Here is a 247,851-nt window from a genome sequence, read left to right on the forward strand (position 1 = left end):
CATGGGCCTAGCAGAGCACATGTTTGACCACCGCTCCATATATCGGTCTTACAGAGAGAGGAATTCTGTATTCTCCAGGAGCCCTATAAGGAATGACTGAAGCAGCGGTCAAATATTGTGCAAAGCCGCTCCACAGTGTCAGGGATTAGAGCTTCCCCTTTCTGGTAACCCCAACATTTGGGTCTGTGTACAGGTGATATCTTCTTCCAACCAGAGTACCCCTAAGGAGATGACCTTGTAATCCGTATCGATCATCCAAAGACAAGACATCTTGGGCAAAGCAGGACGACTTTATTCAGAAGCCACCATATATCCATCTGATGCGCTGCAGTACCATTCAGGGCCTTTAAAATCGAGTGGCGCTGTTTCGGGAAGATGGCAGTCGTGTTTTTCTAACATCTTAAATCATTGCTCGTACACCGGCTCTACGCTGGTGACATCTGTTTTATAGGTTCCTCAGAATAACGCTCCCTTCAGTAGATGAAGACCCCGGACCTTGCTTCCTCCACTGGATGGACCTTGTTTAGGAATTTATTTGCTGCAGGCAAAAAATCACAGTATTTATTCCAAGACTCCTGTTATAAAGTAATGATTAGCGTTATTACCATGACCCGAGGGTTCCTCCCCTTCCAAAAGATTAATAAAAACTATGATTCTGTGCTTCCGTCGGCTGTAGAGTTCCCCACCCATCGCTCTGCTCCGGAGATTCTCTCCATTCAAGTACCTATTAGTAGAGAAATTCTGCCTGGAGAGTTTCCTTCTCGATAGTCCTCCATGGAGCTGTAGTCCGGCACTAAAAACCTGGTGGACGCCTCGTTCTGGAGTGATGGTTTCCCCCACATTGTCCTCACGCCACTAATCCTAGTCTTGTGATCTTGGCAGAGAGGAAGGAATGAATGATGAAGACGATGGGCTTTGGACAACACTGAAGATCCAACTGCTGTGGAGAGAAGAGAAATACCGTAAGAATGAGAAGTAGGCAGGAACGCCAGCTGCCCACGCCTCCCCTGCCTTAGGAAGCACAGTGGATCTCCTCCACCGCTCCACCATGACAGAAGCAGCTGTCAGATGACCGCTCGCTCGTGGATTGAGGCTCTACAAAAAGAATTCGGTTTCCACCGGATTTGCAATGACATTTGACGACTTTAACTCCTTGGTGACATCCGTCGTAGATGTGCACTCTGCAAGTAAGGAGCAGATTCGGAGGCTCATAGTGTGGAGCTGGCTGTGCTGTACATCCGGCACCCGAGAGTAACTCAAGACGTCAGAGCCAGATCTGATGGTAACCGTTAAAACTCTTGTGTGGTGCTGACAATTGTGACACTTAGGCGGGAAAAATTGGGTATTTTTTAGTTGTCTTCTCCCAAGAAAAAAACATATATACACAGTCATGGTCAAAAGTGTTGGCACCCTTGATATTGGTCCAGAAAATTATTGAAATTACACTTGTTTTGTTATAAACCTATATTTCCTTGAATTGGAACAACATAAAATAAAAAAAAGCATAAAGACGCAAAGTGGACATAATTTCAGACAAAACCAAAATGGGGCGGACAAACAATGGTACCGAGCATGTGCAACCATTCATATGGGAGCAGTGGTCGCACATGCTCAGTGTAACTTAGATCATACATTTATCCTCTATTCTGTGGATCGGTTAGAAATGTTAAATGAGATTTTCCAGTTCTACGCTCAGACCCGAGAGCGCTACAAATTTCCTTGCCGTCTCCGTTTGCTGTCAATGGATGAAAACTTTTTATTTTTTTGTTTTAAATTTCCTTTTTCTCCTTGGGAGACACAGACCGTGGGTGTATGCTGCTGCCAATAGGAGGCTGACACTAAGTGATACAAAAAAAATTAGCTCCTCCCCTGCAGTGTACACCCTCCTGCTGGCTCTCGGCTCCTCCCCTGCAGTACACACCCTCCTGCTGGCTCTCGGCTCCTCCCCTGCAGTACACACCCTCCTGCTGGCTCTCGGCTCCTCCCCTGCAGTATACACCCTCCTGCTGGCTCTCGGCTCCTCCCCTGCAGTATACACCCTCCTGCCGGCTCTCGGCTCCTCCCCTGCAGTATACACCCTCCTGCCGGCTCTCGGCTCCTCCCCTGCAGTATACACCCTCCTGCCGGCTCTCGGCTCCTCCCCTGCAGTATACACCCTCCTGCCGGCTCTCGGCTCCTCCCCTGCAGTATACACCCTCCTGCCGGCTCTCGGCTCCTCCCCTGCAGTATACACCCTCCTGCCGGCTCTCGGCTCCTCCCCTGCAGTATACACCCTCCTGCTGGCTCTCGGCTCCTCCCCTGCAGTATACACCCTCCTGCTGGCTCTCGGCTCCTCCCCTGCAGTATACACCCTCCTGCTGGCTCTCGGCTCCTCCCCTGCAGTATACACCCTCCTGCTGGCTCTCGGCTCCTCCCCTGCAGTATACACCCTCCTGCTGGCTCTCGGCTCCTCCCTGCAGTATACACCCTCCTGCTGGCTCTCGGCTCCTCCCCTGCAGTATACACCCTCCTGCCGGCTCTCGGCTCCTCCCCTGCAGTATACACCCTCCTGCTGGCTCTCAGCTCCTCCCCTGCAGTATACACCCTCCTGCTGGCTCTCGGCTCCTCCCCTGCAGTATACACCTCCTGCTGGCTCTCAGCTAACCAGTTCTTGCTTAGTGTCTGTAGGAGGCACATGGGTCTGTTTCAGACCCCAACGTTTTTATTTTATTGTTTACTTTTCTGTAAATTTTTATTTTTTAATTAACGGAGTGAAGGGGGCGACGGTTCCTTTCAAGGTTCCGATCTCCCCCGAACTATCAACAGGCGAGCACGGCGAGTATACCTCCCCGTATCCTCTCCTGCGACGTGGGAAGCCATGCCTGAGCTCACTTCAGGGGCGACGGTTCCTTCATGGTCCCGATCTCCCCACACCAGCAGCAGGCGACCACATGGAGTGTCGCCTCCATGTATCCTCTCCTGGAGTGTCGCCTCCATGTATCCTCTCCTGGAGTGTCGCCTCCATGTATCCTCTCCTGGAGCCAGGCCTAATGCCGGACAACTGGCCCTGTCCACCCGGACTGAGCTCCGTGGCTGTACAGAGGCCCCTCTCTATGGCGTCCGAGCAGCCCCCACTGTCCCACCACTGTGAAAGCGGATGGCACAAGGAGGCGGACGGGTCCTCTCCACCTCCCTAACAAACGGATGATGGATTGAGGCTTATCCCTGCACCGTCCACGCTGCACAGAACAGCGCTGAAACCCACATCCGCGGCGGCTCCATGCCGGGACGCGCATCAATGGTGAGTGGATCCATCTTCAGTGGGATATTCTCATGCTGACAGGCAGCCTCAGCCACTTCCCTGTGGCCCACCTCTCTGAGGTAACGCTCTGGATGGCTGCAAAAATTTAGTCCCCGGCTTCGGCCGATTTGTAGGCCGCATCCTGGAAGTCTTGCCTGGAACGACCCACTGGTGACGTCCACCGGCTACAGAAATTTAGGCCCCGGCTTGGGCCTATTCAACATCGTGTCTGTGGCTCCGCCCCCCAAATTGGCGCTTCTCGCTCTCTGCGAGATTTTATCAACTCTGCAGCTCCCGGTGGCCATCTTGGTTCACCCGGCCAGCTCACACTGGGGTGACAGTATTTATTTATTTATTTATTTTTTTAATTTTTTTTTTCTGGTCTTAAAGGTGCATGACCAGTATTCTCTGGTCTTAAAGGTGCACGACCAGTATTCTCTGGTCTTAAAGGTGCACGACCAGTATTCTCTGGTCTTAAAGGTGCACGACCAGTATTCTCTGGTCTTAAAGGGACACTGTCACCTGGATTTGGAGGGAACAATCTTCAGCCATGGAGGCGGGGTTTCTGGGTTTTTGATTCACCCTTTCCTTACCCGCTGGCTGCATGCTGGCTGCAATATTGGATTGAAGTTCATTCTCTGTCCTCCGTAGTACATGCCTGCACAAGGCAATCTTGCCTTGCGCAGTCGTGTACTATGGAGGACAGAGAATGAACTTCAATCCAATATTGCAGCCAGCATGCAGCCAGCGGGTAAGGAAAGGGTGAATCAAAAACCCGAAAACCCCGCCTCCATGGCTGAAGATTGTTCCCTCCAAATCCAGGTGACAGTGTCCCTTTAAAGGTGCATGACCAGTATTCTCTGGTCTTAAAGGTGCATGACCAGTATTCTCTGGTCTTAAAGGTGCATGACCAGTATTCTCTGATCTTAAAGGTGCATGACCAGTATTCCCCGATCTTAAAGGCGCATGGCCAGTATTCCCCGATCTTAAAGGCGCATGACCAGTATTCCCTGGTCTTAAAGGCGCATGACCAATATTCTCTGTATTTAAAGGCGCATGACCAGTATTCCCTGGTCTTAAAGGCGTATGAGCAGTATTTCCTGGTCTTAAAGGCGCTTGATCAGTCCGAGGAGCCCTCCGCTGCCGACCCCAGCTTTATCCTCTAGTTCCCCTCAGTGGAATTCTTCCCTGACCAATCCATGGTTCTCTGACCAAGAGATTGAATCCCTCTGTGTACCCTCTGTGTTTGGAGTGCTCGCAGGACCAATATACAGGGTCCCTATCCTACATGGGAGCCGTCGGCTAGCAGGGGCCGCAAGTATTCTAGAAACGTGCAGGCATCTATAAACATACAGGTATCTAGAAACATACAGGTATCTAGAAAACGGAAGTTTTTCGTTTCCTGCTCCCTCACCAATGATTTGATGACAACAAGGCTCTGAATATGGATTGGATATTGCCTGAGCTTGCCAGAGCTTCAGAGACTAAACTCCCTCGAGAGCATTTGCCATTCAATTCGGATAAGCGATTCACTGGACAGAAGCCTCTACGTGGGATGCCATGCCTGGCCTGTTTTTTAAGGGCGACGGGTCCTTGGGCACCGATCTCCCCACACCATCAACAGACGAGCACACGGAGTGTCGTCTCCATGTTTCCTCTTCTGCATCCAGGCCTAACGCCAGACAACCTGTCCTGTCCACCTGGAGACCTGAACCCTGTGGACATATAGAGGCACCCTTTTTGGCGTACGAGCTCCCCCCTCTGCATCACCACTATTTAGTGGATGATGCAAGAAGGCGGACAATTCCTCTCCACTTCCCTGTTAAGAGGTTGATGGATCGAGGGTTCCTAATTTTTATCTCTGCACCGTGAAAAGAGGAGATGGCAAGAGACTATGACCTGCTAGATGCAGCCGCACATTCTGCCATGGGGCAGATTAACCGGGTAGAATCTCCTGTGGTATACCTACCAGTATCCCTACCTGATGGGTCATCAATTAAAAACACCACGGACTGTCAGATAGCAAATCTGGTTCGTTCCGTCTTGCGGCTTCGGGTCCAGCGCTCTATCCTCCCTAGCGGCCGCATGGATTGTTAGAGCAATGGTCTCCTGGCTGGAGACCTTAACTACCCTGATTCACACCAGCAACAACTGGCCAATCAAATCCTTTGAGCGGGAGACTGACAAAGGATTGTATAAGGATTGTCCAGCACAGTCTAGATCTAAGGGATCTTGGTTCCAAACAGGGGAACGAAAAGTAAGATCGACCCTGGACCTCAAACTTCTAACAACCTTTGACATGGTCCTCCTTCTTTGGATGGAGTTCCTCCGCTCAGCCAGTACTTCAACAGAAAAAGGTGCAGTTTCCGGCATCCATCGACATTCGGGTTGTTTGCCCTCTGCATAAATTCCTTCGCCTTTCCATTCGTCAGCAGCATTTTCAAGTCACAACCTTGTCCTTCGGCCTTGCTTCCGCACCCAGAGTGTTTGCACAGGTCATGGTAGATGTCATGTTTCTCTTGCACTCTAGAGGCGTGCTCGTCCTGCCCTGTTTGGTCTGTCTAGCCGCCCTTCCAGGACTACGCTGAGTCGTCTATATCTCTTGCGATACCTTCTCTCCTGGGCTGGCAGCTACACTTAGGGTACCGTCACACAGTGGCATTTTGATCGCTACGACGGCACGATTTGTGACGTTCCAGCGATATATCCGTGACGTTCCAGCGATCTCGCTGTGTCTGACACGCTCCTGCGATCAGGGACCCCGCTGAGAATCGTACGTCGTAGCAGATCGTTTGAAACTTTCTTTCGTCGTCTAGTGTCCCGCTGTGGCGGCATGATCACATGGTGTAACAAAGGTGTGCACGATATTGTATACGATGTGCGCATAGTAACCAACGGCTTCTACATCGCACATACGTCATGAAATTATCGCTCCAGCGTCGTACATTGCAAAGTGTGACAGCAGTCTACGACGCTGGAGCGATATTGTTACGATGCTGGAGCGTCACGGATCGTGCCGTCGTAGCGATCAAAATGCCACTGTGTGACGGTACCCTTAGACAAGTTCTCCTCATTTCCAGCCCAGCAGATATCCTTTTTGAGGATGATCCTGCACACTTCTAGAAGGATGGTAATTCTTCCTCGAGACAAGGTCATGGCCCTTCAACAGGGAGCTCGCGCAAGGAGAGTTCTGAGGACTTGATTACTCACCCCCTCATTTCATTCAATTTGCTAAGAGAGTTCTGAGGAAGAATGGTGACGACAATGGAAGCGGTTTCCTTCGCTCCGCTCGTTTTCAGCAAGTCAAACAGACTTTCAGACAATAGTCTCTGAGTTCCTTCTTCATCCAGGGCCTTTCTCCCGGTTCAATGGTTATTAGTAACTACCAATGCCAGTCTTCTTCTCCCCATCATTGTTCTGGAGATCCGAACGGTAGTTTTACAGCAGGTCCACTGCCTTCTGGCGGGTCTCCCTATCCGAATTCAATTGGATAATGCCACGGCGGTGCCTTACGTCAGTCATCTAGCAGGTACCCACGGTCAGGCGCCATAACCGAGGTACCTCACTTTCTCTGATGGGCCGAAGTCTATTATTCAGTGATCTCGGCAGTATATATCCCAGAAGTAGAACTCTGAACGGCAAACAAATTCAGCCGTCAGGGTTCCGCCTCAAGTCAGTGGGAACTCCACCCCGAAGTCTTCCATCAGATCTGTCCTTACTGGAGCTCTCCAGTTGTAGGTGGGATGACATCCAGACTGAAGGCCAATGTACTCAAGTTCGTGGTTCGGCCTCGAGATCCAAGAGCCATCGCTCTCCATGCTCTGGTTCTGCCGTGGTACCAGTTTCCATAACTCCCCTTCCACTGCTTCCGAAAGCCTTTCGGAAGCAGAAAGGGGCCCCAGTGATCCTCAGAGATCCGCACTGACCACGTCCGTTTTTTGTTTGCGGAGCTAGTATCTTCTCGCCTTATCGCAGCACAACTGCAAGTAGGGACTTTCTCACAGGGAGTTTTCACACGTAGTTCTTCCCTATCGCATACCGTTAGATCATTGGGACCTTATTATTCCTAGGAGCCTTACAGTAGGCTCCTTTTTCATCCAGGCAGACTTTACTATCAGGGAAAGTCGTCCCGTTCTCCTCTGCGATATTCTCACTCTGACGAGTCTTCGGAGCTAGCTTCTCTGCTCTTTCAGACTTTTTTCCCTTATTACCTTCGAGGCAAGGTTGTCCTCAGGCCAACTCCATCCCTTGTTACCAAGGTGGTACTGTATTACCACTGTTATGAGGGCTTAGTTCTTCCCTCATCTCTTTTGGCTCCAGTCCACAAAATGGAATAAGATCCCCCATATTCTGGACGAAGTGAGTGCTCTGAGTAGGTACGTCTTGACAACGGCATCCTTCTGAAGGTTGGACATTTTATTTGGGCTTTCTGACGGTAGAGGAAGGCTTCCTGACATTTTCAGGAAGGGTTTAGCCATTTCATCGACCACGATAAAATGGTGAATTCTTTTCACCATCCAGGAGTCCTTCCGTGCTAGATGTCAGCGTATCTCCCTGTCTATCAAGTGTCCTAGGCACCAGGCGTCTGCAAGGCACGCCTGCAAGCTTGCGGATTCGTCCAGTCCGCATGCATTCTTGAAGCACTATAAAACGCGGCAAAAACATGCAAAAAAACGCATGCCGATTTCTTGCAGAAAATTTCAGGTTTTTCTCAGGAATTTTCTGCAAGAAATCCTGAACGTGTGCACATAGCCTAAAAGTTTCACTTCACTGACAGCGAGAAGAGATTTTGGGAACATTGAGAAACTGAAATGCAAAACTTGGATGCCGGCATCTTTTATGATGACAGTCAGAACCAGTATTATGTTTTTTTGTTTTTTTTTCCATATTGCGGTGATCCTCATACTTACTACGTTTCCATCTTTAGCTTCGAATTCTAAAAACAGCATTTTAACTCCGTCATCCGAGGACATTTTCAGTTTGTCGTAAGGAAATTGTGCTAACAGCTTCGTAAAAGTACCGTCCGGCGCCTGAGCGGCAATCGAGAATCCGTGCTCGTAGTTTATCACCAGACGACATTCATGGTTTCTGTAAGAACAAGCTGAGAACAGAGAAAAAGCCGTCAGTACGTGTAACGCTGCGTATAAAGCACAACTTACTGATCCCACAGCGACGGCCGTCCTAGCCATTATCCACATGACCGCTGCAGCCAATCACCAGCATCACGTGAACAACAGAGCGACATTGCTAGTGGCGGCGCTGGATTTAAGAACTAATACTGTTTATTCCCTTTTTATATTATTATTTCTTTTACATGAAATGCATCGACAGAAAAACGGCAATTTTATTGTCTTGTTTTTAATACTTTTTTCACACCATTTACCATATAGATTAATTTTAGGTTTTTTATTTAAATTGGGCTTTTCCGGGCGCGGAAATACCAAATATTCATGGTTTTTATTTTCAGATTGGGGGAAAAAGAGGGGCGATTCCAATATTTTATGTATTTTTTTTCTCCTTTTTATGCATTTTAGATATTTATTATTTTTCAGATATATATTTTTTTAGTTTTCCAAGAGAGTTGAATTTGCTATCGTTTGACAACGGCATTTAAGTGGTTATACCAGGGCTGTGCAGTCAGAGCCCATTTTGGTGGAGTCAGAGGCGGTGTGATGGAAATTGAGGAGTCGGAGTTTTGGGTTACCGACTCTACAGCCTTGGGTTATACAGAAGCTGCAGTTGCCGGCTGTACGTCACAGCTGACACTTGTATTGCATGGCAGCATTTAAAGGGAACCTGTCACCTGAATTTGGCGGGCTCTGTTAGCGGTCCGATTTGCGGTGTTTTCTGTTCTTTCATGCACCCCTTCCTTTCCCGCTGGCCGCAATATTGTCTTGAATGTGATTCGGTTTCCTCCGTAGTACACGCGTGCGCAATGCAATCTTGCCTTGCGCACACGCAGTATGCTTTGCCCAACTGCGGGCAAAGCCGAAAAGCATTAGCTATGTCCCGGAAGTATTTCGCTGTGTTCCGGGACATAGTGCGCCGGCGCATGCGCACTAATGCTTTTCGGCTTTGAAAACACCGCCCATCGGACCGTTAACAGAGAAATTTTGTGAATCCTTCAGAATTTTACTAAATTCTGCATAAATTTGACAATATGACTTAAACAATTTTCTTTTTGGTGATTCTTATTGCAATCCAATGTTGTTCAATGTCCTCCTGATGGTGGAACTCAAGAACATTAACATTAGAGAGAGGCCTTTAGTGACTTAGTGGCTACTCTTGGGTTTCTTTATGACCTCTCAGACCATTATTTGCCTTGCTCTTGGAGTGATTTTAGACAGTCCGCCACTCCTGGGGAGGGTAATAATGATCTTTTTAAAGGGACTCTGTCACCTGAATTTGGCGGGACTGGTTTTGGGTCATATGGGCAGAGTTTTCGGGTGTTTGATTCACCCTTTCCTTACCCGCTGGCTGCATGCTGGCTGCAATATTGGATTGAAGTTCATTCTCTGTCCTCCATAGTACACGCCTGCGCAAAGCAATCTTGCCTTACACAGGCGTGTACTATGGAGGACAGAGAATGAACTTCAACCCAATATTGCAGCCAGCATGCAGCCAGCGGGTAAGGAAAGGGTGAATCAAACACCCGAAAACTCCGCCCATATGACCCAAAACCAGTCCCGCCAAATTTAGGTGACAGGTTCCCTTTAAGTTTCCACCATTTATACACAATCTGACTGATTATGGATTGGTGGAGTCCAAACCTTTTAGAGATGGTTTTGTAACATTATCTAGCCTGATGAGCACAAACAATTCTAATTCTGGGGTTCTCAGAAATCTCCTTTGGCCATGCCACAATGCGCGTCCACAAACATGTTCTTTAAATAAAACGGGTCGCCCACTCACACGTGATTGTCATCCCATTGATTGACAACACCCGATACTAATGTCAACTTCAAATTATCTGCGAATCCTAAGGTTACGTTCCCACAATGAGTTTTCTGGTCAGTTTTTTTCGCTGCGTATTTTCTAAAAAAAATGCAAGTAACCTATTTTACTTAATGGGTGCAGAAAATCTGCAACATCAAAAACTCCCCAAAACCTCATTGTGAGAACGTAGCCTGACAGTTCACATACTTTTGCCAGTCACAGACATGTGATATTGGATCTTTATTTTTTCATTGAAAAATGGGAACGTCTAAGGAAATGTTCACATGCTGCATTTTTTCTGCAGTAAAAACACTGTTCAAAATGCCCGTTTTCCTGTGTAGCTGTTGCAGCTTTTTTTGTATTTGCATTTTTTTGGGTGTGGATTACAACTGTGCTTTGTACATGTTTAATAAAGTTCATTTTATTCAACAAATGCTACAAAAACATTTTGTTTAGTTTTTTTTTGCAGCATTTTTCACTTTCTCATCGCGTTCTACGCATGAGAAAAAAACGCTGAAAGAATCAACATGCTGCAGATTTCAAAACACTGCAGGTCTCGGGGATAAAAAAAAAAAACAAGCGTGGGCAAGAGATTTCGGAAATCTCATCGCTGCTTCTGTAAAAAGCAGATTTTAAATTTGCATAAAATGCAGCATGTGAACATAGCCGAATATTTTTGATTAGCGTGATTTGATCCTCTTTATCTGCTTTTAGCACTTCTATGATTTTCTCATGTAGTTTTGGATCCAGGAAGAAATGTGGAAAATTCTGAATCGTTCACAAACTTTCAAGTACTGGAATACGGGATATTGCAGTTCAGCTCCACTGACGAGAATGGGACTTAGCTGCACTACCACACCCAACCTGTAGAAGGCGTGGCGCTGTTTTGTGTAAACCTACAGCCATTTGTTACTCCCCAGACCTATGGATGGATCTGGTGCTTACGGGTGGTGATCTCCTTGATGAGCTCCGCTGCGTTGTGACATCCCTGCACGATATGTCTGGTCCACAGTGAGAGGTCTCTACTGGTTTCCACTCTGAACAGATGGGTCTCTATCCCTTGTCGGGAACCAGTTCTTGTGGCAAAAGAAAATTCTGTTCCCAGTAGTGTAGAGCTTTTTCCTGGTCCAGAATGCACCAGCCTGTGGGAAAATGGAGGAAAACCATAACAGTTTACTGTGGTTGTCGGACTGAGGTCGTGTCGGACTGTGGTCGTGTCGGACTGAGGTCGTGTCGGACTGAGGTCGTGTCGGACTGAGGTCGTGTCGGACTGAGGTCGTGTCGGACTGAGGTCGTGTCGGACTGTGGTCGTGTCGGACTGTGGTCGTGTCGGACTGTGGTCGTGTCGGACTGTGGTCGTGTCGGACTGTGGTCGTGTCGGACTGAGGTAGTGTCGGGATGAGATCGTGTCGAACTGTGGTCGTGTCGGACTGTGGTCGTGTCGGAATGAGGTCGTGTCGGACTGTGGTCGTGTCAGACTGTGGTCGTGTCGGACTGTGGTCGTGTCGGACTGTGGTCGTGTCGGACTGTGGTCTTGTCGGACTGTGGTCGTGTCGGACTGTGGTCGTGTCAGACTGTGGTCGTGTCGGACTGTGGTCGTGTCGGACTGAGGTAGTGTCGGACTGAGGTCGTGTCGGAATGAGGTCGTGTCGGACTGTGGTCGTGTCGGACTGTGGTCGTGTCGGACTGAGGTCGTGTCGGACTGAGGTCGTGTCGGACTGAGGTCGTGTCGGAGTGAGGTCGTGTCGAACTGTGGTCGTGTCGGACTGTGGTCGTGTCGGACTGTGGTCGCGTCGGACTGAGGTCGTGTCGGACTGCTCGCGTCGGACTGTGGTCGTGTCGGACTGTGCTCGCGTCTGACTGTGCTCGGCTTCTCTCTCTGTGATGGGCTGACGTGAGCTGATACTTAGATGGGTAGTAGACGGCAACAGACATCCATCGTCCATTTTCCACTTTTAGAAAACATTCCGATCCTAATACCAAAAAAACACACATGCTACTTACCCTCCCTGGGTCCAGCGTTTGTGATTGGCTGCAGCGGTGATGTCAGGGCTGGACCTGATGAAGGCGAGTATTATCGCCATTTGTTTTGTTTTTTTTCTATTTTTCTCTACTATCCAACTTTTTGTAAAATTGGAAAAACCCTTTTAAGGGATTTGTACACTTTTTTTTGCAAATAATTTTAGAATACAACAAAATTTCTAATGGTTTTGATTAAAAAATAAAATAAAATCTGTATTGTGCACACAGCAGAGCTATGTCTCACCACCGTTCCAGACTACAAATAAATCCTGAGATCTCGTCATAGACAACCCATTTTGTATCGAAGCTGGTGTCGAAGAGGATTTGGTTCCCAACCCCCATCCTTCCCAAACAAACGCCGCAGTACCCCTCCAGAGGATAAGTCTGTACCCCTTTAAAAAGCTGTTAGGCGCTGGTTATTTCTTACCCCTACATATGGACGCTCAGCTGTACAGTCATGTGATCAAAGGGAAGACAGGAGAAAGCCGCTGCCGGACATCTCTGCCGGTGGCTTATTCTTCCTGGAGAACAATTAAACCGTCGGATCCTTATTTCCCCTGACATAATCTGTTGGGGGGAGAGTTGGGAGACCCCCATACACATTAGATGGTTGATATTGGCAGGATTGGCCAACTTTAATCTAAAGTTAGGACCCCCGTCCATGACCTCTTATGAGGTCATGATGGGACAATCACTGTATAGTTACATTTTTGGTGATTTATCCGCTGATTATTAGATCCATGATTGCATTTCACGACTCGGACCCCCAACAGAATATTATAATTAGGCAGCTCGTATCCACTGTTCTTAATCTAATATTGTGTGCTATGTATGACTCCCACCCCTTAAAAAAAAAAAATAAAGACCTTCCCAACCCACAAACGACACGCTTTTTCTTCTTCAAAAGACATTATCGCGGTAATAGATCACCTTCCCCTGGAGTGTGACACTAAACACACCCTGTACGGACACAACCTGCAATTATTAATTTGCGCTTGTGATGCCGGATGTTCTTGATGATGATCAGGCCGAGTCGTGACCGTTTACGCACCACAGACAGAAAGGGTTAATCCCCATCACGCCTTCTTCCAGACACTACGGTAATTCCCTCTCGTTTTGTACCGACGATCAGAAAGTGTTCTCCGGTGACAGCAAAAAAAATTAAAAAAATAATATCTACCTGAAAGGGCACGGCTACAGAAAACTTCACAGTTCACTTTAGGTTATTGGATATTTTTTTTTATTTTTCTTTCCATTTTTACTAAATTTTTCAGCTAAGTTAAGAAGCAAAAGAGAATTTCAGGTCAAATCCTTCAATGACCAGATGAGATTAATCCTAAAGGATTTTATGGGTTTTTTCCCTTCATTTTTATTTTTTTAAAGTACCAAAATTGGTACCCAACCCAAACTCAACAGCCTCATAGGCACACAGTCCTAGCCGAAAGTGTTAGCACCCTTGAAATTGTTCCAGAAAATGATTTCAATTATGTTTTGTTATACACATGTTTATTTCCTCTGTGTGTATTGGAACAACACAAAAAAAACAGAGAAAAATAGGAAAATTGGATATAATTTCACCTAAAAACCCAAATATGGGCCGCACAAAAGTGTTGGCACCTTCCCAAGATTGTGGGTAAACAACTTTGTTTCAAGCATGTGATGCTCGTTTAAACTCACCTGTGGCAAGTAACAGGAGTGGGCAATATGAAAACAACACCTGAGGCCAGGTAAAAAGAGATTCAATCTTTGCATTTTGTCTGTGTGTGCCACACTAAGCATGGAGAACAGAAAGAGTAGAAGAGAACTCTCTAAGGACTTGAGAACCAAATTGTTGAAATACACAGGAAAATAAGTATTTGATACACTGCAGATTTTGCAAGTTCTGCCACTTACAAAGAATGGAGAGGTCGGAAATTGTTATCGTAGGTACACTTCAACTGTGAGAGACAGAATCTAAAAATAAAACTCAGAAAATCACATTGTATGATTTTTAAATAATTAAATTGCATTTTATTGCATGAAATAAGTATTTAATCACCGACCAACCAGCAAGAATTCTGGCTCTCACAGACCTATTAATTTTCCTCTAAGAAATCTCCTACTCTGCACTTATTACATGTATTAATTGCACCTATTTGAACTCGTTACCTGTATGTGTGGACAGGTGTCTTTTAATCAATCAATTGCACTCCAACCTCTCCACCGTGGCCAAAACCAAAGAGCTGTCTAATGACAAAAGGGACAAAATTGTAGACCTGCACAGGGTTAGGATGGGATACAGGACAATAGGCAGCAGCTTGGTGAGAAAGCAACAACTGTTAGCACAATTATTAAAAAATGGAAGAAACACAAGATGACTGTCAATCTTCCTCGGTCTGAGGCTCCATGCATGACCTCACCTCCTGGGGTAAGGATGATACTGAGAGAGATCAGGAATCAGCCCAGGAGTACATGGGATGACTTGGTCAATGACCTGAAGAGAGCTGGGACCACAGTCTCAAAGATTATCATTAGTCATACACTACGCGGTCATGGATTAAAATCCTTCAGGACTGGCAAGGTCCCCCTGCTGACGCCAGCACATGTCCAGGTCCATTTGAAGTTTGCCAATCACCATTTGAATGATCCAGAGGAGGCATGGGAGAATGTTGTGAATTCTGTGGCCAAGCTCCCTCCTGTGGTCGTGAGTGGTACTGCGGCTGGTTCTGTCTATAAGCTTCCTTTGGTGGATGAGAGTGGTACTGCGGCTTCTGAGTTTCCTTCCTCAGGTGATGAGGTTAAGTCGTTAGGTGCTGCTCTATTTAACTCCACCTGGTGCTTTGATACTGGCCTTCAGTCAATGTTCTAGTGTTGGTCTTGTTTCCTCCTGGATCGTTCCTGTGGCCTGTTATCCTGCATAAGCTAAGTTTTGCTATTTTTTCTGTCCAGCTTGCTATTTTGGTTTTTCTTGCCTGCTGGAAGCTCTGAGACGCAGAGGGAGCACCTCCGTACCGTTAGTCGGTGCGGAGGGTCTTTTTGCCCCTCTGCATGGTTGTTTTGTAGGTTTTTGTGTTGACCGCATAGCTCTCTTTCCTATCCTCGGTCTATTCAGTAAGTCGGGCCTCACTTTGCTAAATCTATTTCATCTCTGTGTTTGTATTTTCATCTTACTCACAGTCATTATATGTGGGGGGCTGCCTTTTCCTTTGGGGAATTTCTCTGAGGCAAGGTAGGCTTATTTTTCTGTCTTCAGGGCTAGTTAGTTTCTCAGGCTGTGCCGAGTTGCATAGGGAGCGTTAGGCGCAATCCACGGCTACCTCTAGTGTGGTGTGTTAGGATTAGGGATTGCGGTCAGCAGAGTTTCCACGTCTCAGAGCTCGTCCTTAATTTTTGGTCATTGTCAGGTCACTTGTGTGCTCTGTACTTCTATGTCCATTGTGGTTCTGAATTACCTGTTCATAACAGGAGAAGATATGATCAGAGGAGAACCAAAGTAAAACGTTTTGGTATCAACTCCACTCACCATGTTTGGAGGAAGAAGAAGGATGAGCACAACCCCAAGAACACCGCCCCAACCGTGAAGCATGGTGGGGAAACATCATACATGCTTTTCTACAAAGTGGACAGGAAGACTGCTCCATATTGATGGAAGGATGGATGGGGTCAGGTATCGCAAAATTTTGGCCAACAACCTCCTTCCCTCAGTAAGGCTAGGGTCACATTGCGTTAGTGCAACCCGTTTAGCGCTAGCGGGTTGCGCTAACGCAATGTTTTTAATGTGGCCTCGTCCCGGGGTCGCGGTAACGTCCCCGCTCTCGCAGATCCCCGATCTGTGAGAGCGGGGAACGGACCGCGGGCGCGCCAGGAAACACCGGCGCGTCGCTAGCGCGTGCCGAACATGGCACGCGCTAGTGCTGCGCGTTCCCATTGCCGTGAATGGGCGCGCTAACGGACGCGTTGCATGGCGTTAATTTCGCCGTGCAACGCTGTCCGTTAAGCGCGTTCCCATAACGCAATGGGAACCCAGCCTTATTAAGAGCATTGAAGATGGGTCATGGCTGGATCTTCCAGCATGAAAATTACCAGAAACACACAGCCAGGGCAACTAAGGAGTGGCTCCGTAAGAAAGCATTTCAAGATCCTGGAGTGGCCTAGCCAGTCTCCAGACCTAAACCCAATAGAAAATCTTTGGAGGGAGCTGAAACTCAATGTTGCCCAGCGACAGCCTGAAGCCTGAGAGATCTGGAGAAGATCTGTATAGAGGAGTTGGTCAAAATCCCTGCTGCAGTTTGTGCAAACTTGGTCAAGAAGGGTGCAAGTCCATCTCGAGAGACCTTTATGTTCCTTTGCTCATGACGCGCAACATAATTAAGAAGTTTACATGGCACTGTAGCTAATGTCACTGGACATGGGTAGCAGAGAAAAACTGATGAAAGGATGCAATGCAGGATGGTGGATAAGCAGCCCCAAACAAGTTCTAAAGAAATTCAAGCTGTCAGGCAGGCTCAGGGTGCATCAGTGTCGGTGTGAAATATCCGTTGACATTTGAATGAAATGACACACTATGGTAGGAAACTCAGGAGGACCCACTAGTGACATAAAAGGCTAGAATAAAGTGTGCCCAAATGTACACGAGTAGGACAAAATCCTTCTGGGAAAGCGTCTTGTGGACAGATGAGACCAAGAGAGAGCTTTTTGGTAAAGCACATCATTCTACTGTTTACCAAAACGTAATGAGGTCTACAAAGAAAAGAATGCCATACTTACAGTCAAATATGGTGGAGGTTCAAAGCTATTTTGAGGCTGTCTTGGTGCCTCTGGCACTGGGTGCCTTGAGTGTGCAAGGCATCATGAAATCTGAAGATTACCAAAAGATTTTGGGTTTCAATGTAGTGCCCATTGTCAGAAAGCTTGGTTTGTGTCCTAGGTCATGGGTAACGACTTCAAACATATTTCAAGACGCACCTAGAAATGGATGGAAACAACGCTGGAGAGTTCTGAAGTGGCAGTAATGAGTCCAGGTCTAAAACCAATTGAACACCTGTGGAGAGATCTTAAAATTGCTGTTGGGAGAAGGCGCCTTCACATATGAGGGACCTGGAGCAGTTTACAAAAGTAGAGTGATCAACAATTCCAGTTGTGAGGTGTAAGAAGCTTGTCGATGGTTATAGGAAGTGACTGATTGCAATTATTTATTCGAAAGGCTGTGCAACCAAATATTAAGTTGAGGGTGCCAACAATTTTGTCCGGCCCATTTTTGTCCGTTTGTGTGAAATTCTGTCCAATTTGCCTTTTTTCTCTGTTTTTTTGTGTTGTTCTGATATACATAAAGGAAATAAACATGCGTACAACAAAACATGTGCAATTGCAAACATTTTCTGGGCGATAAACAATTCATTTTCTGGAACAATTTTTAAGGGTACCAATATTTTCGGCTAAGACTCTTTATAACGCTGCAGCCAAGTTTGGGACAGGAAACTCCCGGTCGGTCTGTGCATCATGGTTCACACTCATTCTACCCGTAGCCTGAAAGGGAGTCTATCAGCAGAAAATGACGGTGCAAACCAAGCACAGATGCACGGTGCACCATTGACATGGCCGAGAAGTTCAGCACACCTTCCCAACTACTTCTTTTCCTCTCTATCTCAGCTCTTCTTTTCCCTGATTGACTGGGAGCTATAGAGCCATGGCAAACATGCAGGGGGGAAGGTGCACTGAACTGTTTGGCCGCACAAAGGGTGCACCGAGCGCCTGTGCTCTGTTTTAATAGTTAGAGTTCCTTTAAGCGGGCACCATGTCAATAAATTACTATCTGGACTGAAATAATTTTCAAGGGAGTCCCTGAGTTTGTGCACTGCCCTCCACCAGCTTGTGTAGGACATGGGTCCCACTCCTGAACCTTAGTGGGGGTAGGGCTCCTTGGCCTGAAGAGGTTCGGTACCTGCGGCTATATCCTTTAGAGTCACATATAAGATATTGAATGATGGGGACTCGTACAATCTACAAATCTTATTACTAAGGGAATAAGAACAAAGTTGTGATTATGATCTGTATGTCCCTTGTGTACTTTCTGAAGATTTGGGATTTTTTTTTTCTTGGGGGCAGGGGGTTAAACAAGAAGTGGCGCAGTCTCCGCTTCCCATATAATAGATTGATTGTATTCACTTTCAGTTGTGATCTGGCCTCATTATTCACAGTTGTTACACAGATAGGGAACCAGGACAGCGTGACGGAGGAAGTGTACAGCATGACGGAGGAAGTGTAACCACGCTGTGTTGTTTCATTTCAGTATCTAACTATTCTAATGACCTCAGAAAAAAAATCCCCAAAGTCCATTATAACAAGAGTCCGAAGCAAACGAGGCAAATAGGTAACTAAAGCCAAAAGCAAATCTTTGTTTTTTTGTTATAACTGAGCCCGATACATAGAATTACTGCCCAGAGTAATGTAGAAATTACAGGTTGATCAGTGCAGGATCAGTAATGTAATGTATGTACACAGTGACTGCACCAGCAGAATAGTGAGCGCAGCTCTGGAGTATAATACAGGAGGTAACTCAGGATCAGTAATGTAATGTATGTACACAGTGACTGCACCAGCAGAATAGTGAGTGCAGCTCTGGAGTATAATACAGGATGTAACTCAGGATCAGTAATGTAATGTGTGTACACAGTGACTGCACCAGCAGAATAGTGAGCGCAGCTCTGGAGTATAATACAGGAGGTAACTCAGGATCAGTAATGTAATGTATGTACACAGTGACTGCACCAGCAGAATAGTGAGTGCAGCTCTGGGGTATAATACAGGATGTAACTCAGGATCAGTAATGTATTGTATGTACACAGTGACTACACCAGCAGAATAGTGAGTGCAGCTCTGGGGTATAATACAGGATGTAACTCAGGATCAGTACAGGATCAGTAATGTAATGTATGTACACAGTGACTGCACCAGCAGAATAGTGAGTGCAGCTCTGGAGTATAATACAGGATGTAACTCCGGATCAGTAATGTAATGTATGTACACAGTGACTGCACCAGCAGAATAGTGAGTGCAGCTCTGGGATATAATACAGGATGTAACTCAGGATCAGTAATGTATGTATACAGTGACTGCACCAGCAGAATAGTGAGTGCAGCTCTGGAGTATAATACAGGATGTAACTCAGGATCAGTAATGTAATGTATGTACACAGTGACTGCACCAGCAGAATAGTGAGTGCAGCTCTGGAGTATAATACAGGATGTAACTCAGGATCAGTAATGCAATGTATGTACACAGTGACTGCCCCAGCAGAATAGTGAGTGCAGCTCTGGAGTATAATACAGGATGTAACTCAGGATCAGTAATGTAATGTATGTATACAGTGACTGCACCAGCAGAATAGTGAGTGCAGCTCTGGGATATAATACAGGAGGTAACTCAGGATCAGTAATGTAATGTATGTATACAGTGACTGCACCAGCAGAATAGTGAGTGCAGCTCTGGGGTATAATACAGGAGGTAACTCAGGATCAGTAATGTAATGTATGCACACAGTGACTGCACCAGCAGAATAGTGAGTGCAGCTCTGGGGTATTATACAGGATGTAACTCAGGATCAGTAATGTAATGTATGTACACAGTGACTGCACCAGCAGAATAGTGAGTGCTGCTCTGGGGTATAATACAGGATGTAACTCAGGATCAGTAATGTAATGTATGCACACAGTGACTGCACCAGCAGAATAGTGAGTGCAGCTCTGGAGTATAATACAGGATGTAACTCCGGATCAGTAATGTAATGTATGTACACAGTGACTGCACCAGCAGAATAGTGAGTGCTGCTCTGGAGTATAATACAGGATAAATAATATATTTACAGTTACTAAACCTTTTTAAATATCAGCATATACAGTTTATAAAGGAATATTCACTTCAATCAAACAATCCTACATTGTGATGTGATAGATTCGGGAAGGGCGTACACACAGCATTACATTGCATTATTCCCAGTCCTTGTAGGTAATTGTCAGTAGTGCAGTGGACGTGGTACCTGGTGGCAATGAGCGGGTAGCTGTGCACGGGGCTGCACCAGGCGTCCTTCATGCGGGGCATGCTCTCATACATGAGTAGGTCTTTCTCTGTGACAACTATCAGGACCGGCTTCCAGTGTTTCTCATTTTCTCCCGGTACCTAAAAGAGACAGACAGTGACAATAAGAGACTGACCGGAGGCGGTGAGTTTTTCAGGTTATGTCGTCTATCTTACCGATCAGAGGTTTATAATAATCAGATGATACAGCCATTCTGACATGGATATTCAAAGTAAGTACACCAGTCTTATCCAGTCTAAGAGATCAATTTAATAATGTTTGTAGATTTTCTAGTAAAATCTAGTGACAGATCCGCTTTCACAGACACGCACCTCTTAATAAATCCGTTTAAGCAAAATCGATTAGAAATGGTAGCAGTTAGTTGAAAACTTATACGGTGATTTTGTGTAATTTCTATTAAAACCAGAACATCTCTTCAAAACCCCCCCCAAAAAGCAGCAACATTCCCGGAGTGAAGAGTATAATGTGACCGAGTCAGCCGGTACAGAGTTTCCTCGGCAGATGCCTCCCTGGGCTGAGCGCTGCTCCTGAGCACGGCCTGACTGCGGTTTGTAGGGTAGCTCAAGCTTCAGATCTCTGGTTTCACCGGTAATTTCCAGGACGGTACAACGTTGTGACTAAACCACCCCGAGAAACTGCCAAATTCTCCCACATATGAAGGACGTGACTGGAGCTCTGGACAACCACAAACAAAATGTTTGACTCGTCTATACTCTTTGAGTTATACTTCATGTACCCGGGATATTAAAACCACCGGATGACCATGAATAGAAGATTGTAGTGAAAGACGGGTTCAGTCTAACGTGCGTATGACGGGGCGTAGAGGAACCACACGCCCCTGAGACTAGGCAAGAGCCAAAGACTCCACTGTCAAATAGCACCAGAAATGACTGTCACAGGTTAGGTGGGCTCAGGAGCTTAAATTCATCACAAAGACCCTACAGTCTGCACCCACTGGGGCTCACAATCTAAATTCCCTATCACTATGTCTTTGGACTGTAGGAGGAAACAGGAGAACCCAGAGGAAACCCACACAAACACAGGGAGAACATACAAACTCCTTGCAGATATTGTCCTTGGTGGGACTTGTACCCAGGACCTCAGTGCTACAATGCTAACCACGAGGACATGATTAAGCCCCAACCCACTCACTTTTGGGAATTGTTTAGTGTATTCCACCCCATTTTAGGTGGAGGACACAGGGTTGTTCCAGCAAAAATTGGGACTATTGGCAAATGTGCAGAGGTTCCAGTGTGCTTTGCTGAATCTTCCCATACCAGAAATGGACTTGAGAAAAATCCCGGAAAAAAGGGACAGTGCAGTACGAGAAAAGTTTGCCTCTTTGAAAATCTTTCCTGCTATGTACAGTACTGACCAAAAGTTTGGACACATGTGGCACCCCTAGGGGTATTTGCCACAAAAACAGTTACTGACACTAAATACAAATACTAAAATAGCAAGACTGCACTACCACCTCCGGCCAGAAGGGGGAGCTCCAGAGACTCCCCTTGATCCATTCTGGTCTGAGAGAAGAACTGGCAGTTAGGCTAAGGAGCTGAAAGTGAGAGGTCATACAGCTGAATTTCTAACAGCCCTATGATGGTTTCCAGGCCCAAATCACCGGCCTGAGGAGAAAAGGGACAGAGAAAGAGGACATTGTGAGAACCGGGTAGCATTAATCACTACCCAGAACAGGCGCAAAGACGCATACTGGATCCGTGGCTGTATTCATTATATATAATACAGCAACCGGAAAAACGTGAGGTGATATCAGCTTCACTAGGGCCGGACGCAGCAACAGACACAGAGTTCAGCGGTACTCCTGGAGGGGGTAAGCCGATAAAAGGACTCGGGTTGCCCGTCGAACCAGGACCCGGAGGGGACAGATTGGGCCGGCAGCCAGTTCACATACAGCAGCAGGGCCACACAGAAACTGCATACAATAAGAGGCGAAGACCCCGGCAGGGTCAAAGTAACTTAGAGTTCCCATACAGACTCCGGTGACAGGACTGGTTGTAAATCCCTTTATGTTGAAGTAAACTGGTTAAACGTTTCAGTGCCTCAGACTTTCATTTGGACAATAGCCATCTATCCAGGATCAGGATCATCACTGCTGAGAGAACCTGCTGCTGATCAAGTAAGTGCCTGTTCCCTCATGATACCCCTTACACTGTGCATTGCCTGAGGCCACAGCACCGGGTCAAGCCACCCGTGACATCTCCCTCAAGAGACAGACCCCATTGGTCCGGTGCTGGGTACCCCGGTCTCCTGGGCGTCACAATTGGCGTCACGAACAGGATTCAGCCAGCCCGTATACCGGGTATTGTGTGCCGTGATTGGAGCCCAAAACTGTGAAAACTTGGATGAAAAATCTTGAAAATTGACTTTATTAAAGACAATTCCATTTCCCATTAAAAACTATTGAAAGTGACTTTTCCCCATTGGTTATAATGGAGTAAAGATGGCCGCCATCACCTCATAACCGTTAGGCAAGAGACTGTTAATTGAGCTACGCCATTAACTGAGCCCCAGTCTGACTGAAAAACTTCAGAATCCGCCATTACAGAGCGCGTGGCAGCAGGGGGCGTGTCATTGTGGGCGGCACCAAGCTGAGCGCTCTGACGTCAGAGCAAGGGGAAAACCAATCCTGCTGCACAGCGGAACGAATCTACACTATCCCGACGGAAGCGGAGGACCGGAAGGGTCCGGATTAACTAAGGGGGCACAGTATGTCGCAGCACGGAGACGCCGCAGCACTCGGCAACGCTAATGCAGCTGAAAGACAGAGTGTCGATAGAGAGTCCGGTAGCACAGCGGTGCAAGGAGTGGCGCCCATCATGCCGGTGCTGATGCCATATACCCCGGGTGGCCCATGGCTTCCAATGTATGAAGGTGAGCCTAATACCCTTGACGATTTCAGAGAAAAGATGCTGGCCCATTTTGACATGTTCCCTGTGGGTGAAGTTCAGCGTGTTAGTCTCCTGATGATGCAGTTAAGTGGCCATGCTAAGCGAGAAGTCACAGCATGGGCAGCTGATCTAAAAGGCACTGTTGAACGCATATTTGCTGGATTAAAAGCTACATTTGAAACCACTGCCAGCAGCAAAGCTAAAATACGATTCTTTAATTGCAAACAAAAAGCTAATGAGGGCGTGAGAGACTTTGCCTTAAATCTGCAGGAAGCCCTTAAATCACTTACACTGGCTGAACCCATTTTTAACACTGGAGCGGATAAACTGCTAAGAGATCAATTTATTGAGGGACTCTACACCCCTTCTCACCGGGGGCATGTGAGCATGCTTGTTTTTAAGAACCCTGAATTGACATTTGCCAAATTAAAGGAGAGCGCTATACGTCTCCAGCTGGCAGAGGCACCTCGGGATCAGGATCCTGCGCAACCCATGGCAGAGGCACCTCAACAACAGGGAGTGCAAGTGACATCAGCTATGTCCGGGACCATTGCTAAGCCCCTGGGGCCCAGTACTAATGAGGCTCTTCAACAAAAGCTTGACTCTTTAACTGATGTTGTTGCTGCAATGGCTAAAACCATGCAGGAGATGAGAGGACCCAAGATGGAGTTGGCAAACCGTAGAGAGGATGTTCCATGGATGAGACCCCGGAAATACCCGACATGGAGAGGACGACCCCGCGACCGCTACCAATCGGATGGACAGCCCATTTGCCGCCGTTGCCAGCAGCCAGGCCACTTTGCACGAGATTGTGATTTAAACGGGAATCCCCTGGGAATGCGGGCCGCTTCGCAGGAATGACCTTTCAAGGCCCAACACCCTGGCACGACAGGTACATCGGGGGACGACCCATTATCTCTATTGTGCTGGACGGAATTCCCCTCAACGCTTTGCTGGACACAGGTTCCCAGATTTCATCTATACCGCATATCCTTTATAAGAGGTACTGGGCTGATGCAGATATTGATAAAGGGCCCTCTGATGTTGAACTAGATATATGGGCCAGTAATGGTAAGTTGGTACCGAAACTAGGATTCAGGGAGATGACCATAAAGATTGGTAAAGTAGAATTGAAGAAACAGGGTATAATTGTTGTTGATGTTGACCGGCGTAACTGTGAACCAACTGTATTGATAGGAATGAATGTGTTAGAAAACTGCTTTGCCGAAGTTATTTCTGTCTTACAGCAAATTGCTGCAACTGCCCAATCCTACCAGCAGAGAGTTCTCCGGAGGGAAATAAAAGTATTGATGTTAAGGCAACAGGTAGAAGTTGCAGGTGGAGAAATCGGCAGTGTGAGGGTAAGTGATCCAACGTCTATTGTAATCCCACCAAAAACAGAAATGCTGGTATGGTGTAGAGCAGCCATTGGTACTAAGGGACGAGATTATCAAGCCTTAATAGAACCAGTGTACACCGACAGCAGGCCCACTATACTCACAGCACGAGGGGTAGTCGAGGTACATCGGGGACGAGTGCCGGTACGACTTTTGAACTGTGGAGAGGAAGAGGTCACTTTGCCAAGGTATGCTACAGTGGCAAAGCTATATACTGTTGACAACAATGCCATCACAACCATTGAGCCCTTAGAACCAACCTGTCAGGTGGAAAGCAACGGCTCAGACGGAGAATTGGAGGATTGGTGTCAACATCTACACGTGGGCATAAATTCAACACCTACCCATCAAAAACAAGGGGTGTATAGGCTAGTGACGGAATATGAACAAGTCTTCAGTAAACACCCATTGGACTTCGGACGGATAGAAGGGGTAGAACACACAATCCCCACCGGTGACCATCCCCCAATAAAAGAAAGATATAGACCCATACAGCCCGCTCACTATCAATGTGCAAAAGATATGCTGAGGGAGATGAAACAGGCCGGGGTAATAAGAGACAGCTGTAGCCCCTGGGCGGCCCCTCTAGTGATTGTCAAAAAAAAGGACGGAACCATGAGAATGTGCGTAGACTACCGGCGGATTAATAACATCACCCATAAAGACGCCTACCCCTTGCCTAGGATAGAAGAGTCCTTGACTGCTTTGAAATCTGCTAATTATTTTTCCACCTTAGACTTAACAAGCGGGTATTGGCAAGTCCCTGTGGCTGAGAGAGATAAGGAAAAGACGGCATTCACCACACCAATGGGTCTATGTGAATTTAATCGCATGCCATTCGGACTCTGCAACGCATCCGGTACCTTCCAGCGGTTGATGGAATGCTGCCTCGGACACAAGAACTTCGAGACCGTCCTCCTGTACCTAGATGATGTGATCGTCTACTCAAAGACTTACGAACAACACTTAAAAGACCTGGCAGAAGTGTTCGATGCCTTATCCAGGTATGACATGAAAATCAAGCCATCCAAATGTCACCATCTCAAGCCAAAGGTACAGTACCTGGGACACATCGTGAGTTCGGAGGGAGTAGCACCGGATCCCGAGAAAATAAGCGCCATAAGGGATTGGCCAAGACCTACCAACGCAAAAGAAGTGAGGCAATTCCTGGGATTGGTGGGTTACTATCGCAGATTTATAAAAGGATTTACCAAGTTGGCAGCACCCTTGCAAGACGCCTTGGTAGGGCAGACGAAGAAACCTTCAAACCGAAACCCTCCTTTTCAGTGGAACGACGAAAGGGAAGACTCCTTTGAACAACTAGCACTGCTGCAGCCAGGCATGTCCTCTGAAAGCCGGAGGAGTGACTGCTCCAGTAAGGAGGGAAATAGGAGAGCAGGGCAGGCCAGACAGGTGCTGGTAGTGGGCGACTCAATTATTAGGGGAACAGATAGGGCAATCTGTCACAAAGACAGGGATCGTCGAACGGTGTGCTGCCTACCTGGCGCTCGAGTCCGACACATCGCTGATCGGGTGGACAGATTATTGGGAGGGGCTGGTGAGGACCCAGCGGTCATGGTGCACATTGGCACTAATGACAAAGTTAGAGGTAGGTGGAAGGTCCTTAAAGATGATTTCAGGGAATTAGGCTGCAAGCTGAAAGCAAGGACCTCCAACGTGGTATTTTCCGAAATACTGCCGGTACCACGTGCCACGCCAGAGAGGCAACGGGAGATTAGGGAGGTTAATAAGTGGCTCAAGAATTGGTGTAGGAAAGAGGGGTTTGGTTTCCTGCAGAACTGGGCCGACTTCTCAGTTGGCTACAGGCTCTACGCTAGGGACGGGCTGCACCTCAATGGGGAGGGTGCAGCTGTGCTGGGGGAGAGAATGGCTAGAAGGTTGGAGGAGTGTTTAAACTAGGAATTGGGGGGGAGGGTATTCATTTTATAGGAGGGGAAGATAGTGCAGACAGAGTCCTGGGCACAAATAAGGAAGTTGGGGGTGGCGGTGGCATGGGGGGTGGGGTCAGAACAGTTAATAATTTAAGAAATAGAAGTACAGAGAGGAACATAAAGTGCATGTATACTAATGCCAGAAGCCTCGCCAACAAAATGGACGAATTAGAACTAATGTTGTTGGAGCATAATTATGACATGGTGGGGATATCTGAAACGTGGCTGGATGAGAGCCATGACTGGGCTGTTAACTTGCAGGGCTATAGCCTGTTCAGAAATGACCGTACAGATAAGCGAGGGGGAGGGGTGTGTCTATATGTAAAATCATCCTTAAAACCCATCCTGCGCGATAATATAGGTGAATTTAATGAAAATGTAGAATCCCTGTGGGTGGAGATAAGGGGAGGGGGAAAAAATAATAAATTACTGATAGGGGTTTGTTATAAATCTCCAAAAATAATGGAAGCAATGGAGAATATCCTCGTAAAGCAAATAGATGAAGCTGCGACTCAAGGAGAAGTCATTATTATGGGGGACTTCAACTACCCTGAAATAGATTGGGGAACAGAAACCTGCAGTTCCAGCAAAGGTAATCGGTTTTTGACAATTATGAGAGACAATTACCTTTCACAACTGGTTCAGGACCCAACAAGAAGGGGGGCACTGCTAGACCTAATATTAACCAACAGGCCAGACCGCATATCAAATATAAGGGTTGGGGGTTACTTGGGAAATAGCGATCACAAAATAATAAGTTTTCATGTATCCTTTAAAAAGATGTGTAGTAGAGGGGTTACAAGGACACTAAACTTCAGGAGGGCAAATTTCCAACGGATGAGAGAGGATCTTGGTGCAATTAACTGGGACGATATCCTGAGACACAAAAATACACAGAAAATGGGAGACGTTTATTAGCATCCTGGATAGGACCTGTGCACAGTATATACCGTATGGGAATAAACATATTAGAAATAGGAGGAAACCAATATGGCTAAATAGAGCTGTAAGGGGCGCAATAAGGGACAAAAAGATTGCATTTAGAGAATTAAAGGAAGTAGGTAGTGAGGAGGCATTAAATAAATACAGAAAATTAAATAAATTCTGTAAAAAGCAAATCAAGGCAGCAAAGATTGAGACAGAGAGACTCATTGCCAGAGAGAGTAAAAATAATCCTAAAATATTCTTTAACTACATAAATAGTAAGAAACTAAAAAATGATAGTGTTGGCCCCCTTAAAAATAGTCTGGGTGAGATGGTGGATGAGGATGAGGAAAAAGCCAATATGCTAAATGACTTTTTTTCATCAGTATTTACACAAGAAAATCCCATGGCAGACAAAATGTCTAGTGATAAAAATTCCCAATTAAATGTCACCTGCTTAACCCAGCAGGAAGTGCGGCGGCGTCTAAAAATCACTAAAATTGACAAATCTCTGGGCCCGGATGGGATACACCCTCAAGTACTGCAGGAATTAAGTACAGTCATTGATAGACCATTATTTTTAATCTTTAAAGACTCCATAATAACAGGGTCTGTGCCACAGGACTGGCGTATAGCAAATGTGGTGCCAATATTCAAAAAGGGAACAAAAACTGAACTCGGAAACTATAGGCCAGTAAGCTTAACCTCTACTGTGGGTAAAATCCTGGAGGGCATTCTAAGGGACGCTATACTGGAGTATCTGAAGAGGAATAACCTCATGACCCAGTATCAGCACGGGTTTACTAGGGACCGTTCATGTCAGACTAATTTGATCAGTTTCTATGAAGAGGTAAGTTCCGGATTGGACCAAGGGAACCCAGTGGATGTAGTGTATATGGACTTTTCAAAAGCTTTTGATACGGTGCCACACAAAAGGTTGATACATAAAATGAGAATAATGGGGATAGGGGAAAATATGTGCAAGTGGGTTGAGAGCTGGCTCAGGGATAGGAAACAAAGGGTGGTTATTAATGGAGCACACTCGGACTGGGTAGCGGTTAGCAGTGGGGTACCACAGGGGTCAGTATTGGGCCCTCTTCTTTTTAACATACAGTGGGGCAAAAAAGTATTTAGTCAGTCAGCAATAGTGCAAGTTCCACCACTTAAAAAGATGAGAGGCGTCTGTAATTTACATCATAGGTAGACCTCAACTATGGGAGACAAACTGAGAAAAAAAAATCCAGAAAATCACTGTCTGTTTTTTTAACATTTTATTTGCATATTATGGTGGAAAATAAGTATTTGGTCAGAAACAAAATTTCATCTCAATACTTTGTAATATATCCTTTGTTGGCAATGACAGAGGTCAAACGTTTTCTGTAAGTCTTCACAAGGTTGCCACACACTGTTGTTGGTATGTTGGCCCATTCCTCCATGCAGATCTCCTCTAAAGCAGTGATGTTTTTGGCTTTTCGCTTGGCAACACGGACTTTCAACTCCCTCCAAAGGTTTTCTATAGGGTTGAGATCTGGAGACTGGCTAGGCCACTCCAGGACCTTGAAATGCTTCTTATGAAGCCACTCCTTCGTTGCCCTGGCGGTGTGCTTTGGATCATTGTCATGTTGAAAGACCCAGCCATGTTTCATCTTCAATGCCCTTGCTGATGGAAGGAGGTTTGCACTCAAAATCTCACGATACATGGCCCCATTCATTCTTTCATGTACCCGGATCAGTCGTCCTGGCCCCTTTGCAGAGAAACAGCCCCAAAGCATGATGTATCCACCACCATGCTTTACAGTAGGTATGGTGTTTGATGGATGCAACTCAGTATTCTTTTTCCTCCAAACACGAAAAGTTGTGTTTCTACCAAACAGTTCCAGTTTGGTTTCATCAGACCATAGGACATTCTCCCAAAACTCCTCTGGATCATCCAAATGCTCTCTAGCAAACTTCAGACGGGCCCGGACATGTACTGGCTTAAGCAGTGGGACACGTCTGGCACTGCAGGATCTGAGTCCATGGTGGCGTAGTGTGTTACTTATGGTAGGCCTTGTTACATTGGTCCCAGCTCTCTGCAGTTCATTCACTAGGTCCCCCCGCGTGGTTCTGGGATTTTTGCTCACCGTTCTTGTGATCATTCTGACCCCACGGGGTGGGATTTTGCGTGGAGCCCCAGATCAAGGGAGATTATCAGTGGTCTTGTATGTCTTCCATTTTCTAATTATTGCTCCCACTGTTGATTTCTTCACTCCAAGCTGGTTGGCTATTGCAGATTCAGTCTTCCCAGCCTGGTGCAGGGCTACAATTTTGTTTCTGGTGTCCTTTGACAGCTCTTTGGTCTTCACCATAGTGGAGTTTGGAGTCAGACTGTTTGAGGGTGTGCACAGGTGTCTTTTTATACTGATAACAAGTTTAAACAGGTGCCATTACTACAGGTAATGAGTGGAGGAAAGAGGAGCCTCTTAAAGAAGAAGTTACAGGTCTGTGAGAGCCAGAAATCTTGATTGTTTGTTTCTGACCAAATACTTATTTTCCACCATAATATGCAAAAAAAATGATAAAAAAACAGACAATGTGATTTTCTGGATTTTTTTTTCTCAGTTTGTCTCCCATAGTTGAGGTCTACTTATGATGTAAATTACAGACGCCTCTCATCTTTTTAAGTGATGGAACTTGCACTATTGCTGACTGACTAAATACTTTTTTGCCCCACTGTATTTATTAATGACCTTGTAGGGGGCATTCAGAGTAGAATTTCAATATTTGCAGATGACACTAAACTCTGCAGGGTAATCAATACAGAGGAGGACAATTTTATATTACAGGATGATTTATGTAAACTAGAAGCTTGGGCTGATAAATGGCAAATGAGCTTTAATGGGGATAAATGTAAGGTCATGCACTTGGGTAGAAGTAATAAGATGTATAATTATGTGCTTAATTCTAAAACTCTGGGCAAAACCGTCAATGAAAAAGACCTGGGTGTATGGGTGGATGACAAACTTAAATTCAGTGGCCAGTGTCAGGCAGCTGCTACAAAGGCAAATAAAATAATGGGATGCATTAAAAGAGGCATAGATGCTCATGAGGAGAATATAATTTTACCTCTATACAAGTCACTAGTTCGACCACACTTAGAATACTGTGCACAGTTCTGGTCTCCGGTGTATAAGAAAGACATAGCTGAACTGGAGCGGGTGCAGAGAAGAGCGACCAAGGTTATTAGAGGACTGGGGGGTCTGCAATACCAAGATAGGTTATTACACTTGGGGCTATTTAGTTTGGAAAAACGAAGACTAAGGGGTGATCTCATTTTAATGTATAAATATATGAGGGGACAGTACAAAGACCTTTCTGATGATCTTTTTAATCATAGACCTGAAACAGGGACAAGGGGGCATCCTCTGCGGTTGGAGGAAAAAAGGTTTAAGCATAATAACAGACACGGATTCTTTACTGTAAGAGCAGTGAGACTATGGAACTCTCTGCCGTGTGATGTTGTAATGAGTGATTCATTACTTAAATTTAAGAGGGGACTGGATACCTTTCTGGAAAAGTATAATGTTACAGGGTATATACACTAGATTCCTTGATAGGGCGTTGATCCAGGGAACTAGTCTGATTGCCGTATGTGGAGTCGGGAAGGAATTTTTTTCCCCATTGTGGAGCTTACTCTTTGCACATGGGTTTTTTTTGCCTTCCTCTGGATCAACATGTTAGGGCATGTTAGGTTAGGCTATGGGTTGAACTAGATGGACATATAGTCTTCCTTCAACCTTAATAACTATGTAACTATGTAACTAAAGAAGGCACTAACCGGAGAAGAGGTTCTGGCATACCCAGATTACCATCAACCTTTTATCCTCTACACCGATGCCAGTAATGTGGGACTAGGAGCGGTGCTGTCACAAAAGCAAGAAGGTCGGGAGAAAGTCATCGCCTTTGCAAGTAGAAAGCTCCGGCCAACTGAAAGAAATTCAGAAAATTACAGCTCCTTCAAATTGGAACTACTGGCAGTAGTTTGGGCTGTGACTGAACATTTCAAACACTATCTGGCCGCTGCAGAATTTATTGTCTATACTGACAACAATCCGTTGACCCATCTGGACACAGCCAAATTAGGTGCGTTAGAACAGCGATGGATAGCCCGGTTATCTAATTACAACTTCATAATCAAGTATCGAGCAGGTCGCAAGAATGGAAATGCAGATGCCCTATCCCGGATGCCACACTTGAGAGATGTAGAAGAAGAAACGGGGGAGCTTGAAGAAATTGAACTACCAGCCTTCCATCATCCCAAGGCAAAACATCATCAGTCAAGTACCTATCAGAAACAACAAGAGGTGAATTTTAATCCGTTAGCACACCATAGATGGGCTGACACCCAAGACAGCAATCCGGCTGTGAAGTTGGTGAAGGAACTGCTGACTGAGCAAAGTGCATATCCCGATGAGGATGCCCAAGAAGAGACGCATCAACTCTGGAAAGAGAGAGGCAAAATGTTCCTGTATCAAGGGAAGCTCTGTAGAAGGTACACCAATCCGAAAACACATGAATTGGTTTAGCAGATTATCGTGCCTAAACAAGATGTGAAGATGGTCCTCGAAGCTTACCATAATGGTGCTGGTCACTTCGGTTGGAAAAAGCTAGAAGTACTTCTAAGAGAAAGATTTTATTGGGTCGGGATGAGAAAATCAATCGAACAGTGGTGCAGAAGCTGTGGCCCGTGCAACCTCAGAAGAAACCATCAAAAGAACCAAAGAGCACCACTGCAGCCCATAATCACCAAACAACCACTTGAACTTGTAGCCATGGACCACATGAAGTTGACACCAAGCCGGTCCAGCTATGTCTATGCCTTGACCATCGTGGACCATTATTCACGCTTCTTGGTAGTAGTACCCGTAAAAGATCTGACAGCAAAAACAGCAGCCAAAGCGTTCCAAACGTACTTTTGTAGACCCCATGGATATCCGGAACAGGTTCTCACCGACCAAGGTACAGCCTTTGAATCAGAGATCTTCAGAGAATTCTGTAATATGTATGGTTGCAAAAAGATCCGGACGACGGCCTATCATCCACAAACAAACGGCTTATGCGAGAAGATGAACCATATTGTAATAGACCTACTAAAGACTTTACCTGAGACAGAAAGGAATCAATGGCCAGAGAAATTGCCTGACTTGGTGGATCTGTATAATCATGTCCCGGTGAGCTCCACCAACTGCACCCCAGCTTACCTTATGCGTGCAAGACCCGGCCAATTACCAATCAATCTAGAAATGGGAATTCTGAAACCAGACGCAGAAGTTCAAGACTCCAATTGGGATATCATACGGCAAAAGCAGTATCGCCAAGTGCAAGAGAGTGTGGAAAGAAGCCTTCAGCAAACTAGAGAAAGACAAGAGCGAACTTTCAACCAGAATGCTCTAGCGACCCCATTAAGACCGGGTGACCAAGTGCTCAAGAGAAATCGTCGAACCAATAAACTAGACAATCAGTGGGAAGCCGTACCCTACACAGTTTTACCAACAAGAATGGATAATCCTAAAATGTGTCTCATTAGCAAAAACGGAGGCTTAACATCTGTACTAGTGTCAAGAGACCATCTTAAATTATGTCCGGAAGCACTGAAAGAGCCAGAAGTTGTCCAGCCAGAACCAGAAGTTATTCAACCCATACAGATTCAACCAGTAAAGGAAAAAGAAGAGGAAATGTATCACACCTGTATAGGAGACTTTCCCAAAACCCTACTAACATACCATGGTGCAGTAGTGGTTCCCATGGTGGCCTTTTACCCAACACCGAACCCAATACCAGAAGGCCCAAGACAAGAAGAGGCTGACCCCGTACTACGGGAGGTTCCAGGCCAGGAAGAACAGATTACTGATCAGAGTAATCCCATTCACGGTGGACTTGCCAACTCCATAGTCGTGGAATTATCTTTAGCAGAGAGGGCAGATACTACATCCGCAGTAGACAGTAGTACACCACATGAAGAGACACCGCTATTATGTAGATCACAGCGTAGTACCCAGGGTCAATTACCGGCCAGGTATGCGGATTACCAACTAAAAAACTATAGTCATTGTTATCATTCTGCAACGTTTAAGCCCAGTACCTACAGAGACTTGTCTGTATGAACTTATTGCATATTCTTGAACTTTTTATCAGCCCGGAGGCACTAAATCAAAGCTCCGGAAAGACTGCTTTTTGAACTTTGCTTTTTGCTCTTTTTGAACTTTCTTTAGACTTTATATTGGTAACTCCGTTGGAAAAATGGAACTAAATTCTTGGACACAAAGTGCAGTGCCTTTCCTAGTACCTTCAAGGACAGAACTGTATTAATGGACGCTATTTGAAGTGACTTTTTACAGAACTCAATTTTTGTGTCCTTGAGTGGTTTTTGTAACTTTTCATTTTTAAGACTCTGTACATATTAATTGTTATTTCAAAATGTTACCGTCCCACAGTCCCAGAGTACTGTTCTTAACTAAGGGGGAATGTGGCACCCCTAGGGGTATTTGCCACAAAAACAGTTACTGACACTAAATACAAATACTAAAATAGCAAGACTGCACTACCACCTCCGGCCAGAAGGGGGAGCTCCAGAGACTCCCCTTGATCCATTCTGGTCTGAGAGAAGAACTGGCAGTTGGGCTAAGGAGCTGAAAGTGAGAGGTCATACAGCTGAATTTCTAACAGCCCTATGACGGTTTCCAGGCCCAAATCACCAGCCTGAGGAGAAAAGGGACAGAGAAAGAGGACATTGTGAGAACCGGGTAGCATTAATCACTACCCAGAACAGGCGCAAAGACGGATACCGGATCCGTGGCTGTATTCATTATATATAATACAGCAACCGGAAAAACGTGAGGTGATATCAGCTTCACTAGGGCCGGACGCAGCAACAGACACAGTTCAGCGGTACTCCTGGAGGGGGTAAGCCGATAAAAGGACTCGGGTTGCCCGTCGAACCAGGACCCGGAGGGGACAGATTGGGCCGGCAGCCAGTTCACATACAGCAGCAGGGCCACACAGAAACTGCGTACAATAAGAGGCGAAGACCCCGGCAGGGTCAAAGTAACTTAGAGTTCCCATACAGACTCCGGTGACAGGACTGGTTGTAAATCCCTTTATGTTGAAGTAAACTGGTTAAACGTTTCAGTGCCTCAGACTTTCATTTGGACAATAGCTACCTATCCAGGATCAGGATCATCACTGCTGAGAGAACCTGCTGCTGATCAAGTAAGTGCCTGTTCCCTCATGATACCCCTTACACTGTGCATTGCCTGAGGCCACAGCACCGGGTCAAGCCACCCGTGACATCTCCCTCAAGAGACAGACCCCATTGGTCCGGTGCTGGGTACCCCGGTCTCCTGGGCGTCACACACACCTTCTCATTTAAAGATTTTTCTGTATTTTCATGACTATGAAAATTGTACATTCACACTGAAGGCATCAAAACTATGAATTAACAATGTGGAATTATATTCTTAACAAAAAAGTGTGAAACAACTAAAATTTTGTCTTATATTCTAGGTTCCTCAAAGTAGCCATCTTTTGCTTTGATGACTGCTTTGCACACTCTTGGCATTCTTTTGATGAGCTTCAAGAGGTAGTCACCGGGAATGATTTTCACTTCACAGGTCTGCCCTGTTAGGTTTAATAAATGGGATTTCTTGCCTTATAAATGGGGTTGGGACCATCAGTTGTGTTGTGCAGAAGTCTGGTGGATACACAGCTGATAGTCCTACTGAATAGACTGTTAGAATTTGTATGATGGCAAGAAAAAAGCAGCTAAGTAAAGAAAAACGAGTGGCCATCATTACTTGAAGGTCAGTCAGTCTGAAAAATTGGGCAAACTTTGAAAGTGTCCCCAAGTGCAGTGGCAAAAACCATCAAGCGCTACAAAGAAACTGGCTCACATGAGGAACGCCCCAGGAAAGGAAGACCAAGAGTTACCTCTGCTTCTGAGGATAAGTTTATCCAAGTCACCAGCCTCAGAAATCGCAGGTTAACAGCAGCTCAGATTAGAGACCAGGTCAATGCCACACAGAGTTCTAGCAGCAGACACATCTCTACAACAACTGTTGAGAGGAGACTTTGTGCAGCAGGCCTTCATGGTAATATAGCTGCTAGGAAACCACTAAGGACAGGCAACAAGCAGAAGAGACTTGTTTGGGCTAAAGAACACAAGGAATGGACATTAGACCAGTGAAAATCTGTGCTTTAGTCTGATGAGTCCAAATTTGAGATCTTTGGTTCCAACCACCGTGTCTTTTTGCGACACAGAAAAGGTGAACGGATGAACTCTACATGCCTGGTTCCCACCGTGAAGCATGGAGGAGGAGGTGTGATGGTGTGGGGGTGCTTTGCTGGTGACACTCTTGGGGATTAATTCAAAATTGAAGACATACTGAACCAGCATGGCTACCATAGAATCTTGCAGCGGCATGCTATTCCATCCGGTTTGCGTTTAGCTGGACCATCATTTATATTTCAACAGGACAATGGCCTTAAACACACCTCCAGGCTGTGTAAGGGCTATTTGACCAAGAAGGAGAGTGATGGGGTGCTACGCCAGATGACCTGGCCTCCACAGTCACCAGACATGAACCCAATTGAGATGGTTTGGGGTGAGCTGGACCGCAGAGCGAAGGCAAAAGGGCCAACAAGTGCTAAGCATCTCTGGGAACTCCTTCAAGATTGTTGGAAGACCATTCCCGGTGACTACCTCTTGAAGCTCATCAAAAGAATGCCAAGAGTGTGCAAAGCAGTCATCAAAGCAAAAGGTGGCTACTTTGAAGAACCTAGAATATAAGGCATAAGTTCAGTTGTATCACACTTTTTTGTTAAGTATATAATTCCACATGTGTTAATTCATAGTTTTGATGCCTTCAGTGTGAATGTACAATTTTCATAGTCATGAAAATAAAGAAAACTCTTTAAATGAGAAGGTGTGTCCAAACTTTTGGTCTGTACTGTATGTATATACAGCTGTGGCAAAAATTGAGACCACTGGAAAATGTTCGGTTTGTCTGATTTTTCTCTTTATAGGTATATTTTTGAGTAAAATATAAATTGTTCTTTCAGTCTATAAACTTCTGACAACATGTCTCTGAATTTCCAAGCAATACATTTTGGTTGTTTTTTTTTTCTGAAAAGGAGAAATGGTTCAAATTAAAAAAAGAATCCAGTGCTTTCAGAACTCAAATAATGCAAAGAAAACAAGTTCATAATCATTTAGAAACAACAATACTGATGTTTTAATTCAGGAAGAGTTCAGAAATCAATATTTTGTGGAATAACCATGATTTTTAATAACAGCTTTCATGCGTCTTGGCATGCTTTCCACCAGTCTTTCACACTGCTCCTGGCGCAAAAATTGAAGCAGTTCTTCTTTGTTTGATGGCTTGTGACTATCCATCATCCTCTTGATTACATTCCAGAGTTTTCAATGGGGTTCAGGTCTGGAGATTGGGCTGCCTATGACAGGGTTTTGATGTGGTGGTCTCTTAATTTTTGCCAGAGCTGTATTCATGAATGTATGAGTCAATAGTTTTAGGGTATGTTCACACGTTCAGGATTTCCATCCTTTTTTTTTCAGGACAGTTTTTTTTAAAAAACTGCAGCTCTTGGCAGAAAACGCAGGTCCTTTTTTTGTCCGTTTTTGTTGCGTTTTTGATGCGTTTTTTGATGCGTTTTTTTATCCTTTTTTTACTGTGTGTTTCCTAGGAAGCTTTTTAGGGCTAAAATGGCTGAAAATACCTAACCCTACCCCTAACCCTACCCCTACCCCTACCCCTAACCCTACCCCTACCCCTAACCCTAACCCTACCCCTAACCCTATTCTAACCTTAGTGAAAAAAAAAAAAAAAATTCTTAATTTTTTTTATTGTCCGTACCAATGGGGGTGACAAAGTGGGGGGGTGTCATTTACTATTTTTTTATTTTGATCACTGAGATAGGTTATATCTCAGTGATCAAAATGCACTTTGGAGCGAATCTGCCGGCCGGCAGATTCGGCGGGCGCACTGCGCATGCGCCCGCCATTTTGCAAGATGGCGGCGCCCAGGGAGAAGACGGCCGGACGGACACCGGGACGCCGGGTAAGTATAAGGGGGGGAGATTAGGGCACGGGGGGGCATCGGAGCACTGGGGGGGGGCATCGGAGCACGGGGGGGCATCGGAGCACGGGGGGGGCGGGATCGGAGCACGGGGGGGCAGCCACACTCCGCCCACGCACTTCCGCCCGCTCCCCCGCACTTCCTGCTGCAGCAGTTCTGCACATCAAATCGCAGTAAAACCCGCAGATATATTTTTAATCTGCGGGTTTTACTGCGATTTTGACCTCACAATGGAGGTCTATGGGTGCAGAACCGCTGCGGTTCAGGAAGAAGAATTGACATGCTCCTTCTTTTTTCCGGGAGCTATTCAGCGCGTCTTTTTTTTTACAATTTCCGGACCATGTGCACAGTGTGTCCTGTTTTCCATAGGGTACAGTGTACTGTACCCTGCATGGAAAACAGCTGCGGAACCGCAGCGGCAAAACCGCCGCGGTTCCGCGGTAAAAAACGCACTGTGTGAACATGGCCTTAGGCTGGTTTCACATTTGTCTGTGCGCGCAGCATGTGTCATGTATACATATATTTAACATGGTGTATGCATAAACATGCGTTTGTATGCGTTCGCATGCTTTTGCATACGCATGCGTCGTTTCTCGGTGTGTGGCTGGGCGCGGAGAACGCAACATGTTGCATTTTTGGAAGCGTCAAAAATCCGTCAAATATGCGCAGGCATGCGCATGCGGATGAGTGCGTTAAAAAAACGCATTACTGCCTATGGGAACGCATGCGTACGCATGTCCAGGAACTGATTGAGACAAGCCCTCCTGGAAATATTGAACGCATGCGCATAAAAGACGCAAACGCAGGCAAAAAACGCATACACACGGAGAGTTTTTTTGCTGTCAAGCGTAGTCTGATGTAGATAAAAAATGCTGCATAAACATACATTTTGGCATGTGTTTGCGTATGCAGATTATACGCTGCGCACATATACGCAAATGTGAACTTAGCCTAAGTTCTTCACTTGGAAAATACTTGAGTAAATATAAAAAAAGAAAAAAAGTTTCCATCAACTGTATCATCCATGTAAAGGAAAAAAAAAAAAAGTTATTGATGCTAAACGTAAAACCTGGTCATAAATGAGGCCATACACTTGATAAATGTTGACCAAACGTCTGGGACACGCACTAAAGTTGAAAAAGTAGGGATTTCTTGAACTGTCATCAAGCCTATCAGATGGCTGCTGAGCGCCACAACCGGGCAGAGAAAGAAATGAGTAGTCCTGTGAGTCCCATAGCTATGAAGCTGCACCTAACCAACATTTATTGCATAAACTGTGAATACATCAAAAAGGTCTTGGCTGGGAATACAACTTTAATAGAGTGTTGTCAATGTTCACCATCCATTTTTATCGTATCCCCGGATGGTCATATTTAAAGGGGTTGGCCTGTAAAAACAAGTTTTCTCTTATCCACTGTCGAGCATGCACACTGCCTCTCCATTCTAACAGGGATAAAAGTGCCCAGCTCTGCCAATCTGTGCTGGTCCCAGTGGACGGACCCCCACGATCAACAAGTTATCACCTATGCTATGGATAGATGACAAAGGGGTTATCCGGTGGAAGAAAGTTAAGCCTGTAATGCCGTTTAAATGCAATAGTAATTTACAGTTGGTGATAAAAACAAGGCAAACCAAACAATAAACCAAATAACGATAGGAGTGAAATAGCAACGAAAGTTCTTCACTACATAATAGTAATGTTCTCTTCACGAAGGTGTAACCCCTGTTCACAGGAGTTACCACGTAGGTTTTCTCTTTAACTCTGGCCCTAGCGGGGAGTCATCAAGTTTTTCCACTAGGCCGCAAGTCTCTCTGACGAAGTCTATTAACATTAGAAGTCCCAGAAATTTCGAGCTCCAAAGGTTCCAAAGGTAGAAATGTTAAATGACCCCTCTCTGCTCTCGAGAGGCGACATCTGGTCTCTGAGTCTTGACCGGTGTAGGGCGCAGGTCTTGGTCGGAACTCTGGGTCTTTCCGGACATAGTCTGAACCTTGACAGTCGGTGAATAGCACCCTTGTGTCACTCAGCGCCATCCCTGGTCCGCGTCTGCTCCTCTCACTTGGCGCTGAATCTGCCTGTGGTTTGGCGGGCAGGGCTTTTATATCCTGAGACTCTCCTGTGAGCAGTTCTTCCTCACTATGGACACATCCCGCAAGGGCTCGTCAGGGGGCACTGCTTCCTCTTACATGACTGGAATGGTTTTCTCTAACTGAACCCGGTAAACTAAATTTGGTTAACTGGGTAGTGATCCACTGAAGTCCACCACCATTTAGGGCAGCCTGTATTCTGTGACAGGACACAACAGACGGGCTGCAGACCATAATTAATCACATCAGTCCCTACGATGTATTCTGTTTCATGCACCATGATCCAGTACTTTGGAAGCCTATCGTTATGTGGAGCCATTAATACGTATCGAATGAAGAAGCTTGGTCCTTCCATTATTCCCCTTGGGTCTTCTTCCTCTCATTAATCCCTTTTGCTTTTCCAACCAAGGTTTCAGCAACTGTATTCTCCTCCCGAACAAAGACTTTAGCGCTGCTACTTGAAGTAGAGCAATGACGCCGCTATAATCAGCGGGCAGGTATTAATTATCTTTGTTTTATTACACAAGCAGCTGAGTGTAATTGCCGGCTTTGGGATGAAAAGAATCGGGCACGGGAATCGCATTCACATTAGCAGCACAAGAGCCTGCGGACGGAGGGGAAGGCAGGCGCGGGCTCCTCCGATGATGCTCACATGCCTGGCAATAGTTCCCTTTTTTTTTTGTAGTTAACCGAGAAATTTTCATAAAGCGTTTGCTTTGATTGGAACTTGTGCCGTGATTATGTATTATTCACAGGTTGTGAGGCCGGAACTGAACCGGTGGCAGGAAAATGCTGAATTCATTAAGTCTGTGCTATCCAGCGTTCATGCACGTGTCTTATATTACTCCGTGTCTGCGTCAGGAGAGGGTTAAACAGACCAAGCCTGATCTAATAATATCTGTAGAATTGTATTCAAAGCCTTTATCACACATCGATATTTCATGTTCCGAGTACGGACCAGCCGCGGGACCCCTGACCCAAACTAAACTGCCTCAGAAGACCCCCAGGGAGTCCGTACATTGTGGTCTGTGCTCGGACCTTGAAACATGGATGTGGGAAACCAACCTAAGAAAGAATAATATTACATATGTTTACTCATTCGTACATATATCGCCAAGACCTTAGGATAGGTATATCAGTGGGCATCCGAAGGCTGGGACCCTACTAATCCTGACGAGTCTCAGTAGCGGCCATGCTCAACCAGAGCTACATTTACTTCTACGGGACTGACGAAGCGGCCGTCTTCTTCAGACCCATATAAGTAAGTGGCGCGGTGACCAAACACGAACACCACTTCTCTACTCCTACAGGGGTGTTGTCCGGTGCAAACAAATCCACAGGATATGTGATCATTTTTTGTTCAGTGGATCTCCAACCGCTGGGATCCCCAACCATCGGCGCAAAGGGGAACTTTTATCCCCAGCATAGAATGGAGGGGCAGTGCCGATGCTTGACTGAAGTGCCATTTCCTGAAGCTGCCGAGTGCGATTCTCCACTTTTAACATCAGTCCCATGGAGAATTAATGGAACGAACGTTCAATTTTGAAACGGCGATGAAAGTTCCCCAACGGGAATGAACATTTCTCAATCTGCCGATCTCAGTGGTCAGACACCCACCGATCAGGATTTTCCAAGGATAGGCGATGACTTGTTTTCAGAGGTAACCTCTTTAAGTATCAGCTCACTGATTTCAATGAAAAATGGGTAATGCTTCATTTCACCGGCGGAGGCAATGTAGACAATCTGAACACTTGCTGTCAAGTTCCTCCTTAGAGTACACCCAATCTCTGGAGGTCCCGGGAGGAGACCCTGTGATCATCTAATCATCGAGTGATCCTTCTAATAAAAGCAGACCTCCCCCTTTAAGAAAAAAACCTGTCCACCCACTACAGAATAAGAATATATTTCACATCCTGTAGATAGAGTAATGGCAATGTGCCCACACAGCATGGAGGAGTCTTATATAGTCCTCTATCACATCATCAACTTTTTGATGAACTACGGTTTCAGGTTGATTCATTTTAGATGATAGTTGAACATCTATGAACTAAAAAAAAATACCCCCCCCCCCTCCCCACCAGTTGAACTTTATGAGTCGTTTTCCCAGAGTATTTTGGGAAATCCCTGTCAACACTTCACCTCCGACATGTAGATGATGATGGTGACCACATTTTTCCAAGCAGAAGTGGTTGAAGATGTGGAATAAACAGTCGGTCGGAGTTCATGTTTGGTCTCGTCCGCTGTTCAAATTTGCTTTACGGGGAAAAAAAAGAATCCTGGCTCCCGCCCAAGTTCTCCAAATATTAGAAGTCCCCTAGCAACTCGACCCCTATGATGCTGGGAGCTCGGTGACTACGTCCTAGCTATCATAACACGACGTCCTCCGGCCACCATGTGTTGTGCGCGGCACAGGTGTTTCCTTCAGCCGACTGACGGAGCCCGATGATCGTGACGACTCTCGGGAAGTAACATCATTTGTAGAACAGACGAAAATTATTTCATCTGTTCTCATTTCTGCAATCGGCAACTAGAAAAACCGTTTTATCTCATTAATTTAATTGTGAAATTAGAACCTACCCCAAAAATGATAATCTTAGGGCGGTATGGTGGGTCACAGTCCCTGCTGTACCACTAGACAGTCATGTTTTTCTTACCTTCAGTTTATTTATTTTAATGTTTTCATCTACTCCTTAGTTTACCGTCTTTATTTTCTAATTATAACATTTTCCTCTCTAAACATTTATACTGTCAGTTTTTTGTTGTTTTTTTGTTTGTTTTTTTACAATATTATTTAGAATTTCTTTATTCATTTCCGATCTTTATTTTCTAACATTAATATATCTGAGAATATCTAAATATATACTCCTACCCCTTTCATTTATATTAAGCTCTGGAGGCAGATTCTCGGGGAGATCTATGTCCGGCCCATAGATCTTAACAGCTCATTTGCATATTAAGAAAAATGTGGATTTCTCTAGAATAAGACATCGGATCGCTGATATCATGGTATCATTTTATTCAGCTTCCTATGACCTACATGCTCATATATAACACCGCCAAGGGACTCCATGTTTGCTGATCGAGGTTGTATAATGTCCAATTTAGACTGGTCAACCATAACTCTATGCACACAAAAATCATTAATATGACGGTTTTGTGTTCGCCTTACTCACCCTCCCCAGGTCCAGCGCTGAATCTTTCCTGCTGGCCCTGTTCTGTTATTGTCTGCAGCGCTGACGCCATGTCGACAGCACTGCAGCCAATCAGTGACTTGCGCCGTACACTCGGGATTTGTCTACAGTGCTGTCGACATGACGTCAGACAATAGCAGCCACTGGGGCAGTGGAGATTCAGTGCTGGACCCGGGAAGGGAGAGTAAAGCACTTTTTTAAATTTTTCTTAACATAGATGTTTTTTTTTTCTAAAAGGGAAAACTTCTTTAAGTTTGTACACCCCTAGGCATCGAGTGCCCATTTGGCATAACTTTGACTCTGCCGATGTCACCCTGCATTAAAGGGAGTGTTCCTTGCACAGATCGGACTGAGGAGTCTTATTTCCCAGCAGCCCCTCCAGACCTCCCGGCCTGTGGCTTTTCTGTCCCTATTCATTAGCCCGTTCCGTTAATGACAGAGCGGATCTCGGGCCGTGCTCCCCCCACATCAGAGCCCCCGACGATCGGCACATACTCATTTCACTTCTTTCCTCGTCTACAATTTATTTTTGAAAACAAACAAGTTTATTTCAGCCGCAAAGTCCAAACATAGAAAACTTCAAGTCGTCACTTTTTGTTCTAGCCGCAGACCCACCCCCAATAACAAACACTTTCTAGCATCCCACATGCCGAGAGAATTCACGAGATGCATTTCTGTGGTCGCTTTGTCTGATTGTGAAAGAACGAGGATCGTGCTGTTGTCAGACGCTGTATATTGGGGGACGGCCCGAGACGTGCAGATGTAGCACAGATGAGGTTGTCAATTCACTTTTTCGGGCTTTATCCACTGTGCGTCTAGATTAGGTTAGTTACTATTTATGGGGGTACGTGGGAATCTTGGGGACCCCACGATCTGGACCTTCCCCTGTGGGCACCTCGACAAGAACCTTTTGTGTTCTAGATGCAATGGTCGCAGCATCTAAAGGGTTAATTGGAGCTAGCGCCAATCGCAGCAGGTACTGGCAAGTGCCGGCTGTACATATACAGCTGATGTCAGGAGAGGTGGGCATACATCGGGGGCAACGAGCAGCATCAGGGCCCCAAACCCACAGAATCAATAGCAGTGATATCGCCACAGACCGCCATTGGTGGTGCGCCACTCTTAGCAGGCTTACCGGCAGCCTCATCACACCAGAGGTGCTTTGCACATGGAAACTGAAAATTGGATGGTGGCATATTTCCCCTCTTGTTAATGCCACAAATATATGGTGATATACAAGGGGCCTAACGTGTATAAAGTGCCCAACTCAGGTCTGACACTAAATAAACCTCCCCATCTGAGTGCAAACTTGGTCATATAATAATCTTTATTTTTTATATAGCGCTAACATATTCCGCATCGCTTTACAGTTTGCACACATATAATTACACATTACAGAACGGGTAGGGTTGCAGAGTTAATGTTTGCAGAGGTAATTATCTCAGAATAGTTGCAGAGGTAATAGTTGCACAGAGATAGCATTGCAGAGGCAATAGTCTCAGAGACAATAGTTGCAGAGGTAATGGTTGCAGAGGTAATGGGTACAGAGGTAACAGTTGCAGAGGTAATGGTTATAGAGGTAACAGTTGCAGAGGTAATTGTTGCAGAGGTAACAGTTGCAGAAGTGATGGTTACAGAGGTAACCATTGCAGAGTTGATGGCTGCAGAGGTACAGTGCTGTGCAAATTAATTGGGTCAAAGCAACACTTGCTCTGTACCCTTGTTATTTTCAGACTAACACCAGTCAAACCACATTTTGTTACTCAAGGTTGTACACTCACATCTGTTCAAAGCAGTTGAAAATGGTTTGAGTCACTGACTGGTAACCAACTTACGATTTTACTTAAAAAATGCTTTGTCCCAATTAATTTGCACAGCACTATAACCGCTGCAGAAGTGATGGTTGCAGAGGTAACCGTTGCAGAGGTGATGGTTGCAGAGTTAACCGTTGCACAGTTGATGGTTGCAGAGGTAACAGTTGCAGAAGTGATGGTTGCAGAGTTGATGGTTGCAGAGGTAACTGTTGCAGAGTTGATGGTTGCTGAGGTAACCGTTGCAGAGGTGATGGTTGCTGAGGTAACCGTTGCAGAGGTGATGGATGCTGAGGTAACCGTTGCAGAGGTGATGGTTGCTGAGGTAACAGTTGCAGAAGTGATGGTTGCAGAGGTAACGTTTGCAGAGGTAATGGTTGCATTGGTAACAGTTGCAGCGGTAACGGTTGCAGAGGTAACGGTTGCAGAGGTAATAGTTACAGAGGTAATGGTTACAGCGGTAATAATTGCAGATGTAACCGTTGCAGAGGTAATGGTTGCAGAGGTAACGGTTCAGAGGTAATGGTTACAGAGGTAATGGTTGCAGAGGTAATGGTTACAGAGGTAATGCTTACAGAGGTAATAATTGCAGAGGTAACCGTTGCAGAGGTAATGGTTGCAGAGGTAACTGTTGCAGAGGTAATGGTTGCAGAGGTAATGGTTACAGAGGTAATGGTTGCAGAGGTAACCGTTGAAGAAGTAATGGTTGCAGAGGTAATGGTTACAGAGGTAATGGATGCAGAAGTGATGGTTGCAGAGGTAACCGTTGTAGAGGTAATGGTTGCAGAGGTGATGGTTGCTGAGCAGGGTGGATAAAAATCAATGTTTTTTTTTTAAAAAAATCGGATTTTTTTTATTTAAATCGGATTTTTTTCAATAAACTGCTTTTTGAGGAAAATATTTTACCATCCAAAGGTTCTTCCATCATGAGATAAAGCTGAGTTGTTTAGCTCAGTAGAATAAAGGCTGTATATGTGTAACATTCACAATGACATGCTCTTCCAGAGGTTTCTGTAGGATTAGTGGGCAGTTTCTCTCCTATATTATCACAGACGCTCGCTTTACTTACGCAGTTCTCAAAACTGAATTTGACTCCGCAGAGGTCCCAGCCTCTTCTTCACGGCAAAAATGTTACAACATGAACAGAGTTGAGAAAAAGACCTTAATCCTATTGTTCTACAAACCTATGAATACATAATCAACCCCTTCAGTGCCAAGTCCAAGAAGTTAGACAATATGTTTCTGATTGTTTGGAGTGGAATAGATCTGCACAACACAAGAAGAATGTGAATCTAAGTGTGAGGAGGAGGAAGGGCAAGCAGACAAGAAAATGAAAGTGAAACTTTGAGCACAATACTGCAGCATAGCCACAGACAGACAAGTCTGGATCTGTTTGTGTGTACGATCTGAGGTTTATTACATTCTTTCCTTATAATGGCAGGCCGTAAGAGAGACCCAGTTTGGGAATATTTTAATGAAGCTCCTTCGCCTATCGGTAAGGCAGGCATGCGTGCAAAATGCAAACGATGCAGCAAAGAGATGCAAGGTCTGGTGGCGCGAATGAGGCAACATCATGAGAAGTGCGGTGATGAAGATGACCAAAGAAACACTTCTGAACAGGCAGTATCTTCAGGTTGGTAAACATTTTTATTGAATCCTATTTCTAAAGACTGAACTGTCATGTGTGAGAAAAATTATATTTCTTATTATTACTGCATGTTACTGTCATTTGGTACAGTTATGAAGAAAAACAAATATTCCTTTTGGGGCAGGGGCAGTGATGTGTTGTGTACAATAAGCAGAAATTGTATAAACAATAAAATAACAGCATTGACTTTTTTTGTTTAGGGGAATTCATGGATTCTGGAAACTATCCACCTCCAAGATCACCATCATCCTGTTCTACAGTTTCAGAGTTATCCATCCAGGATAGTGCTTCATTAGCAGCAGCATCATCATCAGACACCCACAGCCACATATCACCATCACCCAAAAGGAAGAAAAAACCTTTACCTCCTGGAACCACCATAGATAGGTTTGTGATAAGAACTAGCAGATTAGAAAAAGAGTTGATTGATGAAAAAATTGCCCAGTTTATTTATGCAACGAACTCTTCTTTCCGTCTGACTGAGAACCCACATTTCATTAATATGGTTCAGTCACTGAGACCAGGATACAGTCCATCCAGCAGAGCTGATGTTGCAGGGAAACTGCTGGATCAAGTGTATGACAGAGAAATGGAGCAATGTGCAACAGCTCTGGAGGGTAAAATTGTTAACCTAAGTATTGATGGGTGGAGTAATGTCCACAATGATCCTATTGTATGTGCTTGTATAACAATAGAAGAAGGTAAAGTCTTCCTTGCACAAACAACTGATACGTCAGGAAATGCACACAGCAGAATACTTACAAGAAGTGGCAGTAAAAGCTATAACGACATGTGAACAAAAATTTAAATGTCTAGTACGCAGTTTGGTCACTGACAATGCTGCAAACGTATCCAAGATGAGAAGAGATTTAGAAGAGCAGGGAGGGAATACAAAGCTGCTAATAACATATGGTTGCAGTGCTCATTTGCTGCACCTCTTAGCCAAAGTGTTCCAGAAATAAAGGCTAATGTTGTCGAAATTGCTAAATACTTCCGTAATAATCATTTTGCTGCAGCAGCTCTGAAAAGGATGGGTGGAACCAAGCTAACGTTCCCACAAGATGTTAAATGGAACTCTGTGGTGGACTGTTTTGAGCAGTATATCAAAAACTGGCCTATTCTGATGACACTTTGTGAAGAAAATCGAGATAAAATAGATGGCACTGTCACGGCCAAAATCCTCAACATTGGGCTTAAGAGAAATGTTGAACATATGCTGAGCTTCCTGAAACCCATCTCTCAAGCTTTGAACAAAATACAGAAAAATAGCTGTTTTATTGCGGATGCTGTTGAAATTTGGAAGGAACTGAGTGAACACTTAAAAACAGAACTACACATGGACAGAATTAAATTACAAGCAGTAAACAAACGAATGGGACAAGCACTGACTCCAGCTCATTTTTTGGCAAATATTGTCAATATCCAATATCAGGGTCAAAACCTAAGTGCTGAGGAAGAGGAGTTAGCTATGACATGGGTATCCAGCAATCATCCATCTTTAATGCCAACTATAATAAACTTCAGAGCTAAGGGGGAACCATTCAAGAAATATATGTTTGCTGAAGATATTTTAAGGAAGGTCACACCAGTAAACTGGTGGAAGTCACTTAAGCGCTTGGATTTAGAGACTGGTCAAGTAATGATTTCACTTTTAACAGCAGTAGCTTCTTCTGCAGGCGTTGAAAGAATATTCTCTTCCTTTGGACTCATTTATTCTAAATTGAGAAATCGGTTGGGACCCAATAAAGCAGGAAAGCTTGTTTTTCTTTTCCAGATTATGAATAGGAACAAAGAAGAAGATGATGATGAAGATGACGACAAGTGAGCTACAGAGGACAGCAGAGACAGTAGTATTTAAGTTTTTCATGTGTCGGCTGGGCTGACAGTCTAAGTTTCTTAAAATATATATCGTATTTTTCGGACTATAAGACGCACCGGACCATAAGACGCACCCCAAATTTGGGGTGAAAATTGCAGAAAAAAAGATTTTTTATAACATGGGGGTCCGTCTTATTGTCCGAATTTACAGTATCTTATGGCGGTGGCAGAGCAGGGTCACAGGAGGCAAGGTGTCGGCAGAGGTGGGGTGATGCTGGGATGAGGAGGTGCTGGGATGAGGAGGTGCTGGGATGAGAAGGTGCTGGGATGAGAAGGTGCTGGGATGAGAAGGTGCTGGGATCAGGAGGTGCTGGGATCAGGAGGTGCTGGGATCAGGAGGTGCTGGGATCAGGAGGTGCAGTGAGAGGTATGGCGTGAGAGGGGTTCCTGGCGTACCATGCAGGCTTACCTAGGTGGCAGAGGTGCGGTGGCAGAGGTCCGGTGGCAGAGGTGCGGTGGCGGGGGTGTGGCGGCAGAGGAGGCGCAGTAAGCGGGGTCCTTTTCCCCGGTATGGTGATGCAGCAGGCCCGGTATGCAGCAAAGCCGGGTGAATCCTCTTGTTATCGGTGGGCGCGGCCATCTTCCTGAGGCCGCACGTGTGCAGATGAAGCGCTCTGCTCCCGGGGCTTCAGGAAAATGGCCGCACGTGCGCAGATGGAGATCGCGGCGGCCATTTTCCTGAAGCCCCGGGAAGCAGAGCGCTCCATCTGCGCACGCGCGGCCTCCGGAAAATGGCCGCCACCACCGATAACAAGAGGATTCACCCGGCTCTGCTGCATACCGGGCCTGCTGCATCACCATACCGGGGAAAGGGACCCCGCTTACTGCGCCTCCTCTGCCGCCACACCCCCGCAACCGCACCTCTGCCACCGGACCTCTGCCACCGCACCTCTGCCACCTAGGTAAACCTGCATTGCGACTATTAGATGCACCCCCCATTTTCCCCCCTTTTTTGGGGGGGAAAAAGTGCGTCTTTTAGTCCGAAAAATACGGTATATATTTTGTTTAGCCAAATTAGTTAACAAACATGGATGTTTGTTTAAGCAAATAACTTATGCTGTAATGTTGTTATTGTTTCAGTTGAATAAATCTATTTAAATTGTTATTAAGGTCATGATTATTTTTTTCTTCCTAAGTACAACAGAACAGTGGTGTCCAAATATGATTGATTAACCCATTAAATTGGGGAGAAAAAAGTAATATAAAAAGTGATTCTAAAAATCTTCATCTACTTGCATGTTAAAGTAGCAAGAACTAGTTTAGTTTATCACTGATTTAAATCAAGCCTTACTGACTAGTGATTTAAATCGTGATTTAAATCAGTTAGATTTAAATCAAATCCACCCTGTTGCTGAGGTAACCATTGCAGAGGTAACAATTGCAGATGTGATGGTTACAGAGGTAATGGTTACAGAGGTAATAATTGCAGAGGTAACCGTTGCAGAGGTAATGGTTGCAGAGGTAACAGTTCAGAGGTAATGGTTGCAGAGGTAACTGTTGCAGAGGTAATGGTTGCAGAGGTAATGGTTACAGAGGTAATGGTTGCAGAGATAACCGTTGAAGAAGTAATGGTTGCAGAGGTAATGGTTACAGAGGTAATGGATGCAGAAGTGATGGTTGCAGAGGTAACCGTTGTAGAGGTAACTGTTGCAGAGGTGATGGTTGCAGAGGTGATGGTTGCTGAGGTAACCATTGCAGAGGTAACAGTTGCAGAAATGATGGTTACAGAGGTAATAATTGCAGAAGTAACCGTTGAAGAAGTAATGGTTGCAGAGGTAATGGATGCAGAAGTGATGGTTGCAGAGGTAACCGTTGTAGAGGTAACGGTTGCTGAGGTAACCATTGCAGAGGTAACAATTGCAGAAGTGATGGTTACAGAGGTAATGGTTACAGAGGTAATAATTGCAGAGGTAACTGTTGCAGAGGTAACGGTTCAGAGGTAATGGTTGCAGAGGTAATGGTTACAGAGGTAATAATGCAGAGGTAACTGTTGAAGAAATAATGGTTGCAGAGGTAATGGTTACAGAGGTAATGGATGCAGAAGTGATGGTTGCAGAGGTAACCGTTGTAGAGGTAACGGTTGCAGAGGTGATGGTTGCTGAGGTAACCATTGCAGAGGTAACAGTTGCAGAAGTGATGGTTACAGAGGTAATGGTTACAGAGGTAATAATTGCAGAGGTAACCGTTGAAGAAGTAATGGTTGCAGAGGTAATGGATGCAGAAGTGATGGTTGCAGAGGTAACCGTTGTAGAGGTAACGGTTGCAGAGGTGATGGTTGCTGAGGTAACCATTGCAGAGGTAACAGTTGCAGAGTTGGTTACAGAGGTAATGGTTACAGAGGTAACCGTTGCAGAGGTAATGGTTGCAGAGGTAACGTTCAGAGGTAATGGTTACAGAGGTAATGGTTAATAATAATAATAATAATAATCTTTATTTTTATATAGCGCTAACATATTACGCAGCACTTTACAGTTTTTCACACATTATCGTCGCTGTCCCCGTTGGGGCTCACAATCCAAATTCCCTAACAGTATGTCTTTGGAATGTGGGAGGAAACCGGAGTACCCGGAGGAAACCCACGCAAACACGGAGAGAACATACAAACTCTTTGCAGATGTTGTCCTTGGTGGGATTTGAACCCAGGACCCCAGCGCTGCAAGGCTGCTGTGCTATTCACTGCGCCACCGTGCTGCCCCGGTAACCGTTGAAGAAGTAATGGCTGCAGAGGTAATGGTTACAGAGGTAATGGATGCAGAAGTGATCGTTGCAGAGATAACCGTTGTAGAGGTAACGGTTGCAGAGATGATGGTTGCAGAGGTAATGGTTGCAGAGGTAACTGTTGCAGAGGTAATGGTTGCAGAGGTAATGGTTACAGAGGTAATGGTTGCAGAGGTAACCGTTGAAGAAGTAATGGTTGCAGAGGTAATGGTTACAGAGGTAATGGATGCAGAAGTGATGGTTGCAGAGATAACCGTTGTAGATGTAACGGTTGCAGAGGTGATGGTTGCAGAGGTGATGGTTGCTGAGGTAACCATTGCAGAGGTAACAGTTGCAGAAGTGATGGTTACAGAGGTAATGGTTACAGAGGTAATAATTGCAGAGGTAATGGTTGCAGAGGTAACGGTTCAGAGGTAATGGTTGCAGAGGTAATGCTTACAGAGGTAATGGTTGCAGAGGTAATGGTTGCAGAGGTAATGGTTGCAGAGGTAATACTGCAGAGGTAACTGTTGAAGAAGTAATGGTTGCAGAGGTAATGGTTACAGAGGTAATGGATGCAGAAGTGATGGTTGCAGAGGTAACCGTTGTAGAGGTAACGGTTGCAGAGGTGATGGTTGCAGAGGTGATGGTTGCAGAGGTAACCATTGCAGAGGTAACAGTTGCAGAAGTGATAGTTACAGAGGTAATGGTTACAGAGGTAATAATTGCAGAGGTAACCGTTGCAGAGGTAATGGTTGCAGAGGTAACAGTTCAGAGGTAATAGTTGCAGAGGTAATGGTTACAGAGGTAATGGTTGCAGAGGTAATGGTTACAGAGGTAATAATGCAGAGGTAACTGTTGAAGAAATAATGGTTGCAGAGGTAATGGTTACAGAGGTAATGGATGCAGAAGTGATGGTTGCAGAGGTAACCGTTGTAGAGGTAACGGTTGCAGAGGTGATGCTTGCAGAGGTGATGGTTGCAGAGGTGATGGTTGCTGAGGTAACCATTGCAGAGGTAACAGTTGCAGAAGTGATGGTTACAGAGGTAATGGTTACAGAGGTAATAATTGCAGAGGTAACCGTTGCAGAGGTAATGGTTGCATAGGTAACAGTTCAGAGGTAATAGTTGCAGAGGTAATGGTTGCAGAGGTAACCGTTGAAGAAGTAATGGTTGCAGAGGTAATGGTTACAGAGGTAATGGATGCAGAAGTGATCGTTGCAGAGATAACCGTTGTAGAGGTAATGGTTGCAGAGATGATGGTTGCAGAGGTAATGGTTGCAGAGGTAACTGTTGCAGAGGTAATGGTTGCAGAGGTAATGGTTACAGAGGTAATGGTTGCAGAGGTAATGGTTGCAGAGGTAACCGTTGAAGAAGTAATGGTTGCAGAGGTAATGGTTACAGAGGTAATGGATGCAGAAGTGATGGTTGCAGAGATAACCGTTGTAGAGGTAACGGTTGCAGAGGTGATGGTTGCAGAGGTGATGGTTGCTGAGGTAACCATTGCAGAGGTAACAGTTGCAGAAGTGATGGTTACAGAGGTAATGGTTACAGAGGTAATAATTGCAGAGGTAATGGTTGCAGAGGTAACGGTTCAGAGGTAATGGTTGCAGAGGTAATGCTTACAGAGGTAATGGTTGCAGAGGTAATGGTTGCAGAGGTAATAATGCAGAGGTAACTGTTGAAGAAGTAATGGTTGCAGAGGTAATGGTTACAGAGGTAATGGATGCAGAAGTGATGGTTGCAGAGATAACCGTTGTAGAGGTAACGGTTGCAGAGGTGATGGTTGCAGAGGTGATGGTTGCTGAGGTAACCATTGCAGAGGTAACAGTTGCAGAAGTGATGGTTACAGAGGTAATGGTTACAGAGGTAATAATTGCAGAGGTAATGGTTGCAGAGGTAACGGTGCAGAGGTAATGGTTGCAGAGGTAACCGTTGTAGAGGTAACGGTTGCAGGGGTGATGGTTGCAGAGGTGATGGTTGCAGAGGTAACCATTGCAGAGGTAACAGTTGCAGAAGTGATGGTTACAGAGGTAATGGTTACAGAGGTAATAATTGCAGAGGTAACTGTTGCAGAGGTAATGGTTGCAGAGGTAACAGTTCAGAGGTAATAGTTGCAGAGGTAATGGTTACAGAGGTAATGGTTGCAGAGGTAACCGTTGCAGAGGTAACAGTTCAGAGGTAATAGTTGCAGAGGTAATGGTTACAGAGGTAATGGTTGCAGAGGTAATGGTTGCTGAGGTAATGGTTACAGAGGTAATAATGCAGAGGTAACCGTTGAAGAAATAATGGTTGCAGAGGTAATGGTTACAGAGGTAACCGTTGTAGAGGTAACGGTTGCAGAGGTGATGCTTGCAGAGGTGATGGTTGCTGAGGTAGCCATTGCAGAGGTAACAGTTGCAGAAGTGATGGTTACAGAGGTAATGGTTACAGAGGTAATAATTGCAGAGGTAACTGTTGCAGAGGTAATGGTTGCAGAGGTAACAGTTCAGAGGTAATAGTTGCAGAGGTAATGGTTACAGAGGTAATGGTTGCAGAAGTGATGGTTGCAGAGGTGATAGTTGCTGAGGTAACCATTGCAGAGGTAACAGTTGCAGAAGTGATGGTTACAGAGGTAATGGTTACAGAGGTAACTGTTGCAGAGGTAACCGTTGCATAGGTAACCGTTGCAGAGGTAATGTTTCAGAGGTAATTGTTGCAGAGGTAATGGTTGCAGAGGTAATGGTTAGAGGTAATAATGCAGAGGTAACCGTTGCAGAGGTAACGGTTCAGAGGTGATGGTTGCAGAGGTAATGGTTGCAGAGGTAACCATTGAAGAAGTAATGGTTGCAGGGGTAATGGTTGCAGAGGTAATGGTTGCAGAGGTAATGGTTGCAGAGGTAACCGTTGAAGAAGTAATGGTTGCAGAGGTAATGGTTGCAGAGGTAATGGTTACAGAGGTAATGGTTGCAGAAGTGATGGTTGCAGGGGTAATGGCTGAAGAGGTAATGGTTGCAGAAGTAATGGTTGCAGAGGTGATGGTTGCTGAGGTAATGGTTGCAGAAGTGATGGTTGCAGAGGTAATGATTGCAGAGGTAATGGTTGCAGAGGTAATGGTTACAGAGGTAATGGTTGCAGAAGTGATGGTTGCAGGGGTAATGGTTGAAGAGGTAATGGTTTCAGAAGTAATGGTTGCAGAGGTAATGGTTGCAGAGGTAATGGTTGCAGAGGTAATGGTTACAGAGGTAATGGATGCAGAAGTGATGGTTGCAGGGGTAATGGTTGAAGAGGTAATGGTTGCAGAAGTAACAGTTGCAGAGGTAATGGTTGCAGAGGTAATGGTTACAGAGGTAATGGTTGCAGAAGTGATGGTTGCAGGGGTAATGGCTGAAGAGGTAATGGTTGCAGAAGTAATGGTTGCAGAGGTGATGGTTGCTGAGGTAATGGTTACAGAGGTAATGGTTGCAGAAGTGATGGTTGCAGAGGTAATGATTGCAGAGGTAATGGTTGCAGAGGTAATGGTTACAGAGGTAATGGTTGCAGAAGTGATGGTTGCAGGGGTAATGGTTGAAGAGGTAATGGTTTCAGAAGTAATGGTTGCAGAGGTAATGGTTGCAGAGGTAATGGTTGCAGAGGTAATGGTTACAGAGGTAATGGATGCAGAAGTGATGGTTGCAGGGGTAATGGCTGAAGAGGTAATTGTTGCAGAAGTAATGGTTGCAGAGGTGATGGTTGCTGAGGTAATGGTTACAGAGGTAATGGTTGCAGAAGTGATGGTTGCAGAGGTAATGATTGCAGAGGTAATGGTTGCAGAGGTAATGGTTACAGAGGTAATGGTTACAGAGGTGATGGTTGCAGGGGTAATGGTTGAAGAGGTAATGGTTTCAGAAGTAATGGTTGCAGAGGTAATGGTTGCAGAGGTAATGGTTGCAGAGGTAATGGTTACAGAGGTAATGGATGCAGAAGTGATGGTTGCAGGGGTAATGGTTGAAGAGGTAATGGTTGCAGAAGTAACAGTTGCAGAGGTAATGGTTGCAGAGGTAACCGTTGCAGAGGTGATGGTTACATTCACTGCTGTGAGATTCTCGATACAACCGAGTGCATTTGTTCGGATGTATTCAGAACTGCCATAGTAGTGCGTGGAGTTGGTCACTGGTTGGAATGAGGATCCAGCCGGTGGTCCCGGGACTCCCTGCATCTATTAGGCATTTGTGGCATATCCTTCGTATCGGTGATGAGGGGCCTACAGCTGTGCGCAGATGAATACACTCAGTCATGCTGCAAGTCTCAATAAAAGGTCCGACATTGACTTACAGGATAGCTGCTGACTATAGGTGGCACTGGCAAAGGAGAGAGCTAATTTGCATATTTTCCCATCGTGCACTGCCTATGAGACTCCTTACTCCGCTGGTAAATCAAAATCCCTTTACAATCCATCCAACTGTACCTGGAAAACTACTCTAAAGTCCACGTTATCTACCAACTACCGGACCTCCCGTCAGGCTGACCCTAGTGTACATGCATGCAGCTACGTGTACTGAATGAGTCCGCTGTACAAGAACCTGCCTCTGCTTCTTGCACAGACTTGTTTAAATGCATGAGAAGAATTTGCAATAAATCATTACGTTTTAGGAGGAAAACACAAGTGGCAAAACAAAAGATTCTAACATGTTTAGTACATTGTGCCGAGGTTTTCATGCCATGTGCGCCATTTTGATCCATTTAGCGCCATTTTTGCTATTGGGTAAAATTATGAATTTTTATCATTAAAGATAAATCTCCCGTGTGAGCGATGGAGACTTTCTTGTCTTTGTCCGCGTTCCCTTGTGTGATCTCCATATTCTCAGGAACAATCGGGCACAGCAGACTGGAGGACATGGAATACTCTGCACAGCGCTGCCCCTCTGTGGTCTGTCCGTCTGGGGGGCGAGAGACGAGCTGCGCGGGTCCCTGCGGGGGTCTGAAAACACTCCGAGAGCCGTTTTGGGAAGAGGTGAAGAAAACAAAAAACATTTCCATTTCACAGTGTCGGCTTTAATTGATGTCAAACTGGAGCGCGCACATCATCATCTGGGAGAAACGTCGCATCCTCTCGCGTCCCATTTATTTGCACGGAAGAAATCTTGTTTTACAATGACAGAATTAACTTTTAGCTGATCCATGTTTTCAGCGGAAATTATATATTATTGTTTTCTATTATTATTACATTAAAAAATTTGCACTATATATAAACTGTGTTACACTGGCTGCAGAATGAGTCAACCGAGAATCTGTCAGTGAACGCATTCTAAGAGTTTATAATCTTATCCTTTCTTTTTTTGAGCTCCTCTCAGTTGATTGATGACCACAAGGCCATCAAAGAGCCGAGAGGAGGTCAGAAGATGGTTTCCTTCAGTCCGTGTACACCGATCCGTGCTCAGATCAGGCCGACAATTAGATCTCCTGAAGCAGATAACGGAGGAGGTACAACGGATTTTCGAATGTCTGAACAGTCCATGTTTTATGGATTTTCACACGTCAGTATTTTGTGTTTAGTATTTCTCTGCCAAAACCAGGAGAGTCTTCAAAACACAGAACAGGTGTCAGTCTTTCAAGGAAGGTTTTCTCGGTAAGTTCCACTCCTGGTTCTGGCATATGAATATTGTTTTTTTTCCACTTCAGGTCTTGCTACCATGCTGGATTTATCATATGGAGTTATCGTTATATCGGCCTCCTGAGGAAGCTTGATAGGGCGAAACGTGTAGAGACTTTACCCAAATGACAGCAAAGAATTTCATTAAGCTAAATGCCTTCGGTTTATTGATCACAGCATTTTTTTTTTTGCCTGACTGCCTGTTTGAAACATTATATAATATAATTTTGTCCCCTCGTGATTGACCATGACTGGTCTTCGATTGTAGTCAGGGATAATAAGGGAGAGTTGTCGAGGAGCGGGGGCTTCACACACAGTCGTCATCAGATAGGGTGCGAACCTCCGCAGGACAGGCAGGTGTGAGGGCTAGGGTATCAATTAGTGAATTAGCATTTGGTCATTGCCAGAGGATATCTGAGCACCAAAACAATTCCGTTTTTTTTGTTTTTGCACATCATCACTTTATTTCTGATACTGGCATGTTGTTGGCCTTGGTATATTCCTTGCCAGAACGGTGCTGTGCACTTATCTTAATCACCCCACTATTACCTTAGGGATACCTAGGAAACGGAGGGAAGGCCGCCGAGGGCCATTCTCGTTAATATAAGGTGCCAACCTCCGCTGGTTGGTGCTGGAGTCAGTGTATATCCAATAAATGTTAATTTTTAGGGGTAATTCATGTTAGACCTATATGTTCGCACTCCAAATACAAATATACAGTTAGGGCCAGAAATATTTGGACAGTGACACAATTTTCGCGAGTTGGGCTCTGCATGCCACCACATTGGATTTGAAATGAAAGCTCTACAACAGAATTCAAGTGCAGATTGTAACGTTTAATTTGAAGGGTTGAACAAAAATATCTGATAGAAAATGTAGGAATTGTACACATTTCTTTACAAACACTCCACATTTTAGGAGGTCAAAAGTAATTGGACAAATAAACATAACCCAAACAAAATATTTTTATTTTCAATATTTTGTTGCAAATCCTTTGGAGGCAATCACTGCCTTAAGTCTGGAACCCATGGACATCACCAAACGCTGGGTTTCCTCCTTCTAAATGCTTTGCCAGGCCTTTACAGCCGCAGCCTTCAGGTCTTGCTTGTTTGTGGGTCTTTCCGTCTTAAGTCTGGATTTGAGCAAGTGAAATGCATGCTCAATTGGGTTTAGATCTGGAGATTGACTTGGCCATTGCAGAATGTTCCACTTTTTGGCACTCATGAACTCCTGGGTAGCTTTGGCTGTATGCTTGGGGTCATTGTCCATCTGTACTATGAAGCGCCGTCCAATCAACTTTGCAGCATTTGGCTGAATCTGGGCTGAAAGTATATCCCGGTACACTTCAGAATTCATCCGGCTACTCTTGTCTGCTCTTATGTCATCAATAAACACAAGTGACCCAGTGCCATTGAAAGCCATGCATGCCCATGCCATCACGTTGCCTCCACCATGTTTTACAGAGGATGTGGTGTGCCTTGGATCATGTGCCGTTCCCTTTCTTCTCCAAACTTTTTTCTTCCCATCATTCTGGTACAGGTTGATCTTTGTCTCATCTGTCCATAGAATCCTTTTCCAGAACTGAGCTGGCTTCTTGAGGTGTTTTTCTGCAAATTTAACTCTGGCCTGTCTATTTTTGGTATTGATGAATGGTTTGCATCTAGATGTGAACCCTTTGTATTTACTGTCATGGAGTCTTCTCTTTACTGTTGACTTAGAGACAGATACCCCTACTTCACTGAGAGTGTTCTGGACTTCACTTGATGTTGTGAACGGGTTCTTCTTCACCAAATTAAGTATGCGGCGATCATCCACCACTGTTGTCATCCGTGGACGCCCAGGCCTTTTTGAGTTCCCAAGCTCACCAGTCAATTCCTTTTTTCTCAGAATGTACCCAACTGTTGATTTTGCTACTCCAAGCATGTCTGCTATCTCTCTGATGGATTTTTTCTTTTTTTTCAGCCTCAGGATGTTCTGCTTCACCTCAATTGAGAGTTCCTTTGACCGCATGTTGTCTGCTCACAGCAACAGCTTCCAAATGCAAAACCACACACCTGGAATCCACCCCTGACCTTTTAACTACTTCATTGATTACAGGTTAACGAGGGAGACGCCTTCAGAGTTAATTGCAGCCCTCAGAGTCCATTGTCCAATTACTTTTGGTCCCTTGAAAAAGAGGACGCTATGCATTACAGAGCTATGATTCCTAAACCCTTTCTCCGATTTGGATGTGGAAACTATCATATTGCAGCTGGGAGTGTGCACTTTCAGCCCATATTATATATATAATTGTATTTCTGAACATGTTTTTGTAAACAGCTAAAATAACAAAACTTGTGTCACTGTCCAAATATTTCTGGCCCTAACTGTATGTATAGTTAAATGACCACTTCAGGTCCTGAATAACAATTTCTCGGCAAAAGGAAAGTGCATGAAGCGTCTGGTGATGGAATTCGCTCCAAACTAGGCATTGTCCAATTAAAAGGCTGCAAAAAAAAACACATTTCAGGGAGAAAAAAAAAAACCTTTTTCAAAACACTTCAAAAACTCTCTAAACTGCTTCAGAAAATGAAAAACTCCTCCAAACCCCCCACCAATAAAATGATGGTTTCCTGAAACAGTTTACGTTAGAATATTTGACTTTTTGATTGCCACAAAAACGCTCCATAACCACATATCCTGCTTCCTGTTGCTCACTGTTTTTTTTTAGCTTTGCTGTATAGACTGGGAGATGATTAGCAGAGTCTTATCATTATCATTGGAGAATGAAAGAGATAAATGGATATTTCCATCATAAAAAGTATTGGCATAACATCAGTTTATGAACAGCGGGGGCTGATCCGATTCTAAGAATGAAGGGGTCACAGCACTAATTTGTTTGGCTAAATGTATCCAATTAGTGCATAGATGACACAAACAAACCTCCAAAATATTCTGAGTCTAGCGGGGCAGTCACAAATTTGGGGAGCTGGCTGTCCCACGATGTTGGGGATATGTCACAACTTCAAATGCCTGTTTCTGCAAAACACAGATACAGTTGAATATAATGGTGGAGTAGGGAGCATGGCGGTTACAGGACTGGCAGCAAACAGGGGTGTAGTAAACACGTGTGACGCTTGTGTGGTGCATCATACTGTGTGGGAGGGACTGGAGGGGTCGTCATACTGTGTGTGGGAAGAATGTAGTGGCTTCTGTGGGGTAACATACTGTGTTGGGGGACTGTGAAGGGTATCATACTGTTTTAGGGGAATGTGGGGTATCATACTTTGTGTGGGGGGACTGATGTTGACATAATTCTGTGTAGACAAATGTACTGTGGGGCATCATACTGTGTAAGGAGGACTACAGGGGAATCATACTGGGATTGTGTACTGTGGTGGCATTAGTGTGTGTTTGGGTGAATCATCTTGTATTTGTGGAGGAATATACTTATGGGGCATTATACTGTGTGTGGGGGAGTGAACTGTGGGGAATTTATACTGCATGTTAGGGACTATGGGGCATCATACTAAGTGTAGGGAGATGTACTATGGAAGCATCATACTGTGCGTGGGGGAATGTACTGTAGAGACATCATACTGTGTTGGGGTATTGTGGAAGCATCATACTATGACTGGAGGAATGTACTCTCGAGGCATTATACAGTGTAGGGGGGACTGTTGTGGCATCATACTGTGTGTGACGGGATGCACTGTAAAGGCGTCATACTGTGTGAGGTGGACTGATGGTGAATCATATTGTGAGGGATGTATTGTAGGGGAAATGAACTGTGGGGAATTTATACTGCATGTTAGGGACTATGGGGCATCATATCAAGTGTAGGGAGATGTACTATGGAAGCATCATAGTGTGTGTGGTGGGATGTACTGTAGGGGCGGTATACTGTGCAAGAGACTGTGGCAGCATCATACAGTGTGTGGGGGACTGTGGGTGTATCATACAGTTTGAGGGGGAATTTGGGAGCATCATACAGTGCGTGGGGGAATGTACTGTAGAGACATCATACTGTGTTGGGGTATCGTGGAAGCATCATACTATGACTGGAGGAATGTATGCTGGAGGCATTATACAGTGTAGGGGGGACTGTTGTGGCATCATACTGTGTGTGACGGGATGCACTACAAAGGCGTCATACTGTGTGAGGTGGACTGATGGTGAATCATATTGTGAGGGAATGTATTGTTGGGACATCATACTGTGAGTGGGGAAATTTACTGTAGGGGACATCATACTGTGTGGTGGAATATAGTATGTGAGGGGCATCATACTGTGTGTGTGGTGGGGGTTGTAAGGGCATACTGTATGTGGAGGAATGTACTGTAGGGGGCTTCATACTGTATGTGGAGGAATGTACTGTAGGGGGCTTCATACTGTATGTGGAGGAATGTACTGTAGGGGGCATCTTACTGTGTGTGGTGGAATAGTAGAACGTGAGGGGCATCATACTGCATATGGGGAATGTAGTGTGTGAGAATCACCATACTCTGTGTGTTGCAGGGTTGTGGGAACATCATACTGTGTGAAGGGAAGTGGAATTTAGTGTGGGGGCATCATACTGTGTGTATTGGGAGCACTTTGGGGGGCCATGAAAGCAGTACTATATTGTGTGATAACCCAAATGGGCTTCACTTGGAGTAATACTTCTGTGTGGTCACATATTAAGAACTGGGTGAGATAAGAGAAGTGACTTTTTCTCGTCTTTCAAATTTGGGGAAAAAAAAAAGACGTTGGGAGAGTCTGTCGGCAGCTTCTCACTATGGCACATGCCATCACGATTGGATTGGTGAGTGTAAATCAATTCTCCAGTTGGAAATCTGGAATGTAGGCATCACGGAGAAAACGTGACATGTACAGATTTTCACAGTAAACTTCGACTAATTCAACGACAAAACATTTAAATGACCGCAGTCTTCAGAAAAGAAGCGGAATGCAGAGTGGACGAGAATAGAACGCGGAGCCCCTTCATGGAATTAACTACTTCGGTTCCGAGCTAAGGTTTTGGGTTTTGTTTTTTTTTACATTTTTAGATGTGGCGAGGATTACATGTTGGTAGGCGCAGGGTTAATGCTGTGTGGCAAATTAGGTGTTTTGTAAGCACGGGTCAGCATCTTGGCCGCAGATCTGTCATCCATCAGGGAAATAATAAGGCCAAATAGCGCTGGGCCTCATTAAAAAAACGGAAAAGAGTTAAACCTCTTTGAAAGTCTCAGCTATCAATTTATTTGCAAGTCTTTATTAAGCTGTAATAATGCTGCTCAGACAATGGGGAGTTACCGGCCAAGTACAATGAGTTATGAGGCCGTAATCACCTTTCAGGGCTTTTGTTTCACTCATTAACGCTGGATAACAGTGGTGAGACTTCCTGAGCGGAATTAATGCACCGAGCATGGAGGAGAATACAGAAGGGCTCCCACCGGCCGGCCAATCTGCAGCCGTACCCTCCACAGCTAAACCACTGAGTGATCACCGCTGAGCATTAGATCAGGGCGAAATACTCTCTTAAAGGGGTCCTCTAGAGGAACATAAATGGTCACCTTTAGACCGCCATGAAAGGGTCCTCTAAGATGAGGCAAAACATATTCTCTTAGAAAGTCCTCTAGAATAACATGACTAGACACTCAAAAATAAGTCAAGTAAAATAAGTAAAAAAAAATAATTATATACTGTATATACAGTAATACAGTACAGAGCAAAAGTTTGGACACACCTTCTCATTTAAAGATTTTTCTCATGACTATGAAAATTGTACATTCACACTGAAGGCATCAAAACTTAATTAAAGGGAACCTGTCACCCCGGTTTTTCAGTACGAGATAAAAATACTGTTAAATAGGGCCTGAGCTGTGCGTTACTATAGTGTATTTTGTGTAACCTGATTCCACCCCTAAGCTGCCGAAATAACTTACCAAAGTCGCCGTTTTCACCTGTCAATCAGGCTGGTCAGGTCAGATGGGCATGGCGACATCGCTGTATCTTCCCCCAGATCTTGCATATATTTCCGTTGGTGGCGTAGTGGTTTGCGCATGCCCATCTTCTGAATCCACTGGGCAGGAGAAGAAAAAACGCCCAATCGGCGCTATTTCCCTGGTGATTTGTGGGGGCGGCCATCTTCCTGAGGCCGCACGTGCGCATATGGAGTCCTCTGCTGCCCGGGGCTTCAGGAAAATGGCCGCGGGATGCCACGCGTGCGCAGATGGAGATCGCGGCGGCCATTTTCCTGAAGCCGGGTTCGCATCTCAACTTCAGGAAAATTGCCGCTGCGATCTCCATCTGCGCACGCGCGGCATCCCGCGGCCATTTTCCTGAAGCCCCGGGCAGCAGAGGACTCCATATGCGCATGCGCGGCCTCAGGAAGATGGCCGCCCCCACAGATCACCAGGGAAATAGCGCCGATCGCGTGTTTTTTCTTCTTCTGCCCAGTGGATTCAGAAGATGGGCATGCGCAAACCACTACGCCACCAATGGAAATATATGCAAGATCTGGGGGAAGAACCAGCGATGTCGCCACGCCCATATGACCTGACCAGCCTGATTGACAGGCGAAAACGGCAACTTTGGTAAGTTATTTCAGCAGCTTAGGTGGGGAATCAGGGTACACAAAATACACTATAGTAACGCACAGCTCAGGCCCTATTTAACAGTATTTTATCTCGTACTGAAAAACCGGGGTGACAGGTTCCCTTTAACACATGTGGAATTATATACTTAACAAAAAAGTGTGAAACAACTGAAATTATGTCTTATATTCCAGGTTCTTCAAAGTAGCCACCTTTTGCTTTGATGACTGCTTTGCACACTCTTGGTATTCTCTTGATGAGCTTCAAGAGGTAGTCACCGGGAATGGTCTTCCAACAATCTTGAAGGAGTTCCCAGAGATGCTTAGCACTTGTTGGCCCTTTTGCCTTCACTCTGCGGTCCAGCTCACCCCAAACCATCTCGATTGGGTTCAGGTCTGGTGACTGTGGAGGCCAGGTCATCTGGCGTAGCACCCCATCACTCTCCTTCTTTGTCAAATAGCCCTTACACAGCCTGGAGGTGTGTTTGGTGTCATTGTCCTGTTGAAAAATAAATGATGGTCCAACTAAACGCAAACCGGATGGAATAGCATGCCGCTGCAAGATGCTGTGGTAGCCATGCTGGTCCAGTATGCCTTCAATTTTGAATAAATCCCCAACAGTGTCACCAGCAAAGCCCCCCCACACCATCACACCTCCTCCTCCATGCTTCACAGTGGGAACCAGGCATGTAGAGTCCATCCGTTCACCTTTTCTGCGTCGCACAAAGACACGGTGGTTGGAACCAAAGATTGTTATTATAATTATTGATTGTTATAGCGCCATTTATTCCATGGCGCTTTACATGTGAGGAGGGGTATACATAATAAAAACAAGTACAATAATCTTAAACAATACAAGTCATAACTGGTACAGGAGGAGAGAGGACCCTGCCCGCGAGGGCTCACAATCTACAAGGGGTGGGTGAGAATACAGTAGGCGAGGGTAGAGCTGGTCATGCAGCGGTTTGGTCGATCGGTGGTTACTGCAGGTTGTAGGCTTGTCGGAAGAGGTGGGTTTTCAGGCTCTTTTTGAAGGATTTGATGGTAGGTGAGAGTCTGATATGTTGTGGTAGAGAGTTCCGGAGTAGGGGTCTCAAATTTCTCAAAGATCTCAAATTTGGACTCATCAGACCAAAGCACAGATTTCTACTGGTCTAATGTCCATTCCTTGTGTTCTTTAGCCCAAACAAGTCTTTTCTGCTTGTTGCCTGTCCTTAGCAGTGGTTTCCTAGCAGCTATTTTACCATGAAGGCCTGCTGCACAAAGTCTCCTCTTAACAGTTGTTGTAGAGATGTGTCTGCTGCTAGAACTCTGTGTGGCATTGACCTGGTCTCTAATCTGAGCCGCTGTTAACCTGCGATTTCTGAGGCTGGTGACTCGGATAAACTTATCATCAGAAGCAGAGGTGACTCTTGGTCTTCCTTTCCTGGGGCAGTCCTCATGTGAGCCAGTTTCTTTGTAGCGCTTGATGGTTTTTGCCACTGCACTTGGGGACACTTTCAAAGTTTTCTCAATTTTTTGGACATACTGACCTTCATTTCTTAAAGTAATGATGGCCACTCATTTTTCTTTACTTAGCTGCTTTTTTCTTGCCATAATACAATTTCTAACATTATTCAGTAGGACTATCAGCTGTGTATCCACCAGACTTCTGCACAACACAACTGATGGTCCCATCCCCATTTATAAGGCAAGAAATTCCACTTATTAAACCTGACAGGGCACACCTGTTAAGTGAAAAACATTCCTGGTGACTACCTCTTGAAGCTCATCAAGAAAATGCCAAGAGTGTGCAAAGCAGTCATCAAAGCAAAAGGTGGCTACTTGGAAGAACCTAGAATATAAGACATAATTTCAGTTGTTTCACACTTTTTTGTTAAGTATATAATTCCACATGTGTTAATTCATAGTTTTGATGCCTTCAGTGTGAATGTACAATTTTCATAGTCATGAAAATACAGAAAAATCTTTAAATGAGAGCGGTGAAATGGTGTGTCCAAACGTTTGCTCTGTACTGTGTTTGTGTGTATGTGTGTATATATATATATATATATATATATATATATATATATATATATATATATATATATATATATATATATATATATATATATATATATATAAACACTATATAATTGGGAAAACTTTGAAAGTGTCCCCCCCGGAAGAAGCTATTTGCGAAACGCGCGTTGGGGTGAGGTGGGACGCTGTGCTGCGGGTAGATATCATCATTATCCTTTGGTTTTATATACATCTGTATTTTATGCATGCTTAGACAGCTAGGGTTGTACCGGACAGCATAAGGAATGTATAGTCTAATTTGCACCACCTGCTACTGAATAATACATATTATTCGGTTCCCCACTTCGTTAGGGTGCTTGGACATTTATGCATTGATAGTAATTGTTTACAATAAAGCTTTATTTTACTCCACTCTGGATCGCTTCGTTTCGGCTGTTTTTTAGGTTAGACCTAACTTTGATGAGTATATATTGGGAAGCGCCAGCCATAATATTTGGACATTGGTGATTACATAATCTATTTTAGTAGATTCGCTGATCTCTACTAAGTAACCTAAGCACCCTAAGCAGAATATTAAAGTGCTGCCTGCAATGGAGGCTGACATTACATTTTCAGCATTAGGGAGACTAATTTAGCACAGAACTAATCAATTTAATAGCCAAAAACCTTATGAGGAAGATGCTAATCCTTCTATATTATTTTTTCAGTGATTACTTTGTATCTCCGTTCATATTGCATCCACACCCACATATGATACACCATTTGAAAGGTAAACTTACCCCCTTCACCAAGAAAATAGCCAAACATACCACACATTCACAATGTGATCACAAAATACAGTTTAAACATTAATTTTCATAAACCTGCAGTAAGGAAAAATGACCTGCAGGTGGCACCACACTACCCCAAAGCACACTACCACAAAGCTGCTTACAGACATCACAAACAAATCCTAACAGTTGCTTTGGGGGCTTTCCGGCTTTTCGAATTCCTTACCCAGCAGAATTCAGGCACATTGGAGGATTGCACACTTCACTGCAGGTGAGTCACATATGCAAACACATTTGTAAACATGCACTGCCTATTCAATTGCACACTTGCTCCGTTTATACTCCATTGATACACAAATGACACACCATTTCAAAGGTCAAATTACCTGCAGGTGGCATTTGCCTTGGGGTCTTTGCAAATTGCCGAAGTCCTTGCCCAGCCAATTTCAGGCACATTGGAGGATTGCACACTTCACTGCAGGTGAGTCACATATGCAAACACATTTGTAAATATGCAATGTTTTTTCGGTGATTACTTCACCCCACACACACATAATACACCATTTGAAAGGCAAACGTGCCCCTTTCAGCAAGAAAAGACACAAACAAACCACACAGTCACGATTTGATCAATAAATACAGTTTAAACATTCATTTTCAGAAACCTGCAGAAAAAAACAATAACCTGCAGGTGGCACCACAACCTCAAGACATTTTTTTTTTAGCCTCTACTTATCAAACTAATTTATTGTATTACCAATCTACATATATAAATACCTCTCTGTGTTCATCATCTCAATAAATACATTAACATGTGACCAGCTTGATTTTCCTGAAATTGCCTGCGCCCCCGACAACCAATTTCGCACGGGCCAACTAGTTACCAACATATTAGGAGAAAAATTCCTTCTTGGTTCCATATACGGCAATCAGACTAGTTCTCTGGATCAACGTCCCATCACAGAAATGTGTTCCTGCCACTAAGGATTCATCAGGGAGTGGTAGAAAGTGGATCAATGGCTGTGCATAGTGCTAGAGGTGCAGAGTTTTTGTGACACCTCATGTATTTCTTCAGCTGAGATTTCTAGGAAATTCCACTTATACATTCCGACAAAATGCTGATGGCGCTAACGAGAACACATATCCTAATTGGCAAATTAGGCAAATGCCTGGGGGAGCCGAACTCATCATCTTAACAACTCTATAATTATGGTTTCATTCCTCTAGATCTCCAGAACGTCTCGCTGTCTATGGAGAGACAAGATATATTACCGTATGTATGTGGCCGCCAAACCTCACATACACAGTTCCCGCTAGACACACATTCTTAAAAGAGTAACCATAGTTTTTTTTTTTTTCACGACTCAATAGTACACGGACAGCGGAGGCGTTGAGTACACAGCGGAGGCTCCAATCGGATCGATGGCGCCAATTAGAAAGTGGAGAGGAGCAATAATAAAAAGGTATATTGCTCAGGTATGGGGGGAGCAGTGATCTTAGGTTGCAGGAGAGCTAGTAAAGATGACTGATGGGTGGAGGTTATAGTTTCTGTAGGGAAAACAGTGACAATTTCCCGTTAAATTATGTAGAGTTTCCGGTCCGGGGGTCTTCATTTGTTTAGGGGACCTGGTTTGGGTTTGTATTTGTTAAGGTGATTGCGTCTGTATTAAGTTACGGGTCTGTATTTGTCTAGGGTTCTGGTCTGGGGTCTTGATTTGCTTAGGCCCCCTGGCGTGCGATTAGGTCTGGGGTCTGTATTAATTTAGGGGCCTTAGGTCTGTATTTGTCAAGAGGTCTGGTCTGAGGTCAGTATCTGATTATACGGTTGGGTCTGGGTCTGTAAGTGTTAGAGGGTTAGATATAGGGTCTGCATTAGTTTAAGGGGATGTCCGGGATTTTACTATTGATGGTCTATCCTTAGGAAAGGTCATCAACGTCTGATCGGTGGGGGTGCCTCAACCGTCACCCCCACCAATCAGCTGTTCCCGGTGTTGGCGTTGAACACAACTGCTTAGTTATGGAGCTGCACAACACAGCCCTGTCGATGGAATATTGGCCGCGGCTGCGTACTGCACATTAACTACCGATTGATTTTACTAGGGACTGAATGTGCAGTACTCTGCCACGGCCACAATATTGTAGACGAACCTGTGCCGTGCAGCTCCGTAACCGAGCAGATTCGGCAGCTGCCGACACCAGGAACAAGATGATCGGTGGGAGTGCTGGGTGACACAACCCCACCGATGGGACATTGATGACGTATCCTAAGGCTAGGCCATCAATGTTAAAGTCCCGGATAATCCCGGTAAGGGTTTGGTGTGGGGGTCTGTTTTTATTAATAGGGTTAGTTGTGAGGTCTGCGTTAGTTTAGGAGTCTGCTTTGGGGTCTGCCGTTTTGAGGGTCAAGACTAGATATGTATTTAAATGGGGTCTATATTAATTTCAGTATCTTGTGTGGGGTCTTTACTTGTTAAGGGTGTATGGTCTGGGTCTGCCAGTCATTTTGGAGTGTAGTGAAGGGGGTCACATGCTCTACTAGGGATTCAAATGCATAAGGTTTTAATGGTGCCATGAATAAAAGATGGGGATATGTGCAAAAAAAAAAAAAAAAAATTATGTGGCCACTTGATACAGACTGTATCTACGGGGATGGCCAAAAATTTTGAGACTGACACAAATTTTGGTTGTTGTAGTTTTCTGCTTCAGTTTTTATAGTAGCAATTTGTATAAACTTTACATTTTTATGTAAAAAATAGACATTTCCACTAAATTTCAGCCTTGCCATAAAATGACCTGCTTACATCACTTGAGTGATCTTCACTTTAGCTCAGGAGAAAGTGTTAGGCTAAGCTCACATTTGCGTTGGGCAGACCTGCGGAGGGCTGCGTACTTCCTCCGTTAAGCCCTGCCCACTGTCGCACCTCTTCCATCCAGCTTCGCCTGCGTCTGCATGCGTCCTGCGCATGTATGTCGTTTTGATGCTGTGCCGACCGCATGCGGACGCATCCGCATGGCCTGCGTACCCAATTTAAATGATAGGGTACGCAGGACGCATGCAGACATAGGCGGAGCTGAATTGAAGAGGTGTGGCAGTGGGCGCCGCTTAACAGAGGAAGTACGCAGCCCTCCACAGTTCTGCCCAATGCAAATGTGAACTTAGCCCTAATGAGGACAAGGCAGCTGATATTCTGTCATGCTGATTGCTTTATAAGTGCAAACTCTTGGTTTAAAAGGATGCTGGTGCTTGTAATCATTGTCTTCTTCTGTTAACCATGCTAGCTCCAAGAATATATGTGCAGTCTTTATTGCTTTGCATCAAAAAGGCTTTACAGGCAAGGACATTGCTGTTTCTAAGACCAACCCATTTAATGGATCATCAGGAACTTCAAAAAAAGAGGTTCTGTTGCTGTGAAGAAGGTTTCAGGGCACCAAAGAAAATTCAGCAAGTGCCAGGACCAACTCTTAAAGAGGAATCAGCTACGGGATCAGTTCAATACCGATGCAGAGCTTTCTCAGGAATGGCAGGAAGCAGGTGTTAGTGCATCTGTGTAGTAACCTATAAGTCTTCTCAATGCCTTCCTACACACTGCGTTCACCGCTTTGCTCAACCCAGTGTCAGGCCATCACACTGTCTGAACTCCCTATTGCAGCATTTCCATCACTGCCAGAATCCGTCCCTTCCTCAGACCAAAATCTACTAAAACTCTTGTGCATGCCCTCATCATCTCCCGCCTCGATTACTGCAACACCCTCCTGTGTGGCCTCCCCGCTAATTCTCTTGCACCGCTCCAGTCTGTCCTCAACTCTGCTGCCCGGCTAATCCACCTCTCTCCTCGCTACTCCCCTCTGAAAATCCCTCCACTAGCTCCCAATTCCCGAACGAATATCGTTCAAACTACTAACACTGATCTACAAAGCCATTCACAACCTGTCCCCTCCCTATATCTCTGAACTAATCTCCCAATATCTTCCCTCACGTAATCTTCGATCCTCCCAAGACCTCCTACTCTCCTGCACACTTATTCGTTCCTCACACAACCGCCTCCAAGACTTTCTCCCGAATATCCCCCATCCTCTGGAACTCCATGCCTCAACACGTCCGATTATCCACCACCCTTGGATCCTTCAGACGGAAGAAAACCCATCTCTTCAGGAAAGCCTACAGCCTGCAATAACCATTCTGCTACCTCACCACCACCCGAGCTGCCGCGTCACCAACTGACGAAGCTGCCGCGTCACCGACCGCCGAAGCTGCCGCGTCACCAACCGCCAGAGCTGCCGCATCACCAACCGCCAGAGCTGCCGCGTCACCAACCGCCAGAGCTGCCGCGTCACCAACCGCCAGAGCTGCCGCTCCCCCGACCTTCTGTCTCCTCCCCATTATCCCGTAGAACGTAAGTCCGCAAGAACATGGTCCTCTCCCCTCTACACCAGTCTTTCATTGTAAATTTGTTTATTGTAAACGTTATCTATAACCCTGTACGTAACCCCTTTCTCATGTACAGCACCATGTAATTAATGGCGCTATATAAATAAATAATAAAAATAATAATAGCTGGTGTATTCCCTTGTTGATGGAGAGTCTCCTCCTGGTTATACGGAGGCAGGGCAAGACTCTGCAGGAATTTAACCCACCGTACCCAGCAGAGTTTTGCTTCCATAGCATATCCCCTGCCAGCTAGGGATATATTAGGAATATATTAGGCAGCACATCCCTCCCCACCTTGACTGAACGTAGGTAACTAGAGACTGACTGGAAACTAGGAATCTATCTTGGTGCATTATTATTTATTCTCTCCTGTTACTGACCCGGCTTGTTTACTCATCTATTCTGATCTCTTCGCTACTAACTCCGGCTTTGTATTCTGAACCAGTGCTGCCCACCCCAATCTTGGACTGTCTGACCATGGTCAGCTGCTTCAGGTCTGGGCAACTGTCCTGGAGTAGGATCTGGTGACTACCCTAATGGCCAAGTCTGTTCTCGCCATTGGAGCCTCTAGTGAAGACAAGGTAGTCACTTGGTTACGCCCCTCCAGTGTAAGCCTGGCCAGTGGTACAGTGGGTCCAAACCCACTGCCGTCACAATCTGTAGAGAGGCAAAAGGTTTTGGAGGTTGATCTGGTGTCAATAAGGGTAGCATAGAAGCCACGTCTCTCTAAGAAAAACACCAAGGACAGGCTGACGTTCTGCACAAAGTACAGAGAATGGACTTCAGTGGACTGGGGCATAGTTATTTTCTCTGATGAAGCCCCTTCAGAATGTTTGGAACATTAGGAAGAATGATTGTCCGGAGTCCAGAAATGAAAAGGTGAACACTACCATGGGTCCTGTGTCATGACAATAGTAAATCCTCATTAGACCACTCATGTGTGGGGGTTTTATCAATGGAAGGGGCGCAATCACAGTTTTGTCTAAAACACTCCCATGAATAAAGAATGAGATCTAAACCTCCTCCAAGAGAAATATCTCCCAACGATCCAGGAGCAATGAGGTGATCACCATGCTTTTTCTAGCATAATGGAGACCATGTCACAAGGCAAAAGTGATAACTAAGTGGCTCAATGAACAAAACATTTACATTTTGGGTCCATGGCCAGAAAACTCCCCCGATCCCAATCCTCAAAAAAACAGGCTGACAAACGAAAACACAGAAATTGTGATAAACTCCAAGCACTGGCGAGACAAGAATGGGCGGTTATCAGTCAGGATTTGGCCCAAAAGCTGATATCCGACTGCAAGGACGAAGGGCGGAAGTCAGGAAAAATAAGGGGCAACTCTGCAAATATTAAGTTTTTACATAAACTCCATGTATTTGCCAATAAAAATGTAAAAACTTAGGAAATGCTGATAATTGTACTCCAGCAACCAAAGAAACATCTGACTAAAAGATCTAAAAACACTGAAGCAGCAAAACCAAAAATGACGTCAGTGTCAAAACCATTGGTCACGACTGTGCTCTTGGTCTCCATGACGTCCCTTCTCAATGGTTGATATTTAAGGATTTGATAAATCTAGCCTGGGGGTCTCCAGTACCCAAACAAAACAATGTTGTGTATATGAGGCAAAATATGAAAAGTAACCTCAAAAGTGTCCTATCAAAGCCCATCCAGAGCAGAGGTCCCTCTGTATCGTCTAAGGCAGAAGCCCATACTTCATCAGCAGAGGACTGATGGGCGGACGGCACGGTTCACTGGACGTTCTGTGTACTTTGGATGCTGATGTAGAGAGAATGAACATAACCACTGTGGCTCCCCCATAGCAAACAGCTGATCAAACCAGTGAAGGGCAGGACAAGGTGACACCGCCACCAACCGGGCAGCAATGTGACATCCCATCAAGATGCTTCCCACAGCCCTAACATTGTGTTGTACCCATCTGTGGACACAACAGAGGGGACAGCAGCGTATCTGTAATATCATGGCCAGGACGACGCGGACCCAACGATCCCAACATCTGATGCATACATCTTATATAGAAACTCGTGGCACAAACACAACACGTTTCATAGAGGAAATTCTCAGTGGGTGACTATTCTGTCCACATGAAAAAAATAATTCGTAAGCAGTAATGACACTCAAAGACGAGAAATAATATATATATAGGCGGTATGTATAACCAGAGAAAGATTAAGAAGAAAACCATGTAATAATTCCTGAATGAATAGATTAAAAATTTGAGTTAGATACAGTATATTATATAAAAGACAAATAGACTAATAATATATGCAATAAACATGTATAATTATTATTTTCAGTATTATTGAAGTTATATTCTTCTCCATAGGAGCAGTATTATAGTAGTTATATTCTTGTACATAGGAGCAGTATTATATTAGTTATATTCTTGTACATAGGAGCAGTATTATAGTAGTTATATTCTTGTACATAGGAGCAGTATTATAGTAGTTATATTCTTGTACATAGGAGCAGTATTATAGTAGTTATATTCTTGTACATAGGAGCAGTATTATAGTAGTTATATTCTTGTACATAGGGGTCAGTATTATAGTAGTTATATTCTTGTACATAGGAGCAGTATTATAGTAGTTATATTCTTGTACATAGGGGTCAGTATTATAGTAGTTATATTCTTGTACATAGGAGCAGTATTATAGTAGTTATATTCTTGTACATAGGAGCAGTATTATAGTAGTTATATTCTTGTACATAGGGGTCAGTATTATAGTAGTTATATTCTTGTACATAGGAGCAGTATTATAGTAGTTATATTCTTGTACATAGGAGCAGTATTATAGTAGTTATATTCTTGTACATAGGAGCAGTATTATAGTAGTTATATTCTTGTACATAGGAGCAGTATTATAGTAGTTATATTCTTGTACATAGGAGCAGTATTATAGTAGTTATATTCTTGTACATAGGAGCAGTATTATAGTAGTTATATTCTTGTACATAGGAGCAGTATTATAGTAGTTATATCCTTGTACATAGGAGCAGTATTATAGTAGTTATATTCTTGTACATAGGAGCAGTATTATAGTAGTTATATTCTTGTACATAGGAGCAGTATTATAATAGTTATATTCTCGTACATAGGAGCAGTATTATAGTAGTTATATTCTCGTACATAGGAGCAGTATTATAGTAGTTATATCCTTGTACATAGGAGCAGTATTATAGTAGTTATATTCTTGTACATATGGGCAGTATTATAGTAGTTATATTCTTGTACATAGGGGCAGTATTATAGTAGTTATATTCTTGTACATAGGAGCAGTATTATAGTAGTTATATTCTTGTACATAGGAGCAGTATTATAGTAGTTATATTCTTGTACATAGGAGCAGTATTATAGTAGTTATATTCTTGTACATAGGAGCAGTATTATAGTAGTTATATTCTTGTACATAGGGAGCAGTATTATAGTAGTTATATTCTTGTACATAGGAGCAGTATTATAGTATGAGATTGCCGTGAAGAGGCGGGGTGGCTCAAAGAATTGATCAATTGTTTGCTAAATGTCTCATTTTGAAAATACAGTTAGAAATTAATATGTGCATTTGCACTTTATGTATTGCGTCTTAACCTTAGGCTGCGCTGGCTTCTCCCCCTTTTTTTGCTCTGTTATTGGTAAGTGGCTGACCACCACTGTTGCCGTGCGCCGCGCCTGGTTATGTGCGCCATTCTTTCTGTGTCTCAGTGATTGATAGGCTGCTGTCCACACATAGCAGCCCTGCCCTGCCTCAGGCTTTGTTTAATTATGCACCTGTGCCTCAGCCTGTCTCACTCTTCATCTGTGGCTCTGGATGGGCAGTGTGGAGGTTGGATCCGAAATGTCTGTCTGGACCTGGTCAACCTTTATCCTCGCTTGCCTACTCTGGCGCCATGGGGGTGACTCAGTAATGCTCCAGGTACAGCATGTTTTTAATGTGGTCTTGCATTTAGTTCATTTAGGAGGCCTTTATGGCACAGCGAATATAAAAAACGTAGTGTAGGACTGCCCCAATGTGAGATTGCCGTGAAGAGGCGGGGTGGCTCAAAGAATTGATCAATTGTTTGCTAAATGTCTCATTTTGAAAATACAGTTAGAAATTAATATGTGCATTTGCACTTTATGTATTGCGTCTTAACCTTAGGCTGCGCTGGCTTCTCCCCCTTTTTTTGCAGTATTATAGTAGTTATATTCTTGTACATAGTAGCAGTATTATAGTAGTTATATTATTGTACATAGGAGCAGGATTATAGTAGATATATTCTTGTACATAGAGAGCAGTATTATAGTAGTTATATTCTTGTACACAGGGAACAGTATTATAGTAGATATATTCTTGTACATAGAGAGCAGTATTATAGTAGTTATATTCTTGTACATTCTTGTACATTAATGGCGCTATATAAATAAATAATAAAAATAGGGGCAGTATTATAGTAGTTATATTCTTGTACACGGGCAGTATTATAGTAGTTATATTCTTGTACATAGAGAGCAGTATTCTAGTAGTTATATTCTTGTACATAGAGAGCAGTATTATAGTAGTTATATTCTTGTACATAGGAGGCAGTATTATAGTAGTTATATTCTTGTACATAGGGGCAGTATTATAGTAGTTATAGCCATGTACATAGGGGCAGTATTATAGTAGTTATATTCTTGTACATGGGGCAGTATTATAGTAGTTATATTCTTGTACACAGGGACAGTATTATAGTAGTTAAATTTTTGTACATAGGGGCAGTATTATAGTAGTTTTATTCTTGTACATAGGAGCAATATTATAGTAGTTATATTCTTGTGCATAGGGGCAGTATTATAGTAGTTATATTCTTGTATATAGGGGCAGTATTATAGTAGTTATATTCTTGTACATAGGAGCAGTATTATAGTAGTTATATTCTTGTACATAGGGGCAGTATTATAGTAGTTATATTCGTGTACATAGGAGCAGTATTATGGTAGTTATATTCTTGTGCATAGGGGCAGTATTATAGTAGTTATATTCTTGTATATAGGGGCAGTATTATAGTAGTTATATTCGTGTACATAGGAGCAGTATTATGGTAGTTATATTCTTGTGCATAGGGGCAGTATTATAGTAGTTATATTCTTGTATATAGTGGCAGTATTATAGTAGTTATATTCTTGTACATAGGGGGCAGTATTATAGTACTTATATTTTTGTATATAGGGGCAGTATTATAGATGTTATATTCTTGTACATAGGAGCAGTATTATAGTAGTTATATTCTTGTACATAGGAGCAGTATTATAGTAGTTATATTCTTGTACATGGGGAGTATTATAGTAGTTATATTCATAGGAGCAGTATTATAGTAGTTATATTCTTGTACATAGGCAGTATTATAGCAGTTATATTCTTGCACATAGGGGCAGTATTATGTTACTTTTATTATTCATCTAGAACCTGAGACCATTATATTTACAACGACAAGGTTCAGGTATATTGTAGCTTTCCTTGTACTTTATAAATCATTCTGTCCCTTTTATTAGCTCTTGGTCCTTGGACATTCTTGGTTACCCCTCTATACATGTGAGCATACAGTACGTGCTCCGTCTCTGCTACCTGCCAAGCATATACATGTCATATATCCATACAATATTTCTTCCTCGGTAAATCCTTCCTGTTGTTTAGTCTGGAAGCTGCAGGAAGTTCAGTGGGGAGTCAGGTAATATTTAGCACGATGAGGTAATGAGATTGTACTTGCCATCCTGTTATTCTATTGATCTGAACAAAGACACAAATAAATAAACTAAACAGTCTGGAAGCTACTGACCCATCTTCTTTCCCAGGTCGGTGTCTATTCAGATGACTGCTTCCACATTGGGCAAAAGCTTCGTGTCTATACAAGTCATTTGCCCATAGCCTTAAAGCATGTGTTCATTTTTACATAGTTCACTTTTAAAAAATCTACATAAATATTTGAGCAAATTTGTACATGCATTTTATTACTTATCTTGTGCTAATCTAAATTAGCATTTATACCACTCCAGTGCTGCAACACAAGAAGCTTCTGCTATAACTAATATAATACTGCCCCTATGTACAAGAATATAACTACTGTAATACTGCCCCTATGTACAAGAATATAACTACTATAATACTGCCCCTATTTACAAGAATATAACTACTATAATACTGCCCCTATGTACAAGAATATAACTACTATAATACTGCCCCTATGTACAAGAATATAACTACTATAATACAGCTCCTATGTACAAGAATATAACTACTATAATACTGCTCCTATGTACAAGAATATAACTAGTATACTGCACCCTATGTACAAGAATATAACTACTATAATACTGCTCCTATATACAAGAATATAACTACTATAATACTGCCCCTATGTACAAGAATATAACTACTATAATACTGCCCCTATTTACAAGAATATAACTACTATAATACTGCCCCTATGTACAAGAATATAACTACTATAATACTGCCCCTATGTACAAGAATATAACTACTATAATACAGCTCCTATGTACAAGAATATAACTACTATAATACTGCTCCTATGTACAAGAATATAACTCCTATAATACTGCTCCTATGTACAAGAATATAACTAGTATACTGCACCCTATGTACAAGAATATAACTACTATAATACTGCTCCTATATACAAGAATATAACTACTATATTACTGCTCCTATGTACAACAATGTAACTACTATAATACTGCCCCTATTTACAAGAATATAACTACTATAATACTGCTCCTAAGTACAAGAATATAACTACTATAATACTGCTCCTAAGTACAAGAATATAACTACTATAATACTACCCCTATGTACAAGAATATAACTACTATAATACTGCCCCTATGTACAAGAATATAACTACTATAATACTGCTCCTATGTACAAGAATATAACTCCTATAATACTGCTCCTATGTACAAGAATATAACTAGTATACTGCACCCTATGTACAAGAATATAACTACTATAATACTGCTCCTATATACAAGAATATAACTACTATATTACTGCTCCTATGTACAACAATGTAACTACTATAATACTGCCCCTATTTACAAGAATATAACTACTATAATACTGCTCCTAAGTACAAGAATATAACTACTATAATACTGCTCCTAAGTACAAGAATATAACTACTATAATACTACCCCTATGTACAAGAATATAACTACTATAATACTGCCCCTATGTACAAGAATATAACTACTATAATACTGCTCCTAAGTACAAGAATATAACTCCTATAATACTGCTCCTAAGTACAAGAATATAACTACTATAATACTGCTCCTATATACAAGAATATAACTAGTATAATCCTGCCCCTATGTACAAGAATATAACTACTATAATACTGCTCCTATGTACAAGAATATACCTACTATAATACTGCCCCCTATGTATAAGAATATAACTACTATAATACTGCCCCCTATGTACAGGAATATAACTACTAAAATACTGCTCCTATTTACAAGAATATAACTACAATAATACTGCTCCTATGTACAAGAATATAACTACTATAATACTGCTCCTATATACAAGAATATAACTAGTATAATACTGCCCCTATGTACAAGAATATAACTACTATAATACTGCTCCTATGTACAAGAATATAACTACTATAATACTGCCCCTATGTACAAGAATATAACTACCATAATACTGCTCCTATGTATAAGAATATAACTACTATAATACTGTCCCTATGTACAAGAATATAACTACTATAATACTGCTCCTATGTACAAGAAGATAACTACTATAATACTGCTCCTATGTACAAGAATATAACTACTATAATACTGTCCCTATGTACAATAATATAACTACTGTAATACTGCCCCTATGTACAAGAATATAACTACTATAATACTGCCCCTATTTACAAGAATATAACTACTATAATACTGCCCCTATGTACAAGAATATAACTACTATAATACTGCCCCTATGTACAAGAATATAACTACTATAATACAGCTCCTATGTACAAGAATATAACTACTATAATACTGCTCCTATGTACAAGAATATAACTAGTATACTGCACCCTATGTACAAGAATATAACTACTATAATACTGCTCCTATATACAAGAATATAACTACTATAATACTGCCCCTATGTACAAGAATATAACTACTATAATACTGCCCCTATTTACAAGAATATAACTACTATAATACTGCCCCTATGTACAAGAATATAACTACTATAATACTGCCCCTATGTACAAGAATATAACTACTATAATACAGCTCCTATGTACAAGAATATAACTACTATAATACTGCTCCTATGTACAAGAATATAACTCCTATAATACTGCTCCTATGTACAAGAATATAACTAGTATACTGCACCCTATGTACAAGAATATAACTACTATAATACTGCTCCTATATACAATAATATAACTACTATATTACTGCTCCTATGTACAACAATGTAACTACTATAATACTGCCCCTATTTACAAGAATATAACTACTATAATACTGCTCCTAAGTACAAGAATATAACTACTATAATACTGCTCCTAAGTACAAGAATATAACTACTATAATACTACCCCTATGTACAAGAATATAACTACTATAATACTGCCCCTATGTACAAGAATATAACTACTATAATACTGCTCCTATGTACAAGAATATAACTCCTATAATACTGCTCCTATGTACAAGAATATAACTAGTATACTGCACCCTATGTACAAGAATATAACTACTATAATACTGCTCCTATATACAAGAATATAACTACTATATTACTGCTCCTATGTACAACAATGTAACTACTATAATACTGCCCCTATTTACAAGAATATAACTACTATAATACTGCTCCTAAGTACAAGAATATAACTACTATAATACTGCTCCTAAGTACAAGAATATAACTACTATAATACTACCCCTATGTACAAGAATATAACTACTATAATACTGCCCCTATGTACAAGAATATAACTACTATAATACTGCTCCTAAGTACAAGAATATACAGTGGGGCAAAAAAGTATTTAGTCAGTCAGCAATAGTGCAAGTTCCACCACTTAAAAAGATGAGAGGTGTCTGTAATTTACATCATAGGTAGACCTCAACTATGGGAGACAAACTGAGAAAAAAAAATCCAGAAAATCACATTGTCTGTTTTTTTAACATTTTATTTGCATATTATGGTGGAAAATAAGTATTTGGTCAGAAACAAAATTTCATCTCAATACTTTGTAATATATCCTTTGTTGGCAATGACAGAGGTCAAACGTTTTCTGTAAGTCTTCACAAGGTTGCCACACACTGTTGTTGGTATGTTGGCCCATTCCTCCATGCAGATCTCCTCTAGAGCAGTGATGTTTTTGGCTTTTCGCTTGGCAACACGGACTTTTAACTCCCTCCAAAGGTTTTCTATAAGGGTTGAGATCTGGAGACTGGCTAGGCCACTCCAGGACCTTGAAATGCTTCTTACGAAGCCACTCCTTCGTTGCCCTGGCGGTGTGCTTTGGATCATTGTCATGTTGAAAGACCCAGCCACATTTCATCTTCAATGCCCTTGCTGATGGAAGGAGGTTTGCACTCAAAATCTCACGATACATGGCCCCATTCATTCTTTCATATACCCGGATCAGTCGTCCTGGCCCCTTTGCAGAGAAACAGCCCCAAAGCATGATGTTTCCACCACCATGCTTTACAGTAGGTATGGTGTTTGATGGATGCAACTCAGTATTCTTTTTCCTCCAAACACGACAAGTTGTGTTTCTACCAAACAGTTCCAGTTTGGTTTCATCAGACCATAGAACATTCTCCCAAAACTCCTCTGGATCATCCAAATGCTCTCTAGCAAACTTCAGATGGGCCCGGACATGTACTGGCTTAAGCAGTGGGACACGTCTGGCACTGCAGGATCTGAGTCCATGGTGGCGTAGTGTGTTACTTATGGTAGGCCATGTTACATTGGTCCCAGCTCTCTGCAGTTCATTCACTAGGTCCCCCCGCGTGGTTCTGGGATTTTTGCTCACCGTTCTTGTGATCATTCTGACCCCACGGGGTGGGATTTTGCGTGGAGCCCCAGATCGAGGGAGATTATCAGTGGTCTTGTATGTCTTCCATTTTCTAATTATTGCTCCCACTGTTGATTTCTTCACTCCAAGCTGGTTGGCTATTGGAGATTCAGTCTTCCCAGCCTGGTGCAGGGCTACAATTTTGTTTCTGGTGTCCTTTGACAGCTCTTTGGTCTTCACCATAGTGGAGTTTGGAGTCAGACTGTTTGAGGGTGTGCACAGGTGTCTTTTTATACTGATAACAAGTTTAAACAGGTGCCATTACTACAGGTAATGAGTGGAGGAAAGAGGAGACTCTTAAAGAAGAAGTTACAGGTCTGTGGGAGCCAGAAATCTTGATTGTTTGTTTCTGACCAAATACTTATTTTCCACCATAATATGCAAAAAAAATGATAAAAAAACAGACAATGTGATTTTCTGGATTTTTTTTTCTCAGTTTGTCTCCCATAGTTGAGGTCTACCTATGATGTAAATTACAGACGCCTCTCATCTTTCTAAGTGGTCGAACTTGCACTATTGCTGACTGACTAAATACTTTTTTGCCCCACTGTAACTCCTATAATACTGCTCCTAAGTACAAGAATATAACTACTATAATACTGCTCCTATATACAAGAATATAACTAGTATAATCCTGCCCCTATGTACAAGAATATAATTACTATAATACTGCTCCTATGTACAAGAATATACCTACTATAATACTGCCCCCTATGTATAAGAATATAACTACTATAATACTGCCCCCTATGTACAGGAATATAACTACTAAAATACTGCTCCTATTTACAAGAATATAACTACAATAATACTGCTCCTATGTACAAGACAATAACTACTATAATACTGCTCCTATATACAAGAATATAACTAGTATAATACTGCCCCTATGTACAAGAATATAACTACTATAATACTGCTCCTATGTACAAGAATATAACTACTATAATACTGCCCCTATGTACAAGAATATAACTACCATAATACTGCTCCTATGTATAAGAATATAACTACTATAATACTGTCCCTATGTACAAGAATATAACTACTATAATACTGCTCCTATGTACAAGAAGATAACTACTATAATACTGCTCCTATGTACAAGAATATAACTACTATAATACTGTCCCTATGTACAAGAATATAACTACTGTAATACTGCTCCTATGTACAAGAATATAACTACTATAATACTGCCCCTATGTACAAGAATATAACTACTATAATACTGCTCCTATGTACAAGAATATAACTACTATAATACTGCCCCTATGTACAAGAATATAACTACTATAATACTGCCCCTATGTACAAGAATATAACTACTATAATACTGCTCCTATGTATAAGAATATAACTACTATAATACTTTCCCTATGTACAAGAATATAACTACTATAATACTGCTCCTATGTACAAGAATATAACTACTATAATACTGTCCCTATGTACAAGAATATAACCACTATAATACTGCCCCTATGTACAAGAATATAACTACTATAATACTGCCCCTATGTACAAGAATATAACTACTATAATACTGCCCCTATGTACAAGAATATAACTACTATAATACTGCTCCTAAGTACAAGAATATAACTCCTATAATACTGCTCCTAAGTACAAGAATATAACTACTATAATACTGCTCCTATATACAAGAATATAACTAGTATAATCCTGCCCCTATGTACAAGAATATAATTACTATAATACTGCTCCTATGTACAAGAATATACCTACTATAATACTGCCCCCTATGTATAAGAATATAACTACTATAATACTGCCCCCTATGTACAGGAATATAACTACTAAAATACTGCTCCTATTTACAAGAATATAACTACAATAATACTGCTCCTATGTACAAGAATATAACTACTATAATACTGCTCCTATATACAAGAATATAACTAGTATAATACTGCCCCTATGTACAAGAATATAACTACTATAATACTGCTCCTATGTACAAGAATATAACTACTATAATACTGCCCCTATGTACAAGAATATAACTACCATAATACTGCTCCTATGTATAAGAATATAACTACTATAATACTGTCCCTATGTACAAGAATATAACTACTATAATACTGCTCCTATGTACAAGAAGATAACTACTATAATACTGCTCCTATGTACAAGAATATAACTACTATAATACTGTCCCTATGTACAAGAATATAACTACTGTAATACTGCCCCTATGTACAAGAATATAACTACTATAATACTGCCCCTATTTACAAGAATATAACTACTATAATACTGCCCCTATGTACAAGAATATAACTACTATAATACTGCCCCTATGTACAAGAATATAACTACTATAATACAGCTCCTATGTACAAGAATATAACTACTATAATACTGCTCCTATGTACAAGAATATAACTAGTATACTGCACCCTATGTACAAGAATATAACTACTATAATACTGCTCCTATATACAAGAATATAACTACTATAATACTGCCCCTATGTACAAGAATATAACTACTATAATACTGCCCCTATTTACAAGAATATAACTACTATAATACTGCCCCTATGTACAAGAATATAACTACTATAATACTGCCCCTATGTACAAGAATATAACTACTATAATACAGCTCCTATGTACAAGAATATAACTACTATAATACTGCTCCTATGTACAAGAATATAACTCCTATAATACTGCTCCTATGTACAAGAATATAACTAGTATACTGCACCCTATGTACAAGAATATAACTACTATAATACTGCTCCTATATACAAGAATATAACTACTATATTACTGCTCCTATGTACAACAATGTAACTACTATAATACTGCCCCTATTTACAAGAATATAACTACTATAATACTGCTCCTAAGTACAAGAATATAACTACTATAATACTGCTCCTAAGTACAAGAATATAACTACTATAATACTACCCCTATGTACAAGAATATAACTACTATAATACTGCCCCTATGTACAAGAATATAACTACTATAATACTGCTCCTATGTACGAGAATATAACTCCTATAATACTGCTCCTATGTACAAGAATATAACTAGTATACTGCACCCTATGTACAAGAATATAACTACTATAATACTGCTCCTATATACAAGAATATAACTACTATAATACTGCTCCTATGTACAAGAATATAACTAGTATACTGCACCCTATGTACAAGAATATAACTACTATAATACTGCTCCTATATACAAGAATATAACTACTATATTACTGCTCCTATGTACAACAATGTAACTACTATAATACTGCCCCTATTTACAAGAATATAACTACTATAATACTGCTCCTAAGTACAAGAATATAACTACTATAATACTGCTCCTAAGTACAAGAATATAACTACTATAATACTACCCCTATGTACAAGAATATAACTACTATAATACTGCCCCTATGTACAAGAATATAACTACTATAATACTGCTCCTAAGTACAAGAATATACAGTGGGGCAAAAAAGTATTTAGTCAGTCAGCAATAGTGCAAGTTCCACCACTTAAAAAGATGAGAGGTGTCTGTAATTTACATCATAGGTAGACCTCAACTATGGGAGACAAACTGAGAAAAAAAAATCCAGAAAATCACATTGTCTGTTTTTTTAACATTTTATTTGCATATTATGGTGGAAAATAAGTATTTGGTCAGAAACAAAATTTCATCTCAATACTTTGTAATATATCCTTTGTTGGCAATGACAGAGGTCAAACGTTTTCTGTAAGTCTTCACAAGGTTGCCACACACTGTTGTTGGTATGTTGGCCCATTCCTCCCTGCAGATCTCCTCTAGGGCAGTGATGTTTTTGGCTTTTCGCTTGGCAACACGGACTTTTAACTCCCTCCAAAGGTTTTCTATAAGGGTTGAGATCTGGAGACTGGCTAGGCCACTCCAGGACCTTGAAATGCTTCTTACGAAGCCACTCCTTCGTTGCCCTGGCGGTGTGCTTTGGATCATTGTCATGTTGAAAGACCCAGCCACATTTCATCTTCAATGCCCTTGCTGATGGAAGGAGGTTTGCACTCAAAATCTCACGATACATGGCCCCATTCATTCTTTCATATACCCGGATCAGTCGTCCTGGCCCCTTTGCAGAGAAACAGCCCCAAAGCATGATGTTTCCACCACCATGCTTTACAGTAGGTATGGTGTTTGATGGATGCAACTCAGTATTCTTTTTCCTCCAAACACGACAAGTTGTGTTTCTACCAAACAGTTCCAGTTTGGTTTCATCAGACCATAGAACATTCTCCCAAAACTCCTCTGGATCATCCAAATGCTCTCTAGCAAACTTCAGATGGGCCCGGACATGTACTGGCTTAAGCAGTGGGACACGTCTGGCACTGCAGGATCTGAGTCCATGGTGGCGTAGTGTGTTACTTATGGTAGGCCATGTTACATTGGTCCCAGCTCTCTGCAGTTCATTCACTAGGTCCCCCCGCGTGGTTCTGGGATTTTTGCTCACCGTTCTTGTGATCATTCTGACCCCACGGGGTGGGATTTTGCGTGGAGCCCCAGATCGAGGGAGATTATCAGTGGTCTTGTATGTCTTCCATTTTCTAATTATTGCTCCCACTGTTGATTTCTTCACTCCAAGCTGGTTGGCTATTGGAGATTCAGTCTTCCCAGCCTGGTGCAGGGCTACAATTTTGTTTCTGGTGTCCTTTGACAGCTCTTTGGTCTTCACCATAGTGGAGTTTGGAGTCAGACTGTTTGAGGGTGTGCACAGGTGTCTTTTTATACTGATAACAAGTTTAAACAGGTGCCATTACTACAGGTAATGAGTGGAGGAAAGAGGAGACTCTTAAAGAAGAAGTTACAGGTCTGTGGGAGCCAGAAATCTTGATTGTTTGTTTCTGACCAAATACTTATTTTCCACCATAATATGCAAAAAAAATGATAAAAAAACAGACAATGTGATTTTCTGGATTTTTTTTTCTCAGTTTGTCTCCCATAGTTGAGGTCTACCTATGATGTAAATTACAGACGCCTCTCATCTTTCTAAGTGGTCGAACTTGCACTATTGCTGACTGACTAAATACTTTTTTGCCCCACTGTAACTCCTATAATACTGCTCCTAAGTACAAGAATATAACTACTATAATACTGCTCCTATATACAAGAATATAACTAGTATAATCCTGCCCCTATGTACAAGAATATAATTACTATAATACTGCTCCTATGTACAAGAATATACCTACTATAATACTGCCCCCTATGTATAAGAATATAACTACTATAATACTGCCCCCTATGTACAGGAATATAACTACTAAAATACTGCTCCTATTTACAAGAATATAACTACAATAATACTGCTCCTATGTACAAGACAATAACTACTATAATACTGCTCCTATATACAAGAATATAACTAGTATAATACTGCCCCTATGTACAAGAATATAACTACTATAATACTGCTCCTATGTACAAGAATATAACTACTATAATACTGCCCCTATGTACAAGAATATAACTACCATAATACTGCTCCTATGTATAAGAATATAACTACTATAATACTGTCCCTATGTACAAGAATATAACTACTATAATACTGCTCCTATGTACAAGAAGATAACTACTATAATACTGCTCCTATGTACAAGAATATAACTACTATAATACTGTCCCTATGTACAAGAATATAACTACTGTAATACTGCTCCTATGTACAAGAATATAACTACTGTAATACTGCCCCTATGTACAAGAATATAACTACTATAATACTGCTCCTATGTACAAGAATATAACTACTATAATACTGCCCCTATGTACAAGAATATAACTACTATAATACTGCCCCTATGTACAAGAATATAACTACTATAATACTGCTCCTATGTATAAGAATATAACTACTATAATACTTTCCCTATGTACAAGAATATAACTACTATAATACTGCTCCTATGTACAAGAATATAACTACTATAATACTGTCCCTATGTACAAGAATATAACCACTATAATACTGCCCCTATGTACAAGAATATAACCACTATAATACTGCCCCTATGTACAAGAATATAACTACTATAATACTGCCCCTATGTACAAGAATATAACTACTATAATACTGCTCCTATGTACAAGAATATAACTACTATAATACTGTCCCTATGTACAAGAATATAACTACTATAATACTGCCCCTATATACAAGAATATAACTACTATAATACTACTCCTATGTACAAGAATATAACTACTATAATACTGCCCCTATGTACAAGAATATAACTACTATAATACTGCCCCTATGTACAAGAATATAACTACTATAATACTGCTCCTATGTACAAGAATATAACTACTATAATACTGCCCCTATGTACAAGAATATAACTACTATAATACTGCTCCTATGTACAAGAATATAACTACTATAATACTGCTCCTATGTACAAGAATATAACTACTATAATACTGCTCCTATGTACAAGAATATAACTACTATAATACTGCCCCTATGTACAAGAATATAACTACTATAATACTGCTCCTATGTACAAGAATATAACTACTATAATACTGCTCCTATGTACAAGAATATAACTACTATAATACTGCCCCTATGTACAAGAATATAACTACTATAATACTGCTCCTATGTACAAGAATATAACTACTATAATACTGCCCCTATGTACAAGAATATAACTACTATAATACTGCCCCTATATACAAGAATATAACTACTATAATACTGCTTCTATGTACAAGAATATAACTACTATAATACTGCTCCTATGTGCAAGAATAGAAGGTTGTTCCAGCTAGATAACGGAGAGCTAACATGCCCCTTGATACAGATTAGTAGCCGTGTTTGAGCACCACCCCTTCCCTCTTTGTTACAGGACAGCCACAGTCCTTGCCCATCTCTGCCAGTCCCGCAGACAATAAATGGAGCAGTTGCGTGCAAACATGGCCACCAAATCCATGCATTCCTGGGACAGATAGGGGTTCCTAACAGTAAAACAAGTTATTTTACCTAATCTGTGGAAAAATGGGATAACCCTTTTAATGAGAGGTTCACACGGTTGGAAATATTTTGAACACCTTTTTGACATATTCCAAGAAATGTCATCTTCTGGCAGAAATTAATGATAAATGCTGCGTAACTTTCACTGCTAAGTAAACTTTCCTCTGACATCTTAAGGAATGTGACTGTCAACATATAACTTGGTGTAGTGGCGGTATTGAGTGACGCAGCTGAGGGGCATTTATTAAAAAAATGTGCAAAAAAAAAAACCCCAAACATGCAAAGCAATAGAAATGCAGTAGAATAATTACTTCTTTTTTTTAAGTAACATAAAAGCAGCACTGTTCCTCTTCCTCCTTCTCTTCCCACCAATGTATTTATCCTCCTAATATATTGCAGTCATCATATACAGCGCTGTGTACTTACAATTGCTTATTTTGCTTTTCTACCCGGCTAATTCTTCTCTTTTCTCTGCTCTATGTGGAGAAAAGAGGAAACCGGAAGTCTCTTCTCCCTGCATGAGTCAACTCCCGACAAAGCTGCTCGGCTCCTTCCCTCTGCCGGCGACTTTTGCAGTGATGACTCATACGGGGAAAATTGATCTCCTGTTTCTACATGGAGCTTAGAAGGATTGAGCTACTCCGCTTTTACGCTTTTAAATCACACAATGTCATAGACCTAATGAAAAAGAGAACAATCAGCAGGGTAGAAAGGTAAAATGAGCAATTGTAAGTACACAGCGCTGTACAATATGGCGACTGCAGTATATTAAGAGTTAAAAACTTTTTCGCGGGAGCGCTTTTTTAATATAAGCCAAGAATGTTTTGGAAGCAGCTGAGAGAACAGGAACATTAAAAAATGGAGCCAAACGGTATTTAGTAAACAAATAACCAAATAATCACAAAGGTCGGAATGTCTTAATAAGGCAAAACCCAAAACATGCAGCAATTATCGGTCCTGCTGACTGTCGCACTCTCGATGCTACGCGGAGACAGAAACGTGCGTGCGTAATACGGCGGCTTGGAGTATAAAGAACATAAAAAAAAAAAAGATTGGTTTGGATCTCAAAAGATAATCAATAATTTTTGGTTTTCCATGAAGCGTAGTGATCGGTTTTCGAAGCTGTTCTGACGTACCTGTGATGGACCAACACTACAATGTGCCGAGCTTTGTTATCAATAAATAAAGGAATAAGCTTGTCCTATTTTTCACAATGACTTTCGCTAATTTAAGGAACTGACTCAACTTGTTAAATGGGTAAAATTGCAAAATGTTTGTAAAAAAATAAATAAATTAACTTTACAACTTATCTCTCCGCTATCAAGAACAGAAGCGCACGGCCCTCTGGCAAATAGGAAGTCAGGAGACAGAGGAGAAACAAAAAAGTTTAGAGAATTCCATTATCTAAAGGGCCAAGTCGTTGGTAGGAGCTTCTACTGCAGCAAGTCGCCTCCAGGACAGAGACGCTCATTCACATGTCCGATTTTGGGGTACGAGTGCTGCGATTTTCATGGTTCGCACTCAGACCTGTGATAGTCTATATCAGGGGTGGGCAATTAATTTTGCCATGGGGCCGCATGAGAAATTTGGATGGTTTTAGAGGGCCGGACTAATATAATTAACTCATTTTTACCCAATACTGTAGTATACATATATATAATAAGGCCATCTGCATGGGGCATTACAGCTGGCGGGTTCCATGATACATATGATGGGCAATGCCCCATACAGACACTTGCACCATATAGTGCTGCACAAACATTATGGCCCCATATACTGCAGCACAAACATTATGGCCCCATATACTGCAGCACAAACATTATGGCCCCATATACTGCAGCACAAACATTATGGGCCCCATATACTGCAGCACAAACAGTATGGGCCCCATATACTACAGCACAAACATTATGGCCCCATATACTGCAGCACAAACAGTATGGGCCCCATATACTGCAGCACAAACAGTATGGGCCCCATATACTGCAGCACAAACAGTATGGGCCCCATATACTGCAGCACAAACAGTATGGGCCCCATATACTGCAGCACAAACAGTATGGGCCCCATATACTGCAGCACAAACATTATGGCCCCATATACTGCAGCACAAACAGTATGGCCCCATATAGTGCTGCACAAACAGTATGGCCCCCATATACAGCAGCACAAACAGTATGGCCCCCATATACAGCAGCACAAACAGTATGGGCCCCATATACAGCAGCACAAACAGTATGGCCCCATATAGTGCTGCACAAACAGTATGGGCCCCATATACAGCAGCACAAACAGTATGGGCCCCATATACAGCAGCACAAACAGTATGGCCCCCATATACAACAGCACAAACAGTATGGGCCCCATATACAGCAGCACAAACAGTATGGCCCCATATAGTGCTGCACAAACAGTATGGGCCCCATATACAGCAGCACAAACAGTATGGGCCCCATATACAGCAGCACAAACAGTATGGCCCCCATATACAGCAGCACAAACAGTATGGGCCCCATATACAGCAGCACAAACAGTATGGCCCCATATACAGCAGCACAAACAGTATGGGCCCCATATACAGCAGCACAAACAGTATGGCCCCATATACTGCAGCACAAACAGTATGGGCCCCATATACAGCAGCCCAAACAGTATGGGCCCCATATACATCAGCACAAACAGTATGGGCCCCATATACAGCAGCACAAACAGTATGGCCCCCATATACAGCAGCACAAACAGTATGGGCCCCATATACAGCAGTACAAATGTTATGGCCCCATATACAGCAGCACAAACAGTTTGGCCCCCATATAGTGCTGCACAAATGTTATGGCCCCCATATAGTGCTGCACTGTCGGCTGCGCCCGGGGGCCCCCTGGATACGCCACTGCTGAGACCACCGCTGATACTCACCCGAAGGATGGAGACCATCAGCCAGCAACTTTCTTCACCGCAGCATCCCGCGCGGCCGTGGAGTGACGTACGCAGGTGACGTACGCACGTGACGTACAGGGCCGATGCGGAGCGCAGCCTCTTGTGACCGGTGGCATAATGCTGCCTCCGGAAACAAGAATGATTGACACAGCCAGGAGCCTATGGCTCCTGATGCTGTGTCAATCACATCCTGACCCTGGAGGACTCCCGTATGGAGGAACTGTATGCGCTGCAATGCGCAGCGTGTGGATGACCTCGGGGCCTTCACTCCAGCCGCCAGCCCTCATAAGCATCTGGCGGCTGGCCGAGCGGTGCCGCCGGCGGCTGTCAGAACTGACAGCTAGCTGGCGGGCCGTTAAAAATCATCAGGCGGGCCGGATGCGGCCCGCGGGCCGCATCTTGCCCAGGTCTGGTCTATATGGTCATTCACATGTCTGATTTTTTTACCTCGGACAATGAGGTTGATGGAAAATATTGTATTTTGATTCTAGGGTCATATCAAATTCAGCAACGCAAGTCAAAGCGTCCGTGAAAAAAATCAGATTGAATTCGGATGACTTCCGAGCGTGGTCTAATATTTACATTGTCACAAATCGAGGGTCACCAGGGCCAAAGGCTCTTTCTCTGTACCTAATGCTAGGGGCACCCTATTCCCCAGATTACTTCTGATGGTGAAGACGCCAGGGCCACGTACCTTGCTTTAGCTCCTGAATCCGCCCTCGGTCTGTACCCTTCCCCCACCCAGGGAAGAGGGGAGTAGTAGTGTATCGTAATACACCAACCAGACTAACGGGGGTAAATAAAAATACCAAACCTATAATATACTCACACATATAACAGAGAAATACACCAGGGAGAGGAGGATGGGGTTAAGTCAAAGTAGGAGAGAAAAGGGAATTGTCACACACTCAAAACATAGCAAAAGTCACAGATAAACCTGCCACACGCCTTTTCCAATAACAACCACCAGCAACCTGCAGCCATGCAGCATAAGCTACTCTGACATTGAGTGCTAGCCAGGGCCCAGATTATATAGGAGATGGGGTAACTCAGGCTGCCGTCACACTAGCAGTATTTGGTCAGTATTTTACATCAGTATTTGTAAGCCACAACCAGGAGTGGAACAAATAGAGGAAAAGTATAATAGAAACATATGCACCACTTCTGTATTTATCACCCACTCCTGGTTTTGACTTACAAATACTGATGTAAAATACTGACCAAATACTGCTAGTGTGACAGCAGCCAAACAGTGCACAGCTGAGAGCCTTAATGCAGGAAAGCTTCCAGGAGCTCTCAACTGAGCAGATTAACCCTTGCACTGCTAAAACAAATTTACCCCGTTTAATATGAAGGTGAAGTGCTTCTGATCAGTGCAGATGTAGGAGAAATCAGACGCTGTGGTCTTCTGCTCCTCTTTGTCGCTACACGTTGCCGGCCAATCAGAGGCCAGCAGCTGACGTCGGTGAGGCCGTGACTGGGGTTGCATGGCAGTGACGTCATGTGCTGCCCGTCGTTTGCATGCTGAAGTCAGCTGCCTGCTTCAGAAGAGGACATGACATCACTTGGCGAGGGGGCAAGGTGAGTAGAATCTTTTTTTTTTTTTACATTAAGGAACAGTGGAAGAAAGGGGGATATATATACCAGGATGGGGCGCAGGATGGGGATATATATACCAGGATGGGGCACATGATGGGGACATTCATACCAGGATGGCGACATATATACCAGGATGGGGCACAGTATGGGGACATATATACCAGGATGGGGCACAGGATGGGGACATATATACCAGGATGGGGACATATATACAGGATGGGGCGCAGGATGGGGATATATATACCAGGATGGGGCACATGATGGGGACATACATACCAGGATGGCGACATATATTCAGGATGGGGCACAGGATGGGGATATATATACCAGGATGCGGCACAGGATGGGGACATATATACCAGGATGGCGACATATATACAGGATGGGGCACAGGATGGGGACATACATACCAGGATGGCGACATATATACAGGATGGGGCACAGGATGGGGATATATATACCAGGATGGGGCACATGATGGGGACATACATACCAGGATGGCGACATATACATAGGATGGGGATATATATACCAGGATGGGGCACATGATGGGGACATACATACCAGGATGGCGACATATATACAGGATGGGGCACAGGATGGGGATATATTTACCAGGATGCGGCACAGGATGGGGACATATATACCAGGATGGGGCACAGGGTGGGGGCATATATACCAGGATGGGGACATATATACCAGAATGGGGCACAGGATGGGGGCATATATACCAGGATGGGGCACAGGATGGGGGCATATATACCAGGATGGCGACATATATACAGGATGGGGCACAGGATGGGGACATATATACCAGGATGGGGCACATGATGGGGACATACATACCAGGATGGCGACATATATACCAGGATGGGGCACAGGATGGGGATATATATACCAGGATGCGGCACAAGATGGGGACATATATACCAGGATGGTGACATATATACCAGGATGGGGCACAGGATGGGGATATATATACCAGGATGGGGCACAGGATGGGGACATATATACCAGGATGGGGCACAAGATGGGGACATATATACCAGGATGGTGACATATATACCAGGATGGGGCACAGGATGGGGATATATATACCAGGATGGGGCACAGGATGGGGATATATATACCAGGATGCGGCACAAGATGGGGACATATATACCAGGATGGTGACATATATACCAGGATGGGGCACAGGATGGGGATATATATACCAGGATGGGGCACAGGGTGGGGGCATATATACCAGGATGGGGACATATATACCAGGATGGGGCACAAGATGGGGACATATATACCAGGATGGTGACATATATACCAGGATGGGGCACAGGATGGGGATATATATACCAGGATGGGGCACAGGATGGGGACATATATACCAGGATGGGGCACAGGGTGGGGGCATATATACCAGGATGGGGACATATATACCAGGATGGGGCACAGAATGGGGACATATATACCAGGATGGGGCACAGGATGGGGACATATATACCAGGATGGGGCACAAGATGGGGACATATATACCAGGATGGTGACATATATACCAGGATGGGGCACAGGATGGGGACATATATACCAGGATGGGGCACAGGGTGGGGGCATATATACCAGGATGGGGACATATATACCAGGATGGGGCACAGAATGGGGACATATATACCAGGATGGGGCACAGGATGGGGACATATATACCAGGATGGGGCACAGGGTGGGGGCATATATACCAGGATGGGGGCATATATGCCAGGATGGGGCACAGGATGGGGACATATATAGCAGAATAGGGCACAGGATGGGGGCATATATACCTGGATGGGGCACAGGATGGGGACATATATACCAGGATAGGGCACAGGATGGGGGCATATATACCAGGAAAAAAGGCAAATGCTACAACAACTGGAAAACAAAAGGGTGGAAATAATTTTGACAGGGAATTCCACCCGCTCAGATCGGACTATGAGATAGCACAGATTTCCACTATTACTTATTGCAAATTTCTTCCCAACATCTTTTTAGGAACGCATTGAGGCTGCTGCAAAATTGAAAAATACAAACAATTCGCTAAACTTTTGCACAAACGCGTTTTCGATGGAAAACTGTCCCAAAGGGAGAGATAAATTCCCCACAATGTACCCGACATTACACTCCGCCGCCAACAGTCCCACACTGTCCCATAGATCAGCCCACAAAAGGAGCAAAAAATAAAGTTTTTTTGGTGCAGTTCTGGTGATGTTTTGGGGCAGAGCTGGGCTTTCTATACAGTATTTCGAGGTGTTATGTATACAGCACATTGTTTTATCAATGTCTTTGCCCTGAAACTTAATGATTATGTTATATTCCAATGCTTCCCAGTGAAAAATAAAGAATGAAAACAAGTCTGTGTGACGTGAAGAGGCAGGCTGTTGTATAGCAGATGGGATCGAAAACAGCGCCACTCTTGTGCATAAAATAGGAGTGCAGTTCGGCCCCATACGTTTGGATGATCCTGGGCAACCCCTTTAAATTCCTAGAAGGGTAACTATCACTTTAATAAAGTTATCTATATGTATGATAGCAATGTCTATCTGCTGCACATTTGCTGCCTTTTAATTCTACACAGACTTGTTTTAGTTTCCTATCAGAAAAAAAAGAGCAACAACAGCGCCACGCCTGTCACCAGGTTGGTTTGTGGTATTGCAGCTCATCCCCGTTCAATATAACTGAGCGGCAATACCGGATTGTTATCTTTAGAAGAAAGCCGCCACGTTTTTTTCTGGACAACGCTTTAAAGGGTGGGGAATGTATTCGGGGTCTTTACTCGCTGTCCATGAGTGATGGCTGCTGCCAACGCTGTGTGTATTGTGAGCATTTACCTTCTCCGCCAGCCAGCCCATGTGCCGGATTTCTTGGCTCCCGGAGATGCCATTTTTTCCGAGCTGATCTTTCACCTCTGTGATCGCCTTCGCCGCCTGTTCGGCCGCAGCGCCGTGGATCGCAGAGAACCAGGTCTGGGCCGTGGCTGGATCTTTGCTTCTTAGCACCACTGTATGCTTGGCATCAGGGGAATGCAGCTCCAGCTGTCTGCAAAAAAGGAACACCAAGAACGGATCCATCAAAACCCAACGTCTATCTGTGTTCTACATCATCTATCCTGAGCGTAAGGAATCTCTAGGATCTCTCCAGTGGCATAGCAGAGAGAGACGCAAAACAAGTCGGTGGTGCAGGGAGCGGCAGTATACTGTATAGCTCTAAAACAAGTCTGTGCAGTATGGAGCTACGTACATTTATTTACTTACATTGGTCCTTGCATGGATGTACGAAACACTGAGTGTGTAATTATGTATTGTAGTGTCCCCCTTTAATATTCCCACTGATCATGGTGTGGATTACTAGATAATAGATAGATAGATAGAGGGATAGATAGATAGATAGATAGATAATAGATAGATAATAGATAATAGATAGAGGGATAGATAGATAGATAGATGATAGATAGATAATAGATAAATAATAGATAGATAATAGATAGATAGATAATAGATAGATAATAGATAAATAATAGATAGATAATAGATAGAGAGTAGACAGATAATAGATGATAGATAGATAATAGATAAATAATAGATGATAGATAGATAATAGATAGATAGATAGATAATAGATAGATAATAAATAATAGATAGATGATAGATGATAGATAGATAATAGATAATAGATAGATAATAGAGATAATAGATAGATAATAGATAAATAATAGATGATAGATAGATAGATAATAGATAGAGAGTAGACAGATAATAGATGATAGATAGATAATAGATAAATAATAGATGATAGATAGATAATAGATAGATAGATAGATAATAGATAGATAATAAATAATAGATAGATAATAGATAATAGATAGATAATAGAGATAATAGATAGATAATAGATAAATAATAGATGATAGATAGATAGATAATAGATAGATAATAGATAGATAGATAATAGATAGATAGATAGATAATAGATAGATAGATAATAGATAAATAATAGAGATAATAGATAGATAGATAGATAATAGATAGATAGATAATAGATAAATAATAGATAAATAATAGATAGATGATAGATAGATAAATAATAGAGATAATAGATAGATAGATAGATAATAGATAGATATTGGATTTTTAATTGATTTTTTCAGAGTATGTATCCTTAAACAGTTGTCTACCTTTTGAAACATTTTTTCTTCTCATTTTCTTTTTACTTACTTTCATGTGTTTGGAGCTAATAATCATTTCTGCAATTGGCTTTCATTAAAAAAAAAAATAATTGCACAGTTTTGCTTTTATAGGCATTTTATTTCACCACACATTCAACTTTGATTTGGTCTGTGGTCATAAATCAGCTGAGCGGAGCCCAGAACTCGGCATAAAAAGAATCACATCCTCCCCGTCAGACTGTCATAGCGAGCTCACTGAAAGATTCTCAGTTACCTCATTTTTCACTGCAGCAATGGTGCAAACGTTTTAACAAAACACAGATGCAAAAATAATTTTTTTCAAGCCCAAATTACATCCAAGTTTAAATAAAATGCCCTAAAAGAAATCCCAGCAGCTCCTTAATGTGACTTCCATGATAGCGCTCGGCTATCACCCTGCTTTTCTAGAGTCCTGCAAATCTGCCTAAAGCCGGCGTCACACTAGGTGTAGGGAAATACGGTCCGTATTATACAGGCGTAATACGCAGAAATGTTCCCAAAACAGTGATCCGTTCCTCATCCGTAGGCAGGGTGTGGCAGCGTATGTTGCACATGTAAACATCCGTATGTAATCTGTACTGCGAGATATTCTCGCCGGCTTGCAAAACGGACATAGAATGGATCCATGGGCTCAAATATTCGTGAAAACACATATACAGTCTATAATATATATATATATATATATATATATACCCATCCTCTGGAATTCTCTGCCCCAACACGTCTGACTATCAACTATATTCGGATCCTTCAGACGGAACCTAAAAACCCATCTCTTCAGGAAAGCCTACAGCCTGCACTGACCCCGCTGCCGCCTCATCACTACCAGAGATACTGCCTCACCAACACCGGAGCTCCTGCAACCCCCAACCTACTGTCTCCTTCCCCATAGTCCTGTAGAATGTAAGCCCCCAAGGGCAGGGTCCTCGCCCCTCTGTATCAGTCCGTCATTGTTAGTTTGCTTACTGTAAGTGAGATCTGTAACTTGTATGTAACCCCTACTCATTTACAGCACCATGGAATCAATGGTGCTATATAAATAATAATAATAATAATAATAATAATCATGTCAGTGAGACATATATATATATATATATATATATACACTCGAGCGTGAGAAAATATTCAGACAAATTCCCACGCTAGAGTTCATATGAGGTTATGCCAGCAGGGGGCGCAGCACCGCAAGTCTAGGTAGCTAGGTTCCCCTGCTTTCCATTCATTCCCCAGTTTTTACAGGCAGGGGCGGCTGCATTATAGCAGAGCTCCTGCTTGTAAAATTATTTAATCCCTTCAGATGGATTTACAGCGTGGGACGTGACTGAGCGCCGGAAAGGTATGGGATATTGTTGTTATTTTATTTTTCCTTTTTTATAGAACGAGGGTCGTCATTTGGATTAAGAGTATAATAAACTATTACAACACCCTGTGTCTTTATTTCATTAAAATACTTTTTCCGTAATGTGTGTTTTATTAACCATTTCAGACTATTGGATTAATAATGGAGAGGTGTCTTATTGACGCCTCTCCATTATTAATCTGGCTTAATATCACCTTACAATAGCAAGGTGGCATTAACCCTTCATTACCCCATATCCCACCGCTACACGGGAATGGGAAGAGAGTGGCCAAGTGGCAGAATAGGCGCATCTTCCAGATGTGCCTTTTCTGGGGTGGCTGGGGGCAGGTGTTTTTAGACGGGGGGCAATAACCGTGGACTCTCTCCAGGCTATTAATATCTGCCCTCAGTCACTGGCTTTACCACTCTGGCGGAGAAAAATGCGCGGGAGCCCACGCCAGTTTTTTCCGTGAATTAACCCCTTATTTTAATAGCTAGAGACCCCATATTTTTCACACAGACACTTCTAACATTAGTGGTGAGGGATATGTAAAAAATAAGGGATATGAAATGGTTTACTGTATGTAACCAGGTCTCATATCATGTCGGGTTTTGAAAGGAGAGAGCAAAAGCCGGTAATTGAATTACCGGCTTTCCGGCTTCTCTGCTTTCTAGCGCTGTATGAAATATATATATATATATATATATATATATATATATTTATTATCTACCTATTCTATGTGTACACATTTATTTCACCTATTCTACTGTAAGCTGTCAGTGTGATTTTACTGTACACCACACTGAATTACCGGCTTTTCTATAGGACACCGATGCGTATTTCTCGCAAGTCACACTGTTGGTCCGTGTGTGATCCGTATTTTTCTCGCCCCCATAGACCTTCATTGGCATATTTTTTGCGCAATACGCTGACAAACGCAGCATGCTGCGATTTTGTACGGCCGTAAAATACGGATGCGTAATATACGGCAGATAGGAGCTGCCCCATAGAGAATCATTGGTCCGTGTGCAATGCATAGTTTTTGCGCCTCTCATACGTCCGTAAAACTCTCTAGTGTGACGCCGGCCTAATTGAGTGGTAACATCACCGGCTCCCAGATGGTCCCTCACATTCACATCCACATTCAGAGCCCGCAGATATCCCAGTTCTCATGGTAATCGGCCTCCATGGTTTCTTTCCCAGTGATCTCCTGGGCAGTGATGTATTCCTGCCCGATTTAGCCTTATGTCATTCATCACCTCTGTGTAATTATTCTCTATAAGCGGCACATATCAGTCCTTCATCCCCCTGAATTCCACCGATAACATTTTCTTAGGTCTCCATAGGAAACAGGTTTTCAGCCGGGTCTATTCCTGGAGCTCATCAGAAAGACTTGATTTCCCTGCAAGTGTATTTTCTATATGGAAATCTGTCCCAAACCTCATCTGGGGCTGGCGGCCAGCGATCTGCATGGTCTGCCTGGCATGGTTATGGGAAAACATTATAAAATGGTCTCCACTGATTGCTAGAAAGTTACAATGCATCAGTATTTCTGTTCTTCTTCTGCAATTCCTTCCATAAGATGTTCCTGGAGCACTCGAGGACAGTGTCTTGGCAATGAGGAGGCACAAAATAATGTCTTTCTTCTCACTCACGGACACATCAGGCTGTAATATATTTCAGATGTTTCATGGAGGGCAAAGCCACATAAGAGAAAGATGAACTGACATGGCAGAACTCTCAGAGATCATTTAGAAGATTGGTCTCTGCTCTCTAAGTTTTCTTCAACGACAAGAATGATACCATCCATTAGAACTGTGCAAGGGGCAGGTGCTGCTAGGATGGCACTGGGGGAACCACAAGTTATCGTAACTTGCCATGACCAAGGTGTCTAGATGATGAGCTAGAGTAACAAGTAGGTCCTTGTTGCCAGGAATGTTCAAGATAGTCCCTCAAAAAAAGAAAATTCCTGGTCTTCTAGAAGAGTTGGAAAATCTCTCTCTCAGTTTACAAATCTCACTCAGTGTTTCCTTTGCCCAGACGGTGGTTACCTTGAACAAGGTGTCTAGATGATGAGCTAGAGTTACATGTGGGTCCTAGTTGCCAGGAATATTCAAGATGGTCTCTCAATATAAAAAGAGAAAGTTCCTGGTCTTTTAGAAAAGTTGGAAAATCTCCCTGATACCTTACAAATCTCACCCAGTGTTTCCTTTGCCCTGACGATGGTCGCCTTTACGAAGGTGTCTAGATGATGACCTAAAGTTACAATTAGGTTCTAGTTGCCAGGAATGTTCAAGATAGTCCCTCAAAAAAAGGGAGAATGTCCGTGGTCTTCTAGAAGAGTTGGAAAACCTGCCTGGCACCTTACAAATCTCACCTAGTGTTTCCTTTGCCCAGACTATGATCGCCTTGACGAAGGTGTCTTGTACATAATGAGCTAGAGTTACAAGTGGGTCCTAGTTGCCAGGAATGTTCAAGATAGTCCCTCAAATAAAAAGAAAAAATTCCTGGTCTTCTAGAACAGGGGTCCCCAACTCCAGTCCTCAAGGCCCACCAACATGTCATGTTTTCAGGATTTCCTTAGTCTTGCCCAGGTAATAATTGCATCACCTGTGCAATGCAAAGGAAATCCTGAAAATATGACCTGTTGGTGGGCCTTGAGGACTGGAGTTGGGGACCCCTGTTCTAGAAGAGTTGGAAAATTTCTCTCTCAGCTTACAAATCTCACCCGGTGTTTCCTTTGCCCAGAAGGTGGTCGCTTTGAACAAGGTGTCTTCACAATGACCTAGAGTTACAAGTAGGCTCTAGTTGCCAGGAATGTTCAAGATAGTCCCTCAAAAAAAAAAAAGAGAAAATTCCTGGTCTTCTAGAACAGTTGGAAAATCTCTCTCTCAGATTACAAATCTCACCCAGTGTTTCCTTTGCACAAAAGGTTGTCGTATTGAACAAGGTGTCTAGATGATGAGCTGGAGTTACAAGTAGGTCTTAGTTGCCGAAAAATGTTCAAAATAGTCCATCAAAAAAAGAGAAAATTCCTGGTCTTTTAGAAAAGTGTTTGCTTTGCCCAGACTATGATCCCCTTGACAAAGGTGTCTACATAATGAGCTAGAGTTACAAGTAGGTCCCAGTTGCCAGGAATGTTCAAAATAGTCCCTCAAATAAAACAAAGAGACCGTTCCTGGTTTTCTAGAAGAGTTGGAAAATCTCCCTGGCACCTTTCAAATCTCACCAAGTGTTTCCTTCGCCCAGATGATGACATGCTGTGATATTAAGCAAGGGGTGGTAACGGGTAATCCCGACGTCCCACAAGGAAATTTAGAAAAGTATGACCAAAGTACAACCTCAGAAGAATAACTAACTGATGGTTCAGTTAAATCTGGCCACACATATTATAGTGGAAATCTATCTTCTAAATACAATCAGTTGCAAATGTTATAAAACAAAAAAAACAAACTGTACTCAGCTCTTCTTTCCCGCATGACCGAGCACTGACGATCCGATTGTCCTTCCGGTGTTTGTTTACATCCTATCCGCTTGTAAACAAACACCAGGTGGACCACCGGCACATCAGTGCTCGTACTTCCCAATGGCTTGTTTTATATTGTTGGCAACTCCTTTTATGAATTTATATTTCAGAAAATATTCAATCTAAAATTTTCCATACTCATTAAATTACAGTCTACTCATTTTGTGACTTTACATTTTTTTCCAACTCTCTGTACACGTGCATGCTCAGTTCTGCAAAGTCTACTTTCGAAGGGTAGAAGGGAATAATTGACTTAGATACTTTCTAGTAGAGACTTGTATCTTTGAAATCCAACATGCCCAATTTTCCCTTCTCTTGTGATCTGCCATTGGAGTGGAGAGTTTGCAAGTCCCCAGACTTGCGATGCTAGTAGAAAAGAACATCTTGATGCCTATGGCAAGTGATGGATCATGTCATAATATGAAATATTAAGCATGTACAGATAAAGTTTAGGCCTAAACGCGTGTATGCACACCATATCATGACTACAGATGATTTTGCTGCACTCTGTCAGGAGATGTTTGTGCTATATGTGTCTGTAAGCTGCAATACAGCAGGTGAGATACAGTTAGGGCCAGAAATATTTGGACAGTGACACAAGTTTTGTTATTTTAGCTGTTTACAAAAACATGTTCAGAAATACAATTATATATATAATAAGGGGCTGAAAGTGCACACTCCCAGCTGCAATATGATAGTTTCCACATCCAAATCGGTGAAAGGGTTTAGGAATCATAGCTCTGTAATGCATAGCGTCCTCTTTTTCAAGGGACCAAAAGTAATTGGACAATGGACTCTAAGGGCTGCAATTAACTCTGAAGGCGTCTCCCTCGTTAACCTGTAATCAATGAAGTAGTTAAAAGGTCAGGGGTGGATTCCAGGTGTGTGGTTTTGCATTTGGAAGCTGTTGCTGTGAGCAGACAACATGCGGTCAAAGGAACTCTCAATTGAGGTGAAGCAGAACATCCTGAGGCTGAAAAAAAAGAAAAAATCCATCAGAGAGATAGCAGACATGCTTGGAGTAGCAAAATCAACAGTTGGGTACATTCTGAGAAAAAAGGAATTGACTGGTGAGCTTGGGAACTCAAAAAGGCCTGGGCGTCCACGGATGACAACAGTGGTGGATGATCGCCGCATACTTAATTTGGTGAAGAAGAACCCGTTCACAACATCAACTGAAGTCCAGAACACTCTCAGTGAAGTAGGTGTATCTGTCTCTAAGTCAACAGTAAAGAGAAGACTCCATGACAGTAAATACAAAGGGTTCACATCTAGATGCAAACCATTCATCAATACCAAAAATAGACAGGCCAGAGTTAAATTTGCAGAAAAACACCTCAAGAAGCCAGCTCAGTTCTGGAAAAGTATTCTATGGACAGATGAGACAAAGATCAACCTGTACCAGAATGATGGGAAGAAAAAAGTTTGGAGAAGAAAGGGAACGGCACATGATCCAAGGCACACCACATCCTCTGTAAAACATGGTGGACCCAACGTGATGGCATGGGCATGCATGGCTTTCAATGGCACTGGGTCACTTGTGTTTATTGATGACATAAGAGCAGACAAGAGTAGCCGGATGAATTCTGAAGTGTACCGAAATATACTTTCAGCCCAGATTCAGCCAAATGCTGCAAAGTTGATTGGACGGCGCTTCATAGTATAGATGGACAATGACCCCAAGCATGGGCGGACATACCGCCGGTTCAACCGGTGCAGCTGCACCGGGGCCCGGAGGCTCTGGGGGGCCCCTGCAGGGCGGCCAGGGACGCTGCTACCATTAGGCGATTTGACTATCAGGCGGCAGAAGAGAGGGCGGCAGACTCTATAGTAAGTGAATTTGCGCTGCTAGTTTTTTTTTTTTTTTCTAAAACTCCGGGGTCAAGTGCCCGCCCCCCCTCCTCCCTCCCTCCTTCCCGCCCCCCTCCCTGAAGACGTAATACTCACCTTCCTCCAGCGGTGGCTGCAACTGCGTCCCAGCGCCGGCAGCGCGTCCTGTCTTCAGCGGTCACATGGTACCGCTAATTTAAGGTCATGAATATGCGCATATTCATGACCTTAATTAGCGCTATCATGTGACCGCTGAAGACAGGAAGGAAGACGCTGCAGAAGAGATGCCAGGAAGGAAGTTCTGTTCTGTGCTGCGCGGTGAGAGGTAAGTATGACAGGGAAAAAGGATGTGGAGCCATGCACGCAGGGAAAAAGGATGTGGAGCCATGCACGCAGGGAAAAAGGATGTGGAGCCATGCACGCAGGGAAAAAGGATGTGGAGCCATGCACGCAGGGAAAAAGGATGTGGAGCCATGCACGCAGGGAAAAAGGATGTGGAGCCATGCACGCAGGGAAAAAGGATGGGGAGCCATGCACACAGGGAAAAAGGATGTGGAGCCATGCACACAGGGGAGAAGAATGGGGGAGCCATGCACGCAGGGTGGGAGGATAGGGGAGGCATGCACGCAGGGGAGAAGGATGGGGGAGCCGTGAACGCAGGGGAGAAGAATGGGGGAGCCGTGAACGCAGGGGAGAAGGATGGGGGAGCCCAGCACGCAGGGGAGAAGGATGGGGGAGCCGTGAACGCAGGGGAGAAGGATGGGGGAGCCCAGCACGCAGGGGAGAAGGATGGGGGAGCCATGCACACAGGGGAGAAGAATGGGGGAGCCATGCACGCAGGGTGGGAGGATAGGGGAGGCATGCACGCAGGGGAGAATGAATGGGGGAGCCGTGAACGCAGGGGAGAAGAATGGGGGAGCCGTGAACGCAGGGGAGAAGGATGGGGGAGCCGTGAATGCAGGGGAGAAGGATGGGGGAGCCCAGCACGCAGGGGAGAAGGATGGGGGAGCCGTGAACGCAGGGGAGAAGGATGGGGGAGCCCAGCACGCAGGGGAGAAGGATGGGGGAGCTGTGAACACAGGGGAGAAGGATGGGGGAGCCCAGCACGCAGGGGAGAAGGATAGGGGAGCCGTGAACGCAGGGGAGAAGGATGGGGGAGCCCAGCACGCAGGGGAGAAGGATGGGGGAGCCGTGAACGCAGGGGAGAAGGATGGGGGAGCCGTGAACGCAGGTAAGAAGGATGGCGGAGCCGTGAACGCAGGGGAGAAGGAATTACGGGAGCCGTGAACGCAGGGGAGAAGGATGGGGGAGCCATGCACACAGGGTGGGAGGATGGAGTATAAATATGGAGTATAAATACTAGGCCCTATAGCCCCCCACACACACAGTGTGAGTGGACAGTGTGAAGAGGGGGCCGGTATAGAAAGGAGAGGTCAGTGTGAAGAGCATGTACCATAAGAGGGACAGTGTGGGGGTCATATTTTGTGCAGACAATATAGTGAGGGGCAATTTTTTATTCCGGAGCATTATAATGACACTTGTATCTTTAAGGGCATCTTGTGGAGACTTTCTGCAAAAGAGCGGAAAAGATGGAAGTCTGCAGAGACGGCTGTGGCTGAGAAAACTCATCATGGGATCTGGACAAGATGAAGAAAAGAAGAACAGCTCCAGAGACGAAGTTATCTATAAGGTACCTGGATGTAAATGTTATTTGTGATACTAACTAATTCTCATGTTTTTATTTATGTTAGGAGCCATTTTTCCGTTCGCCTCAGGCAGCAGAGAGGCTAGGTTCACCCCTGAGGGCGGCTAATATGGAGGGCAATCTGGCCAGTCTATCCGGCCCCGAGGCTCCGGGGGCCCCCTGGCCAGATTGCCCTCATGTGCGGCAGGCATGGAGCAATCCCTGCAGCTCCGCTGCCTGCAAGAGAAAATGGCAACGGATCTGCAGGGAATGGCTGCTTCCTGCTTCCTTTCTCACACAGACAGCAGCGGCTCAGCTGAATGACATCATCATTCCGCGCTGCGGCTGTGCGAGACAGGAAGCTGCCGCACACTGGCTTCTGCACACTCATGCCTGGAAGGAAGCTGCAGCTGTGCAGGACCTCAATCACCCCCTGAACAGGAGGTAAAGAACGGTCTGAATGTGACGGATTGTTTGCAGAGTAAAGAGGGGAGACAGGGGCAGCATTCAGAGACTAGAAGCAGTGATTTACTGACTGTGACCCCCGGAGCTTTGTGTTCTCTGGTCAGTGCAGGATTTTCATCCACACACAGCAGGGACCAGAGAGTTCAGAGCTCAGGAACACAGTCACTAAATCACTGGGTCTATTCTCTGACGGGACTCCAGTCATCACTGCAGTATCAGATCCAGGCTGGGACTGACCCCTGAGCCCATCCCCCAGTGAAGACTTTTTCACATATACTGTATCTGTTGCATTAAACACACATATAAGGGTATGTTTCCACTGTCAGTAAACTCTGCGGATTGGACGCTGTGTACATCCGCAGCATCCAGTCCGCAGCTCCTGATGTTACAGCATAGTGCATGAGATTTCAAGGAATCCAATGTCCACTATGTATGCAGCGGCACCCGCAGCTTCCCTGCAGAGACGGACATGCGGCACATCTTTCTAGACTGTAGCATGTCTATTTATCTGGCGGAGACGCTCAGTCTCCACAAGATAAATATCACAGTCCAATGTATAGGATGCGGTGATTCCGCATGTCTTCAATGAACACATGTGGAAGCATCACTCGTACAAAAGCCGGCAGCGCTTTGGACCGAGCGGACATGTGCTGCATCCAAAGCGCTGCCGATTCCTGACCGTGGAACCATACCCTTATACATTAATGTATACTATGTCACATATGCAGTAGACACAGGTGTTTATTATACATGGGCATATTCTACAGTGTATATGTATATATATATATATATATATAATTAGCTTTGTCGCCTTTAAAGAAGGGGGGGCCCAAACACATTTCCTGCACAGGGGCCCCAAGCTGTCTGTGTCCGCCCCTGACCCCAAGCATACAGCCAAAGCTACCCAGGAGTTCATGAGTGCCAAAAAGTGGAACATTCTGCAATGGCCAAGTCAATCTCCAGATCTAAACCCAATTGAGCATGCATTTCACTTGCTCAAATCCAGACTTAAGACGGAAAGACCCACAAACAAGCAAGACCTGAAGGCTGCGGCTGTAAAGGCCTGGCAAAGCATTAAGAAGGAGGAAACCCAGCGTTTGGTGATGTCCATGGGTTCCAGACTTAAGGCAGTGGTTGCCTCCAAAGGATTTGCAACAAAATATTGAAAATAAAAATATTTTGTTTGGGTTATGTTTATTTGTCCAATTACTTTTGACCTCCTAAAATGTGGAGTGTTTGTAAAGAAATGTGTACAATTCCTACATTTTCTATCAGATATTTTTGTTCAACCCTTCAAATTAAACGTTACAATCTGCACTTGAATTCTGTTGTAGAGGTTTCATTTCAAATCCAATGTGGTGGCATGCAGAGCCCAACTCGCGAAAATTGTGTCACTGTCCAAATATTTCTGGCCCTAACTGTATGCAGTACAGAATGTTGTGGATTTTTTTGTTTGATTAATGTATTTAATTTGTATAGAGACTTGAGGTCTTCATTGGAGCCATAATATGGATGTGTGTATGAAGCCTTCTGGAGGCTTCAGAGCTGAAATCTCTCAGAATTTCTTCCTGACTCAATGCCAACCGTAATGATTTACCTTATGGCTAGTGTAGTCTTCGTACCAGACATGGTACAGTCATTTTATGTTGGAAAAATAACTATTATAGGAGCCCAGCTAAACTATTATGCATACAGTATGTTGACTGGTTTTACTCCTAGCCTAGGTGTCACGCAGTCCTGGTCTTCGGTGAGGAAGGGGGACCTCAAACTGTCCCTGGAACTGGGAACCTAACTATCCCTGGCCCAGGGGTACTCTTGAAAGTAGAGGGGCCTGAGTCTCTGACCCTACTATGCTCCTGTTAATGTCCTAAGCTGTCCCCTCCACCTCTCCCAGTAGACCTGGGGCAGATATGTTTGTTAGTGTACAAACAAGTAAGACAAACAGAGATAACAAAAAGCAACTTACATACAAAAACACTCACCAAGGGTAGAGAGGAATAAAGGGAAGGATAGGAAGGTACAAACCAAAAGGGAATAAGACAATGGAGAAAGCATACACCCAATAACAATCTCCAGCAGCAACTACAAACTTCAACTTCAGCACACCAACTCCAGCAAGCCAGGAAGAAAACTTTCACAGGTAGGGATGAGAAGTTCTGGCCAGGATTTACAGAGAAAGGAAATGAGTAGGTCAGGAGCAGCTGTGAGATGGAGCTGTGTGTTTCTAACCAGCATACAAAGAGTCATTAACATCTTCAGCGCCAAAGGAAACAAAGTCCATTTAATATGAGGAACAAAACACACAGGCTAAATGGAAGACCTGCGATTCACAATACGTAATGATCGCCTAACCCCAGATCTTCCAGGAGGACGTGACACACTGGTGACACTAGATCATTACCATTGAGACAGAACTTTGTTACTTTGCAACCATCTAAGTTTGATCCAACATAGGTCACCATTTGCACAACAATTTTATATTCTCCCCACATTTTTGTTTTTTTTTTATCTCCAGCTTTTCCTGTTTCCTCCCACACACCAAAAATATAATAATCGATTTATAGCTTTACAAGGAACCTAACCCAAATGTGCGCCTGAGGGCTCGTGCAGGCGATCGCATTTTCAGTCCGAGTGCGATCCGACAAAACATCAGATCACACGCAGACTAATATTATTCTATGGGGCCGTGCACATGTCCGATTTTTTGCTCATCCTCATTCTTTTCCTATCACACCTCTACAATGTAATGATTGTCACTGTCGGGAGGACCAAAATAACATTTGTGAGTGATATTTAGAGCGGCGATGAATTCCCATTAGCTTTTTACAGTTCATACATCATTTAGACTCAGGACTAAACATTACTAAAGATGGAAACCTGCTGCGGTCCTGGGACTCCTGGACATTCCCGCTGTTGTACCACTATATAAACAGACTTTAAAGTTCAAATGAAAGAGCCCTTAAGAAAACATTCACTTGATATCAGCCATTAAGATTTCCCGAGATTAATGCAGAGTAAGCATCGCAGGTAAATAGCAGAGGGCGGCAACATGCAGGCGCCATTTATAAAGCTCTGAAGGTTTTCGCATTTATCACAAGAGCTTCATCACGAGATTAGATTAGTTTACCAACTTTTTTTTTTTTTTTAAGAAAACTTCACATTTTTTTATATGGTACTTGAAACTTTTTTTATATTAACAAATCCATTATTTTTTAATACTTTTATACTAAAAATATTTTTATAAAAAACTATTTTAGATTTTTATTTTTTTTTAGAATAAAAACCTGCAACTTCTTTCAGTTTACAGGAAACCTGACAGCCGATCCACTGCATGACTTCAGCCATATATTGAATGTTTGACTGTGAAATGCAGCCGTGTATAAAAAAAAGGGGACCCACCTGTCTGAAAAGTCTTCTGTTGGCTCGGTCCCCCGCAGGTACTTCCCGCCCACTCTCCTTGAGACACAGGTCTCTCCCTTCATGTGTGTATAGGGAGAGAACTGTCATTCCAGGGGAGCAGATGGGGAGAAACTACCGGAGACCAAAATGTATAGCATGCCATCACTTTATAAGGTGAAAATAAATACAGCCGGTGACCGAGACGCATGGGAGACTAGTCGGACAGGTGGGTTCTACCTGACCGCTCCCATTGAGTCACAGGTCTCTCCCTTTATGCATGTATAGGGAGAGAACTGTCACTCCAGGGGAGCAGATGGGGAGAAGCTACTGTGGACCTGGCTGTATTTCATGCCATCGCTTTATAAGGTGAGAATAAATGTGGCCGGTGATCGAGTGGCACGGAAGACTAGTCGGACAGGTGGGTTCTTCCTGCCCGCCCCCTGGAGTGACAGGCCTTTCCTTTCGTGCATGTATAGGGAGAGACCTGTCAGTCATCAGCAGCAGGCAGGGAGAAGAATAGGGGAGACAACTTCTCCAACCAGTCTCCTGTGCGGTTTGGTCACTGGCGGCTCGAAAAATTATGCTTTTCTCTGAAATGTCGCAGCGCTCCAGAGTTAAATATAAATGGCTGAAATCATACAGCCGATGCCTGATACATGTTGCCCGTGGATCCAGCAGCATGTATTAGCTGTCAGGTTTCCTTTAATTTGTCAACCTTTTTTTATGATACTCACAATTTTTTTTTTAGATTAATTTACCAACTTTTTAGGGTATGTTTACACACTGCATTTTTGACGCATTTTTTTGTGTTACTATTCATAGTTCTCTAATCTTCTTGCTTATATGCAACATCTTTATTTTTGTTCAGCTTGATTTGTTTCCTGATTTTTTTTTTTGCTGCTTGCCCTGACCATATGCCTGCTTCCTATCTGACAGAAATTTAACAATTATATGACTATGTATTGGTCTAACATCCTTTTGGGATGCTGAACATCCAGTTCCTCAAACTGTGCTGCTGGAAGTTCAGCTGATCTCAGACCGTGCAAAAGGGAACTTAGAGGCTGATCCTAGACCGTCCTGCTGGGTGCTTAGGAGATGATCCCAGACCGTGATGCAGGGAGCTTAGGAGCTGATCCCAGACTGTGATGCAGGGAGCTTAGGAGCTGATCCTAGACTGTGCTGCAGGGAGCTTAGGAGCTGATCCCAGACCGTGATGCAGGGAGCTTAGGAGCTGATCCCAGACCGTCCTGCAGGGAGCTTAGGAGCTGATCCCAGACCGTCCTGCAGGGAGCTTAGGAGCTGATCCCAGACCGTGCTGCAGGGAGCTTAGGAGCTGATCCCAGACCGTCCTGCAGGGAGCTTAGGAGCTGATCCCAGACCGTCCTGCAGGGAGCTTAGGAGCTGATCCCAGACCGTCCTGCAGGGAGCTTAGGAGCTGATCCCAGACCGTGCTGCAGGGAGCTTAGAAGCTGATACCAGACTGTGCTGCAGGTAGCTTAGGAACTGATCCCAGACCATGATGCAGGGAGCTTAGGAGTTGATCCCAGACCGTGATGCAGGGAGCTTAGGAGCTGATCCTAGACCGTCCTGCAGGGAGCTTAGGAGATGATCCCAGACCGTGATGCAGGGAGCTTAGGAGCTGATCCCAGACCGTGATGCAGGGAGCTTTGGAGCTGATCCTAGACTGTGCTGCAGGGAGCTTGGGAGCTGATCCCAGACCGTGCTGCAGGGAACTTAGGAGCTGATCCCAGATCGTCCTGCAGAGAACTTAGGAGCTGATCCCAGACCGTCCTGCAGGGAGCTTAGGAGCTGATCCCAGACCATTGTGCAGGGAGCTTAGGAGCTGATCCCAGACCGTGATGCAGGGAGCTTAGAAGCTGATACCAGACTGTGCTGCAGGGAGCTTAGGAGCTGATCCCAGACCATGATGCAGGGAGCTTAGGCGCCGATCCCAGACCGTCCTGCAGGGAGCTTAGGAGCTGATCACAGACCGTGCTGCAGGGAGCTTAGGAGCTGATCCCAGACTGTACTGCAGGGACCTTAGTAGCTGATCCCAGACCGTGCTGCAGGGAGCTTAGGAGCTGATCCCAGACCGTACTGCAGGGACCTTAGGAGCTGATCCCAGACTGTGCTGCAGGGAGCTTAGGAGCTGATACCAGACCGTGCTGCTACAGGGAAATTAGGAGCTGATCCCAGACCGTTCTGCAGGAAGCTTAAGAGCTGATCCCAGACTGTGATGCAGGGAGCTTAGGAGCTGATCCCAGACCGTGCTGCTACAGGGAAATTAGGAGCTGATCCCAGACCGTGGTGCAGGGAGCTTAGGAGCTGATCCTAGACTGTGCTGCAGGGAGCTTAGGAGCTGATCCCAGACTGTGATGCAGGGAACTTATGAGCTGATCCCAGACCGTGATGCAGGGAGCTTAGGAGCTGATCCTAGACCGTCCTGCAGGGAGCTTAGGAGATGATCCCAGATCGTGATGCAGGGAGCTTAGGAGCTGATCCCAGACTGTGATGCAGGGAGCTTAGGAGCTGATCCTAGACTGTGCTGCAGGGAGCTTAGGAGCTGATCCCAGATCGTCCTGCAGAGAGCTTAGGAGCTGATCCCAGACCGTCCTGCAGGGAGCTTAGGAGCTGATCCCAGATCGTCCTGCAGGGAGCTTAGGAGCTGATCCCAGACTGTGATGCAGGGAACTTAGGAGATGATCCCAGACCGTGATGCAGGGAGCTTAGGAGCTGATCCTAGACCGTCCTGCAGGGAGCTTAGGAGATGATCCCAGATCGTGATGCAGGGAGCTTAGGAGCTGATCCCAGACTGTGATGCAGGGAGCTTAGGAGCTGATCCTAGACTGTGCTGCAGGGAGCTTAGGAGCTGATCCCAGACCGTCCTGCAGGGAGCTTAGGAGCTGATCCCAGACCGTGCTGCAGGGAGCTTAGAAGCTGATACCAGACTGTGCTGCAGGGAGCTTAGGAGCTAATCCCAGACCGTGATGCAGGGAGCTTAGGAATTGATCCCAGACCGTGATGCAGGGAGCTTAGGAGCTGATCCTAGACCGTCCTGCAGGGAGCTTAGGAGATGATCCCAGACCGTGATGCAGGGAGCTTAGGAGCTGATCCCAGACCGTGATGCAGGGAGCTTCGGAGCTGATCCTAGACTGTGCTGCAGGGAGCATAGGAGCTGATCCCAGATCGTCCTGCAGAGAGCTTAGGAGCTGATCCCAGACCGTCCTGCAGGGAGCTTAGGAGCTGATCCCAGATCGTCCTGCAGGGAGCTTAGGAGCTGATCCCAGACCGTGATGCAGGGAGCTTAGAAGCTGATACCAGACTGTGCTGCAGGGAGCTTAGGAGCTGATCCCAGACCATGATGCAGGGAGCTTAGGCGCCGATCCCAGACCGTCCTGCAGGGAGCTTAGGAGCTGATCACAGATCGTGCTGCAGGGAGCTTAGGAGCTGATCCCAGACCGTACTGCAGGGACCTTAGTAGCTGATCCCAGACCGTGCTGCAGGGAGCTTAGGAGCTGATCCCAGACCATACTGCAGGGACCTTAGGAGCTGATCCCAGACCGTGTTGCAGGGAGCTTAGGGGCTGATACCAGACCGTGTACTACAGGGAAATTAGGAGCTGATCCCAGACCGTTCTGTAGGGAGCTTTGGGGCTGATCCCAGACCGTGATGCAGGGAGCTTAGGAGCTCATCCCAGACCGTGATGCAGGGAGCTTAGGAGCTGATCCTAGACTGTGCTGCAGGGAGCTTAGGAGCTGATCCCAGACCGTGGTGCAGGGAGCTTAGGAGCTCATCCCAGACTGTGATGCAGGGAGCTTAGGAGCTGATCCCAGACTGTGATGCAGGGAACTTAGGAGCTGATCCCAGACCGTGGTGCAGGGAGCTTAGGAGCTGATCCTAGCCGTGCTGCAGGGAGCTTAGGAGGCGATCTCAAACTGTCTTGCAGAAGATCGAGCCGCACAGGAGACTAGTCAGATGGGTGGGTTCTTCCCTCCAGCTACCTGAAGTGACAGACCTCTCTCTTCATGCATGAAACCTGTCAGCCATTAGCAGCGGGAGTGAAGAAGCTGCTGGGGAACTGCCTGTCCAACTAGTCTCCCATGCACATCAGTCCACGGAGGCCTTCAAAGTATGTTTTTCTCTCAAACGGCGCAGCGCTTGAGTCTCACCTGCTTGGCTGAAATTATGCAACCAGTGCTGGATACATGCTGCCTGCGGATCGGGCAGAAGGTATCAGCTGTCAGATTCCCTTTATGTGCAGAAACCTATCATTTCAATACTAAAAATGCACTTAAAAATCTGCATCAAAAATACATCAAAGGGAGGAAAACACATTAAAAAAATTAGCAAAAGTGCAATTTTAAAAGCAGTTAAGTTGTTGCATATTTTGCTGCACATCACTGCAAAAAAGCAGCATTTTCACATGTGGAACCAGGACTTTAGTAAAAATGAATAACACAGACAGAAGTAATGTTGTCACCGCCCATGTAAGCGCTTTTATCCTGTATACACAATATACCGCTGTTGACAGTCGACAGTCGAGTAAAGACGGGGGCAATTTAGTAAGACGCGGCATGTGTCAGGAAAGGTCAGATAGAAATGACGCATCTGATGTAACAATAAACGAATAAAACCACAATATGTGACTCGGAGACGAAAGATTAATAACCGGGGCTGAAAATGCTGCGACCTTACTGGTAATCTGAGACTTCTGAAAATGGAATGTTGTTTTACCACTTATTATTGTGGTTCAACCACTTGTTGTTTTTTTTTTGCAGTTTTATACTTTTACTGAAATTCTTTCTTTATTCTGTATGACGGACACTTTTCCTTATGCTACTTCAGGCTTCAGAACGTTTACATCACTTTTTGTAGACACTCTTTTAAAGCTGCTAAAGTCGTCATAAAAGTGTCAAAAATCAACACAGTCATGACCAATAATGTTACCTGCCCCTAATTACACGAAGATATTTGTTTCTGCTGTAGAGTGATTTTTGGCCGCATGAAAGATGTGATAATCTGATGATCGTTTACTTAATCAGCTGATTGCCTCCGATTACTTTCAGGCTGCGTTCACACAATGCGGCCACATTCGGTCTGTGTGCTGAAATTGTGACAAAAACTCATTGTTTTGCTGGAGATTTCCAAAATTGAGGTTTTACTGCAATTGTGGGAAAGAAAAGGCAACTCAGCCACATTGTGTCATAATTTGTAAATATGATGATGTTTTCTTTCAGGTTCTAACTTGCTCCCAGGTCTTAGAGGAAACTATTATAAGAAAATAACTTAATGTTTAAATCAGGTTCATATGTTAAATGTATATTTAAAAGAATTTTGATATATATAAATCTATATAACTAAAAACAAAAACAGAAATCATGCAATTTTGCTAACACAGGAACCACCATTCACAGTAGGTGATATCACAGCTCACCTCCTCCTCCTCCTGTACAATGACTGATAACACCTCTATATACAGTAGATAACACAGGATCCACCATTCACCATAGGTGATATCACAGCTCACCTCCTCCTCCTCCTGTACAATGACTGATAACACATCTATATACAGTAGATAACACAGGATCCACCATTCACAATAGGTGATGTCACAGCTCACCTCCTCCACCTGTACAATGACTGATAACACCTCTATATACAGTAGATAACACAGGATCCACCATTCACAATAGGTAATGTCACAGCTCACCTCATCCTCCTGTACAATAACTGATTACACCTCTATATACTGTAGGTAGATAACACAGGATCCACCATTCACAATAAATGTCACAGCTCACCTCCTCCTCATGTACAATAACTGATAACAACCCAAAATATACAGTAGATAACACAGAATCCACCATTCACAATAGGTGATGTCACAGCTCACCTCCCGCTCCTGTACAATGATTATTACACCTCTATATACAGTAGATAACACAGGATCCACCATTCACAATAGGTGATGTCACAGCTCACCTCCTCCTGTACAATGACTGATTACACCTCTATATACAGTAGATAACACATGATCCACCATTCACAATAGGTGATGTCACAGCTCACCTCCTCCTGTACAATGACTGATAACACCCCTATATACTGTCGATAACACAGGATCCACCATTCATAATAGATATCACAGCTCACCTCCTCCTCCTGTACAATGACTGATAACACCTCTATATACAGTAGATAACACAGGATCCACCATTCACAATAGGTGATATCACAGCTCACCTCCTCCCCCTGTACAATGAATGATAACACCTCTATATAGAGTAGATAACACAGGATCCACCAGTCACAATAGGTGATGTCACAGCTCACCTCCTCCTCCTGCACAATGACTGATAACATCTCTATATACAGTAGATAACACAAGATGCACCATTTACAACAGGTGATGTCACAGCTCACCTCATCCCCTCCATTCAGAATGGTCTTTGCCTTGATGAAAGCATGCTCACAAAATGATTCAATACAATTTAAAAAAAATTGAGCTTGGTTTGAGTTGGTATACCTGCAGCACAAACGCATGTTCACATTGGCCATAAAACATACAAAACCTAAAAGGAACAAACTGAGCCAAAACCCTGCTGTAACTAAATAAGGTACAAAGGAAAAGTGCATTTAAATAACTCAGGGTTCTTGGTAATACTGTTTTTGATCATAAATGGCATAAAAGCCATCCCACCGTCGACAAGGTGACACTGACCGGGACGGGTCCTACGCTCTCTAATATTAAAAGCCTTACCATGTGCCAGGAGTTGACCTCAGTGTGTGAATAAGGGCAGACAAACGGACCAGTTCCTAACCAGTGAACACCAGTCTGGGGAAGCCTTTAAATGTAGATTCCAGCTCAGGAGAGGGAGGCCGCACCCCAGCTTGCACAGAATGCAAAAATACATAGAAAAAAAAAGAAAAACTGAGCTTGGATTAAGTTGGTATACATGCAGCACAGATCAGGGGCACCTTGATGATGGTGGGATGGCTTTTATGCTATTTTTCATCAAAAACAGTATTACTAAGAACCGTGTGTTATTTAAATGCACTTTTGCTTTTTACTTATTTAGTTACAGCAGGTTTTTGCTCATTTTGTTTCTTGTAGGATTTGTATTCAATACAATTCAGTAGGGTTTGAGTCGGTCTCTTGGGGCGAATTTCCAAATGCACAACGGGAACAAGCCACCTTACTAATTTATGTTCAATGCTTCCCTGCTCCCCCAACGGTCTTTGCTTATTAGTGATGATAGAACATATTAACCTTTCACCGCTGCTTCCAATCACTGTCAGCAGCAATAGTGTTTCAACATCACTGAAGTCACCACTGTGGACAGTCATTGTCAGCAGCTGTTACGTGTTGTATCAACAGGTCATTGCCGGATCGGAAAGGGCAAGACCGGCCGGGGAAGTGTTAGTGCAGGATGCGGTTAGAAAGGTAAGGATCATGTGGGCTAGGGAGGGTAAAAGAAGGATCGGGCAGTTAGTTTTGAGCATGCCCAATACTCTATTTCTGGCAACTCTTTATTCCTCTCTGCCCAATGAGAAAGTAATGCAAGCCTGAGCGAGTTAATGCATATTAACAAAATCGGGGGGAAGAGTCACACGGCGGTATTGGACGATTATCGCAGCGCAATGCTCGGACTGGGTTGCTATAGGGTTTCCTATAGGGTTGTAAAATTCAGATTATATTACATATAAGGCCTTATACACGTGAGTGTTTAACATGTCCCTAATTCTCCACCCAAACCAGGGAGGAGGGGGTCAAAACCTACAAGAAGAGTCAATCTTCAAAACTTGTCCGAAACGGAACAGACACTTAAGTACAAGCTGGACCAAGTGATTATCTCGCGTTTATTTGCCGAAACCTCGAGAAAACGGTTTCACATCTTTTCCCTAGGAAGCCACTACTCCTCGTCTCATCACTCAATTACTGCCCGCTCAGTAGCAAATCCAGCGGCCTCCAGGACAAAAGTGGTTATAATTTTGTCACCAAGCTTTAGGAGAAAAAGCAGAAACATATGGCATCACTCCAAACCATCCGACCCACCAGCGTTACAGGAGGGCGCACGACAAGTCTCGAGATGATTTCTCTTTCATCAAAATTATCAAATGGCTTTAAAAAGTTGGTCAATTAATTGTGTCCGGGAAGACATTTTAGGGGTTCTCCAGTTTTGCACGACCCCTCTTCCTTGATGCAGTTGTTAAAAATAAAATGTGCATTAGTCGACCTATACAAGTCCAGTGCTGAGCCTCCGCCGCTGCTCCTGGTGACTGTTATCGTCCGCAGTACCGCCGTCACATTAACAGCGCTGCAGCCAATGGGTGTCTGCTGGCTGCAGCGCTGTTAATGTGACGTCAGTGCAGCAGACAATAACAGACATCGGGAGCAGCGGCGGAGACTCAGTGCTGGACCCAGGTAGGGAGAGTAAAGCTCATGGGGGGGGGGGTTTAACAAAGGGCAAGGGTTTTACAAAACAGTAAAACCCCTTTAAGTGGTATTACACGACTGATTAATGGTCATCGTGAGTCAACAAGAGCCATTGTGCCATATCGGTTCTCCACTCAAGGTCATAGAAATTGCTGAGTCGCAGTGACCAGGAATGAGGGGCAGGCAGGACGGGCAGTCATGCAGTCTGGCACGCCGGCCGTTATTTTAACATCCAGTTTGGTCGAACCAATGAGATTTGGCCAAATCAGATCCCCGGGAAAACACAAAGTTTTTTTGTGACATTTTTTACTTTATAGTCTACAGTGCCATATAAAATGCATGGCATGACGACGCTTTTGATTTGTGCCATTTTGGGGGCTAGCAAAAAAATTCTTCCCATAAGCTTCTCTGTAAGATTAGAAAACTCTGCAGGCATACGTTGACTTTGGGATAAAAGGAAACTATTAAAATAGTCACGGTTGGGTTTTTTTTTATTTACATGTTTAAGGCTTTTTTACATTTTCGATGCATTTTTGGGTCTCTTGGATTTTTTCCCCAAACGCAGCAACCTCTGTGGTCTTTTTTTTCCTAAGTGTTCTCTATAGCAAAGAACAAGCAAACAAAAAAAAGCGTGTATGAGAAAAAGTCCAAACGGAAGGATTTTAAAAACTGTATGAAAATCAAGGTAGAATTATGGTGGGAATTTATCAAGGGGGGGATTTAGTAGGTTTCTCTAGTAGGTGCGCTGCCGATATTTGCGGCACATTTACGAAAGCGTTGCACGATGTTTCATACATTTTGTTAATATACTTTTTCGCTGGAGTTTGTGACTTTTTGGGCTGAAGAAAAAAATTGTAAAAATGCCCTTGGCACCAGTAAGGTTAAGCTGATTGGAAAGTCTAATTTTGCGCACCCTACACCGTCCCAGCTATTTTTGGCAGCCTGGATTTCCTTCAATGCTCTGTAAATACACAATGCTTGTTCTGTTGAATGACAGAAAGGTCAGCGCCGCTTGTTTGCAACATCTGGAGCACAGCCGCGTCCCGGAGGACCCTCGGACCCTCGTCTATTTCACAGCTGCTGGTAGCAGGCTCCCCGATGCTGAAAATAGGAAGCCGTCTGTGTACGAGCTCGCTGCCGCTTCCTGCCCGCCGCTCTCTGAAGGTTACTGAAGACTCGGAATTTGGAAGTTGGACTTTTCGCACTTTCCTTTGTATGTTACGGGGCGAAGTGTCAGGAATGGCAACAGCTTATCCTTTACTGTGCATAAGGCTGAAGTCACACACAACGTACAGTACAGACCAAAAGTTTGGACACACCTTCCCATTTAAAGATTTTTCTGTATTTACATGACTATGAAAATTGTACATTCACACTGAAGGCATCAAAACTATGAATTAACACATGTGGAATTATATACTTAACAAAAAAGTGTGAAACAACTGAAATTATGTCTTACATTCTAGGTTCTTCAAAGTAGCCACCTTTTACTTTGATGACTGCTTTGCACACTCTTGGCATTCTCTTGATGAGCTTCAAGAGGTAGTCACCGGGAATGGTTTTCACTTCACAGGTGTGCCCTGTCAGGTTTAATAAGTGGGATTTCTTGCCTTATAAATGGGGTTGGGACCATCAGTTGTGTTGTACAGAACTCTGGTGGATACACAGCTGAAAATTCTACTGAACAGACTGTTAGAATTTGTAATATGGCAAGAAAAAAGCAGCTGAGTAAAGAAAAACGAGTGGCCATCATTACTTTAAGAAATGAAGGTCAGTCAGTCTGAAAAATTGGGCAAACTTTGAAAGTGTCCCCAAGTTCAGTGGCAAAAAAAAATCAAGCGCTACAAAGAAACTGGCTCACATGAGGAACGCCCCAGGAAAGGAAGACCAAGAGTCACCTCTGCTTCTGAGGATAAGTTTATCTGAGTCACCAGCCTCAGAAATCGCAGGTTAACAGCAGCTCAGATTAGAGACAAGGTCAATGCCACACAGAGTTCTAGCAGCAGACACATCTCTACAACAACTGTTAAGAGGAGACTTTGTGCAGCAGGCCTTCATGGTAAAATAGCTGCTAGGAAACCACTGCTAAGGACAGGCAACAAGCAGAAGACACTTGTTTGGGCTAAAGAACACAAGGAAGGGACATCAGACCAGTGGAAATCTGTGCTTTGGTCTGATGAGTCCAAATTTGAGATCTTTGGCTCCAACCACAGTGTCTTTGTGCGACGCAGAAAAGGTGAACGGATGGACTCTACATGCCTGGTTCCCACCGTGAAGCATGGAGGAGGAGGTGTGATGGTGTGGGGGTGCTTTGCTGGTGACACTGTTGGGGATTTATTCAAAACTGAAGGCATACTGAACCAGCATGGCTACCACAGCATCTTGCAGCGGCATGCTATTCCATCCGGTTTGCGTTTAGATGGACCATCATTTATTTTTCAATAGGGCAATGACCCCAAACACACCTCCAGGCTGTGTAAGGGCTATTTGACCAAGAAGGAGAGTGATGGGGTGCTACGCCAGATGACCTGGCCTCCACAGTCACCAGACCTGAACCCAATCAAGATGGTTTGGGGTGAGCTGGACCGCAGAGCGAAGGCAAAAGGGCCAACAAGTGCTAAGCATCTCTGGGAACTCCTTCAAGATTGTTCGAAGACCATTCCCAGTGACTACCTCTAGAAGCTCATCAAGAGAATGCCAAGAGTGTGCAAAGCAGTCATCAAAGCAAAAGGTGGCTACTTTGAAGAACCTAGAATATAAGACGTAAATTCAGTTATTTCACACTTTTTTGTTAAGTACATCATTCCACATGTGTTAATTCATAGTTTTGATGCCTTCAGTGTGAATGTACAATTTTCATAGTCATGAAAATACAGAAAAATCTTTAAATGAGAATGTGTGTCCAAACTTTTGGTCTGTACTGTATAAAAAAAAAACAAATCTGTCCGTTTTACACGGACAAGAATTGCAGAAATGTTCCCTGAACAGTGATGTGTGTGTCATCCGCGGGCAGTGCGAGGATGCGATTTTCTCGAATGTAAGCATCGGAATGACATCCGCATGGCAAGATTTTTTCTCTGGCTTGCAAAATGGATATAATGGATTCATGGGCTCAAATATTCGGGAAAAAATACCATTGCATATCTGTTAGATTTTGATATGTCCCTCACTAATAATGTAGGTGTGTGTGTGTGTGTGTGTGTGTGTGTAAAATTTGGGAGCTGTAGGTGTTAAATTAAAGAATTCACGGAAAAAACTGGCATGGGCTGTCGCGCAATTTTCTCAGCCAGAGAGGGAAAGCCAGTGACTGAGGACAGATATTAATAGCCTAAAGAGGGACCATGGTTATTGGCCCCCCAGTCTGAAAACATCTGCCCCAGCCACCCCAGAAAAGGCGCATCTGTAAGCTGCGCCTATTCCGGCACTTAGCCTCTCTCTTCGAACTGCCTGTGGCATTGGTATATGAGGTAATAATGGGTTAATGTCATCTTGCTATTGTAAGGTGACATTAAGCCTGGTTAATAATGGAGAGGTAGTCAATGACTACCGCTGACGTCACTTAGGCTACGCAGACTCCCCACCTGACGCGGTGAACTTGACAGCGTTGGAAAATGTTTAGAAACTTTCCCACGCTAATGAGTTCATGTCCGGTCAGCCGGGGAGGCTGCATAGGCGGCTTTTCATTCATTACTCCATGGTTTACAGCCTGGTCGGTAGCATTAGCACCGATCCCGGTTGTAAAGTAATCAACCCCTTGAGATGGATTGCAGCGTGGGACTTGACTGTACGACAGACAAGTATGAGATATTGTTGTTTATTTTGTTTTTTTTTGTTTTTTTACAGAAGAACGAGTGCTTCGCTTGGATTGAGAGTGTAATAAAGATAATAAAACCCCATGAGTTTAATTATTTCATTAAAAGACTTTATTCTTAATGTGTGTATTTTTTTAACACATTCATACTATTGGATTAATAGTGCAGAGGTGTCTTATTGACACCTCTCCATTATTAACCAGGCTTAATTTCACCTTACAATAGCAAGGTGACATTAACCCCTTATTACTCCATGTGCCACCGATACAGGGCATTGGGAAGAGAGAGGCTGTCGCAATAGATTACAGATGTGCCTTTTCTGGGATGACTGGGAGCACATTTTTTAGCCGTAGGAAGCCAATAACCATGGTCCCTCTCCAGGCTATTAATATCTGCCCTCAGTCACTGGCTTTTCCTCTCTGGTGGAGAAAACTGTGTGGGAGCCCACGCCAGTTTTTTCCGTGAATTAATCCTTTAATTTAACACCTACAGCTCCAAAATTTGACACACACACACACACACACACTACTAATATTATTAGTGAGGGACATGTAAAAATATAACGGATATGAAATGGTTTACTGTATGTAAACCATGTCTAATATCCAGTCGGGTTCTGCAGTGATTTTACAGAACAAGACAATTGAATTATCGGCAATTCTGCTACCTAACTCTCTATGAAATATATATATATATATATATATATATATATATATATATATATATATATATATATACACACACACACTGCTCAAAAAAATAAAGGGAACACTCAAATAACACATCCTAGATCTGAATGAATGAAATATTCTCATTGACTACTTTGTTCTGTACAAAGTTGAATGTGCTGACAACAAAATCACACAAAAATCATCAATGGAAATCAAATGATTAACCAGTGGAGGCCTGGATTTGGAACGATACTTAAAATCAAAGTGGAAAATCAAATTACAGGCTGATCCAACTTCAGTGTGTGTGGCCTCCAAGTGCCTGTATGATCTCCATACAATGCCTGGGCATGCTCCTGATGAGGCAGCGGATGGTCTCCTGAGGGATCTCTGTTATGTTCTGGTGGCCTTGGAGCAGCATGAGACGTACTCTGGAGAAGGTGGCACCTGTACTGACCGCAAACCCTGAACTTAACAGCGCAACTAGAAGTAGCCGTGGGGGGTACCTAACACTCCCTAGACCCCTCGACACAGCCTAAGAACTAACTACCCCTAAAGACAGAAACAGGAAACCTATCTTGCCACAGAGAAAATCCCCAAAAGGATAGACAGCCCCCCACAAATATTGACTGTGAGAGGAGAGGGAAATAACATACGCAGAAATTAAATCAGGACTTAGCATAGGAGGCCATACTAGCTAAAAAGAAAGAATAGGACAGAGTACTATGCGGTCAGTATTAAAACACTAGAAAATATCCACCACAGAAAATACAAAACACCACATCTGACTAAAGACATGGAGGGTATACCTGCATCTCCAGAGAAATAGCTAGGCTGCAAAAAATCCTTCACAGACTAAGCTGGACAAGACAAAAACATGAAAATGCACAGAACTATAAGGTCCACAGCAGGTGGACAGCAAAAACAAGGCCAGGACTTATCTTTGAAGAAAAGCACAGCAAACAGGAGAGACCAGAAGGGATGTGAATCCTCCAAAAACAATGGACAACTGGCACTGACTAAAGGATCAAGCAAGGCTATATAGCCCAGCCCAAATTGCAAAAAATAGATACACCTGATAAATGCTGCGATCCAACTACCGCAGCACTACCACTCATAACCACCGGAGGGAGCCCAAGAGCAGAATTCACAACAGATCTCCTCCCAGACCTGGACTAAAGCATCCACTAACTCCTGGACAGGATGTGGTGCAACGTGACGTTGGTGGAAGGAGCGAGACATGATGTCCCAGATGTGTTCAATCAGATTCAGGTCTAGGGAATGGGCGGGCCAGTCCATATCTTCAATGCCTTCATCTTGCAGGAACTGCTGACACACTCCAGCCACATGAGGTCTGGCATTGTCCTGTATTAGGAGGAACCCAGGGCCAATCGCACCAGCATATGGTTCACAACAGGTCTGAGGATCTCATCTCGGTACCTAATGGCAGTCAGGCTACCTCTGGCGAGCACATGGAGGGCTGTGCGGCCCTCCAAAGAAATGCCACCCCACACCATTACTGACCCACTGCCAAACCGGTGATGCTGAAGGATGTTGCAGGCAGCAAATCACTCCCCATGGCATCTCCAGACTCTGTCACGTCTGTCACATGTGCTCAGTGTGAACCTGCTTTCATCTGTGAAGAGCACAGGGCACCAGTGGCAAATTTGCCAATCCTGGTGCTCTGTGAAAAAAAATGCCAAGAATCCTGCACAGTGTTGGGCTGTGAGCACAGCCCCCATCTGTGGACGTCGGGCACTCAGAACATCCTCATGGACTTTGTTTCTAACCGTTTGTGCAGACACATGCACATTTGTGGCCGGCTGGAGGTCATTTTGCAGGGCTCTAGCAGTGCTCCTCCTATTCCTCATTGCACAAAGGCTGAGGTAGCGGTCCTGCTGCTGGGTTGTTGCCCTCTTACGGCACCCTCCACGTCTCCTAGTGTACTGGCATTTCTCCTGGTAGTGCCTCCAGCCTCTGGACACTATGCTGACAGACACAGCAAACCTTCTTGCCACAGCTCGCACTGATGTGCCATCCTGGATGAGCTGCACTACCTGAGCCACTTGTGTGGGTTGTAGAGTCCGTCTCATGCTACCATGAGTGTGAAAGCACAACCACCATTCAAAAATGACCAAACTATCAGCCAGAAAGCATTGGTACTGAGATGTGGTCTGTGGTCCCCACTTGCAGAACCACGCCGATATACGGTGCAAATCGCAGCATGCTGCGATTTCTCTCGCACGTATAATACGGCCAAGAAAACAACGGATATTGGGAGCTGCCACATAGATTAACATCGGTCCAAGTGCTATGCGATTTTTTTATCGCATAGCACTCGTCCGTATTACGCTCAAGTGTGACTCCGGCCTAACGGTCAGGCACATTGTCCACCCCAAATGAATGCTTATTGGATGAAGCAGAACCGTTGATGTGTATTGGTGTAATGAGGACGGTGCGGATTAAGGATACAACGCTCGTTCTCAGGGAGTGTGGACTTAGGATACAATGCCCATTATCAGGGAGTGCGGACTAAGGATGCAATGCCCGTTATTAGGGAGTGCGGACTAAGGATACAACGCCCATTATCAGGGTGTGCGGAATTATTAGGCAGCTTGTTTTCCGAGGTAATGAGGCTGAGCCCGACCACCACTGAGCAAGACACAGAAATACAAGGTGTTCAGGGCTCAGAGACACGGCCGGGGTGAGGAGGCTGAGCCTGACCACCACTGAGGAAGGCACAGACGTACAAGGTGTTCAGTCCTCAGAGACTCGGCCGAGGTGAGGAGGCTGAGCCCGACTGCCACTGAGCAAGACACAGAAGTACAAGGTGTTCAGTGCTCAGAGACACGGCCGGGTGAGGAGGCTGAGCCCGACCACCTGATTTCTCCTAGTTTTTTCATGAAGTCCACTTTGGCTCATACAACGACAGATGGCGCGATCTGACACTGATGTTCCTTGAGCTTGAAGTTCACCTTTAATCTGTTTAGAAGTTTTTCTGGGCTCTTTTGTTACCATTCGTATTATCCGTCTCTTTGATTTGTTATCAGTTTTCCTCCTGCGGCCACATCCAGGGAGGTTGGCTACAGTCCCACGGATCTTACATTTCTGAATAATATGTGCAACTGTAGTCACAGGAACATCAAGCTGCTTGGAGATGGTCTTATAACTTTTACCTTTAACATGTTTGTCTATTATTTTCTTTCTAATCTCCTGAGACAACTCTTTCCTTCGCTTCCTCTGGTCCATGCTGAGTGTGATACTCAGATACCAAGAGCTATGGAGGGTTACCAATAATAAAACTTAGCTTTTAATAGACAAATCTAAAATATAAGAACCCAATAAACAAACACAAATACATATATACAGTGCTCAAAATAACCAGTGCTCAAAGAATAAAAGAATGGAACAGTCTCACCATTCAGGACGGACACATCAATATGGTCAATACTTCAGCCGGTGAGGCGATGGAGAGTCATTGTCCAGGGGAAAGTCAGTAGGTTAGGGCACAAAAATACTATCTACCCTGAAACCCCTGTGTAACTCCTGTCCTTACAAGGACAGGCCCCAAATGGACCCTGCTATGGACAACCACCAAATTTATGTATGTGGACAAATAAACTTCTTCTCCCTACGCGTTTCATCACCGATGTAGGAGACTCATCAGGGGAGTATAAATATATGTGCTCATAGGCACAAAAGTCCAAGCGAGAACAATACAACGTCCGTTTATCAAAGTTCAACACGGGTCCCGCAGTGGCTGAGTACCCATCAGCAAGGTATGGCTGTCTGTGTTTGCAGTCCAAGGTGTATCCTACATCGGTGATGAAACGCGTAGGGAGAAGAAGTTTATTTGTCCACATGCATAAATTTGGTGGTTGTCCATAGCAGGGTCCATTTGGGGCCTGTCCTTGTAAGGACAGGAGTTACACAGTGGTTTCAGGGTAGATAGTATTTTTGTGCCCTAACCTACTGACTTTCCCCTGGACAATGACTCTCCATCGCCTCACCGGCTGAAGTATTGACCATATTGATGTGTCCGTCCTGAATGGTGAGACTGTTCCATTCTTTTATTCTTTGAGCACTGGTTATTTTGAGCACTGTATATATGTATTTGTGTTTGTTTATTGGGTTCTTATATTTTAGATTTGTCTATTAAAAGCTAAGTTTTATTATTGGTAACCCTCCATAGCTCTTGGTATCTGTTTCCCCCAGAGGGCGTCATATAGTGTGGATTTGTCTACACTATTGCTTTTTTGAGTGTGATACTCACCATGTCACCACACAGCACAGTGAGTATCCGTAGCCCTATATACAGGCCAGTCACTGATTCCAGGAGTGTAGACCCCTGTGATGCTCGTTAGTGGACATACCGTGATTAACATGTCCATTTTGTCACATTATTTTCAGGGGAACCATCATTTCTGTCCAGGCCTATTTCATGAGTTTTATAATTTTTAAAATTCTGTGGAAGCATGGTTGAAAAGCAACGTCTGACTTTCATTTGTTCATTTTCATAGATCTTTTATTTATTATTAATTTTGTCAGATTCAAGTTATTTCTCTGATCATTGTGGGTTTTTCTGTCATTAAATGAGGGGGACCAACAATTTTGACCACGAGTGTATATTTATAAAAAGGTTAACGTTTAAATCACCCCGCCTTTTTCCCAATTAGGTAATAAAGAAATAAAAAAGAACATACCGTAGTTGGTATCTTCATTTCCATAAAAGTCTGATCTATCAATATCTAAAATGATTTATCTATCAGTTATACCCAGAAAAACCTGTAAGATTGGCATTTTTCTTTTGGGTGGGGAGTGTGTGACAATTTCCCCCAAAAAAATCCAACAAAAAATAATAAAAATATCACATGTACCCTAAAATAGTATCAATAAATTCTACAACTCGCCACAAAAAAAAACAAGTCATCGCACCGCTCCAGCAACAGAAAAATAAAAATGCTGCAGGTCACAGAAGATTAGAATACAAACCAATTTTGAAAAATAAAATAAAAGGCAAAAACCAACATAAATAATAAAAAAAAAATCCATAATTTAGAGATTATCGCAATCCTACTGATCGGGAGAATCATGTGGTCAGGTCACTTTAACGGCATAATAAATACCGTAATAACAAAACCCCAAAACATAAAAAAAAAAAAACATTGCCCATTTCTTTAAATGTTAAATACTTGGCTGAGAGGTTTTAATTAAAACCAAGAATCCACAAGAGACACAATTACATCTTCTTAATGACTAAATAACAAGAATCTCATGCTAAAAAAAAAATAGAAAACTTTAAAAAAAAAACCAAAAGATAAAAAAAAAAAAAAAGAATTTCCTCGAGGTTGTGAGCACAAGTGATTTATGCTTGCTCTTGCTACTTGGATTAAAACTACAGTGCTAAGTTACCGTGAATGGCCTCCGTGTGGTTGGGGACTATTTTATTAAAAAAAAAAAATGTGGCCACATGGAGAGAACGGAATATTTTAGCAATATTAATCTAACTCATGCTGCTTCCTCTCCGGAGCCTCTGGTATTATGAAGTAGGTCAAGGTAATTACTAATGCAGCAATGTTTACCTCTGCTTTATAATAAAAGTGTCATATGCCAAGGACTGACGGCGAAAACAGTCCCTGAAAGGTAAAGTAATGGCGAACATGGCACGCGAAACGCTTCTGTCTGCCAGGACGCATTTTAAAGTCTATGGCGTGCTCAGGAATTTTTAATATCATATATTGCAAAAATGTCTTACGGGAATGGTTATGATGGTCCGACTGGCTGGAGGCCTTCATGGCCTTATACAGGAAATTGCACTGACATGTAGGATGCTTTCTTGCCCCTCATTTACATTCCGAATGGTTGTGTCTTTTATTGCTGTTGTGTTTATATATCAGCAGGCGTTTTCTAACAGGTAATCTAATACAACGGTTTCATCTCTACGATACCCAAGTAAGGAATGAACCAGACACTCAATTTTACAGGAGGAGAAATTAGACCAAGTTGGAGCAGACAAAGCCCCAGATAAAGCCGGTATCCCCAGACAAAGCTATTGGCGAAACGATCAAGTGTCCTTCAGTGTGTATATCCCCCTTTACGTGATATTCTTTACTTTTTATATTATCCGCGTATTCCTTGTTCTCCATGACTTTGATTTTGTGGCCTTTTTTGGGCATTTTTTTTTTAAATACAATGATCCAATATACTCTTATATATTTCTTGCTGCACTCGCACTTTACTACTCGTTGTTAGGAAATGGAAATGCCAGTGTCTGCTTTACAACAAATATATGGTCTTACTATATGCTTTGTTGGATCCGTTTATGTGCCTGAGTAACTGTTTTTCACATCATGTAATTATCTTCTTTTTGTACATTTATTAGATAAACATTACTTATGTCCAGTACTTTTTGGGCATTTTCCTCATAGTTTTTTCTGGTACTTTTGTGCTGTGTGTATACTGCTGTATGTAGCTTTGGTCGTTGTAGTTATGATAAAGTTTCCACAAAAAGACTCTGAACCTTAGCAGTAAAGAGAAACTTGGAACAGAAACATGATCCGGCAGTCACAGGTATAATCAGTAGATCCAAACAGTAACAGAGGGCAATGAAGCCAAGAATATGGACATGAACGGGGCCATAAGAGGTGCTGAGGTAGCCGTAACACCTGGGCGTAGGCATGTTAAAAAAAAATATTGTCAGATAAGCCTAAGGCCTCAGGAACGGTGATCTAGCAGAGACGGCAATGTGGTCAAACGAGTCGAGTAAATATTAAGTTGAAATGCAGAGTGGACTTCAACAGGTCTAACTAGGGAATAAACACCTATAACGGGTACTGAGGACGGTGTAGCACATGTAATTCGGATTGGTAAGGAGCCAAAGGGCATCTATGCTAGTCCCACGAGGTGAGCACATTACACCTGGTAGCTCACGGATTTTGAGAAGAAACAGTTAATAGGAAGATGAAAAGAAGTCCTCCACCGATCACTTCCTTCCATTCCAGAAAAAAAATGTAAAGCGTGCAACCAACGATATATCATACGTGCTCCAATTTCCAATCAGATGACCCAAGTTTGCTTTCAGCATAAGGTTTTCCCTTGGGGTTCAAAGATACAGTTGTGGCCAAAAGTATTGACGACACCCCTGCAATTCTGTCAGATAATACTCAGCTTCTTCCTGAAAATGATTGCAAACACAAATTCTTTGTTATTATTATCTTCATTTAATTTGTCTTAAATGAAAAAAAACACAAAAAGAATTGTCCTAAAGCCAAATTGGATATAATTCCACACCAAACATAAAAAAGGGGGTGGACAGAAGTATTGGCACCGTTCGAAAAATCATGTGATGCTTCTCTAATTTGTGTAATTAACAGCACCTGTAACTTACCTGTGGCACCTAACAGGTGTTGGCAATAACTAAATCACCCTTGAAGCCAGTTGACATGGATTAAAGTTGACTCAACCGCTATCCTGTGTCCTTGTGTGTACCACATTGAGCATGGAGAAAAGAAAGAAGACCAAAGAACTGTCTGAGGACTTGAGAAACCAAATTGTGAGGAAGCATGAGCAATCTCAAGGCTACAAGTCCATCTCCAAAGACCTGAATGTTCCTGTGTCTACCGTGCGCAGTGTCATCAAGAAGTGTAAAGCCCATGGCACTGTGGCTAACCTCCCTAGATGCGGACGGAAAAGAAAAATTGACAAGAGATTTCAACGCAAGATTGTGCGGATGTTGGATAAAGAACCTCGACTAACATCCAAACAAGTTCAAGCTGCCCTGCAGTCCGAGGGTACAACAGTGTCAACCCATACTATCCGTAGGCGTCTGAATGAAAAGGGACTGTATGGTAGGAGACCCAGGAAGACCCCACTTCTTACCCCGAGACATAAAAAAGCCAGGCTGGAGTCTGTCAAAACTTACCTGAAAAAGCCTAAAACGTTTTGGAAGAGTGTTCTCTGGTCAGATGAGACAAAAGTAGAGCTTTTTGGGCAAAGGCATCAACATAGAGTTTACAGGAGAAAAAAAAGAGGCATTCAAAGAAAAGAACACGGTCCCTACAGTCAAACATGGTGGGGGTTCCCTGATGTTTTGGGGTTGCTTTGCTGCCTCTGGCACTGGACTGCTTGACCGTGTGCATGGCATTCTGAAGTCTGAAGACTACCAACAAATTTTGCAGCATAATGTAGGGCCCAGTGTGAGAAAGCTGGGTCTCCCTCAGAGGTCATGGGTCTTCCAGCAGGACAATGACCCAAAACACACTTCAAAAAGCACTAGAAAAAGGTTTGAGAGAAAGCACTGGAGACTTCTAAGGTGGCCAGCAATGAGTCCAGACCTGAATCCCATAGAACACCTGTGGAGAGATCTAAAAATGGCAGTTTGGAGAAGGCACCCTTCAAATATCAGGGACCTGGAGCAGTTTGCCAAAGAAGAATGGTCTAAAATTCCAGCAGAACATTGTAAGAAACTCATTGATGGTTACCGGAAGCGGTTGGTCGCAGTTATTTTGGCTAAAGGTTGTGCAACCAAGTATTAGGCTGAGGGTGCCAATACTTTTGTCTGGCCCATTTTTGGAGTTTTGTGTGAAATGATCAATGTTTTGCTTTTTGCTTCATTCTCTTTTGTGTTTTTTTCATTTAAGACAAATTAAATGAAGATAATAATACCAAAGTATTTGTAATTATTTTCAGGAAGAAAATGAGTATTATCTGACAGAATTGCAGGGGTGTCAATACTTTTGGCCACAACGGTAGGCCTTTATGATCTGGGGTTACTTTTCTGGAACTGTTATTAGGGTTTCTCTGAGGGCACTTTTGAAAACATTCTTGCGTGACAGCAACTTCTGTCCATATGCTTATATGGAAATATGGATGTCACATCCTCAGGACCCATCTATTAAATAAATTATTTAATTACATGGTTAGGAACACACTGGGCCATATTAAGTGTTAAGGGGGAACAGAAAGGGCATTATCACTCTATAAGGGACACTTGGAGCAAATTTATTTTATGTTACGCCAGCCACTCGCACATCTTCTAAGCACCGCCCCACTCACCGCGTGTTTCGCTCTACTCCACTTAGTACCTGATCATCGCTTTGAGCTGCCTAGTGCCATCTTCCAGCTCGGCGATTCCACCCTCCATTCCTCACCTGAACTTAGGTTCTTAGTAGTTCTGTCTCCAGTTCCTGTATTGGCGTATTCCTGTTTTATCTCATCTGTTATCGACCCGGCTTGCCTTCTCGTTTATCCTGATCTATCCGCTCCTGACCTTGACTACACGAGTTCTGAACCTGTACTGCCTGCTCCGACCTTGGACTGTCTGACCTGGCTTTCGTCTTGCCCAGCTGTACCCAAGTCTCTGACCCTATGATCAGCTGCAGACCTGGGGACTGCCCTGGAATGGTACCTGTGTCTATTGGCTGGCCAACCTATTCTCACCACCAAAGGCTCTAGTAAAGACCCAATAGAAACCTAGTCATGCCCTTCCAGAGTAAGCCCGGCCCATGGTGCAGTGGGTCCACACCTACCACTGTTATATTTTATAAGGATGTACTCAGGACAATGTCGCTTTTTAAAGGGGCTCTGAAGGGCAGTATTACTTCACAAGGGGCCACTTGGGGCATTATTACTTGGGAAAAGGATATTAAAAGGTCATTATTACTTTATAAGGGGTACCCAGTGCATTGCGACGTTAAAAGGGGGAAGTCGGGCATAAGTACTTTATGAGGGGGATTTGAGGCATTACAATTTTATAAGAGGGCAATTGGGACATTAATACTTTATAAGAGGGTACTTAGGGCATTTTAACTTTGGACTTCTATGCAATGTGGCTCTGGAGGTATGAAAAGATGGGGACCCCTGCTGTGGACAGTAAAATAGGGTGTCGAATGCTCACATCACTGCTGACGCCAATCATTGAGTTCAGCCGCTTGGATGAAATGGATGATAACAACCACTGAGCTCAATTACTGACTGCAGCGGTGATGTGAGCTGTCGAAGGAGAGCAGCGCTGGAGTTATTTTACTTGACAGGCAACATTTGGGGTCCACTTTTCTAAAAGTGCCCCACACACCACCTATCAGAATATGCAATAAATAGCTGTAATAAGAAAGTCGCCAAAAATGTGACAACTCATTTTTTTAACCCAGAAATGATAGTAGTCGTCACTCCCCTTTCCCCACTTGTATCTACAGTTCATTACTCAGCAGGTGCGGGGGAGGCGATAACAAAGGTATAACACCTATGCTCCATCCCGAGGTACGATGGGTGTGATGATCTCTTTGTAATAGATTTACCTGTTCTCTGGATCAGGAACGGTCAGGTTCCTCGTCACAAAACACATCTTGAGTGGAATGGTTTTCTTGTCTCCATAACTGGGCAGAGAGAGAGGCGATGGCGGACACTTCGATGAGTTACCGAGCCGCGGAGATTCTGGAGGAGGAGTCTCCCATCCGATCTCAGACACCGGGGAACCCTTCTTGACGTAAGGCGTGGCCTCTCGCATATACTTCACTGCAAAAAGTCATAAAACACCACGATTACTCCACCTCATCCATCAGCTGCAGCGCCCATCCACACTACCAGTTTACAAGCTACGTAAGGCCTTTTCTTGTCTTCCCGGCCGCGACCAACTTCAAAGCGCTCGTCTCATCCACTGTATATTATGTATTCTGCATTTAATAAGTGAGACATCTTGCAATAAGATCAAAAGGAACAAAGAATTAGTGATGGAGACCGTGAGAGGCAAAAGTGAGGATCCTCGAGAGCGGAGGCGGTGCGTAATGTCAGGTCACCGTGCATCACAATAACGAGGAACATTGTCAGCATCCGTCAATCTACATAGCAAAGATATACTCTAGATTTCATAGGTAGATGCCATTTATGGCTACACCATTATTGCAGTTCTTGCCAAAAAATGCAGCAAAAATGCAACGTGTTGAACATAGAATAAGTGTTTTAACCACAGGTGTGACCCTGCACGACGTTATGCTCCATGACTGACGCGTCTCGGTATCTTGGACGGTGCTATATCTCGCGGCATTTATCACACTTGTTGTTTGCACAAGATTCAATTCTGATCATATAAAATCCTCATTTAACGATGACCTCAGTGAATTAAAACAAAAGAATCCATTTTTCATTTACTGTAGACAAGAAGACGGACTTGCCAAAAAAACTGAGTGCGGAATTATCTCTTGTTCCACAGAACATCCATTGTCTCCATTGTCTGATGTCTGGATGACATTTTCGAGACCAGACGTCACATTGCTTATTGATTGGCCTCTGGAAAGATTTAAGATGATCATTAAAGGGGTCGGTCCAGGAAAACGCATTGAGGACCAATCTTTACAGTGAGAATAGGCAAATGCTCTACTGCACCTGGAAAAACATTGAGCAGGTCACAATGTTCTTTTTAGATCTAAGCCCGGACTCTACAAATAAAAAACTTTTCTCTAAAATATTCTACTCTTCCCTTGAGAGTTATGCCCTAATGCAGTGTTCCCCAAGTTCGGTCCTCAAGAGCCACCAACAGGTCATGTTTTCAGGATTTCCTTAGTATTGCACAGGTGATGGAATTATTGCCTGTGCAGGTGATGCAATTATCACCTGTGCAATACTAAGGAAATACTAAAAACATGACCTGTTGGTGGCTCTTGAGGACCGGACTTGGGGAACACTGCCCTAATGCATAGCATAGAACATAAGGTACCTGATCTCAACACTATTTACCTGCACCGAACAAAACCATAACAGATCCCACTGCCATTCAGCAGACCTCAAATTTTTCCACTACTAGCACCAGACCCCAGCACCCATCGACAAAACGAATCACCTTTCAACAGACCAACATGGTCTCAGAACTACTAGAGTTTAGCAACATTTTCAAAATTATTATGATCAGGGGGCGAATATTGTATTTGCCGAACACAGCAGAATGTCATTGGAGTCAATGGGAGTAGAAGTGACCGAATATGTTCGGAACCGATCATCAAACATAAATTCGGCACGAATAGGGTAACAATATGTCACGGATATGGCAAATTAGGGTTCGTCAAACAATTCCGAACATATTAGCTCAACTCTAATCCGAACCTTTCAACAAATCCTATCATCCTTCCACAAAATCCAACTCCCATCAATAAATCCTAGCACCCATCCGAAGACTCTAGCGCCCTTAAATTACACTGAGCACCCTTCAGTAAACCCCAGATGATCTCAGCATAAAGTAGGAAACCCTTAACACCCACAAAAAAACAACCGCCCATCGGCAGATTCCAAGTAAATCTCAGTGGCATTCAAAACATTCCAGCAAATCCCACCAACCTAGCACCAAATCCAACACCCATTAGCAAAACCCGGAATTTTCAGAGGACCCCAGTACCCTTAAAAAAAACTAAAAAAACAAACAAAACCCCACCATTCAGCAGACACTAGATAATTTCCCCACCATTCATCAAACTCCAACAACCATAAAAAAAACAAGCACCATTCAGTGAAGTTCTGGAAGGCTCTTAATACCTGAGGGGGGACAACAGCAAAAGGTCCTACCTGACCACCCCCTTTTATTGTGTTTTTTCTTAAAAAAAAAAGAAAAAAATGAAATCCTCTTGGAAACAAGATAGATGGTTGTTTTAGGTGTCATTTTGGGTTGGCAGAGCAAGGGGGTCCTTGGACTTGGTGGAAAATTGTGGTGTGGGGTTGTATATCAAGTAGAAGGCGCCAACTAATTGTGTTTGGAATTTGATAATGGCCTGGTGGAGTTTTGTCACTCTTCAGGGTGGGGACCCTAGGGAGTTGGTGTCGTGGAGAAGGTTTTCCTGCCATGGAGGTGCCCCCCCGAGCAGGTGGTTGCGGATGGAGATAAAGCCAGAAGATTTCAATATTTAGATACCAACAGTCCTTTGGAGCTCCAAGAACCTCCTTCAACCTAAATTGATTATTGATTGTTATGTTTGTTAAAATAAAAGCTGACTTGGCCAATTTAACACAAAACAATGGGTCTGTTTTATTTGAGGAATAACAGAATTCAATTGGGTGTTTGATAGCCGGTGGTTGAAGGACGGCCTCTACAATACTCGAGTCATGGATTTATCACAGCCATTTACCGTCACAACCACTATAGTATTGACGAGTCTGCAGTTTAGGGAATCAGCAAGGATGGACCACCTCATTGAGGAGAACCCACTGCAGAATGTAGAATTGTGCATCTGAACAGTGCAACCTATGAGCAATAGAAAAATGTCCTATCCTGGGAGTCAGGGAAGTTTCCCATTTTCCAAGAGTTTTGTAGAAAGTAATACTGCGAGCAAAATGTAAATAATTCTATGATTAATAGAACGACCGCAATATAGTCTATGGAGAGTCGATATGACCAATAGTGATGAGCGAACGTGCTGGGAGGGATAAGGTGTTAGAGCATGCTCGGGTGCTAACTGAGTGTCTTCGGCATTCTCAAAAAATATGTTTGGGTCCCCGCGGCTGCATGTCTTTCGGCTGATCGACAGCCTCAACACATGCGGGGTTGGATACCTGTTTGTTAGGCAGTCCAAGTATGTGTTGCGGCTGTCGATTAGCCGCAAGACATGTGGCCGCTAGGACCATATTTTTCGAGCATGACGAAGACACTCGGTTAGCACCCAAGCATGATCAGATAACACCTTATTCCAGCACGTTTGCTCATCACTAATCACCAATTAATAGTGCAAGGAAAACATGTGAAGAAAGGGAAGCCAACCTCTAGACAGACACTCAGGATCAAGTCTGAGTTTTGATGAAGGGTGGTTAGGCTGACTCATACCGTAGATCGGTGGGGGTCCAACCATCGTGTGAGGCAACGATCTACAGAATGGGTCACTTTAGAATGGAGAAGTAGTGCGCATGCTCGACCGCCACTCCATTTATTCTTTAAGGGGCTGCCAAGCTCTGTGCTCAGCTTTATTCGACGTCCCCTTAGACCAGTGTTCCCAAAGTCCGGTCCTCAAGAGCCACCAACAGGTCATGTTTTGAGGATTTCCTTAGTATTGCACAGGACATTGAATGCTTGCTTGTCTAGATGATGCAATTATCACCTGGGCAATACTAAGGAAATCCTCAAAACATGACCTGTTGGTGGCTCTTGAGGACCGGACTTGGAGAACACTGCCTTAGACAATGAATAGATCGTTGTTTGGGGGTCTGATCTGCCGGTCCACTCCATGACGGGGATAACAGTGCTCCATCAGTGATAAAATTCCCCATTTTTGCCAATTGGTGGTTCAGGAGGTCCGAGACACCCCTCGATCAATAAGTTTTCACCTATTCTATGAAATAGTTGATAACTTTCTTTGGACCCCTCTTTTGACTAAACATGTTACTCTATAGGGCGTGTTTTATGCTATACGTGTTTGTGTGAGAACATACTAAATTTGTATGAAAAAAATGGGTTCCTTCATGAAATTTACAGAAAGGCAAAGATGGACACCTCTCTATCCAAAATATTGATTTATCTACTGTATAGTTTGATTTAAAAAAATTAAAACAACTAAATGTACTAGAATGCAATGGGGAAAAATTGGAATCAATGCGCCTTTTGCAATATAGACACATCCGTTGACTTTTCAAGGGATTGAATACTTTTGCAAGCTACTGATAAAAAAAATCCTTACCATGGGGTTAACGATAACGACCCTAAATGCGTAACTCGCTACAAAAAAAGTCCAGATGGAGACGTATTACAGGAAAGCAAAACTATGTCTCAGTTTTTATATTTCTAAAAAAAGTAAAAAGTTTCAGCATTTCCCTCAAAATAAAAAAAAAAAATCCCAGTAAATCTGCTCAGCTTCCTAATTAATTGTTAAAATTAGAGCAGAGGACGCATTACTGGGCAGCTTTCCTATCAGGTGTCCAGGCTGCCCACTATTGATCATATTATTCATTTATATTTCTACTAGTGATGTATGAATCCTTTTTTTTAATAATTAGTATTTTTTTTATTATTATTTTTAAATTATTATTCATTATTATTTTTTATTTTGTGGTATATGATATTGCTTTACAGCTTCTTGCAGCACTTTGCTTTTCTCTGCTGCTGCAAACCATTAGCTCGTTTTTTTTTTTTTCCGCAAGGTACGACCCTGATAAAAGCGAGAGTTTAGGATTGTTCGGTCTCAGAAGTAAACTTTCTGTGATTACGTGGACTTCGGGTCACGGAGACACAATCCATGGCAGCGTTAGGCTGGCGCTGAATGGCGCTCCGCACAATCAGCTTATTCTTCTAGCAGAGAGCCAATTATAAATGGAAGAGAGTTGGCATGACATTACAAAGCCTCCCGAAGAATAAACACAGCGTAATTACCAGGAGGAGAAGTGCTACGTGTCCCCTCATTGTGTCACCGCAGTGCACCGCGCCGAATCAGAGGCTCCTCCGTAAACCGGCAGACGTGTCAGAATTACTATATACCTGTGTACACTGCATACTGGAATCCAAACCCACTCCATAGGTAGCTGACATGTGACATGGCGGCTGCCGAGAGACTACAAGTCCCAGCATATCATGCAGGCCAAATCCGTGACAGCAGCAGACATTATCTCCAGCTGGTGTCTAATATAGAGTACCAGTAACAAAGAGGAGAAAATAAGGTGTCACTTTCCATAAAGGGAAACAAGAGCGCTAAAAGGTTTATGTGTCATGGTTACACTTTGCGGATTGTTGCAGTATTATAGTAGTTATATTCTTATACATAGGGGGCAGTATTATAGTAGTTATATTCTTATACATAGGGGGCAGTATTATAGTAGTTATATTCTTGTACATATGAGCAGTATTATAGTAGTTATATTCTTGTACATAGGGGCAGTATTATAGTAGTTATATTCTTGTACATAGGAGCAGTATTATAGTAGTTATATTCTTGTACATAGGGGCAGTATTATAGTAGTTATATTCTTGTACATAGGAGCAGTATTATAGTAGTTATATTCTTGTACATAGAAGCAGTATTATAGTAGTTATATTCTTGTACATAGGGGCAGTATTATAGTAGTTATATTCTTGTACATAGGAGCAGTATTATAGTAGTTATATTCCTGTACATAGGAGCAGTATTATAGTAGGTATATTCTTGTACATAGGAGCAGTATTATAGTAGTTATATTCTTGTACATAGGAGCAGTATTATAGTAGTTATATTCTTGTACATAGGATCAGTATTATAGTAGGTATATTCTTGTACATAGGAGCAGTATTATAGTAGGTATATTCTTGTACATAGGAGCAGTATTATAGTAGTTATATTCTTGTACATAGGAGCAGTATTATAGTAGTTATATTCTTGTACATAGGAGCAGTATTATAGTAGTTATATTCTTGTACATAGGAGCAGTATTATAGTAGTTATATTCTTGTACATAGGAGCAGTATTATAGTAGTTATATTCTTGTACATAGGGGCAGTATTATAGTAGTTATATTCTTGTACATAGGAGCAGTATTATAGTAGTTATATTCCTGTACATAGGAGCAGTATTATAGTAGGTATATTCTTGTACATAGGAGCAGTATTATAGTAGTTATATTCTTGTACATAGGAGCAGTATTATAGTAGTTATATTCTTGTACATAGGATCAGTATTATAGTAGGTATATTTTTGTACATAGGAGCAGTATTATAGTAGGTATATTCTTGTACATAGGAGCAGTATTATAGTAGTTATATTCTTGTACATAGGGGCAGTATTATAGTAGTTATATTCCTGTACATAGGAGCAGTATTATAGTAGTTATATTCTTGTACATAGGAGCAGTATTATAGTAGTTATATTCCTGTACGTAGGAGCAGTATTATAGTAGGTATATTCTTGTACGTAGGAGCAGTATTATAGTAGTTATATTCTTGTACATAGGAGCAGTATTATAGTAGTTATATTCTTGTACATAGGGGGCAGTATTATAGTAGTTATATCCTTGTACATAGGACCAGTATTATAGTAGTTATATTCTTGTACATAGGAGCAGTATTATAGTAGTTATATTCCTGTACATAGGGGCAGTATTATAGTAGATATATTCCTGTACATAGGAGCAGTATTATAGTAGTTATATTCCTGTACATAGGGGCAGTATTATAGTAGTTATATTCCTGTACATAGGAGGCAGTATTCTAGTAGTTATATTCCTGTACATAGGAGGCAGTATTCTAGTAGTTATATTCTTGTACATAGGGGCAGTATTATAGTAGTTATATTCTTGTACATATGAGCAGTATTATAGTAGTTATATTCTTGTACATAGGGGCAGTATTATAGTAATTATATTCTTGTACATAGGTAGCAGTATTATAGTAGTTATATTCTTGTACATAGGGAGCAGTATTATAGTAGTTATATTCTTGTACATAGGAGCAGTATTATAGTAGTTATATTCTTGTACATAGGGAGCAGTATTATAGTAGTTATATTCTTGTACATAGGGGCAGTATTATAGTTGTTATATCCTTGTACATAGGGAGCAGTATTATAGTAGTTATATTCTTGTACATAGGGAGCAGTATTATAGTTGTTATATCCTTGTACATAGGGAGCAGTATTATAGTAGTTATATTCTTGTTCATAGGAACAGTATTATAGTAGTTATATTCTTGTACATAGGGGCAGTATTATAGTAGTTATATTCTTGTACATAGGAACAGTATTATAGTAGTTATATTCTTGTACATAGGGGGCAGTATTATAGTAGTTATATTCTTGTACATAGGGAGCAGTATTATAGTAGTTATATTCTTGTACATAGGAGCAGTATTATAGAAGTTATATTCTTGTACATAGGGGGCAGTATTATAGTAGTTATATTCTTGTACATAGGGGGCAGTATTATAGTAGTTATATTCTTGTACATAGGAGCAGTATTATAGTAGTTATATTCTTGTACATAGGAGCAGTATTATAGAAGTTATATTCTTGTACATAGGGGGCAGTATTATAGTAGTTATATTCTTGTACATAGGGGCAGTATTATAGTAGTTATATTCTTGTACATAGGAGCAGTATTATAGTAGTTATATTCTTGTACATAGGAGCAGTATTATAGAAGTTATATTCTTGTACATAGGGGGCAGTATTATAGTAGTTATATTCTTGTACATAGGGGGCAGTATTATAGTAGTTATATTCTTGTACATAGGAGCAGTATTATAGTAGTTATATTCTTGTACATAGGGGGCAGTATTATAGTAGTTATATACTTGTACATAGGAGCAGTATTATAGTAGTTATATTCTTGTACATAGGGGGCAGTATTATAGTAGTTATATTCTTGTACATAGGGGGCAGTATTATAGTAGTTATATACTTGTACATAGGAGCAGTATTATAGAAGTTATATTCTTGTACATAGGGGCAGTATTATAGTAGTTATATTCTTGTACATAGGGGCAGTATTATAGACGAAAGCTAGGTGTCAGCCTTTATGTGCACTGTGAAGACTCCTCGGTAGTTGTCACCTACAGAAGTCCAGTATCTGTTAGACCAAAGTACGGTAATAATCTTTTTACTTAGTTCTCCTAGTTGATCTCCTTTACTGTATATATGCTGAATTCCCACATGACAGCCTTGTGTTCATGCAATCCTAATTATATTCACGACCGTTCTCTACTGTAACCTGCAGACGCTGCGCTGGTTTTTATAAAATGTTTATTGCTATAAAAGAAAAATGCCCCAAGGATTGTAAGTGGTAAATTTAATCAAAATGATCAGCGGGGTTTGAGATGTAGGATGCAGTTTGGAGCACCGGCATCTCGCTGCTCGCAGTCACTGATAGCGATGACCGGTGTCATTTGCAGTTCAGCAGCTGAGCTCCGTGTTACATCCAGATGCACTACATGCCAAAAAACGATAACGAAAAATGACGTCAAGTGAGAACTCAACACATAAAAAGTTCAACACTACATACTACATGTAGCAGAGCCAACGAAGAGGTAGCAGAGATAACGAAGAGCTAGCAGAGCCAACGAAGAGGTAGCAGAGCTAACTAAGCTAGGAGAGCTAAGAAGTAGCAGAGCTAACTAAGAGGCAGCAGAGATAACTAATAGATAGCAGAGCTAAGAGGCAGCAGAGATAACTAAGAGCTAGCAGAGCCAACGAAGAGGTAGCAGAGCTAACTAAGCTAGGAGAGATAAGAAGTAGCAGAGCTAACTAAGAGGCAGCAGAGATAACTAATAGATAGCAGAGCTAAGAGGCAGCAGAGATAACTAAGAGCTAGCAGAGCCAACGAAGAGGCAGCAGAGATAACTAAGAGCTAGCAGAGCTAACAATGAGGTAGCAGAGATAAAGAGGAAGCAGAGCTAAGAGATAGCAGAGATAACTAAGAGCTAGCAGAGCTAACAAGGAGGTAGAAGAGATAACAGAGGCAGCAGAGCTAACAATGAGGTAGCAGAGATAACAAAGAGCTGGCAGAGCTAACAATGAGGTAGCAGAGCTAACTAAGTCATTTAGGCCTCCTCATGATGTTGGTTTTATACATAGCTGCCGGTGACGGTCTATACACAGAGGTAACATGCAACCACCTCACTTTGCGGACCTGCAATAATTCAGTCCCCGCAACATATGGAGCCACACGAACCTCCATGAAGGACAATAGTGACACAATCCAACACATCTCTCCATAATACCGTGCTGTACAGATGCACCATGTGGCGACACAAGCACAGCCTTCATCTAGAAATTGCAGTATTTAAATCTAGTATTTTTCATCTGTTTTTCGTTTGCACCTTATTCTTCCTTTGATTTGCGCCTTTTTTAAAATCTATTTAATTTATTCGCCTATTTTTTTTTTTTTTTTCATGTTTGACTTTGTGGGCAGAGTTTGGATTTCCAGATGCTTTCAGCAGTTTCATTAATTCTGACTTTTAAAAAAAAAGTCTCTAAATTTTGGCACAAATACTCCAATATCCCCTGGATTGACTTTATGCACGTTTAACGTTTTTGCTAAAACTGTGCGATTATTTTATCGGAGCAACCAATTTTTGAAAGTTAAAATGTCGCAAAAAGAAGGTAAAAAAATAAAGATCCTTTTTTGATTTTGTACAAAATGTATGAATCACATAGACCATTTTAAAGAATTTGGCTCAACGCCTACCAGAAGACAAAAAAGAAGAAAAAGTGACTTAACCCCTTAGTGACAGAGCCAATTTGGTACTTAATGACCGAGCCAATTTTTACAATTCTGACCACTGTCACTTTATGAGGTTATAACTCTGGAACGCTTTAACGGATCCCGGTGATTCTCAGATTGTTTTTTCGTGACATATTGTACTTCATGTTAGTGGTAACATTTCTTCCATATTACTTGCGATTATTTATGAAAAAATGGAAATATGGCGAAAATTTTTAAAATTTTGCAATTTTCTAAATTTGGATTTTTATGCCCTTTAATCAGAGAGATATGTCACAAAAAATAGTTAATAAATAACATTTCCCACATGTCTACTTTACATCAGCACAATTTTGGAAACAATTTTTTTTTTGTTAGGGAGTTATAAGGGTTAAAAGTTGACCAGCAATTTCTCATTTTTACAACACTATTTTTTTTTAGGGACCACATCAGTCATTTTGAGGGGTCTATATGATAGAAAATAACCAAGTGTGACACCATTCTAAAAACTGCACCCCTCAAGGTTCTCAAAACCACATTCAAGAAGTTTATTAACCCTTCAAGTGTTTCACAGGAACTGAAACAATGTGGAAGGAAAAAATGAACATTTATCTTTTTTTTGCAAACATTTTACTTCAGAACCATTTTTTTTATTTTCACAAGTGTAAAAACAGAAATTTAACCATAACTTTTTGTTGTGCAATTACTCCTGAATATGCCGATACCCCATATGTGGGGGTAAACCACTGTTTGGGCGCACCGCAGAGCTTGGAAGTGAAGGAGCGCCGTTTTACTTTTTCAATGTAGAATTGCCTGGAATTGCGATCGGACACCAAGTCGTGTTTGGAGAGCCCCTGATAATAATAATAATCTTTATTTTTATATAGCGCTAACATATTCCGCAGCGCTTTACAGTTTTGTGCCTAAACAGTAGAAACCCCCCACAAGTGACCCCATTTTGGAAACTAGACCCCCCATGGAACTTATCTAGATGTGTGGGGAGAACTTTGAATGCCCAAATGCTTCACAGAAGTTTATAATGGAGAGTCGTGAAAATAAAAAAATAAACATTTTTCCACAAAAAATATTTTTTAACCCCCAAGTTTTTATTTTCACAAGGGTACCAGGAGAAATTGGACCCCAAAAGTTGTTGTACAATTTATCCCGAGTACGCTGATGCCCCATATGTGGGGGTAAACCACTGTTTGGGCGCACGGCAGAGCTCAGAAGGGAGGGAGCACCATTTGACTTCTTGAGCGCAAAATTGGCTGTCGTGTTTGGAGACCCCCTGATGTACCTAAACAGTGGAAACCCCCCAATTCTAACTCCAACCCTAACCCCAACACACCCCTAACCCTAATCCCAACCCGATCCATAAGCCTAATCACAACCCTAACGATAATCACAACCCTAATCTCATCCCTAACCATAACCCTAATCAAAACCCTAAATCCAACACGCCCCTAATCCTAATCTCAACCCTAACCTCAAACCTAATCCCAATACACCCCTAACCCTAATCCCAACCTTAACCCTAATCCCAAACATAGTAACATAGTTAGTAAGGCCGAAAAAAGACATTTGTCCATCCAGTTCAGCCTATATTCCATCATAATAAATCCCCAGATCTACATCCTTCTACAGAACCTAATTGTATGATACAATATTGTTCTGCTCCAGGAAGACATCCAGGCCTCTCTTGAACCCCTCGACTGAGTTCGCCATCACCACCTCCTCAGGCAAGCAATTCCAGATTCTCACTGCCCTAACAGTAAAGAATCCTCTTCTATGTTGGTGGAAAAACCTTCTCTCCTCCAGACGCAAAGAATGCCCCCTTGTGCCCGTCACCTTCCTTGGTATAAACAGATCCTCAGCGAGATATTTGTATTGTAAACGTAAACCTAGTACCAACCCTAATCCAATCCCAACTCTAACCCTAACTTTTCTCAACCCTACCCCTAACTTTAGTCCCAACCCTAACCCTAGCCCTAACTTTAGCCCCAACCCTAGCCCTATCCCTAATTTTAGCGCCAACCCTAGCCCTAACCCTAACTTTAGCCCTAACCCTAAATTTAGCCCCAACGCTAACCCTAAATTCAACCCTAACCCTAGCCCTAACTTTAGCCCCAACCCTAAGGCTACTTTCACACGTGCGTCGTGTGGCATCCGTCGCAATCCGTAGTTTTGGACAAAAAACGGATCCTGCAAATGTGCCCGCAGGATGTCTTTTTTGCCCATAGACTTGTATTGCCGACGGATGGCCACACGTCGCGTCCGTCGTGCACTGGATCCGTTGTGTTTTGGCGGACCGTCGTCACAAAATAAAGTTAAATGTAACCTTTTTTTTGTACGTTATGTCCGCCAATTCCGCTCATGCGTGGCCGTAACTCTGCCCCCTCCTCCCCAGGACATAGACTGGACAGCGGATGTGTTGAAAAACTGCATCCGCTGCCCACGTTGTGCACAATTTTCACAACGTGCGTCGGTATGTCGGGCCGACGCATTGCGACGGCCCCGTACCGTCGCAAGTGTGAAAGAAGCCTAACCCTAAATTTAGCCCCAGCCCTAACCCTGACCCTAAATTTAGCCCCAACCCTAACCCTAATTTTAGCCCCAACGCCTTTCTCCTGCCGGCCGGCAGATGGCAGCAGATGGCGGACGTACTGCGTATGTGCCCGCCATTTTCTTTACAGATGAAGAAGCCGGCGGGCAGGAGGGGACGCAGGAGGACCCAGGGACACCGGTAAGTATGATAGGGTCCCCGAATCCCCCTATTTCTCTGTCCTCCGATGTGCGATCACATCAGAGGACAGAGAATGACCGATCGCTTTTCTTTTTTTTTTGCGACTGCCGATAAACAGTTAATTATCGGCGATCACAAAACAGGGGTCGGTTCCTACCGACCCCGTTCATGTTCTTTGGGGTCTCGGCTACCCCCGGCAGCCGAGACCCCAAAGATCCTCCGGGTGCCGGCCGGCGGGCGCGGCGCCCATTAGGAGCCACAAGGAGCACCGGGGGAGACAGGTGAGTATTGGGGGGCTATTGGGGACCCCATTTCTCTGTCCTCGGATGTGCGATCACATCGGAGGACAGAGAGATTAAAAGGGAAATCGCGTTTTTTGGGGGGTTTTTGCGATCGCCGGTAAATGGTTAATTACCGTACCGGCGATCGCAACTCGGGGGTCGGTAAAAAAAACCCGAATCATGTTCTCTGGGGTCTCAGCTACCGAGACCCCAGAGAAAATCCGACTCTGGGGGGCGCTATTCACTTTTTCCACAGCGCCGTTAATTAACGGCACTGTGGTTTAAGTACCCTTAACTGCCGCCGTTAAAAGGCGTATCGGCGGTCGTTAAGGGGTTAAAAAAACCCCGCAAAAGATGAATCAGGATCGTTTAATTTTTCTCTTTAGCCTTTTGGGCGACATTTTAGAGCAAAGTGTCCTATATTCTGCTAAAATGACACAAAAAATTTGCGCAAAAATTTCAAACATAAAATCACTCCAGGGAGGGATTGGAGCCCAAAAATGTTGTGACTTTAAAAAAAAAAGTCCTAATTGATGAAATCATCCGGAAACCCCAATTCTCACCCACAAGGAGAAACATAAGAGAAGTAGGCAAACGTATATATAAACTGGACTTTAAAATGGCACAAATTAAAAGAAAGATCAGAAGCAGGTGAAAAATAGGTAAAAAAAAAAACAACACAAAAACCGTAAAAAAATGTAAAAAAATAAATAAAAAATTAGATAAGAAAATAAGCAAAAAAAAACCACCAAAAACTAGACAAATAAACCAGAAATTCAATAATGAATTGGGTTTATCGGGCCATAATCTGCTTACATTATATTAATTCACTATCACTGTTTATAAATGAAAATAACCGTCATTTAAATTTTTTTTCCCCAGAAACCAATAGCACATGAGAAGATAAGAATTTTTGCAATGTATCTTATTGGAGATATCCGCTCCTTTCTCCTCCTGGACTCATCTTTCATTCTCGAAATTCTCAATTCCCTACTGAGCTTGGTGATGACAGTTGGTGCTCGTGAAGTTCTATGTAGATGTCTGTATCTGCCTTTACCTCCTCCCTCTCACATAGAACTTTAAAAGCACCAACTGTCATCTAGAATCTCAGTAGTGGGAAAAAAAATCTGTCTACAATGACAACAGAACTGAGAATGAATGATCGGTCCAGGAGGAGAAAGTAGATTTCTCTGATCAGATATATTACAAAGTTGGTTATTTTCATGTCGACTAATGATTTACGGAATAAAAATTAAAACAATGGTTAGTAATTAACCCCTTGCTGACATCAGGCGTACTATCCCGTCGAGGTGACCTGGGCTCATATGACCATCAACGGGATAGTACGTCATATGCGATCAGCCGCTTTCAGGGGAAGAGCGTGGCCGGGTGTCAGCTGATTATCACAGCTGACATCCGGCATTATGTGCCAGGAGCGGTCACGGACCGCTCCCGGCACATTAACCCCCGGAACACTGCGATCAAGCAAGATCACAGAATTCCGATGGCATAGGGAAGCATCGCGCAGGGAGGGAGCTCCCTACGTGCTTCCCTGAGACCCTCAGAGCAACGCGGGTCTGTCTCCTCCGTCCTCCTCCCTGCAGGCCCCCGGATCCAAGATGGCGGTGGGGTCCTGGATGGAGGTGGCTTGCGAGTGCCTGCTAAGAGCAGGCGCCGGGAAGCCTCCTTCACTGCCTGTCAGATCGCTGATCTGACACAGTGCTGTGCACAGTGTCAGATCAGCGATCTGACAATATATAGTGTAAAAACCCTGGGACAAAGTAAAAAAAAAAATTACACTGTGTAAAAATATTTAAAAGAAAATTCCTAAATAAAGAAAAATATATCTATTGTTCCAATAAATACATTTCTTTATGTAAATTAAAAAAAAACAATAAAAGTACACCTATTTAGTATCGCCGCGTCCGTAACGACCCAAGCGATAAAAATGTCCCACTAGTTAACCCCTTCAGTGAACACCGTAAAAAAATAAAGAGGCAAAAAACAACGCTTTATCATCATACCGCCGAACAAAAAGTGGAATAACACGCAATTAAAAAGACAGATATCAATAACCATGGCACCGCTGAAAACGTCATCATGTCCCGCAAAAAATAAGCTGCGATACAGCATCATCAGCGAAAAAAATAGAAAAGTTATAGCCCTCAAAATAAAGCGATGCAAAAACAATTATTTTTTATATAAAATAGTTTTTATTGTATAAAAGCGCCAAAACATAAAAAATGATATAAATGAGATATCGCTGTAATCGTACTGACCCAACGAATAAAACTGCATTATCAATTTTACCACACGCGGAACGGTATAAACGTCCCCCCCAAAAGAAATCCACGAATTGCTGGTTTTTGTTCATTCTGCCTAACAAAAATCAGAATAATAAAAAAAAAAAAATGTCACGCGCCCGAAAATGTTACCAATAAAAACGTCAACTCGTCCTGCAAAAAACAAGACCTCACATGACTCTGTGAACCAAAATATGGAAAAATTATAGCTCTCAAAATGTGGAGAAGCAAAAAGTATTTTTTGCAATAAAAATAATCTTTTAGTGTGTGACAGCTGCCAAACAAAAATCCGCTATAAAAATCCGCTATAAATAGTAAATCAACCCCCCCCCCCTTCATCACTCCCTTAGTTGGAGAAAAATAATAAAATTAAAAAAATGTATTTATTTCCATTTTCCCATTAGGGCTAGGGTTAGGGCTAATGTTAGGGTTGGGTCTAAAGTTAGGGTTAGAGTTGGGGTTAGGATTACGTTTACGGTTGGGTTAGGATTAGGGTTAGGGGTGTGTTGGGGTTACGGGTGTGTTGGGGTTAGAGGTGTGGTTAGGGTTGGGATTAGGGTTAGGGGTGTGTTGGGGTTAGGGTTGGAGTTAGAATTGGGAGCTTTCCACTGTTTAGGCACATCAGGGGCTCAGCAAATCCAACATGAAGTCCGATCTCAATTCCAGCCAATTGTGCGTTGAAAAAGTAAAATGACGCTCCTTCCCTTCCAAGCTCTGCTATACCCCCACATATGGGGTATCAGCGTACTCAGGACAAATTGGACAACAACGTTTGGGGTCCAATTTCTTCTGTTACCTTTGGGAAAAAAATTGGGGGGCTAAAAAATCATTTTTGAGGGAAAAAAAAGATTTTTTATTTTCACAGCTCTGCTTTATAAACTGTAGTGAAACGCTTGGGGGTTCAAAATTAGGGTTAAGGTTGGGATTAGGGTTAGGGGTGTATTGGGATTAGGGTTAGGTTTGAGGTTAGTGTTGTGATTAGGATTAGGGGTGTGTTGGATTTAGGGTTTTGATTAGGGTTATGGTTAGGGTTGAGATTAGGGTTGTTTTGGGGTTAGGGTTGTGATTATCGTTAGGGTTGTGATTAGGATTATGGATCGGGTTGGGATTAGGGTTAGGGGTGTGTTGGGGTTAGGGTTGGAGTTAGAATTGGGGGGTTTCCACTGTTTAGGTACATCACAGGGTCTCCAAATACGACAGCCAATTTTGCGCTCAAGAAGTCAAATGGTGCTCCCTCCCTTCTGAGCTCTGCCGTGCGCCCAAACAGTGGTTTACCCCCACATATGGGGCATCAGTGTACTCGGGATAAATTGGACAACAACTTTTGGGGTCCAATTTCTCCTGTTACCCTTGTGAAAATAAAAACTTGGGGGCTAAAAAATATTTTTTGTGGAAAAATGTTTATTTTTTTATTTTCACGACTCTCCATTATAAACATCTGTGAAGCTCTTGGGCATTCAAAGTTCTCAACACACATCTAGATAAGTTCCTTGGGGGGTCTAGTTTCCAATATGGGGTCACTTGTGGGGGGTTTCTACTGTTTAGGTACATCAGGGCTCTGCAAACGCAACGTGACGCCCGCAGACCATTAAATCAAAGTCTGCATTCCAAAACGCCACTTCTTCCCATCCGAGGCCCGACGTGTGCCCAAACAGTGGTTTACTCCCACATATGGGGTATCAGCGTACTCAGGACAAATTGGACAACTTTTGGGGTCCAATTTCTGTTGCCCTTGGGAAAATACAAAACTGGGGGCTAAAAAATCATTTCTGTGGGAAAATTTTTTTTTTATTTTCACGACTGCGTTATAAACTTTAGTGAAGCACTTGGGAGTTCAAAGTTCTCACAACACATCTAGATAAGTTGCTTAGGTGGTCTAGTTTGCAAAATGGGGTCACTTGTGGGGGTTTTCCACTGTTTAGACACATCAGGGGTTCTCCAAATGCAACATGGCATCTGATCTCAATTCCAGCCAATTCTGCGTTGAAAAAGTCAAACGGCGCTCCTTCCCTTCCGAGTTCTGCCATGCCCCAAACAGCGGTTTACCCCCACCTATGGGGTATCGGCGTACTCAGGATAAATTGCACAAAAACTTTTGGGGTCCAATTTCTCGTGTTACTCTTTAAATAAAAACACATTGGATCTGAAGTAATTTTTTTTGTGAAAAAAGTTACCGTATTTTCTGGTGTATAAGACGACTGGGCGTATAAGACGACCCCCAACTTTTCCATATAAAATATGGATTTTGAGATATGCCCGCCGTATAAGACGGGGGTCATCTTATACACCCAGTCATCTTATACGGCGTGTGGTTCCCAGGGTTTGGAGGAAAGGAGACTCTCCTTCAAGCCCTGGGATCCATATTCATGTAAAAAATAAAGAATAAAAATAAAAAACATGGATATACTCACCCTCGGACGGGCCCTGGCTCACAGCACTGCTAGCGTCTCCCTCTGTTCCTTAGAATGCGGTGAGTGAAGGACCTTCAGTGACGTCGCGGTCACATGAGCGGTCAGGTGACCGGTCACCTGACCGCGACGTCATCGAACGTCCTTCACTCTCTGCATTCCTAAGGAACAGAGACTAAGTACTGCCCACGTAGTATATGGCAGCCATGTAGTATATAGTACTGCCCACGTAGTACATAGCAGCCATGTAGTATATAGTACTGCCCACGTAGTATATAGCAGCCATGTAGTATATAGTACTGCCCAGGTAGTATACAGCAGCCATGTAGTATATAACACTGCCCACGTAGTATATAGAAGCCATGTAGTATATAACACTGCCCACGTAGTATATAGCAGCCATGTAGTGTATAGTAATATAGCAGCCATGTAGTATATAGTACTGCCCACGTAGTATATAGCAGCCATGAAGTATATAGTACTGTCCACGTAGTATACAGCAGCCATGTAGTATATAGTACTGTCCACGTAGTATATAGCTGCCATGAAGTATATAGTACTGCCCACGTAGTATATGGCAGCCATGTAGTATATAGTACTGCCCACGTAGTATATAGCAGCCATGTAGTATATACAGGGCCGCCATCAGGGCATGACAGCCATCACTGCAGTATGGGGCCCGGTGGTCAGAGCTATAGTACTGCCCACGTAGTATATAGCAGCCATGTAGTATATAGTACTGTCCACGTAGTATATAGCAGCCATGTAGTATATAGTACTGTCCACGTAGTATATAGCAGCCATGTAGTATATAGTACTGCCCACGTAGTATATAGCAGCCATGTAGTATATAGTACTGTCCACGTAGTATATAGCAGCCATGTAGTATATAGTACTGTCCAATATAGCAGCCATGTAGTATATAGTACTGCCCACGTAGTATATAGCAGCCATGTAGTATATAGTACTGTCCAATATAGCAGCCATGAAGTATATAGTACTGCCCACGTAGTATATAGCAGCCATGTAGTATATAGTACTGCCCACGTAGTATATAGCAGCCATGTAGTATATAGTACTGTCCAATATAGCAGCCATGTAGTATATAGTACTGCCCACGTAGTATATAGCAGCCATGTAGTATATAGTACTGTCCAATATAGCAGCCATGAAGTATATAGTACTGCCCACGTAGTATATAGCAGCCATGTAGTATATAACACAGCCCACACAGTATTTAGCAGTGTGGGCACCATATCCCTGTTAAAAAAAAGAATTAAAATAAAAAATTGTTACATACTCACCTCCTGGGATCCAACAGCGCTGTGCCGATGCGTACGCTGCTGCCGCCATCTTCCGTTCCCAGGATGCATTGCAAAATTACCCAGATGACTTAGCGGTCTCGTGAGACCGCAAAGTCTTTTGGGTAATTTCGCAATGCATCGCCGGGAACGGAACATGGTGGCCGGCGCGAGCGGCTCGGCGGACAACGGAGGGTGAGTATAGCAGGTTTTTTTTTTATTATTATTTTTAACACTACATTTTTTACTATTGATGCCACATAGGCAGCATCAATAGTAAAAAGTTGGGGACACACAGGGTTAATAGCAGCGGTAACGGAGTGCGTTACCTGCGGCATAACGCGGTCCGTTATTGCCGGCATTAACCCTGTGTGAGCGGTGACCGGAGCGGAGTATGCAGGCGCTGGACACAGACTGTGGGGAGTAAGGAGCGGCCATTTTCTTCCGGACTGTGCCCGTCACTGATTGGTCGTGGCTGTTTTGCCGCGACCAATCAGCGACTTGGATTTCCATGACAGACAGAGGCCGCGACCAATGAATATCCGTGACAGACAGACAGAAAGACAGACAGACGGAAGTGACCCTTAGACAATTATATATATAGATTTTGTGTAACATATCTCTGTGATTTAAGGGCATGAAAATTCAAAGTTGGAAAGATGTGAAATTTTCGCCATATTTCCGTTTTTTTTTTTCACAAATAAACGCAGGTAATATCAAGGAAATTTTACCACTATCATGAAGTACAATATGTCACGAGAAAACAATGTCAGAATCATCAGGATCCATGGAAACGTTCCAGAGTTATAAACTCATAAAGGGACAGTGGTCAGAATTGTAAAAATTGGCCCGGTCATTAACGTGCAGACCACCCTTGGTGGTAAAGGGGTTAAATCACAAATCCGGTTCCGCTACATCTACATTAACCCCTTCATGACCCAATCTATTTTGACCGCAAAGGGAACCTGTCACCCCCAAAATCAACGGTGAGCTAAGCCCACCGGCATCAGGGGCTTATCTACAGCATTTAATCTTCCCATCTTCATAGGATGAAGTCCTCTTCTGGTCTTCATGCGGCGGCTCCGGCGCAGGCGTACTTTGTCTGTCCTGTTGGGGGCAGAGCGAAGTACTGCAGTGCGCAGGCGCTGGGCCTCTCTGACCTTTCCCGGCGCCTGCGCACTGCAGTACTTTGCTCTGCCCTCAGACAAAGTACGCCTGCGCCAGAGCCGCTGCATGAAGACCAGAAGAGGACGTCATCTGATGAAGACAGGAGCACCGGACCGGACCGCGACACCCATCGGACCGGAGCGGGAGCGCCCCTGGGTGAGTATAATCTTTTTCTCTTTTTCTCATCTTTCAGGATACATCGGGGGCTTATCTACAGCATTACAGAATGCTGTAGATAAGCCCCTGATGCCAGTGGGCTTACCTCACCCTCGATTTTGGGGTGACCGGTTCCCTTTAATGACCTCGCCATTTTTTTGCAATTCTGACCAGTGTCCCTTTATGAGGTAATAACTCAAGAACGCTTCAACGGATCGTAGCGATTCTGAGACTGTTTTTTCGTGACATATTGCGCTTCATTTTAGTAGTAACTTTAGGTCGATAATTTTTGCGTTTATTTGTGAAAAAAATCGGAAATTTGGGAAAAATTTCGCAATTTTCAAATTTTGAATTTTTATTCTGTTAAACCAGAGAGCTACGAGACACAAAATAGTAAATAAATAACATTATCCACATGTCTACTTTACATCAGCACAATTTTGGAAACAAAATTTTTTTTGCTAAGAAGTTATAAGGGTTAAAATTTGACCAGCGATTTCTCATTTTTACAACAAAATTTACAAAACCATTTTTTAGGGACCAGCTCACATTTGAAATTAGTTTGAGGGGTCTATATGGCTGAAAATACTCAAAAGTGACACCATTTTAAAAACTGCACCCCTCAAGGTGCACAAAACCACATTCCAGAAGTTTATTAACCCTTCAGGTGCTTCACAGCAGCAGAAGCAACATGGAAGGAGAAAATGAACACTTAATTTCTAAGTCCCAAAAGTGATCTTTTAGCAAAATTTTTTTTATTTTCCCAAGGGTAAAAGGAGAAACTCTACCCCGAAAGTTATTGTACAATTTGTCCTGAGTACGCCGATACACCATATGTGGGGGTGAACCACTGTTTGGGCGCATGACGCGGCTCAGAAGGGAAGGAGCGCCATTTGACTTTTTGAATGAAAAATTGGCTCCAATCTTTAGCGGACACCATGTCTCGTTTGGAGAGCCCCTGTGTGCCTAAACATTGGAGCTCCCCCACAAGTGACCCCATTATGGAAACTAGACCCCCCAAGGAACTTATCTAGATGCACCATGAGCACTTTGAACCCCCAGGTGCTTCACAAATTGATCCGTAAAAATGAAAAAGTGCTTTTTTTCACAAAAAAAATTCTTTTAGCCTCAATTTTTTCATTTTTACTTGGGCAACAGGATAAAATGGATCCGAAATTTTATTGTGCAATGTATCCTGAGTACACCGATACCTGATATGTGGGGGTAAACCACTGTTTGGGCACACGGCAAGGCTCGGAAGGAAAGGAGCGCCATTTGACTTTTTGAATGAAAAATTAGCTCCAATCGTTAGCGGACACCATGTCGCGTTTGGAGAGCCCCTGTGTGCCTAAACATTGGAGCTCCCCCACAAGTGACCCCATTTTGGAAACTAGACCTCCCAAGGAACTAATCTAGATGTGCAATGAGCACTTTGAACCCCCAAGTGCTTCACAGAAGTTTATAACGCAGAGCCATGAAAATAAAAAATCATTTTTCTTTCCTTCAAAATATTTTTTAGCCCACAATTTTTTATTTTCACAAGAGTAACAGGAGAAATTGGACCCCAAAAGTTGTTGTACAGTTTGTCCTGAATACGCCGATATCCCATATGTCGGGGGGAACCACTGTTTGGGCACAAGTCGGGGCTCGGAAGGGAAGTAGTGACGTTTTGGAATGCAGACTTTGATGGAATGGTCTGCGGGTGTCACATTGCGTTTGCAGAGCCCCTAATGTGCCTAAACAATAGAAACCCCCCAAAAGTGACCCCATATTGGAAACTAGACCCCCCAAGGAACTTATCTAGATGTGTGGTGAGCACTGTGAACCCCCTTGTGCTTCACATACATTTATAACACAGAGCAGTGAAAAAAGAAAATTCCCACAAAAATAAGTTTTTAGCCCCCATTTTATCCCCCAAGTGTAACAGGAGAAATCAGACCCCCAAATTTGTTGTGAAATTTTTCCTGACTACGCTTATGCCCCTTATGTTTGGGTAAACCACTGTTTGGGAGCATGTCGGGGCTCGGAAGGGAGGGAGCACCATTTGACTTTTTGAACGCAAGATTGGCTGGAATCAATGGTGGCGCCATATTGCGTTTGGAGACCCCTGATGTGCCTAAACAGTGGAAACCCCTCTATTTTAACTCCAACACTAACCCCAACACACCCCTAACCCTAATCCCAACTCTAACCATAACCCTAATCACAACCCTAACCCCAACACACTCCTAACCCTAATCCCAACCCTACCCCAACACACCCCTAACCCTAATCCCAACACTAACCATAACCCTAACCCCAACACACCCCTAACCCTAATCTTAACCCTATTTCCAACCCTAACCCTAATTCCAACCCTAACTCTAATTCCAACCCTAACCCTAAGGCTATGTGCCCACATTGCGAAGTCATGTGAGGATTTTTCCGCACAGTTTTTGAAAAATCCACAGGCAAAACGCACTGCGTTTTACCTGCGGATTTACTGCGGATTTCCAGTGTTTTTTGTGCGGATTTCACCTGCGGATTCCTATTGAGTAACAGGTGTAAAACGCTGCAGCGTTTTCGCACGGTATTTTCCGCACCATGGGCACAGCGGATTTGGTTTTCCATAAGTTTACATGGTACTGTAAACGTGATGTAAAACTGCTATGAATCTGCTGCAGATCCGCAGCCAAATCCGCACCGTGCGCACATAGCCTAATTCTAACCCTAATTCTAACCCTAACCCTAATTGCAACCCTAATTCTAACCCTAACCCTAATTGCAACCCTAACTTTAATTCTAACCCTAACCACAACCCTAACCCTAATTGCAACTCTAATTCTAACCCTAACTGCAACCCTAACCCTAGTTCTAACCCTAGTGTAAAGATAAAAGTAAATATATTTTCTTTATTTTATTATGTTCCCTACCTATGGGGGTGATAAAGGGGGAGTTATTTATTTATTTTTTTTATTTTGATCACTTTGATAGAACCTAGAATGGTGGCGCTCATGGAGAAGACGGAAGGACACCGGGAGGGACATCGGAGCTCGGTAAGTACGCGGGGGTGGCATCGGACATGAAGGGGGGGTCAGATCAGACTGTGGGGGGGAGCAGACAGGAGTACAGAAGGGAGCAGAGGACAGCAGAAGACATGACGGAGGACGGGGGTGATGAATCGGTGGCGGTGGCAGATCGCGGTCTCCAGGCATGGCCGATGATATTACAGCATCGGCCATGGCTGGATTGTAATATTTCACCAATTTTCATTGGTGAAATATTACGATTGCTCTGATTGAAAGTGAAACGTCACTTTCAACAGCCAATCAGAGCGATCGTAGCCACGGGTGGGGGGTGGGGGTGGGGGGCGAAGCCTCCCCTCTGGGCTCTAGTACCACTCCCCCTGTCCCTGCCTCACCCGACCTGCAAGACGCGATCCGACCACGACACAGCATATGTTGCGTCACAGGTCGGATTGGCACAGGTTTTCATGATGCATACGCTGCGTCAAAGGTCGGGGAGGGGTTAAAGCACGTAAATAGGACTGACCTCTAGGGACATCATAGTGGGGGTCAATCATAGTGGCAGCAGTGGTTGGGAGGTGTGACCTTTCACATATCATAAAGTGATGGTATATCCTGGGGAACGCCCCTTTAAGTTCTTTAGGTAGGACTATTGTGTCCCTGGTGACAGACAGCGCTGCCTTCGAAGCTGCGCACAATAAGGGAATGCTGTTCAAACAATTTAGCAAATCCTCGAGGTGAACAGGCGGCTTCTCGTTTCTGACTGTATCGCGGAGACCATCTTTAATCTCCCGCAGAGAAGCGACTGGACTCGGCTAAAACATGTAGATTCATCATAGCGTCCTGCAGCAAAAACCCTGCTGACTAACGCAAAACGACGCCGCAGCGCTGCGGACGACTGCTGGGGCCGAGCCCAAGACGTTACAGAGTATTAATGGGAACCTGCAAAAAAAGGAAAGGTCCCCTTTAATGTCCAATGTTTACATAATGTTCCCGCGCTTCGGCCTGTGGTGCCCTCGTATGCGTAAGCGTACACGAAAATGCCTTTAATTTTGCAGAATCATGCCGCTCATGTCTCCTGTGCGCAGGCTTTGTGTGATATCGATGATTAACCCCAGCCTATTTAATTGGTACGCGATGCAATACCAGATACAACCTGTTGGCAGGTGTGGCGCTGTTTCTTCAAAAAAAAAAACGGTCCTTTTTATCCAATTTTTTGGTCGTTATTAAAGGGGTGCGGCTCACATTATGCAAAGCAGCCTACGGACACGCCCCCAGAGAATAATGACAGCCACGCCGCCTCGTAAAGACCCCTCAAAGTAGCACTAAATTAAAAGACCCCATTTCTCTAGAACCATATGTTGGATTTAATATAAAAAAAAACTCAGAGCAGCAGCAAGAATAAGTTAAGAGAAAAAAAAATGTATAGTTTTGACCTAGTAACAGTTCCTCTTTAAAGAATTAAAGGGATTTTACAGGCCTAGAAAACCCCTATTATAAACACACTGATCTGTGTGGTTACAGATAAACCATTGTTTGCGGGTAAAGGCAGTGGTGACATAACTAGTGCCCGCCTCAATGAACTTTAACCTGGAAGTGACCCCTGCTGGAGGGCAGTGACAGGTGACATCATGGCCAGGAATGTGGGTCACGCTGACCTTTCGCCCACGGTCACATGGTGGAATAGCCACAACTGGGTCGAGGGCTCCTCCGTACCTCAGTCTCCAGTGCGGTCGTCCTGGGGTCTCCTCTGCACGCTCTGCATGTTTATAACAACCTCGCTCCTATATAATCGCTGGCGGCAAGATGGCCACTGTACCCTCACTATGGCTGCCATCTTACAGTCTAAATATATTGTTATTAATACAAAATTAATAATGGAGTTAACGAAAATAAGAAAAACATGGCGGCTTTAGTTTAAAAACAGCGCTACATTTCTACACAGGTTGTGAGTGGTATTGCAGCTGAGCCCTATTGGATTCAATGGAGCAGAGATACAATACCAGACACAGTCTGTGGACACAGGTGGTTCTTTACAAGTTATGTTTTTCAAATTCTGGAGACGCATTTTACATTGGAGTCACTGTGTACATACATTACATTACTGATCCTGAGTTACATCCTGTATTATACTCCAGAGCTGCACTCACTATTCTGCTGGTGCCGTCACTGTGTGCATACATTACATTACTGATCCTGAGTTACATCCTGTATTATATTCCAGAGCTGCACTCACTATTCTGCTGGTGCAGTCACTGTGTACATACATTACATTACTGATCCTGAGTTACATCCTGTATTATATTCGAGAGCTGCACTCACTATTCTGCTGGTACATTCACTGTGTACATACATTACATTACTGATCCTGAGTTACATCCTGTATTATACTCCAGAGCTGCACTCACTATTCTGCTGGTGCAGTCACTGTACATACATTACATTACTGATCCTGAGTTACATCCTGTATTATACCCCAGAGTTGCACTCACTATTCTGCTGGTGCAGTCACTGTGTACATACATTACATTACTGATCCTCAGTTACATCCTGCATTATACTCCAGAGCTGCACTCACTATTCTGCTGGTGGAGTCACTGTACATACATTACTGATCCTGAGTTACATCATGTATTATACCCCAGAGCTGCACTCACTATTCTGCTGGTGCAGTCACTGTGGACATATATTACATTACTGATCCTCAGTTACATCCTGCATTATACCCCAGAGTTGCACTCACTATTCTGCTGGTGCAGTCACTGTGTACATACATTACATTACTGATCCTCAGTTACATCCTGCATTATACCCCAGAGCTGCACTCACTATTCTGCTGGTGCAGTCATTGTGTATATACATTACATTACTGATCCTGAGTTACATCCTGTATTATACTCCAGAGCTGCACTCACTATTCTGCTGGTGCAGTCACTGTGTACATACATTACATTACTGATCCTCAGTTACATCCTGCATTATACTCCAGAGCTGCACTCACTATTCTGCTGGTGCAGTCACTGTACATACATTACATTACTGATCCTGAGTTACATCCTGTATCATACCCCAGAGCTGCACTCACTATTCTGCTGGTGCAGTCACTGTGTACATATATTACATTACTGATCCTCAGTTACATCCTGGATTATACCCCAGAGTTGCACTCACTATTCTGCTGGTGCAGTCACTGTGTACATACATTACATTACTGATCCTCAGTTACATCCTGCATTATACCCCAGAGCTGCACTCACTATTCTGCTGGTGCAGTCATTGTGTACATACATTACATTACTGATCCTGAGTTACATCCTGTATTATACCCCAGAGTTGCACTCATTATTCTGCTGGTGCAGTCACTGTGTACATACATTACATTACTGATCCTCAGTTACATCCTGCATTATACCCCAGAGCTGCACTCACTATTCTGCTGGTGCAGTCACAGTGTACATACATTACATTACTGATCCTGAGTTACCTCCTGTATTATACCCCAGAGCTGCACTCACTATTCTGCTGGTGCAGTCACTGTGTACATACATTACATTACTGATCCTGTACTGATCCTGAGTAAAATCCTGTATTATACTCCAGAGCTGCACTCACTATTCTGCTGGTGCAGTCACTGTGTACATACATTACTGATCCTGTACTGTTCCTGAGTTACATCCTGCATTATACTCCAGAGCTGCACTCACTACTCTGCTGGTGCAGTCACTGTGTACATACATTATATTACTGATACTGAGTTACATCCTGTATTATACTCCAGAGCTGTACTCACTATTCTGTTGGTGCAGTCACTGTGTACATACATTACATTACTGATCTTGAGTTACATCCTGTATTATACCCCAGAGTTGCACTCACTATTCTGCTGGTGCAGTCTCTGTGTACATACATTACTGATCCTGAGTTACATCCCATATTACTCCAGAGCTGCACTCACTATTCTGCTGGTGCAGTCACTGTGTACATACATTACATTACTGATCCTGAGTTACATCCTGAATTATACCCCAGAGCTGCACTCACTATTCTGCTGGTGCAGTCACTGTGTACATACATTACATTACTGATCCTGAGTTACATCCTGTATTATACCCCAGAGCTGTACTCACTATTCTGCTGGTGCAGTCACGGTGTACATACATTACATTACTGATCCTGAGTTACCTCCTGTATTATACCCCAGAGCTGCACTCACTATTCTGCTGGTACAGTCATTGTATACATACATTACATTACTGATCCTGAGTTACCTCCTGTATTACACCCCAGAGCTGCACTCACTATTCTGCTGGTACAGTCACTGTGTACATACATTACATTACTGATCCTGTACTGATCCTGAGTAAAATCCTGTATTATACTCCAGAGCTGCACTCACTATTCTGCTGGTGCAGTCACTGTGTACATACATTACTGATCCTGTACTGTTCCTGAGTTACATCCTGCATTATACTCCAGAGCTGCACTCACTATTCTGCTGGTGCAGTCACTGTGTACATATATTACGTTACTGATCCTGAGTTACATCCTGTATTATACCCCAGAGTTGCACTCACTATTCTGCTGGTGCAGTCTCTGTGTACATACATTACTGATCCTGAGTTACGTCCTATATTACTCCAGAGCTGCACTCACTATTCTGCTGGTGCAGTCACTGTGTACATACATTACATTACTGATCCTCAGTTACATCCTGCATTATACCCCAGAGTTGCACTCACTATTCTGCTGGTGCAGTCACTGTGTACATACATTACATTACTGATCCTGAGTTACATCCTGTATTATACCCCAGAGTTGCACTCACTATTCTGCTGGTGCAGTCTCTGTGTACATACATTACTGATCCTGAGTTACATCCTATATTACTCCAGAGCTGCACTCACTATTCTGCTGGTGCAGTCACTGTGTACATACATTACATTACTGATCCTCAGTTACATCCTGCATTATACCCCAGAGTTGCACTCACTATTCTGCTGGTGCAGTCACTGTGTACATACATTACATTACTGATCCTCAGTTACATCCTGCATTATACCCCAGAGTAGCACTCACTATTCTGCTGGTGCAGTCACTGTGTACATACATTACATTACTGATCCTGAGTTACATCCTGTATTATACTCCAGAGCTGCACTCACTATTCTGCTGGTGCAGTCACTGTGTACATACATTACATTACTGATCCTGAGTTACATCCTGCATTATACCCCAGAGTTGCACTCACTATTCTGCTGGTGCAGTCACTGTGTACATACATTACATTACTGATCCTGAGTTACATCCTGTATTATACTCCAGAGCTGCACTCACTATTCTGCTGGTGCAGTCACTGTGTACATACATTACATTACTGATCCTGAGTTACATCCTGCATTATACCCCAGAGTTGCACTCACTATTCTGCTGGTGCAGTCACTGTGTACACACATTACATTACTGATCCTCAGTTACATCCTGCATTATACCCCAGAGTTGCACTCACTATTCTGCTGGTGCAGTCACTGTGTACATACATTACATTACTGATCCTGAGTTACATCCTGTATTATACTCCAGAGCTGCACTCACTATTCTGCTGGTGCAGTCACTGTGTACATACATTACATTACTGATCCTGAGTTACATCCTGCATTATACCCCAGAGTTGCACTCACTATTCTGCTGGTGCAGTCACTGTGTACATACATTACATTACTGATCCTGAGTTACATCCTGCATTATACCCCAGAGTTGCACTCACTATTCTGCTGGTGCAGTCACTGTGTACATACATTACATTACTGATCCTGAGTTACATCCTGCATTATACCCCAGAGTTGCACTCACTATTCTGCTGGTGCAGTCACTGTGTACATACATTACATTACTGATCCTGAGTTACATCCTGTATTATACTCCAGAGCTGCACTCACTATTCTGCTGGTGCAGTCACTGTGTACATACATTACATTACTGATCCTGAGTTACATCCTGCATTATACCCCAGAGTTGCACTCACTATTCTGCTGGTGCAGTCACTGTGTACATACATTACATTACTGATCCTGAGTTACATCCTGCATTATACCCCAGAGTTGCACTCACTATTCTGCTGGTGCAGTCACTGTGTACATACATTACATTACTGATCCTGAGTTACATCCTGTATTATACTCCAGAGCTGCACTCACTATTCTGCTGGTGCAGTCACTGTGTACATACATTACATTACTGATCCTGAGTTACATCCTGCATTATACCCCAGAGTTGCACTCACTATTCTGCTGGTGCAGTCACTGTGTACACACATTACATTACTGATCCCTTACTGATCCTGAGTTACATCCAGTTCCAATTTTTTTTAAACACAGTTTGAACTTTTTCCTAGATTTATGCTGTGACCAGGAGCAGCGCTCACACCCTGCCCCCAGGTCGACTTACAGCAATGCCAAGGTCGTGCTATCAGCTAACTGTTCATACAGAGTAGAGCTAATAATACATGATGCAACAGGGAACACTTAGGTCACACAGATCATGTGAACAAAGCAAAATGGAATCTGTCAGCAGGATCACCCGTCCTTAGCCGTTTATATGGGCATGCACGTCATAAGAAGATGGATAAAATGATACCCTGATATCTGCGATTTGACATCCCTTTCCTGAGAAATCCATATTCTTTTTATTATGTAAATGAGCTGTAAAGATCTATGGGCCGGACATAGATCTCCCTGAGAATCTGCCTTCAGAGATTATTGTAAATGAAAGGAGAGTTACCAGTGTGAGACAGGTGAGCAGACTGTCAGTCATTACATGTCTCACACTGGTAATGCCCTTTTTCACTTAAAATGATCTTTGGAGCAGATTCTCGGGGAGATCTATGTCCGGCATATAGATCTTAACAGCTCATTTACATATAAAGAAAAATGTGGATTGCTCTGGAATAAAACATCGGATCTTAGATATCATGGTATCATTTTATTCAGCTTCTTATGACCTTCTTGCCCATATAGAAAGCTTAGGAGGATTGACTCTACCAAAACATTCCCTTTATGCATTTATTTCCAAAGCATTACCCAAACGGCCACAAAGAGGCTGTGTTTTAATGTCCACAATTTTGACACAAGATCCAAGAGCTTCATACGATTTATATACTGTCATTAACACATGCACCCAATATGGCCATCTAAAGAGACCTTTATGGGAACTGTACACCCTGAAACAGTTACATATAGCGGATCTTTAAATGTTCATACACCCGCACATGTACCACTGGTATGATGTGACTCCGACTGCCGACCATGAAGGAGAGGCAGCATCCATCCCAGGGTAACGAAGTGACGCCTCTGCCTCATCATTTACTACACGTACATTATACCGCGACCATATGGCACTGTCCTCACTGTGATTTATGCTGTATTTTGTGCCAGGCAATTGTAGTTTTAACCTCTTTGAGACTAGGTCATTTTAGACCTTTTTTTTTTTTTTCATCTCTCTATCCTGGAAGTAATAACTTATTTTTTGGTATCAGTGCAGCCAAACTACGTTGCTATTTTTTCTTTTTTTTTTTTGTTGTACATTATTTGAATCATTTCTCTTATTTTATTTTTTTTTTCTCTTTTTCCTATAAAGGGAAATTGTACATGGATTTCTAAATATCATCACACCGTATGCTTATGTACGGCAGTATTTTTCTGCCTATGCCTAAAAATACTGGCATCTCCACATAGGCTTGGCCAAGTGGCAAACTTGGGGACCTCAATTTGGTCACGTTCTGGCTACCTCGGTTATAAAACCTTGCTCACTCTTCATGTCCTCATGGGATGGTTTCTTTGGTTCCTCAAACCCAGGTCCCTTTTATAGACCAAACTTCTCTACCCAACTTTCACATCCTGTTTTTATCTCCCTGAGTTCGCACTTGAACACCAAGACCCCTCATCCAGAAGGGCCATTTTTGGGAGGAGCTTTCAGCAGTACCAACACTTCTAGAAGTTCATGAGGTCTCCTCTTTTTCTGGGGAGGCTCCTGGATGACCCGAGAGATTAAGCAAAGACAGCGGTATGCCCCTTATACAACTTAAGTATCAGGTTCCCATTAAAAACCTAATTTAAAAGACCCTGTGAGTTTCAAGCCCTCCGCATATTTCCCACCCCCTGAATTTGCAATTGGACACCATGGCTCTGATAAGAATCCATCCAGAAGGTCCATTTTTCAAGGCTTTAGCAGTGTTCCGCAGATTTGCCAACAGTTCTAGGACTTTCTTTTTCCTGGAGTCTAACAGCTGCTCTGAGACATTGGGCGAAGATAGTGGTACCCCCTTTATATCCATCCTCTGAATTTGCTAATGGACACCAAAGCTCTGTCTGATGTTGGTCCACCTCAGAATTATGCATGAGAAACCATCGGAAAATGGAGGTCTAAGCACTGACCGAAAGATCTGCAAACTCTTCCGGTAGTGCGAATCGATAAATTATTACCCAAGAAATAAATAGCTAAGGTCCGGGATGTATTATGGAGCATTAAAAGGGGTTCTCCAGGATTATTATTACATGTCAGCTTTCTTCCAAAAACAGCACCACCCCTGTCCACGTTAAGTTCCTACTAAGAATTACACACTCGGCACAATCTCCGAGCTCAGCGTGCTCCACTAACCCATCACTGGGCGTCTCTAACAGATGAAGGCTTCCCATATATTCCAAGTTAACAATGATTCAATGTGTGATTATACAGGAGATTAAAACAGAGTGCCCGAGTATCTGCCATTAATATTCGTGTTCTACTGTAGCAGCGTGCGGAAAACGAGATTCATCATTTAATCAATTATGGCTTCCACCAAGACAGAGAAAAATCCCTTCAATATAAGAAAGCTTGTCTCTATCTATAACCACAAAGAGCCTGGAGAAGTAGTGATGGAGCATCAGTCTACAGTCCTCTCCCAATAAATACTGATAGACCGGCTGGATCTCTATATTTGAAGCCTTCACAATCAATTCCCCCCCCAAAAAAATAAGCTGCAGAATCGACTTTTCCGGTGTTGAACACCGAACACAGACATCTTCCAGAAGTCCGTTTTAGTGTTCGGAGCTCGGATGTAGAGAAAGAGATCACTACACCTTACTACGACCATTTTACGGCACCAAAGTTTGGGTTCTCATTGACGTCTTTTGGGTTCAAGTGCGGGAAGAGTTCTGATTCCAAACTGAACTTTTAACTTTTTTGTTCATCAATGAAGTCTTGCGTGGTGAGCTGCATACAGGTCATGGAGGTTGAGTGCATTACTTATGGTTTTCATTCAAACAATTGTACTTGCAGATTCCAGATTTTTCTGTAGCTCTCCACAGGTGGTCCTTGGCTCTTGGATAACTTTTCTACTGAAATCTTGCGGAGAGCATGAGGCTATGGCTGGTTTATGGTGAAATGATGTTCTTTCCTCTTCAGGATAATGGCACCAACATTGCTCACTGGAACCTTAAGTAGTTTAGAAATTCTTCTGTAACCAATGCCATCAGTATGTCTTTCAACAATAAGGTTGTGGAGGTCTTGAGATGGCTCACTAGTTTTAATCACCATGAGATGTTTCTTGTGTGGTAATGAGACACCCTTTTATAAGCAATCAGCTGAACCAGCTGATATTATTTTTCACTATGTGGCAGGATTTCTTTCTAATTACTGATAGATTTCAGCTGGTGTCATGACTTGCCATGGCTTTTTGCACCTCTCTTTCTTCAATAGTTGAATACTTTTTCCCTGTGTTATTTCTCACTATTACACATAAGTTATGGACATCTATTTGATTTCTTTGCCTGTGTGGATTGGATGGGTTGTTACCGATATCTGGTGAGAATTTCATGTCAATAGCACCATTAGAAATATATTTACTAAGAAAATTGGTGATGTATTGATATTGAATACTTATTCTACCCGTTGTGTATATATGTGTGTATATCTACTATATAATTGTCTAAGGGTCACTTCCGTCTTTCTGTCCTTCTGTCTGTCTTTCTGTCACGGATATTCATTGGTCGTGGCCTCTGTCTTTCATGGAATCCAAGTCGCTGATTGGTCTCGCCAGCTGCCTGTCATGGCTGCCGCGACCAATCAGTGACAGCCACAGTCCGATTAGTCCCTCCCCTACTCTCTGCAGTCACAGTGCCCGCTCCATACTCCCCGCAGTCAGTGTCCCCGGCGCCTGCTCCATACTCCCCGCAGTCAGTGTCCCCGGCGCCTGCTCCATACACCCCGTTCCATACTCCCCGCAGTCAGCGCCCGCTCCATACTCCCCTCCGGTCACCGCTCACACAGGGTTAATGCCAGCAGTAACGGACCACGTTATGCCGCAGGTAACGCACTCCATAACCGCTGCTATTAACCCTGTGTGAACAAGTTTTTACTATTGATGCTGCCTATGCAGCGTCAATAGTAAAAAGATCTAATGTTAAAAATAATTTTAAAAAAACAAAAAACCTGCTATTCTCACCTTCCGTCGTCGGACGATGCGCTCGCGCCGGCCGCCATCTTCCATTCCCAGAGATGCATTGCTAACTTACTCAGAAGACTTAGCGGTCTCGCGAGACCGCTAAGTCATCTGGTAATTTCGCAATGCATCCTGGGAACGGAAGATGGCGGCCGCATCACACAGCTTCGCTGGATCCCAGTGGTGAGTATATAACTATTTTTTATTTTAATTATTTTTTTTAACAGGGATATGGTGCACACACTGCTATATACTGCGTGGGCTGTGTTATATACCTATGTGACTGGGCAATATACTACGTGACTGGGCAATATACTACGTGACTGGGCAATATACTACGTGACTGGGCAATATACTACGTGACTGGGCAATATACTACGTCGCTGGGCAATATACTGCGTCGCTGGGCAATATACTACTTCGCTGGGCAATATACTACGTGACTAGGCAATATACTACGTGACTGGGCAATATACTACGAAGTTAGGCAATATACTACGTGGGCTGGGCAATATACTACGTGACTGGGCAATATACTACGTGACTGGGCAATATACTACGTCGCTGGGCAAAATACTACGTGGCTGGGCAATATACTACGTGACTGGGCAATATACTACGTGACTGGGCAATATACTACGTGACTGGGCAATATACTACGTGACTGGGCAATATACTACGTGACTGGGCAATATACTACGTCGCTGGGCAATATACTACGTCGCTGGGCAATATACTACTTCGCTGGGCAATATACTACGTGACTGGGCAATATACTATGTGACTGGGCAATATACTACGAAGTTGGGCAATATACTACGTGGGCTGGGCAATATACTACGTGACTGGGCAATATACTACGAAGTTAGGCAATATACTACGTGGGCTGGGCAATATACTACGTGGCTGGGCAATATACTACGTGACTGGGCAATATACTACGTGGCTGGGCAATATACTACGTGGCTGGGCAATATACTACGTCGCTGGGCAATATACTACGTGACTGGGCAATATACTACGTCGCTGGGCTATATACTACGAAGTTAGGCAATATACTACGTGGGCTGGGCAATATACTACGTGGCTGGGCAATATACTACGTGACTGGGCAATATACTACGTGGCTGGGCAATATACTGCGTGGCTGGGCAATATACTACGTGACTGGGCAATATACTACGTGACTGGGCAATATACTACGAGGTTGGGCAATATACTACGTGGGCTGGGCAATATACTACGTGGGCTGGGCAATATACTACGTGGCTGGGCAATATACTACGTGACTGGCCAATATACTACGTGACTGGCCAATATACTACGTCGCTGGGCAATATACTACGTCGCTGGGCAATATACTACGTGACTGGGCAATATACTACGTGACTTGGCAATATACTACGTGGGCTGGGCAATATACTACGTGACTGGGCAATATACTACGTGGGCTGTGCAATATACTACGTGACTGGGCAATATACTACGTGGTTGGGCAATATACTACATGACTGGGCAATATACTACGTCGCTGGGCAATATACGTGACTGGGCAATATACTACGAGGCTGGGCAATATACTACGTCGCTGGGCAATATACTACGTGACTGGCCAATATACTACGTGACTGGCCAATATACTACGTCGCTGGGCAATATACTACGTCGCTGGGCAATATACTGCGTCGCTGGGCAATATACTATGTGACTGGGCAATATACTACGTGACTGGGCAATATACTACGTGGGCTGGGCAATATACTACGTGACTGGGCAATATACTACGTGACTGGCCAATATACTACGTGACTGGCCAATATACTACGTGACTGGCCAATATATTACGTGGTTGGGCAATATACTACGTGGCTGGGCAATATACTACGTGACTGGGCAATATACTACGTGACTGGGCAATATACTATGTGACTGGCCAATATACTACGTGACTGGGCAATATACTACGTGACTGGCCAATATACTACGAGGACATGTATATTCTAGAATACCCGATGTGTTAGAATCGGGCCACCATCTAGTATGATATAAAATCATTCCCATTTTATTTAGTGGTTGAAGCTTACGAGATGAGGTGAATGCACTGCTGGTCACGGAGGGGTCAGGAGGATCTGACACATAAACCGTAATCAGAAGATCTCGCAATCAAGAATTCAATCACCAGTATCAACAAGAGCATGGAGGCAATAAAGCACTAGAAAAATATAAAGTAATGAATGACATATAAAATAAAAAATAAGCCAAGTTGCAGAAAGATCATATTAGCCAAATTGTTTAGTTATACATAAACTAGGTGCTATACAGGGGCGTAACGACCGTGATTACAGAGGTTGCGACCGTGACCAGGCCCGTGCGGGTGGGGATCCCGCCGACATCAGCACAAACTTCAACTGGATGTACTTTCTCAGACACACGTTCAGCCGAAGTGTATTGTGGTGCAGAGACCCATCGGGTCCGTGCACTGCAATACACACTGCCGGCAGTGACGTCATGCTCTCCCGTCGCTTCCACAATGAAATCAGCTGCCCGCTTCAGATGAGGACACCACGCAACGGAGGAGCGGAGGGAAGGTAAGTATAATAGTTTATTTTATCTATACATTAAAGAAAAGCGTGACAAACACATAAGAAAAAGACACACGATCAGATATCCTGAGGGGTTGGTTCAGGGCGTGGATGTGTCCCATGTGGTCGGTGCGTAGCGTTCTCTAATATAGAGTGCATTGACACATTCTGCGATTCGTCTGACTGAAAAACTTATGAAAATTAGAAAACTTATGTCGTGTACATCCAGATTCGTCTACGTGTCCATTTAATTGAATCCACATTGGTCTTGCTACACGTCAACTAAAAAGAAGTGGGAGAGAACACGTTATTAGTATCGCTGCGGCAGTCCACCACATGGACACATCCACACTAAAGACTATACCTCCTCACGTTAAAATCCCCATAGATGTGACCGTACCTTACAGTTAACCCTAACCCTGACCCTACTTAGAGTTAGGGGCATCAACCAGATTGATGTCAATGTTCGTGGAGAGGAAGTAAGTCAGAGACTGGCCCAAATAGAATCTGAACGGTAAATGCAATACACCCTAAAGGCCTAAACAAAAATATCAGTTTTGTCCTATACCTTTTATCGTCGCACGGTTGTACATTATTCACACAACGTTCAATTATTTGTTGCATATATTTTTACATTTGTTTTTATTGTTCTTTACCAGTACCTCCTTCATTACTACTACTCCATGTTCACGACATGTATTCACTAATGGTGATATGGACGGTTTGGACTTTTCAAGTATTTCATCGTTCTACAGTATTGACAAGTATATAGCACACTTATTGTGCCATAACATGGGAAAGCATATTTCACATCCTCGCTTTAGTTTGGACAATATAAATGTTATATTGGACCGATTTTTGTGTTTTCCTCGACTATCTAATTCCGATAGTGTATGTAGTTGCATCTATGCTCCAGTTCTATGTCTCTTATGATAATTACTACGAATAATTAATGCACGTTATTGTGACTATATGCCATTGATGCATATATACTTGGTGGTATTTTTTAGATTTTTTATTGTATTATTTTGGTGGGCTTGGTGGGTGACATAGATGCGCTCATGTAATCAATGCATGTTATACTATAGAAAGTGGTGTGAAAAAGTGTTTGCCCCCATCCTGATTTCCTATCCCTTTGCATGTTTGTCACACTTAAATGTTTCATATCATTAAACAAATTTAAATATTAGACAAAGAAAACACAAGTAACCACAGAATGCAGTTTATAAATGAAGGTCTTCATTATTAAGGGAAAAAGAAATCCAAACCTACAGGGCCCTGTGTGAAAAAGTGATTGCCCCCTAAACCTAATAACTGGTTGGGCCAACCTTAGCAGCAACAACTGCAATCAAGCGTTTGCGATAACTGGCAATTAGTCTTTTACAACGCTCTGGAGGAATTTTGCCCCCCTCATTTTTGCAGAATTGGAATTCAGCCACATTGGAGGGTTTCCTAACATCAACTGCCTCTTTAAGGTCATGCCACTGCATCCCAATCGGATTAAGGTCAGGACTCTGACTAGGCCACTCCAAAGTCTTAATTTTGTTTAGAGGTGTACTTGCTGGTGGGTTTTGGATCATTGTCCTGCTGCATAACCCAAGTGACCAGTATGGGGCCCAGGATAGGATATATATATGCATACCTGGATGGGGGAGATATATATATATACACACCAGCAGAATGGGGCCCAAGTTAAGGGACATATATACCAGGATGGAGCCCAGGATAAGTGACTTATATACCAGGATTGGTGAAAGATAAGGGACATATATACCAGGATGGAGGACATATAGATACCAGAATAGGGCTGGTATGAGTGACATATATACCAGGAGGAAGGGCATACAGTATATGGGATATTTACCAGGATAGGGCCAGGATGTGGGACATATGTACCAGAATGGAGGTCATATATATGCATTCCCTCTTTGAAAAAGCCTAAGCGAAACGCGCGTTAGGGGGTTTATCCAGGGTCCCAGGCAGCTGGTTACTTTCACAATGGGTAAGGAACTTTGCTAATATGCACCTTGTATACACAATTTTTGCTATTTACTATGGTTGTATGGTGGTTCATACTACATGATTATATTAATTAAGCCAGTTATATATGGACTTACACCATACTTCTGTGTACTAGTTTTGGTGCTGTTCATTAATACGATGGTGATATTATGAATATTCATTTTCGTGCCTGGAATTTGGGTGTTTTCTACTAGGGTCTCCTTTTTTCTTTATATGTATTTTGTATTAACTGTAAATTATTTGTGCAATAAAATATTCTGCAATTGATTTTATTATCTTGTATGGAACTCAATTTTTTGTTGTTTTCTAAATTATTAGGAGTATACTTTACTGTCCTATTACTTACATGGGCAAAATCAGATATTCACTAGAATTCAAATATCTCTCATGTGGGACTCATGTTATTTCTGTGAGTTTTCTTGTTTTAATGTGCCTGTGTAAGAAGAGGGACTGGACTGGGGGAACTTTTCTTGCATCGGGTTCAGAACTGTCACCTTTGTTGTCCGGGGGAAAGATTAGAAACCCCGACCGACCTTTGCACTCGACAACAGGGTGCGTAGCTAGGCTAAAAAGGGGAGAGTGCGCGAAAAAGCAGTCAGACTTGGCGGGAGCAAGCAGCGCGAAGCAGGAGGGGAAGTTTGGGGCTCCGCACTCCTGTGACAGTGCAGGTCGCCGCTATAGTATTCCTGCTGCAACTCCTAGAGACTGTGATCGGAGAACTGTCCATTTCCCTTTTTGACTACTGCTGCTGATGGTACCCAACGCAATGGGACAGTAAATATCGCTCGCGTGCCACCTAAGATGTACCGGGTGACTCACCGTGAACTGTGCCTTTTCTCACCCGGATACGTTTGCCGAGCTTCGTTAAGCTCCAACAGTGTTGGAATCTGCTCTTCACTCTGCAATCCGAGCCCCGGACCCCACGCAAGACAACGAGGACTCTACGTCACCTCCTGGAACTGGAACTTCAACCCTTGCAGGATGATACCGGAATCAACACGTGCTAACTGCGTTGGCACCATCATACGAACCTAAGATTCTGCATTCAGGAAGCCGTTATACTGATAAGTTTATCTTCATGAACATTTGTTAAATTTTTACCCCGTTTACCTCCCTTAGCATACCCTTTGTGCCCATATCACCTGCCATTCCCCTGCCTTTATTTCCACCCTCCCTGCGTGGAGTATTCCCTGTTCAAGTAAACGTTCACTTTAACCCTTGCTCTGCCTCCTCTCCGTTACTGCTAGATCCTCACAACTGGATTTTAGTTCCGGGTTTTTGGAGTTACTAAAAGAACCTGTCAGAGAAAATTCGATCCTATGATCCAGTCCGTGGTATACAGGCCTATGGAGTGTGGAGTGTGGTAAGACTATAGAAAGTCAGAGCTGCTGGTTAGTCTGCTCTGGAAAAAGAGGTGTGCTGGAGCAAAACAGAGGTTTAGTTTGGTGAAAACGTTTAATAGACGTGTTAGCTGCTGCTGGGAATAACAAGGATGATGAGGCTGCTATTTATGTTTTTACATTCTGCCTGAAGAAAATTACTGTTTATGCTATCTACTGATTCTGACTGAAGACTATTTTCGTTTGGAGATGTGAAGTTTATGATAGACAATAAACTACATGCTGTTTTGATATAAAAGCTTGGGCCAGGTGTATCGGCAGGAAAATTGTACCTGTACATAGAGATATTTCTCTTTATTCCAGTAAATCTCTTTATATATTTATATTACGGGTAAAACAAAAATTATTTTTCCTATGAAATTAGTAAATAGGAAATTATGATTAATATAAGAGTCTTTCAATACACTTAAAACATCACAAATCAGTAAATAAAATAGAAATATTTGGTATCATGTAATTGTAACAACCTGTACAATAAAGTGCCCAGTTTATTCTCGGCGATTGGTAAATGGCTTATAAAAATTGAGTGATTTTTTTTTTTTGTCCATAAAAAAGTTAACGCAGATGTAATGCTTCCAAATGTACAGTATTTAGCAAACTGGCCCTTTAAAAACCCTATTGTTCGTCACCATAGTGAGCTTATGTAAAAATAAAAACAATATGGCTGTTACAGCTATGTATGACAGATTGAACAAAAATAATTATGTTGTCCACTACTCAGGCAATCCCTCCTGTATCCTATCGTTTCCCACCCAGTAAAAAAAAACCACTTATACTCACCTCCGGTGCCGGCGCTGTTCCAGAAGTGTCAGAATGGATCTCCCGGAGATCGTGTGACATTTTTATGTCACGTGATCACTGGGGCTAATCAGCACTGGCTTCACTCTCTTCTACTTCGGACAAATTACATATAGTATATCTAGAGATACTGAGAGAACAGCATTCCCGGGGAGACTAAGCGCTGTCACCGCTGGAACAGCGTCAGCACCGGAGTGTTATTTTACAAGAGGGAACCACAGGGATTGAGAAGGGGCTGTCATCTGTTGGGCTGAACAAGTGCATCACAGAAATCTCATTGTGTATATGCATGAGTAATGTGTATAGGTGTATATTTATATACACTTGTGTTAGTGCACGTTCAACGCTTGTGCGTATTTGCTATATGTGTGCCTAATGTGAGGAGTCGATGCAGATGGGGTCTGATGTATGGAGTAAGGGGACAAACACAAGTCCTTTCACTGTCCATGTCCACCCCTGTGACATATATGAGCCTCCTTAGAGAACCACCCACAGTGACAGAGCCGGTTTGTTGGGGTTAGGGGATCCTAAAAGGAACAGGAAAAATCAGACATTTTCTGTTTCAATATTTGCTTTTTCTTCTGACTTTTGTTCTATTGTGATCACAGGTTAATGTCAAACAGATCTTTTGAAGTTTCTTGCTCCCGGGCGTGTAGTTCCACAAGGTAGACCATAAGGTTAAAGAAGACGTCAATGGTAATTCCTAGAGAATTAACTCCTGCTAAGAATACAAGAACGGACTGTCGGAATCAACATTTATAACTTTGTCCAACCATTAGAACCGAAAATGGGGGTTCCAAAGACTCCTGTGTGAATTGGGCAGTAGTAAGCAAGTGCGACCACTGACCTATTCATTATTTATAGGACTGGTGGTCGCACATGCTCACTAGTGCTCCATTCACACAATGGATTTTGGTCACCCCCTTGGTGAGGGTCTAAGCAGCTGGATCAGAAATGTATCATCTATGCTAAACTGCTTATTATCACTGAAATACCAACACCAAGAACAACACATCAAGATCCACTGCTGGCTGCTCCTTTGAAGTTTCTGACCTATGACGTCCCAGATGTGCTCGATGGGAGACAAGTCCGGAGGCGCTGCAGCCATGGCAGGACTTTTAGACCATTTTTAACAATTATCTTCATGCTGGTGCTCTTTACTCACTTTTTTAGCCTTTTGCTATTTTCAAGCTGCTGCTTAGGTTGTTGCCCGATTTTGACAATATCACATTCTTAGGCTTTTGTTTCAGCAAACATTTCCCCCCAGAATTCTGGTGTAAAACTAATTGTAGTAAATTTTGGTGCAACTTGTAGCTGTGCAGAAAATCTGTGACTTTTGTTATTTTTATGCCCGTTCAAGGCAACTTTTCCAACTTTTTAAAAAGTAGGCGAAACTCTGTTGGGAGGAGGCGTCACCATGCCGCGCAGTCAGCAAATTCATGTAAATTTATGCCATAAAAGTTGCATTAATTAGGAAAGATAAGTACTCTGTTGTGAATTCTGTTGTTAAGCTCCCTCCTGTGGTCATGAATGGTACTTCGCCTGGTTCTGTCCATGGGCTTCCTCTGGTGGTTATGAGTGGGGCGGCGGCTTCTGAGGTTCCTTCCACAGGTGACGAGGTTAATTCGTTAGCTGGCTGCTCTATTTAACTCCACTTAGATCATTGCTCCATGCCACCTGTCAATGTTCCAGTATTGGTCTAGTTCGCTCCTGGATCGTTCTTGTGACCTGTCTTCCCAGCAGAAGCTAAGTTCCTGCTTGTTTTTCTCTGTTTGCTATTTTTCTGTCCAGCTTGCTATTTTGATTTTTGTCTTGCTTGCTGGAAGCTCTGGGACGCAGAGGGAGCGCCTCTGCACCGTGAGTCGGTGCGGAGGGTCTTTTTGCGCCCTCTGCGTGGTCTTTTTGTAGTTTTTTGTGCTGACCGCAAAGTTACCTTTCCTATCCTCTGTCTGTTCAGTAAGTCGGGCCTCACTTTGCTAAATCTATTTCATCTCTGTGTTTGTAATTTTCATCTTTACTCACAGTCATTATATGTGGGGGGCTGCCTGTTCCTTTGGGGAATTTCTCTGAGGCAAGGTAGGCTTTATTTTTCTATCTTTAGGGCTAGCTAGTTCCTTAGGCTGTGACGAGGCGCCTAGGGAGTGTCAGGAGCGCTCCACGGCTATTTCTAGTGTGTGTGATAGGATTAGGGATTGCAGTCAGCAGAGTTCCCACGTCTAAGAGCTTGTCCTGTATTATTTGTAACTATCAGGTCATTCCGTGTGCTCTTAACCACCAGGTCCATTATTGTCCTCACCACCAGGTCATAACAGTACTCCAGTTTCTGACTTGGGTGTTTTTCTTACGGTGGCGTCCAGCAAACCGAAAGATGCGCCAAATTCACTAAAGGAGTATACCACTTACAGGGAACCTGTCAGCAGGATTTTGTTCAGTAAACTACAGACAGTGTCAGGTTGGCACCATTATACTGATTAAAATGATACCTAGTGATGAAATTCATCTTGTGGTTGTTTAATCTTTATTTGATGTTTTCAGTTAATGAGATTCTCGTGCTCCAGGGCTGGCCTGTGGGCAGGGTCTGGGCGGGCATGTGGGCATGAATCACTAACCACAATTCTAAAAAAGTGTTGTGAGCTCTTCAGGGGTGTGTGAGCTCGCATACATAGGTATTACAGGTGCTTCTCACAACATTAGAATATCATCAAAAAGTTAATTTATTTCAGTTCTTCAATACAAAAAAGTAAAACTGATATTATATAAAGTTATTACAAGCAGAGTGATCAATTTCAAGTGTTTATTTCTGTTAATGTTGATGATTATGGCTTACAGCCAATGAAAACCCAAAAGTCATTATCTCAGTAAATTAGAATAATTAACAAAAAACACCTGCAAAGGCTTCCTAAGTGTTTTAAGGCTACGTTCACATTAGCGTCATGCGACGCTGCGTCGCCGACGCAACGCACGACGCATCGGAAACGCACGCAAAAACGCAACTTTTGTGACGCAAGCGTCGGACGCATGCGTCGTAAAACGCGTTTTTGGTGCGTTTTTGGTGCGTTTTTACAAAAACGCAGCGTTTTACGACGCATGCGTTGTCAAACACTGATTAGATCTTTACACACAATTTAGTGTCTAGACACTAGATAACACCACCAATGAATAGAAGAGGGTGGGTCTAGTGTCTAGACAATCGATAATGCCACCAATGGGTAGATGGGGGTGGGTATTAATGTAATAGTGGTATATATACCCCGGCATACATTATTTCCAACCATAGAGCATCAAGATGGATCGTTCCATGGAGAGTATCTACCTCACTTTTCAGCTGGAATTAGCCCTTGCTATAGCTTATGCTTTTGCCTGTCAAGAACAGAGGAAAAGAGACAAACAACGGAGAAGGAGTCGTCGGCGTTTTTGGCTACACCCTATAGTGGAAGTCCGAGAGAGTCGTGGAGTGTACCATTGTCTTTTTGGCGAATTAAATGAGAACCAGGACAAATATTTTGAGTACACCAGGATGTCAAAAGACAGCTTCCGATATCTGCTGCGTCTGGTGGAAGGAGCCATTTCCAGGCAGGACACGCAGCTCCGTAAATCGATTTCCCCTGAGGAACGTCTGCTGGTGACTCTACGGTACGTAATGGAATGTGAAGGATTTATATGTTCTTGCCACTTTTTAAATTAACGTGTTTTTGTTTTTTGGGGTGGGGGATTGTAATTAAAAATGAAAAATTCTTTCATAACAATTAAATTAATTATATTTATTTATTTATTTTTCTTCTTGTCAGTTTCCTGGCTACCGGAGAGACATTGAGATCACTGCATTTCCAGTTTCGGATTGGAGTCTCAACACTGTCGGGTATTATTGCAGACACATGCCGCGCATTGTGGGACAACCTCAGGGAGGAATTTTTACCCATCCCTACAAGAGAATTATGGCATGCCAACGCCCAAAAATTTGAAAAAGTTTGTGATTTCCCTAACTGTATCGGAGCCGTGGATGGCAAGCACATTAGGATTACCAAGCCTTCAAGAAGTGGATCTCTTTTTTATAATTATAAAAAATACTTTTCCACCGTGCTGATGGCAATTGCAGGTGCGGACTGCAGGTTTCTCGCTGTGGACATTGGAGCGTTTGGTCGTGCAAATGATTCACGGACATTTAAGGAGTCTGACATGGGCCGAAGATTATACGAGAACAATTTTAATTTCCCCCATCCACGACCTCTTCCTAACACCGAAGGCCCGGCCCTGCCATTTGTTGTGGTTGGGGATGAGGCTTTTCAAATGTGTGGCAACCTACTTAAACCGTACTCTAGTCGGGGGTTGGACCGCACAAAAAGTATTTTTAATTATAGACTGTCCAGGGCCCGAAGAACTGTGGAGTGCGCCTTTGGCATTCTGGTGTCCAAATGGCGTATCTTAGGATCCGCAATAAATTTGAAAATTGAGACAGTGGATGAGGTGGTGAAGGCGTGTGTGGTTCTACACAATTTTATTATTGATAAAGAGAGAGTCAACGTTGAACTCGATGAACCCATACAAAATCCATTGCCTGATTATCAAGATCATCCTCTGCGGACAACTTTGGAGATTGCTCATATGAGGGACCAATTTGCTGCATATTTTGTTTCCGATGTTGGCCGTGTTTCTTGGCAAGATCAAATGGTGTAATTCAACGTGTTGTTATGATGTTATGTAAACACTGTGGAGCCCATGTAACCATCATATGTTTGGTTATTAATGTCACCCGATTGTCTAATGCGTTGTGTTTGTTAATAAAGTTTATTGTGCCTTTCCGCCTTTCCGTTTTCACAAAACAAATCTCCCATCCGTTTTTCCATAGTAATTGTAAAAAATCCTATTTTATTGAAAGTAATGATTGTCCCACAAAATTTATGTGAGCACCAGTACCCAAATGGACTGTGACAAAACAATAAAATTTGCAGCCGTGAGTACCATAGTTTTGACGTATAAAACTTCATCAGCTCCCACCTTGTTAACCATAATTAATACTGAAGACTATTTTCATATGGAACCTGGCTTGACAAGGAGGGAAACTATCATGTTTGCAAAACTCTACAGAGTTAACACTATTGTACTCAGGATGGTAGAATTTGTCCAGAGTCAAATAGTGGCGACACTGTGAACATTGCTTCCACCTCACCTGACCAATATTTTAAAGGGAACCAGTCACCTGTATTTTGTGGGACTGGAACACCCCAAAACTCTGCCCATATGAGCCAAAAACAGTCCCACCAAATTCAGGTGACAGGTTCCCTTTAAGGTACATTAATAAAACTATTCTACAACGATAACTACCAGTGATACCACCGGACCGTGATCGTTGTTTATTGGTCGTGTGGTTGATGGAGAGCTGTCACACAGCCAGCTCTCCAGCAACCCAAAAAGAGCAAGTCCCGTGTAATCTGGGAAATGTTATGAAGCGCATGGCCGCACTCACGATGTTTACCATTGTAAATGTAGTTATTAAAAATACAAAACAACATTTTATTACGGTGTGTGACACGTCCATCGCCGTCAGCTTTCCGTACTGTGCCAGCCCTAAACCACAGTACAGCGTTTATTATTAACGGTGTGCTCTGATTTACGGGCGGGAATCACAGTGTAAGTAATTGCGGAAAGATGACGGCGAGGGACGTGGTTGACACCTTTTTTGATTTGTGGGGTATTTTTTAATTTTTATTTGAGTGTTTAAAACACTGCGCTAGTAACCCAATATTACCTATTTTAAAATAAAGACATCGCTTGATCGGTGTCTAACTCGCCGATCCAACAATGACAGCGTGGGTAACAAAAAAAAATCATAATCATTCGTTGACACCCAAAATCTTACAGCAGGGGCTCTATCGTTTTACGATTACAGAAAAGATAACGTTGGTTACACAAATAAACCAACTTTATCTATACTGAAGTCGTTGTGTGATGGTACATTTTAAACTTGACATATTGAGCAATGCTGGTTGTGTTTGTAACAGCTGATAGTACAATGAGCGCCAGGCCTATAAAACAATTAATAAAAAAAAATCTAAAAAATATTGTCAGACATTGCACATCAGGTGTTACAAAGACAATATTTGTGTATACGGCGCAAGGTGTCATTTGGTGAAAACTTTATTTGAGACAATAAAAACCAATTTTTTGTAAACCAAATAAATTTTTTATTTTGGGACAGGAAAAAAAATTAGGGACATAACATTACGGGGTACCTACATCCACAACTAAAGGGGATTGATATCCCTCACTTCTGGTGGGTGTGGAAGAGACCGAGGAGGAGGACGAGGAGGAGGAGGACGAGGGGGAGGAAGCAGCAGCATATTCAATGATACTTGACGGGATGCCGACATCCATCCACTGTTGGGATACTTCCAAAGCAGGTGAGGGAGGAGGAGGAGGGACGACGACCAGTGTCCTTGGCTGGCTACTCCGGCTCCGGGTCGACCCAGGCTGTGTTGACGGTGTGCTCCTTGTAGACCCAGGCTGGGTACTGGGTGTGCTCCGTGTAGACCCAGCCTGGGTACTTGGTGTGCTCCGGGTCGACCCAGGCTGTGTTCTGGTGGTAGTTGTGGGAGCAGCCATAGCCAAGGTCGTAGTGCTAGTCGTCGTCGTCTTGGTCTTCTTTTTTTTCCTCCTCTCTCCCTCTGTGTGTGGGTCGGCTTCCCGTCTGTGCCCGTGTGCCCTTGAAGGCCGGTCTTGCTCCGACCTTTGGGGCTCTGTTCTGTGGTGGCGGTGGCCCTCGTCACGCGGACCTCTGTGGTGGTGCTCTGCAGCAGGAGTCGGAGTCATGGCAGCCAGCGATGGTACTGTGGGCGCATTTGTCGCTGACTGCATGACCCGAGCCTGCTGCAGAGCAGTGACATAAAGATTGTTGCAGCCCTGCATGACCGAAATCTGGAGTTCCGGCGTAAGATGTTCAACCATCCCGTTGTGAAGGGCATTAAAAAAATGTTTCGCCGGCCTCGCGAGATCCGTTTCGATGTTTTCAAGACGCCGCTCGATATTTGACATTTTATCGCACAGCGCCTTGAAACCATTCTGAAAGACGGTACTCAAATGTAAAAATTCGGGCATGGGCGCCCTGTCCGAGGCCCGCTGACGCTGTCGGGAAGACCCGAAGGAAGGAGCGACAGAGGTCTCGGCCAGGGGAACATCTGATGGACCGGCTGCCGGTTCGCCAGATTGTGGTGGTGCAGACCTGCTCTCGCTGTGGGATGGCTGCGAGGCTTGAGATGGCGCTTCACAAAGGACCGCTCCAGAGGGTCGGACAGGCTCGCGGGTGCTGCTGTGTGTTCTGTGAAAACATAAGGAAAGCATTAGTATACTAAATATAACATTTCACAGGCGTCATTAATTAACTTTACCGCCAGGTATCCATTACCGCCATTAATATTAACCTATTTTTAATCTTGACACTGCATATGCACCATCAATATTAAAAAAACACATTTATTTTATTCCAAATAGTCACCCATGATTGCGATTTAACGCCAGACAATTATGCTTACGTTGGAATTGCCATGACGTCACGGTCATGTGACCGAGACGTCATCACAGGTCCTTTGAGCTGAGCAAGCATGGGAACATAACCTGCCTTGCAGTGGAATGTATGGCGTGTCTATAATATTTTAATTATTTGTGTATAACTAAATCGGGGATACACCTGGATAGGTACTATACTAATCCCCTATGAAATATTGGCTGGGCATGGCCAATCTACTAGCTTTCTGTGTTCTGTATACTTCCGATTTCAGGGACATTACTAGTAAGTCACGCTCACCATTGTAGTAATCCCAGAAGGGAGCTGCTGTGTAAAGTGTGAGAAGACCAGAAATGAATATAAATTCGAGGTCAACGAGGCGTGAAAAGTAAAAACAAAATACTTTATTCACTTCAATCAGAAGCAGAGGATGAAACATCTGCACAATACAATAAAAACACTATCTACGTGTTTCAGGTCTGATGTTCCCTGTCACCTGAAACGCGTAGATAGTGTCTATGGTATTGTGCTGATTTTTCATCCTCTGCTTATGATTGAAGAGGATAAAAGTATGTATTTTTTACTTTTCACGCCTCGGTGAACTCACCTTTTTTTTTTTGTTTAAATACTTTGTACTTGCCAAAATAAATGGCTGGGCAATAAGCTAAGTGGCTGGAATGTAGTATGTGAATATGCATGTTGTAAAAACTAGGTGTGTGCATAGGTACTAGACTTACTCTCTGCTTTCAAGGACCGGTCTCAAGAATTGCAGTATACGGTTATACTTGTAAACCGAGGTCCTTGAAGCCGCTGCACCACTACGGGCCTGTCCTTCCTTTTTCAGGCCCCTCTTGAAACGGTCCTTCATGGAGCGCCATCTGGTCCGCAGTTTTCGAACTGTGTATAAATAAATAAAAAAACACAACAAAATTTAGAGAATATATTGACAACGATTACGCAACCGTGTGCAATACCAATAGAAGACATCACAGACGGTTGTGTAATCCTAGCATGATGGGTCACAGCAGCATTTTGGAGATACTTACGAAAACTAGCTTTGACCGTGGGGGAAGCGCTGTCGAAGCCATCCCACAGCAATTGTGCCACCTCTTTCCACATACACCGCAATATGCCCTGGTCCGCGTGCCGGGGGTCACGGCTGTCCCACAACGGGCCCCGTTCCTCTATGGATGCCACCATGAGGTCGATGTTGAGGGGTTCATCCAGGGCCCGTTGTGAAACCTAGAAAAAATGGAAAATATTAATTGTTGCAAGATAAATAAAAGTTGACCCTACCTCCTCCACCGCCACCTACCACACACAACACCACCCCATCCCGCCACCCCCCATACCCGCCCAAAAAAAAAAAAAAAAAAAAAAAGTTTAAAAAAAAAACTTACTCTCCGTCCTGCAACCACAGCTTGGCCCCGTGGTCTCTGCTCCTGCTCCGGTCTCTGCTCCTGCTCCCTCTCTTCCTCCTGGCTCTCCTCCTCACTTGAAGAAGCCTGCAAAATAGTTTACCAAAAAGTTGAGTGACCCATCTACAAATGAAAGCGAATATAGTAATAGTAGATCATGTACTCACCTCACTCCTCAGCGGTGGGGTGCTGGAATCACTGCCGCTGGCCATGACTATTAATGCAATTCTGAAATAAAGAACAAAATAATTGTTCCTATGCTCCTATGCACAATCCAGCAATATAAAAAAAAAAACAAAAAAAAAAGGCATTTAAACCACAAACAACATTGCACTCCAACCTAACGCTGAGCAAACAACACTGCCACATTGATTAAATTAAAGAAACAATGGCTGAGACAACCCAATGCCAGATTAAACTAAAGCCTAAAGATAAGATCTACAACAGACCCCATGTTGTAATACCAAAAGTTTTTTTTTTTTTAAAGTACAGTAATCCACGGAGCAAGAAACCCCAAAAACACAATAGATTTTTGAAAGGAAAAAAATGTAAATATTTAAAAACACCATACTTTACAATAAAACCGACAGGGCCGGAGACAATAGAAGGGCATACAACGCCATACATCACAGCCAGAAACATACAACAATGTCTTTACACAACCACAGTGCAGAACTACACAACTTGCAATAAAAAAATTATTACATGTAAAAGGGCGCATAATCATTCTATGCACTACCATACTTTACAATAAAACCGTCAGGGACGGAGACTATTAAACGCCATCATATAACGCAATTTTTAAACATCACAACTGAATACAAAAAACACCACCAAACCAAATAATTGAAAATAAAATTCTATCCTGAAAAGAACAATCATCAAGGCCGCAGACACAATGAAACGCCATCCTATACAACGCCATACATCACAACCAGACTAAAAATACAACAATATCTTTAACCACAGTGCAGAATATAAAACACAACTTGCAAAAATAATTTTAAACCACATGTAGAAAATGCACAGAATCATTGTATACTTACATCTCTGGACAGCGGATAAGTAGAAGTGTTCTGGGATGTGTAGAAGTGTTCTGGTGATGGATTTCTTGCCTCAAGATGCTGCAGTAGAAGTGACAAACAATCCAAACATTTTCTTTATATGGGGGGATGTTTATCTACTGTTTGCACTGTCTAGACACTGTCTAGACACCTTTTTGTTCAATTTTATGTAACGACGCATGCGTCGTACAACGCACGCACGACGCACACACGCGACGCAAGTGCGTTGTCAATGTGTTTCAATGGAGATTTTAACGCAATGTCGACGCACGAGCGACGCAAGTGCGACGCATGCGTTTTTTAGACGCTCGAAAAATGCAACATTGTCGCGTCTCCGACGCCACCCAGGTGCGGTGAAACGACGCATGCGTCGTGCGTTTTACCGAAAACGCACGACAACGCAACGCATGCGTCCCCAATGTAAAAGATAGGGGCGCATGACGCATGCGTTGCCGTGCGTCGGCGACGCAGCGTCGCATGACGCTAATGTGAACGTAGCCTAAAAGGTCCCTTAAAAGTCCCTTATGGCTGTAAGCCATAATCATCAACATTAACAGAAATAAACACGTGAAATAGATCACTCTGTTTGTAAAGACTCTATATAATATAGGAGTTTCACTTTTTGTGTTGAAGAACCGAAATTAACTAACTTTTTGATGATATTCTAATTTTGTGAGAAGCACCTGTAGATAATGCGCCAATTGGTTCCACTGCTAGGTCCCAAGTTGGAGCAAAAGTTCCTTACAATGTCACACAACACAATCGTAGCCTATTAATTATGGGCTTTTATTAAAGGGGGTGTTTCATGGGGACAATTATTGTCCATCTATCCTAAAATTAGGACATGTGGATATCAAAGAGGGGATTTCCTTCTCAGGACCCCTCCCTCTATCAGCTAGAATGGAGAGCTGTGCTATAAACCTCGAAAATCTCCTTAATAGCAGTAACGCCCTTATTGACTTTATTCTCAATCTCTTCTTGGAAAAAGAAATCAGAGGAACTGCCAACAAAGCCGGATACATTCCAGAACAGGCAGACATGACCCGCAGTTACTTATCATGGAGCAAATAACTGCTACATGTGAGGTGCTGTCTCTTTATCTCTTCCCTTACTTCCCTGCAAAGCATGTAAGGACTAATCATCCACCAGCGACCTGTGGTCCTCGCTAGATCTGTCAATTTCTTTACTACTACTACAATCTGCTCTAGGCTCTCCAGCTGCTGGAATATTACATACATGCAGAAGGAATATTGAAGGCTGTTATCTGTTTCTTATCTCTGTCCTATCTCATATCTATTCATCCACCTGTCCAATATCACTTATATTTATTGCACAAAAGCCAAGAAAACTAGGGTTAAATCCTAGCTATAGAGGTTCTCATTAGATCACCTGGCTAGCCCCGCATAGTACCAGGTTAGCTGTTCTCCTCAGTCAGTCAGATCAGGGAAGTTGACCAGACTGGATGTGTCTTGGGGCTAAAGAAAGATAAACCAGAATCCCTCTCTGAGAAGAGTCTGCACAGACAGTGTGCAGAGAAAAGCAACGATCAGTGGATGCTATGGACAATAACTGGTTTGTTTGACCGAGCTGGGGCTAGCTCCACCGTGTATGAGTAGCCAGGATCTCTTCGGTTTAGTCAGCGCTTGGACAAGGCTACCAAATAATATTCATGAGTTTGCTTTGGTGCTGTGCAACCTGTGGAAAGTAATAAAAATCTATCCATCCATCCAGTTTCTATCTATCTCTATCTATTACCTATTATCTATCATCTATCTATTATCTATCATCTATATATCTATTATCTATCTTATCTATCTGTCTATTATCTATCTATCATCTATATATCTATCTATTATTTATCTATCTGTCTATAATTTATGTATTATCTATCTATCTATCTATCTATCTATCGATTATCTATCTATCTATCATCTATCCATCCATCCGGATAAGAGCAGTAAGGCTTCTTTCACACTTCCGTCGGTATTCCGTCGGAAGTATTTTCTTTCACATTTCCGTCTGCGTTGCCGAGCAGGAAAGATCGTGAGAGCGATATTTCCTGCTGGACATGCGTAGTGTGAAACACTGGATGCGACGTACGGAAAAACGTTCCCTTGAACGTTTTTCCGAGATGACGGGCCGCCAAAACCCGACGCATCCAGTGGACGACGCATGCAACGTATGGCCATACGTTGCACTGCGTCGCTAATGCAAGTCTATGGAGAAAAAACGCATCCTGCGGGCAACTTTGCAGGATGCGTTTTTTCTCCAAAACGACGCATTGCGACGTTGGCCAAACGACAGAAGTCTGAAAGTAGCCTTACTCATTGTAACACTGTTCTAGAGCTTTTTCCAGGGGCAGCAGAGCGATGGTTTTATGTAACGGTTTGTTCATCTCACGTAGGACAGGTTCTGCCTTGCCTGAATGAGAATGACTCCATTTCTACATTCTTATCATACCTGTCCGCCAACGCGTGCAGGGACGCTCGGTACCTCAAATCTTCTATTACTTTCTGACCATAATAAGACAGAATATTGGGGGGACGTTTAAAAAAAAACCTGTCATTTTTATTGATTTATTTTTCAGAAATTCATCAAATTTGCTTCCTTCATACAGACTCCAACAAGCATCCCCCCAGGCCTGACCTCGTGTAGGCCGACAGCTTGTTTGTACTGAAAATATTGCAGCCAGTTACACCACGCGACAAGGTGAACATTGACGACCACAAGGAGAACATTCAAAATTGTGGATGTTGAATAAATATGGCAGACGTGGCTGGATAGTTTTGGGGTTCCTGGTCTAGGACTGTTGTGGATCTGGAAAACTGCAACTGGGTTCACTTTAGTGTTTTTTCCCGCACATCCAGGCAGCCGACACCGCTCCGGTCCCTTCATTCTGAGATCTCATTCAGACGTCCATTTTTTTCATGTTTTTGACAGATTGAACACGTACCCATCACAGTCTATGGGGCTGTTCACATGGCCATGGCCATGTTTTTTACGGACCGAGTATTCACAAAGAAAAGGAAAAATAGAGATGTTCAAAAAAGCCGACAGCACAGAGATGGCATCCGTGCGTCATCCAAGCGGTGTCCGTGAAACGCTGATGGCAAAAATGTACACGGACCAACAAATCTATGAAAATCGGATCATGGACAAAGCCTTAAGATCAACAATTCTACTCTCACCTAGCGGCGTAACGTGCCTGTGCGGGAGGAGAGCCCACCATTGTTAGCAGCTATTTCTGATAAATGTGCGTCTGAAAATGCACAATAAGCTGAAATGTACTGCGACGCGGAGGCCCACCGGTCTCTACACCACAATACGTGCTACCGGTCAATAACAGACCGTCAGCTGACGTCAGCAGGCGGCACATGGTGGCAGTGACATCTTACGTCATATGCCGCCTACAGACGAGTACGACGTGTATTATAGGAGAGGCACAGGATGGGGGACATATATACCAGGATAAGGGACATATACTGTATACCAGGGAGAGGCCCAGGATGGGAGAGATATATACCAGGAAAGGACCCAGGGTGAGGTACATATATACCAGGATGAGGGACATCTATATATATAATCTTCTAAGGGGCACTTCCGTCTGTTTGTCTGTCTGTTACGGAAATCCCGCGTCGCTGATTGGTCACGGCCGGCAGGCGACGGGCACAGTCCAGCCGTGAATTCGCCCCTTCCTGCTCTCTGTCAGTGCCCCCTCCATACTCCCCTCCAGTCAGCGTTCACACAGGGTTAATGGCTGTGTTACACCGCGTTATGCCGCGGGTAACGCACTTCGTTAACGCTGCTATTAACCCTGTGCGACCAACTTTTTACTATTGATGCTGCCTATGCAGCATCAATAGTAAAATAATATATAATAATAATAATTTTTATTTATATAGCGCCAACATATTCTGCAGCGCTTTACAAATTATAGAGGGGACTTGTACAGACAATAGACATTACAGCATAACAGAAATACAGTTCAAAAACAGATACCAGGAGGAATGAGGGCCCTGCTCGCAAGCTTACAAACTATGAGGAAAAGGGGAGACACGAGAGGTGGATGGTAACAATTGCTTTAGTTATTCGGACCGGCCATAGTGTAAGGCTCAGGTGTTCATGTAAAGCTGCATGAACCAGTTATCTGCCTAAGTATGTAGCAGTACAGACACAGAGGGCTATTAACTGCATAAAGTGAATGAGAACATGATGCGAGGAACCTGATTGCCTATTTAAAAAAAAATAAATAAAAACAATAGGCCACACAGGGATCGTTAGGTTAATACATTGAGGCGGTAGGCCAGTCTGAACAAATGAGTTTTTAGGGTACGCTTAAAACTGTGGGGATTGGGGATTAATCGTATTAACCTAGGTAGTGCATTCCAAAGAATCGGCGCAGCACGTGTAAAGTCTTGGAGACGGGAGTGGGAGGTTCTGATTATTGAGGATGCTAGCCTGAGGTCATTAGCGGAGCGGAGGGCACGGGTAGGGTGGTAGACTGAGACCAGGGAGGAGATGTAGGGTGGTGCAGAGCCATGGAGTGCTTTGTGGATGAGGGTAGTAGTTTTGTACTGGATTCTGGAGTGGATGGGTAGCCAGTGTAATGACTGGCACAGGGTAGAGGCATCGGTGTAACGGTTGGTGAGGAATATGATCCTGGCAGCAGCATTCAGGACAGATTGGAGCGGGGAAAGTTTGGTAAGAGGGAGGCCGATTAGTAGAGAGTTACAATAGTCCAGACGAGAATGAATAAGTGAAACAGTAAGAGTTTTTGCAGAGTCGAAAGTAAGAAAAGGGCGAATTCTAGAAATGTTTTTGAGATGCAGGTAAGAAGAGCGAGCCAGTGATCGGATATGGGGGGTGAATGAAAGGTCAGAATCAAGGATGACCCCAAGGCAGCGGGCATGTTGCTTTGGAGTAATGGTGGAACCGCACACGGAGATGGCAATGTCAGGCAAAGGTAGGTTAGTAGAGGGAGAGAACACGAGGAGTTCAGTTAAAAAGTAAAAAGATCTAATGTTAAAAATAATTCCAAAAAATTAAAAATCATTATATACTCACCTTCCGGCGCCTTTCCCGCTCGTCGCGATGCTCCAAACCATGCATTGCGGTCTCGCGAAACCGCTACGTCATATTCTCGCGAGACCTCAATGCATTCTTGGGACCGGAGCATCGCTAAACACATCGCCTGGATCCGGGGGCCGACGGAAGGTAACTATTTTTTATTTTAATTCTTTTAACAGGGATATGGTGCCCACATTGCTATATACTACGTGGGCTGTGTTATATACTGCGTGGGCTGTGGTATATACTACGTCTCTGTGCTATATACTACGTGGGCTGTGCTGTATACTACATTGCTGTGCTATATACTACGTGGGCTGTGTTATATACTGTGTGAGCTGTGTTATATACTGCGTCTCTGTGCTATATACTACGTGGCTGTTATATACTGTGTGAGCTGTGCTATATACTGCGTGAGCTGTGCTATATACTACGTGGGCTGTGCTATATACTGCATGGGCTGTGCTATATACTACATGGGCTGTGCTATATATTACATGGGCTATGCTATATACTACGTGGGCTGTGCTATATACTACGTGGGCTGTGCTATATACTACGTGGGCTGTGCTATATACTACGTGGGCTGTGCTATATACTACGTGGGCTGTGCTATATACTACGTGGGCTGTGCTATATACTACGTGGCTGTGCTATATGCTACGCGGGCTGTGCTATTTACTACGTGGACTGTGCTATATACTACGTGCACTGTGCTATATGCTACGTGGCTGTACTATATGCTACGTGGGCTGTGTTATATGCTACGTGGGCTGTGTTATATGCTACGTGGGCCGTGGTATATTTCTCTGCTGTATCTGTGCATCATGAATCGTGGTATGTGTTAAAGAGGGGGGGCCCACTGAGACTCTTTCGCCCGGGGCCCTCAAAAACCTGGAGCCGGCCCTGGCTTCACTGATTGTTCGCGGCCGGCTGGGCGCGAACATTCAGCGCCAGGCGCAGTCCGGCCGCGAATTGGCGCGGAATTTCAACCACGCTTCGCTAATTGGTCGCGCCCGGCTGGCCGAATCCTGTGTATAAATTGCATTATTCTGAAAACTTCATAGAAAACTTCATAAATAAACTACATACATATTCTAGAATGCCCAATGCGTTAGAATCGGGCCACCATCTAGTATTGTATATATACCAGGAATGGACCCATTATGAAAGACATATGTACCAGGAAGGGGCTCAGGATAGGAGACAAATACACCAGGATAGGGGACATATATGCAAGCACGGGGCCCATGGTGGGTGACATATATATCTGGAAGAAGCCTAGAATGGGGGACATAAGTACAGGATGGGGGACATTACTATATAATATTGGGGGTGGGAGAAAACACATGTCTTTAATGGATTTAGACTGCTTTAAGGGCCCATATATCTGACCAATATGCAAGGGGGGGCAGGTCCAAATTTTGCAATAACGACCATCGGGCTCTAGGGGTTCCACTGGTCTCACCACCAGTCGGTAAGTAATGGGGCGTTGTACTGTGTCACATAATGGAAACTCCTTTTAATAAGAACCCGTGCTTTAATTCTATACAGAGGCATGCTGGGACTAGTAGTTTCACAAACAGTTGGCAGTCGCAGAGTTCCAGGTCTCTCACCACTCTCCGCCGTATACAATGGTCTCCTGCAGTGAGGAATGATCGGTATGTGTCCTAGAACTGATCTCGCAGAACAATGGTCCGCTTGTTGGAGGGGCTCAGCCAGGAGAATGAACACACCTGATGCCTTGTACAACTCCTCACAACGATATCATCTGCGATTCTCAAATAATTACCCTCCCGGCCAAAAGAAATGGGATGTCTCATTATTCCGGGTCAATGACAACTGTATTGGCAGAGAGAGACATGACGAGCGCTCACCGTGAGATCAAACTGGGAATCAAAGTCTCTGTTAATGGTTTACCGCTGGAAATGGAGTTACAGAACGATGCTCTGATCCATATCAGGTTATATGAGATGAAAGTTACCCTCATATCAGGAATGAAAGAAGCGTCTGTAAACTCTGGCTGGGCTTTTTTATTTAGAATATTTTTATTTCAAGCTTTTCAGTACTTTTAAAGGCACATTCACCTATAATATGTTAATGGGGGGTCTGTTGGGCACTGGTGATACCTTCCTCTCTGTTTTTGCCAAGATACAGTGGAAAATTAAATTATTTGGTGGTCTTCTGAACTACTGCTGTTGAACCCATAGTGATAGGGGGGTAGCTAATAACAAAGATTGGAAAGTAATCTTTTCTGGTCCTCGGTGCCTAAAGTAGTTTGTGGTAATTAAAGGGTTATTCCCAACTTGACAAGTTAACATCTATCAACAAGTTAGGCTACTTTCACACTAGCGTCAGTACGGGGCCGTCGCCATGCGTCTGCCCGACGTAATGACGCAAACTGCGAAAAAAATGAACAACGGGGCAGCAGATGCAGATTTACAACGCATCCGCTGCCCCATTGTAAGGTCCGGGGAGGAGGGGGCGGAGTTTCGGCCGCGCATGCGTGGTCGGAAATGGCGGACTCAACGCACAAAAAAAGTTACATGTAACTTTTTTTGTGCCGACGATGCACCACAACACGACGCATGCGTCGCACGACGGATGCGACGTGTGGCCACACGTCGCAATGCGTCGCTAATGCAAGTCTATGGAGAAGAAACGCATCCTGCAAGCACATTTGCAGGATGCGTTTTTTTTCTCCAAAACGACGCATTGCGACGTACAGCAAACAACGCTAGTGTGAAAGTAGCCTTAGATGATAACTAGCTGATCGGTGGTCGTCTGACTGCCAGGAATGGATCTGCAGTTGGCCATCTCCGACAGACCCATAGACAATGAATAAAGTAGAGGTGCGCATGTGCTAAATTCTAACAGGGCATAGCACAAACTTCTCGGGGATCTCAATGGTTGGACTCCAGAGATCAGCAAATTATCACCTACCAATTATCACCTACCCTGTAGCTGGGAATAGCTATGACCTACCCTGTTGCTGGGAATAGTTATCACCTACCCTGTTGCTGGGAATAGTTATCACCTACCCTGTTGCTGGGAATAGTTATCACCTACCTTGTTGCTGGGAATAGTTATCACCTACCCTGTCGCTGGTAATAGTTATCACCTACCCTGTTGCTGGGAATACTTAGCACCTACCCTGTTGCTGGGAATAGTTATCACCTACCCTGTCGCTGGGAATAGTTATCACCTACCCTGCTGCTGGGAATAGTTATCACCTACTCTGTTGCTGGGAATAGTTATCACCTACTCTGTTGCTGGGAATAGTTATCACCTATCCTGTTGTTGGGATTGCCCTTTTAGGAATATGTCAGTATTCTAACTGGACTAAAGTAGGTTGGGGCTCACTTACAAATTTTTCAGTGGGCCTAAGAATTTTTGAGCCGGACTATGGGTAGTAGTTGCATACTGACCTGGTCCGTACTGTAAGACCTCTCTATCACATTCGAATATGTGACTAGCAATCCAAATAATTGTGTAGATAAATCCTTTTTAAAAAAAATCTAGATTTGACTCCCATAATGCTTCCGGACGGCAACCAGATTTTAACCAGGGAGGAACTCAATTTCGCCCCTACTGAGTAATGCTTTATATGTACTCTCAAAAAAAGCAGAAAGGAAGCAAATTCTTGGTGCATATTTCTGGCTCAGAGAAGAGTTGTCAACCGTCCATCCCCTTCAACCATTATCTTAACTATGGGTGCCGTAACGACTAGCAGAATATACGGCTACCGGTGACTGGATATTCACATCAGAGTAAAATGTAGCTTGAGTTCATCCAACATTTTAACTAACCTCAACCATGTGAGAGATTGTTTTCGGTAGTTGGCCCCTGGAAGAGCAATTTTGCAGATTCACGTACAATGGAAATCCTTGACTGAGCAATTATTATAATTATACCGTAATTACATACAGATCCTCCTAAATCCATGTATACGTCAATCCTCCAGACACATTACATTACCTTCCTTTCACTAAGGACATTTTGGTGTGAAATTATGAGGAGGAGGACGAGTCTTTGGGCAGGTTTTATGAGTAATTAGAGACTTAACTTTAGTGGAACCTCATCCACCCATCATCCAGTTAGATAAATAGGTTTGTGTTGTTCCGGCTCTGTACAAAATTTTCAGCCTTTGTTGGTGCCGGATATTGAATTCCCACAACACGATATTTTCAATTGGAGAGATTCGTGGATATTACCCGCGCTGTTGCATAACGGAACATCCAGGCGTATTGGAGGTACAAATGGTGGTTTATTCTCAACGTGTTTCAAAGTCACTAGGACTTCTTCAGGACATGATACCTGAATCTTCTCCTGAAGAAGAAGTCCAAGTGACTTTGAAACGCGTTGAGAATAAACCACCATTTGTACCTCCAATACGCCTGGATATTCCGTTATGCAACAGCGCGGGTAATATCCACGAATCTCTCCAATTGAAAATTCTGAACCGATCATTGTCTGACAAGTGGATCAGCTGCAGCTGCTAACTCTGATGAGTTTCTTTTATGCCATAATTCCAAGAAATATCAGGTGAGTTCAAATTCATTAATACTCTGTGATCTCCATCGCATAAGACCCTAGGGTGTGCTAGCTTTGGTGATAATATTTAGTAACTCTCGTATATATATATATATATATATATATATATATATATATATATAATTTGGGGGCATCACACTATACAAGCCCATCCATTACTTTGAGAATAACAGATGGACTATTCGATTGGAGGTATCTCAAATTTCTGTTAGAGTCTTTGAGGTTTTCGGAAACCCATGACAGGTTCTCCAGGTACCACACGGGGACTAACCATACTTAGTCCCTTGGGCTACGTCACTCCTTTTTATCTCTGCCCCTCCATCACAACAACGCACCGAGCTACTTCAGATTTTCCAGACTTTCAAATGGTTAAATTTGACTCCTTTGGAGGGCATCTCCAGGACTGACACTCTATCCATAGGACGAGCCAACGATATTGATCGGTGGGCCCTAACCCCTCTCTGAACCCTGCCAATCAGCACGATTCAATGGATCCCAATAAATCCAGAGCAAACAAGGGTCTTAAGTTTGGATTTGTCTGCCCATCGATATGTACCGGTAATTGTCAGACATAAGGGACAAACACGACGTGAGCAGATCTTTACGTTATGCAAGAAAAATGTCGAGAGCGCGGAGGTAAATATTTGTGCTGGGGGCAAGGAATCCAAGCTGAGAATTAGCCATGGGCTCCTGGGTGTAGAGTGGTTGAACGTGATCGACCGATGCATGGTAAGCCATGGAGAACGTCAGGGTAAGCCGATCATACACAGTAAGGGTGACACCACCGTTCATTCACCCGTAACAGGCCCTGATACGCCTTAATGTTATCTTTATTGAGTGCACAGATCAAGGACATTCCTCCTGGTTTCTGTTTATTGCAGGAAACATTAGGAGATTCTTCCAGAAATGATACAGTGGCCTCCAAGTTGTTTCTCTCCAGCTGTAGTAAAAGTACAAACATTGACCTCTTCACTTCTGGGCAATTTTTCATTTTTTCACTTTCATTTTTTCCTTCTCTTCTTCCAAGAGCCATAACATTCTTATTCTTCTATCCATATGGCCATATGATGGCTTTTTTTTTCTACGGGAGGTGATATGATTTTGGATTTCACCTTTCATTTTACCATACAATGTACTGAGAAATAGCAAAAGAATCCTAGTTCGGTTAAAAAAGCCAAGGTTCCGCCATTGTTTTTTTTACCAAGAATTCCTAAAATATTTTGGAGGTTAAAAAAAACTTTGTAGAAAAAAAAAATGTTGTACTTTTCCACCACTGGAGTTGTGTGAGGGCTTGTTTTTAATTTTATTCTCGCTACGCAGTTTAGTGATCAGGTTAATCCTTTTTTTTTATAGAATATTAGATTCTGAATGCGGCGATACCAAATATGTTTAGGTTTGATTTTTTTATTATTTTATTTTGAATGGGAGCGAAAGGGGGGGTGATTTGAACCTTTATTTTTTTTAATTTTTTTTTCATATTTTTTATAACATTTTATTTTAACGTTTGCCATACTTCAATAGCCTCCATGGGAGCCTAGAAGCTGGCATAGCCTGATCGGCTCTGCTACATAGGAGTGAACCTCAGGTCGCTCTGAGGCTACGTTCACATTTCGTTCACGACGCAAATAAAAACGCACCAAAACGCACGCAAAAACGCTTCGTTTTGCGACGCATGCGTCGTTTTTTGCCGAAATTTGGACGCAAGAAAAATGCAACTTGTTGCGTTTTCTTGGTCCGACGCTTGCGGCAAAAAAGACGCATGCGTCGCACAACGCAACAAACAAAAACGCATGCATCCCCCATGTTAAATATAGGGGCGCATGACGCATGCGTCGCCGCTGCGTCGCCCGACGCAAACTAGCATAACGCTAATGTGAACGTAGCCTTACGTAGCTGAATTACAGGCTTCCTATGAGTGCCGACCACAGGGTGGCGCTCACAGCAATCTGGCATCAACAACCATAGAAGTCTTCAGGAGACCTCTGGTTATCATGCCGACGCATCGCTGACCCCCGATCATGTGACGGCGGTCACCGGTGCGCGCATTTCTGGCCCGATAGTCGGAAGCGCTTGTTAAAAGTCGCTGTCAAAGGTTGACAGTGGCATTTAACTAGTTAATAGGCGCGGATGGATCGCAATTCCACCTGCGCCTATTGAGGGCACACGTCAGCTGTTCAAAACAGCTGACATGTCACGGCTTTGATGCGGGATCACCGCCGGAGCCTGCATCAAAGCGGGGGTTCTGAGCTCGGACGTACTATCCCGTCCGTGGACACAAAGGGGTTGATGTTAGTAGTTTGAACTGGATACGCTGGGGAATTGGGAGCCAGTGAAGGGATCTGCAGAGCGGAGGAGTAGCGAGGAGAAAGGTGGATTTATTGGACAGCAGGGTTATAAATGGACTGGAGAGGTGCAAGAGTGTTAGCAGGGAGGCCACAGAGGAGGATATTGCAGTAGTAGAGGCAGCAGATGATGACGGCACTAACATTTTAGAAGATTCAGGGTTGAGAAAAGAAAGGATTCTGTAAATATCTTTGAGTTGGAGGAGGCAAGAGGTAGTAAGTGCTTGGATGTGCAGGTTTGAAGGTCAAGGCAGAGTCGAAGGTTACTCCGAGGCAGTGCACTTCAGGTAGAGGAGAAAACGTGATGTCATTTATTGTGATAGATAAATCAAGTAGAGGAATAAAGTGGCATGGAGGAAAGGTGAGGGATTTGGGTTTGTTCACTTTGAGTTTTAGGAAAAGTGATGAGAAGAAGGAGGTGGTCCAGGATAGAGTAAGGTCATTGACACTAAGGGAAGAGAGGATTTGTAGTAGGAGGGAGTGGTCGGTTGTATCAAAGGCACAGGACAAGTCTAGAAGGTTTATAGACGATTGTCTGCTATATTTGGCAGTAAGTAAGTCATTAGCAATTTTGGTCAGGGCAGTTTCAGTGGAGTGGTGGGGACTGTAAGCTGTCAAAGAACGAGTCAAATAAGAGGTGGGTAGAAAGTTTATTGTGGGCTTCTTGCAAGAGGAGTCTGAAGGCAAAAGGGATAGTGATATTGGACAAAATCTGGCTAGGTCTGGTCACTCGACTCTTCATTTGTGTCTGGTCCCTAGATTTGGAGGCCATAAGTCAAACTTGTGGCACCACGTGTCCGTCCTGCTATAGGTTCAGGCACCGAGTTCTCACCTTCACTGGCCTCTTGGGCCTTTTATAATTATTTAAGGGGTATTGCTACTATTATTACACATACTACATATTGGGATAGGATCTTGGAGATGGGAATACCCCTTTATCTGCACCACAGCTGTCACCTGACCTGGTGTCTCCTCCAATGTCTTCCCCTCAGGAATCAGGTGCTTCATTATGCAGTTCCTGCTGATGCAATCCTTTCTACTTTTTCTTGTCCTACAATCTTTGGCCGTAGATGGCGGTGCTGACTTGCAGACATCCTGTTATAGATTAACTGTGAAACCTTCCCTTTGTCCAACTCCTTCCACTATGAAGATAGAGAAGTGATCCAAAACATGTTACATTCTTGCACTTGTCTCTTGCCTGTTGTCCATAGGTTATTCAATAAAGCCGAATGGATTATGGAACCTGGGACTGATGACTAAGAATCACATGTTCATTTTAGAAAATGTTGCCAGTTCAATGATCAATGTGTGATATTTGGATGAGCGCTCCATTCCATTTTCTAAATTTATGGTATATATCGCTTTGTGTAATAAAATTATTGAACTCCTATGAAGCCCAGCTTTGGAGCAGCAAGATGGCGGTCGAATCAAAGGACATAGGCCATGACCAAAACATTAATGTTAGTCGTCCTTCCTATTTCCACATGCGACTTATCATTAAAATGTTTTTATTTCATACTATTGTTTGGAGGGACGTCCCATACCACGGAGCACCCTGTCTCCCAGTTATGAGAGCTGATTAGAATCTGACTGAATCGCTAACAATCACGTCTGTGATTGGTTGGGATGGTCATGTGGATGTACGTGATGTCATCACTGCAGTGCTGGGGAGGTTGGATTTTTAAGAGGGGAGTACTGGTTCTTTTTTATTATTTTATCATACTTCCTACTGTCATACTATATTTTAATCCTGGACAACTGCATTTTATATCTCCAGTAACCTTGATATGAAAGGGTATAAACCGTGGAACAAAACTAAAAAAATCAGATTTAGTAATTGATTTCTTTTTATTTTTTTTTAGACCAGTATACAATACAGAGGGCATGTCCTATAGACCAGTATACAATACATAGGGCATGTCCTATAGACCAGTATACAATACAGAGGGCATGTCCTATAGACCAGTATACAATGCAGAGAGCATGTCCTATAGACCGGTATACAATGCAGAGAGCATGTCCTATAGACCAGTATATAATATAGAGCATGTCCTATAGACCAGTATACAATATAGAGCATGTCCTATAGACCGGTATACAATACAGAGGGCATGTCCTATAGACCAGTATACAATACATAGGGCATGTCCTATAGACCAGTATACAATACAGAGAGCATGTCCTATAGACCAGTATACAATGCAGAGAGCATGTCCTATAGACCGGTATACAATGCAGAGAGCATGTCCTATAGACCAGTATATAATATAGAGCATGTCCTATAGACCGGTATACAATACAGAGGGCATGTCCTATAGACCGGTATACAATATAGAGCATGTCCTATAGACCGGTATACAATACAGAGGGCATGTCCTATAGACCGGTATACAATGCAGAGAGCATGTCCTATAGACCGGTATACAATACAGAGGGCATGTCCTATAGACCAGTATACAATGCAGAGAGCATATCCTATAGACCAGTATACAATGCAGAGAGCATGTCCTATAGACCAGTATATAATATAGAGCATGTCCTATAGACCAGTATACAATACATAGGGCATGTCCTATAGACCAGTATACAATACAGAGGGCATGTCCTATAGACCAGTATACAATGCAGAGAGCATATCCTATAGACCAGTATACAATGCAGAGAGCATGTCCTATAGACCAGTATATAATATAGAGCATGTCCTATAGACCAGTATACAATATAGAGCATGTCCTATAGACCGGTATACAATACAGAGGGCATGTCCTATAGACCAGTATACAATACATAGGGCATGTCCTATAGACCAGTATACAATACAGAGGGCATGTCCTATAGACCAGTATACAATGCAGAGAGCATGTCCTATAGACCAGTATACAATGCAGAGAGCATGTCCTATAGACCAGTATATAATATAGAGCATGTCCTATAGACCGGTATACAATGCAGAGAGCATGTCCTATAGACCAGTATACAATGCAGAGAGCATGTCCTATAGACCAGTATACAATGCAGAGAGCATGTCCTATAGACCAGTATATAATATAGAGCATGTCCTATAGACCGATATACAATGCAGAGAGCATGTCCTATAGACCAGTATACAATGCAGAGAGCATGTCCTATAGACCAGTATATAATATAGAGCATGTCCTATAGACCGGTATACAATGCAGAGAGCATGTCCTATAGACCAGTATATAATATAGAGCATGTCCTATAGACCGGTATACAATGCAGAGAGCATGTCCTATAGACCAGTATACAATGCAGAGAGCATGTCCTATAGACCAGTATACAATACAGAGAGCATGTCCTATAGACCAGTATACAATGCAGAGAGCATGTCCTATAGACCAGTATACAATGCAGAGAGCATGTCCTATAGACCGGTATACAATGCAGAGAGCATGTCCTATAGACCAGTATACAATGCAGAGAGCATGTCCTATAGACCGGTATACAATGCAGAGAGCATGTCCTATAGACCGGTATACAATGCAGAGAGCATGTCCTATAGACCAGTATACAATACAGAGAGCATGTCCTATAGACCAGTATATGATATAGAGCATGTCCTATAGACCAGTATACAATGCAGAGAGCATGTCCTATAGACCAGTATACAATGCAGAGAGCATGTCCTATAGACCAGTATACAATGCAGAGAGCATGTCCTATAGACCAGTATACAATGCAGAGAGCATGTCCTATAGACCGGTATACAATGCAGAGAGCATGTCCTATAGACCAGTATATAATATAGAGCATGTCCTATAGACCAGCATATAATTCAGAGTAGGTATTGTGACAATTAGTATGGACCTGGGTGAGATCTGTGATCTGCTGTCACCTTGTAACCTATTCTGAGCAATATCCTGCTGCATTATGGCAGCCTGGATTCTGCAAGTAACTTCTCATTGAACATATTATAATGTGGTTATAGACAGCCACTGTGAGATCACCAGAGTACAGGCTGCCATACACTGCTCCTGTATTCTGCTGACAGTGCAATATTCTAATGAAGTATATAGCAAACACTTCACTCCAGGAGGAACCTGTGTGTGCAGTCTATAGAACTCTTCTACTAGAGGTGTTACCGGAACACGACCTGCCAATAGAAATACCATCGTCATGCTCACGCCCTGACTGGTGCGCGTGAGCTCGGGGGGTTTGTGGCCCCACTATGCCACAAAACAGACTACCCTGGAAGGGGCGTGACTATGACAGCTGCCTGGGTTTTCACTGGAGCCTCTGATGGTGAGGTCAGGCTTGTGCAGCAGGCAGCTGCCAGGTGCTACTCCAGGGTGGTGTCTGGCTATGGCTGCTGATCCCACTTGAAGAACAGGAACACTAGGACAGGTGCGGGCATCAGGCAGGACTGGCAGAAGAGCACAGCTGAAACTCAGACGAGTTGGCAGGCACGGCAGAGAACACAGGGCTGGCAGGCATGGCAGAGTACACAGGGCTGGCAGGCACGGCAGAGAAAACAGGGCTGGCAGGCACGGCAGAGAACACAGGGCTGGCAGGCACGGCAGAGAACACAGGGCTGGCAGGCACGGCAGAGAACACAGGGCTGGCAGGCACGGCGTATAAAGGTGTAGTGTATGAAGGAACAGGTAGGGACCTGTTCACACTGGAGGTGCAGGTACGGAAACAAGCCAGAAGGAAAGGAGAATGAAGGAACAGGTTGGGACCTGTTCACACAGGAAGAGAAGTGCAAGGCTGCAGATAGGAGCGGAAGAGCAGCAAGAGATAGCATAGCAACAAAAGCTAAGCAGAGCGGAACCGCAAGGAATGCGGAGAGGAGCTGCGGCAAGACATTACTGCAGCAACGGGAGCGGAGCAGAGTGGTTACAACCATACAGCTAGTTTATCCAGTGAGCGTGATTCTGAAGAAGACTCCTACAGAGAAGAGTTTAGGTCCGCACACCCCCTTAGAGAACAAAATAATCATTTTTGTTGCATTTGTGCCTTTTTTATTTATCTTTTGGCATTTTTCATTTGCGCTGTTTTTAAAATATTTTTTATATTTGTTCACTTATATATTTTAAATATTCATTATTATGGCGAGGTTTGGGGTTTCCAGATGTTTTCAGCTAATTCCATTTCTTTTTTTGTTCTTCATTCCCCCCAAAAGAATTATTATTATATATGCCTGAAATTTTTTGTGCAAACTTTGCATCATGTTAGCAGCACATGCCGCTTTCTGTGTTACAAAAACTGCCAAAAAAAAAAATAAAGACAAAAATAACCAAAATAATGATAATAGCTTTTTTTAAAAAAATTTTGCCCAATAGTCCTTAACCGTGTGCGCTATTGTGAAGAATTTAGGGTAAAAAAAGTTAACGAATGCTGCAGGGCAAAAAGAAAAAAATAATATAAAATATATATATATATACACACACACATAAAAAAAAGAATATATATATATATATATATATATATATATATATATATTATTTTTTTATTTATTTTTTTCTTGGTGTAAATGCTGCTATTCTACTGAATCCCATGATGGATTTTCTTTTGTTCCTGAAAAATATATATAAATAAAAAATAAATAATTAAATAGAAAAAAAAAATTATATATATATATATATATGTATATATATATATATATACATGGCTGCAGAATGAGTTTACTGGGAATCCATCAGTGAGCTCATTTTGGCAGTCTGACAGGATAGTCTTTACCGCTGGCTGTAAATATTAGATGGCCGTCGGATATATGATGTTCTAGCTGATCTTTCGCCCGACAACCGCCAATACTCCCATACACAGGTCGCAGAGCGCTCCCATGTTCTCTATGAGAAAGCCGTCCGAAATCGGTCATGTCCTACCGACATCTCCCCTGACCATCAGTTGGCCGGTGCCCCATTACCCATCTGAGGGTTGGCCGAACCCAGCAGGTTCAGGCGCCTTTAGGGGTCCGTAAGCATTCTATGCTCTTTTTGTCTGAGCTCCTCTCTGCTGATTTATGACCCCCAGGGGCGGACATAGCATTGGTGCAACCTGTGCAGCCACACCGGGGTCAACTAGGTAAGCCTAGTCTAAAGAGACAAACAGCTTCTGTAACTTAAAGGCATCCATTCTTGGACTGTAAGGCTATGTGCACACTTTGCAGATTCCACTGCGGATTTTTCCGCAGCGGAATTGCAAAATCCGCAGTGAAAACCCATCGCGGTTTTTACTGCGGATTTATCGCGGTTTTTACTGCGTTTTTTTCTGCGGATTTTCAACTGCAGTTTTCTATTGGAGCAGCTGAAAATCCGCAGAAAAGAAGTGACATGCTGCGGAATGTAATCCGCAGCGTTTCCGCGCGGATTTTTCTGCAGCATGTGCACAGCGTTTTTTGTTTCCCATAGGTTTACATTGAAATGTAAACTCATGGGAAACTGCTGCGGATCCGCAGCGGTCAAATCCGCTGCGGATCCGCAGCGGTCAAATCCGCTGCGGATCCGCAGCAAAATCCGCAAAGTGTGAATATAGCCTTAGGGGTCCATATAACGATCTTGCACCGGAGCCCTCTTTTGTCTGTGTCCGCCCCAGATGATCATAGCTACAAAAGTATAATGAGAGATCCTGTAAAACCCAAAAGGGTGCAACATTTTCTAATGAAACCAAAAAGGAAAAAAAATGGATATTAAGCCCCTAAAAAAAAGCAAAAGTGGACAACCCCTCGAGTCCTGGCGGAGAGCTCCGCACTGCCGAGCCCACTCATTGGCAGCACAATGCCGAATACATGAGCGTGGACGGACTGGCAGGCTATGACATGATATAAAAAGACAGTGTGACTGCATACAATGCGGCGCTTCACAACGTGGAGGGAAGCAGATGCTCAGCATACCAGTCCTTCCATTATCAAGCCGCGCCGCAGATTAAACGGCATTGTGCAAGCGCAGACACGCCACCGGCTGCAAACACCGTGCTGGGATCCCAGGGACCCACGCTAATTGGCAATGCTAATGTATAGGACTATTGGTATGTACCATTCTGTACGGAATAATGGAGCCGCAATGAGAGCCCCTGAAAAAGCACAGATGAAGCAGAGCTAAAGGCGTCATTCATTCATCGAAGAATTGCAGGACGTTTACCTGCAGATCATGTTCAGCCAAAGAACAAAATCAGCTCCACTACCCCAGACATTATATGGGAATAATAATGAAAACTACTATTCTATATGAAGTAACTTCACTGAAAAGTTACGGAACTTTGTTTTATCCTTTTTTTCATTTTTTTCCTCCTTTTTTCCCCAACTCCCATAACTTTAGGTCAGTGCAATTACGCTGATTCCAAACTTGTGTAATTTTTCTTTTTTTGTGGTTTAAAAAAAAATTAAGAACTTTGTAAAAAATAACGTTTTTTTGTTTTCTTTTTTTTTTGGCGTGGTGAGCTGGAGTTTTTACATTTTAATTGCTTTGTATTGCACTTTTTTGGGAGGAGCGAGTATCCAAAAAAATGGCAATTCTGTCTTTTTTTTCCCATTTAACTTATAAGTTAAACAATTTTATATTTTGATTGATCGGACATTTGTAGACGGAGCAAGACCGGTTGCTTTTTTTTTTTTCTAATGTTTTTGCATTTCTTTTATTTTGGATGGGGAAAGAGGAGAAAGGATTAGTGATGAGCGAACGTGCTGGGATAAGGTGTTATCTGAGCATGCTCAGGTGCTGAGCGTGTGCTCAAAGAATATGTTCGAGTCCTCGCAGCTGTTCCGACAGCTGCAACACATGCAGGGATTACCTGTTTGTTAGGCAGTCCAGGCATGTGTTTAGCGGTTCTAGAGCAGCTGCGAGACATGCAGCCACAGCGACTCGAAGAGATTTTTCAAGCACGCCAAAAATACTAGATTAGGACACGAGCATGCTCAGATAACACCTAATCCGAGCACACTCGCTCATCACTAGTTCCTTACCCTAAGGCTGTGTGCACACGCTGCATTTTTTTTAAAGTGCAGATTTGTCACAGAACCTGAAGGATTTCCTGATACCAGCAAAGTGAGTGAGAATCCTGAAGTCTCATGCACATGTTGCTTTTTTGCAGCAGATATTTGAGTGGGGGAAAATCTGCACCAAAAATGCAAGTAAAAATCGCAGCAAAACTTTTTGCCGCTGTTTTTCCTACAGAAATGGAGCTGAAACTTCTGCTCCAAATACTTAACGTGTGCACATACGCTTATGCGTCATTCAGATGTCTATGGATCATGGTCTGAACCTGGACCACAAGCCAAGGACCGACCGTGGCTCTCCTGACCCGACAGCCCTACAGGCCTATGAAGAGATTCCCAAAAGACTCAGGAATCAATGTGCGGCTATGAATTTTTGTTTCCTTTTAGGAAAAAAAAACATCAGAAAAGGTTGTTACGAGGCACAAATTTGGTGCCCAACTCCTGAGGTAAAGTTGACTGACTGAGGTAAAGTTCACTGACTGAGGTAAAGTTCGCTGACAAGAACCCTTCAAAATGCCACGCTAATTAGTGCACATACGCCTTGTCCTCTGTTCCCAAAAGAGGAAATGAAACAATTCATATGTGGGAAAATGTATGAAAACAGTGTAAAGAACAAATCTGTCATTGCTGCCTGTAGCAACCAATCACAGCGCAGCTTTCATTTTACTTGCGCCGTTAAAGAAATGAAAGCTGAGTTATGATTGGTTGCTATGGGCAACAAAGACAGTTTTACCTTTAGACAATTTTGATAAACGAGGCCCAATTTCAGTTATTTTACCATCCGAGTGAGCTCTTTTTTTCCAATTAAGGCTCTGTGCACACGTTGCGGATTAGGCTTAGGAATTTCTGGGGCAGATTCTGCCTCTCCTGGCAGAAAACGCACCTGCGGATTTGTCCCTTTTTTTGTGCGGTTCCGCAGCGTTTTTTGTGCGTTTTTGCTGCGGTTTTATTACGGATTTGCTGCGTTTTTTACCCCTGCGGTTTTCTATACAGGGGGTGGGAGGAGCTGGGGACCGGGATCTTTATTTTAAACACGAAAAAAAAAAAGGATTTTTCATATCTTCTCTCCAGCGAACTCTGCTGGAGAGAAGATATGAATGGCGGCTTCAGCACCACGCTGGGGGGACAGCGCTTACTGTAGCGCTGTCTCCTGCACGGCACACGGACAGCGTCCGTGTGCGGTACGTGTTTTACACTGACCCATTGACTTTAATGGGTCCGTGTAATCCGTGCGCTCCCACGAACACTGACATGTCTCCGTGTTTTGCACACGGACACACGGTCCGTGAAAACACGCTGACATGTGCAGAGACACATTGATTTCAATGTGTCTACGTGAGTCAGTGTCTCCGGTACGTGAGGAAACTGTCACCTCACGTACCGGAGCCACTGACGTGTGAAACCGGCCTTAGGCTGTGTTTCCACGGTCAGTAAACACTGCGGATTGGACTTTTCAGTCCAAAATGTGGACCTTGTTCAAGCATTTTGGACTGAAAAGTCACACAAGGGCCAATAAACTGCACGTGAATCTCTACTTACTGGAGTGCTGCCTTCAATTTTTTGGCTTTATTTACAAGGTTTGGTATATGCCTGGGAGGCTTTTTGCCCCCAACATTGCCTATTGATGGCGCTATATAAGAGTTTATGTGCACCAAACTTTAGTGTTTATTGATACTATTTTGGGGCGCAAACAATATTTAGCACTTTTAATTTCTGATTTATTTTGGGGGCGGGAGCAACAATTGAAATACGGCAATTCTGGCCTTTTTATTTACTCATTTTTTTCCCATTTAACATACAGATTTTTTTTATATTTTGTGGGCTGTGATATAAACTTTTATATTGTTTGTTCTCTTTACAAATATTTTTTTTAATGTCTTTTTTAATTACATTTCATCTTCAAACAGGACTTGGACCTACAATCTCTTGATCGCATTATTCCATACACTGTAATACTTTAGTAGTGTAGTGCACTGAAAAATAGCCGATATCCTTCTAAGGCTACTTTCACACTGGCGTTTTTTGCCAGACGTCGCAATGCGTCGTTTATGGCAAAAAACGCATCCTGCAAAGTTGTTTGCAGGATGCGTTTTTGCCCCATAGATTAACATTAGTGACGCTTTGCCACACGTCGCAACCGTCTTGCGACGGTTGCGCCGTGTTGTGGCGGACCGCCGGGAGTAAAAAACGTTACATGTAACGTTTTTTGCTCCTGACGAACCGCTTTTTCCGACCGCGCATGCGCGGCCGGAACTCCGCCCCCACCTCCCCGCACCTCACAATGGGGCAGCGGATGCGCCGGAGAAATGCATCCGCTGCCCCCGTTGTGCAGTGCGTCAAACACTAGCGTCGGGAATATCTGCCCGACGCATTGCGACGGGGAGATTCCGACGCTAGTGTGAAAGTAGCCTAACCTAGCAGAAACGGGGGGCGTTTCGTAGGCTGCCAAAGCAACCCATCATTCCCTCTTCATCAGGTTTCTTTGGGGGGGTGGAGGTGATGATAACTGTCAGAACACAAGGCCACCGTGTTGAAGCCCTTTAAATGCTGCGGTCACGCTTCTTCCGAGATTTAGAGGGGTTTTCCATTTTCATCTAAGTGGACCCCACCTAAGCATTTCAAATATCAAAGCCAACCGCTACTCACCCTGCGCAGCTCCGATATCTATGGAACGGTTGAACCACATGCATGGTGATATAGATGGTACGAGCTGCTGAGCTCAGTGATTGGCTGCAGTGGTGATTTGGGCTGTTGACGTGACATCACTGCTGCAGCCAAACCACAGATATCGGAGCAGCGGCAGCAAAGCCAGTGCTGGAGCTGGGGAGTACCAGCTGGTTTGTTACGGTATTTTACATGTCTGCCAGCGTTTTGGGGTCGACTTTGCTAAAAGTTGAGAACCCCTTTAAGCAACGAACAATATTCCCCGGACTCCATCTTGTCCTTTGTGACTTCTTGGCCTTGTAAGGTAAAGTGATAGACATATCACTCTGCAGAGTCGTGCCATATTCCAATGGGACCAGCGTCAAAGTTTTCTTGATATTTTAATGTATGGAGAAATAAAATAGTGCCGGAAACAGCGGAAATTTTAGTAAATTTTTCAGAGTTTAATGTGGAAGCAGAAAACCCATTAAAGTTCGTAAATAATTGAGAAGAAAATCATAAAGTTCTATTAACGGAAAATCTCCCTCTTCCATCAGCGCAGGTGATAATTGTCCTGGTATTCACCTACGAATCCCCTGCTCTGCAGAAAAAGGAAATTGTTTGGGAATTGATAAAATTCCTCAGTGACTCTTGCGCAGAGTAAAATGTCTTCGTAATATATTGAATTGAAGACCCGATGGAATTTTTGCAAATAATTGCAAGAGGGAGGGTAAAAATACGAGTTCAAAAGAAGGACGCTTGTAAAAAGTCGTCCTCCTAAGCTCAGCTTGCTATGAACTTACTTAAAGGGGTTGCAACAGGATTCCAAAAACAACTTTATTCTAAAAACGGCCCCACATTCGCCTATTGGTCGGGAGTGGTATTACAGCTCAGCCCCATTAACGTCGAAGGACCCGAGCGGATACAAGCACGGGTGTATAGCACTGGAAGCTAGCTGACAATGTATTGCACGCCACTTACAAACCCTTTTAGATACTCCTGGGCCTCAATTTAATATTTCCCTTTGTGCCCCCGCTACATCGTTTTTAGTACAAGACTCTTTATATTGGACAAAGACGTCTTTTAGTCTTCCTCAGGCCACGGGACTTGGACCCCCTATAGTTATGTTCCTTGTACTAGTCTCCAATCGCAACCAAACATGTTAATTGTAGTCTAAATTAAAAATGTTTTTAAAGAGGCCCTTATACTGAATTATTTTTTAATATTTAAACCGAGTCCGTCCTCCAATTGCCGCTGTTCCGCTGAATCCAGAACAGTTTTTCTTTTTCTTCTGTGACCCTCTGTTCCCAAGTTATGCCCTCCGGTAATAAAGGTGCAAATATTCCATTCATCTATGTTCTCGGTGGGCGTTTGCCTTTTCTCCTCTGATGCTGGCCAATCAAAAAAAGGCCACGCCCACAGAGTTCTGTGGCACGCACTCAGCTGGTGTAAGGGAAAATTTGCATCTTCATTATGAGGGGGCATAACTTAGGAACGGAGGGTCACAGAAGAAAAAGAAAAACTGTTCCAGAATCAAAGGAGCAGCGGCAATTGGAGGAACTACTCGGGTGAAAGTAAGAATTTAAGTGAAGTTCCCCTTCAAGAGATGGTTCTAGTTATACAGTCACATTTGGACTGACTTTAGGATGTGAAACTACAGAATATTCCCCAGGTATTGACCACTTTTATGACGTTGTGCGATTTAGTGACCGTTATAAAAACCCTATAGGATTTTTTAAATGGAAAACTAAAAACCGTAAAAAAAAAAAGCTTATAATAAAAACTTGATTAATTAAAGTTGTTTTTTTAATACCGTTATGGCATTAGTTAATAAATGGATAAACCCACTGGCAGCAGGTGCATGCGCAGTGAAGTGAGATGAGGTGGACCCTCCCCGGTTTCATCTGCGACTTGCTAATGTTTTGGCTGTCGCTGGATTCGATTCCTGGCTGCCTCCTGATAATATAAAAATCTTTTTAGTACCCAACGCTGAAATTCTAGGTTTTGACATGGGCATGTTTGAGATGCCAGACCCTGTGTGTTTAATGGCATGGAGGGGATAATCTAATTTAAAGAATATCCCCAAATTATTCTCCAAAAGTTAAAATATGTCAATGGGCGATGAAACAACTTCAGAGGTAAACTTCAATTTCAGCGACTGGCGGCAAATGCTGAGCTCCATGAAAGCTACATGGGAGTGAGCCGCCTGGCAGAACACGCTACACACGCTACAAGCTGCGGCCTGCCCCAACCGCATCAGCTCTGCTCAATCCAGGGAAAACACTCAGCTACAAGGCTAAAACGGGAACAGAAAAAAAAAAAAAGTTATACTTTCTGAGAATAAACGGCCTCTGAGCCAATTCTTCTGAATTCACCAAAGGAATTCCCTAATATTCATTTGTTTAGGACACAAGACAACAAACAAAGTACCGTATGCCCCTCTTACCTGTTAAAAACACATTTCTTGTAATTTCAGCTCTCATAATAACCACGATAGCGAGCTAAAATAATGTTGCCATATACAGCCACATCCCCCCACCGCTATCCATATAATACTACATTAAAAGGTTTGTACTGTATAATGCCATGATATAATTGACATATGTCAACAAATGTACCATACATAATACCGCCATATAATTTCCATATATTAAAAAGTTCACATAGTGGCGTCTTCTAATTCACATATGTTTAAAAATTTACATAACACTTCCATTTAATTGCCATATATTCAAAAGTTCACATAATACCGCCATTTACGGTAATTATCATGTTTATTTTTTAACACAATGTCGCCATTTATTTCCCATATATTAAAAAAAAAAAGTACTTAATACCAACAGGTAATAATTCTGTTATATAATGCCCATATATGGTATTCAAAAGTCCACATAATACCGCCATTTAATATATATATATATATATAAAAAGTTTACATAATACCGCCATATAATTCCCATATATTCAAAAGTCCACATAATACCGCCATTTAATTCCCATATATATATATATATAAAAAAAATCAAATGATACTGCCATATAATTCCCATATATTCAAAAGTTTACATAATACCGCCAAAATCCAATATGATGAAAAAATAAACATAATACCGCAATATAATTCCTATAATACCGCCATTTAATTTCCTTATAATAATAAAAATTACATAATAATTCCCATATAGTACTACCACTCAGTTCTCAAATAATACCACCACGTGCTTCTAAATAATACGGGTACATTTTTATTTGTTTCTGGGGTTTCGATTTTCCTTTTCGGCGTCCTACAAAACAGGGCCATGGAAAATTGTCCACCCTCTAAAAATGACGGTGACCCTTGCTATACGCCATGACTGACTGCGGGGGGCAACTTCGGGAGGCCCTTCTACCTATCCCTCGCCATTTATGGTAAAGCCCCACCCCTGCTTAGCTTAATAACGCCCCTGAGCACCCCAGACATGGTGGCAGGCACCACATATAGTCCTGCAGGCTCCCTAAAAAATAGACTTACTAGGGGAGACTGCGGGGCTCACGTGACATCACACCACAGCGAGACCACCCGGGAGCCCGGGCGCCGGCACGGGATGGGGAACAGAATGTTGTTACTTTACACGGCGGAATATGGCAATTGGGAATGGGTTGTCCGAAAGTGGACAATCCCTTTAACCCATACAGGCATTGTAGCATGAGGTCATTTAAAGGTGATGTCACAAACTGACCATTTGCTCTTATTTTATCCCCACTGCTCCTCGGAGTATTCTTCTATTAAATGCGCCATATGGTTCCAGAAATATGGACCTTTTATTAAGTACTTGTCTACAGTCACAGCTGAATCTTCACAGTATCATTTCTGCCCACACCTGATCCCAAGCAGAGTAGCAGCTGCTGCAGAACATCTTTGAAAGCAATGACAATGATTCTTACGCGGCTGACCTGGCACTCACTCAAAATCCATTATCGACTGTTAGGGTATGTGCACACGTCAGGATTTTTTCCTGACAAAATCCTGAGAATTCTGCCAGAAATCCGCGTCCTTTTTTCGCGCGGATTTCTCGCGAAATTTGTGCGTTTTTTGCGCGGATTTTTTGCGGAATTTTTGCGGATTTTTTTTTTATTTTCCGGAATGTCCTTTTTGATAGGAAATCCGCAAAAAATCAGCAAAAACATAGAGCATGTCCGGATTTTTTGCGGTATGCGTTTTTTTTGAGGAAAAAAACGCTAACATATGCACAAAAAATGCGGAATGCATTCTAAAAGATAGGATGCATAATGTTAGCGTTTTTTGGGCGAAATTCCGCAAAAAAAACGCTAAAAATCCGGACGTGTGCACATACCCTCAAACTTATAGGCCAAAGAGCCACAAGTATCTGGTGAAATGGGCCCCGTCACTGCTGCTGCTGCAGAACATCTTTAAAAGCAGCGATTCCTGCACAGCTGACCATTTAGCGATATTTTATCCCAAACCCATTATTATCTATAGTTATATACACCAATACAAGAGCCACAAATGGCCGGCAATATGTGCCACGCCGCAGCTGCTGCAGAACATCTTTCAGCATAGAACGGTCAGCTGTCATCGTTCAGACTGCCAGAAGTGATATACAAGTAACAAACATGGAAAGCAGTGACCACGACCTAGTCATCTAAAAACACGGATGCATCAGCAGCTGCTGCAGAACATCTTTGAATGGAATAGGGAATTGTCAGTTATCATCCAGTGTGGTTAACGGAGTGATTGTCTGCAGCCTGCAATGATGTAAACTCAGCAACGTCAGCATGAGCAATCATTCCTGCTACACAGCTGCTGCAGAACAGCTTTACATGTAGACAGTTCTAGTTAAGCGGGTCTCCAGTCCAGCATATAAAGAGTAGTGCCATACCTACACATACATGACCTCGTTAACCTAACTAGTAAAGAGGCAGCACTCTGAAGCTAAAGCTGCTGCAGAACATCTTTGAGTGCAGGACTGACAGTTCTAAGTGAGCAGGTCTACAGCCCAGCCTATGCAGCCTCTAACAGCGACTACTGACCTAGTTACCCATAAAACGCCAGAAAAAGGATCAGTGCTCTGGAGCTAAAGCTGCTGCAGAACATCTTTGAGTGTAGGTAGCACTGACAGTTCTATGTAAGCAGGTCTTCAGCCCAGCTTATCCAGCCTGTACCAGTGAATAGCTACATGACCTCGTCACACACATATGAGTAAATGATAGGTACTCTAAAGCTCAAGCTGCTGCAGAACATCTTTAAATGCAGAAAGTTCTAAACAAGCAAGTCTACAGCCCAGCTTATCCTAGTGCAATGCCTATGCCTATAAGGTCTAGTTGCTCCAGTAAAGGATCAGTGCTGAAGCTAAAGCTGCTGCAGAACATCTTTGAATTCAGAATTGACAGGCAGATCTACAGGCCAACATATAAAGCCTGTAAGTGTGATACCTATGCATATATCACCTAGTCACATATACTAATAAAAGGATCAGTGCTGTGAATGTAAAGCAGCTGCTGCAGAACATCTTTGAATTCAGAATTGACAGGCAGATCTACAGGCCAACATATAAAGCCTGTAAGTGTGATACCTATGCATATATCACCTAGTCACATATACTAATAAAAGGATCAGTGCTGTGAATGTAAAGCAGCTGCTGCAGAACCTCTTTGAGTGCAGAATTGACAGGCAGGTCTACAGGGCAGAATATAAAGCTTGTAAGTGTGATACCTATCCCTATATCACCTAGTCACATATACTAATAACAGGATCAGTGCTGTGAATGTAAAGCAGCTGCCGCAGAACCTCTTTGAGTGCAGAATTGACAGGCAGGTCTACAGGGCAGCATATAAAGCCTGTAAGTGTAATACCTATGCCTATATCACCTAGTCACATATACTAATAACAGGATCAGTGCTGTGAATGTAAAGCAGCTGCTGCAGAACCTCTTTGAGTGCAGAATTGACAGGCAGGTCTACAGGGCAGAATATAAAGCCTGTAAGTGTGATACCTATGCCTATATCACCTAGTCACATATACTAATAACAGGATCAGTGCTGTGAATGTAAAGCAGCTGCTGCAGAACCTCTTTGAGTGCAGAATTGACAGGCAGGTCTACAGGGCAGAATATAAAGCCTGTAAGTGTGATACCTATCCCTATATCACCTAGTCACATATACTAATAACAGGATCAGTGCTGTGAATGTAAAGCAGCTGCCGCAGAACCTCTTTGAGTGCAGAATTGACAGGCAGGTCTACAGGGCATAATATAAAGCCTGTGAGTGTGATACCTATGCATATATCACCTAGTCACATATACTAATAACAGGATCAGTGCTGTGAATGTAAAGCAGCTGCTGCAGAACCTCTTTGAGTGGAGAATTGACAGGCAGGTCTACAGGGCAGCATATAAAGCCTGTAAGTGTGATACCTATGCATATATCACCTAGTCACATATACTAATAACAGGATCAGTGCTGTGAATGTAAAGCAGCTGCTGCAGAACCTCTTTGAGTGGAGAATTGACAGGCAGGTCTACAGGCCAGCATATAAAGCCTGTAAGTGTGATACCTATGCATATATCACCTAGTCACATATACTAATAACAGGATCAGTGCTGTGAATGTAAAGCAGCTGCCGCAGAACCTCTTTGAGTGGAGAATTGACAGGCAGGTCTACAGGGCAGCATATAAAGCCTGTAAGTGTGATACCTATCCCTATATCACCTAGTCACATATACTAATAACAGGATCAGTGCTGTGAATGTAAAGCAGCTGCTGCAGAACCTCTTTGAGTGGAGAATTGACAGGCAGGTCTACAGGGCATAATATAAAGCCTGTAAGTGTGATACCTATGCATATATCACCTAGTCACATATACTAATAAAAGGATCAGTGCTGTGAATGTAAAGCAGCTGCTGCAGAACATCTTTGAATTCAGAATTGACAGGCAGATCTACAGGCCAACATATAAAGCCTGTAAGTGTGATACCTATGCATATATCACCTAGTCACATATACTAATAAAAGGATCAGTGCTGTGAATCTAAAGCAACAGCTGCAGAACCTCTTTGAGTGGAGCAGTGTGACGTGTCCCTGCACACTCACCCTCCAGGGTCACCTCCCTGCCAGCCCTCTTCAGCGCCTGCACGGCCTCATCATGGGTGGCATCCCTCAGGTCCACCCCGTTGACGGCCAGGATGGCATCCCCGACATACAGCGCCTGGGTGAGGTCGGCCGCCAGCCCCGGGAAGATCTTGCTCACCAGGATGGGCATCTTGTTCTCCTTGCCCCCCTTGATGCTGATGCCCAGCCCCCCCAGCTCCTGCTTCACCACCGTCACTGCCCGCTTCTGGTTGGCGATGGCCTCGGGCACGGGCTCGGCGCTCCTCGGGGGGCTGCCGGGCTCCGGGGGGCTCCTGTACGAGCCGTTGGTGAGGCCATTGGAGCCGAGGTCGTCGCTGCTCAGCACCAGGGAGTCCTCACACAACTTCACCCCAACTTTGTGCCAGCGCTCCCGCACCAGCACCTCCAGCAGCCCCCCGCCGCCTGTGCCCACCGCCACCGCTGCAGCTAGCGCCATGCCGGGCGCATCGTCCGGGACTTTACTCCCACTTCACACACTGGGAAATAGTTGTACAGTGCCAACTAATGGCTCTCTGCCTCCTGATCCCCAGCGGGGTGGAGCAAAGCGCTGGGAAACCCGAGAAGAGCTCGGCACACAATGCACCGAATCATCAGCTCGGCGCAGAGGGCAGGGACGGTGGGCGCCGGCGTCACCCCGAGCGCAAGGTGGCCGCCCGGGCAGCGAGGGGTTAACGGGGGCCATGCTGCAACGATGTACAGGGCAGCGGCATCTAGTGGGCGCTCTGGGCATTACACCGCAGCGAGAGAGCGGGGGACAGCGGCATCTAGTGGGCGCTCTGGGCATTACAGCGCAGCGACAGAGTGGGGGACAGCGGCATCTAGTGGGCGCTCTGGGCATTACACCGCAGCGACAGAGCGGGGGACAGCGGCATCTAGTGGGCGCTCTGGGCATTACACCGCAGCGAGAGAGCGGGGGGTAGCGGCATCTAGTGGGCGCTCTGGGCATTACACCGCAGCGACAGAGCGGGGGACAGCGGCATCTAGTGGGCGCTCTGGGCATTACACCGCAGCGAGAGAGCGGGGGGTAGCGGCATCTAGTGGGCGCTCTGGGCATTACACCGCAGCGAGAGAGCGGGGGACAGCGGCATCTAGTGGGCGCTCTGGGCATTACACCGCAGCGAGAGAGCGGGGGGGGGGTAGCGGCATCTAGTGGGCGCTCTGGGCATTACACCGCAGCGAGAGAGTGAGGGACAGCGGCATCTAGTGGGCGCTCTGGGCATTACACCGCAGCGAGAGAGTGGGGGACAGCGGCATCTAGTGGGCGCTCTGGGCATTACACCGCAGCGAGAGAGCGGGGGGTAGCGGCATCTAGTGGGCGCTCTGGGCATTACACCGCAGCGAGAGAGCGGGGGGTAGCGGCATCTAGTGGGCGCTCTGGGCATTACACCGCAGCGAGAGAGTGGGGGACAGCGGCATCTAGTGGGCGCTCTGGGCATTACAGCGCAGCGAGATAGTGGGGGACAGCGGCATCTAGTGGGCGCTCTGGGCATTACAGCGCAGCGACAGAGCGGGGGACAGCGGCATCTAGTGGGCGCTCTGGGCATTACAGCGCAGCGACAGAGCGGGGGACAGCGGCATCTAGTGGGCGCTCTGGGCATTACAGCCCGGCAAAGCAACTTCGATGTCAACTCTCTTTTTTTTTTTTTTTTAAGACTTTTTACAATGTATTATTATTATTCATGGAGCTTACATACCTCAGCGTGTATATGGGGCGAGAAAACATGGCAGCACATTCTGACCAATGTTATTCAATGAGTCAGCGCTCAGCTGTAATGAGTCTGAGGATAAAAAGCGCAGTGGCCGCGTATACTGGACCAGACTCGCCGACGCAAGTCAGTGGGTGCGAGGAAATAATGGGAACACGGACCAAACGTATGCCGTCCTATTTTCACGCATAAATCTCGAAACCCAACATCTCATTGGCCAAGTATAGAAAAGTCACAGCGTGAACCAATAGAATAGATATACAGATAAATATCCTGTAGATCTATAATGTCACAAGCCCCAGCTACATACAATAAACTTGCACATTTTAGTGCCTTTCATGTGGCACTAAATGGTGTTTGGTATTCTTTTACCTAATAGATCGTTTTAAACAAGTTATAAACCCCCCCCCCCTCTCCACACACACGCACGCACGCACGCACACACACACACACTATTTTTGATAACCAGCAAAGGTAAAGCAGGCAGCTGTGGAACCTGCCGTAGTCCTCCGAATCCGACCCCAGCCTTACTTACTTTTATTCACAGCCCCCGGGGCCGGATTCAGGGAACACTGGACTACGTCAGAGCCCCCGGGGCCGGATTCAGGGAACACTGGACTACGTCAGAGCCCCCGGGGCCGGATTCAGGGAACACTGGACTACATCGGAGCCCCCAAGGCCGGATTTAGGGAACACTGGACTACGTCGGAGCCCCCGGTGCCGGATTCAGGGAACACTGGACTACGTCGGAGCCCCCGGTGCCGGATTCAGGGAACACTGGACTACGTCGGAGCCCCCGCGGCCGGATTTAGGGAACACTGGACTACGTTGGAGCCCCTGGGGCCGGATTCAGGGAGCACTGGACTACGTCGGAGCCCCCGGGGCCGGATTCAGGGAACACTGGACTACGTCGGAGCCCCCGGGGCCAGATTCAGGGAACACTGGACTACGTCGGAGCCCCCGGGGCCGGATTCAGGGAACACTGGACTACGTCGGAGCCCCCGAGCCCGGATTCAGGGAACACTGGACTACGTCGGAGCCCCCGGGGCCAGATTCAGGGAACACTGAACTACGTCGGAGCCCCCGGTGTTATGAAAAGCAATTCAGTATAACAATGGACATGGAGGTCAGAGCACACACAGTGATCTGACAATTACCCAAAATAACAGAACGAGCTCTGAGACGTGGGAACTCTGCAGACCGCAATCCCTGATCCTCTCCAAACAACACTATAGGCAGCCGTGGATTGCGCCTAACGCTCCCTATGCAACTCGGCACAGCCTGAGAAACCAACTAGCCTGAAGATAGAAAAACAAGCCTACCTTGCCTCAAAGAAACACCCCAAAGGAAAAGGCAGCCCCCCACACATAATGACTGTGAGTAAGATGAAAAGACAAACGTAGGGATGAAATAGATTCAGCAAAGTGAGGCCCGATATTCTAGACAGAACGAGGATAGGAAAGATAACTTTGCGGTCTACACAAAACCCTAAAGAAAACCACGCAAAGGGGCAAAAAGACCCTCCGTACCGAACTAACGGCACGGAGGTACACCCTTTGCGTCCCAGAGCTTCCAGCAAAACAAATAGACAAGCTGGACAGAAAAAATAGCAACAAATAGCAAAGAAGCACTTAGCTATGCAGAGCAGCAGGCCACAGGAATGATCCAGAGAAACACAAGTCCAACACTGGAACATTGACAGGAAGCATGAATCAAAGCATTAGGTGGGGTTAAGTAGAGAAGCACCTAACGACCTCACCAGATCACCTGAGGGAGGAAATTCAGAAGCCGCAGTACCACTTTCCTCCACAAACGCAAGCTCCCAGAGAGAATCAGCCGAAGTACCACTTGTGACCACAGGAGGGAGCTTGATAGCACAATCACAATCCCTATGCGGAGGTAGGGCATCGGACTTGGGCTCATCAAATACATCCCGGTAATCAGACAAGAACTCTGGAACCTCAGAAGGGGTGGATGACGAAATTGACAAAAATGGAACATCACCATGTACCCCCTGACAACCCCAGCTGGACACCGACATGGATTTCCAATCCAATACTGGATTATGGGCTTGTAGCCATGGCAACCCCAACACGACCACATCATGCAGATTATGCAACACCAGAAAGCGAATAACCTCCTGATGTGCAGGAGCCATGCACATGGTCAGCTGGGTCCAGTATTGAGGCTTATTCTTGGCCAAAGGTGTAGCATCAATACCTCTCAATGGAATAGGACAGTGCAAGGGCTCTAAGAGAAACCCACAACGCTTAGCATACTCCAAGTCCATCAAATTCAGAGCAGCGCCTGAATCCACAAACGCCATGACAGAATATGATAACAAAGAGCAGATCAAGGTAACGGACAGAAGAAATTTTGACTGTACCGTACCAATGGTGGCAAACCTAGCGAACCGCTTAGTGCGCTTAGGACTATCAGAGATAGCATGAGTGGAATCACCACAGTAGAAACACAGCCCATTCAGACGTCTGTGTTCTTGCCGTTCAACTCTGGTCAAAGTCCTATCGCACTGCATAGGCTCAGGTTTAAGCTCAGGTAATACCGCCAAATGGTGCACAGATTTACGCTCACGCAAGCGTCGACCGATCTGAATAGCCAAAGACATAGACTCATTCAAACCAGCAGGCATAGGAAATCCCACCATGACATCCTTAAGGGCTTCAGAGAGACCCTTTCTGAACATAGCTGCCAGCGCAGATTCATTCCATTGAGTGAGCACTGACCATTTTCTAAATTTCTGGCAATATACCTCTATCTCATCCTGACCCTGACAAAGAGCCAGCAAATTCTTTTCTGCCTGATCCACTGAATTAGGCTCATCGTACAGCAATCCGAGCGCCAGGAAAAACGCATTGATATTACTTAATGCAGGATCTCCTGGCGCAAGAGAAAATGCCCAGTCCTGAGGGTCGCCGCGCAAAAAAGAAATAATAATCAATACCTGTTGAACTGGATCACCAGAGGAACGAGGTTTCAAGGCCAGAAATAACTTACAATTATTTTTGAAACTCAGAAACTTAGTTCTATCTCCAAAAAATAAATCAGGAATAGGAATTCTTGGTTCTAACATAGATTTCTGATCAATAGTGTCTTGAATCTTTTGTACTCTTGCCGAGAGCTGATCCACAAATGAAGACAGACTTCTAATGTCCATCGCTACACCTGTGTACTGAACCACCCAAATGTCTAGGGGAAAAAAAAGACAAAACACAGTGCAGAGAAAAAAAAATGGTCTCAGAACTTCTTTTTTCCCTCTATTGAGAATCATTAGTACTTTTGGCTTCCTGTACTGTTATGAAAAGCAATTCAGTATAACAATGGACATGGAGGTCAGAGCACACACAGTGATCTGACAATAACCCAAAATAACAGAACGAGCTCTGAGACGTGGGAACTCTGCAGACCGCAATCCCTGATCCTCTCCAAACACAACTAGAGGCAGCCGTGGATTGCGCCTAACGCTCCCTATGCAACTCGGCACAGCCTGAGAAACCAACTAGCCTGAAGATAGAAAAACAAGCCTACCTTGCCTCAGAGAAACACCCCAAAGGAAAAGGCAGCCCCCCACACATAATGACTGTGAGTAAGATGAAAAGACAAACATAGGGATGAAATAGATTCAGCAAAGTGAGGCCCGATATTCTAGACAGAACGAGGATAGGAAAGATAACTTTGCGGTCTACACAAAACCCTAAAGAAAACCACGCAAAGGGGCAAAAAGACCCTCCGTACCGAACTAACGGCACGGAGGTACACCCTTTGCGTCCCAGAGCTTCCAGCAAAACAAATAGACAAGCTGGACAGAAAAAATAGCAACAAATAGCAAAGAAGCACTTAGCTATGCAGAGCAGCAGGCCACAGGAATGATCCAGAGAAACACAAGTCCAACACTGGAACATTGACAGGAAGCATGAATCAAAGCATTAGGTGGGGTTAAGTAGAGAAGCACCTAACGACCTCACCAGATCACCTGAGGGAGGAAACTCAGAAGCAGCAGTACCAGTTTCCTCCACAAACGGAAGCTCCCAGAGAGAATCAGCCGAAGTACCACTTGTGACCACAGGAGGGAGCTCTGCCACAGAATTCACAACACCCCGGGGCCAGATTCAGGGAACACTGAACTACGTCGGAGCCCCTGGGGCCGGATTCAGGGAACATTGGACTACGTTGGAGCCCCCGGGGCCGGATTCAGGGAGCACTGGACTACGTTGGAGCCCCTGGGGCCGGATTCAGGGAACACTGGACTACATCGGAGCCCCCGAGCCCGGATTCAGGGAACACTGGACTACGTCGGAGCCCCCGGGGCCAGATTCAGGGAACACTGGACTACGTTGGAGCCCCTCGGGCCGGATTCAGGGAACATTGGACTACGTTGGAGCCCCCGGGGCTGGATTCAGGGAGCACTGGACTACGTCGGAGCCCCTGGGGCCGGATTCAGGGAACACTGGACTACATCGGAGCCCCCGAGCCCGGATTCAGGGAACACTGGACTACGTCGGAGCCCCCGGGGCCAGATTCAGGGAACACTGGACTACGTCGGAGCCCCCGAGCCCGGATTCAGGGAACACTGGACTACGTCGGAGCCCCCAGGGCCGGATTCAGGGAACACTGGACTACGTCGGAGCCCCCGGTGCCGGATTCAGGGAACACTGGACTACGTCGGAGCCCCCGAGCCCGGATTCAGGGAACACTGGACTACGTCGGAGCCCCCAGGGCCGGATTCAGGGAACACTGGACTACGTCTGAGCTTGGGAACATTTTTTGGAATTAATTGGTGAATGAGGGACAGTATATTGGATTTTTTTCTCTCTTTTTATGTCTTTCAGGTATGGACTGTGGCGGATTCCTGGACTAAGGGGGAAATGCATGGCTTTTTTTTATATTTAAGTTTTATTAGCGCTATTAGAAATACAAACTATCCCATAAAGACATGAAGTCCTCTAATGGTTAACGTTGATGGGAAAAAAGGTAAGGCTTTTGGAAAACAGGGATAAAAACTGACTGATGACATGGAACCTAAGGCCGACATCTCCTTTAATGAAGGAGCGTTTAGAAGTAGGATGCGCTAAATTCATTAAAATGCGCCCACCACCTGATCTCATTGCATCTTCTCTGTGGCCTCATAGAAATATTACTCCAGTCAGTGACTGGAGTAACATTTCTGGCAAGAGTTGCGGCACTAAAGTTTTCTGTATCAGCCCAATAAGAATGTATTCCCCTATAATTTTTTAGGGCGGGTTTCGATAGGGTCCGCTCAAAAACCCATCTGAAAAAGCGCTCTGAATTTGCTCCAACAAATTTTTCTATTCACTTCTAGGTAAAAAAAGCGACTTGCTGTGCTCATGTTCCACGTTTTGGGCAACAGTTAATAGAAGCGACCACCCATTGGGCGTTTTCTACTTTGGAAGATACTCCATACTTGACAACAGAAGTCAATAGGAAGGAAAAAAAATGCCTCTGAGACTTCTTGGCATCACTGATAGCGTTTTATAACAAAACTACAGCATTATGTAAGTGCTTAATGGACTTAAAGAAAACGCCCGCAAATTACATAAAAAAAAGCCTAAACAATAAAGTTCCCAAAAACAGGTTAGGAAAACGGAAATAAAAGAACATTTACAATCCCTTTTTTTTCTGAAATGCCTGAAAAAAAAAGAAGCATAAAAATCATATCAGGAAAACAAGCTGCAAAAATGCCGCAGCTGAAAAATCTAACGGACTTTAATCATCGGAAAAAAAAGATCCCCCCAAAAAAATGCCTGAAAGAAGAAGTCAGCTGAGTACGGGGCTGTTATTTTACACGGGGGAATATGGCAACTGGGAGTGGGTTTTCTGAGAATGGACAGCCCCTCTAAGGCAGACAGGCATTGTAGCATGAGGTCATTTAAACAGGACAGACAAGGCTGCCATTTTTTGCTCTTCTATTTCTGCTGTTTTGTTCTCTCTTTTTTTTTTTATCTCTGCTGCTCTCCAGAGTAAGGCTGGTTTCACACTTGCGTTTTGAAAACGCAGCGTTTAAAAAAAAAACGCATGGTGAAAAAACGCATGTAAACGCGTGCAAAAGATGCGTTTTTTTTTACGCATGCGTTTTTGCATGTGGTGAAAAAAATGCGGCGTTTTGATGCGTTTACATGCGTTTTTTCATGCGTTTGCGTTTTTTAAACGCATGCTGAGAAATGTGTGACAGCTGCCAATCATCAAAATAAAGTAAAAAACCCACTACAAACAGAAATAGTTAGGGTTAGGGATCATAACCCTAACCCTAAAGGGATCCTAACCCTAACCCTAAGCCTAAAGGGATCCTAACCCTAACCCTAAAGGGATTAGGGGTAGGGTTAGGGTTAGGATCCCTTTAGGGTTAGGGATAGGGTTAGGATCCCTTTAGGGTTAGGGTTAGGATCCCTTTAGGTTTAGGGTTAGATTTAGGATCCCTTTATTACCTTTATGGTGGGGAGTGGCATATCAGTGTGTTTCCTGTTTTTTTTTAATAAAAACGCATGCGTTTTTAACGCAAACAAACGCATGTGCTTAAAAACGCATGCGTTTACATAGACATCAATAGGTTTTTTGCTGCGAAAAAACGCATGCGTTTTTTTGCGGCAAAAAAAAGTCGCAAAAAATACTACATGTTGCATTTCTGCAACACAACGCATGCAGAGAAAAATGCATGCGTTGCAAAAACGCGTCAAAACACATGCAAAAAAAACGCATGCATTTATAATGTTAACTATAGGGAAAAAAACGCATGCTTTTTTTGCGTTTTTTACCGCAAAAACGCAAAAAAAAAAAAACGCAAATGTGAAACCAGCCTAAGCCATTTTTTTTTATATAAAAAAGTTTGGTTTGCACTGCCAAATTTTAAGAGACAGAACCTTATTGCTACATTTTTTTGGGGGGGAGGAATGGAGCTATGTGAAGGCTTATTTGCATTGTGAGCTGCAATTTTTTGTACCATTATGTACCTTTTAAGTTTTTCCTTTTTTTTTTTTATGCCATGTTTCCTGCTGGATAACTAATGACGTTCAGACCTTTACAGATGTTTTTACGGTTTTATATTGTTTAGGCCATGTTCACACGTTCAGTATTTTACATCAGTATTTGAAAGCCAAAACCGGGAGTGGCTGATAAATACAGAAGTGGTGACGTGTTTCTATCATAATTTTTGCTCCGATTTTTCCACTCTTGATTTTGGCTTACATATACCGGTAATTTGCATATTTGTTTTCCTAGAGGAGCGTGCATGGCCTATAAGTCTCCTCACTCTGACATGCCAGGCCTGGTTTGTCACTCTCCACAAGGACAATCCTTACCTCTTGCATCCCAGTCTTAGCGGCTCACCTAGTCAAATCAGATCTCAAGTACTTTGCACTGAGGAGGGGCAACACCCCCCGAAACACCGTGTCTGTAAACTGAGATTCTGGTTTGGCTTTTATCCTAAGTCATGTGGCCAGGCTCGCTAAAGAATCGATAGAGAATTTTAAGATCTTCCTCTTCCTCTGAAGTGGAAATTTGCATAAAAATACTGGTACAAAAAATACTGAACATCTGAACGCGGCCTTAAATTTATTTTGGAAAAAGTCAGGTCATTTTAACATTAATATCTTGTAATGCTTTTGTTAATAAGATTATTTTTGCTTCTTATTTTTATGCTTTTAAGCTCACTGATCACTTGATCCTGCTTTTAATCACTATTTCGGAGTATTGTCATGTCAGTGTTCCCCTGCTGGTAAGACACTGATTAAGTGAGAAATGCTTAGATTCATGGGTCGCTATTGACTGTGGCCCATCAGAGAATAGTCTGCCATGATTAGAGAGATCCCTGATCCCTGCAGTTGCAGGCAGGTGTCACCTGTACAACACAGCTGGCGTCTGTTGTGCATGGAACAAGCTCACTCCATAAACTCCCTGCATACATGTGAGTAATATGTACATCAACTGTTACCAAGTGGTTAACCAGGATATTTCATCAAATTTTTCATGTTGAACTGTAATCACGATGTAATAGCCTCTGCGGAAGAAAATGTTTTTGTTTGTTTTTAATTTTGCTGAGATACTAGCAATCAAAGTATTTGGCACCCAAACAGTTAATATTTCTAAAGGTGAAGTGGGCGTTACCAGAGAGATTTCACTGGGGGGGCGTGTTCTTCTTACTCTTTTTGACACTGACCAATCATAAGCAGACCGTGAAACACTGGGGCAGTTTTTTTGCACGTGTGTTGGTCATGTCCAGTTATACGGTCTTTTTGGAGTGAGGTGAGAATAATAAGGCAGGATTAGGGGAGTGGGGCAGAGATGGCTCTCGAGCTGTTCCTCCTCCATCATGGTGGGCCTTCTGCTTCCTTTTTCCCTCCTCCTCTTCCCTTTCCTTATTCCTGTTCTTTCTCATAAGGTTCATTCTAATAAGGTGCTGGCCGCTCCCGCTGTCGACATAAACACTATTTTTCTTGTATTGTCATCTCTGATCGTCATCATGACTAATGTTTTTTAGACAGTCTTAAAGTTCTTACGAGGATCCTCCCTCTTCTAAGTCAATTACGCATGCATTTTTATGGCTTATGACAATAGATAAGCAGGACCGGGCGGCTTCTTGCTTTATATTGGTAAATAAAGAATAATAACTATTAAAAAAAAGTGGCGTTAGGGCTCCTTCAAATATTCATATTAAATATATGGATCAAATACATTTTTTTTTATTTTTTTCATTTTTGCAGTTTGTTATTAGTTGTCCCGTTTTCCTCATGTTTCTATATTTTTAATGGTGTTTTATGAACATTCTTTTGCAATTTTTTTCTTAAATATTGATGATAAAAATGGAACAAAAAAAAAAAAAAACACGTGAACTATGAAAAATGGAGCATTTTGTTTCTTCAGAATCTGTATTATGGATCATTTGCAATTAATACTTTTCTACTATGCTATGTTATTGGGCCCCTTCCTGTTCCATGGCCCATTACATATATTGGGCAATATACTACGTGACTGGGCAATATACTACGTGGACATGCATATTCCAGAATACCCGATGTGTTACAATCGGGCCACCATCTAATATATATATATATATATATATATATATATATATATATATATATATATATATATATACTAGCTATTGAACCCGTTCTACGCCCGGGTGGTGAGTATTTATATTGGTATATGGTCTCCATCCTGGTATGTGATGCTCCATCCTGCACCCCCATTCTGACATGTGCTGCTCCATCCTGCGTCCCCATCCTGTCATGTGCTGCTCCCATCCTGCGCCCCCATTCTGTCATGTGCTGCTCCCATCCTGCGCCCCCATTGTGACATGTGCTGCACCCATCCTGCGCCTCCATTCTGACATGTTCTGCACCCATCCTGCGCCTCCATTCTGTCATTTGCTGCTCCCATCCTGTGCCCCCGTTCTGTCATGTGCTGCTCCCATCCTATGCCCCCGTTCTTTCATGTGCTGCTCCCATCCTGCGCCCCTGTTCTGTCATGTGCTGCTCCCATCCTGTGCCCGTTCTGTCATGTGCTGCTGCCATCCTGCGCCCCCATTCTGTCATGTGCTGCTCCCATCCTGCACCCGTTCTGTCATGTGCTGCTGCCATCCTGCGCCCCCGTGCTGTCATGTGCTGCTCCCATCCTGCGCCCGTTCTGTTATGTGCTGCTGCCATCCTGCGCCCCCGTTCTGTCATGTGCTGCTCCCATCCTGCGCCCGTTTTGTCATGTGCTGCTGCCATCGTGAGCCCGTTCTGTCATGTGCTGTTCCCATCCGGCGCCCCCGTTCTGTCATGTGCTGCTCCCATCCTGCACCCCCGTTCTGTCATGTGCTGCTGCCATCCTGCGCCCCCGTTCTTTCATGTGCTTCTCCCATCCTGTGCCCGTTCTGTCATGTGCTGCTGCCATCCTGCGCCCCCGTTCTGTCATGTGCTGCTACCATCCTGCGCCCCCGTTCTGTCATGTGCTGCTGCCATCCTGCGCCCGTTCTGTCATGTGCTGCTGCCATCCTGCGCCCCCGTTCTGTCATGTGCTGCTGCCATCCTGCGCCCGTTCTGTCATGTGCTGCTGCCATCCTGCGCCCCCGTTCTGTCATGTGCTGCTCCCATCCTGCGCCACCATTGTATTATATGCCCCCCATAAGATGCTCCATTATATATGCCCCGTATGCTGCTGCCATATATATAAAAAAAAAAATACCATACTCACCTATCGTCGCTGGGCGCCGAGTGCTGGGGGGCCTGAGCAGGCGGGGACACCGGCGCGCTGTGGGGGTCAGGTGCTGGAGTCACTGCTAGCTCAGGCCCCCAGCACTTGCTATACTCACCAGTCTGTCCCGTTCCAGCGCTGCGCGCCGCCATCTTCCGGCTCCTCTGGCTGTGACTGTTCAGTCAGAGGGCGGCGCGCATTAAGCGCGTCATCGCGCCCTCTGAACTGGGAACGTCACAGCAGATGACCCGGGAGACGGAGCCGCACGCAGCGCTGGAACGGGGGACAGGTGAATATACTTACCCTCCTGGCGGTCCCTGACTCTCCGGTGGAGATTGCGGTGTGCGTTCAGTGTTTACGCATACCGCGATCTCCTGGGAGCATCACTCTGTGAGGCCCAGATTGCGCCGGCGCTTGCGCAGTCTATAAAGGCTTTGGACAGAGTGACGCTCCCAGCGTTATATTATAGATATATATATATACAGTATATATATATATATATATATATATATACTGTATATATATATATTAAATCACACATACAGTAATGTATAGGGACGTTAGGAAAAAGTGAGGGCAGAATGGAACGTATAAAAAATGTTTTTCCGTAGCCCTGTGATCACTTCTTAGCCTTCTGGCCACGGCAGACTATCATTAGGAGTCTTGTGAAGTTTAATAAGCAGGTAACTGTTATCTATTTCATCGGACTTTGTAGTGAAAGAAACATTTACAACCCTTAATGAATAGCTGGAAAAGGTCAAAATGTCGCCATGTCAGCGAGCCGCGAGTCATAATGACAAACCCCGGACTTTGATTTGTGTCACTTGACCAGATGTTCGTTGAACGTTGTGAATAAAGATGGCCCAGTTGGCGGCTCACATATTTATACAGTATATTGACGGAACTGCTGTATAGATTATCACTAGTCTCCTAACAAGATGGCCGCCTCGAGTGGCTTCAGTAGGGGGGGGCCGATGGGAGCTAGTGTCTGCGTGAACCACCAATCTCTGCCGCTAATGTCAGTGATTGACATTGGCATCAAAGGAGGTTAAACAGCAGCAGGGGACTAAAAAAAAAAATAACAATAAAAAGTTATAAAAAATATATCAAGAAAAAATATTTAAGTTCCCGAGTTGAAGTTTAAGTCCCCTAAGGGGACTACCAAAAATACGGAGGTTTTAGAAACTTAAGCTGTGATAAGCAAAAAAGTATTTTATCCCACTAAAAATTAAAAATAAAAATAACATGCATATTGATATCATTCTACGCATAAACGTCTACTTTATCAAAATGTGAAATAACTGTAATGAAAAGAAAAATCAAAATGCCAGATATGCATTTTTTTTGCGATCAAAATGTCTTATGTAACCCATGACATCAATAAAATCCTCAGCGTGCCACCCCCAAAAAAGAAAGCCCTCAAACAGCTCTGTCAATAAAAATTAAAAACATCACGGGTCTCAGAAAATGTCGACACAATCGAAAATTGTTTATTGCTAAATTCCCTAAAAAGGAAAACTACCGGTCTGGTGTCAGTGTGATCATACTGAGCTGTAGAGTCGTATGTCCAGGGTGATTTTACTACACAAAAAATACCTGGGGGGGGAAAAAATGGCAAAATTGCATTTTTCGCAACATTTCTCCGCACTAGGATTTTTTTCCCCATTTTTCCCCAATAAATGGGGTCATTCAAAGCTACAACTCGCCCTACAGTAAAACAAGCCAACACATAACTATGGGGTCAGAAAAATAAAAAAATATGCTTGGAACAAGGACAGGCACAAAAAGCACAAAAATGAAATTTGGACTCAGCAAGACGAGTTAAAGGATAAAGACAATACACTACATCACACATGAGAGCTGACATATCCTCTATATATCCCACACAAGACTGATCCTCTATATCAGGGGCCTCAAACACTGAGCCTCCGACACGATTGTGTCCAGAAAGTCAGGGGGCCGCCAACACCAGCACTTATTTCACCTGAATGTGCACCCTCAGACGCACATTCAGTTGAAATGTATCATTGGGCAGAGAGCGGCTCTCTGCATAGCAATACCTATACCAGCCACCGGGAAAATCAAAGAGTGGCAGCTGACGTCGGCGTGCCCGTCACGGCAACACATGACATCACTGCCATGTGCCACCCCGTTTGTGTTCGCCGAGAGCACGAGGGTGGGTGAGAAGAAATTTTTTTTGTATGTGAAGAATGCAGAATTGGGGACATTACAACAAGAAAGGAACCAGGAAGGGGGATGTTACTACAAGAAGGGGGCCAGGATGAGTGACGTTGCTACAAGATGAGGACCAGGATGGGGGACATTATTACAATATTGGGACCAGGATGTTGGACATTACTTCAAGATGATACCAAGATGGGGGAAATTGCTACAAGATGTGGACTAATATGGGGAACCTTACTACAAGATTTGGACCAGGATGGAGGAAATTACTACAAGAAGAGGGCAGAATGATTGACATTACTACAAGATTGGGTCCATGATGGGGGACATTGCTACACGATGAGGACCAGGATGTTGGACATTACTACAAGATGAGACAAGGATGGAGGAAAATGCTACAAGATGAGGACCGGATGAGGGATATTATTTCAAGATTCGGACTAGGATGGGGACATTGGTACAAGAAGGGGACCAGGATTGTGGACATTACTACAGGATGAGACCAGGATGGGCTACAATGTTGCAAGATGAGGAACATTGCTACAAGATGGGACCAGGATAGAGGACATTACTAAAACATGAGGACAGGAATGAGGGACAATATTACAAGATTGGGACCAGGATGGGGACATTGGTACAAGAAGGGGACATGGATGGTGGACATTACTACAGGATGAGACCAGGATCGGCTACAATGTTGCAAGATGACGAACATTACTACAAGATAGGACCAGGATGGAGGACATTACTACAACACGAGGACAGGAATGAGGGACATTATTACAAGATTGGGACCAGGATGGGGACATTGGTACAAGAAGGGAACCTGGATGGTGGACATTACTACAGGATGAGACCAGGATCGGCTACAATGTTGCAAGATGAGGAACATTACTACAGGATGGGACCAGGATGGAGGACATAACTACAACATGAGGACAGGAATAAGGGGCATTATTACAAGATTGTGACCAGGATGGGGACATTGGTGCAAGAAGGGGATCAAAATGGGGACATTATTACCGGATGGGAAGCAATATTACAGGACAGGGACATTACTACAAAATGTGCACTGGGATGGGGAACATTGCTACAAGAAGGGGACCAGGATGAAGGATATTATTTTCGGATGAGGGACATTATTACAAGATGGGGACCAGGCTGGGGGACAATATTGCAGGACAGGAAACATTATTACGGGATGAGTGACATTACTACAAAAGATGGAGCAGGATGAGGAACATTATTACAGGATGGGCACCCTGATGATGGGCATAATTACAGGTTTGGGGTCAGAATTACTTATGGGTCAAATTGTTAAACAGTATTACAGTATGAGGATGACTGGTGAGCAAAAAAAAGGAAAAAAAAAATCAAAATAAAGTATGAAAAATTCTTGAAAATATTTTGCCACCAAAAAATTATGTTTTTTTCTACAAACTGAAGTAAAAAAGAAAACCTGTTCCATAAACAAATGATAAATGCCATTAAAAAAAATAAAAACGAGCCAAAAATGTTAAAAAATGATCAAAAGGTCATATAGAAAAAAACATGGTGTCTCTGAAAACATCATTTTGTCTGGCAAAGAACGAGGCCCTTCATGTTCAGTTTTTTCTCAGTGTGGCCAATTTCCCCGGCTGAGTTTCAGACCCCTGATCTACATATTGTCCCACACGTGACCAGGGCCGGCATCAGCACCCGGTGCACCCGGGCAAGTGCCGGGGCCCTCAGGGTTGGCGTCAGCACCCGGGCAAGTGCCGGGGCCCTCAGGGTCGGCGTCAGCACCCGGGCAAGTGCCGGGGCCCTCAGGGTCGGCGTCAGCACCCGGGCAAGTGCCGGGGCCCTCAGGGTCGGCGTCAGCACCCGGGCAAGTGCCGGGGCCCTCAGGGTCAGCGTCAGCACCCGGGCAAGTGCCGGGGCCCTCAGGGTCGGCGACAGCACTCGGGCTAGTGCCGGGGCCCTCAGGGTCAGCGTCAGCACCCGGGCAAGTGCCGGGGCCCTGAGCAGGCAGGGGGCCCACTCGCCGTCGGGGACACTGGCGTGCTATAGTGCCGACCCTCGCGAGTGGACCCCCCGCCTGCTCTGGGCCCCGGCACTTGTGATACTTACCTCTCCCGGTTCCAGTGCTGCAGCGTCTTCCATCCTCTGACTGTGACGTTCAGGTCAGAGGGCGCGATGACATCACCGGTGCGCGCCCTCTGCCTGAGCAATTGCAGCACATAGAGCAGGAAGACGCTGAGAAGTCCAGATCAGAGCAGCGACAAGCAACGAGAGGTTAGTTGTTTTTTTTTTTTTAATATTTGGAGCAATATATGGGGACCATCAGAAGGGGCCCATATATAGAGCATTATATGGGGACAATTCTATAGGGAGTATCTTATGGGGATTATAGGGAGCATCTTATGAAGCCAATTCTATAGGGATCATTATATGGAGCCAATTTAATATGGAGCCAATTTAACCCCTTTACCCCCAAGGGTGGTTGGCACGTTAATGACCGGGCCAATTTTTTACAATTCTGACCACTGTCCCTTTGTGAGGTTATAACTCTGGAACGCTTCAACGGATCCCAGTGATTCTGACATTGTTTTCTTGTAACATATTGTACTTCATGACAATGGTAAAAATTCTTTGATAGTACCTGCGTTTATTTGTGAAAAAAACGGAAATTTGGGGAAAATTATGAAAATTTCGCAATTTTCCAACTTTGAATTTTTATGCAATTAAATCACAGAGATATGTCACACAAAATACTTAATAAGTAACATTTCCCACATGTCTACTTTACATCAGCACAATTTTGGAACCAAAAATTTTTTTTGTTAGGGAGTTATAAAGGTTAAAAGTTGACCAGCAATTTCTCATTTTTACAACACCATTTTTTTCAGGGACCACATCTCATTTGAAGTCATTTTGAGGGGTCTATATGATAGAAAATACCCAAGTGTGACACCATTCTAAAAACTACACCCCTCAAGGTGCTCAAAACCATATTCAAGAAGTTTATTAACCCTTCTGGTGCTTCACAGGAATTTTTTGAATGTTTAAATAAAAATGAACATTTAACTTTTTTTCACAAAAAATTTAATTCAGCTCCAATTTGTTTTAGTTTACCAAGGGTAACAGGAGAAAATGGACCCCAAACTTTGTTGTACAATTTGTCCTGAGTACGACAATACCCCACATGTGGGGGTAAACCACTATTTGGGCGCATGGCAGAGCTTGGAAGCGAAGGAGCGCCATTTGACTTTTCAATGCATAATTGACTGGAATTGAGATGGGACGCCATGTTTCGTTTGAAGAGCCCCTGATGTGCCTAAACATTGAAACCCCCCACAAGTGACACCATTTTGGAAAGTAGACCCCCTAAGGAACTTATCTAGAGGTGTGGTGAGCACTTTGACCCACCAAGTGCTTCACAGAAGTTTATAATGTAGAACCGTAAAAATAAAAAATCATATTTTTTCACAAAAATTAACTTTCCTCCCCCAATTTTTTATTTTCCCAAGGGTAAGAGAAGAAATTGGACCCCAAAAGTTGTTGTACAATTTGTCCTGAGTACGCTGATACCCCATATGTGCGGGTAAACCACTGTTTGGGCAGATGGGAGAGCTCGGAAGGGAAGGAGCGCCGTTTGACTTTTCAATGCAAAATTGACAGGAATTGAGATAGGACGCCATGTTGCGTTTGGAGAGCCACTGATGTGCCTAAACATTGAAACCCCCCACAAGTGACACCATTTTGGAAAGTAGACCCCCTAAGGAACTTATCTACATGTGTTGTGAGCACTTTGACCCACCAAGGGCTTCACAGAAGTTTATAATGGAGAGTCGTAAAAATAAAACAAAAATTTTTTCCCACAAAAATTATTTTTTAGCCCCCAGTTTTGTATTTTCCCGAGGGTAACAGGAGAAATTGGACCCCAAAATTTGTTGTCCAATTTGTCCTGAGTGCGCTGATACCCCATATGTGGGGGAACCACTGTTTGGGCGCATGGGAGGGCTCGGAAGGGAAGGAGCTCCATTTGGAATGCAGGCTTAGATGGAATGGTCTGCAGGTGTCACATTGCATTTGCAGAGCCCCTAATGTACCGAAACAGTAGAAACCCCCAACAAGTGACACCATTTTGGAAACTAGACCCCCTAAGGAACTCATCTAGATGTGTTGTGAGAGCTTTGAACCCCCAAGTGTTTCACTACAGTTTGTAACGCAGAGCCGTGAAAATTAAAAAAAAATCTTTCCCCCAAAAATTATTTTTTAGCCCCCAGTTTTGTATTTTCCCGAGGGTAAGAGGAGAAATTTGACCCCAAAAGTTGTCCAATTTGTCCTGAGTACGCTGATACCCCATATGTTGGGGGAACCACCGTTTGGGCGCATGGGAGGGATTGGAAGGGAAGGAGTGCCATTTGGAATGCAGACTTAGATGGAATGGTCTGCAGGCGTCACATTGCGTTTGCAGAACCCCTAATGTACCTAAACAGTAGAAATCCCCCACAAGTGACCCCATATTGGAAACTAGACCCCCCATGGAACTTATCTAGATGTGTTGTGAGAACTTTGAACCCCCAAGTGTTTCACTTCAGTTTATAACGCAGAGCCGTGAAAATAAAAAATCTTTTTTTTCCCACAAAAATTATTTTTTAGCCCCCAGTTTTGTATTTTCCCAAGGGTAACAGGAGAAATTGGACCCCAAAAGTTGTTGTCCTATTTGTCCTGAGTACACTGATACCCCATATGTTGGGGTAAACCCCTGTTTGGGCACACATGAGAGCTCGGAAGGGAAGAAGCACTGTTTTACTTTTTCAACGCAGAATTGGCTGGAATTGAGATCGGACGCCATGTCGCGTTTGGAGAGCCCCTGATGTGCCTAAACAGTGGAAACCCCCCAATTATAACTGAAACCCTAATCCAAACACACCCCTAACCCTAATCCCAACAGTAACCCTAACCACACCTCTAAACCTGACACACCCCTAACCCTAATTCCAACCCTATTCCCAACTGTAAATGTAATCTAAACCCTAACCGTAACTTTAGCCCCAACCCTAACTGTAGCCTTAACCCTAGCCCTAACCCTAGCCCTAACCCTAACCCTAGCCCTAACCCTAGCCCTAACCCTAACCCTAGCCCTAACCCTAGCCCTAACCCTAGCCCTAACCCTAGCCCTAACCCTAGCCCTAACCCTAACCCTAGCCCTAACCCTAATGGAAAAATGGAAATAAATACATTTTTTTAATTTTTCCCTAACTAAGGGGGTGATGAAGGGGGGTTTGATTTACTTTTATAGCGGGTTTTTTAGCGGATTTTTATGATTGGCAGCCGTCACACACTGAAAGACGCTTTTTATTGCAAAAAATATTTTTTGCGTTACCACATTTTGAGAGCTATAATTTTTCCATATTTTGGTTCACAGAGTCATGTGAGGTCTTGTTTTTTGCGGGACGAGTTAACGTTTTTATTGGTAACATTTTCGGGCACGTTACATTTTTTGATCGCTTTTTATTCCGATTTTTGTGAGGCAGAATGACCAAAAACCAGCTATTCATGAATTTCTTTTGGGGGAGGCGTTTATACCGTTCCGCATTTGGTAAAATTGATAAATCAGTTTCATTCTTCGGGTCAGTACGATTACAGCGACACCTCATTTATATCATTTTTTTATGTTTTGGCGCTTTTATACGATAAAAACTATTTTATAGAAAAAATAATTATTTTTGCATCGCTTTATTCTCAGGACTATAACTTTTTTTTTTTTTGCTGATGATGCTGTATGGCGGCTCGTTTTTTGCGGGACAAGATGACGCTTTCAGCGGTATCATGGTTATTTATATCTGTCTTTTTGATCGTGTGTTATTCCACTCTTTGTTCGGCGGTATGATAATAAAGCATTGTTTTTTGCCTCTTTTTTTTCTTTTTTCTTACGGTGTTTACTGAAGGGGTTAACTAGTGGGCCAGTTTTATAGGTCGGGCCGTTACGGACGCGGCGATACTAAATATGTGTACTTTTATTGTTTTTTTTTTTATTTAGATAAAGAAATGTATTTAGGGGAATAATATATATATTTTTTTTTCATTATTTAGGAATATTTTTTTTTTTTTTTTTTTACACATTTTGAAATTTTTTTTTTTAACTTTTTTACATTGTCCCAGGGGGGGACATCACAGATCGGTGATCTGACAGTGTGCACAGCACTCTGTCAGATCACCGATCTGAGAGCAGTACAGGCTGCTTCACAGTGCCTGCTCTGAGCAGGCTCTGTGAAGCCACCTCCCTCCCTGCAGGACCCGGATCCGCGGCCATCTTGGATCCGGGCCTGGAACAAGCAGGGAGGGAGGTAAGACCCTCGCAGCAACGCGATCACATCGCGTTGCTGCGGGGGGCTCAGGGAAGCCCGCAGGGAGCCCCCTCCCTGCGCGATGCTTCCCTGCACCGCCGGCACATCGCGATCATGTTTGATCGCGGTGTGCCGGGGGTTAATGTGCCGGGAGCGGTCCGTGACCGCTCCTGGCACATAGTGCCGGATGTCAGCTGCGATAGGCAGCTGACACCCGGCCGCGATCGGCCGCGCTCCCCCCGTGAGCGCCGCCGATCGCGCTGGACGTACTATCCCGTCCGTGGTCATGGGGGCCCACCCCACCTCGACGGGATAGTACGTCCGATGTCAGAAAGGGGTTAATATGGAGCATCTTATGGGGCCAATTCAATATGGAGCAGTATATGGGGCCAATTACATATGGAGCAGTATATGGGGCCAATAAAATATAAAGCATCTTATGGGACTAATTATATATGGAGCATTTTATATGGCCAATTATACATGGAGCATCTGATGGGGCCAATTATTTTTGGAACATTATATGGGGCCCATTCTGTATGGAGCATCATATGGGACCCATTCTGTATGGAGCAATATATGGGACTCAGTATACTGTAGTATGGGGCCGATCATATACTGTATGGAGCGTTATATGAGGCCCATTATATATGGAGCAATAGATGGGGCCCATCATATACTGTATGGAGAATTATATGTGGCTCACTATACTTTATGGAGCATTATATGGGGTCAATTCCATATGGAGCAATATATGCGGCTCATTCTGTATGGAGCACTCTGTGGTGCTCATTATACTGTATGGAGCATTATATGAGGCTCATTATTCTGTATGGAGCATAATATTGGGCTCATTATTCTGTTTGGAGCAATATATGGGGCTCATTATTCTGTATAGAGGACTATGTGGTGCCAGTTATACTGTATGGAGCACTATATGGGGCCATTATACTGTATGGGGCAATATATGGGGCTCATTATTCTGTATGGAGGACGATGTGGTGCCAATTATACTGTATAGAGCAATATATGGGGCCATTATACTGTATGAGGCAATATATGGGACTAATTCTATATGGAGTATCTTATGGGGCTAATAATATAGGGAGCATCTTATGAAGCCAATTCTATTGGGAGCATTATATGGGGCCAATTTAATATGGAGCATCTTATAGGGCCAATTCAATATGGAGCACTATATGGGGCTCATTATTCTGTTTGGAGCAATATATGGGGCTCATTATTCTGTATAGAGGACTATGCTGTCCGGTTTCTGAGCTAATGTAGAATGTACAATACATATCACTCATGTAATGTAAGAAGTAAGTGAAATCTTTGGCATTGTACTATACCTTTATTTCTCTGCCGTATCGGTGCATTATGAATTGTGGTATGTGTTAAAGGGGCCCACCGGGACTCTTTCGCCCACCGCCCATGAAAACCTGGAGCCGGCCCTGCACGTGAGAGCTGACAGATCATCTTCATTAATTCTGAATAACGGTTAAGGATCATTTTTAGGAAATATTGCACGGACGCAGGCATCTATGATGACTTGTGCGGTTATTTCATGGCCTTTGATAGATTTATAGACGAACTCCTTTGGCGGAGTAACCACACGCTGACTTTAATACAAGCGTCCGTCTTCTGCACTGACCGGTGTGGAATGAGAAAATGTATTCTGCAATAAAGTCAACATTTATTTTATGTGCTGTTTTCCCACTGGAATGTCTTCTCTCTAGGATTACAGCTTGTTTGTTTTCTTTTTACAATTTTTTTTTTACTTTTATTTTTAACAGCAATAAAAATCTACCTTTTTTAGCTCAACTCAAATAAACATTCTAAGCAAAAGTCAAAATCTAATGAAAATGAGTGAATATAAATATTTTTCTAAAATAATTTCCAACTTTTCTCTTTTTTATTCACCCCCATCATGTTTCACACAGATTTAAGACTCCTTATTTTTATTTAAAATGGATGCCCAAAAGTTTTTTTTTTTTTTTTAATTAAGGGACGGATTGACTAAAAATAATAAACAGAGGCATATTCATCTTCTAGAGTGTCCGCAGATCCAGTGCAGCGCACGCCGCAGCTTTGTGGTGGGTCCGGAAGCGGTGAGGGACAAGAAGAGCGCGCCATTAGTAAAGCATCAGCTTCCTTAGACCTCCGGGGCGGGTTGTGCTGGATCCGCAGGGGAGGTGCAAGAAGAGTATGCTTCTGTTTATTATTTTTAATAAGACAACGCATTGAAGTGTTTTTTTTCTTTCTTCTTGCTTTTGCTCTCTGATGTGTAATAATAATTATAATTTTTATTTATATAGCGTCAACATATTCAGCAGCGCTTTACAATTATTTTATGAAAAGAAAATTGTGACAAAAATTATATTGTTAATAAAGACCCTTACGTGACAGCAGAGGATCACTTTTGTGGTGACAGAACTTTTAAAAATTACACGTTGCATGGTAATTTTGCAAAAAACTAGACCTGAACTTGGCAAATAAATTTGCTTTTCCCTGGATTATGACTCTTTGTGGTCATGTACAGGTGCTACTAACAAAATTAGAATATCATCAAAAAGTTTGGTTCAGTTCTTCAATACAAAAAGTGAATCTCATATATTCTATAGAGTCATTACACACAGAGTGATCTATTCCAAGTGTTTATTTCTGTTAATGTCGATGATTATGGCTTACAGCCAATGAAAACCCAAAAGTCATTATCTCAGTGAATTAGAATACTTTATAACACCAGCTTGAAAAAATGAATTTAAAATCCGAAATGTCCTACTGAAATGTATGTGCAGTAAATGCACTCATTACTTGGTCGGTGCTCCTTTTGCATCAATTATTGCATCAATGCGGCGTGGAATGGAGGAGATCAGCCTGTGGCACTGCTGAGGGGTTATGGAAGCCCAGGTTGCTTTATAGTTTCATAGTTACATAGTTATTAAGGTTGAAGGAAGACTTTAAGTCCATCTAGTTCAACCCATAGCCTAACCTAACATGCCCTAACATGTTGATCCAGAAGAAGGCAAAAACCCCATGTGGCAAAGAGTAAGCTCCACATTGGGGAAAAAAATTCCTTCCCGTATCCACATACGGCAATCAGACTTGTTCCCTGGATCAACGCCCTATCGAGGAATCTAGTGTATATACCCTGTAACATTATACTTTTCCAGAAAGGCATCCAGTCCACTCTTAAATTTAAGTAATGAATCCCTCATTACAACATCATACGGCAGAGAGTTCCATAGTCTCACTGCTCTTACAGTAAAGAATCCGCGTCTGTTATTATGCTTAAACCTTTTTTCCTCCAAACGTAGAGGATGCCCCCTTGTCCCTGTTTCAGGTCTATGATTAAAAAGATCATCAGAAAGGTCTTTGTACTGTCCCCTCATATATTTATACATTAACATAAGATCACCCCTTAGTCTTCGTTTTTCCAAACTAAATAGCCCCAAGTGTAATAACCTATCTTGGTATTGCAGACCCCCCAGTCCTCTAATAACCTTGGCCGCTCTTCTCTGCACCCCCTCCAGTTCAGCTATGTCTTTCTTATACACCGGAGACCAGAACTGTGCACAGTATTCTAAGTGTGGTCGAACTAGTGACTTGTATAGAGGTAAAATTATGTTCTCCTCATGAGCATCTATGCCTCTTTTAATGCATCCCATTATTTTATTTGCCTTTGTAGCAGCTGCCTGACACTGGCCACTGAATATGAGTTTGTCATCCACCCATACACCCAGGTCTTTTTCATTGACGGTTTTGCCCAGTGTTTTAGAATTAAGCACATAATTATACATCTTATTACTTCTACCCAAGTGCATGACCTTACATTTATCCCCATTAAAGCTCATTTGACATTTATCTGCCCAAGCTTCTAGTTTACATAAATCATCCTGTGATATAGCAGTATTCAGCTCGTCTGCATTGTTGGGTCTGGTGTCTCTCATCTTCCTCTTGCCAATACTCCATAGATTCACTATGGGGTTCAGGTCAGACGAGTTTGCTGCCAATCAAGCACATTGATACTGTTGTCTTCAACCCTTTCATGACCCGGGGTATTTTCGTTTTTTTGTTTTTCGCTCCCCTATTTCCCAGAGCCATAACTTTTTTATTTTTCCGTGAATTTGGCCATGTGAGGGCTTATTTGTTGTGGGACGAGTGGTAATTTTGAACAACATCATTGCTTTTAGCATGTCCTGTACTAGAAAATTGGAAAAAAATTCCAAGTGCGGTGAAATTGCAAACAAAAGTGCAATTCCGCACTGTTTTTTTGTTTGGCTTTTTTGCTAGGTTAACTAAACACTAAAACTGACCTGCCATTTTGATTCTCCAGGTCATTATAAGTTCATAGACACCAAACATGATTAGGTTATTTTTTATCTAAGTGGTAAAAAAAACCTCCAAACTTTGCTAAAAAAAAAAAAATTGCGCAATTTTCCAATATCCGTAGCGTCTCCATTTTTTGTGATCTAGGGTCAGGTGAGGGCTTATTTTTTGCGTGCCGAGCTGTTGTTTTTAATGACACTATTTCGGTGCAGATACGTTCTTTTGATCGTCCGTTATTGCATTTTAATGCAATGTCGCAGTGACCAAAAAAACGTAATTCTGGCGTTTCAATTTTTTTTCTCGCTACGCCATATAGCGATCAGGTTATTCCTTTTTCTTATTGATAGATCGAGCGATTCTGAACCCGGCGATTCCAAATATGTGTATATTTGATTTTTTTTAATTGTTTTATTTTGAATGGGGCAAAAGGGGGGTGATTTAAACTTTTATTTATTTATTTTTTTTCATATTTTTTAACACACTTTTTTTTAAACTTTTGCCATGCTTCAATGGCCTCCATGGGAGACTAGAAGCAGGCACAACGCCTCTGCTACATAGGAGTGAAGCTCAGATCGCTCCTATGTAGTAGAATTGCTGCATTCCTATGAGCGCCGACCACAGGGTGGCGCTCACAGCAATCCGGCATCAACAACCATAGAGGTCTCCAGGAGACCTCTGGTTGTCATGCTGACACATCGTTGACCCCCCGATTATGTGACGGGAGTCAGCGATGCGCGCATTTGCGGCCCGATGGCCGGAAGCGCTAGTTAAATGCCGCTGTCAGCGTTTGACAGTGGCATTTAACTGGTTAATAGGAGCGGGTGGATCGCAATTCCACCCGCCGCTATTGCAGGCACATGTCAGCTGTTCAAAACAGCTGACATGTCCCAGCTTTGATGCGGGCTCACCGCCGGAGCCTGCATCAAAGCGGGGGTTCTGACCTCGGACATACTATCCCGTCCGAGGTCAGAAAGGCGTTAAACCAGGTATTGGTACTTTGGGCAGTGTGGACAGGGGCCAAGTCCTGCTGGAGAATGACATTTCCATCTCCAGAAAGCTTGTCGGCAGAGGGGAGCATGAAGTGCTCTAAAATGTCCTGGTAGACGGCTGCGCTGACTTTGGTCTTGATAACACAGTGGACCTCCACCAGCAGATGACATGGCTCCCCAAACCATCACTGATTGTGGAGACTTCACACTAGACCTCCAGCAGCTTGGATTGTGGCCTCTCCACTCTTCCTCCAGACTCTGGGACCTCGATATCCGAGGTCTAGTGTGAAGTCTCCACAATCAGTGATGGTTTGGGGAGCCATGTCATCCAACAGCTCCAAGCAGAGCTGTCAATCATGGCATCAACAGCTCAACAAGCCCATCACGGTATTGGACAACCAAGCTGTCAATTAAGACAACTCAGCAAGACGGTCTCCATAGAACAGCATAGCAATCTCTCACTGAGCGGAGGAATCGTGACAGTCTTGCTTTAGAGAATAATCTAAAGAGACAGGAGAGAAAACTCAGCAGCATCATGGACAGGAATGCAGCGCAACGAGCCTCAGCACCAACATCTTCCCCTGCGCTGACACTTTTCATATCTGCACGTATCAGCTTCCTCACCGGGGCATTGTCCACCATGGACCCCTGTGCAGCCGTTTTACTAGTATTTCCACCCCTGTTATAAAATTAGTCTGTAGCTTTTGGGCCCAAAATGAAAAATTTACGACATTGTTGCCTGTGACATTAATAATACAGGTGACTTCTTATGTAGCAGAGAGCCCCCGTCAAACACCAAGGCACGGCTCACAGATGACTGGTATCACCGTACCCCAGCTTCAGTTTGGCCCTTTAATAAAAAAATAAAAAAATCAGGCTGCCAATAAGAAAATAGTTATTTCCCTTGAAATAAAGTGAAATCACTTGGGGGAATGTTCTTCTTGGCTGGAATTTATATTACTTATCCATTCCCATTTGATGCCCTACTGCCTGCTGTAATTACATTCTCTACATACCGGTCTGCATCGCTATATTCACCATTATCCGCAGGAAATGACATCAATCGCCAGGACAGAGGATTGCTTCAATCTAAATAACATTCTTTACAGGTAAACTATGATGGCAGGGCTTCATATACAATAAGATGGAAGATTAAAAGGTATAATGGAATCCAAGAATCTTAGCCGCTGATTTTCATATGATCATGTTGTCATTGATGTACAGTTAGGGCCAGAAATATTTGGACAGTGACACAAGTTTTGTTATTTTAGCTGTTTACAAAAACATGTTCAGAAATACAATTATATATATAATATGGGCTGAAAGTGCACACTCCCAGCTGCAATATGATAGTTTCCACATCCAAATCGGAGAAAGGGTTTAGGAATCATAGCTCTGTAATGCATAGCGTCCTCTTTTTCAAGGGACCAAAAGTAATTGGACAATGGACTCTAAGGGCTGCAATTAACTCTGAAGGCGTCTCCCTCGTTAACCTGTAATCAATGAAGTAGTTAAAAGGTCAGGGGTGGATTCCAGGTGTGTGGTTTTGCATTTGGAAGCTGTTGCTGTGAGCAGACAACATGCGGTCAAAGGAACTCTCAATTGAGGTGAAGCAGAACATCCTGAGGCTGAAAAAAAAGAAAAAATCCATCAGAGAGATAGCAGACATGCTTGGAGTAGCAAAATCAACAGTTGGGTACATTCTGAGAAAAAAGGAATTGACTGGTGAGCTTGGGAACTCAAAAAGGCCTGGGCGTCCACGGATGACAACAGTGGTGGATGATCGCCGCATACTTAATTTGGTGAAGAAGAACCCGTTCACAACATCAACTGAAGTCCAGAACACTCTCAGTGAAGTAGGTGTATCTGTCTCTAAGTCAACAGTAAAGAGAAGACTCCATGACAGTAAATACAAAGGGTTCACATCTAGATGCAAACCATTCATCAATACCAAAAATAGACAGGCCAGAGTTACATTTGCAGAAAAACACCTCAAGAAGCCAGCTCAGTTCTGGAAAAGTATTCTATAGACAGATGAGACAAAGATCAACCTGTACCAGAATGATGGGAAGAAAAAAGTTTGGAGAAGAAAGGGAACGGCACATGATCCAAGGCACACCACATCCTCTGTAAAACATGGTGGAGGCAACGTGATGGCATGGGCATGCATGGCTTTCAATGGCACTGGGTCACTTGTGTTTATTGATGACATAAGAGCAGACAAGAGTAGCCGGATGAATTCTGAAGTGTACCGGGATATACTTTCAGCCCAGATTCAGCCAAATGCTGCAAAGTTGATTGGACGGCGCTTCATAGTACAGATGGACAATGACCCCAAGCATACAGCCAAAGCTACCCAGGAGTTCATGAGTGCCAAAAAGTGGAACATTCTGCAATGGCCAAGTCAATCTCCAGATCTAAACCCAATTGAGCATGCATTTCACTTGCTCAAATCCAGACTTAAGACGGAAAGACCCACAAACAAGCAAGACCTGAAGGCTGCGGCTGTAAAGGCCTGGCAAAGCATTAAGAAGTAGGAAACCCAGCGTTTGGTGATGTCCATGGGTTCCAGACTTAAGGCAGTGATTGCCTCCAAAGGATTTGCAACAAAATATTGAAAATAAAAATATTTTGTTTTGGTTATGTTTATTTGTCCAATTACTTTTGACCTCCTAAAATGTGGAGTGTTTGTAAAGAAATGTGTACAATTCCTACATTTTCTATCAGATATTTTTGTTCAACCCTTCAAATTAAACGTTACAATCTGCACTTGAATTCTGTTGTAGAGGTTTCATTTCAAATCCAATGTGGTGGCATGCAGAGCCCAACTCGCGAAAATTGTGTCACTGTCCAAATATTTCTGGCCCTAACTGTATTTACCACATTCGGGATCAACTCTGCCCCAGCGGGAGCCTCCTGTGGTGCCATTCTCTTATCTGTGAATCATTTTAGTTTTCAGCTTAATTCTGTATTGTAAAACCTATGTATATAAATAAGTGCTGAAAAAAATATTTCCTTTTGTAAAGTTAGGGGCAGTATTACAGCAGTTATATCCTTGTACATAGGAGCAGTATTATAGTAGTTATATTCTTGTACATAGGGGCAGTATTATAGTAGTTATATTCTTGTACATAGGAGCAGTATTATAGTAGTTATATTCTTATACATAGGAGCGGTATTATAGTAGTTATATTCTTGTACATAGGGGGCAGTATTATAGTAGTTATCTTCTTGTATATAGGAGCAGTATTATAGTAGTTATATTCTTGTACATAGTGACAGTATTATAGTAGTTATATTCTTGTACATAGGAGCAGTATTATAGTAGTTATATTCTTGTACATAGTGACAGTATTATAGTAGTTATATTCTTGTACATAGGAGCAGTATTATAGTAGTTATATTCTTGTACATAGTGACAGTATTATAGTAGTTATATTCTTGTACATAGGAGCAGTATTATAGTAGTTATATTCTTGTACATAGGAGCAGTATTATAGTAGTTATATTCTTGTACATAGGAGCGGTATTATAGTAGTTATATTCTTGTACATAGGGGCAGTATTATAGTAGTTATCTTCTTGTATATAGGAGCAGTATTATAGTAGTTATATTCTTGTACATAGTGACAGTATTATAGTAGTTATATTCTTGTACATAGGAGCAGTATTATAGTAGTTATATTCTTGTACATAGTGACAGTATTATAGTAGTTATATTCTTGTACATAGGAGCAGTATTATAGTAGTTATATTCTTGTACATAGGAGCAGTATTATAGTAGTTATATTCTTGTACATAGGAGCGGTATTATAGTAGTTATATTCTTGTACATAGGGGCAGTATTATAGTAGTTATCTTCTTGTATATAGGAGCAGTATTATAGTAGTTATATTCTTGTACATAGTGACAGTATTATAGTAGTTATATTCTTGTACATAGGAGCAGTATTATAGTAGTTATATTCTTGTACATAGTGACAGTATTATAGTAGTTATATTCTTGTACATAGGAGCAGTATTATAGTAGTTATATTCTTGTACATAGGAGCAGTATTATAGTAGTTATATTCTTGTACATAGGAGCGGTATTATAGTAGTTATATTCTTGTACATAGGAGCAGTATTATAGTAGTTATATTCTTGTACATAGGAGCAGTATTATAGTAGTTATATTCTTGTACATAGGAGCAGTATTATAGTAGTTATATTCTTGTACATAGGAGCAGTATTATAGTAGTTATATTCTTATATATAGGAGCAGTATTATAGTAGTTATATTCTTGTACATAGGAGCAGTATTATAGTAGTTATATTCTTGTATATAGGAGCAGTATTATAGTAGTTATATTCTTGTACATAGGGGCAGTATTATAGTAGTTATCTTCTTGTATATAGGAGCAGTATCATAGTAGTTATATTCTTGTACATAGTGACAGTATTATAGTAGTTATATTCTTGTACATAGGAGCAGTATTATAGTAGTTATATTCTTGTACATAGTGACAGTATTATAGTAGTTATATTCTTGTACATAGGAGCAGTATTATAGTAGTTATATTCTTGTACATAGGAGCAGTATTATAGTAGTTATATTCTTGTACATAGGAGCGGTATTATAGTAGTTATATTCTTGTACATAGGGGCAGTATTATAGTAGTTATCTTCTTGTATATAGGAGCAGTATTATAGTAGTTATATTCTTGTACATAGTGACAGTATTATAGTAGTTATATTCTTGTACATAGGAGCAGTATTATAGTAGTTATATTCTTGTACATAGTGACAGTATTATAGTAGTTATATTCTTGTACATAGGAGCAGTATTATAGTAGTTATATTCTTGTACATAGGAGCAGTATTATAGTAGTTATATTCTTGTACATAGGAGCGCTATTATAGTAGTTATATTCTTGTACATAGGAGCAGTATTATAGTAGTTATATTCTTGTACATAGGAGCAGTATTATAGTAGTTATATTCTTGTACATAGGAGCAGTATTATAGTAGTTATATTCTTGTACATAGGAGCAGTATTATAGTAGTTATATTCTTATATATAGGAGCAGTATTATAGTAGTTATATTCTTGTACATAGGAGCAGTATTATAGTAGTTATATTCTTGTATATAGGAGCAGTATTATAGTAGTTATATTCTTGTACATAGGAGCAGTATTATAGTAGTTATATTCTTGTATATAGGAGCAGTATTATAGTAGTTATATTCTTGTACATAGGAGCAGTATTATAGTAGTTATATTCTTGTACATAGGAGCAGTATTATAGTACCGTATATTCTTGTACATAGGAGCAGTATTATAGTAGTTATATTCTTGTACATAGGGGCAGTATTATAGTAGTTATATCCTTGTACATAGGGGCAGTATTATAGAAGTTATATTCTTGTACATAGGGGCATTATTATAGTAGTTATATTCTCGTACAAGAACCTAACTACTATTATACTACCCCTGTGTAGAAGATTCTAACATTCAATCACAGCACACCTGAAACAAATACATAAATCATCAGCTGAGTACTGCAGAATGAAGGTAAATATCCAGTTTTCCAGATTTAAATATATATCTTGTGCATCTACCTACACATATAGATGCTCTGTGTGATTCATACCTGACCCCTTCCTTTTTGCTCTAGAACAGCAGTAAACAGTGTAAATTCTATAATTTACAGAGTCAGGTGAATATTAATCTTAATTCCAGTGTAATTTACATTATTCCTTTTCACTCGATCTTTTCAGTTAACACCAGTAACTTTTAATACATTTACAATTTATTTTGAATAGGAGCTAAAACAAGAAACTGCAAATTAATATAAAAAATGCTGAAGTTCCAACACAACATTGTTATAAGGAAGAGTAAATAGTAATAAATCTCCTTTAGTATCCAAGCCATTGGATTAGTAACTTTTTTTTCAGCTGGCAGATAAAAGTAATGTCTGTTATAGCCCTGTTGCTTCCTCTCTTCTTGCCCATAGAAAGGATAGCGTAGCACACTGAACAGCATTTTTTTCAATACAAGAGCTCTGGATATAGTGTCAGTGTACAGGTAATACAGTGATCACAGGTGACATTATACACAGGAGCTCTGTATATAGTGTCACTGCACAGATAATACAGTGATCACCAGTGACATTATACACAGGTGCCCTGTACATAGCATATACTGTATAGTGTAAGTGTACAGGTAACACCTTGACTCACTAGTGACATTATACACAGGAGCTCTGTGTATAGCTTCATTGTACTGGTAATACAGTGATCACCAGTAACATTATATACAGGAGCTCTGTATATAGTGTTAGTGTACATGTAATACAGTGATCACCAGTGACATTATACACAGGAGCTCTGTATATAGTGTCAGTGTACAGGTAATACAGTGATCACCTGTGATATTTTACACAGGAGCCCTGTATATAGCATACTAGATTGTGGCCCGATTCTTACGCATCGGGTATTCTAGAATATGCATGTCCCCATAGTATATGGACAATGATGATTCCAGAATTCGCGGCAGACTGTGCCCGTCGCTGATTGGTCGAGGCAACCTTTATGACATCATCGTCGCCATGGCAACCATTATGACATCTACGTCGATACTGTGCCCGTCGCTGAATCAGAAACGTTGGATGTCTACGTCCTTTATGACATCATCGTCGCTGTGCCGGTCGCTGATTGGTCGAGGCCTGGTGGCCTCGACCAATCAGAGACGCGGGATTTCTACGTCGATACTGTGCCCGTCGCTGACCAATCAGAGACGCGGGATTTCCAGGACAGACAGACAGACAAACAGACAGACAGACGGAAAAACCCTTAGACAATTATATATATAGATATTGTATAGTGTAACTGTACAGGTAACACACTGGCATAAACAGGAGCTCGGTATATAGAGTACAGGTGACACACTGACTCACCACTGACATTATACACAAGAGCTCTGGATATAGTGTCAGTGTACAGGTAATACAGTGATCACTGGTGACATTATACACAGGAGCTCTGTATATGGCATATACTGTATAGTGTAAGTGTAACATACTGACTCACTAGTGACATTATGCATAGGAGCTCTGTGTATAGCATCATTTTACAGGTAATACAGTGTGTACCAGTGACATTATACACATGAGATCTTTATATTATGTACAGTACACAGTGTCAGTGTACAAGTAATGTAGTGATTACCAGTGACATTATACACAGGAGCTATGTATATAGTGTCAGTGTTTAGGTTATACAGGGTTCGCCAGTGACATTGTACACAGGAGCCCTGTATATAGTGTAAATGTACAGGTAACACACTGACTTACTAGTGACATCTTTATTTGAAGTCTTCATCTTCATTTTTCTTCGTCAACCAGTGCAGACCGCCATCACTTCTTTTAGCCAGGACTCGTCTCTGCAGAAAATAACACACAATTATCTAGAGCACATTCCCCAATTTTTCCACAACTTTTACACTACATCAGATGAAGACCTATAAATGACACAGTGCTGCCCTGCATAGCAAGAGGCCAGTGGATTCCAGCACAGCAATAAATGTCAACTGAATGTGCGTCCCAGGATGCACATTCAGTTGTTGAACCAGCTGAATTCTTCCCCTGAGGCCTGGTGAGCAGAAGCAAAAAGAGGGGGCCTCCCTCCTTGCTTCTGCTCACCAGGCCCCATACATCAGTAAGAGGCAGTAATGCCATAAGCCCTTATGGCGGCCCTATGTAAATGTTATGTTATCAGTTATTGTACAGGAGGGGGACGTGAGTTGTGTCATCACCTATTATGAATATTGGATCCTGTATTATCTGCTGTACATAGAGGTGATAATTGCGTCTAAGGCTGGTTTCACATTTGCGTTTTTTTGGGTGCGTTTTTGCGGTAAAAAATGCAAAAAAACGCATGGTGAAAAAACGCATGTAAATGCGTGCAAACGCTGCGGTTTTTTTACGCATGCGTATTTACGCATTTACATGCGTTTTTTCATGCGTTTGCGTTTTTTAAACGCATGCTGAGAAATGTGTGACAGCTGCCAATCATCAAAATAAAGTAAAAAACCCACTATAAACAGAAATAGTTAGGGTTAGGGTTAGGGGTAGGGTTAGAATCCCTTAGGGTTAGGGGTAGGGTTAGGGTTAGGGGTAGGGTTAGGGTTAGGATCCCTTAGGGTTAGGGTTAGGGGTAGGGGTAGGGTTAGGGGTAGGGTTAGGATCCCTTAGGGGTAGGGTTAGGGGTAGGGTTAGGGTTAGGATCCCTTAGGGTTAGGGGTTGGGTTAGGGGTAGGGTTAGGGTTAGGATCCCTTTATCACCTTTATGTTGGGGGGTGGCATATCAGTGTGTTTTCTGCTTTTTTAATATAAAAACGCATGCGTTTTTAACGCAAAAAAACGCATGCACAAAAAAAACGCATGCGTCCCCATTGACTCCAATGTATTTTTTGACCCCAAAAAAACGCATGAAAACGCATGCGTTTTTTTTTTGTCCAAAAAACGCCTCTCAAAAATACTACAAGTTGCATTTCTGAAAATGAACGCATGCAGAAAAAAAACGCATGCGTTTCAAAACGCGACCAAACGCGTACAAACAAAAACGCATGCGTTTTCAATGTTAAATATAGGAAAAAAAAACGCATGCGTTTTTTTGAAAAAAAAAAACGCTGCAGACAAAAACGCAAGTGTGAAACCACCCTAATATGCTAATGAGATTGCTGAAAAGTCTTCTGTACAGAACAGGATGTTTTGGCTAGTGTAAATACTTAAAAGTTATCTGATTTTGTTATATATGAAGAGTGAAACAAACACATTATAAAGATGGTTAAAAATGCAGTAACATACAAATCTGATTTTCCTAATTAGTCATTTTCTGATTACACATCCCCTTTATGAACCCTAACCCTGAACAGTAAGGACGTCTCCATTACAGATATTCAGTGGGAAAACAAAATAGGAATTTCCTGGGAAACTGGTCCACATGGGATATATATAGAAGGTGGCCACTATGAATAGAACTATGAATAGAACATGAATATGAAACCATTATCACCCTCAGTGGCCACGTGTGAGCAAGTCATAGTTATAAAGCCTGGGAAGATGAGCAGAAGCTCCACAGGAATTGGCTTGTGCTTTTGTATTATATGAGCTTTTATCCGATTCTTCACTCTTGTAAAATAAGAACAGAAGGAATGATTAATCCCTATGAATGTAGGCAAACAGTAAGAGGAATAACTAGGAGGACAGGGCGAGTCAAAAGCCAGGGACCTTTCAGATACAAGTAAGTCAGTATACAATATATGCTATATTCTATTTTCTTTTGACAGATTTTGTGTATTTTTTATGCATATTTTTTACGGTGGTGTAAACAAAATCTCATGTAATTATACTCTAAGCCTATGACAGTGAGACTGTGTTGTGGTTTTTGGATGGGTTACCTGTAACTAGTAATAGGTGAAGTTCATTAAACATTCAGCAGTTTACGGTAAGGGTATCTGATAATATCAGTCTGGGAGAGTCCATGGATATTCGCCCCTTCCCAGCCTTATAATACCATCCCGCAGCCACCACAGAAGTGGAGCTTCACTTGAGATGCTCCAATTCTGCCGCTTCGCCTTGGCTCTTCCCGATTTCCTGGTGCATTAGTGATCTGGGTAATGGGGCTTAGGGTTGATATCATCTGTAAATTGTCCAAAAACAAAGCTGACATCAAGCCCCTGGTGTTATTAATGGAGAAGTGTCTATCCCCATTACCAACACCCCCATTACTAACCCATAAAAAAAACCTTTATGGAAATAAACCTTCCCCAGCACCATTCTTCGTTCACCACTTTATTACAAAAAAAAAAATCCCACTCAGGTCTGACGTACCGAATCCGACTTAGTCCACCGAATCCGACTTAGTCCACCGAATCCGACTTAGTCCACCGAATCCGACTTAGTCCACCGAATCCGACTTAGTCCACCGAATCCGATGTAGTCCAGCGAATGGAAACCTGAAAGAACACACACAAAACACAAAGAAGTAAAACAAAGTCACTTTCATTCACTCACCACTTTATTAAGCAATACCCAGCGAATCTGGAGATTGGTGACATCAGTAACGGTACCGCTCATCAGAATCACCGGGTTTCGCACAGCGCAGCCTAACCCAGATGTGGCTGTTTGCAAAGACTTTGGAGCGTGAGAACGAAGCTCCATATGGTTTGTACGGAGGATTCGAAGGACTTCGCTGGATTTGCTTGCGCTA

The 247,851-nt window shown here is 43.4% G+C and overlaps 2 protein-coding genes across 3 annotated transcripts; one reads left to right on the forward strand and one right to left on the reverse strand.

The window, feature by feature from the left end:
- Nucleotides 1–269: 269 nt before the first annotated feature.
- Nucleotides 270–212,524, reverse strand: SNTB1 (syntrophin beta 1). Of its 2 annotated transcripts, XR_011314129.1 has the most exons (8): nt 211,807–212,524; nt 131,709–131,925; nt 94,880–95,087; nt 20,253–20,392; nt 11,162–11,358; nt 8,191–8,381; nt 725–940; nt 270–538 (listed from the first exon to the last, which is right to left on the reverse strand). XR_011314129.1 is itself a non-coding variant. In XM_069731841.1 (7 exons), exons 1-7 carry the CDS (start codon nt 212,279–212,281, stop codon nt 848–850), a joined length of 1,521 nt encoding a protein of 506 aa, XP_069587942.1. In that variant the 5' UTR covers nt 212,282–212,505; the 3' UTR covers nt 270–847. The 2 variants fall into 2 exon arrangements, 1 of the variants encoding a protein (XP_069587942.1); XM_069731841.1 differs by having other exon boundaries at nt 270–940; nt 211,807–212,505.
- LOC138643096 (uncharacterized) lies at nt 175,220–177,175 on the forward strand. The gene is made up of 2 exons (XM_069731842.1): nt 175,220–175,810; nt 175,966–177,175. The coding sequence occupies exons 1-2, from the start codon at nt 175,464–175,466 to the stop codon at nt 176,849–176,851; spliced, it is 1,233 nt and encodes a 410-aa protein (XP_069587943.1). The 5' UTR covers nt 175,220–175,463; the 3' UTR covers nt 176,852–177,175.
- Nucleotides 212,525–247,851: the final 35,327 nt, after the last annotated feature.

Source organism: Ranitomeya imitator, chromosome 6, assembly GCF_032444005.1.
Source record: "Ranitomeya imitator isolate aRanImi1 chromosome 6, aRanImi1.pri, whole genome shotgun sequence".
Taxonomy (NCBI): domain Eukaryota; kingdom Metazoa; phylum Chordata; class Amphibia; order Anura; family Dendrobatidae; genus Ranitomeya; species Ranitomeya imitator.

Excerpts from the sequence above, each read along its gene's own strand:
- SNTB1 (XM_069731841.1), bottom strand. The coding sequence starts at position 212,281 with ATGGCGCTAGCTGCAGCGGTGGCGGTGGGCACAGGCGGCGGGGGGCTG. Across the intron at positions 95,088-131,708 it reads GTTCCTGATCCAGAGAACAG|ACAGCTGGAGCTGCATTCCC; the intron begins GTAAATCTATTA and ends CCTTTTTTGCAG. Across the intron at positions 941-8,190 it reads AAGCTAAAGATGGAAACGTA|CAGTTGGATCTTCAGTGTTG; the intron begins GTAAGTATGAGG and ends TTCTCTCCACAG.
- LOC138643096 (XM_069731842.1), top strand. The coding sequence starts at position 175,464 with ATGGATCGTTCCATGGAGAGTATCTACCTCACTTTTCAGCTGGAATTA. Across the intron at positions 175,811-175,965 it reads CGTCTGCTGGTGACTCTACG|TTTCCTGGCTACCGGAGAGA; the intron begins GTACGTAATGGA and ends TCTTCTTGTCAG.